Source organism: Stigmatopora nigra, chromosome 2, assembly GCF_051989575.1.
Source record: "Stigmatopora nigra isolate UIUO_SnigA chromosome 2, RoL_Snig_1.1, whole genome shotgun sequence".
NCBI classification, from domain to species: Eukaryota; Metazoa; Chordata; class Actinopteri; order Syngnathiformes; family Syngnathidae; genus Stigmatopora; species Stigmatopora nigra.
Window position 1 is genome coordinate 13,671,955 of NC_135509.1, and position 206,487 is coordinate 13,878,441.

At 40.1% G+C, this 206,487-nt stretch overlaps 17 protein-coding genes, 2 long non-coding RNA genes and 1 pseudogene across 29 annotated transcripts; 7 read left to right on the forward strand and 13 right to left on the reverse strand.

Annotated features, from left to right (window-relative positions):
• Positions 1-6,580: 6,580 nt before the first annotated feature.
• LOC144184627 (recQ-like DNA helicase BLM) lies at positions 6,581-8,676 on the reverse strand. The gene is made up of 4 exons (XM_077710416.1): positions 8,011-8,676; positions 7,741-7,937; positions 6,913-7,281; positions 6,581-6,837 (listed from the first exon to the last, which is right to left on the reverse strand). Exons 1-3 carry the CDS (start codon positions 8,113-8,115, stop codon positions 7,155-7,157), a joined length of 429 nt encoding a protein of 142 aa, XP_077566542.1. The 5' UTR covers positions 8,116-8,676; the 3' UTR covers positions 6,581-6,837; positions 6,913-7,154.
• A 142-nt stretch (positions 8,677-8,818) lies between these two features.
• LOC144184611 (E3 ubiquitin-protein ligase arih1) lies at positions 8,819-16,066 on the reverse strand. Its single transcript, XM_077710415.1, has 14 exons — positions 15,567-16,066; positions 13,747-13,814; positions 13,538-13,685; positions 13,212-13,304; positions 13,057-13,112; positions 12,482-12,548; positions 12,251-12,357; positions 12,128-12,170; positions 11,959-12,030; positions 11,383-11,513; positions 10,969-11,026; positions 10,608-10,868; positions 10,316-10,428; positions 8,819-10,224 (listed from the first exon to the last, which is right to left on the reverse strand). The coding sequence occupies exons 1-14, from the start codon at positions 15,852-15,854 to the stop codon at positions 10,140-10,142; spliced, it is 1,590 nt and encodes a 529-aa protein (XP_077566541.1). The 5' UTR covers positions 15,855-16,066; the 3' UTR covers positions 8,819-10,139.
• Positions 16,067-18,261: 2,195 nt separating this feature from the next.
• LOC144184286 (stomatin-like protein 1) lies at positions 18,262-20,482 on the forward strand. The gene is made up of 7 exons (XM_077710395.1): positions 18,262-18,548; positions 18,780-18,886; positions 18,962-19,111; positions 19,291-19,494; positions 19,571-19,775; positions 19,841-20,038; positions 20,127-20,482. Exons 1-7 carry the CDS (start codon positions 18,404-18,406, stop codon positions 20,321-20,323), a joined length of 1,206 nt encoding a protein of 401 aa, XP_077566521.1. The 5' UTR covers positions 18,262-18,403; the 3' UTR covers positions 20,324-20,482.
• Positions 20,483-20,721: 239 nt separating this feature from the next.
• Positions 20,722-23,401, forward strand: LOC144193261 (cholesterol side-chain cleavage enzyme, mitochondrial-like). Of its 2 annotated transcripts, XM_077712047.1 has the most exons (9): positions 20,722-21,046; positions 21,246-21,401; positions 21,489-21,688; positions 21,770-21,973; positions 22,079-22,239; positions 22,322-22,488; positions 22,554-22,632; positions 22,743-22,934; positions 23,022-23,401. In XM_077712047.1, exons 1-9 carry the CDS (start codon positions 20,766-20,768, stop codon positions 23,139-23,141), a joined length of 1,560 nt encoding a protein of 519 aa, XP_077568173.1. In that variant the 5' UTR covers positions 20,722-20,765; the 3' UTR covers positions 23,142-23,401. The 2 variants fall into 2 exon arrangements, with proteins under 2 accessions (XP_077568173.1, XP_077568172.1); XM_077712046.1 differs by having other exon boundaries at positions 21,489-21,973.
• Positions 23,402-53,213: 29,812 nt separating this feature from the next.
• On the forward strand, positions 53,214-65,760 carry LOC144182656 (receptor for retinol uptake stra6-like). Of its 2 annotated transcripts, XM_077710273.1 has the most exons (18): positions 53,214-53,379; positions 55,615-55,984; positions 57,026-57,092; positions 57,700-57,782; positions 58,319-58,452; positions 58,812-58,978; positions 59,620-59,745; positions 60,327-60,397; positions 60,554-60,633; positions 60,709-60,770; positions 60,838-61,000; positions 61,176-61,251; positions 61,509-61,642; positions 61,764-61,881; positions 62,412-62,513; positions 62,873-63,036; positions 63,986-64,123; positions 65,022-65,760. In XM_077710273.1, exons 2-18 carry the CDS (start codon positions 55,914-55,916, stop codon positions 65,234-65,236), a joined length of 1,971 nt encoding a protein of 656 aa, XP_077566399.1. In that variant the 5' UTR covers positions 53,214-53,379; positions 55,615-55,913; the 3' UTR covers positions 65,237-65,760. The 2 variants fall into 2 exon arrangements, with proteins under 2 accessions (XP_077566399.1, XP_077566398.1); XM_077710272.1 differs by lacking the exon at positions 53,214-53,379 and having other exon boundaries at positions 55,530-55,984.
• LOC144182682 (uncharacterized) lies at positions 61,023-63,460 on the reverse strand. The gene is made up of 3 exons (XR_013324743.1): positions 63,327-63,460; positions 62,898-63,002; positions 61,023-61,834 (listed from the first exon to the last, which is right to left on the reverse strand). It is a non-coding gene; the product is annotated as an uncharacterized LOC144182682 (long non-coding RNA).
• Positions 65,671-70,251, reverse strand: LOC144182640 (immunoglobulin superfamily containing leucine-rich repeat protein 2 pseudogene; annotated as a pseudogene). Its single transcript, XR_013324742.1, has 2 exons — positions 69,862-70,251; positions 65,671-69,043 (listed from the first exon to the last, which is right to left on the reverse strand). The product of XR_013324742.1 is annotated as an immunoglobulin superfamily containing leucine-rich repeat protein 2 pseudogene (transcript).
• Positions 70,252-72,125: 1,874 nt separating this feature from the next.
• LOC144187321 (semaphorin-7A-like) lies at positions 72,126-79,736 on the reverse strand. Its single transcript, XM_077710614.1, has 15 exons — positions 79,581-79,736; positions 79,175-79,314; positions 77,838-77,879; positions 77,671-77,766; positions 77,440-77,521; positions 77,205-77,315; positions 76,735-76,877; positions 76,375-76,553; positions 75,519-75,627; positions 74,940-75,135; positions 74,478-74,590; positions 74,036-74,181; positions 73,878-73,936; positions 73,447-73,767; positions 72,126-72,442 (listed from the first exon to the last, which is right to left on the reverse strand). The coding sequence occupies exons 1-15, from the start codon at positions 79,699-79,701 to the stop codon at positions 72,426-72,428; spliced, it is 1,875 nt and encodes a 624-aa protein (XP_077566740.1). The 5' UTR covers positions 79,702-79,736; the 3' UTR covers positions 72,126-72,425.
• Positions 79,737-80,836: 1,100 nt separating this feature from the next.
• On the forward strand, positions 80,837-82,604 carry LOC144187305 (COMM domain-containing protein 4-like). The gene is made up of 8 exons (XM_077710613.1): positions 80,837-80,986; positions 81,165-81,236; positions 81,303-81,368; positions 81,452-81,491; positions 81,584-81,703; positions 81,888-81,968; positions 82,079-82,255; positions 82,334-82,604. Exons 1-8 carry the CDS (start codon positions 80,984-80,986, stop codon positions 82,369-82,371), a joined length of 597 nt encoding a protein of 198 aa, XP_077566739.1. The 5' UTR covers positions 80,837-80,983; the 3' UTR covers positions 82,372-82,604.
• A 75-nt stretch (positions 82,605-82,679) lies between these two features.
• On the forward strand, positions 82,680-85,773 carry LOC144187273 (endonuclease 8-like 1). The gene is made up of 10 exons (XM_077710610.1): positions 82,680-82,974; positions 83,496-83,954; positions 84,034-84,153; positions 84,241-84,349; positions 84,442-84,526; positions 84,634-84,755; positions 84,836-84,863; positions 85,232-85,302; positions 85,388-85,550; positions 85,636-85,773. The coding sequence occupies exons 2-10, from the start codon at positions 83,512-83,514 to the stop codon at positions 85,680-85,682; spliced, it is 1,188 nt and encodes a 395-aa protein (XP_077566736.1). The 5' UTR covers positions 82,680-82,974; positions 83,496-83,511; the 3' UTR covers positions 85,683-85,773.
• Positions 85,707-92,210, reverse strand: LOC144187191 (alpha-mannosidase 2C1-like). Its single transcript, XM_077710603.1, is given in 25 exon segments — positions 85,707-86,255; positions 86,329-86,432; positions 86,508-86,650; positions 86,735-86,814; positions 86,891-87,000; positions 87,085-87,228; positions 87,441-87,597; positions 87,686-87,790; positions 88,206-88,300; positions 88,401-88,480; positions 88,550-88,696; positions 88,817-88,902; positions 88,987-89,108; positions 89,184-89,307; positions 89,493-89,638; positions 89,747-89,842; positions 90,090-90,206; positions 90,280-90,372; positions 90,442-90,552; positions 90,659-90,765; positions 91,024-91,469; positions 91,531-91,601; positions 91,672-91,795; positions 91,882-92,007; positions 92,110-92,210. Coding segments are annotated over 25 exon segments (3,153 nt in total). The 3' UTR covers positions 85,707-86,137.
• A 200-nt stretch (positions 92,211-92,410) lies between these two features.
• LOC144215518 (high choriolytic enzyme 1-like) lies at positions 92,411-94,635 on the reverse strand. The gene is made up of 7 exons (XM_077744514.1): positions 94,476-94,635; positions 94,168-94,213; positions 93,895-94,047; positions 93,618-93,735; positions 93,124-93,302; positions 92,965-93,046; positions 92,411-92,761 (listed from the first exon to the last, which is right to left on the reverse strand). The coding sequence occupies exons 1-7, from the start codon at positions 94,548-94,550 to the stop codon at positions 92,638-92,640; spliced, it is 777 nt and encodes a 258-aa protein (XP_077600640.1). The 5' UTR covers positions 94,551-94,635; the 3' UTR covers positions 92,411-92,637.
• A 229-nt stretch (positions 94,636-94,864) lies between these two features.
• LOC144187207 (suppressor of tumorigenicity 7 protein homolog) lies at positions 94,865-108,952 on the reverse strand. 6 transcript variants are annotated; one of them, XM_077710607.1, is made up of 16 exons: positions 108,723-108,951; positions 105,723-105,758; positions 101,416-101,498; positions 99,362-99,521; positions 99,125-99,179; positions 98,743-98,858; positions 98,584-98,659; positions 98,283-98,437; positions 98,070-98,167; positions 97,841-97,970; positions 97,542-97,614; positions 96,745-96,847; positions 96,504-96,654; positions 96,137-96,229; positions 95,198-95,337; positions 94,865-95,068 (listed from the first exon to the last, which is right to left on the reverse strand). In XM_077710607.1, the coding sequence occupies exons 2-16, from the start codon at positions 105,742-105,744 to the stop codon at positions 94,973-94,975; spliced, it is 1,551 nt and encodes a 516-aa protein (XP_077566733.1). In that variant the 5' UTR covers positions 105,745-105,758; positions 108,723-108,951; the 3' UTR covers positions 94,865-94,972. The 6 variants fall into 6 exon arrangements, with proteins under 6 accessions (XP_077566733.1, XP_077566732.1, XP_077566735.1 ...); XM_077710606.1 differs by having other exon boundaries at positions 95,198-95,340; XM_077710609.1 differs by having other exon boundaries at positions 97,841-97,955; positions 108,723-108,950.
• Positions 108,953-109,590: 638 nt separating this feature from the next.
• On the reverse strand, positions 109,591-116,465 carry LOC144187289 (F-actin-capping protein subunit alpha-2-like). Its single transcript, XM_077710612.1, has 10 exons — positions 116,316-116,465; positions 113,265-113,328; positions 112,895-112,946; positions 112,705-112,768; positions 111,465-111,671; positions 111,239-111,318; positions 111,070-111,148; positions 110,926-110,997; positions 110,520-110,582; positions 109,591-110,304 (listed from the first exon to the last, which is right to left on the reverse strand). The coding sequence occupies exons 1-10, from the start codon at positions 116,352-116,354 to the stop codon at positions 110,164-110,166; spliced, it is 861 nt and encodes a 286-aa protein (XP_077566738.1). The 5' UTR covers positions 116,355-116,465; the 3' UTR covers positions 109,591-110,163.
• A 2,761-nt stretch (positions 116,466-119,226) lies between these two features.
• Positions 119,227-135,763, forward strand: LOC144187337 (uncharacterized). The gene is made up of 3 exons (XR_013324848.1): positions 119,227-119,397; positions 127,544-127,637; positions 135,369-135,763. It is a non-coding gene; the product is annotated as an uncharacterized LOC144187337 (long non-coding RNA).
• Positions 120,046-152,085, reverse strand: LOC144187165 (hepatocyte growth factor receptor-like). 2 transcript variants are annotated; one of them, XM_077710600.1, is made up of 22 exons: positions 151,869-152,084; positions 148,744-149,728; positions 148,462-148,659; positions 139,186-139,389; positions 136,207-136,332; positions 135,896-136,072; positions 134,730-134,887; positions 134,242-134,359; positions 134,034-134,170; positions 133,468-133,632; positions 132,999-133,098; positions 130,376-130,585; positions 127,532-127,681; positions 126,070-126,223; positions 125,656-125,790; positions 124,752-125,006; positions 124,202-124,282; positions 123,135-123,316; positions 122,656-122,765; positions 122,408-122,573; positions 122,193-122,329; positions 120,046-121,586 (listed from the first exon to the last, which is right to left on the reverse strand). In XM_077710600.1, the coding sequence occupies exons 2-22, from the start codon at positions 149,725-149,727 to the stop codon at positions 121,295-121,297; spliced, it is 4,239 nt and encodes a 1,412-aa protein (XP_077566726.1). In that variant the 5' UTR covers position 149,728; positions 151,869-152,084; the 3' UTR covers positions 120,046-121,294. The 2 variants fall into 2 exon arrangements, with proteins under 2 accessions (XP_077566726.1, XP_077566728.1); XM_077710602.1 differs by lacking the exon at positions 125,656-125,790 and having other exon boundaries at positions 151,869-152,085.
• Positions 152,086-157,238: 5,153 nt separating this feature from the next.
• Positions 157,239-163,564, reverse strand: LOC144193305 (caveolin-1-like). The gene is made up of 3 exons (XM_077712118.1): positions 163,449-163,564; positions 162,192-162,374; positions 157,239-158,706 (listed from the first exon to the last, which is right to left on the reverse strand). The coding sequence occupies exons 1-3, from the start codon at positions 163,482-163,484 to the stop codon at positions 158,365-158,367; spliced, it is 561 nt and encodes a 186-aa protein (XP_077568244.1). The 5' UTR covers positions 163,485-163,564; the 3' UTR covers positions 157,239-158,364.
• A 797-nt stretch (positions 163,565-164,361) lies between these two features.
• On the reverse strand, positions 164,362-175,179 carry LOC144185021 (caveolin-2-like). Its single transcript, XM_077710449.1, has 5 exons — positions 175,079-175,179; positions 172,196-172,351; positions 166,628-167,207; positions 165,921-166,108; positions 164,362-164,881 (listed from the first exon to the last, which is right to left on the reverse strand). The coding sequence occupies exons 3-5, from the start codon at positions 166,778-166,780 to the stop codon at positions 164,731-164,733; spliced, it is 492 nt and encodes a 163-aa protein (XP_077566575.1). The 5' UTR covers positions 166,781-167,207; positions 172,196-172,351; positions 175,079-175,179; the 3' UTR covers positions 164,362-164,730.
• Positions 175,180-178,089: 2,910 nt separating this feature from the next.
• Positions 178,090-183,890, reverse strand: LOC144181078 (testin-like). Its single transcript, XM_077709361.1, has 8 exons — positions 183,694-183,890; positions 182,295-182,380; positions 181,463-181,535; positions 180,767-181,243; positions 180,232-180,627; positions 179,463-179,678; positions 179,095-179,253; positions 178,090-178,787 (listed from the first exon to the last, which is right to left on the reverse strand). The coding sequence occupies exons 1-8, from the start codon at positions 183,718-183,720 to the stop codon at positions 178,605-178,607; spliced, it is 1,617 nt and encodes a 538-aa protein (XP_077565487.1). The 5' UTR covers positions 183,721-183,890; the 3' UTR covers positions 178,090-178,604.
• Positions 183,891-187,481: 3,591 nt separating this feature from the next.
• LOC144182096 (solute carrier family 23 member 1-like) lies at positions 187,482-193,995 on the forward strand. Of its 2 annotated transcripts, XM_077710233.1 has the most exons (13): positions 187,505-187,662; positions 187,904-187,986; positions 188,595-188,735; positions 189,721-189,878; positions 190,650-190,809; positions 190,996-191,177; positions 191,550-191,670; positions 192,127-192,283; positions 192,364-192,617; positions 192,699-192,863; positions 193,030-193,138; positions 193,206-193,301; positions 193,432-193,995. In XM_077710233.1, exons 2-13 carry the CDS (start codon positions 187,915-187,917, stop codon positions 193,692-193,694), a joined length of 1,878 nt encoding a protein of 625 aa, XP_077566359.1. In that variant the 5' UTR covers positions 187,505-187,662; positions 187,904-187,914; the 3' UTR covers positions 193,695-193,995. The 2 variants fall into 2 exon arrangements, with proteins under 2 accessions (XP_077566360.1, XP_077566359.1); XM_077710234.1 differs by lacking the exon at positions 187,904-187,986 and having other exon boundaries at positions 187,482-187,662.
• Positions 193,996-206,487: the final 12,492 nt, after the last annotated feature.

The following is a 206,487-nucleotide window of genomic DNA, read 5'->3' on the forward strand; positions in this document are numbered from 1 at the left end:
CTAAGCTTATGCGACGCCAAACGACGCCAAGCTACGACATGCTAAGCTAATGCCATGCTAAGCCATGCTAAGCCATGCTAAGCCATGCTAAGCTATATTAAGCTATGCTAAGCTATGCCAAGCTATGCCAAGCTATGCCAAGCTATGCCAAGCTATGCCAAGCTATGCCAAGCTATGCTAAGCTATGCTAAGCTATGCTAAGCTATGCTAAACTATGCTAAGCTATGCTAAGCTATGCTAGTTATCTAGTGGAGAGCATCCTGACTTACGGCATTACAGTGTAGTATACCGGAAGCACGGCAGCAGACAAAAAAGCCATACTAAGGGTGATAAACACTGCCCAGAAGATGCTCTCTGCCATCACTAGAAGACATTGCCAACCCCCGATACCTCAGAAGAGCCGGGTCCATTGTTGGAGAGCCATACCACCCTGGACACGACCTGTTCCAGTTGCTTCCATCTGGTAGACGCTACAGGTCCTACAAAGCACGGACAAACAGGCTCAATGACAGCTTTTTCCCAACAGCCATCAGGTCTCTGAACCTGCAGCAACACGTGACGTGACGACAACACATATCCCTACTATGAAATTAAGTCAAGTCGAAATGAAGTAACAGGAAAGTCGTTTGGCACAGATCTGCCTTCCACAGGCTGACTGAGGGAGGGTATGTATAAAGACAGAGGTAAGTGATCCATCTTATTCTTGTTGGCATCGGTGAGGCAACTTGCAGTCGCCGGAAAATGGCGTTCAAGGCGGAGAGCTAACAAGTATGAATATGTCATAAATAAATGTCATAAATGTGTCTGGCCTGGGAAGATGGACTTGTGGAGAAGCACTATACAATTTCGTACTACGCTGCTGAGGGTATGATGACTACTAGGCTTTTTGTCAAGTCAATGATGACGACAATGCCTATGTCTGATTTTCTTTTTCTAAGCTATGCTAAGATATGCTAAGCTATGTTATGCTAAGCTATGCTAAAATATGCCAAGCTATGCTAAGCTATGCTAAGATATGCTAAACTATGCTAAGCTACACTAGGCTACGCTAAACTACGCTAAGATATGCTAAGCTATGCTAAGCTACACAGAGCTATGCAAAGCTACGCTAGGCTAAACTATGCTACGCTAAGCTATAGTAAGATATGCTAAGCTATGCTAAGCTATGCTAAGCTGATTGGCCGATCTATAGTAAGGCTTTTTGATTCAAAAAATGACATAGTATAGTAAGGCTTTTTCTTCAAAAAAACAACATAGTATAGTAAAGCTTTTTGATTCAAAAAATGACAGTATAGTTAGGCTTTTTTCTTCGAAAAAAAACGACATAGTATAGTAAGGCTTTTCTCTTCGAACAAACGACATAGTATAGTAAGGCTTTTTTCTTCAAAAAAACAACATAGGATAGTAAGGCTTTTTTCTTCCAAAAAAACGACATAGTATAGTAAGGCTTTTTCTTCAAATAAACGACATAGTATAGTAAGGCTTTTTAATTCACAAAACGACATAGTATAGTAAAGCTTTTTCTTCAAAAAACGACATAGTATAGTAAAGCTTTTTCTTCAAAAAACGACATAGTATAGTAAGGCTTTTTCTTCAAAAAACGACATAGTATAGTAAGGCTTTTTCTTCAAAAAACGACATAGTATAGTAAGGCTTTTTTCTTCGAAAAAACGACATAGTATAGTAAGGCTTTTTTCTTCGAAAAAACGACATAGTATAGTAAGGCTTTTTTCTTTGAAAAAACGACAGTATAGTAAGGCTTTTTTCTTCGAAAAAACGACATAGTATAGTAAGGCTTTTTGATTCAAAAAATGACATAGTATAGTAAGGCTTTTTCTTCAAAAAAGACGACATAGTATAGTAAGGCTTTTTAATTAAAAAAACGACATAGTATAGTAAGGCTTTTTGATTCAAAAAAACGACATAGTATAGTTAGGCTTTTTCTTCAAAAAAACGACATAGTATAGTAAGGCTTTTTTCGTCGAAAAAACGACATAGTATACTATACTATGTCGTTTTTTCGACGAAAAAAGCCTTACTATACTATGTCGTTTTTTGAATCAAAAAGCCTTACTATACTATGTCGTTTTTTGGAAGAAAAAAGCCTTACTTTGCTATGTCGTTTTTTGAAGAAGAAAGCCTTACTATACTAAGTATAGTAAGGCTTTCTTCTTCAAAAAACGACATAGCAAAGTAAGGCTTTTTTCTTCCAAAAAACGACATAGTATAGTAAGGCTTTTTGATTCAAAAAATAGCCTTACTATACTATGTCGTTTTGTGAATTAAAAAGCCTTACTATACTATGTCGTTTTTTTTTAAGAAAATGCCTTACTATACTGTCATTTTTTGAATCAAAAAGCCTTACTATACTATGTCGTTTTTCGAAGAAAAAAGCCTTACTATACTATGTCGTTTTTTTCGATAAAAAAAGCCTTACTATACTGTCATTTTTTTAATCAAAAAGCCTTACTATACTATGTCGTTTTTTTCGAAGAAAAAAGCCTTACTATACTATGTCATTTTTTGAATCAAAAAGCCTTACTATACTATGTCGTTTTTTTGAAGAAAAAAACCTTACTATACTATGTCGTTTTTTCGAAGAAAAAAGCCTTACTATACTATGTCGTTTTTTTCGAAGAAAAAAGCCTTACTATACTATGTCGTTTTTTTTAAAGAAAAAGCCTTACTATACTATGTCATTTTTTGAATCAAAAAGCCTTACTATACTATGTCGTTTTTTTGAAGAAAAAGCCTGACTATACTATGTCGTTTTTTTTAAGGGAAAAAGCCTTACTATACTATGTCGAGCGGTATGATTGGCCGAGGGAATTGAACGATCTGATTGGCCGAGGGAATCGAGCGATCGAGCAATCAGATCGCTCGATTCCCTCGGCCAATCAGATCGCTCGATTCCCTCGGCCAATCAGATCGCTCGATTCCCTCGGCCAATCAGATCGCTCGATTCCCTCGGCCAATCAGATCGCTCGATTCCCTCGGCCAATCAGATCGCCCGATTCCCTCGGCCAATCAGATCGCCCGATTCCCTCGGCCAATCAGATCGCCCGATTCCCTCGGCCAATCAGATCGCCCGATTCCCTCGGCCAATCAGATCCCCCGATTCCCTCGGCCAATCAGATCCCCCGATTCCCTCGGCCAATCAGATCCCCCGATTCCCTCGGCCAATCAGATCCCCCGATTACCTCGGCCAATCAGATCCCCCGATTCCCTCGGCCAATCAGGTCCCCCGATTCCCTCGGCCAATCAGGTCCCCCGATTCCCTCGGCCAATCAGGTCCCCCGATTCCCTCGGCCAATCAGGTCCCCCGATTCCCTCGGCCAATCAGATCCCCCGATTCCCTCGTCCAATCAGATCCCCCGATTCCCTCGGCCAATCAGATCCCCCGATTCCCTCGGCCAATCAGATCCCCCGATTCCCTCGGCCAATCAGATCCCCCGATTCCCTCGGCCAATCAGATCGCCCGATTCCCTCGGCCAATCAGATCGCCCGATTCCCTCGGCCAATCAGATCGCCCGATTCCCTCGGCCAATCAGATCCCCCGATTCCCTCGGCCAATCAGATCCCCCGATTCCCTCGTCCAATCAGATCCCCCGATTCCCTCGGCCAATCAGATCCCCCGATTCCCTCGGCCAATCAGATCCCCCGATTCCCTCGGCCAATCAGATCGCCCGATTCCCTCGGCCAATCAGATCGCCCGATTCCCTCGGCCAATCAGATCGCCCGATTCCCTCGGCCAATCAGATCGCCCGATTCCCTCGGCCAATCAGATCGCCCGATTCCCTCGGCCAATCAGATCGCCCGATTCCCTCGGCCAATCAGATCGCCCGATTCCCTCGGCCAATCAGATCGCCCGATTCCCTCGGCCAATCAGATCGCCCGATTCCCTCGGCCAATCAGATCGCCCGATTCCCTCGGCCAATCAGATCGCCCGATTCCCTCGGCCAATCAGATCCCCCGATTCCCTCGGCCAATCAGGTCCCCCGATTCCCTCGGCCAATCAGGTCCCCCGATTCCCTCGGCCAATCAGGTCCCCCGATTCCCTCGGCCAATCAGGTCCCCCGATTCCCTCGGCCAATCAGGTCCCCCGATTCCCTCGGCCAATCAGGTCCCCCGATTCCCTCGGCCAATCAGGTCCCCCGATTCCCTCGTCCAATCAGGTCCCCCGATTCCCTCGTCCAATCAGATCCCCCGATTCCCTCGGCCAATCAGATCCCCCGATTCCCTCGGCCAATCAGATCCCCCGATTCCCTCGGCCAATCAGATCGCCCGATTCCCTCGGCCAATCAGATCGCCCGATTCCCTCGGCCAATCAGATCGCCCGATTCCCTCGGCCAATCAGATCGCCCGATTCCCTCGGCCAATCAGATCGCCCGATTCCCTCGGCCAATCAGATCGCCCGATTCCCTCGGCCAATCAGATCGCCCGATTCCCTCGGCCAATCAGATCGCCCGATTCCCTCGGCCAATCAGATCCCCCGATTCCCTCGGCCAATCAGATCGCCCGATTCCCTCGGCCAATCAGATCGCCCGATTCCCTCGGCCAATCAGATCGCCCGATTCCCTCGGCCAATCAGATCGCCCGATTCCCTCGGCCAATCAGATCGCCCGATTCCCTCGGCCAATCAGATCGCCCGATTCCCTCGGCCAATCAGATCGCCCGATTCCCTCGGCCAATCAGATCGCCCGATTCCCTCGGCCAATCAGATCGCCCGATTCCCTCGGCCAATCAGATCGCCCGATTCCCTCGGCCAATCAGATCGCCCGATTCCCTCGGCCAATCAGATCGCCCGATTCCCTCGGCCAATCAGATCGCCCGATTCCCTCGGCCAATCAGATCGCCCGATTCCCTCGGCCAATCAGATCGCCCGATTCCCTCGGCCAATCAGCTGAATCGAGCCATCTGATTGGCCGAGGGGATCGAGCCCTCTGATTGGCCGAGGGGATCGAGCCCTCTGATTGGCCGAGGGAATCGAGCCCTCTGATTGGCCGAGGGAATCGAGCCCTCTGATTGGCCGAGGGAATCGAGCCCTCTGATTGGCCGAGGGAATCGAGCCCTCTGATTGGCCGAGGGAATCGAGCCCTCTGATTGGCCGAGGGAATCGAGCCCTCTGATTGGCCGAGGGAATCGAGCCCTCTGATTGGCCGAGGGAATCGAGCCCTCTGATTGGCCGAGGGAATCGAGCCCTCTGATTGGCCGAGGGAATCGAGCCCTCTGATTGGCCGAGGGAATCGAGCCCTCTGATTGGCCGAGGGAATCGAGCCCTCTGATTGGCCGAGGGAATCGAGCCCTCTGATTGGCCGAGGGAATCGAGCCCTCTGATTGGCCGAGGGAATCGAGCCCTCTGATTGGCCGAGGGAATCGAGCCCTCTGATTGGCCGAGGGAATCGAGCCCTCTGATTGGCCGAGGGAATCGAGCCCTCTGATTGGCCGAGGGAATCGAGCCCTCTGATTGGCCGAGGGAATCGAGCCCTCTGATTGGCCGAGGGAATCGAGCCCTCTGATTGGCCGAGGGAATCGAGCCCTCTGATTGGCCGAGGGAATCGAGCCCTCTGATTGGCCGAGGGAATCGAGCCCTCTGATTGGCCGAGGGAATCGAGCCCTCTGATTGGCCGAGGGAATCGAGCCCTCTGATTGGCCGAGGGAATCGAGCCCTCTGATTGGCCGAGGGAATCGAGCCCTCTGATTGGCCGAGGGAATCGAGCGCTCTGATTGGCCGAGGGAATCGAGCGCTCTGATTGGCCGAGGGAATCGAGCGCTCTGATTGGCCGAGGGAATCGAGCGCTCTGATTGGCCGAGGGAATCGAGCGCTCTGATTGGCCGAGGGAATCGTGCGCTCTGATTGGCCGAGGGAATCGAGCGCTCTGATTGGCCGAGGGAATCGAGCGCTCTGATTGGCCGAGGGAATCGAGCGCTCTGATTGGCCGAGGGAATCGTGCGCTCTGATTGGCCGAGGGAATCGAGCGCTCTGATTGGCCGAGGGAATCGAGCGCTCTGATTGGCCGAGGGAATCGAGCGCTCTGATTGGCCGAGGGAATCGAGCGCTCTGATTGGCCGAGGGAATCGAGCGCTCTGATTGGCCGAGGGAATCGAGCGCTCTGATTGGCCGAGGGAATCGAGCGCTCTGATTGGCCGAGGGAATCGAGCGCTCTGATTGGCCGAGGGAATCGAGCGCTCTGATTGGCCGAGGGAATCGAGCGCTCTGATTGGCCGAGGGAATCGAGCGCTCTGATTGGCCGAGGGAATCGAGCGCTCTGATTGGCCGAGGGAATCGAGCGCTCTGATTGGCCGAGGGAATCGAGCGCTCTGATTGGCCGAGGGAATCGAGCGCTCTGATTGGCCGAGGGAATCGAGCGCTCTGATTGGCCGAGGGAATCGAGCGCTCTGATTGGCCGAGGGAATCGAGCGACCTGATTGGCCAGATTCCCTCGGCCAACCAGATCGCTCGATTCTCCCGGCCAACCAGATCGCTCGATTCTCCCGGCCAATCAGCTCGCTCAATTCTCCCGGCCAATCAGTTCGCTCGAGCGAAACTTTTAAAGAAAAAGATCAAGAAAAATCAGTAGAGTAGCAGATTTACTCGATGAATTTTACAAAATAGTACAAAAAATATAATACAAAAATGTACACTTTGAACATCATAAATTAGAAAAAAAAGTAGAGCTTTGTATCATAATCAGCAATTACATGTGAGAAAAAGCTTGGCACCCGCCCCGAGTCCCAACGTTCTTCCCGATGTCGTGTCACCCGTGGCATCTCGTGACTGATTTCCAGTCCTGGCTCCCTCTGGAGGCCCGCGATTTATTGCTGACGGAACCTTGTCTGATGGAGGAGAAAATGTGTAAATAAATAGTTAAGGGAAAGTACAGGGTTAACGTTGGCAATGGAAAAACAGACCCTGCAGAGCCGGCTCCTGCGTATACTTCTCTTTATGTTGTACTTGAAGAAAGGGATTTTCTTCCTTTTCTGCCCTTGAGCAATTTGTTGTTGAGTAGGCAGCCCCGCATTCATCGGCAGAGCAACCTCGTGTGGTGTCGATACAGCCATCTCCCGCACCTTCGTTTACTGTTTTGACTGCATTGGTTGAGCAAAACGCATTGGCGCGGAGGGGCGGCGTCAGGAAGCGTCGCGCGCGTCTTTTACTGGGATTTTGCCACACCGAGTACTTCTCCAAGACCTTGATAACCTCGCCACCATACTTCTCCCACTTGTCTTCGGTCACGCCGCCGATTTGTAAAAGAACTTCCGAGTCGGAGGACAGCCGCTCTGCGGATGCAAAAATGAAAGAAGACTTATCGCTAAATGAACTCAGTTGACGGTATTCCGAGACAGTCTTCATCTTGAGTATCGCCTTAGAAAGACGAACATCTTACCACCAGTCCTGAGTGTTAAAAGTAAATAAAAAGATTAAGAAAAAAAACAACATTTACCTGGCCAAAATAGAAAAACGTGAATTGTAGTCAGAAAAATATAGCAAGCAAGCAATTACATGTTAAACGAATGAGTTTTCTTCTAAGGTAGACTACAGCCATCCACTCAATTCCAAACACAGACAGACATGTTCTCGCACAACTGCACCATGCTCTGCAGGTTGTCGAAGTGAGTGGCCTTGGTGTTTTTTGTCACCCTCTCGATCCAATGTCGTTAGAAAGAAGCGTAGAGCAACTACGATTTCAGAGCAGAAAAGAATCACGGTGCAAGTATGATTGCATGGCTTTCACATACTGTTGATAATCCTTCTGATGCGGTGCACGTCGGGGTAAGCAGTAGAAGAGAATGCAGTGAAATATCTCCCAGACCCTACCGGCCCTCCCGGACTCTTGGTAGTAGCCTTCCATCGATTTAGGCAGACTCGCGTGGATCACGTAGCGCACGTCGGGCTTGTCGATGCCCATGCCGAAAGCAATGGTGGCGCAAATCACCTGCTCGAGAGGACAGACATCGGTTAAAATGGGAAGGGAAGGCGGTTTGAGGATGGTCTCAGGGTGAACCCACCTGGCAGCCGTCCTGGATGATCCACTTGTGTTCACGCTCGGTGTCGCTCAGGCTTGCGTGATAAGCCAGCGCAGTGAGTCCGGCTCGCTGGAGGCTCATGGCCATGTTGTCGCAGTCGTATCGAACTGCCAACGAGAGGGAAAGAGGTCACGATTGGTCGGTAGCCGCGGTCGCCGACGCCCGTGTTTAAAAGGATGGCTCATTATAGAGGAGGATATCTCCCCACAAAAACTTCAAAGATGAACACTGATCAACCAATGACCTGGATGATGCAAGCTGTCAACACAAAAAACAAAAGCACTCAATAGCTTTCATTACGAGAGCTCCTGTTTTTTTCCCACAGGTGTGCATTTTCTGTCTTTAAATACCACTGTTGAATGTCTTTTATAAAAATGTGTCTTGTTTCACCATCAGGAGCATTTTGATTCTTCTGGATTTCTTGACATTTTAACCAGTGCCTGATCTGCAAAGAAGTTCACAATAAGTCAAAGAGTTGAATTATTAGTTATATTGTCAGTCAGTTAAAGAGTTTACTGAATCCTGTTTTTTTCTTCTTCCTAAAATTTAAAGTGGGGACACCATCCTTGGTGGCAATTATTGATTAGAATTTTAAGCCCACTCTTAGCAGAATTTCACCCCTTACTTTTCCACAAAGGGGCTTTTACAAAAAATAATGAAGGCCTGTTGAAAATTACAAAATTGCCACGTCAACTTTCAAATTAAGCAAATTACACATGTTAAGGCCATAACATTGCAACACGCAAAGTGAAGCAAGGCTACACTAATAACACACGCAAACTGCTGAATATTAGATTTTCCCATGACATTTATTCAAATAAACAATACAGTTTATAATTTGCTAGGATAAAATAAGAAGTCTGAACACATAAGCATTTTGGGACTGACCCCAGGCACCTTAATCCTGAGACTAGGGCCTTTAAATTTTTTTTTAAACAATTTTTTGGGGGTTAAGGATTATTGACACTTGTCAATCCCATAACTTTGATCAGTGCCTGAACATGCGCGTCCTCTGCGCAGAGGGCCGGCATGTTCCACAAACATGAAGGGAGAGCATTTACAAGCGGAGCAGTCCAAAACCTGCAGCACTGGGGCACTGACATTTCATCCTCCCGTACAAATTTTAAAAATCAAAACCAACCTTAAGCGTGACAAATTGCAAACTTGTCCTACATTGGTGGCATGTCTCCATTTTAAACGATGTTCAATCTCCCCCTTCGAGGAGTCACATCCATCCTTTCACGACATTCCGTGTCAGGTACGAGTGGAGCGCGGACAGCAACAAAAGAAAAAAAGAGTGAATGTCACTCAGTTTGGCTCTAAAACAAGTTTTGAGTGAGTTAAGCAGGGCGGCAGTTAGAAGAAGCAATATCAAGCGGACGCGCGTTGACACCTTTTCAAACCTCCAGTTTCTTGACAACATGGTTTTCTAGTAGTGTCCATTCGGAGCTCCTGGTGAGGTCACCTGTGCGCTGCTCTCTATTGCCAACACCTTTAACAATGTTTGGAAAGAATAAATAGGTCAAAACGATGCAAACGCGTGCCACTTGCCCATTGACTTCCATGCATTTGGGCTATTTACAAACTGGGGAAAAAAAACAGGAAAAAAAACAGGCTTGCGTTTCTTTTTGTCATTATCATCTTGTTTTTTATGAAATGTCTTTGCCCCTTTACAATCAGCTCACCACACAAAAGGACCTCGCCAAGACTGCAAACATGGCCGGGACGATTAAAGCTGTGTTTAAAACGTGTTCACACTAATGGGGAAAACGAACAAACAAAAAGATTTAAGAGAAAATTCACAAGTCAAAAAAAAAAAAAAACGGGGGGAAAAGAAGGTAGCTGATGGGAAGTGTTACCAATACAAACCAAAAGAGGATGTACGTATTTAAGATGGACTTTCTGCTGCTAACAATACTGTAGTACACTTGTTTTATTACTCTACCTTTTTATTTAAATATAATTTACTTCCACATTGTTAAAGAAAAGGGATGCAAAAGTGGTAGTTTTGCCAAAAGAGGCAGCAGAAGGCCCGTCCTGCCCTGACCAATTTGCATCAGCGCTCTTATTATGTCAAGATACTCCAGAGTCCAAAGTATTGGGACGTGTCCTCAATCCTCAATGTACTCCCACAAGTCCTTCTCGTAGCCTTCGTGCACGTGCTGGAGTAGAACTCGTCGCCGGCTCTCGCAGTATCTGCCACACGGGAGACGCGCCATAAACCACAGCGCCGTCAAGAGTCCGACCCGTTGAGGTCTCGCTCCGCCGCCCATCTCCGCATACTGACCTGTACTTGTCTTGTACTTTTTGCTTTATGTCCTGCAAGGAATCCTGTGAGATGTCTCGTTCTAGGTAGCCTGACAGCACTTCAGTGGCGTTTTCCAAGTCGGCCTGGTTGTTCTGTAAAAGAGACGGGCAGTTCCGTTTGACTGGAGAAAAAATGCGCTACTGGTGGGGGAAGCTAGATAATTGAAAGCTGAAGCAATGCCTACAGATGGCAGGCCGGACGGACACGAGCGAAGTCGGAAAGCAAAGAGTTCCTTTCCTCTCGCAGGCTAATCGGACATTTCGCGTCTTACCTCAAAAATAATCGACTGGTTGTTCTTCTTGAGGTAGAAGGCAAAGACGTAAGTGAACATGAGCGTGGAGCGGCACTGGCACAACACGTCCACCGCCTTCTTCAGGAATTGCACCTCGATCCAGGACATGTTGTGCTGCTGCATCTCCTCCATCTTCTGCTTGACCTGAGCGTACAGCTTGTGCTCAAAGCGCAGGCTCTGCATGTGGTTCATGTAGCGGTTGCAGTAGAACAGGTACCTCTGCAAGGCCGCCCTCGAGCGCTGCACACAGTAAACATTTGCATCACCAGTTGTCATAGATTCGGAAAGGGAAAACTGGATGGCTCTTGCCACCAAATAAAAGAAGAAAAAAAACTACTACCTCTTGTGCGTCTCTGGCGGCCTTGGCATCGTCTTCATTGTAGCGATTGCAATTGTACCTAAAATGTATCACACAGTGTGTCACATGCCGCCGCTATTGGTAGGGATGGCTAACATTCCAGATCCAGTTTGTAGATTTCCTCTCTCTTAGAATGGCCATAATTGAAGTGTTCGAAACTTAAGGGATCACTACACTTAAAACAAAATTCGAGGAAACTCAAATGTTCAGTGTGGAATTTAACAGTTGAAGTCCCCTCATTCCTCAGTGGAATCATATTCATTCTCACAAATTACAATACAAGGTTTCAAACACTGAAATTCTTTAAATTTTACAACCCTAAAAAAATGCTGGCACTCTATAATGCTACCCAACGGAAAAATTGTTCCACAAGTAGTAATTCAAAAATCAATTTACCAAGCAGAACCATGTGGTTCCCATGGACCCAGGCAGACCCAGCAGAACTCCGCTTTGCAGTTCTGGTTCCGACAAACCATGTGATTGCACCCGCCGTCTTTTTCTATGGTCACATGGCACTTTGGACACTCCTTAAAAAATAGAGGGTAGATTTCAATTTTAGATCACGCTTTGTTCACCTGCAGCACACATTAAAGTCAAAATCTTAACAGGTTTTCTAATTCTAGTGTGTATGAAGAGAGAAAAGGCACCGGGACAGCGCATGTAGTTTATCATGTGGGAGAGTGGAGCGAGGGTTTCTTCTGCTGATTATGCTGACACAAATAGGAATACAACCATCTTATCTCCAACCTGACCCATTTTACTGACCGCCCTCTCAGTTGATCTGTGCTTAGCCTACGAGATTTATAAGTTAGATCTGACTACAGCCGACACCAGCCAACAAGGCAAGGGAAGGGAACAAAACCACAATTATTTGCCATGACAACGATTTTTGGCATTCTTAAGCCCAAAGGTGGCAACCAAACTGGAATACGAGTCCGAATGCAAAGGCAGATTGGGGTTATTTGAGTTTACCTTTGTATTTGCAGCAATCCAGTTTGAAGTTTCACTGTCATCGTCACATTTTTTAATCCACTTTCTTAGCCACTGTAAATGTAAAAAAAAAAATGTGTCAAAACCATTAATGCAACTCTACTCTTCATCAAAAAACTTCATGTGTGGAGCAATAAATATTTGCTCATACTTTACACTTGACCGGATCGTGCCAGTTCTCCCCACAGTTGAAGCTGCAGAGATTGAAAATGTATCAGTGCTACACATTAGACACAGCACACTGTTTTTTTTCCCATGTTTGTCTTTCTCATACCAGAACTGCCGGCCACACTTGCACCTCACTGGTTTGGCATCTGGATACTGGACTTTAACGACGTGATGGCAGTCTGGAGCGGGACACCACTTTAACAGTCGATTGCACTATAAATGACACAAAATACACATGTTATACTTCAAAGTACAGTGGGTCCATTTCAATAAGAATTTGTTCAAATTTTAAACTCATGGTGTTTAACATTTCCCGAGGGAAAAAAATCCACCTTACCTCTACAAAACTATTTGTAATTAAATGCTGGTACTTCAACTTGACTTTTGAATCTGTTATGAGGCGCCTGTAAGAAAAGTCATATGATTTGTTAGTGTTTCATAAAACTAGTAGACTTCATGCAGACAGTGAAACAATTATTCGGGGAGGTTTCTGGAAAGCCAACTGACAGATCATTGCACTCTGCAACAATTTGAAAAAAAAAGTTGTTTGGAGACCAACAGCTTTTTGGGTTGCAATGTTATCAGGTTTGTTTCATATATGATTGTCAACCATCATTTGTATACAAAATAAGAGTACATCTGAAAACAATATTTTTATTCTGTTTTAAGAAAGACAATTTTGCACTGCCAATGGATCAATTAGACCATCATATATCCTGTTAGTAGGAGACATTGCTATGTAGGTTAAGACAATTACTGTCTGCCTTAAGAGTCAGGGTGAGGACTAAATGAGTTACTGACCCAAGGATATAAACAGTGGACTCATGAAATTATATTTCAGAGAGAAATAGAATGTCAGTTTTTGACCATAAAATTGTCCTCCAAACAATAACTACAAAAAAGAATACTTACATGACTGTGTTGTCATCAACCAAAATGTCACAACTATGAGCAGGACATGAAATGGTCTGAGAAGGAAAAACAAAGGGCACGTTGTAATTGATTCAATGCAAACACTGACATTTGCTTTATTTATTTATTTTTAAATATAAAAATAGGTTGTATACCTGCCCCATTCCTTCTTCTATTATTTTAGTCGTTAGGTAATCGCCCCAACATTGCATGCAGAACTTGTGTCCACACTCCAAGCCGGTAAAATACTGTAAAAAAACACAAACGTATTAACCTTCAAAGCCTTGAAAACAGAACCCAGCAAAACACATAAGGTTTGCCCACATTGTATTATGTGATGTATTTGAAGTCCAAGTCAAAATAAATGTCTTCTAAATTTGGCACACAAGAAACAAATGTTAACTCATGGGATAGAATTGCGTATTTAATGCTATTATTTACACTTAAAAACTTGACGAGTAGTATCATTTTGATCACTCACGGAGTTTGGGAAATTCAGATAGCAGATCTGACACGGCATGTCCTGTGCCGATGATCTGGTGTTAATGGGAGGACGGATCCGGGGTTTCTTGCTGGGGTTGATGACGTGACACTCGGAGAAAAGCTTGTCAAGGTTACCATCAAAATACCTGTGTGGAGAAAAATAAGTCAACTTGCTAGGCCAACATGAACATTAAATATTGCCATTACCTCTCCATGAGTTTTTCCTTATCCCAGTTGAAGTGACTAAGGAGAATGCGCGTAATTGTAGCAGGATTCTAGGGAAATCAAGAAAGGAGTGATAATTTCTGATTATTCCCATTGACATTTTTTGGTACTCAGACTGGCATTCAGTACATTTTGGGAATAGCTACAAAAGCATGCCCCAATAATGTCAACATTATGATTAAATTTCATCAATGATTAAAATACCTCAAAACATTTTTCCACACCACCACATGTATTTAACAGATCAGTCTAATAAGGGTCATATTTGAAACGATTTATCCTTGACATTGTTTTACACACCTGACAAAGATTCATGCACTTTGTAGTGATATATTTATTTTATGCACTATGTGCCAAGAACACTGCACAACCATTGGATACCTATGCAATGGAACACGCGTCATTTTGTGTCACATGACATTGCCTTATTAGACCACTGGAAACTTCATTGGATACCTTTCATTAAGCGTCAGATACCGTGGCCCTACGTGTCCCACTTTAAGAGAGTATAATAAACATACATTACACACACACACATACAAAAACAAGTGCAAAACAAGGTTGTGTTGCACAATAAATATATTTTTAAGAATTCTTCTAAATTATCACTAAATGAAATGTGACTTCACTGCTTAGTGATAGACTGGATAGAAAATAAATTAAAATTGTATTTTACGTGGCTCGAGGATACAAGATCAGTGATGACAGAAACGGCAATTAACAGATGAGGAAAAACAATGAGGAAAAAGATTTGTTTTGGCTAACCATCAGTAAATACATTAGTTTTCATCAAATTTGCATAACAATGGAAGATGATCAGGAAAAATGTGCTTGTTCAATTGATCATGTTAGAGTAGGTTGTTTTTTTTAGTATTAGTGGGCCACTGCAAAAATAAAAAGATAACAGCTATTTGTCTCAATTATTAGAAGAGAATGCTTAAAATGAGTCTTTGTTTAGTCAATAGTGTAATACTCATTCATTGCTAGCTTGTATTGTGTTCATATTAAGAGGGAGGGTTTATAACAAACGGATGAAGACATTTAATGTGTTTCAAGCATTGTTTGGTGTTGCCAGGCGCATTTTGTATAAAACCATGGAAGCTTTCACTGTTGTTTTCCCCCAAGTGTAGCATGTCGTACAAGAAAGCAAATGGAGGCCCACAGCACGAAGGTGCCACTGCACTACGTTTCTTCGGGAAACCTTGCCTGTCACAAAATGATCCAAATGATCAATCAACGTGACATTCTGCACTTTAACATTTATTTAAAAAATAAAAAAGATCTAACCTAGGTGTCCTGACCATGTAGTCAACTGACAAACTAATTCGATGACCAAGCTTTTCGACAAGAGTTCAAAATACCATCGAGTCCATTGATTTAACCGATTTTACGATCATGTCTTAAAATTGGGAAGCAAATGGGCGAGGTTGTGCAGTATCTCGCCCTTGAAATGTTTTAATTTGGGGGAAAATAAAAGACACGATACTTCTAAATTTCTAGCGAGCAAGGTGGCTAACAGCAAGCTAGCATTAACTTCTCAATGGGGATTAGACTACTTCCTGAATGGAAATGCAGTTTTGTCGATATTCATTTTTTTACGTGGATTGCCGATTAAAATGAGCTCTTGGGCAATGCGTCCGCTTTTCCCACAATCCGTGCCCTCCCCGGCTAACCTGTCAACTTCCAGCAAGTAAACTACGGCATGAGAGCTAATGCTAAGCTAACAAGCACGGCCTGTTTACGGGTCATCAGGAGCTCCAGATCTCGGTCTTTCTTGACGGTGACACGACAAAAATGCCTACCTGGATGACCTCGTTGACTTCCTTGATGCACTCCACCATGTGTTGGAGGATCTGTTCTGCGGTCAAAACCTCGAAGCGATAGTCCTCCTCCTCCTCCTCGCCGGGGCCTTGGCCGCCTCCGACCGTATCTCCGCACTCGTCCCGCTCCCCGGCGGCCACGACGGGATCGACCAACTCCACCTCGCCGAGCTCCAGGGTCTCGTCCTCGGGCTCCTCTTCGGCGCTCTCATCGCTACATTCCTCCTCTTCGTCGTCGTATTCATAGTTATAACCCTCGTCTGAGTCCATTCCTAGGGGCGCTTATCAACTTGTGACAAACTCACCTAGCGGTCTATATACACAGTGTTGCCGCGGTTGCTCGCGAGGCCAAGTGATCCGAGCTTGTTTTCCAAGCAGCGGCGAAAATAACAACAAAACGTCGCCCCTGTTAAGCCAACAAAGGGACGCGGCGTCACAAATTGACGGCGCGGTGACGTCACACGGGCTGTACAGGAACCCACGAAAAAAAATAGTCGGTTACTAATTAAAGCCTTCCCAAGGTGACGAAACGCTTGCCGTTACGTTACAAATTATTAGACCCGCTCGGACACTAATTTAGAGTCCAATTCAAAAAACACGTCAAGCTTTAGAGATTCTCTCTACTGGGATGAACAGTCATTATTTTAAGAGTTCTGGCTGGAATAAAAAATGTCTGCAGATTTTTAAAAAAATTATTATTTTCTATTTCAAAACGCATATGTGCTGATTTTTTTAAAATTATTATTTTCTATTTCAAAACGCATATGTGCTGACTTACGATGGGGAACAAACCAACGCACTTCCGGTTTTGGGGCTTCTTAAACAAGTGGATTTTTTAAAGTCGAATGGAATAATGTGAAGTATTTGGAATTTCTTAACCATTTCATATTAAGATGGTGACTAGATGGACGTCTATTGAAAAAAATAACATCTTAATTCATTCACTGCCGGATCAGGCCACATGGTATGTATGTGTTGTGGTACTTAATAAAAGAGGGGAATTATTATTGAAAACACCTACTGACTGTATTTTTTTTAAATTATTTATCCATTACTGTTGAGCAAAAACCTGACCCCTTCTAAAATTAATTCCTCAATTAATTCAATGTATTATTCCTTTCTATTCATTTTCCATCCCCCTTATCCTCACAGGACATTTGATTTGTACACGGAAGGGTTAAATGAATTGATTATGAAATGGCTATTATCAAAATAAAATGCATCTGCTCAAAGAGCACATGCAAAAATATTTCTACATTTTTTTCTATATTGAAAACAATGTAAATCTATAATGGCATGGCAGATGATTTATTGCAATGTCTGCCTCATTATTCCGAGGAAGTGAGGTAAATCCAATCTCTAGCTTTCCAGTGTATACTTTAGATTTTCTTCCTTTGTTTCAAGGAAGTTAAATTGTTCAAACTTTGACTGGGAACTCCAGAACACATTTTGTTCTCGAGCTGTTGTGCATTTGCACCTATGTTTGGAGCATGACTTTGTTGCAACAGCCCATCTATTTCAAGGTACTATTGAATGGGCTCAAGTGTTCACTTTTAGGTCGTTGCCCCTAGAACAAATGTGCATGCAATTGATGCAGGACCACAAAAAAGTATGGCGACCACTAAACTGGCTTGCTCATAGAAGAGATTGTGCCTTTAGCACCAGTGTACCACAAGAGGACGCGCAAGTACTATTATTAGTATATCACACTAGGTTCGGCCTGAGCACAAAAGCAGTGAATAAGCAAGTTTAGAAAAAAAAGACCATCATAGGTTCACTACTTATTTATGTGTGCAATTTATGGTTGAACTTTAATCTATTTGTACTTGTATAACGACAATAAAGGCATTCACTTTAATTCAAAATTAGAATGGTATGCACATTTTTTTGTGATGGTCAGTTTACATTTTAGCTTTGTAAACGATGAGTTGTTTATTTCTTGCACATGCTCTTCAAACTAATAAATAAATACCCAGCAGATAAACATCCCGAATGTTTCAAGACACAGGGTATGCAATCTTATAAAGTTAAGGTTATGATATAATTCCAGCCAGGTAAGGTAGAAATAGTCCCGTGTGTTAGATAATGTTCAATCGAGATGTTTTTGCAGACACAACCAACCCCAAAGAGCCAAAGCAGGTGGAGAATCAGCAGGATAGCAGTGTTGCTGAGTCAGTATGTCAGTGCCATTTGCCCCCATTTACATCAAAGTGCCAGGAGATTGGAACCTCTCAATTTTATACTCCAACTGCACTGCGATAATCGAGGGATTAGTCTTTCAAAGGGTTACTGGCAATGTAGAAACTGTTGAGCACATGTTCAAGTATCTGTGAAGAAAAGTAGGACAGAAAATGCTTTTTCACAAAATCCCATTCAATACAAGCATGCAGTATATTTACATATAAAGCTAACCACTGGACTGCAGACAGCTATGATCAAATGCCATAAGGAAAAAAATGTGCATTGATTTGTAATTCACATTTTACATATATGTTGTGACTATGACAAATATTAAGAACAGAGATACTTTAGATTCTATAAAGAGTTGAACTGTTTAAGTGCCTGTTTACTTTATTTTTTGGGTTATTTTTTTTAATTTTGTTTAATTGCGGTGGGTGTAACAACTACACACCGCCAGGTAGCGCCAAAGTTAACTTTACACGCCACGAATAAGACATCTGATCAAAACACGGAAGTAATAAAACTCCTTAGCAACATGAGCTAAGTATAAACTTGATTGAAACAACATGATAACAGTACTATTGTGTTATAATTTTTTTTTAGTTTTCATCGAGTGAATATATTTATTTAAATCGACAATGTTTGGAAAGTCATACCAGCTTCTTCCTCAGAAAGACCCGTCACCAGGAATATATGCATCCTCTAACATTTTTCCACAAGCAGGCTACCACAAAGGACTTTCGTTTGATTACATCCCAAATGTTTCTGAAAACAACTTCAGTGGTATGTGTGCTAAACCAGGGGGGCTCTATACTTAGATCGCACGAAAACAAGATTTTATTCAGTCTGATGGTTCCCCTTAGCAACGCTATTATGAATTTGGCATATCTGCAGAAAATAGTGCACAAATCTGAAGTGGATTCCTCCCATTTCCATATAAAACTGAAAAATAAAAGTGATAATTATATTAAAAATTTGTGTTTTTTCTTGTCCCCCCCCTTTTTTTGTTTGTAGATAGCTCTCAAGGATGGCTTTCATGGCTTTGCAACATAACAGTCACCTTCCTTGTCTACTTAGTCACTTTCACAACCTTTCCAATCACAGGATGGTTTGTATTAAAAGTAAGCCAGTTTTCAGCCTACAGTGGAACTGTTTACCTCCGATAACTTGTGACCATTTTTGAATCATCTTTACAGACCGTACCAAACTACCAGAGGATTGTGGTCTTTCGCTTGGGTCGTATCTGCCCTCCAAAGGGTCCTGGCATTGTCCTTGTGTTGCCCCTTATTGACCAATGGCAGCGGGTAGACCTGCGCACCCGTGCTTTCAATATACCTCCATGCCAGGTTTACTTTCTATTCTAATCTAATCCATTACTGTGTTTTTATACAATGTCATACAATAGTGTTATTATAGTGACAGTGACAGACATCTAATCCATAATCACATTTTAGTGCCAATGAATTTATCTAACAGGGAGCACAAATCTGTCCTGTGCATGCGTTCGTTTTCTCATCACAAAAAGGTACATACCAGAGATGATGGCCTTTTCGCCGTGGGAGCAGATATTCAATTCAGGATTTGGAACCCAGTTCTGTCAGTAGTGTCAGTGCAGGACCTCAATGCTTCAACCAGGATGACAGCACAGAATGCTTTAACTCACAGCCTGGCTAAGAAGACGGTCAAAGAAATCCAAACAGAGAGAGTCAAACTGGGAGAATATCTTTGTGTAAGATCATTTTTAACATACCTGTATGTTCTTCTCAACTGCTTGATGCTCCACTTTAATATTCTACTGTCCACAGGTAGACATAAATGAGATGACTCGGCCTTGGGGTCTAGAAATAGACAGAGTAGAACTCACCCCGGGTTCTATTCTCAGAGCCTCGGAAGAAGGACCTCGAGGGCCTGTAATTGTTCCTTCTTCTGTACCCGGACTGGAGGGGATCGCGGGCCCCCTTCAGCAGTTGGCCATGCACTTTATGAGCCAAACCTTGCCGCCGGAGCAAGGTAAGTCCCCGTGCTCAAAGCAATTTAAGGTGCATGTTGTTTAACACTGTTATATCCCACTGTAGGAAGCAGTGTAACATTTGTAGATGAACAGAGTGGCATCCACGAGGCTGTGGCCACATTCAGTTCTATTGAAGAGCTCCTCCATGCAGTCCAGCCCGTTCTATCTGAAACTTTGGTGAACCATGTCGGCGCCTGCTTCCAGTTTGACGTCAGCTCTGAAGACGGATGGCAAAAGAGTTATTATCTGGATTTAAGTCAAGGTGAACAACACAGAAAATGGTTTCAGTCATATGAAAGAAATCAAAGCTGTACATGCTATCGTCAAGTCTCACTGCGTGTGTTGTCTAGGTCATGGGTCTGCTGGATCTGGATCACTCTGCAGACAGCCAGATGTAACACTGAAAATGTGCGAGGATGACCTTCTGGCCATGTTTCAGGGAAGACTGCAACCATTTTCTGCCTACAGCAGTGGCAGACTCCAAATTCTGGGGGACATTCAGACTGCTATGAAGTTGGAAGAGCTAATAAAGCTGCTGAGAAAATAATTTTATAACCTTTTCTGAAATTGAACTGCAGTTTGTTTTAATTGTGATTGGCTGGAAGCATATCTATTGCTGCCAATGAGTTTATGAATTATTTATTGCAATTCTAACTTGATGGGAACTCAAGTTTTTCCATTGTACGCACTGACATCTTGCTATAAATGAGTTTATTGTAAACCTGATTTATTTTTTCCATTAACCGAACTGCTTGTTAAAAGGTGTAGGCGAGGATGCAATAGTAATGCAGTGTATCGTTGTATATTAACTTATTTAAAAACAATGCAGCAAACTTTAATGCAGATTTCCAGCTACAGTGCATCATCAGTCGATGATGCAACTTTGGGAAGCCTTGATAGAAAGTGGGTGGGGAGAACTACTTAAACCAGCCTACAATTTTTCAACATACTGCTTTTGACAAAGCGGCAAGAACAGTTAAGTTTCAGGAATGGCCAGGGTGAGTTTGTGGCGTGAGATCCCTGTGTTTCCTGCTAGATACCTGGATGAGCTGATGGCATTGGGCGCTCGCAGAAGGTGCAGCAGCAGCAGCGTGCCAATGGTGAGGCAGGGACTCAGTCAAAGCGGTAACATCATCAAACCCTACAACGAGATTCCCGGGTTATGGAAAAACAGCATTGCCAACCTGTACAATTTCTGGAAGATGGATGGCTTCAAAAACATTCACCGGATTATGCTGCAGAATTTTAACACATTTGGACCCATTTACAGGTACCAAGAATAGAAAAAAGAGGAAACAAATGATTTCAGTAGTATACAGCAAGAATTCAGATTACTCCAAGATCCAAAGTTGACTAAAATGCCCTTGAGCAAGGTGTTAAATAGTGTTTCTTGACTGCTTCAAAAGTCTTTATTGTTTTCCATTTTATCCATTTATTTTCTCATGCAACTCTTTTTCCCTCATTGACAGAGAAAAAGTAGGATATTATGAAAGTGTTAATATCATCAACCCAGAGGATGCCGCCATTCTGTTCAAAGCTGAGGGTTCTTATCCCAAAAGACTAAAAGTGGAAGCATGGACCTCATATAGAGACTACAGGAATCGTAAATATGGAGTTTTGCTGAAGTAAATTTTTTTCTTCCTTAAATCTTTGCATTTAGCTATTAGTGGTTGGGAGAGTAGTAATGTTAATTCTGATGCTTTCACCATCAGAGACGGAACAGAGTGGAGGTCAAACCGGGTCATCCTCAACAAGGAAGTTATTTCTCCAAAGATGATGGGTAACTTTGTGCCCTTGCTGGAAGAAGTGGGTCATGATTTTGTGGCCAGAGTCCACAAGAAGATAGAACGAAGCGGAAAAAACAAGTGGACAACAGATCTCTCCCAAGAGCTCTTCAAATACGCATTAGAGTGTGAGATTTGCACCTTCATATCAAATAAAATGGAGTCTGTAACTACAATTGTGACTATTCTTTTTGTTTTGTTATCCCCAGCGGTGAGCACAGTGCTATATGGCGAGCGTCTGGGTCTTATGCTAGATTACATTGACCCAGACGTTCAACATTTCATTGACTGCATCACCCTGATGTTTAAGACCACGTCACCCATGTTATACATCCCTCCCGCTCTCCTCAGAAGAATTGGAGCTAAAGTGTGGCGGGACCACGTCGACGCCTGGGATGGAATATTTAACCAAGGTATGCGACTCTTAGACGGGTTATCATAACTTGATTGTATCTTTGGATTCAATTATGATCGCATTAGGAAACAAGAAAGACATTGAAAATGCTTTTCCTCCTCAGCTGACCGTTGCATACAGAACATCTACAAACAGTTACGACAGGACAGCAGTCACAGCACAAAATATCCAGGGGTTTTGGCCAGCCTGCTCATGCTGGACAAGATGTCCATCGAAGACATCAAGGCCAGTGTCACTGAGCTAATGGCTGGAGGGGTTGATACGGTAATCAAAAATCAAAATTAGATGCTTTTTAAAGGAGATTTCTACACTGTTGATGTTGTCAACCTTCATGTGTGCTCACTAGACCTCTATCACGTTGTTGTGGACGTTATATGAGCTGGCCAGACATCCGAGCCTTCAGGAGGAACTCAGGGCTGAGGTGGTATCTGCTAGGGCACAAACCCAGGGGAATATGGTGGAAATGTTGAAGAAGATTCCTTTGGTTAAAGGAGCACTGAAGGAAACACTAAGGTATCTCAAATATTTGGCAATGCAGTGTCATAAATAGAATAAACAACTTTCCTGTTATCTTCAAGGTTGCATCCAGTTGCAGTGAGTTTGCAAAGATACACAGCAGAGGACATCATCATTCAGAATTATCACATTCCAGCCGGGGTAACTTTATGATAGATGACATCTATTTGAAAAGATTTCTTTAAAAAAAAACTTTTACCTCATTTTACCACATTTTTGTATTGTATGATATTCTTATGTCATTTATTTAGAAACTGGTGCAGTTGGGGCTTTACGCAATGGGGAGAGACCCTAAGGTCTTTTCTCATCCGGAACAATATCAACCGTCTCGCTGGCTCAGGACTGAGAACCAATACTTTCGAAGCCTGAGCTTTGGTTTCGGCCCACGCCAATGTATTGGGCGCAGAATTGCTGAGACTGAGATGCAGATATTCCTCATCCATGTGAGCACCCATTTAGTATTGGAATATTCTCTGATGGGATTAGAGCCTGTGTATATATACATTGTTGTTTTCCTCCTCTCTCTACAGATGCTTGAGAACTTCCGGGTGGAGAAACAGCGATACGTGAATGTGCAGAGTACTTTTGAGCTCATACTTGTTCCAGACAAGCCTATAGTATTAACTTTAAAGCCCTTGCAAAATAGTTGATAACATGACGTCCCACAAAACAAAGTCACATTTGTCAATATTTAGCTCTTAACATCTAAAAATGCATTCATAAATGATCTATAGATTTTCTTAAAGGTAGAAAATTTCATTTGTGGTTTATTCAACAAACTACAGATATGTTTGAGTACAATATAACAGTGGGCGAAACAAGTCTACATGCGTTTAAATTTATGTGTGTACAGCAAATGTATTTTATCAAATCAAGACCAAATAAAATACTGTCAAGGATGCACAAGTTATTTTCATATTGTGTCCCAGTCACAATAGTCAGATTTAGTCTGCAATTTATTCAAGTGTTAATTTTTCCATTCGCCCTGCAGGCCAATAAGATATCTTGTAGAATAATTCAACATTTGATGTAGGTGCTCAATCTAACTTTGTTATCAACTTGTTTCTCTGCCTTAATGCCAGAAAATGAATGTTCAAGCACATCCTTTCAGTGAAGGTCAAATGTTGTCATTGAGGAGATAAGGGATGCTGTGCCAAAAGAGCCTATCAGTGGGTTCATGACCAAAATGAGCTGCTCTGCTTTATCCCACACACAGACTCTCACAAGGATGAACAAACGAAACTACAAACTAACTATAATATCACTATTCCCTTTCTACACTCACAATGATGAACAAATACCACTCCAAACTGACTACTACATCATTACGAGTGACATATATGCCACTCTATTGTGCCAACAAACCCCCCAAAAATGTTCCACTTAAATTAAAGAATAACAAATCCGGCATAGTTTCTATATTTTCGATAAATATATTTAATTTTGTTACCACTAGATGTCTCTTCAGCCCCATCTAAAAATCCACATAGACATGGAGATACACTATACATATTTTAATGTGGCTCCCTGTTAAAAAGCAACAGATTTTTTTTCAGCTACTAATGCATTTTCAAAGGTTATTTTACAAAATTATGAAAAAATGAATCATGAAAAAATATATATATTCTGAGTTTTCAGGCTTTTTGGCAGTTTTAATAATACACACTGTCATTTGCCTGCTTTTAAATTCCTATACATCCCTGTGGAAATAAGCAATGCTTGTTCCCAGTGATAGAGCCTTGTTATCAAGACATTGTCCTGTGTCAGACAAGAAGTCCATGGTCATTGTGTTCTACTCTATCAGATGAGAGACAATTCAGGTGAAAAGATAGTATTGATTGTTGAGGGACACCAGGGATCCAGATGCATGATATGGGGGTTAGGTGACAATTATGAAGATGGTGGGGTTGTGACTCTCACGGGACAAGATGGTGAAATTGAGCATCTATTTGAAAGGGCAATGGGTGACGGGACAATCATGAGTGTCGATGGAATCGGGGAGCAACCCGTGACAAAGTCCCTTTACATAGAGGAAATGTGTGTAGGCAAAGGGAATTACATTAAATTATTTTAGTATGCCTATTTCCTTTTCACACTTGAACAAAAAACCCTATTTCTGTGAAACTACAAAAAAACATTTACCTTTCAAAAAAAGAATGCACGTAATGCACAAATAGAGAGCAGATCCTCAACTAGTTTGTTCAGCTTGAGTGCAATCAGTGTGAAAAATGCTAATTTAATCTTTGGAGCCATTCTGCATGCTGCTTTGCAAGCATCTGTCACCTCGTAATTCATTTCTTTCCTTGTAAGGCTGTTCACTAAGAAAACATGACTGAATATTATGTTCCTACAATCTTAGCTGCTACACGCGGTCCAATATTTTGAGTCGCTTTCTCACCAGTCATTTTTAAATATATGTCTGTATTACAGTTGCAATTTCTCTTGATTTATGTGGAAAAAAACAACTGTCACATCACTATGCACATCATTTCTATAGCAAAAAAGCTCTTAGCAAATGACCTTGGCGTCTGTCAAAGGTCAACTTTGTATACATTTTATGCTTTCATAGAAAAATAAAACAATTGGTACAATTCAGACGTACTAAAAAGGCTGTTGCACAAGCACACCTACGCAGATCAGCATAAAGATTGGAGTGTTTTCAGGCCTACAAATGGGAACACAATCAGTACCACAACAAATACGAAAGCCTTGTCATTTTTGGTTTCATAGTGACCACTTGACAAACACATCAAATATAACAGCATTGTGTATACGGCAGGATTTCAGCATCAATTTTACGCTGGCAAGAAGCCGAAGCAAAACAGCAAAGCGTTAGAAAAATAAACTCACATTTGCATTTGCAAGCAGCACTTTCAGAACAAATATATGGGACATGGCTCAGAGAATATACAATCCCCCCAAGATCTCAGTGGAGCGCTGATGGGAATTGCCTAATGACTTCTGGTTAATGTGCTGATCAGCACCTGTGGCTCTGTCTCCATGGAGATTTTCCCAGTTCCATTCGCATCAACATGAGGCTGCAACGAGACCCCAATTGCTTGAAACCAATAAGGTCATTTGAAAATACAGAAGCATAATCAGTATTCTGTCAACGTAGCCTGATAATTTCACATAAGCTTAGGCTCATGTGTATTTTGAAAGCGAACTAGCGTCAGGCTGAATCAATGATAGACCTTCATGGGTGTCTCATTAACAGGGCTGACTAGGGACACTTATTGATGGTGAAACAATGAGTTGGGAGCAGAGAGATTCATCATCAATATAAACGCTTCAACAGTATTCTTGAACAAAGCACAGTCAAATAGAAAATGAATGAAAATGACTTGCAGGGTATAGGCTTGGGTAGCTTTTCCTATAGATAGTATTTTGTTCTAAAAAAGTGTTCAGGCTTGAAACAAATGTTGTCATAACTGACTGCTTTAATTAAGGATCAATAATTCAAAGCGTGCTCGCAGCTATGTGCTTTATGCGAAAATTTCCAATCTTCGCCAATGAGAAAAATCATGCAAAGTGGAAAAACACTCTAGTAATGCACTATTATCATGTATGAGATTGCTCAACAAATTGACAGCATCCTCATTGTGAAACTAATTCATGTTCGCGTTTTACTGCTCGTGTTCTGAATATACTTGTGACCCTGTTACATATAATCATTGGATTGCCGTGGAAAGCGGCATGTGGGCTGTGTACCTTCACTAAAGAAGGCGGGGGGCTCAGTGGTCTCTGGGAGACAATGTCTACAGCTTCTGCTAACATCATCAGAATTCTGCACACAAGCTGTAAAATGCAGCAAATGGGCTCTTCATTGGAGTGACAGCTCGGAGGCTGCTGCCACACAGGGCCTCAATTAGCCTGCAAGAATGAGGTAGTTCCCAAGGGGAGCAGAAGCCCACCTCCTCACACACACACACACACACTTTTTACATTTTCTGCCCACTTGCTTTCAGTCGTCTGCCTTTCTCTCTAGTGTGACCTCAACATCACACCATTTCCCTTTTTGGCACATTTCATCTCGGTCCGTCCTTCACATAAAAGATGGGTTCAACGGAACCCTCTGGTGCCACCATCAACACATGACAGACTGAGCTGAAGGACAAGTGGAGTGCTAATGGATAGAAGGAGGAAGGCACAAACAAAAGCTTATTCCACGGAACTAGTAGTGGAAGAAACAAATTCAACTAAAACTGAGATTTAATTTATCATATAAGCAACACATGGCTGTTTACATCTAAGGAAATAAGAATTATTATAAGTGAACACATTTTTTAACCAGAATTGTGAGCTATAATTTGTAAAACTACAATGTTTTTTACACAAGTTTAAATACCAGAATGCAATTAGCTGTCACTTCCTATGAAAACTACATCAACCAATTCCAAATATGGTTATATTTGTCAATTCTAATGATGGAAATATCACTCAAATTTAATGATGATTCACGTCCAAAGATTTAAATAAATATTTCAAATATCTATTAATTCTGAAGATGGTTGAACGCGCCAATATCATTGACAGATAGATATATAATCAGCATACATTCTTCCAGGAATTACATTTCTTAGTATTTGTATATTCTTATTTTATAAAATAACAAATATTTTTCATATTGGGGGGAAAAAATGTGACAAATGAATGAAATTATTTGAAAGAAACCATTGTCATCGACACTGAATTTTTTGAATTTGCTCTGAGTAGCAGCAGATATCTGAACGGCACAAAATGAGTGTGTGTCAAGGACAGGGAACAACTTGGATTCAAGGACACTTGGGCTATTGCCAGCCCCCCCATAGAGCAATCACACCCAAGGCTTATCAGTGAATCAACATCTATCAATGATGATCATGCTGCCACGAGGCAGCCAAACAAACATTTACGTAAACTAAGGCTCGGCCCTGAATGAAATGAGGCATGTGGGCGATGGATGATGATTGCATCCAAACACACAGCTCAGTCAAAACACGGTGACCTTCCTACATGCTCATAATTCAGAATTAACATTTTGACTTTATTACTTCCACTTACAGATTGCATTCAGCCTTTTGATTGCCAGAGGGCATCAGACATTAAGTAAAGATCATTCTTTGAATTATGTTCCTTAATTCTATTATTCAACCATTTGATTGTAATAGTTACATATTTTAATGGAAATAATTTGAGCTGGAAATGAAAAAAAATCAAGGGCACAGTTTCATTCGTGAATTCTTTACAATTAATTTTCTAATGGCGACAATACGCTACACAGTATTGACTCCATGTGTATTTCACAATTCAAATCAAACATGCAGAGCCTCAGTGACAACATTGTCATCTAAATAAGACCCCCGAGTTCTGCCAGCTGCAGGCTAGATTGCAGTTTGCAGTGTGTGACGGCACATATCAATGTTGCTGTTTTAGCCGTCAGCTCAATGTAACCTTTCCGAAATGCTACAACGAACCGCTCTCAATGTTGACATTCACAAGAGCCACCTCAAAAGACGTGTGCTTTTTTTAAAATTTATTTTACCTCAGGTACAATAAAGACAAAATGGAAATACTTAGGCAACAATACACACTTAAAAATATACAACCCAACTATTTTCTTCTTATCTTATTCTCTTTTATAGCTTAACACAAACTGAAATATTTGTTTTCTTTTTTCTATGAAGGCCAAGGTAACAAAGGCAATACATGGTGTCATATTATTAAAGTATGTTTCACTGTTTGTTTTCACTTGAATCAAGGTCTGGACATCATGAACACACAAACATACACGCTCACAATAAAATAAAAAATAATAATGATGGTTAAAAAAAATTCCCAACTGGGTGCAGCAGCTAAAAGCAATATACTTTAAGATGGATAAGGGAGTATCAGGTGTGCCTGCTGTCTAATAGATCATCCCGTCTTTGGCGGGACTGTCACTACAATTGAATTTACATCAACAAGTGATGCACCATCATCCACAGCCAGCCAGCCATACTAACCCTTCCTAAGAAAACGCCCTGAGGTCAAAAGTGGCAACGGTGAGATTGCAAGGCTAAAACACAGCAGCTTCTTTTCTTGCTCCTTATGAGATTAATTTCCACAGGTCACAAAGCCACCACTTTAACTCTATATCCAGCTCTAGTCGGAAAAAGGTTCCGGTAGAGTGCTCACCACCCAAAAGATGACCACATAAACTAGTCAGTTGGATTGACAGAGACAAAGGCACTATTCAAGATTACAGCAAAAGCACAATGAACCATGTGCAGAGCTAAATAAATGACATTAGCTCGAGGTCTTTTCAGGGTTAAAGACTTACATTAGCTTCTCATCAATTGAGGGGAGTAAAGGCACAGATAGGTGACCATACTCTGTACACCACTAAATCAGACTGGGCCAGTAAAAATGAAGACATTAACCCTTCGACTCCTTTTTTTGTGTGCAAGACAATGCTGTGTCCCTCTTAATGGACTGCTGTGCATAAAGGGATAGATTATATCCCATTGGCTGGGCCGAGCTGATACAAGGCGAGCCACACAATAGCTGACGTGTCCAAACAATTCTTTTGTGAGACATCGGCAGCAGAAGCTTCGGCAATTCTGCATCCGTAAGAGATATTCCGCCGAGGAGGGAGTGGAAATGGCTTTCCAGGCCCAGCTGTGGCTCCAAGATACGGCTTCTTCAAGGCACTTCAAAAAGCCCAACCTGAATTTGTGTAGTCACACAAACTCCCCACAAGGTTCTTATCAGAAGGCAACAGAGGACAGCGAAGTAAATGCAGGAAACCAGCAAACTAATAAGCCGGTTAAAAGCTTTTTAAATGACTTTGCTGGTTGTTAGCTGTCATGGAGTTCTACAAAAAAACATAATTGTATAGTGAGACAGCATAATTCTTAATATTTTCATGGGATGAATGCTTCTAAAAGCTTTTCTTTGGGGTTTTACATTGTAAAGACAGTGCTGAAAGTGGGTTGCGCTGGTCTTTGGTGTGTTCAAGGTCCGTCTTACATTGCAGCTTTGCCTCAAAGGTCAAACTCCGGCGACCCCAAAGCCTCCGCCTACCTCGCTGCTTTAGTCTGCTTTTGTCTGTCAAGGACAGCCTACGTCTCAACCTTCTCGCCTGTGTTTAAGTCAATGCACATGTGACCAATGCGAGAATTTGATTTGGTAGCACAGCCCGTCAGAACTAAAAAGTCAAACTGTGCTCAAAATCATTCTAAATTTCAGTATTACCATTTTCAGATTGGACTATTTCCAGCTAATTACTTCACGTTCCACATATAAAAAAAATGACACTTTCATTAAAAATGCTCAAATATTTGTGGGAAATATTCTGACATTAAGAAGGACAGCTCAGCGATACATAAAATTGAGAATTAGGGAGCAAACCATATAAAATATAGGATAAATCTATACCTAATCATAACCCCATTTCTTAAATTAATATATCGTGTGTGCAATATAAAGCGAAATGAAGCAGAACTGTAAAACCTCAGAGGATTTAGTAAGCATTAGTGGCAAAATCAGTCACTAGATGTCACTGTGGCCACACTTCACCTCTTATCAAATTTAGTGCCTGTGTGCACTTATGAACACACACAAGTTATGTCTATACCATTTGATGGAAATAGGCTTGGCAAATATTCATAGCAATATGTGTAGGTCCACAACTCTCATCTTTGTCTACAATACTCTCAAGACAACAGTGCCCGGCGGCTTACAATTACTGGCTATACAGCACCTCTGTTGGAGCGTGACTACATATATTATTCTGCATCTGAACCTCAGGTCCTACCAACAGGGAGGGCGACATCCCTGCCAATAAAAAATACATGAGGGTTGGAGTTGATATTGAAAAAGCTGACAAAAGGAGTTCTCAAATTGCAGAAAATCCTCACAATAAAAGAGTTCTGGATTACATTTGTCAAGATTAGTATTTCAATAGCTACACAATGCATGGAAAGAGATCACATTTTACCTTTATACCCCATTTAAATTCATACAGTTAAAGGCAAAGTCAAGGTATGAATGAAGCTGTCTTATTCTATCAAGCTCGTGTTTGCTCTGACCGATAGAGGGAAGGTAATCAGACTCGTTTGAGGGCAACACAAAAATCAATAGCATATAAGAGGGTATGATGAATTTGAAATTTGTGTCCAGAGTGGATATTGATCAGCCTTAGTCATAAAAGAAAACCTGTAGATGTACAATATGTTTTAAAAGAAAAAACACCCAACTCTTCTGACATAAATACAAAACAATATTACCCATATGTTATTAATATTGACCTGTTCATTTTTTCATCAGTTTGAATCAAATTTGTCTGGCGCACTGCCTGATTCTTAACACAGGCCATGGTTGGGGTGTGGTCTTGTCGGACCAGATGATTTTCGGGTTTGCCTAAAGCAGAAGAAAAGGATCCGCCTCTGTAAATCCTTTGAGATGCTGGCTATTCAATACCGGCAATGGTGATGCATTACTTTGGCTATCACATTGCTCAACACCAAAAGACGTCAAATTTCGATCGCTCATCTTAATAAATAAGTTACTCTGCAGGCTCTTATGCACAATGAGAGGAAATAATATGTAAATCATGTTAAATGCAACCAAACACCAAGTAGGTTGTATCAGGTACGACGCATGCACCAGTCTCTCTTTGCTCCATTAAAATGAGATGTATGTTGGAAGCTATTCTCCAGACTCCCATCTAATATCATTAAGAGCGGATATACTGATATATAGATGTTTCCTCTGATTGTATTTTAAACTAAGATGTTTGTCTGACCAAAGTTCACTGTTGCAGTGATTTCCGGACATTAAATTTGTGGATTTTAACTTTTTGGTTAGCGTTGTGTGTTCAATAATAACATAAATTCCAATTGAAATAGCTCTGTCAGTTATTTGAAGCACTGTAAAATTATTATAACAATGCACCCATTCATGGTCATTAACATTAATTTAAAAAAATCCTGTAGTGGTCTTTTATGCAGAGTTTAAATGTTGACAATACTATATTTAAGTTGAAAAATGAGTCTGTAGCAAAAGACAAAGAAGATCATTATCCTTCCAATTTCAGAATGCACAAATGAAATGTACAACATGAAGTTATGCACAGTCACACTGCCCTGCTCCTCCAACATTTGCTATCCTAGTAACTGCCACCTGCTCCCTGACATACAACTCAAATACTGATGTTGCTTTTTATCAGATCAGGAATAACCGGAGCATTTTCAATCAGTAGTTTTGGCTAGGCTATGTCATTCCAAGGCTGTGCAAGAATTTATGATTCTGTGGCATGGGACACGCTGACCTCCCTCTGCTGCAAAAATAAAAGCAAGTGAGTGCTATTGAAGCATCCAGCAACTAGTAGTTTCAGTAAAAAGCCCACGCCCATTAGTGGGTGCTGTCCATGGTGCTGAGACAAACAAAAGCATCAAAGCGGAGCTGCCCTTCTCACTCCTCTCGTACGGGAAAGGGCCTCACTATGATGGGGGAGGCACCATGTGTACTTGATTCAATTAAGCAGGCTGTAAGGCCTCCCTTGGGATCCGCCTGCAAGGAGCCGGCTGCAGGCCCGGCTAACAAAGACGTTCGACCCTCCCCTCGCACCTCCTCACTCCACCTCATTAGTCCGCCGAGTGAGCGTTAAAACATCGCAGACATTAGCCTTCACATGAATCTCCACCATGAGGGGCATTTGGTCTTTTAAAACAACACTACTTTTGGATTTTCATACAACTGGTGAGCATTTGCACAAGTGTAGTTCTAATATGGATATCACATCAATGAGCTACTGTATACTTAAATTCAACTGCATTGCTTTGGGAGCAGGTTTTTCCATGGTTTTCATCACGAGAGATAATTGCACCAAGATGCCATCCATATACACACCTGGCCCAGTTTGATCCGCCCCACTGGAGAAGAGTAGCTCGGGTGCAATAACACTTGCCTAAATGATTGCATGCCTGACAGTCCCCATTTATTTTTCCACCCAACTGGAAAGAAAAAACACAAATTAATCGAGCACTTTAGTACCCCCACCCCACCCCGGTGAATAATGTATTAGTGCTCCCTGAAACCATGGCCCTCCCTTTCACTCAAATCACCACCATTTTTCAAGCTGCTTTGTATGACTCTCAGGATCTGGCAATACTATTAAGTGATCATGCCATTTACATGGACTATTTATTGGGTACATTTGAAGTGAGATCCAATACAAGAGCTGTATTAACAAATCTGCCATGTACATAATTATGTTTTTTTTTTCTTTCAAATTCATATCTGCTAAGTTTAAATACGGGCACATTATTTCCTAGTACTACCAGATACCGATGATGTTTTAGTTTAGCATAGGCACAACATAAACACATTTATTTTTTACATTTACTAATTGATTGGATGTCGTGATAAAATAAAAAGAATATAAATCTGAAAATGTGATGATGCATTTCCTTGTAAAATCCAGTCTATGTGCTCAAATGATGTAATAAGTTTGTGGTCTGGGTTTGAGAAGAACTGTGACAATTGGCAATTGTGCACCCAAAGTCCAGTCACACCAAATGAGAGCACAGACTTTCGCCTTCACACTCTCTTGTGTGTCATTATATTTATGTAAATGAGAGACGAAAATCAGGGGGAAATCTGGGGGCATCCTTTCCTGTTAGTGCTAATTAGAAATGAATGCAATATTGTATACATTATGTATGAAGTCTCTTCCCATCCGAATCTGACCTTGAACACAAGGCAAAGTCTAGCGGGTTCAATAAAATCACCATACCATTTCATCACAACCCATAAAAGAGGCAAAAAGATGATAAGCAGTTCTGTGGCAAAATGGATGGAAATGGCATTTGAGAGCAAGTACATTTTCTATGACCTCATAAAAGAGGGTATTCAAAAAAGTAATGTGAAGAAACAACGATTAAAGCCTCAGTTTCAGTGAGGCAATTGGGAGACATATTACATAATTTAATGAAATAAATAAAACAGGCCATCTACTATAAACCCCTCTCAATGGAAATTTGGTTTATGTAGCACCAAAACTAATTGCTGTAAAAACTGCCCAAAAGTAGCCATGTATTAACATTTCACACACTTCTAACAACTTAAAATATGAATAGGCATTGCAATTTTTTTCTACAACGTAAAATAAACTTATTAATAAATGTATTCATTTTCCGAGCCACTCGTATATTCTTATTTTATTTAAACAATGTTAATAAAAGCTAAAGTAACCCAATTAATAAAAAAAATGAATGCATTACTCTGGTTGTGGCTCCAAATGTTTTTTTTCTCCATTCTATCTAATTCTTTGTCATTTTTCAGCGCCATCTAGTCCTGGCAATGGCAGCCAATTAGTTAAATAAGTCCTCAAGGGTTCATTTCTTTGAGTGATTGAGCTTATTTTCTTCAAAAATGTTCACTTTAACTTCATCAAAAGACACGGGCAATAGAAGTCAACATTCGGGTATTAGAGATTCGTGTAAAAATCAACAGTTAGCTCGGGGATCGTGATCCCAGCAGTCTGTGCTGTTGTGGCCTGGATGGGGTCAAAGTTCGCCCAGCACCTGGCTGGTGTCCTGGGGTGCTGGCAGATGGTATACTTGCACAAGGCTGTGCAGCCACAAATAAGACTTTACTCTCCTTGGGAGGGAATGCTAAAATAGGTTGGGGTTACAGGTGGAGAAAGGAGGCAATACCTTAAAAAAAGTGTTCCCCAAGTAGTCACATGCTCGTTTTAATAGTCTGATCTGCATTTAAAGAGGAAATCAATATATGCAACTAATGACACAGACTTGAACAGCATGAGCTACAGCACAAATATCACCAAGACTGTCACCTCAAGTGTGCTTATTCACACAGAACTTCCATTTTTACATGTCATCAGCATAGCACACCCAAAAGGTCACTGGTGACACTGGCTTCAGAACCTATTGATTCCCAATCCAGTGCCATTACACGTAGCAGTCACAGTTGGCACTGAAATGCTAATTATTCAGTGTGACTGGAATTTCAATGTGCCAAAACGAATGTATAATTCAACCTAAGGTCAGAGACTCCACTGTGAATAGTGGCTCAAAAACACATGCATCCAGTTACACAGCACATCTCCACATTGGCATGCCTAAGGCTGAACATTTTTGCTCATTTCTTTGCTTTTTAAAATATTTATCATGCATCTGCTGTCACCTATCAAAGCTACACTTCTATTATTTAAAGTTGCAATTTGTATATTGCTTTTTGTATTGAATATATTGTTTCAAACTACCTATTTTTAAATTGACCACACTTTACTACTTAAAACACTTGGGCTAGGAAACATAGACAAACATAACAGTTTGAATGTTATTTCCTAAAAATCAACTAACTGGCTTCCATTGATGGTGAATATGATCCTGAATACAAGATTAAAGCATATCTAAGGAAGAGTTGAAAGAAAAAGTGCAAAACAGGCAGAAACCAGAGATCAAAAAGAAAATATTCAATTCAATCATACGAGAAAGCAATAAATACTCGAATGCATGTACGGAATGTCATGCTTTTTAAATTCCTATCAATATTTACAATTCATGAATGAATGAACCGTATGAGAAGCCATCCAACTGATTTCTAGCAAAAGCGATTGAGAGCTCATGAGTGAGTGGACAGACGAGCCATAAAGACTTGGAGACGAATGGTGAGGCGTAAAAGAAAGAAGGCGCATTGTTGAATGCAAGGGATCGATCTTCAGAGGAAGAGTGAAGGCCCCATGGGAGAGCGAGGCCTTCAGGAGAGGAGGGATGATGAGTTTCCGGAGACGTGTGCGTGCTACAACCGCCTGGATGCAAAGGCTTGACGTGCGCGTATTGGTGCGTGTGTGACTACGCCGCGGTTCGGATGACAGACGGTGAGTGCTAGAGAAAAACAGAGCTCTATATGAGGGAGGAGAGGAAGACATACTGGCTCACCATAGCTCGGCACCCTGCCATGCGTCTGGGAGGGCAGCCATGCCCAACCCGTATTCGCTCGGCTTGTAGCCAACAACAGAACACAGATATTTTAAAGCAAATCTATTGATACATCATCACAGATTCCACCAGTATCTTTTGCTCTTAAAAAGTTTAAATATTGCAAATGAAACATTACTTGTAAAAAGTGGAGTAACACTGTATCGTTTTTTAAAAGACAAAATTCGACTAAATACATAGCAAAAAAATCCAGTACAAAATATGAATAACAACTCAAAAAACATTAAAAATGAAGAAACTGTACTATAATGACTTTACCGTGACTTGAGTGTTTACAATATCAAGCACAGGGTAAGATTAGACATCATCCAGACAGCTGAGCAAGCCACTATGGTAACTCACGAATAATTGCATATTCTATAGCCCCAGCGGTGTTTTAGCTTGTAATGTACAAAACAGATGACCATTGTCTGTCTTAATTGACATTGGAGCCATAAGAGGCATTGGCCCATTGCACTTTCTTGCTGTGTGTTTGTGCAAAAGAAGCTCAACCAGCATCTGCAAAAGACGGGCAAAGCATATTGATTATGCCGCCAATGCGAGCAGAATAAAAACAAGGAGTATCTTTTTCTCTCTGGCTCAACTAGGGAGTAAGTTGGGGGCAGGGGTTGTCGGGTGGGGAATAAAAAAGAAGAATTATACGTGCATTGGATGAGGTCTTTAAAAAGCATGATGATTTAATAGGTAAGGCCAGGAAAGCAAAGATAGTGTGAAAAAAAACATCTTCACTGAGTAGGTTAAGATATGCAGTATCACACGCTCAGGCTATTCATGATTTTTTTTCTCCTATCAAATGATTGCATTGCCTGATGATGTTCAGCAGTGAGTGTGGATAGTACCTCGGGTAAGATTTGTATTTCGCTACACTATGTATTGTATACATATATATCTACATTTTCCATGTGTTGCACCCCTGAATTCTGGGCAATGTATTTGCCTTTAAAAGACAGGGGGAAATAATCAGACAGTTGAGTTGTTGTTATCTTCAAGCCAACCTTTAGTGATATGTGATAGGTACGTGAGTCCATTTTTACACATAAACTCTAATACCCCTCTATACCCTTGCTATTTGGCTGGAGGCATCAATAATCGAAGAATGATAAACCCCCAATCCCAAAACCATTTTTACATAACACATGCACTCATTTATAACTTAACTCACTTTACCCTGTCACACATGCATAGAACTGATCATGTCCCAATGCCAAAGAAACTGCATCCATCTCAATCTTTTTTCTAATAGTGTTACCAGAGTATTTTCTTTCAAAGCTCAACAAATATTTGCAAAATGACGGAAAACTGCATAGAATGAAACATACCCTATACACACTATGACCGTATGCCAATAGTAATACATTATAAGTCATGAATTTCAGTTAAATTCAGTTTTATATTTGGCCTGCAGGTGCAATTCAAGGTCTGCCCTGATAGTAAATGTGAAATACCTTCCTGGTAAGAGACCTCGGCCGGAATTAGTGAGCCAGAAATTTGGCACTTGGCTCCTATGAGTTTACTGCCACAGTGGGGCAGTAGTCTATTAAGATGTAGAATGGAATGAAACTTCTGCTTTTCGGCTTGCTGATTGATGGACAAGGAAAGTGATTATTAAATTTAATAGTAAAGCTAATGTCTGTCTTTTGAGAATTGAAAATGAGGGGGAAAAGGGTTAATAAAAGTAAGGAACTGACCTACAGAGATTATTCCTCCTCAGTCTCACATGGGTCTTTCATTAACTACAATACAGAAATCAATGTTTATAACCGTCATAAACAACTGCAAACTAGAAAGGCCCAAACCAATGATAATGGATCCTGTAAATTGTTTTTTTTTTTTTTTTAGACTTGGGAGAAATAGCCTGGAGCTATAAATAACTTTGGCCCAAATTTGTCTAGGGAAGACTTAACCCTAAATAAAACATATGATTAACCTTAAACTGTAACATGTTTTCTATGCTTTATGATGCTAAACCTACATACATACACCAAATCATAGAATATGCGGATATCAACAAATTATATTGTTGACTTGCTATATTTTTACGTTTTTTTTTTTGGTCGAAACCATAGACAAAACATCAACACCCTTAAAGTATAAAGATGTAAAAAGAAACAGGCATTGTGTGTGTGCATTACAGGCTGACAGTTGCTCTCTACTAGCAAATTCCAAACCAAACGGAAAGCTGACGTCTACTGGAAAATTCATGAACAATTATATAACAAGCTCTAATTTAAAAATGGGCTCTGGGCATCAATGCGTTTACTTCCCTAAAATATCCACACCAAATTTAATTGTGTTAGCTCACAATGATATTGTACACACTACGACCAACAACAATAACAACATCATGACAGACAACTTGGCATGCCTTCACCCTGTAAAAAAATAAGGGCCATAAATGAGACAATTTCCCTTTTTTTGTCCTAATTAACAAGCAAGAATGAATGAAAACAAGTAGGGTAGGATTGTTTTCTGAGTAAAACGCAACAGCAGATGTAATATGATATACATAGTTACACAGGAAAGGGTAAAGAAAGCATTAATGATTCAAGTCAATTCCCAAAGTAGAAAAGGCTCCTTTTTGATGAATGGCGCCCGGGGCACTCCTCCCCACTCAATACCAACAGACCCAGGCAGCCCTGCTGCACACAGACAGAAGGAGACCATGATGAGCTCTGTTGCCAACGGCTCTCATTTGCTCGCTATAGTCAGTCGTGATGATGATTATGATGAGGTTGATGTGTGCTCTAAGGTGATTCCTCTTTTAAAGTGGTCTTCTCAAAAGGAGGAATGACGAGCCGTTGAAAAGTCATCAGAGACTGACAAGAAATGTACTGGACATCCGTTCTCAAAAAGTGACGCCACTAACCCAAGAAAATAGATCAACTAATAGGAATTGTGGTACAGAAAACGAATGACTAAAAGTCCACATTTGCGCATTCATCAAACTTGACTTTGCAGATTATTGTCTTTGGAAATCGGAGTAAACATGGTTTATCACTGGGAGACCAGCAGAAAATTGGCAAAAAATCCACAACATAGACAATATATATAAAGAAAAAAAAAGTTACATATGCACACAAACAGATTGGACATGTGGTGTAATCTAATCATAAGCAGTGACCACCATCAAACCCTCAAAAACCTTTGGAAAACACTGTTGCAGGGTTCAAAACGGCTAAATTGTATTTGGTGTGGTGCCTCATGTTTAAGGGTGATAGGACCCTACCACACAAAAAAAAAAAACAACAAACTGCCCTGCGGCATGCATCACTTTGCCCTTTTACAATATAGTTTACAATTAGATGAATTCATCAATATTTTGAGACCAATATTGCTTTCCTGAAGCCATCACTTAAGGTACACATTGAGGAAATTGAGCTCCCATTGTCCATATTTGAAACATCCCTCTCTCAACATGGGTGCTGAACTGAGGATGAACTCAAGCTTTCTTTGGCTCCTTTTAAAATAGACAATTTACAGACAGCATTAGCCAAACAAGTTTCTTTTAGGCAGACTATTTGAAAGAAACCGGGGGAACAGCCCATTTTGGCTCAAAGCCCAATAATAGACTTTGCCTGCAGACAGTAATACTGCGGGCACTCGGTCATCATAGTGTCTTCCCAAATGATGAGAAACGGACTAATGCTGAGATTTTCACATACATCACACATTCTTCGCCATCTCCTGGCACCGAAGAAGCAAGTGAAACGTTGACGTGTCCAACGAGCCATTCAAAGTATCTTAGCAACAGTTGGGCGCCCAATCGATGGTCAATGTCTTACGTTGCCTCCAATTATGTCCCCTCGCCGCAATGGGGAGGAGTTATCCATACAGGCGAATGCGGCAGAGTTTCGAACAAAAGGGAGGCGGCTTGAGAGAAAAATATACTCTGCTTGGACCATCAGTATTCCCTCCACATTTTCCACCATCCCTTCACACATAAGGAGAGTGCTAGTATGTCGTATGTGTGTGTAATTATTCTGTCACTTTGAAGGCATAAATCGTGTTGCATGAATGAGCGGAGCAATTAGCAGCCGCATGGATGATTTTTGTTCTTTTTGGCATTGAAAATCACTGTGATTGACCTTTCTCTGACAATTCAGTATTCCTAAAAAAACAGCATTTCATTCAAAACATGGCCCCAGAAGGATTTTTATTCAGGTTTTCATCGTATTTGGAATTCAAAATGTATACACAGATTGTGTATAGGCCTGAGATCAGGTAAATTTCTTCTACTGGAAGATTGTTGTGCGTCAGTTGGTATTTGCCACCACTCACACTCTACTGGACCTGGAAGTAACAATTCCAATCAGACAGTAGACATTTCCTGTTTATTTCTCCCCATAAACATACCATGAATCCAAGAAACTACAAATTGAATGTTTTTGCCGCAACATTAGGTATCCAACAAACTGTCGATAATACTCGGTAATAGAGTGAATCGGAGAACGACATGAGATAAGGTGCAAGTCCAAAAGTCATTGAGTGACTTTATTTCATTAGCAATCATCAGAAACAGTACAATACTATAATTCCAAGAGTAAAAAAATGTTGCAATGCAATTGAAATTCTTTTGCAAGAGCTTATAAACCACATTTGCAAGGAAATCAGTAAATGCCAAGGTAATCACCTACACCTTTGAAAGGCCCTAATCAAATATGATCCCTCTCCCTACAGAGCGCTATAATCCCTCTTAGCGGGGACGCGGGAAACGTGCCACCTGCTTTCCAGTCCTCCAGCCAGTGGCCCAAGAGCCCTTGTGACATCACACTGCCCTTAAACCATTGAACAAATGCACAGCATCGTCTGGATGCCATTGCTTTATCGGAACTCTTGCCATGAATAAATACATCCACGCTGAAACCATAAAGCCATTGATTGATTGGACTGCCAGGAATCTCTAGTCTTTTCAGAGGTAACAGTAATCTTATTTGAGCATGGGCTCATTCCAAAATGTGCCTCCCACTCATCCATTTTTAAAGAATCAACAAAAATAATAAAAGGTACCTTTTCTGAGAAAATATATTAAAAAAAAACACTGATAGAAGAAAAGAATGCATGAAAATGTAGTAAATAAATGCAGAGTACTGCAAGAATGCCTTTTTTTCTTCTCCTAGACCCCCTATTGACTGAATTGATTTCCCAGTTGTCATCATGAGACAATTTTCCAAAAGATAAGCAGTAGCAGCTAAAACATATTTGCAAACCTGTTCCTGGCAACCACAATACTGTCAGAAAGTTAAAAAAAAATTAGATGAATCATGTAAAACAAGTCCCTTTGGAAGACAAAACAATTCCAACCTTTGAAATTGTGTAAAATTATCGATGAATACACTAAAAGCTACTTCTCAAGAAGCCAAATTGTCCTCCCATTCTGGACCGACCCTACAATTTCTTTCTATCTATTCTATCCACGTCTAATCAAATCAAAAGAGGTTTCCTAGATAATTTCACAGCACAATGTATGACAGTCCTGCATCCTTTGTAGTCATTTGTAGCAGCCTTTTTACGGTAACACAAACTGCTTAAACAAGAAGCCAAATGTCAAAATGCTTTACAGTTGACACGAACACAGGGGATCTAAAGAGTCGGAGAAAAAGAAAGAAATCATTAATTTTGCAACCCTTTCCTCAGCTTTTACGGGAAGAGACGGCACTTCCAGGCAGGAGGCATTCATCTCAGAATAACTCCATGTTTTTCATTTATATTACTATAAAAAAATAATGATGGGCCTATGACACAAGACATAAGATGCTTTGCCACACCAGTAGTTGAGTATATTTGTATTTATGAAGGGGAGGGGACACACTCTATTTCACATGCAAGCTCATTAATAATTGTGTTTTTAAATATTTGACAGCAAACAAATATAATTTGTTGCAAATTCATCTGTAAAAAAACATGTTCCTCATTAACATTAAGCCTTTCAGGGAAAGAGTTAATTTGAGTGGACAGGGAATGAATAGTTGACACTTTAGCCTTCTTTTTGGTCAGAAAATATTACAAATGGTTAGTATTTAAATACTTTAAGCATTAATAACAATTGTGTTTTTAGATATTTTCAAATATTTTATAAATGCCAGAAAAAATAAACACAATGTTAATAGAAAATAATTGAAAATAATATTAATCTAAACACAAATTCACACTGTTTAGGGCCCAGAGTGAGATTCTATAAGTGGGTTTTTTTCTCTTTCATAGTTTTTAGCTCATTGTATTGTATTGAGTTTTGGACCCAATTGTTGTATACATCCATTATCCCTCAGCTAGCAGGTAGCAAATTGTGCATTGATTAGCATTTCTTTTGTTCATTGGAGTAAACAAAATGTGTTTTTATTGTTTCATATTTCAAGAGCCCCACCCGCCCCATCGATACCTTTTGTCTGGTTTATTTTGCCAAGCCCAGAAGCGCTGGGTCGGTGCATACTTGGCCTGCCCCCTCTCGTCTCCCCAAAGCTGCTGGCAGATGAAATATTTATGACTATATGGCTTGAAAACCTCACCATTCCATTTGAAGTGCTCCAGACCCTGTGATGCTGCCCCCACTGAACGGCAACTGCCTCCGTCATCTTCATTCGACTGGCACTTTCGCTCCCAGCGGGTGGTGCGAAACAAGGTGTGAGGGCGGGATTGCGTCCACTGCTATTCTGCCTTTGACTAATCGAGGAAATATTTAACCCTATATAAAACTAAAAGATTGAGGTACAGTGACATTATTTTATTTTTTTTGAATTCTGGCTTTGAATATGAAACATCTATATTTAAAAAAGGCCCTGTTCTTGTTAATGAAAGAGTCCAGAATTGAAAGTGTGTACCAACCAATATGTTTCGGTGTATTATTGCAGTACTGATGTGGTTGGATGATAAAAATGCTGCACTTAAGCATTTTAAACTGCTCCACAATTGCTCTGAAGTCAATGTTTTTTAAAAAAAACATTTTTTTAAGTTGAAATGCAACTACTAAATCAGCCCATTTTCAAACATAAACAATCATCCATCACCATTCACAACAACTTGTGAACATCTGTTTTCTCACATCAGTTTTAATCCACCAAAAGATGGGAAGAGGAAATAAACATGTTTTTTGTTGTTGTTGTTCAGTCACAACCCAATGAGTACTGTTCCATCCTCCAAATAAAAACAAAACAAAGGTGCAATAATTTGAACTTTCATTGAGATTTTTGTATGAAAGTTCTATCACTGTATAAGAAAAATGTAAAAGAATTGGTGTTCAAACAACAGAACAAAGCCAGTTCTTATGCATGCATGGAGTCACATTGGTTCCTAAGCAACAGGCCACTTCAAAACGCACACAGCAGCTTTTCAACAGGTTTCAACAACTCTGTATGTCACATCTGATTGCAACCTTGAACAGCTCTGCTTCCTTTTTGATACAAGATGTCTGGATAATTAGTGCGGGACAATGAAGCCGCATTCAACTTCTCTGCAAGGTGTACTTCAGCAGCGCATGGAATCAACATTCCCTGACAAAACCTGCTGTCGCCAGGCAAAAAAAGATGATATTCTGAAAAGCTTTACTTTTGAATAGTCAAAGTATCATTTGTTCCATAAATGTCTTAAAACAAATTCTCTAGATCACAGAAAAGACTGAAATGTGTCATATTTTCCTAACAAAAGTATATGTGATAGAAAGTTTGCAGGCAGTTGAATATTTAAGAAACGTTTGTCCAAAATCAGCTAGACAAAACGTGCCAGCAAGACAATAGTTTAATTAAAATTCACACTTCTTCCAACAAATCCACATATTTACAATGTGTAGTTCGTCTATTACAAAGTCCGTTAAATCCCAGAAAGTACTGAGGTTACTTTAGAGATCTTATTAAGTGAATATATAGAAAGTATACTATAGAGTGTACTGTAGGTGTTCCTGCAACTCAACCACTGGCTCACTCCCAAGGGTCTACACTAGTAAGCCATTCCAAGCAAGCCATGTTATAAAAAGAAGGGGGTGGCAGCCATAAAGCAGAAATAGGATGAGGAGATTGACTTCTTTTTGCTGGCTTCTGACCCTGAGCAATCACATGTAGCTGAGGCTGCCTGGGATTCTACCTGTCAATCAACGACTCACAATGGAGCCCGGTCAATATGGGTGTTGGGTTTATTCTGTTTTATTATTATAATAGTTATATTAATTCATTTCTTTATTAAATCAATCTCTTTCTTTTCTTTGTATTAATTCATTACTTTGTTAAATCATTCTCTTTCTGTTTTTCAAAAGTCTTGAGGTCACACCAAGTCATCTTTAACCTAGACAGCCTGTTCCAGGATGGTTATACAAACAATCCACCCAATCTGGGTCCTTGAGATTTGGTGGGCCCTTGGTGACGAGGACAGGGCTATTCGGACAATAACAAGAATATTGTTATCGTTATGTAACCGTACACTTCGGGTTTTTCTGTATGTAACGATTATATGATTATGATTATATTATATGATTCTTAGGTCAAGGAGGTTGTATAATTACTCTAATCTAAATGTTGTTAGGTCTAGTCCCTGTTTTTGTTATTAGTAAAATACTTTGATTGTTATTGTAGTCCCAGATGTTGTTTTTACTCATACGTGATGGAATGATCAACAACTCTGTAACTTGTGACCATAAGAATGGGACGAAAACGTCTATTCGAGGAGACGTTCGGAAGTCGTACGGTGACGCTTGCTGTAACTCTCCCTTCCGGAAGCTTTTTATCTGTTGTATCCATTTCTATTAAATTAAATGTCAATAATTGAATAAGATGTCTTCCTGCAGTTATTGATAATTACGGACGAAGGTAATTATTAATGAACCTGACATTTTGGTCCTTCTGAGCCATGGAGGTCAATATACCGGAGCGAGAACCCAGGCGCTGCTGTTCGACATCTGGTAAGTGACCGTGCGCACGGCGTCTTCAAAACCCTTGGTGGGCCGGAGTTTTTCGACGGGGGCGCCTGGATTCTCGGCGGTTGAAGACTTTTCCTGCTGGAGGGAGACATTTGATGGATCTCGGGTAAGTCCACATTAATGTCTGCATGTTGTGAAGGTGTTTACAAATGCGTTAAAGGGACATTGTATGTGAGGCCCATTGTTGGGCTGGTTTCGCGTCCTGGGTGACGGCGATAAAACCCTGTGTTTATACTAGTCAATGGCAGGTACGGTGGGGCACTTTGCTGGAAAGTGTCCTGTGTCTCAGGGGTAGGCACGAATGTATTGTACTAGAGGTACAATATTGGGGCCGGGGAGTGTCCTGTGTCTAAAGGGTAGGCACGAATATACGTTGTATGTTGTTTGTGTGGTTTCTGCAGTAAAATTAAGATAAGCCTAGGAAATACAGTCGAAGGAGTGATAATAATAAAAATAGATATAATAAAGTTAACTCTGTGAGGCACACGAACTCACTACAAAAAAGTAAAATATGGGAAACACGTGTTGTAAGGCGGGTTTGGATGACGATCCAAAAAATACGTCTAACTTGTAAGGATTGGAAAAAAATTGGAAAGACAAAGCGCTTTAAAAATATTACACAGCTATATTTATGGATAAATAAATATGGGTTTGCTGGCCAGCTTAAAATGCATAAAATGCAGGATAATATATGCACTAATGCATAGAGGTAATATACATATATAAATAATATGTGAGTGGATAAAAGTGTAACATCTTGTTCCACAGACACTAATGGCGAAATAAGGCCGGGGAGAAGTTAAAAAATACTATTTTGGGAAAATAGTGGGGGCTCCCTCGGATAACGGGGATATATTTAAGACCGTGGCGGCGGGAAAGTACTGTTTGGTAAGGAAAAATAGCGGGGCCTCCTCGGCTGACGGGGAAAATATTTACCGAGATAGGTGACGGGCGCGGAGGAAGTTTAACAAAAATAAAGGGAGCTAGAAAATTAATGGGGACACTGGTATTTGATTTGGTTAATCCGGGTATGACGTTTTGTGATTAAAATTAAATTGGGTTTTTTTTTTGTGATGCTTGGGCTTGTATAACAACAATTAGAATGGTTATTTCCAAGTGCTGGTGGTGCTTTGTTAATATAACCTATATGTACTGTCAATTTACAGCAGCTTGGTTTTTGATCCCGTCCGCTAACGGGAAGATGGTGTTTAAAAAGACAAAAGAATATATACAAAATGATCATTTAAATTTTAGCAGGGAATGTCACCTGTGTTTTTATTATGCTCTAGACTTGCCAAAAAATGTGTCAACTGCGGGGGAAGCGTTTCTGGTGCAGCGGCTGCTGATTAGATGGGAGTGAAACATGTGGGCCGCGGGGCAGACGATTTAACTGTGTTGGGCTTTCGGGAGCGTTCGGACCGTGTAAACGACTACAATTTGTGATCCCTTCCGTGAAGACATTATAATAATAATAATTGGCCTTGGGGGTGCTGAAGCAAACTTGAGGGCAGAAAATGGGTTTTTGCCATATTGTTGTGCTTGCAGCATACATATTCTGGATATATGGGGTCTTGGAAAAATATTGTTATGTAGTTGAATATCGGAAGAGGGGTTAATTTGACGTTTTAATGGTTGTCTTCTCTAAAAAGCGTTGTATTTGGGCACAGGGAAAAAGCTGGTTTGTAAACATAAGATAACAATGCTGTTTTCGCAGCAAGAGTGGAGGTCATAGTTAACGGCTAATTGCGTTTTCTGTTTGGACTTTTCAGAATAAGAACAATACATGGGCTGCAAGAAATGCAAGGTTATGCGAATGCTTTCGAATTGATATTTTGGGTTTTAAAATGAAATGCATTAAGAGGATAGAAAAATCTGTTCAGTAAAAGGTTGATTTGGTAAAAAGCTTTGGATTTGGGAAATAGACCAAAATAGTCATTTTTGAGCAATTGTGGATTTCAAAGGGCTCTTAGTTAAAGGAAACTAGCTTTTGGAGGATAAAATAATATTAATACTATTTCAGAATTTTTTGATTGTTCAAAATACTTTAATCCAGGAGGTTGGCTGTTTAAAAGAAAAAAAGGCCAGGATGAAAAAATTTACAATATTATGGTATATTGGTGACGATAAGGTTTTTAAAACATTAAAGTTTGTAATTAGGAATTGTCTAACAAAAGGTTGATTTGTCTCATTTAATTGTTGTAGATTTTTGTTTTGGTAACAGGCTATGGGAAATGACTCGTGTCTTAAGTAAACATCATATGAGGTGATTTACAAAGTATAGTAGGTATTGAATTATTTGGCTGATTAACGACATCAGATGGGAAATTTACAATGCAATAGTGGCATGATAAAATTCATGGCATTCATCCAAATAATTAGGTAAATTGTAAATAAAATAATTGGTTTAGGATGAGCATATTTTCCCTAAGAATGGAGTAACATGGAATGTTTTTCAAAGTGCACTTGAAAGAACATTGTCTGTTGTCCTGGCAGGAGGAAATATGCTTTGTCACAGGTCATATTGGTGACTTTAAGGATATTACGGATTGGATAAGCATTGGTCAATTGATACAACCAAATAACGTTGCTTTTACGGCATTAAGGGCATGCAAATTGGTGAGAACTTTAGCAACGATGGGGTTAATACGCCTGAATGTTACAGTGATAACGAGTGACAATAACAAGCTTAGATAAGGGAGGGAAAGGAGAAATTCTCCAAATTCCAGAATCTGGCTTAGAAACAGGTTATGTTAGTCGTTTTGGGTTTTTGACAGGATGTGGTAGTACATAAATTCTGGGAAATTTTGGGAAATTGGGGACCCCATATCTAAAACAAGTTTGAGACAAATGTGTAAATAGGCTCTATTTGGCGCTGGATGCACGAATTCTAGTGGGGCCTTTCATGTTTTGAAACAAGTGACGCTTTAGGTAGATGGGTTGTCTATGAACAAAATGGGATGGGGGAAATTCGCTTACAAATTCGGCGTGTTATCTTGGTTCATAGAATTTGGAGTCAAGGCGACGTAATAAAGGCCATAGGCGTCATGTTGTATAAATTAGGCGTGGATGAATTTGCTTTACAAATGGGGGAGATTATCTTATCACCTGAAACAAGTAGAAACAAAATTGGATGGCCGCATTAAAAGGTGATTGGCATGCTATTAGAGGGAATTGGGATTTTCCAAAAACATGATAGGGGGCCATTAGGTCATGGCGGCTGTAAAAAATAAAAACTTTAGATGTGAAACTATTCCCACCTCAATTCGGGGAACAAACAGCTAAACTGATAGCATTAAAAAGGATATAACTTTGTGTGAAACTTGAAGGTAATTTTTTACAAACGGTTAAAATGCTAGAGTGGGGGTGTGTATATTAAAGGATCTACTAATGAATGCGGGGTGGATCCAGACTTTCCGGAATGTGGGGTATTCATGGCGTCCTCGAGAATTTGTGGATTTTCTCCGGGTACTCCAGTTTACTCCCACAAAATGAAATTATGGATGCTAGACTGGTTGAACACACTAAATTCTTCTGTTTATGAGTGTGAGCGTGAATGATAGTTTGTCTTTTTGTGTTTTTTGATTGGCAGACCACCGAGACATAATCTATAAATAAAAGAAAATAATTTGGGCTTGAGTCAGTGATTACTAAGAAATGACTAATAACATACATATTATAAAAACGGGGGAATGTTGGGTTTATTCTGTTTTATTATTATAATAGTTATATTAATTCATTTCTTTATTAAATCAATCTCTTTCTTTTCTTTGTATTAATTCATTACTTTGTTAAATCATTCTCTTTCTGTTTTTCAAAAGTCTTGAGGTCACACCAAGTCATCTTTAACCTAGACAGCCTGTTCCAGGATGGTTATACAAACAATCCACCCAATCTGGGTCCTTGAGATTTGGTGGGCCCTTGGTGACGAGGACAGGGCTATTCGGACAATAACAAGAATATTGTTATCGTTATGTAACCGTACACTTCGGGTTTTTCTGTATGTAACGATTATATGATTATGATTATATTATATGATTCTTAGGTCAAGGAGGTTGTATAATTACTCTAATCTAAATGTTGTTAGGTCTAGTCCCTGTTTTTGTTATTAGTAAAATACTTTGATTGTTATTGTAGTCCCAGATGTTGTTTTTACTCATACGTGATGGAATGATCAACAACTCTGTAACTTGTGACCATAAGAATGGGACGAAAACGTCTATTCGAGGAGACGTTCGGAAGTCGTACGGTGACGCTTGCTGTAACTCTCCCTTCCGGAAGCTTTTTATCTGTTGTATCCATTTCTATTAAATTAAATGTCAATAATTGAATAAGATGTCTTCCTGCAGTTATTGATAATTACGGACGAAGGTAATTATTAATGAACCTGACAATGGGCTACAGGAATATAAACACATTCTTTGAATGTGCTTCCACCAAAAACGGCAGCTATAAAATCAGCTCTGTAAAAAAATTTAAAAAAAAAACAGATGCAAACACTGCATTCATACATAAATACTATGTATAATATATAGTATTACCATATATAAACCCAAAGGATGAATATGTACTGTAGGATTTTGAATAGGTTTGTATTTCAAATGTTGTAATGAATCTGCTGAAAGGGTGGAGGCTCTCGGGAATAAAAAACATTTGATTTAAGACTATTTTATAATGTTTTTATTGTTCATTTGAGAATTATTGCTAGCCGTATCTGTTATGACAACTCCTTTGGGTTCTGCAGCAGGCGAAACAGCCTCGAGGTGACACTATATCCTTCCACCTCCCATCGACTCGCTGCGGCACCTACGTGCTAATGACAATCTGTCACGATCTTAATGAGGTGAGCTACTTGGTCACGTGCAAGAGAGTCACTGCTTGAGCTTAGAAATAATCGCATAATGAACAAGAATGGAAGTAATTACATTTGAACAAGCATTTTGTTACAAAAGGGAAAAACTGGAAATCTGACATGACAGCATGTATTGCGAGCCTGCCAAGCCACAACGCATCCCCTTGGGATTCCCAGACAAGATTATCATGTAGCCTCACAGGGGAATATGAGTCACATGCGAGTGATGACCATTGGGGCAAATCAATGATGATGTCATTGGCGATGAGTGGATGCATTAATGGAAAAAAACAAAAGGTCGCAGCCACACACACACAAAAAGTTAACAATTGATGCAATGGCTTTTCTTGGCATCTTAAACTATAGCAAGACTTGTAGTTTACTTCCTGAAGCTGATTTTTATTGTCTGTTTCAATTTGACCTTCATGACCTTTCATAGAACATGTGACAAGTTAAAAATATATATTTTTGTTCAATAATTAAGACCATTGTAGAGTAAAATAATGTTTTATACTAGTTTATGTATAAAATTGGTCCAAATTAATACTCCAAAGTTGTTTGTTTTCATATTATTCAACTGGTTGCAAGCCATTAATGGTGATGAATGTCCAATTCATTTAAAATGGGAAGCCTGTTGTTTTAGTGGAAAATTTTAGTGGAAAATGTGCATGAAAGAAATTATCCCATTTTTACTTTACTAAAAACTCCTTCACATTGGCCAGCAACCCCCTTTCAGTGTCAAAAAAAAGTTCCTTTGTTCAGAAGGCGACATGTGGAGAGACACCTTTTACTCCGAGAGGCCAGTGTGAGTGATCTTTGCAGGGGTGCTACACGTTGAGACAACAATTTCTCATTGGGAATGACCACCATGTTCAGAAAACACGTTCCCGTCCACTCGGCCATTTGTGACAAGCGACTTCTACAAATCACCCCTATAATGGCCACCAGCCAGTCTTCAAAGGATCTTTTGCAATTAATTTACCGTGACAAACAAGAGAAGCGCTGAACCGCACAAAATGGTCTTTTTTTCCAATAAATCATTTCGCCACAGATGTTGTAGACACACCTCATGACGGATTATTACCAATGTTGATACATTTACAATATATATTGCCACCATCTTTCTTTACAACAATACGCCAGCACCTGATTGTTCACGTCGTTTAGCCCTATTTTCCGATTCAAGTCCTCACACAATCTTTAAAATTCATTCATTCTTGTTTACAACTGAACATAAAAGACTTTCTTTTGGAGTGAGCATAAGCGGATATGGGGCACACCTGCTGGTAATCCGGACAGGCTTGTGATTCAGCCTCATTTTCAGCAGACACGTGTGAAATTCAAACATCTGTGAACACACACCGTAGTCATCTGCAGACTCACTCTATGAATACATTATTTGGACGGACCAATCAAACACTGGACAAGGGAGCGAGAGAGCGTCACTATCAAGTAGCGTGAAACCATTACATCTTTTTTGTTGCTCCCAGTATGGGCCCATGCAATACCATATTCAGTCCTTTTCCCAGCCAACTGTGGACTTGGACTCAAAGCAAGGATTTTTTGCTGATAAACATGTCTAGAGACTCCATGTTTTAACACAAGGCTCCATGTAGTCAGTATGAGTGGCTAGTTATGAATAACAATCTGTAAATGTACCGAGCAAACACCCACACACATTAAAATATGCAATGGTCCAAACCAACGTGATCAAACAAAGTCATCACTACTCGCTGCCCTCAATTAGCTCTTGTGGGACAATTTTGGCAAACCTCCCGTTTTGGAAGCAATTACTTTTGACATGCTGGGAAGGAAATTCATCTCATAATTAAAAACCTACGGATGAGAAATATGCAAATACGCTATCAGTCTTGCATGTTGCAAAAGTAAATTCATGGCTTATAAAATGTTGCCGTCCTATGAAAAGCACATTTACTTTCTGATTTGCAAGTATAAAACTATGTCGATCTTACAAAGTAGAAAAAAAAACATGAATATCTTGTTAGAGGGAGAAAAAATATTGATCATTTCTACACCAAATTTAATTGAACTCTTTCATGCACAATTACCTTTTTTACCCTTACTTGGCAATGATTTAACGAATTGGCTGTCATTAATGGCACATATTTCTTTTAAATGACCAAAATAAGTCAATTTCCCAATAAAGATTTAAAGGTCTTACAACTTTTCAATTAGTGTCCTCGAAATGGTTAATTTTAGTTCCTGTAACCATAATTGCAACAGCAAAGGAAAGCCTTTTAAATATGAAATCACGGATAAGATTCATTCATTCATTTCCCGTTGGGTTAGTCCTCACAAGAGTCCTAGATAACATCTCACGGGTATATTATCAATCACATTGAAAACTGCATTATAAACACAAATGCCCAAAAGGAAAAAAAAAACCTCGAGTTGTATCCAATCACACCATTTAGTGGTATTTTCCTCCACTACTGGCTGCTGCAGATTTCGTCATTTTATTAGTTAGGTTGGAGATAGAAGCAAAGCACTATAAATTTGAACATGGTAATAAACCCACCACACCAGCCCTGATGTCCGTTAAGATAAGCAAGTGTGAAAATCCAATTCACTTCCAGATTGTGTACTACTACCTTGCATGATGTATTGCCTATAAAAAGGTCTATTTAAGAGATGATTAGGGGATGGATACTCGGACTTCTCAGACCAACCAAAGCAAGAGCAATTTAATAACTAATAGGAAGAGAAAGATTTGTACTTGTCACAAGCTCCTTACATAAAAAGCCTCATTTTCAGTACTCATAAAGGGGGATATAAATCTTATCTTTTCCAACCTGCCAGGATTATCAACAAACACAGCCAGCAATACTATTGAACGCATAGGAAAAGCCAACACTTCATGTTTAAGTGTAACAGAGGAGAACATAAATATTGCCAAAATTCCATGGTGGACCCCAATCACAAATAGGAATAAATAAAACATGTTCAAACGTCTTCATTTACTGGCAACAGAGAGCCAAGCAAGCCTTTCATATCAGCTCCAATCTGAAAACCTTTTCCACAAATCCAATTAAGTCCTAATTGAGCGTTATAGGGTTCATTGATTACGATAGAGTCCGTGCAACACAATGTACCAGAAAAATGAAATTAGCTATGAACTCCCAGAAGGCCTTTGCATGACAAGATTTAATACCGTGACAATATTTTGGAACACGACTCAATTAGAATCGACGCACCAACAATTTTTGTGAACCACATATACATGAATAAAATCAATGCATAGTTATATATAGGGGCCAAAATGGAAATTAGTGTTGAACAATGTATAAGAATGTTAACTTACATAAAGGGAGACCATGGCGATTAATCATTCATTCTGATGATGTATCCATTTCCTGTGGAGAAAAGGAGAATGTCATGAAAAGGCCATTTGGGCAGAGGACAGGAAAGGCTTATTTTCCCCGTACGCATGGAAACCCTCTTTGAAAGAAGAAAACTATATAGACAAAGTTCAGTACTGTTAAATACTTCCTAATTTTCATGAATGACCTTATTTGACTCATCATCCAATTTCCTTAAATAAGTGCATTCTCAAACATTTACCAAAAGTATGATCTTTTTTTTCCCCAAAAGGTCACAGTAAGGCAATTTTCATCCGGTATGACAGTAAAATTCACCCGAAAAACACTTCGGCAGAATTTTCAAGTAGGAGTGCTTATTATATACATTACGCTGACTGTTTCTTAACACAATCGGACAGAAGTGCAAAAGAGTTCTTTCACAACATCTAGGTAATTGTCAAAGGATTTTGGTCATAATTATTTGAAAGACAGGATTTTTTTTGTTTATATACTTTGACGCACTTAGTACAGCTTTTAACAACTGAAATGACATGATAAAAGAATACCACATGACGATACTGTCATTTAACAACCTAAATTCAGTTTTCTTTGATTTGAACTTGACTAAGTGAGTCACTGCTAAATGTTTCACAACACTTAAGCAGTTCAATAAGCAGGAGAAGCAAGATAGAGATGTTCAAAGTCCTGACACACATTCATATCATGAGGCAGACATACAACAAATAAGTGCAACTTGTCTTTCACCTGTATGCCGCGAAGTAAAAGCGTTTTGATGGCCTAACATAGTAGATCTTTTGGATAGATAATAAGGTAAGGTGTCTCATTGAACTGCAACATGTCATTTCTCAGCGTTTTACATCGGAATATGTATTTGTAAACAGTATTCATGCTTTTGCTGTTTCTATGATATCACCTTCAGCATGTTTTTCAGCAAACTGTTAAAGTAAATCAGCTACTCTGCAATGCATTTTGGGGATTTGTAGTTTAGTGTGGTGAGTTGACCTGGAAACACACTTTCTATTTAATCAAACATGTGGCGCCTTTCTCTCTTCTTTTCTTTGGTTTTGGTGTATTTTTTTACACAATACTATGTCCACTACACGTGCAGTATGGAGTAAAAACTGGGGTGCAAAGTCACAATGGAAAAAAAGGTAAATCTATCGATATTTAAACAAACTAGGATGGTTAGACCAGGCTACCTGTTTGGTGGCATATAGAAGTGGAGCCTGTATTGATGCTTTTACGATAGCAGGTTGGATAAAAGCGGTGTTTCTCTACTTCCCAGGAGACGTTTAGGCCGTCACCCAAATAATAAAGCTATCAGTGTCTCAACACGATCATTGGTCAGGTGTAGTGAGTCGGTGACATTGCTTTGCTTGCGAGCCAGCCTCCCGTAGTTTGGCACGATCAAAGTGCTCCCGTGTGATGTCATTGGAAGCGTTCAAAGCATTCTTTGTTCAGTGACCCCTTTATTTGCCTGGCTTCTCTTTCTCTCCCCTTCAGCACTTTGGATGTGGTGGCTTACTGTGCTTGAGAAAGACTCTGTTAAGTTGAAAGTTGTGGTGCGCTCTCAACTAAGTGTGGTTGTAATCCCGCCATAATGAGTGTGTGCAGACGTGGGGCCAGCGTTGCGAAACGGCCACGCTCTCAGATCACAGCTTAACAAATCTGCAATCGTCATCTTTTTGTTTTTGGTTTTTCTTATTTTTTTTTGCATGGAACTCATGCGCTTATTTTAATTTCAAATATTAGGATCAGAATGATTGTATTATCGTTGTTTCTCTGACCTATGGCCATGTCTGTCTGTTTAACACTCACACACTTTTGTTTCACATAAGGGGCTTTTCGAGAATTCCACCCCTTAATACGATTTCTGAGCTCCACTTTTTTTCCCTTCGTGTCTTTTGTACCTTTCGCAAAGAGCTTTATTATGAGTTTCACATAATACAGGGTGAAATGTTATTCAATAAAATGTATGAATATTTTAACAGTAAGCACGCTCCCTCATAGATACTAAGTTGCGTTATAAGTGAACACTGATAATAATAATAGGCAAAAAGTGTATGCTTTCTGATGAAATTCTGTAATATTGCTGTGAATAAAGTGCTTAGTACTCACAATATAATTGGTACAAGTTAAATAAGCCCACTTATATCTTCCTTTAAGTGCTCAAAGTGTTTAAAAGAATCTTAGCTTTACCCCCCATCTACCTCTTAACTAACCATTAGCAGGTCACGTTATCCAAGTATCTGGGATACCGCAAGGGATGCATATTTAAGTTGTTTTAAAAAAAAAAAACACTTATGTTATAGTGCATTTAGAGAACAAGGTTACCAATTGATGGCATTCCAGTAGATTGAAATTAACAACCTAACTAACTTTTCCACCAAAAATAGTTAAAGTATTGCCATCTAATTGCTTCATTAATATTCTTTTTTGAGCATACACTATATTACACTGTTGCATGATGAATAACAAAACATTTACCATTATACTAGAAAATCATTTTCTGATGTTGAATGACTTAAATACAAAAAAAAAATCGCTATTGAAAACTGAAACAAAACCCTTAGTTTTTAGTCTACCCCAGTAAACTTTCATTCATTGAAGACTGTCTATTGCCTGAATTACTTTCTAGTGTCTAGTCTAAATATGGTAACTCATTTCCACTGGCTGAGGAAACTCAATAATAATTTATCTGCGATTGATAAAGTGTCAAGTTCAGCCAAACATGTTCTTGATCCTCATCAAGGAGTGCCTCTCTATTCTCAATGTAAGGCAATGCTGCATCTTAAAAAAAGAACAAGCATTATCATTATGGAAGGCCACATAGCGTCCTTCATCTCTTCATCCATCTACACACACAGTCCCAGCTGTAGTTTCATAATAATGCACACCTGACTGGCACTCCGGGTCCAATAACACAACCTCACAAGTAGACATGATCCCGGTAAGAAGCAGGTGGCTTTCCAGATTGGTTGCACAGATCTCCACTACTCCCCTCCTTTCACACACACATTTTATCCCCCCCATCACAACCCCAAGCCCTCCACCCCCACTCTCTCTTCCCAGTCTGCTGGCGTAGTGGTAAACGGGGCCTACACCGGGTGGACAAGGCGCGTCGCGGCCCAAAGCCGTCACGGTACCTCAGCGCCATAACAGGACCAAAAACAGGGACCGGGATAACCAAGCTGAAACCCCCGCCAGGCCACAAGGACGCCTCTACGGTTAAAACCTGGCCAGAGTTTGTGACTCACTATCACAGCAGCGTGTCGCTTTGAAATTGTGGTGAGAAGTTCCTCCGTTTTCAAACTTTGGAAGTGTTTCAAAAAAGATACGGCGCCATGGATAAGGATGCTCTGCTGGACTACGAATACCCAGACCTTGACCCTGTACCCAAGAAGCTCAACACAGAGTAAGTAAAATGACTTCAATTTGACAATGTTGTGACTCACATCTAAGTTATAAAACATTTTGGCATGAAGTTGGTGCTTTAACTGAGATATTACTTGACAATTGATACTTTTTCTGATACATATTCTGCCAAAGTGAGACTCCTGTTAAGTTTATAAAGGGTTACTCACTGTCCTATTTCCAGAAATTCAATTGTTTTTATCTCTAACAACAGACAATCAAAAAATGTGTCTTATCTGCCTTTAAATTCAACACAAGGTTAGTTTTCTTTGAGCATAGTTCATTTTGACTTCCCAAAGTGCAGTTTGCTCTTAAGTGTAGGTTTCCATTCTTAAACTGTCACAGATCATAAATAAGAACATTATATTATTCCACAATTTTATCCTTAGACGAACCTTGAGATGGGTTTATGCGAAAAAGAAATGGTCACAATCAGTTTTAAACTTCGCTGAGTTGTGGTTCTTCTATCTTTAATATATTTTTGGGTGTTTTTAGCACTTTTGTCAACAGTCCCGATATCCTGTTTAGAACCTGCGACTGTAGTGGTGAATTTTGACTTTGCTTTCAATTGACATGTGGTTTGATGTGATGCCAGCGTTTTTACGCTTTGAGTGGCCGCCAAAGTGCCAATTCAGCTCAATGTTTGCTCAGGTGAGGGTCTGTGGTCAACTCTGTCCATCCTGAATGTTGCTGTCCGCCACATATTCATCATCTGTACTCCACAAGTAATTCCAATATCAAAGTAGTAATGACTTCCTCATGACCAGGCATTCCTGTGTTAGCTGTGCAGGCACGTAACGTGAACATAGGCGTCAGTTGTTTCCTGCATCACGCTGATAACAATCCGGTTAAATGCAAATCTCTGCTTCGGGATTTCAGCTGCCACAAAAGGTCCTGATGATGACGTGTGAAAGGTTTATTGAAGTGCAGGCCTGCTCACTTACTCAATTGAGGCCTCGTGTTACAAAACACGCTGATTGTTTTTCATGTGTGTGTGTGTGTGTGCTTTGTTATTTCGTTTTTTTATTTCTATTTTTTTTAGAATTATTCCTCAATGTGACCCCACTGCAGATGACAGACTCTACCACATATGCATCAGTGCAATATCAGTGAGTTGCACCTTTCCCCATGTTCCACAAATTTACACTATAATTAATGTTTTAAGCAAGCTTTGTGATTGACCAATAAGAAGATGGCCTAAAGTCAATGTATGGTATTTTATTACCATCAAACTACACAAATCACATTGTAATTTGTAGTCTTTTGTTGTATCTGTTGTGAAACATTTAGATACAACTCCCATGTAGTTAAGCCACCACCCAAGACTGACAAGAACACTTGTCCCAAGACTTTTAAGGAATTGTTCTTGAGATGGCCTGATTAATTTTGACTAATGTGTGGTCAAGAGTTAGTTCATCTATGTCAAATTTAGAGCAAAGCATTGTATCTTTTGCTTTGTGTTTCCTCAAAATGTACCAAGTCATAAAAGGTCACCGAGCTCCCACTGCTCATTGATCTTGACTAATGATGTTTCATTGAAGCCTCGTCCACGGGGGGCTCTAATTAGGCACTGCCTTTTGTGGTGGGCTATCTACATCCACTCCACTTATTTTTTTGTCTGAAGCAGAGTAGGCTTAAACCTGAAAAAGAAAGCTAATGCTTCATTGGCGATGCTGGACTGTGCATATCTCTTAACTAATGTATCTCCTTTTCCAGCTTGTCGTCATGGTGATCCTGGCAGTCTTAGCCAGACGTACAAAAAGCGGCAGCAAACAGAGAGGACTCTTAGGTTTGCTTAGGTGAGGCTCTGATAAACTTCAGATAACTACAAAACTGTACATTTTAAATTACATTTAAATTAAAAAAGCAACATTATTTTAAAAATGTGCAAGAGGAAATAAGTATTCATGATAGTGTAGCATTATATGTAGTCATTTGTACTGTAGTATTATATGAAATGGCAAACTACATACATAATAAGCATCTGTTCACATTTTTAATAGTTTCTCCAATAACTATAGCCTTTATAATACCACAGCATAACCAAACTCTTGATTTCACTCTACAACCACACAAAATCTATTCTAATCTTGAAATCCAGTTCCACCCTGAACAACTCCACCGATTTATGAAGTAGAAAGGACACCTAAAGCAACGTTCTAATGCTTGTGAGTGTGGGGAGGGGGAAAAACAATGTAAATCGCGGCTAAACTATGGTTTAGGTACTTTATAATTACTCTGTCAACAAAAATACTGAAAAAAAATATTATCATCACATTTGCACACAGTGTCACCAGTATGTAGCCTCTAAATACCTGCCACTTACTTTCCACAGTCCGGTCAACTTTTTGGACCATACACAGCACAAGGGCCTGGCAGTGGCTGTGTTTGGGGTGCTTTTGTGCAAATTCTTCAGCATGGTCATATCACCAAATCCTCTACCCTTCCTCACAGAGACCAAGAACAAACGTGAGCTTTTTCAGTTGTCCTTGTTTCTAGATAGAGTGATATGTAAGATTTTCAGTGACCTCTGCACACACCATTACGCATTTTGCTTCTTTTCTAGCCCTGGCTTTGTGTTGCTTCCAATTTAGGAATTGGGTAATAAGATATTTGAAATATTGAAATAAAATTATACAAGAAACTGCTAAATGTTGTCAATCTGCTACTTTGCACATTCCCCAAAACAATACAAGCTTTTATAGATGTTAACACTGTTTTTCTACCTAATACATTTAGACTAAAATATACTGTAAATAGTTTCTGAACTTTCTGTTATTAGTCTGAGTTGTACAACTTAATATTGAAATGATTTTGTGTGCCTGCAGAAAACTGGATGATTCTTGGAGTATTCTTCTATCCCGCCCTTTACTACCCTCTCCTGGCATGCGGCACTCTTCATAACAAAGTCGGATACGTACTTGGGAGCCTTCTATCCTGGACACACTTTGGTGTCTTGGTTTGGCAAAAAATTGATTGCCCTAAAACGCCACAGGTATAGCTTGTAATCTTTGCTCAAATCGAGAAACGGTCGTCTTGTTACTAAAGAATCTGGGATAAACTGCGTTACATTATACTTCTTGGAAATAACTACTATATATATTGTATCACCCTCTGTCAAGTAGATTAAACTGTGGATATGTAAAGGTATATATTAGTTGTGGGGAATTAGAATGGATGCATTCATTTCTTGTTTTTAAAGAAAGGGAGAAATTCATGATCAGTCATTGATCAAATGTAGATTTTCCATATTTATCATGGGCTTTTAAGAACTATTGTTTTACCTCCAGTGGCAATAATATAATCTTTTATTTGCGGCTATTGAACGGGTGTCCAAACCAGTCCTCAAGGGCCGCACTGGATGCTGGTTTTCATTCTAACCAATAAAGAATCTACATTTTTACCAATCTGGTGTTTTCAAACTGAAATCAGTTGACTGGAGTCAGAAGAATTCTCATTGGTTAAACAGTCTGTGCTAAATCAGTTGGAACAAAAACCTGTACCCAGTGTAGCCTTTTGTGGAATAGTTGTGACACCCCTGGGCTATTCTTATTGTGACACCCCATTTTTTTTTTACAAATTATCTGCTGTTTTACAGAAAGCCAAACTGTTTTTATTTTATTTTTTATTTTTTAGATACACAAACACTACTTACTGTTCTCCAGCCTGCCCCAAATTGCCTGTTTGGCTTTCCTTAGTTTCCAGTATCCCCTTCTCCTTTTCAAGGGCCTAAAGGGCACCGAAAAGAACAATGTTACAGAGGTAAGTCTTCATATTTGTAAGCGTTATATTATTGCATCTGGCAAGTTTAATCTCCTCTCCAGTTGATAACTGACTGAATACCATTTTAATGGATTGCAGCTACTATTTACAAAGCTTTGCATGTTCCAAACAAGCTTTACAAAAGGTGAACAGTACGTATTTTCTGAATGCACACTCACTGTAAGAGACCGTTGCCATTTCAGTGTGCAACTTGTGCCGTTTCTGCTGATGCAATGTGCCAAAAGCCTGACCATTTTAAGTAGATTTCATGTAATTGGTTTATGTTTTGTTGTTGATCAGATTAGGGAAAGGTTGCTGTGTTTTTTCGCGAACTAAACCCAATGGCATGTTTTCCTTCATGTTAATCTTTTTTTTTTCTTTTTTAAACGAATAACTTGTCTAAGATGTTAAAAAATAGCTTGGACACAAATTATTTAAGTTGAAATGACGACTATATGTGATTTTTGATAGATCTTTCCGGGAAATTTACAGTTTCTGACATGCAAAATCATACCCAAAAGAGATTCTTTTTTAAAACTTTTAAATTTGATGTGGTGTGGTTATTCTCATGTCTTTGTTAGGATCTGACCTGCTGCTACTACAGCGATTACGTGAAGAAATTGCTTAAAAAGAAGAAGCACAACAAGATAAGGTGAGCAGGCCATAATACAATATCTTCTATTGTCTCAGTAAAAGCTAAAACAAATAAAATAAATTAAACTATGGAAACAAAACATCATCTCTGTTGGTGATGAATACCATGAAAAGAACTACCAATGTCATGTGTTGTATATTCCTTCCACCCCAGCCTATCCAACACAGAGACCCCAAAGCTGCCTCAAAGAATAATGAATGGTGTGAAATCTTATATTTACACACCAGAGGAAGGTGAAATTGCCTTTTTGTTTTCCTGCCCATGTATTCCTGCCAACAGTTTTGAGAATTTAATTTTTTTCCCAATAGCTTTCAGATTTCCTCTAAAGTTAGCCATATCTGGAGTGGTGTCATTTATCACACTTTATCAGGTAAGCCATCATCAGCAACTGTTGACTATTAGCTTGATATTGTTTTGATGAATGTTTAACATTTTAGGTCGGCCTGCTGCTAATCATTGCCGTGGTGCCGTCACTCCAAATCGCCCGCCTGGGGGTCGATGAAGACATTGCCAATGTTTTAGCCGGTTTCCGTATCGTTCTCTCTCCCGACAAACATGAAGTGGTCCGAATAGTGGTCTATTACATTTGGTGTGTCGAGGGTGAGTAAATCAACAAGCAAGACAAAGTCAAGTCACATTTATTAAATTATTTGACTTATTGACAGTCATAGTATTAAAATGTAAAAAAACAGAAGTATACTTTATCACATCGGTCTTACAAAAAACATAAAAAATACAGAATAGAGATGTTTTTGTTTTGTTTTTCCTTTGGCAGTCTGCTACATCTCAGCGATGACTCTGTCAAGCCTTGTCAACTTGGCAATGTTCATGAGGTCCATGGTTCTCCATCGGTAAGGACACCATTTTTTTAATCTTCATTCTTTTGCCCCATTTTTGCTAAACTTTGCTAAATTCCCTGCTCTCTCACTCAAGTCAAATAGCCCACTCGGGTATTCTTCTAACATAATGGGGTAATGATCTTCCAGACAGATAGTGCAGCATTTGTTCTGCATGAACTGCTACAAGACGTGAAAATTGCTATTAAAATGAAATGTTCAGCTATTAAAGTCAATTGCTATTCACTTGTCTTCATGCTTTCAATGTGCAGGTCCAACCTAAAGGGGCTTTACAGAGGAGACATCTATAATGTTTATAACTGCCAGAGGAGTATTCGAGCTTCCCGGCCAGCTTTGGTTTGCTGGATGGGATACACCAGCTTTACCGCAGCTCACGTCTGTATCGGTATAGTTGGAAGGGGATGCGGGGCGGGCGGGCGGTGGGGGAAACGGTGTCGTATGTGATCCCGTCATCATGTTTCATTACTTTCAAGCATGAAAAGTGACTCAAGCTCTCCACTTTGTAGCCGTGATGGTCCAAACCATGGTGTTCTTCCTTTGTCTTCTCATCACTGTCTTCCTTATTATCATACCCATCCTGCATGGACAGAACCTCATCCTCTTTCAGGTCTTTTGGAGCATGTGGTGAGCACAGACATTGCAACTCACAAGCTAATCATGTTCTAAAAAAAACTCATTTTACTACCAACAGTTATATTACCATTCAAAAGAATTGGGTGACTCAGAGAATTTTGTGTTGTCTATGAACACTTTTTTTCACCAAATCAAATAGGTTACAAAATTGATAGAATATATAGTGAAGTCATTGATGAGGTTAGAAATATCTATTTATTTTAGGTAATAGGGAGAAAAATTTTCCCCACTACAACGAAAATTGTTTGTTATTTGCACTTTTTGCATACTGTAGCATCAAGCTTTGTTCCACAACAGCTCAATTGGGTTTAGATCTGGTGAGTGTGCAGGCCACTCACTCTATTACAGACTGCAACTGCCTGCTTCTTCCCTAAGTAGTATGAGATTTGATTTTGCCAAGGACAATGACTCAAAGTAAACCTGTTTTGTACCATTAGTAGCAGTTAAACACAGCTGGTGGAATCTGCTCGATTTTCAAATGCAAACAAATAGCGGTGTTTCTCTTCACTTTGTCCATCTAGGCCTTTCTGGTTGATGATTCTGCTCTCTGTGCTGATACAGCATATAACTTCCAAGTTTTGGTTTATCAAAAGGATATCTGGCACACGAGACCTCAACAACAGGTACTGCAGAGCTTTGTAGACAATGAAGTAGACCTGATTATTCTGGGACACAATCTTCTTGTGATTTTTTTTAGCTTTGATACAGCATATGATTAGTTTGAGCCCTAGCATGTTGGAAATACTCTTTGCATTTATATGTTGACTCTGCTGAATGTAACTGGAAAAAGTACAGAGTAATATTACTTGATATAGATAGAATTTTAAGTAATTTAATGACTACATTACTTTTTAAAAGAGTGATCTTTAATCCATAATTAAATAAGGCCTACAATTATAAGAGTAACAATGGATTGATGATTTTGTACAAAATGACTTTTCTTAAAAGTAGATTCAACTTTATCTCTCTCTCACACAAACAGGGGCAACCTCTTCCTGCTGACTTACCTGCTTTTTCCAGTCAATGTTCTGATCGGGGTGATCCTGGCAGCCTGGCGCATGATGGTCACAGCCTTGTTCAACATTGTTCACATGGGACGCATGGACATCAGCCTGCTGAACAGAAATGTAGAGGCATTTGATCCGGGTAAGCCTCTTTGGATACCGTGCAAGCATGTGCTTACCACTTGCATTACAAACACATTCATTGTCTGCTAAATAAGTATTGCGGTAAATGTCAAACTGGTGTACACATCAGATGGGTGAGCTTTACAGATGCAACAAATGAGAAACAATGTTATCTGCCTGCTCTCAATCAATATCTTTAACATTTCACATCACTACATTTTGTTTCACTAATGTGTTCTTTTAATAACATAATTGATCACTCAAAAGGAAACCTTAATATAACACTCAGTAAAAAACAAAGTTACGCACTGAGATGTTGGCTGGAACTTGGCAACCATAAAGAAATGAACTGAGAAGGGAATGACAATGACTAAATGTTTGAAAAAGAAACAATCAAGAACAGCTGGGTGACACAAGAGGGAACCAACAGGAAGAGGCACCAGGGGCAGGAAACAGCAGGTGAAATTAATGACTAAAAACAAGGACAAGTCACATAGAGGGGAAAAAAAAGACAAAAAAAACAAAAACAAATACTGATCTAAATAATACTTCATATCCAAGTAATCTGGAGACAGACGTTGTGATAAATATTCACGGGATTTTATACTTTCCTTTGTTTACTCTTCTGTATTTATTACAGGTCATGTGAATAATGAGATGTATCTTAACAGGAACACTTACACAGAAAAATCCATGTATAATATATTATATTTTTACTCATTCAATTTCGGACCCGTTTATCCTCACAAGGTTGCACTCTAATTGGACATCTTTTTCTGAAATGGCTGCAGTTTTCAGACATCTGTTGTTAGTGAAAGCAGGTGTTAAAAAAAAGGAAGGGGGGGATTTGATTGTATGGCTATTATGTGTGATTGCCTCAAAGCCAACATGGAGGGATGAGCTACATGTTTAGTGATTTTTTTCTCTCTCTTTCTTTCTCCATGGCCACCCCTTGTGTCTGTCTGCAGCCTACCGCTGTTATGCTCATTATCTGAAGATCGAGGTGAGCCAGTCCCACCCTGTGATGAAGGCTTTTTGCGGGATGCTGCTGCAGTCTGCAGACAGGAAGAACAATGTCGCACAGCGGTCACGGGACATTGAAGAAGGTGTATATCACTGTAAAAAAAAAAAAAACATCCACATCCTAGCTAACACAACTGACTTCACCAAGTACAATTAGTAAAAAAAAGACCTTGTTCATCAAAACATAACCATTCAGAAAATATTTTGGGTGGCTAGTGATGCTTGAGCATTCTATGGAGGTCTCGGACTCATAATCCCATCAAGGCTCTGTCTCACACGCGCCATAGAAATGAAAGCCGATCTGATTTAATATGAGAAGAGCAAATTGAGTCACGCGTGGAATAATTCACGGTCCTGCGGCTTACAGTCTCAATAAAAATCACTCATAAAGTATTCAGCGGTCCACTCCGGCCAAAAAAATAAAGAAGTTGCTATGGATTATTTATCTGCTTCAAGGCTAGATATTGGACAACAGAGTCACGGATAAACAAGTGGGGTTATACTATACAAATACACATCAGGGGCCTGATAAATGTAAAAATGGGCCCACTTACTTATCTAGATAATGACAATAATGTGGTGTATTACATCAATTAAATCTTTTGGAGTCGATTAGGCAGATGAGCTGCGCTAATGGCCTGGTTACTATTCATGTAGTCAAGGGACTGCAGCGTTCAGGGTGTTAATAGTGATACCTGCCTGTGTGTGTGTGGGTGGGTTCCATCACGCCTAGAGGATTACAATGTGATTGCTTTCTATTATTACCACTACTGTCATATCTGGAGGGTCCGCTGTGGTCTTCAAATATTACTGTAGACCAGAAAACTTACACAATATTAGGTACACTGCATAGCGATTTAATAAGAAAATGTGGCATTAAAAGGGAAAAGTGGTCTGAAACAGGAGTATCACAAATGTCATTTTTACTTACCGGGTGCAAAAGACCATAATGGATGTTGGATTTTGATGTTCTGTGTTCAGGGATCCAGTTGGTCCAGCAGGAGAAGAAACAAGTGAAGGTGTCGAGTGGCAAGCGAGCCAGGAGCCACTGGCAGCTCATCTACACTCTGGTCAACAACCCCTCACTGGTGGGCACCAGGAAACACTTCCAGCAGCGTACGGCCACCGACAGCTTTGTGAACGGGAGCCTGAAGGGCAGCACCAAAGGGGGCGACAGCAAGGAGACCTGCAACTGAACAATAAATGACGCACTTTCCACTCCTTGTATAGATCCATAATATCCTGTATGTAGATCATTTTGCTTCCATTCTCCTTTGTTCTGGGTATGGACTCACTATGTGTGTGTCAAGGATGGGGTGGGGGGCGCATTTTCCATTTGGACGGAGGCGCAGGTTCAGGCAACTATATCATAATGTGGAATTCTCCTCAAATTATAAAGCTAATTCATCTGTTGTCACTTCAGATCACGAAACTTGGACAAAGCATGTGTTAAGCAATATTTTAACAGGGTATTTATTCCACCAAGTGACTTTTTTTTTATACAGATGAGGAAATTTCCATGAACTGGGCAATCAGTTGTCCTTTTATATCAAATTAGAATTTTGTGTGATTTCAAATTACTTGGAATTTAGAAGGATCAATAACATACTTTTATTGTGGGTTTTAAACATGACTTGAGATTATATGTTTAGGTTTTCAATTTCCAAAATGTCATATTTCAGCGAAAATCCCTTGAATAACCTTATTAAAATATTACAAAACATTCAAATGTACATGTTTTGCATCATATACATAAAGAGGGGAAACAGAAGCCTCAAAAAATAACATAAATAACCGTTAAAATGGGCATGCAGAGGAAATTTCTATACATTATTTCACCCACTGCATTAAAACCAGAGCATTTTTTTCAAATATTTTATTAATTCCACTTACAAGAAATCATATAAAAACATTTTAAAGATCACGTTCGTTTTTTTTTTTCTTTCGTTTTAACATTATATTTCACAAAAAACGCACTATCGAGGTACAAGTACAGAAAAGCTGACGGACAGACGCTCTCCTGCGTCCTTTCGTTTGGGGTGGGGGGCTTCATAGAAACTCATTTAAACAGGGGAAAAAATATTGTACATGGCTTCACAGTACAAAATAGACAGCAGCTACGTCGAAATAAAAGTCATATAGTTACGATTATAAGAAAAATCACGAGTAATAAAACAGCATCATGCCATAGACGATATACAATGGCTCGGTAAAATCGCACATATTTAAAGCCTCACGCCGCGTAAAATGATATATACTATATCAAATTTAAAGCAACACTATACGAGTTTAAAATGCAGCGAACATTGTACGTTAAGTCGTTTGACGTTAATCACTTTTTTTTGCAACCAAATGCGGTCAATTTTACCTGAGAGGCGCTTTAATTCAACCACATATTTAAAAGTGCCCTTACAAAATTGATTCGTGCGCTTCAAATTATTTGGCAATGCTTTCTCTTTTTTTTTGCATGTTTGGTTGTTTTAAAAAATCCCTATTTCTTTTAGTTCATATTTAACAATCAATTGCTCATGCACAATCTATTTTTTAAAAAAGGCCCTCATTTTTTGTTTGTGCCAGATTTTTTTCCAAATAAAATGTGCTTTGGCAAAAAACAAAAAATAATATTTGGAAACTGCTGGTTTAGTTTTAACCAGTCACTGCCATTTTACTGGGAGAAGCAGCCCCTCCCAGTGCAAATGGATTGGACGTCTATTGGCGTCAATGGCGTGTAACGAGTTAACAATGACACATTTTCTAGCACCTTTTTTGGGGGGAGGGTGATTAGTTTAACATTACAATCTCAGTGACTGGTGATTTTTTTCTAAAGTTAAAAAAAAGAAACCACTCAATTATTTGAGGATGAGAAGGAGGATGAAATAGATCTTACGAGGCTCTCAGCGGCTCGACTGCTTGTAGTTTCCGTTGATCTCTTCCGAGATGTTGACCGCCTCCGCCCCCAGCGGTAGTCTATCGCTGTACTCTGAGCCCACCTCAAATTCATCCTGGTTGGTCTTGGATGACGATCCGGGAATGGATTCGGTAGCCAAACTGCCCTCGGCTTCTCCCTCCAGGGGCTCTCCCTCCCCCATCTCGCTGGCGTCTAGGGTCTTCTCCGATTCCACCAGGGACGCTCTGCCATCAAAGTCCCCGGTCATTTGCTTCTCCATCTGATCGGGATTGTGCGCTTTCAACACCAGCTTGTAGGTCTTTCCTTGGTATTTGTACAGAAGATGGCAGCAGGTGGCCCCCAGAAGGGGAACCGTGGCCAAGCCCAGGAGGAATATGCTCACCACCACAATGATGAGAAGGGAGGGGATCTTCTTCCGGGTGGCGAAGACCACTTGGACTTGGCAGTCCTGGCCCCCGTAGGTGAGACAGAGGGTGTAATTGGTGCCTGGGTGTAAACCGGTGAAGTGGTAGGAGTTGACGCCTTCCTCGATGTTGGACCACTTAATAAGGGAGTGTCCGTTTCCGGTGTCCACGCAAATGTAAAGCATGTCCGGGCTCGCCTTCCCCGAGGACGACTGATACAAGCCCAGGGGTTCACGGACCACCGTGTCCGCGTCGTCGTCACCTTGGCTGAGGTGAAGGTTAGCCTGGCTGCGAGCGAGCTGAAGGGGGTTCAGCTTGACCTTGGCCTCAGTTTCGGACACCTCCAGCGCAATGACGCCAAAGTCGAAGGTGTACTGCTTGAGGTCGTCCAGGCTCATGTTGAAGGCGTGGTTGGAGACGTATTCGCTGCCGTCTCGCACGCCGCACTTGCTGGTGAACGTGGGGTCCTTCGGAATCCCCGCCTCGCCGGCGCCGTCTTGTTTGTCGGAGCTGATCTTGGACCTGTCTTGACCCTTGTTCCAGTTGATCACGTTGTTTTTGGAGCTCTTCGGTTGAATAGGCTTATTGAAAGATGGGCGAATCTTGTCTATCGTGGAATCCCCCGTTGCGTGCTTCTTGCTCACGGCCGGGGAGAGTTTCACCGTGGTCTCGGCTTCGCCCAAATCGTTCACTGCCACGCAGGTGTAATTTCCGTCTTCCTTTTTAGTGAGGCGGGGGACGACCAAGGTGCCGTTTTGAAAAACCAGGAAGCGACCGTTCGTGGTCTTGTCGTTGATCGGCAAGTTTTGGCCGTTGTCCGCGGAAGGCAAAGGAAACAAGAAGTTCTGATTGCCAGCGATGACCTCCCAGCTCACCAGAGGTTTTGGACTTCCCTTGGTTTCGCAGTTCAAAACCACCAAGGAGCCCTCGACCGGATCTGCGATGCCGATATCGGGCTGCGTGGTTATTGTGGCGATGGGAGCCTCACAGTCCAGTTTGGGGAATTTTGTCACCGTCACACCCTTCAGGTTCACCGGGGTCTCACAAAGAATGGAATTGGGCTCGGGGACGGAGATCTTGGTGGAGGCGATCCAGTCCTTCAGCCATTCCAGACGGCAGGAGCACGCAAAGGGGTTATTGTAGATCTGAAGGTGGGACATGGAGGACAAAGCTTCAAAAGTGCCTTGAACGATGACGGTGAACTTGTTGTTGTTAATGCGGAGTGAGCGCAGATCTTTCAGCGTTGAGAAGGCATCTTTGGGGAGGTTCTCCATTTCGTTGTTGTTCATTTTGAGAAGCTGCAATGCGGTCAAATTCGTCAAGTCCTTCCATGGGAAGTTGACTATTTTATTGTGGCTGATGTCCAGGTTGCGGAGTTGAACCAAAGGAGCCAACGTGCCCATCTGAATGGAAACGATCTCATTGTGAGCCAGCCAGAGAGAGGTGACCTGGGTAATGTTGGCGAAACTCTTGCTTTTTAGAGATTTGATCTTGTTGGCTGAAAGGCCAACAGTGGTCACATTGGTAGGCAGACCCGCGGGAACGTCCAGCAATTCTTTGTAAGAGCAGTCGGCAAATTGATGGGCCGTTTTGTCCTGGCAAGTGCACTGCTCGGGACAGCAGCGCACGCATGCCAGCAGAGTGGCCCACAAAGCCACGACCACCATTAGTCTCGGCGCCATTTTCTGCACCTGAGAAATGCACATTGAAAGGTTGATGAGTGAGAGATGTTTTCGGAACGATTTAAGAAAAACACAAAATTTACAATCCTGAAGTTTAGCAACCTTTTTAAAAGAAGACCCATATATGCATTTAGAAGGCAATGTTGAATGTTTTTGGGTAGTTTCCTCATCTGTGGACTTACGGCATATTAAATGTTATTTTCTGGGTGGCAGGATTGTGGCGCCACTTTTCCGTGAATGACCCAAATGAGGGACTGAATTTTTTAAATTTTAATTTGACAATAATGTAAGGCTTTTTGAAAGGCAAACATCTATTTTCTCATGTCATTTCTTGCAATTATTTCACCAACTCTAATCAGATTTCAGATATCTTTCACGTTTTAGAAAAGCACTACAAAAAGGCAAAAACATATTTTCTTTTAGGAGAATGGCTCACAGAGTCAGATAGCATCATTCAGTCTTCTTTTAACCAAACAATATTATTTTGTAATGTGGGAAAAAAACATTTTGAAGATAGGAAGCTCAGGAATTTATATTACCCTACATTTCATCTTAAATTTGGACCCAACCTTTCCCTTTCTCAAGCACTTATCTTTAATACAAGGCAATTTCTCATTTGAACTTTCTATTAAACTTGATGCACATAAAAATAAAAGCTAAAACACAACCCAATTTGTAAAACAGTGCCTCTATAAACAGTAATATTTGATCTTATTGAGGTGTTCTTTCATGCAATTCCATTTCCCAACATTTCCTTACTTTTGTACCAACAATTCATCAAAGCCTTTCTATCTGTTTTGTCAAGATAAAATTCTGAATGGACTTACCTGTACCACAGTATCTCAAACCACGCTTCTATTCAAACAAGGTCCACTTTTTACGCCAAAACTTGCGAAGAAATGTTGAAAATGTCTCACAGAAGGATCATTTCACGTGACTTTTGCTGTTGTGGGGCGTCGGAGGCAACATGTTTTTGTCCCGGTGAGCAGTTTGCGGTCCTCGGATGATTTTTCTCCCCCACTCTCTCACATCTCTCTCGCATCTCTCTCGCCTTCTGCTGTTCCGAGCGCGCTCCCGCCTCCAAGAAAGCATCGTCGGGAGCGCGCAGCCTCTCCCACATCCCGAGCATCTCCATGAAAGATGCTGCAGCTCTGCGTTCTCCAACTAAATTCATAATTGAAGAGCTTGATGATTAATTGATCAGCCAGACCTAAACATAATCTTTGACCCCATTCGGCTTGCCTGCAGTCCTTTTGTTTCTGCACAAAGGAGAAACAGATCATTTTCACAATAATATAAAAACGGTGTGCACATTTTAACCACAGGTCTTGAAATTAAGTATATGTAGTAAATTTTTAGTAAAGCCAATACTACTTGGACGCCCCAAAAAGTTAATGTTTTTGTAAAATTGAAGAAAAAAAAAGGTAGTGTTCTGGATTTGAAAAAAAAATAGGATACACTTACCAATGTAAAACTGGGACCAATCTGAATGGGCAAAATTCAGTTATTATCTTTTATACTTAGAAACATTTTTTTTTAAAAAAACATGTTTGTTTGTGTGGGTGGGAATGGGGGGCAGAGGGGAAATAAAGGTTGGAATGGGAGGGATTTTACAAGAGAATTTCAAGTTGTGACCACTGACAAATTTGAACGCCCTGCTCAGGATTTTCGGTTATTTGAGATCACAGTGACATCTAACGCTAGCATTGTGTTATTACATATACCTGTATATTTTTATTATTAGTATTAGTATTAATAATGATGATAATAATGAAAAAATTGATACTAATAATGACAATTATAATAATTATCATAATTGTCATCATTAGAATAATTATTATTGTCATTATCTTCATCATCATTATCATTTTTTTATTATATCACATTATAGTATTATCATAGTTGGTTTAAAATAATACTAGTTTAGATAATATAGAATGTATTGTTACTGTTAGAGTGACACACCATGAGTTGTGTAGGCAGACTACGACACCTACTGTTAACAAACAGGTTTTCCCATACAATGAATGCATATTTAGTAAAGTAAATAATCAACTGTTTAAGTATGAAGAATTATATTTGATGTTTTAGTCACTATTGAGTCTAAAACACTCAAAATGTAATTAACTCGTTTTTTTTACCCAGTATTGTGGGTATTATTTTGTCTCTATTGATGTGGGAAAAGTGCAGACAGTATGTACATTCCTTTCTGTTATTGACTGGGTGGGGCAGGGTGGGTTTTTTCTACAAACTGCTTTGAGATTCCAAAGAAAGCCCATTTTTGTTTTCCTTGAGTCGGGTTTCCTTCCTACAGCATACATGTTGTGCACAGGAAATGTGACAATTGCCCTAAACAGCGGCCAATCCCCAAGGCATTCAAGGCCCCCTTGTCCTTGAAGGCCTTGAGTGAGAGTACAGGCTGATATGCAGAATTAAAGCTGACGACAGCAAAGAGGGGTGAGATCTTCAATGTGCTTATTCAAGCGTAACTGGTTACAATCCAATCAGCCAAAGCTAAGCTTTCCAAATCCAAGTTTGTCTTCTCTTCTAAATAGAGTTTGGCTCACATCCTCGTGAGGTGGTGTCAGAAACAACCCACCAAATGTACACCTGATACGGTCCATAGCAAGCGGGTGGCGCTGCAACATTCTCATGTGACATTGCGTGGAAACAAGAAGTAAGAGGGGTTAGATAGAGTGTGGTTGGGAACAACATGGTAGGAGGCATGATGTATACTCACATGCTGCCAGCTAACAATTTCCCAATTGTGACCAATTGGCAACGAAGCAGTTTTAGACAGAAACAAAGTATTGACCTGCACAATTGAGAAATTACTTGCTGGACCAAGTAAGTTTTGTGATTTATTTGTAACAATAAACAAAATAAAAATCACCTTCACGCTAAAAAAAAAAAAATACTTATTGGTTGTTCAAACTAATCATACAGAAAAAACTTCAGATAATATAACAAGATTCATTATAAAATTTGTACCGGATATTGATATGTTAATAAATAGACAGTATGTTCATTAAAGTTAATCTCACCAGGGTACATAAGACATATATTTATATGTATAGATATATATTTAAAAAATAAAAAAGTCAAATTAAACTGATCATTACCAGTAGAAATGAAAAAGACGGTTTCTGAGAGGTTTTGCTGTCTTATTGCACAGTTTACAAAGGCCTTCTTGTCCATTAGTTATCGGTGGAGGTAGGTGGTGCTTAGGGAACAAAAGAAGGAAATTCATCCAAAAACTTGGGTTACCTCCACCCTTGTGCGCACAGCACAATACACTGGCACATTTGGCTGGGAGAGAGCCAGACTGCAACATTCCATGGGGTCTAAATCACCTCAATATGTGTGTGAACATGCAATCCAGCACACTGACTCACTTTGTGGATGAAGCTGAGGGCAGAGAGGACACACACACACACAAAAAAATGGGATTCCTTCAGTTTCACCTTTCAAAATAGTTGGAAAGTCTAAGAGATTCCTCTCTTACTGTCGTAGTGTTAAAGATATTTAGTCACTTGTGCTAGTGTTTCTGAAATTCTATACATTCAGGGATTCGCCCGTTATAGCTGATTGGGAAAGGCTGCCGGAAAATGATCACGTTTTGCCATCATTGATGACGTTAGATGTCCAATCCATTTGAACTGTCAGTGTGGCAGGGACAATTTTAAAAAATTAAATATGTTTTACCGTCAATGTCAGCCTATGCGAAGTATTCTCGGCAGTCGTTTACAGTAGTTGCGTTTACCACAGTACTGTCAATGTATCGATACAGTAGATGAGCAAAGCTATAGTAATATAGCGCCTTAAGGTGGGCATTAATTATTCACAGCAGTTTAAATTAAATATATATATATATATATATATATATATATATATATATATATATATATATATATATATATATATATATATATATATATATATATATATATATATATATATATATATATATATATATATATATATATATATATATATATATATATATATATATATATTTTTTTTTTTTTTAATGCCTTTTCAATACGTGTCAATAGGGGCATACTATATATCACTGAAATACTATTGCCTTCTTGAGATTTATCTGTAAAGCTCTTTAAGTCGCAAGGGAGTGTCAAAGTATTAAAAAAAATAATAATTAGTGTCTGAGATGTTTTTTGAAATGCTACAGCGTGACTCAAAATTATGATAAAAGTCACTTAATACATTCCCTGCACATATAATAAAAGTTTTTTTTTGAATTAGGAAAAAAAAAACTTTTTCTTAGCTTTTTTAGCTGGATGTATGAGGATGTGAATCGATATTTTACGTCAGTTATTTTTGTACACAGTTCAAAAAGAGGGCAAGGCTAAGTGTGATCCACAATGTCTGGGCGGCTACTCCCGACGCATTACCTCGGTTGGCCTTTGAAAGGTGGTCCTCTCTCTTCGTGAGATGATAGCGCTTCACCGGGTTGATATAGTCACTCTCTTCCGAGACGCACTCGTAGCTGCCGTAGCTGTCCTGGGTCATGGCGGGGATGAGGAGGAGACAGGTGGAGCTCATCTGAAGACAAGGGCTGCTCTGGTCTCTGTGCTTCCACGTGTACACTGCGTGGTACGAGTCAATCGGGCACGTTAGGTAGAAAGGGACGTCCATAGGAACATTCAGTTGAGTCAAATCAACGTCAACAGACGAGGCGGCGTTCCTTCTGGTCCGGTTGAATGTGCTATAATCTTCAAAAAACAAAACAACAAGGAAACGATGACCATAACAGAGGAAAAATAAAACATTGGTGTTATATAAGGTATATAACGTGACACTTAGTATGCAGGAGTTTCATTACCTGGTGTTGATACAGCGCATACACTCTTTTTCCCTTCAATTATATTTTGAATGCCGTCACTGTGAAATCAACAAAATACATGTTAAAGGTTCACTCCATTTTCTTTTTTTTTTTTTTTTTTTTTGCAGAAAGACAAATAATGGACAAAGGAAACCTACGGGACAGTTGGGGAGCATCCAGATTTAGTCCAGGAACAATAGGGGTCTCGAGACAGAACACAATCCGCACAGGATTTGTTGTGCTCATTGCAACTTTGGAGGTCCAGCACATAGATTTTTTCTGCAAAACTCACCACTAGTTTTTTCTGGCAAGGAGAGAAATAAATTATTCACACACACACACACACAGTAGAGCTATCTTCAAAATTCTGCTTAGAAATTCCTAACAACACCTTTAAAGCCAAGAGGAAACAAAGTTAACTCATTGAAGGCAGCGAGTGTGCTCATAAAACAAAGATTAAATTTCCCATCTCCTCCTAAGATTGTAGTTTAACAAAACAAACATTTAGCTAAAAAGCACTCAGTAGATCAGCTGAACCTTCACAGAAAGCACTCAAGTAGTAAAGCACAACATCCTTAAAAAGATTTTGATGTGTTGTACCTTTTTGGAGTCCAGTTTCATTGACTGTAAACTTGACTGACTTTGGATTTCGGTTTGGGAGATGATGAAAGGTTCGGATCCTAATTCTAGAATTTTGTGGATCTTCCCAGAGTCTGTATGGGACGATAAGAATATCAAATGCTTACATACACTACCTGTTACGATTTGAAAATACATGTTTAATATACTACAAGAGTGTAAGAAAAAGTATTACCTCACTCAAATTCCCTTATTTTGGTTTTTGCATAGTTTACCCACTTAATGTTTAAATTCATCAAACAAATGCAAATATAAAATGACGTTTAGAAAAACCCCACACTTTGATCTAAAGACAAATCTTGCAGTGTGTATAGAGGAGGGAGCACAGGATGTATGCACCTTTGTTGAACCTCGACAAAAATAGTCAAAGAATCGACTCAAGATAGTCCAAAAGTGCATTGTTGCACAACAAACAGGACATACCAGTGGCGAGCAGAAGAACGCTGTACATGCGCCGGTCCGCTGCCACGACACGGTCCACAACTATCTTGGTGTAGTTGTGGTTGCTGACATAGAACGGAGCTGTGTAGTGCACAGAGTGGACCCAGTCACTCATTTCAGGGTGATCCCGCACCACTCTGATGGTTGTCAGGGGCAGTGCGCGGCTGTTCTGCACACACTGAAACACACAACACATTTCGTTAATACATCATGCGGACAATAACATATTCAGAATGTGGGACCTAAATTATTTATTTATTTTTTTTTAACCAAAAGTTATACATTTAACAGTGCCACTGTTAACGACATATCTAATTCAGTTGAACTGGGAGGACTGGTAGTAGTCATCGCTGATCAAATTTCAGTAATTGTTAATGTTTATGGCGAGTAGGCGAAGGGTACTGGAAAGCAGCCTTCATTGGAAGCGGTGATTCACACAGACATTTTCCTCATGTCCACCCATTTGTTTAAGGCTTTTTACAAGTCCACACGGCACATACTCAAGCACATGTGATTCATGGCAACATTGGAGTTTGTGTGTCATACCAACATAGCACTTACAGTTCCTGGCCTCGGTTCTGGAACAGCCTTGTCAAAGCCCTTGAAGGTGGAGTTGTTAAAAATGTCTTCAATAGTCTGGATGGAATAAATACAAACTGCAGTGGCGTTCCTGAAAGATAAATAAACGTAGTCTAATAAGCGTGGATGTAAATGAACCCGTGTCTTTCAAATCCAATGATTGATTTCACGTATCTAACCTAACCTAACCTAACCTAACCTAACCTAACCTGACCTAACTGAACCGAACCGAACCTAACCAAACCTAAATCTTCTAGTTTTTACTTTCTGCGTTTGACTAATACCAGTGGGAGTGACACAAACAAGAACAGACTCCTCCACCCCATGTCCTCATAGTTTCAATGTTACGTTCTTAGAATTTTCCTGGTGTTATTCTTACAGGGCAAAATTGAATTTCCTTAGAAACAAGTCATTTTGCCTTATTTAAATATTTTGATGAAATAGGGATGGTCCCAAACAGATTCACTTCACATTTACTAGGTAAGAACTGAAAATACTACCATTTGTCATGAAGAAAATTTAGTATTAATTATTTCACAATTAAGCCACCCACTGGGATTTACGGCTATAGACATCTAATGCATTTGAAGAGAGGGGGCTGACAGTAACTGCTTTTTCAAAGGGGTTGGGCGTTAGTACATTTAAAAAAATTAATCCACAATCTGAATCATGAATGTTATAGTACTCATAAAATACTAAATGTTGGCAATGGGTTAACAGTAAGTATATATTTCAACACATAGGTTACTTCAATCCCAGTTTGACACATGCTGAGCTTGCATTTTGCGTCAGTTTGCACTCGGTTGCTACGCAAAACAAGGAAGGGAAAGTGTCATACCAGCTGCTGGTGAAGAGGGCATAGACTCGAGTGTCCTGCCATTCTTCGGCATGCTGGACATAAACGTCCAGCAGGCGATTAAAATACAGCGACTCCTCCGGAAAGCCACAGACCAGCCGGGCCTTAAGAAAAGTGGTCCACGTGTTCTGGAAGAATCGCTTTGATCCGCCTTCATCCGTCTGGAAAACATGAAAGAAAGAACTTGGTGGTAATGCGCAAGACGTTGTCCTCTGCGTCACGGCGAATGAGTTTACGGCCCATATTGCGAGACTCAGACTGAGCTTTTAGGGAAGGTGGCAGTCTACGGAAATTGGAATTTTGCCTGATGTTATTTGAGTCAGTATCCATTGTTTCAGGTACCTTACAAACTCTGGCCACTTGGGAAATCCACGGGTCGGCCTCCGGGTTTTGGTCGGAGTTCTTCTCACGGAAGAAGATGTAAATCTTCTCATTGTTGGGGTCATTTATCCGCTTCACCCAAGTGGCAGACACAAATGTGGGTTCTGTAGGAGGATGACAATACTAATCCGTCAAGGTGTCCACTGCCGAGCACGTGCTTCTCTACATAGCCTGTAATTGACCAGCTGAGTCTTTATTAGTGTCAGTAGTCACCTGGAGCCAATCTTGGCTGACTTTGGCCATATGTGGGCTCAGAAACTGGTCGCTAATGCAATGCTAATTGGATATCATATTCATATCACATCGTGTTGAGGCACCATTGGTGTTCAAATACTATAGTACATTATTTTATGTGTCACTGCAAGATTCATGTCCTGGGAATTACGAAAAGGAAGACCATGGCATTATAATTCTCACAATTGACTTTTTACCTGAGACCCAAGTGTCATACATCCATACATTGGCCCTCCTTCCTGCTTTGCGCCTGAACTGCAAGGAGCTCCCATCATAATCCAGTGGCGCCGCGGTATACAGGTCCTCCTCTAGAAAAGCAGAAACAAATACAGGCATCCGTTGTCTATTATCAATCACCTATTATCTGGATAGTGATTACAAAGCGTCACATTCTTCCACCGTCAAGAAGCACTCAACAAGCATTTAACATACCAACTCTGAGAGACAAGGAGTTCTGTGTGTGCGTAAATGGAGAGAATCCCGTCCCCTTGTGATCCTCCGTCACATCGGTGCCCTGGAAACGGTATAGCGCAAAGTCAACAGGAAGTTTGAAGCTCAACACAGATGATAAAACCTGAGCAGACCCCGAAAACCTGCCTTGAATGACCCAAAGAGCAACTTGGTTACATCCTTAGGACTTAAACAGATGTGTCAAGGACTTACCCGTTTCCAACAGTGAGGTCGATGTCCATTGGTCCCACAGACAAATAAACTGTCCCCAAACCTCTCGATGACGGTGATGACGTTTTTACAGGGGTCCTATTAAACCCACAGTGTGTTATTTCAACAATAACAAAAAAACACCATTACACTTTTTCATGACTACTAACCTCCAGGCACGGTTCGTCACTCGTAGCCCCCAGACGGATTTCCTGCGGGGATTACGTCAAATGTTTGTGACTGCGTACACAAATGCTTTGCCACTAAAAAGACACATTTTTCGCAAATGCCACTTAAGATAATGTCTTCTAGTGGAGAAATAACATTACCTTGATGGATTATAGCCCAAAACCCTTCAAGAATTGCAACAGTGGTGAGGTTTGAAAGCATCTCAACCATTAAGATAAACATTTATCTACATTACATGCTGGTGTCAGCGTACTTTGTGAATTTAGTGGAGGTGGAAGGGACTTACTGTATGCAAACTTTCAACCTTTGCAACACAATGAGAAGAAGAAGCGAAAAAGTATTGCCAAATTAGCTTAGTCTGGCTTCATTATTCATGCCTTATTTTTAGAAGTGGGACCAACATGTCTTTTTTTTTGTTATTAAGTTGAGGAATATAAGTTGTATGTTACATTTCACAAAAATTTGAGTAACCTCTCATGTTTTGAAAGTTCCCTATTCAAGAATTGACCTTCCTGCGTTTTTCTGTTGGACTTGTCCAATTCTGGGCCATGTACACGGCAGTAGTCACTAGATTGAACAGCTATTCAAATGTTAACTCATAAACTTAAACACTTTACAGGGGACTTTTTTTGTCACACTAAAAAAAAACAATGCTAATCACAGTATTTTTTAAAAACCATTATTGTACAGAAATTCACTCTGAATCGCCAGTCTAGTCTTTTTTTTAAAAAATATTTTATAGTATTTGACTCATCTTATACCAGTGACGTTGACAAATGTCAAATTACTTTAAAATATGAGGACTGGCCATGAAGTCTCCTCTATTACTGCCATTTACAGTGGTAGATGTCCAATCTATTTTGACTAAATCAGTCATACTGGATTTGGCGTCAATGGCAGGCGATGAGTTAAATGTAAAGGGCAAGTTAAGTAATTCTTGCATGAAAGAGTTAATAGAAAAAAAGCAGAAATAGGCCATTTGCTGTAGGCAGATTAGACCATTTTGTGGCCATGATTTAAAGATCATTCTCTCAGATTACGCTATTTTATCGCCTCTGTAATTTCTGTCAAAGAAAAACTGTCTCGGAGAGGATTCAAGTGTAACTTGGATACCTCTATTAGTTCATCCGTTACATTTTTATTTTTATATTCTTATATTCCATTAACGGCAACAGACATACAATGCAGCGAATAATTTCCGCCATCTTTTACAGTGTAATTGAATTATCTCTCCTTCTATCCCAACCACTCCTCTGGGCAAGTGGTTGCGGCTGATGCGCTTGGAAAAAAGTGTGCAGAAAAGAACAGCGGTACCAACCTCAGCAATTTGATAGCGGTCCAAATCAAGCTTGTACACAAAGTCAGTCCCTCCTACGTAAAATTCCCCAGAGTCTTCGTGATAAAACAAAATGGTGTGGTTTTGATGGAGCGGATAGGCAAATGTGCCTCTGATGATATCTGGAAGATAAAGTTACAATGTGTCAGCAGCACCAGACTGGAATTTGGTGAAGGTCATTCAGAGTTCCACAACATATTGGGTCAAATGTCTGTCTGTGCATTTGTGATAAAAACCTTGACTCACTGAGTTACTGTAACAAATTTAACAGTTTTTTTACAATTATTATAATGAAATTAAATTTTAAATGTTGTTTAACAATTCCCTATAATTCTATGCCCATTTCAGCATCAATTTAAATCATAGATGTCATGCAGGGATGGTTTACCTTGGGTCAGAAGTCGGGGAATATTCCTTGTTCCAAGTATTGGTGAGTCCTCCGAGCCGACGAGGAGCGTCCACTGAAAAAGGCTCATTAAAGACAGGGTCAGACTTTGATGGAGCTTCATCTTGTGCCGTCGAGAGTGGCCATCCTCAAGCGAATGCTGCTGCTATTAAAAGTCGCTCCCTACCGCCCTCTATTGAAGGAAGTGCCTTATATGGGCATGCATCATCACAACTTGACTTAAACAGTGTTGATTTTTTTCAGTTATGCCATAAAAAAAACACCCCAGTAGTATAAGAATAAAAAATATACAAAGATGTTTCTTTGTACAATTTTGTTCTCATTTCATTTTTTAATTATCATACTTACTCTCAATTCCAAATCAAGTAAGTGACATCAATGCATTTCATCCCCTACATAAGGCTTCTTTCTTTGCTGTTCCACAGGCAAGTCGGAACATGTTAAATGAAATGAAGTGTTCAGTAATAATGAAAATAACATAAACATGTTGACATTCATCTTTGTGTTGGCACAACAGAAAGGAGCTGTCTGGTAAAAATACTAATTTGGGTGTGCCTTGCATCTGCAAAACAAAACATTAGTCGTCTAGGATGTCTAAAATTACTCACCGCCAAGTACTATTCTGTGTCCACAAATATTTATGTTCTGGATTTAGAAATCAAATGAAACATCCAGTAAAGTAACTTTGGTCATTTGTGTCAAATGCATTAAATGTTTGAAGATGAGTGCAGAAAAGTGCCGTGACGGGTAACAATTCAATTTCCTGACAACTCCCTCAGTCAAAACTTGGCCAGCAAGCGATGTCTGTCTACAAGTTAAAGCCAACCAAAATATACTTTCCATCGGGTGTTTATGTGTTGTTTTTCTATCTGGGCGTTGTTTAATGAGAAATTTAGAAACGGCTGGCTTGCGGCGAGCGGTGGGAGAATTCTTAGACCCACGTACATGTTTTATTTATTGGAATGTATGAGTTTGTGTACAGATAATGATAAACAAGCTACCAAACAACATACTAAAAAGTCAAGGGTATTGATTGACAGCAAGCACGTAAAAGGTCCAAGATCTCCAGTATCTGGTCTAATTTGTCTTCACTTTTGAAGCTTTAACTTATTTGGCAGGCCTTTTAAACATCAATTTTGTCTGCCCCAGTTAAATAAATCTTTGGCTGCCATTGACGACGATATTTTACTGTCTCACTGTAAAATTAATTGGACATCTATTTTTGCCAATAATTCCGTCGTAAAACGAGGATCACCGTCGTTAGCTCTGGACTTAACGCGCACGAAAAGAACGCCCACCCGAACTCAGCGGTCCAATCAGACGACACATTCCAAAATACTTCCTGTTTACATCCGCATCTCGCCCAGCGTTAGACAGCCAGAGCTATGGTAAAACCTCTACGTTTCACTATTTTTATTATTATTGCAATATATCTTCCTCTAAACATTGGTGAATGTATGAAACCTGTATTAATTTGCTTCTATTCTCCAAAATTATCGTCGCAGCCGGGCTAATAAGTGAAATCGTTGCCTGATCGCCGTTAATGATGATTTTTGTCTCCTATAGCGGTTCCGATTCTGCGGAGATTTAGACTGCCCCGATTGGGTGCTTGCAGAAATCAGCACATTGTCGAAAATGGTAAGCTTTCACAGGTTTTTCCTCTAGCAAACGCCATTATTGACTCTGAGCATCTTGTTGTGACAGTCTAGTGTAAAGATGAAACTCTTGTGTGCTCAAGTACTGAAAGGTCTCTTCGGGGAGGGCATTGATGTAAGTCTACTTTTTACTTTTTTAAAACATAAATTTTCCCTTAAATATTCACCCCAAGAACGTGTTTTGCATTTGTATTTTAGTATGACAAAGTCACCAAGCTCACAGCCGATGCAAAGTTTGGTAAGTGAAAAGGGGGAATTTATGCATAAGCATTTGTTTGATATAATATCAGGCTGCAAGTGTGTGTGACACTATAATTTTGCACCAAACAGATAGTGGAGACATCAAAGCCAGTGTGGCCGTGCTCAACTTCATTTTGTCCAGTGCTGCAAAGCATGATGTGGATAGTGAATCTTTGTCCAGTGAACTGCAACAGCTCGGCCTGCCTAAAGGTTTTTTTTCCATCTATTTTTTTTCAGTCTTATGACTGTCGATTGTTATTGTACATGCACTGTCCTTACATAGTTGATCCTTTGTCATAATGGGAATAATTTTTGGTGGAATTTGCAATGTAAATTCTCTTGAGAATCATTTTCAAGTGATTTGGATTCATTTAAAAAATATCCCTTCTTTCAGAACACACAATGGGGCTGTGCAAGTCATATGAAGATAAGCATTCTGCAGTGCAGGACAAACTGAGGGAGACAAGTTTAGGATGTAAGTATTGCATGTTTGTCAACCCTCGCAGGTCATATGGATGGGGTGTCTACAACCGTCAGTAGCAGTCAGGCAAGGCGGTAAAACTATTTTTTTTGTGTGGACATAAGTGGGTAGACTGGAGGCCGTGTCATGGCGTGTGGACTACATTCTGAGCTCCAGCGAGATGAAGGAGGTCAATGAAGCAATTGTGCAGCTTAAGATTCAAAGTGAAGAAGCCGGGTCGGGCACTTTGCGGAGCACTGTCGTCTCGCTCACTGCCGACAAGTTCAGAGTCTTGCTTTCAGGTTTCTCCCTACTGCAGATAATCTTTTCTCAAGCAATGATTTTACTCTAACTCTTTGTTTTTGACTCTTTTCTTCCAGAACTCAAGCAAGCCCAAGCCATGATGAACAATTTGTAATAAGCAACAGATTAACCTATTAGCTCATTTGTTTAAAAACTGAACACAATTACTCTGTTTCATTCATTTTTTTTGTCATGTATAATTTTAATGTATTGCTTATTACTTCAAATTGTGTATTTTCTACCTTTATAATACAGGTATAATGGAAAAATGTCAGATGAGTGACTTAAAATACTGAATATTATGAAACACTGTTTAAAATGTTCAATAAAAGATTTTATTAATTTCAATGGCCTTCTTGTGTCAAAATCGGGTTTAACTACATTTACCAGCATGCATTGCAAGACACGTGCTCACTATGACTCCCTTGTAGTTCTTTAAGGCTTTAAAATCATTAGTTTAAGATTTTTCTATTACAAAATATCTGAAACGCGCATTTAAATGTGGTTTCGGGAGGAAAATGTTAAAAGTGGCTGAATTTTTTTGTCATGGAGATCTCGCGATAACGGCGGTTACGTTACAAAATGTGTTTGGTAATTCGCACGCTGGAGGGAAGGCGTTTTATAACTAAAGCAATTGACAGTACATATAATCACAAACTTTGCGAACGATCTTTTAGCTCAAGTAAAACTGCAGCACCGTTTTTATTCCCCGATCGAGGTAAGAACTTAAATCAAACTCATGGCTCAGTCAACGCAATAAACAAATTGCAGCGTATAAACAGTTCTTACAACTTACAGCCTGTCAATCTACTTTTTTTGTGGTATAAAGTGCAATCGTTTTGTTTTATCACGCAAAATCCGTTCATGCACAGTATGCATTGAAAACAGAATGAATATTGTGGCAAATAAATAAATGAAATTGAGGATCTACCTGATCGGTTCGTCGGTGCTCATCTGAAACCAAAAAGACCTGCAACCTGGAAAAAAAAGGAAAAAATATGACCACCGACAACCCGACACAATGTTCAACTAATTAGCAAGCTGTCCAGGAACTTGATCACGGTGCTGATTGTACTAGATCCAGATGTGGTGGGTGATTGGGTGGGGGGTTATATTGGAAAACAGACTTTTCATTTACATGCAAATAAATAGAAATCCAAACTTTAATTATGGCGTGCGAATATGTCGTAAGAATGTTATCAGCGCATCATGCATGAATCAACCAATGTTTGTGTGCAGTTACATAACAGGAGTGATGCCAGAGGGTCCGGAGCTGCACCTGGCCAGCCTTTTTGTCAACAAAATGTGTGAGGGCGTTCTTTTTGCCGGCCCGGTGAAAAAATCAGAGGTCAGCAAAAATCCTAACGTGGCCTTCATCTGCGAGGCGTTCCGCATCAGCGCCACTTCCAGAGGGAAGGAAGTGAAGCTCACGCTGACGCCCATCAAAAGCGATAGCCCCGAAGCCGAAAAGGGGCAGCAGCCTGTCGACATTGTCTTTCGATTTGGCATGTCAGGCTTTTTCCGCTTCACCGCTGAGGACGAGCTGCCCAAGCATGCCCATCTGTGCTTTTATTCCATGGAACAACCTCGCAGAGTGCTCAGCTACGTGGACGCACGCAGGTTTGGTAGCTGGCAGCCTCACGGAACTTGGCAGCCCGACAGAGGACCGTGCATTATGTTTGAGTACAAAAGCTTCAGGTTGGGGATGCTTTGCACCGTGAGAATCAAATCTAAAAAGGTTATCCCCTCACATGATGCACTTATAACAACTTTGCAGGGATAATGTGGTGTCGCATCTCTCCGACCGTGCCTTTGACAGGCCAATCTGTGAAGTTCTGCTCAATCAGAAGTACTTCAATGGCATCGGCAACTATCTCAGGGCTGAAATCCTTTACAGGTGGAAAATAATGCTTTTTAACAGACTAAAACACATCTGTTTTTTTGGGGGGGGGGATTGATTTGACGTTTGTATGATTTTTTTTAGATTAAACATCCCACCCTTCGTGCCTGCCCGTTCTGTGCTAGAAGGCCTAGATTCCGAGGAAACGTGGGAAGAAAAGAAGCCTGTGAAAGATGAGATCTTGGACAAGAAGGTGAACCTGATTAAAAAGAGCGTTTTTCTTCTTCTTCTACTGCACATACAAATGTTTCAACATGAAACAATGTCTATCTCTGTGCCCTCAAGACAGCTACAAAGATCAAAGTGAAAGAAGAGAGCTCCGATCTCCTCAAACTGTGCCACACAGTTCCCCTGGAGGTGGTCAATTTAGGTGGGCCACATTGACGTCACTGTCTTGATTTAATTTCAGTCACGAGCAAGATTTAGAGCATCAACTTGAAGCGAAACAGAAAAAGCCTTTTGTTATGTACGCCCTAGGCGGGAAAGGTTACGATCCGGAGAAGGCGGACTACTCTGCCTTCAAGGCCTGGTTACGGTGTTACTATGTGGAGGGAATGAAGTCATTGCGCGACCATAATGGCAGGACTATGTGGTTCAAAGTGGGTGATCGAAATTCCTGTTCAGCATGAGTTTTTTTTTACATTTAGTGACTAAAAACAACTTTTATTTTGTATTTCAGGGCGATCCAGGGCCTATGGCTCCTAAAAGTAAGTAGCATCTAAACAAGGGTCCAGTTTTATATGCCTCTGGTTAATTATGAAATTATCATTGGATATTGGTAACATAAGAAGCTTAAATTCAGTCGACATTCTGTGGCACTTCATAGGTTGAACAATAGATGGACTCAATGCATTTTTGGGGGGAATGCTTTTTCTATTTTTTTGTTTTACTACAGTACTTTTGTTATTGTTGTTGCAATATTTACATACCTCTTTAGTATTTTGTTACTTGTAGCCCTTAACTCATCCACTACCATTGAAAATTAGTACATAGATGAATCATTTCACTTGGGAAGGCTTGCATTAAATTACAAGAAAATAGAAAGTTCTAAGTTATATATTTTCTCAAACACCAGATTCTAAATCACCGAAGGCCAAAAAGAGAATAAAAAAAGATGAGGATCATGATTACATCCAAAACAAAAAGGTAAAACCGATTATGTTTTGTAACTGGTGATTAGGAAAAAGAACTATCTACTTACAACTTTTGTGCTTGTGTTTCCACATCGTAGGGGGCCAGGAAACAATCTGAAAGTACGCAAAAGAACAAAACAGTTAAAAAGGAAGCTAAAGCAGTAAAGAGAGAGGATTTGCCTCAAGAAACCACTCGCCAAAGGAGAGTAAAAAAGAAATCCACTGAACAGAAGACAATAAACAAGACAGAGCCAGAAGAAGGTGAAAAATTTAACAGGGTGCAAAGGGATGACACTTGGGAATATGTTTAAATTCAGCATTGAAAACTCACCTTTGTTTTTCGCAGGTTCTCGAAGGCGCAGCTGTAGACTGACAAAACAAAATGTCAAGTGAAAACAAAAAAAGAAGGGCTGACTGTATATTGAAATACTGTTTTTTTATTGATTTTTTAAATAAATAAAGTTGTTTCTAAACATCATTGAAATTGTAGTTGAAAAAAAGAAAATAAATTCAATGGACATTTCACAGTAATTTGCAATATTGTAATAATGAGCAGAGTTCTCATTTTTTTCTTCATAATTGATACCTAAAGAAGCATTCAGTGATTTGGTCCAAAGCTGTCCAAAATTTACATCACACCATCCATGTACTTCACATGACCAAACTGGAAAATCACATTCAAAATGTAAGCTGCAACAACAAGCAATATTAAGGTTAAAGAAACCGTTGGAACTATTTTGGCCATTAATTAAAAAAAACATGAAATTGGTGGAGTTCCAAAATGCATTCATTGACTTTTGTGGCTTCATTTTAGACAAACCTTCAAAGACTTGCTCAAATATGACTTGTTAAACATAAACGAGCAAAAGTGATCTGATTTGAAAGGCAGTGAAGTTAAGATTGATTCCACCACCACCGGTCACTTCCAAAGGCTCAGTCTTGTCAATTTGCTCCAAAAGATCGCAACTGAAACATAAAAAAACACTTCAGTCCCACACAATTATGTATTAAAGGAAGAAAACCATGAGAGGTTACTTACTGCCAGGCCTCCTTGACCGGACACGTCGAGCGGAGGGTCGCGCTCACACCGCCGCCGTGTGCCTCGTACAGTCTGACAACAAGGGCTCCCTTCCTGTCCTCGGCCTGATTGTGAAATGACCAGCGGTGGACCCAAGGGTCTTGTTTTCAAAAGACAAATAGGAAAACTGAATAGGATACCTGCTTGACAGTCTCAATGATGACACTAGCAGGACTGATGGAAAAGGCACTCCAGGGCATCGTGTCCGGGGAGCACGATGTTAACCTTAATGGGAAGTTGAGGTTGTATGCACACTGGATGACTGCTGCCTCTTGGAAGGAACCTAAAATGCAAAATATGCTCACACAGAAGCTTTTTTTTTTTAAAGAACTGACTCCCTCCTTGTTCAACTAGATTGAATGTCAACCTGTGTGTGGCATGATTGCATAGGTAAAATTGTGTGTCCCCATATCAGCGTTGGCATCTGGCGCCTTTGGTGCCCTTAACCTGGGACAGAGAAAATATTGAGGTGTATACATCCATTCACTCTGACTGCAAACTTTGCAAAAATTGTACATCTTACAGGGAAAGCGTCATTGTGTTCTTGTGGACCGAATAGCCGTATTTGCAGTCGTTGAGCAGAGCCACTCCAAAATTGTGCTCTGACAAATCAGCCCATTTGTGACCCCAAACCTGAAAAGAGAAGCGACACCATTCATCAAGCAGGGGAACAGTACCAATATTTTGGTCCATGTTGCGCATTTATGGGTAACATACTTCAAATCTGGCCCAGTCCCATGATGTATTCCTGTGTGTCGGTCTCTGGAGATGTCCGAATTGGATCTCATATGTTGCGTTGGGACTGTGCACTCGCACTGGGAATTCAACTTTGAGAAACTTGTGTGACTCAAACCAGTTTACCTGCAGACAGATAGGTAACACCATTTATGATCTGAATAATGCACAAATGGTCCACCATGTGAACTCCAGATGCAGTTGGTGAAATAAGTTTGTTTTGTTCCAAGTATCTGTGGTTATTTACGCTCAAAAGAAATCACATTGGCTTTGTTTACATTTCAGCCAATTAATGCTTTACATTCTGTGAAATGCTAAACCTTTCTAAGAGCACGTACCTGTGTGTTGAACTTAATGTAAGGAGACATGGCATCCATGACAATTTCCTGTGTGATTGTGCTGTTGTCGCTGATCTTGAGCGTAAAGCCGACACTAGCTCTGAGCTCATGTGACAACAACACATGGACAGGCTTTACCACCCCCACCACTGGTTTCCTGTAACAAGAGGGTGGTGTGACGGTTTACTTTTAAGGTCACTGGCAATGGCTCAGAGAAAAGTGGGTGTAACATGAATGACTCACACCTTGTCTGAAGATGATAGTCCATTACATCCCAAGCATCCCAATACAGTGGTACGTCATCAAATATGACAAACTGGTTACCGCTACAGCCATCGGAAATGACTTCCCTGAAAAAAACATTCATTTGGAAATTTGTTACCATATTTAGTTTTAAAGCCTGTGTGGATGTATTTTAATATATTCTATTATAAAATATTCAGGTTACGAAAAGCCTTAATAGGAACAGTTTGTCTCTGGATATGCAAGAAATTCACGTTACGAAACTCGAAATCTCAAAAATTTAAACATCCTCTTGTAGCATCCTGTGTTTTATTGTTAATAATGCATCCAATAAAATTCAGAATGTTCTTATCTTTTTTCTCTTTTTGTATTTGTCTGAGACTTCACACAAAATTGGTATACTTTGACAATATAAAAGTGACAAAACCACTTTTGGAACATACCAATTTTGTAAGTAGAGGCACCACTGTACTGACTTTTATCCCAACTTCAATAGACAATTTGATTGCGGAACCCGAGTACCTGTTAGCTTTGACCAAACCCAATGATCTCAGCGTGCCATCTTTGTTGACAACAGTCCATATAATCCCATTTTCCATCAAGACACTGCCATCAGCCTGCAAAATCACACAACAAATTCACTACACGTGGTTTCCCACAATGCATATTCAAGAAACATATTAGCCATCGGCTATAATTACTTGTCCTTCACTATACCTGAACAGTAACACAGACTGGAGCCTGAGGCTTTGTGTCTTTAATAGGACATAGACCGATGCTAGGAGCTCTCGCTAGAACTGCGATACGAGAGACAAAAACATATCATTCTCAAAATTTCAAAATATTGTTGAGTATATCAAACATACCTAAATTATCTTCTCCGGGGCCATCTTGTATCTGGAGAACCTCAAGGCGCTCCCATGGCAGAGAGTTAAAGACACCTGTGGCCTCACCCTTGGACAACAATGCACTGAGACTTTCTTGCAGGAGTGTAGCACCAGTTTTCTTGATATCTGATGACCCACACAAGATTTTATTTAAATTTAACATCATCCAATTGTGCCAAGCACTTAGCTAGCAACCAGCCCTAATAATATTTTTGCCAAGTAATCTACTTGCTAACATCGACATACCTTCATAATATCTCAGTGCATCCTCCACTACCATCTCTATGCAAGTACCTGGGATTACATCGTGGAATTGGTTCAACAACAAAAGCCTACGAGGAAGAAACAATCATTAGAAATCGACATGTAACAGCATACAAGGTGTATTTAGTCAGCTTGAATAAGTGAATCCTGACCTCCAGAGTTCTCGCAGTTTTGCTACAGGATACTGAAAGGTTTTATCATGACAAAGTGCCAAACTGCTGGCAATCTCAATGTCATGCAGAAGTGTTTCACACTGGCGGTTGCCCTTCTTGATCTGGAATATTTACCATTTTTATACACTTTGTGGATATTTTAACATGAGAATGTTCACATATGTATGCGTCTATACCTGCGCCTGTGTGGTGTACGTGCCATTGTGAAGCTCTAGGAAAAGTTCTCCAGTCCAGGTGCATAAAAGTTGTGAATCAGCCCAAAGTTGAGAAAAGAACTCATCAGGACTGGACATTTTAACCCTGGCAGAGACAGAACCAGTATAATGAAAATAGGCAGTGGTCAACCATAATGACGGAATCAATATGAATAATATCCTTTTGATTTGAATTGGCATGGGTGTGGTCAAAATATTGGCAAGCCGTTGGTTGCGCTTTGCCCAGTCCCATTGGAAAAGTACTAAATTGTTCCGGAAAAAGGAACTGACTTGGGAAGGCCATCTGTGTCCTGGACCCGCCTCAGTCTATCCAGCATTAACTGCGTGGGACCACCTCCACCGTCGCCAAATCCAAACAATATAGCACTGTGATTGACCCGACCTTTGTCTTTGTTTTGCTTAACGGTTTTTACAAGCTGTGGACAGACAGACCAGAGGCACCCACAAGAATGTAAGCAGCGGATAAATGGGAATATGCCAATTGCTTCTTTTGAGACGCAAAAGGAAAAGGAAATTTTACTCACATCTTCAACCTTGCCCATCATCCCATAGGACTCTCCAGGTGGGAAATGAGTCAAGACTTTGGAGCCATCAAGTCCTTCCCAGAAAAATGAGCTGTGCTTTAGGAATTAGAAAATCAATTCATCAAATGAACTAAATGCCATGGTTACTGAGAGCGTTATGAATATATTATTCTTTGAACTGGCACCGAATAAACATTTGTTTGTTTACATTAATAATAGAAGAATGACAAAAGATACGTGAATGGACATCTATCATGCTCAATGGCACTAAATATACATTGTTTTTTTTTTCAAGTTAAACATTTTTTTCACAATTTACTGTACTTTCTGAAGCATAACTTACCGGGAAAGTGTTCACAAGATTCCAACTGAGTTTTTGCGTTAAAAAATTGGAAATTCCACTGCCTTGCATTATCTGAGGGAGTTGGGCTGAATAGCCAAATGTGTCTGGAAGCCAGAACTAAATCAAACAAAGCAAAAGGGTAAGTAACCAAATCAAGCATTCCTTAGATTTTCATGGGCCAATTGCTTACCTCTTTGCACTTCTTCTGAAAATGTTGCTCAAAAAAATGTTGGCCCTCAAGGAACTGCCTTACCATGGATTCTCCAGAGGGAAGATTGCCATCCTGCCCAAAAAAGCATGCAATTAAATACACTAAGAAAATACATGATGGGTAATCTCTCACAGCATTCACCATTTCCACCCAAGTCCCTCCGACTGGGATGAACTTTCCCAGCTCGACGAAATGTTGAATCACAGAGAACAGACCCGGGTACCAGTTCTTGACCCACTCAAACTGCTGGGCCTGCATGACAGTAAAAGGCTTTGAAAACGATTTGCTGCATTAGCGCGGCGATACGTGTCCAATACGTTTCAACTTGGACAACTACCAATGTTTGCTAATTATTCACCTGAGAACACGTGAACACAAACTCTGGATTTTTTTCCATGAGACGGATGGCGGTCACCCAGCTCCGAGCACATTTGCGAATGGTTTCATCGTAAGGCCACAGCCAAGCTAAAGGACAGAGGCAGAGAGAATCAAAACAAGCAAAGTACAGCTACTTTTTCATAATTCCAATTCATTATTATCATCATTAAAGCATAGTTCCTATTATATAGAATTCTGACTCATCTCATTACACCAACTAAATAGTGTTCTGTAACCTAAAACAAAAAATCTTGACCATTACATATGTCTAAAACAGTAAGATCCATAGCAAATTAATGTAAATAAGCCCCGCCCACAATAAGTATGGATATTTAGCGCAGAGACCTGAGTCGATGTGGCAGTGACCCATGGCATGGACAGTATGTTGGCTTTTGCCGTTGCTCTGGCTGAAAAAATTGTGAGCCAGAGCGTGTGCTTTGTTAAAGGAGCTAGGATCGGTCGGATCGCTCACGTTAACCATTTCATTGACGGTGAATAGCGCCTGATAACTCCGCTGGTCGTTCTCACCCAGTTCCTATTGAAGAAACAAATTACACGGCTTTTGTCGTTTGCTTCTTTTGGCTGACTTGGCCTTAAAAAAGGGGACGACTACCTTCACAATGTCAATCAGCATTTCAAAATCAGTTAGTAGCTCTCTGACAGGTCGATTGAATACCACCAGCTCCACCTTATGCACCGAGAAGGTCTTGTTTGGATCTGGAGCCGCAATCATTGACCGTTGACCGGCTCCAAAAAGGCTATTGCAGGCCAACTCCACATAGATGTTCACACTAAAATCAAAAAGAAGAGTAAAAAAACTGAATAGATTTATATCCAAAATTGCCAACTCACGTGTGTTCTTCCTCCTCTGTCAGACAATCGGAAAGGATGTAACTTGTCTTTTCGCCTTCTTTAGTCAGACTCTGCAAATTAGGAACACAGAACATCCATTCAGCATCCTAAACAGATTTAACAGGTGATAATTTTGATGACCTGAACTGGTTTTTCATCCCTCCAAAGCATCACTTCTCCATCACTCTCCCAGAGAAGATGAACCTCTTTTCCTTTCCAAGATGAAGGGATTTTCAGGACTACTTTAAACCAACATGTCCACCACCTCAACACAAATTAAGGAAAAAAACACATCACCTTATTTCCCCCCCCCCCCCCCCCCCCCACGTGTGATGTGTGAAATATACTCACGTTGGTCCAAAGTTATCACCAACTTTATAAGGTCTGAATTGCTGCGTTTGAGCTTCAGATAATGTTATCCGTTTGGAGGACATAAATGAACTAACGGATTCCAGCGGGTGAGTTTCGCCATATAACCTTGCACAAAAGAGTTGCACTCGTACTTACATGCATTCATATTAATAATAAGAATAAACACAGACAAGGGAGCTTTTATACTGTTTGTGTACATATGCTTACCGTCCTCGCAGGTTGCAGTCTGTGAAATAAATCTCAGAAACGAACTTTTCAGCTCTCTCCAACAGAGTACGCCGGTTCTTTAACACGGGTTGATGATACATAACTCACGATGATTATTTTGTAATATTGTGAACAATATGAAGGAGCAAATGAAGCTCAATGTGACCCGGAAGTAGCCTCGGTGAATGTGTCTTACCCATTCGGCCACTAGATGACAGTGTCTAATAAACTATTATAACAGTGGCTGAATACTAACGGAAGAGGGCGCCAGATATAAGTAGATGACTCAGTAACATGCAAATTGAATGTTGCTTAGTGTTATTTATTATCATCACATAAATGAAGCTGAGGAATGGAAGATCTATGTTGGTCTTTACTAAAAATCCTTTCAAACCAGGGCAAGAAGAAGACTTTTGGGAGTCCAGATAAGATTTAGACTCTTAATCTTATGTGGACTCTCTAAATTTTAGAGTAAGATGTTCGAAATGCAGTGTCAGGAGCAAAAAGTATTGAGTATTACAATATTTCTTAACAGTAGAGGGAGTTAAGTCGGACGATATCATTCTTGCTCATCTGGTTAGCGTTGCCCAAGTTGACGTTGGCATTGGGAATCGGTACCATGGTGGGTTGGTTGTTGCGGGAGAATGCATACCTGCGTGCCATTCAAAAACACAATTATTAGCCAACATCGTAATGGCGATTGTAGTATATAGTATACAAATTTTACAGTGTGTGATTGGCTGTTCAATTTGGGTGTAGTCAGCCATTAGATTGCTTTTTTTAAAATCACACAGTACAATTCATAGACCAAAATGCTTGCAGTCGAGTGGCAAAAAAAAAAAAAACTGGACAAACCTATGGTACTGCATGACAGAGTTGTAGTCGTACGGCGTGTCGAAGTTGATCGTGTTTATCTTGTCAAAGGCGTACGCCAAACCTGAATCGACATCATAATGGCATTCAACATGCAGTATGGTTTGCATGGTTTGTGTGTGTGAGTGGAAGAGTACAGACCAGATTGGATGTTCTGCCACAGGATGCGGATATGCTGATCGCGGTCAGAGCGGCACTGCTCGTGATTGAACCCGAGGGCGTGGAGCAGCTCGTGTTGGACGGTGCCGTGGTACAAGCAACCGTTGCGGTCCAGAGACAAGGTCTGAGCACTGCCACGCCGACCCACGTACGAGTAACACCTGAAAGAGACAGCAAGTTAGTTCGAGTGTACTGTGTCTATCTGCGGCCTGCAAGATGGGGCATGTCTTTCAAGCATGTAAGATAAGGGTAGTTAACGTTACAGCGTGGGCCTGTCTTGCAAAAGGGTGTGGTTGAGTTTAGGATGGGGAGAGTTATAAAATGGGGGCATGATTTTGGTCAAATTGTACAAGGCAATTGTAAAGCATTATGTGGTTGTGGAACATTATTGCATTATTGACAAGAAAAGCAAACTGTCACATATCAAAGTGGAACAAGGTCATGGTTGGGAATTAATAAGGAGGCGAGCTTTATACCCATTGTTCGACACGATATAGATGTAGTCTTTCTGGCCACTGTGAGGGGTGAAGCGAATACAGGAGACGTCGCTGAAAGACTGCAGGCCGCGCTCAATGATGGCGCGCTCACGTGATGCTGAATTGAGAAAAAATGACATTTATAACGGGACTTTAGGCGGTGTATGAAGCACACTTCATTTGAATTTGACTTTGAATTAAGAAGGGGGAAAAAATCCCCCCCAATTGAAATAGATTGGATTGTGACTGTTTGTCAAGAGAAAGTAAGGTTACTGACTGTAATGCGTGGAGATGACATAGGGCACGTAGATTCTGCCATTGGCGGACATGGGCCACATGCACCCTCGCGACGTGCACTGGTCGGCATTTCTTTCGCCGTCTTTGTCGTAAGCGATGTCATCCATCACCAGTGGCTCTTCTGCCGTGTGAACTGTTAAAAGATTACACCAAGTGGCCATTAGGCGGACATAGGTTTGTGTTCAGAATGTTTGTCTGACACATTCACTGAGTACACCATTGGCCCTTTAGTGTGACTTTGAAGAAACATTACCGACATCTTTGTTGGCCTTCCACAGAAGTTCAGACACAGACTCTTCCTGAAAAAGAAACCGACCAACCAAGTAGTCAGTAAGAACATGTTGAAATGACACCTTTTTTTTCCAAATCAAATAGCTTGTTAAAAATCATAGCATAATATACAAGTAAAATTCTGAAATTCTGCATTCATACAGATTTAAATAACTGATAATTACAATTATGCAGAACTAAAGTGCAAGGAAAGCATTTGCACTTCAGATATGTATAAATAGAATCATTCCATTTTAACCATTTAGGTAGTGGACATTTTCACACACTAACCTGCTCCTTGGATGCCCAGCTGCATTGAGAGAAGACAAGAAGCGTGAAGACGCTGAAGGTGATGAGCTGCATCATGATGGCGCGCAAGATGATGAAGGAGATGGAATCCCTGCAGCTCTGCTCTTTAAAAAGCTTACTGCAATAACCTTGACAGCACCCGGTGCTTTCCCTCCAGCCCAGGTGGGAATTCGGCAGATTGCTTTTTCTTCTTTTTCATGAAAATGTATCCAGATGGACTGAAGGCTAGACGGAAACCTGTGAAATTCCCACCTTCTGAAGTAAATAAAAAAAATGGAACGACCATGTCGCATTAGTGATTACTGGATGACATTTGAGGACACTGCTAAGGAAGCTTTGGGATACTGAAAGGGAATACTACAGGAATAGTGTGCAGTTTTTTTTCTTTTTTTAATGATGGCAACTTGTTTTTGTACAACAAAGAAAATCTTTAAATAATCCAAAAAATAAAAATCCCAAAACAAAAGCAGTCAAGTTTCTCAGATGCGTGTGAGCTGGTGCCAGAGGCTTGACGGCAGGATGCTCTCCACTTTCTCCATGATGAAGTTGAGCGGTGCAAACAGCGTGCTCAGGAACTGGAAAGACAAACATGAAATGGTCAGTGTGAGAAATGAAGGTCGTATACAACAGAACCTATAAAAAAAAAAAAAGGTCAAATAGGTTCCAGAGAACATTTCCATTCTCATTTTTCTGTCTGCACTAACCGCTTTGGCGAAGACACCCATGAGTTCCGGGAACTGATGCGTGAGCAACGCCAGCATGGCGGTGAAGGAGCAGAGGCCAGCCGTGAAGAGGATGAAGAAGGGGAGCTCCTTCTTGGGGTATACCGACACCTCGTGGAACACTGCTTTACAGACACAAACAGACACAAATATGCAGGTACAATGTCAACTAGGTAGTCAAAATAGAATTGAATAGAATGCTTTTATTGTTATTATTCTTGAGACAGGGTTCAATACAAACAAAATAAAGTTTGAACATTGTACAAATAGTTAATAAAAACTAAATGCAATTCTGTGAAAGTGCCAACTTTTTTACATTTTATTCCAAATAGAAAGTAAATGTGGTCAGAAATATAAACTAAGAAAATATATTATTTTAAGGAAAAAAAATGTTGATTTCAACTTTTCTGGTGTCAACAAATCAGTCAACTTGGAACAAGGAAATGTTCTTGTTACAGCTGGCTGAAAACAAAAGGGGAATTGGGGGGTTTCTCAAGTTTAGAAATTGGAATGCAGTGCCATTCTTGTCCTATAACTTCTGTAACTCTTGTCTCTTGTCAACTGTCTTTATGAACCGGCAAATTTCTTCCACGGGGAAATATATCTGGACTACAAGCTGACTATTTTAATACCTGGATCCCTTTCCTACAACAGCAATGATGGTGTAATTAATAGTGCGTGTTGTCTGGCATTATCACATTGAAAAATGCAAGGTCATCTCTGGACGGGAGCGGGTGTTGTTCTAGAACTTGAATAATACTTTTCGGCATTATTGGTGTTGTTTTACCTTTTTCCAAATCCAAACAAGAAAGTTAAACATTTACAGTATGTTTGACGTAATAGTCATAGGTCAACAAATCCGTGATGACTTGGTGTGTGTATACTGGACAGTGTGAGTGTGTGTGTGTGTGTGTGTCTTACTGGGTAACAGCTCTCTGTCCGCTGTCTCTGTGCAGATGGGATAAGGATAGAAGAGATGACCTTTTTCCAAAGGATATGGGATCATTCTGAACGCTATGTACACGGAAGCATTTGATGAGTGTTAATATGTACAAGTACAGTATTCACAGTGCTTCTGTTTCTTATTTTTTAAAAATCCCTGTATCTAAAGTTGTACACATAAAATGATTTTTGTCACGTTGATCTTTTTTTTAAAGTTCAGCCATCCATCCCAAATTGAATCAAATTAAGAGTTTAACATAAGAAAATGTGGAAGATGTGAACCACTGTGAAAACCTTCTGAATGGACAGTATACATGTTTATATGGCGTCCATGTGAGCAACTTACTCCCTTCCCAGGTGCAATGCAGCAGGTTGAGCGCTCCCTCCACACGTTTCCAATGTTGCAGGTGGAAGAAGGCGTAGGCAATGGCCTCGCTATCTCCCCGCTTGAGGATGTGCTCTGGAGGAAGGATCAAACTCTTCATCTCCAGAAGATACTAAGTGAGTCGCCAAGAAAGAAACAAAAACAAAACAAAAAATTAATCACATGACTGCCACCGACCAATATGTCTGAGTGACTGACTGACTTTGGGGACGTGAGGGTTGAACTCCACCGCTCTGTGAATTGCTTCTACTGCATTCATCTCTGCGGTGCTCAAACCTCGTCTCGACGCTGCCTCTGGCGAGAACCTGAAGTCCGAAAAAAGGTAGTCAGAAAAAATCCACAAGGTATACCATTTATGTATAACGCTGCAATACCAGCCAAGCAAGATTCTAGTGCTCTTTTGTGCATCTTTTCATCAAACTTAATATGGTGCAAGTAATTTAGTGCAGTATTATTCCATTTACTGAAGTGCCATTTACTGTAATCATTTACTGTAATGTTTTGTAGTGCAGTTCAACATCATTTAGGAAATGTTTTGTGTTACCATGACATTTATTTATGTGTAGTGTCATGTGGCATCATGTTTTGGTTAGTTATGGGTGGCTTTATTTCATTGAACACCAAGCAATGTAAGTAACGAGCGCATTATGTAGGAAACTCATAATGTTGAGAATGTAGTGTCATGTTGTGTTGTTTTGCACATTATTTGTTCCCTACCAGCGACATTGGTTATTATACAGCTACTATTAAGTGTATTATTTATGTTTGGGTTATTTAATGGTTGATGCAGTGTATTGCTGTTTAGTGTAATCTATGTGGGTCGGTGTCAAGCATGTTAATGATCACGCTTGTATGTGTTATTGACGTATTGCATCTGTTATAGTGTAGTGTCATTTCCTATACTGTACTGTATGTAGCGTGTAATAGGGTTGTTATGGATTAGTGTAGTGTCAAGCACGACATTATACGTAGAGTGATCTGTAATGTAGCGCTACTCACTTGTCTGACACTGCTCTGGCTTTAAGCAATGCTGCTGTGTAGCATATCGTTGCAGATTTGGGTAAACTAATATCTGTTGGACACACACAAAAAACAGAAAGGTTACTTTAGGTGCAGGGACACATTGTTAAAACGCGCACTAAGTCCAATTAACCTGTGTATCATTTGTCTTTGTCTTCTATTGGTCAAATAAAGAGGATTTTTTTTAGTTCAAACTAAATGCTATAAAATGCTGGCCTAGAATAGGGACTGTCACAGGTGGAATTTATATTGACACGGCTTTGTGTGCTAGCTCGTACCGTCGTACTTGGCCAATACAGCCTGCACGTCTGCGTAGTTTTGCAACTCTAGCAGCGACTCCAGCAGGTTTTCGTGGATGTTGAACATACTGAGGAGAGGGAACTCCTTCATTAACTGGAAAACACACAACTGCTGTTACATGTAATAGCAGAGAGGGTGTGACGCACAGTAAGCAGACACATTGTATGTTTGTATCTGTGTGCGTCTGTGTGTCTGTCTTTGACTTACATCTCTCATCATTTTTACCGCCTCTCTCGTTCGGCCAAGCTTTCTGGAGCACATAGCCAGCCTCCTCTTTATATACACTAAAACGTTGGTGTCTCTTCCTGAAGGAAAAGTTAAATATGCAGAATTACTCTGTGAGTTGGAACACCTCAGTGCAGCCTTGTCTTGTCACACTAACAAAAGCTGGACTGTAAGAATGGGAGTCTAGCTACTCACTGTGCTGGGCCTCGTACTGTGTGCTGTGGTGCTGCAACTGCTGACTCCGGCGGTAGCATCCCTCGCCAGCTTTTAGTGCCTGCTTGAACAATCGCTCGGCCTCCATGATGGTGGTGGCCTCCTCCTCAGCTAGCAGGATGTACGCCGTGGCACAGCTGGACAGAAACCACGACAAGTTTAGCATTAAAAGTGAGTGTGTAGCTGGGGCAGTATGAGGAACAGTCTTCTCAGGACATTTATTATGTTATGCATTATGTGTTAACATTAGAAAGAAGATGAAATGAGGAAAAGTGCAACATACTCTTCCAGTTCCAGTGCTTCGTGTGCAGCTGAAATGCGAGCTTGTGGGTTTCTTTCTCGCCACGCCTTCTGCATGACTGACCATCATAAGAAAAGAGTTTTCAAAACTACACACACACACATATATATATATCTATAATAGTTGGAAAGTGTAACTCACTGGCGTCTGCGGGCCGAAGGTGGTCCGAGTCGCAGGTGAAGAAGGTTTGGTGGTCCTGCGCTGACAAGTTCATGTCGTAGTATGTAAGTGGCTCTCGGCCTGTTACCCACGTGTACCTGTTGTGCACCAGGAAACAGAATGCTTGGAATAGAGATTGCTTTTATTTGGGCAGTTTCTTATCTTTTTTTTTCCGCTACCCAAAGATTAGGAACATTTAAAAAAAATACGATTAAAAAGAAGAGTGAAGGAAACTAGTCAAAAAAAAAGAGAGCTAGGAAACCTAGGCTACTTCTAAAATGGAATTGAAAGGAGAAGGAAAGCTTCAAGGAGACTGAATATCAAAGAGGAGAAGAAGACAAGGGATTTTACCGCTATCACTCACCGATTGTACTCGGCTCCCCGGAATAAATTTAACGGATTTCTCCAAACTTTACATTCTGTAGAAGAGCGAAAGAGAACACAGAGTATTAGGAGTATATAAAAAAGAAGCCAAATTAAGCAAAACAATGACAGTCTGTGATAACACAGAATCAGTCTTGTTTACTTGACATCATTCTAGATTCTCATTCCAAAAATGGAACAATTTTGAATTAAAGTAATTGCCAATGATTCTACTCACCCGACACGCTTTGCCTGGTTGAGTCGGCCTCACCATTGCTGGTACTAGAACTGCTGGGGGAAGTGCTGTCCACGCCACCCAGCAGAGGACGCAGATGGCTTACAGACACCTGCTCAATGAAAGAGGTCCCATACTTTCTAAAGTACCACCACTCGAAGATCTGGAGGGAAGTTAAAAAATTTAAAATAAGAACAGAGGCTGTAAATTTTTAGTTACTTATTAAACCAATCATTTTTGCAAGAATTGAGCCATCTCCACTGTCTAAAATGCCCATTTGCATTACATGCATACATTTTTTTTTCAACAATATTGATTTATATATTGTAAGTAATGAAAGAAAATGGTTTACATAAAATCCTACAATCATCAAAACATCATCAATGAGGATTTTATTTATTTTTAAAATGTTGTGGGCGGTTCGTCGGATGAGTGGTTAACGCATCAGCCTCACAGTGTGGGACCTTGGTTCAAATCCATGTCGGGCCACCTGTGTGGAGTTTGCATGTGCTCCCCCGGCCTGCGTGGGTTTTCTCCGGGTACTCCAGTTTCCTCCCACATTCCAAAGACATGCATGGTAGGTTGATGAGACACTCTAAATTAACCCTAGTGAGGATAAGGCGTTTCAGAAAATAAGAGGAGATGAAAATGCTGTCCTCTCTATTGCAATGACATCATCAACAAACACATTGTGGAGTTCGATTAGATGCGTGGAGTTGTAGAGCAACACTCCATTAATGGAAATGCCTGAATGCAGGATGCAAGGAGCTAATGTCTTTAATAGCAGTGAGGGTTCAGGCACTTTACTCTAAGTGCACCTTTGTCACAGAATTGCAAACATAAATGTGTCTTTATTGCTCAGCATAAAATGTAACGTAACACTCACAGCTGTAGGTTGTGTTAGAGTAACATCTGAGTCCACCCCCTTGTTTATATAATAGTAAAGATTACTACACTAATTGCCCATCCCAAATCCATATTCATTAGTGAAGTTAGACACTGGGGAAAATTCACCAATCAACGCTAATTTGTAAGACTGGCCACTTCCGTGTAAGGGGCATCACAACACTGGGGTTGAATGTAGTTTTATGCCGTCTCGCTACAGATTGACAGGATATTAAAAGATAAATCTTTCAATATCCTGGGATCTGAAGAGTGGACCTTGTCATTCTTTATCTGCTCCCCCAAATCCTGGTTGATTTAGCGCTCTTTCATTACTTCTCCAAGACAGTCGCTGTGACGTTTTCAATGAGCCTCATGTTTGGTGACAGCCAAGTCCAAGAAACCTCTTCCCTTTGATCGCCTGCACAATCCGTAGCCAATGACGGAACATTTGATTCCTGGCATAACTTGTGAATCCTCTTCAGATAATGTTTCCGTTCTAAACACGCTCAAATTTGAAACAACCATCTACTTGCTGCTCGCCATCTGTGCTCCTTCGCCATCATGTGGCACGCCATCAAGCAAAACAAAGAGTTCTTCTTTGAAGTCTGCCAGCTTTGACAACAATCTCCCTCTATTAACTGTGATTTTAGAGGACTTACTCCTGTATTCGTCCCTTTACAAATTAGTCAATGGCAGGACAAATATAGACAAACAATGGTTCAGTCACAAGCCAATTACAGAGCACATACAAACAATGGCTCACTCACAGGTCAATCAGAGAGGACATGTAGAAGAGCGATGGACTGGTCGCCAGTGAATTTCCTAAACAAACACTAAACTAGCGGCCAGTTAATGTCGGAAACACATAGAACTTTGACCATAGCATTGCCAACACCATGAAAATTTAGTAGCGAGACCCATAAGAAGACAATGTTGTCACTGTCAATCAAGTTATTAAAAAGTGAAGGTTTGATTAACAAATCCTTACTGATCTGTACTTTTGGTGAAAGTTTTCAATTGTAATTTTAAATCCAATATGATGTTGTTTGGAGGCAAAATTATGAGTTTTATTCTTTTTTGGTCGCCCCATTTATTAAACAGACTATGTAGTATTAGTGCAAACAAGTAAAAACATAGCACAGTTTTGATGTGATGTAAGCAAGTGTTCTCACCAGAATGAGTCCTGATATGAGGGAGGAGGTGCCCGTCAAAGCCACGTAGAACTTGGGTGTCAGTGTGTTGAGAAACATGCTTACTGCAGGTAGATAAGAAAAGAAGATGGTGGCTTAGTGCATACAGTTACTCATTTAAGGCAATAATTCAAGTTTTTCATATGGATTTATTTGTTTTGCAGCTTTTTTTCCCCCCGCACTGTCATCTTGTGATCTCAAACTGTAATTAACTGCAATATATTTATGGCAAACAAGAAAGGATAAAGGAATGCTCATCAACACTTCAGGATCCCCAGCAGCTTAATTCATTATCTACACCTAGATTTGGAAGTGCGTTTTGAAGATGAATGATAATTTAAAATGATATTCTTTGAAAGTCCAGCCTTGTCTTGAAACATTACTTTGAAATCCTAAACTTTCCATGAAAGCCTCACTTTAAGCCTTAGGCAAATATTTAAATTTCTATCCAGAAACCCTAATTTAAAAAAAATCAATCTTACTTTAAATCTTTAAACCATCCAAGAAAACGTTGCCTTAAAACACTCCTTTTCAACCCTAATCCTTTTCTTTTAAGACTTTAAAGAAATTATCCGAGAAGATTTTCATTTCTAAATGGATGCACACTGGAAATTGTTTTACAACATTCAGCAAACATATCAATAAAAACAACGCTGAGGGATGACTTTTCAGCATTAATAATGTTAAATAAAGTTGAAAGGTTTACTGCAATTTATGAAGCAGGCTATTTAAAAGTGGATGTCTAAAATAGTGGCCATGCTTGATTTAGTGTTGTATTTCATATCAAGCGGTTGTGGAAGGTGGCGGGGACAAAGGCGGCACTCAGATGAGCGGCAGGCCAGCCTGGCTGGCACGTGTGCAAACACAGCGCAGCTGCTTGGCCATTGAGTGGCGACGAGTGGAGCCTCTCGTCCTTTCAGAATGAACCCCTTGATGACGACTGCCACTGCTGACTCTTCATCCTCTTTCGGTCAAAGAGTTAGTAAAGTCCAGTATTCAGTTGTTTTATTAGGAGTTTATCTTTCTATGTTTTTTGTAAGTAAAAAAAGTAAGCGTGAACATGATTAAGAGATAATGCATGTCATCTGAAATATTTTAGGCTTTAAACATTAACCTTATTTAGAGAGATGATCTGACAATTTTGACATTAACACAACCGAGTACAATACTAGTTCTTTTGGTTTTGCTTCTTGCTCTCAATAGTTTTAAATTACAGAAACAACTCCATAAATCCACCTGTTTATTGAAAGGTATGCTACGGTCTGTGGAATTATTAACACCCACAAGTTGAAAATATTCATTCATTTTCTGAACTGCCTATCCTCACAATGCTTGTGGGGTGCTGGAACCTATCCCAGCCAACTACGGGCATAAGGCGGGGCGTACCCTCAATCGGTGACCAGCCAATCGCAGGGCACAAGGCAATGGACAACAATCCAAGCTCACGCGCATACCTAGGGTCAATTTAGAGTTTACAACCACCCTACCATGCATGTATTTGGGATGTAGGAGAACCTGGATAAAACCCACAAAAGCCAGGGGAAAACATGCAAATTCCACACAGTGACCTGGCATCCAACCCTCAACTCTATAATGCGCTATTCACTCATCCACTGGGATGTAACACCTAAGCAACCTACTTAAATTCTGCACATTCACACGTCTTTACATATTGCATGGTGTCATTGCATGAATCAGTCCGTTATTAATGTCTGATCCATATGCCTGGTGCTTCTCCTTTTCCTCGGTTGCGAGCTACGTTCGAAGCACACAAGACAAAAATAGCACGAGTCAGCAGTTACCACAGAAACACGATCTCTCACTCTCTCCCTCGGCTGTTTAGATTTTTTTTTCCTCCTGATTTTTTTTTATTTTTATTTAAAGGCCCACAACCATGGCAACAGAGAAAGCTGCTCCCTGTCAACATGCTGGCCAATGTTGCACAACCTGGAGCACAACTGGTAAAAAGCGGTTGTTGTTTTTTTTTGACAGGACGTGAAAAATCTTGACCCCCCAGACACCCCCCCGCCCCCCGCCCTTAGCCGCCACCAGAGGCTGCCAATCAAACATTGATCGTTAGAAGAAATATCTCATCTACTCTTACAGCTAGCGACGGGTTGACCGGCTCAGTTTACAAGTGTGTCACAGCAGGCTGTCAAAAAATATATATACTAGAGTCACTAGAGAAGATAGGTTTTTTTTTAATCCACCACACAATTTGTCTTCATTTTAGGTTGTAAAATGTTCAAATTACTTTCTTTACTATCAGAAGAGGACAGAAATATTTCTATTAACAGTTGGGTCTTCAACCCACAATGGACCAATGAATACTGTGAAAACAATTTGTATACTATTGTGTGGAGTTTCCAGGTTTTTCCCAGGCATCCCGATAGACTACACCCAAGAAGACACATACAAAGATTATTATACTATATTAATTGAATAATGTCAATTGTCTCAAGTTGTGAATGTGTGTGAATGGGACTAGTTTGAAAAGCTAAAAACAGCTGGTGCAGCAACTTAAAATCTTAGAGCAGTCAATTCAAATTCAAGCAGACTTGGTGAAAGCTTTAATTCTGACCCTCAGATAACCTCCATTTTGGGATGGAACTTCCAATCAGACACTCTTATGGGGATGAACGCTGAACAGCAATCTTCTAAATGTGTTGCATCTGTCAGTGCACTTATACTTTGTTCTACATTTGCCTTTTACTTGCATATAAGTACTAAAAATCCTATTTCCACGCCTTGTACTTTTGACATGTATCGTAAACCCGGCCAGCTATAGAAGCGACATCAGCAACAAGCCTTCCTGCTGATAACAACAAGTACTTGATGCCCATTGTAACAATGTTAAAATAAAGGATGAATAGTTCAAACCATAAATGTACTGTAACACAAACTATTATCTGATGAGCATTAACTATAAATTCAATCATTTTATAGCATTACACTTAAAACTAACAGCTTTGGGTTAATTTGAGGAAAAAGACTCTGAAAGTGGCCTCTTACCTACACATGCAATGAAGACTGCAACTTCCACAAATAACACAGTCTAAACTTTGGTCCAGCTCATTGCGTAAAGGTAATGGTCTAGTAGTGGCTGTCATTTTGTGGGAGTCCCCAACAAAAAAAAGGTATATACTTCTAAAATCCCCCAGGACAAGTACATTCCTGAAAAGCAATTTAAATTGGTGACTTTTCACTCTGTTGGGCACATCAAACTGTCCCAAGATAATGTTCATGCCCATATGCATTATTAAACTGGAGTTTTCTTTAGAAATGTTGTAGTTTGGAACATCACAGTAAATATGGTGCATCGATTTGGAGAAACCCTTGACAGCCCCCTCGTTGGAAGACCTTTTCCAACCAGATTTGAACAATATTTACAAAAATGTATCACTGAAAGGATTTTTTTCTGCCACAATTTTTCTTTTTTAAAAATAAACTTGCATTTTTTCCAACCTTTCATTTTATGTGGTCATTCTTAGTCCCATTTGGAAAGGCTGTTATTTTCAAGAAATTAATTCACTCATTCATCCTCTTTACTAACTTGCGGGGGTGCAGGAGTCTATCCCAGCTTATAGTGGGTACTAGCCAATCGCAGGGGACTTATCGACAAACAACCAATCACACGTATAGGGAAATTAGATCGTTCAATCAGCTTACATTGCATGTTTTGGGGATATGGAAGGAAGGCAGAATACCTGAAGAAAACCCATACAGGCGGGAAGAACATGCAAACTCCACAAAGCAAAGTGAGCCCGGGATTGAAGCCTCGATCTCAGAACTGTGAGGGAGAAGTGCTTATCACTCTCCACTGTTCTCCCCAAAATTAAAAAACAAAAAAACACAAATGTGAGTATTTTCCAGCAAAAAGCTGGAATCAATGAATATCTGTATGAGGGGCAAATGCAAGTATAATATGAATTTGAATCAAATCAGATCTGATTCAACTCTAACTTCAGCCTATGCTGAGACAGGAGGTCATATTTGGAATTTAATGACATTTCATTCCTACCGCACAAACATACACACGCGCATCCAGTATACACAGAAAGCGGCAGCAACTGAGAGAATGTGAGACAAATCTCGACAAGACCGCCGGCTAGCTTATGAGGCTAAAATGGTAGATCCCAGACTTCAACTGACCAGCAACAACAGGAAGAGGAAAGGAAGATGCATTAATGGTAAGATGGACATATTGCAACCCACATTGTCAATTTTCCTCCCTTTGTCGACTTCCAACACACAAGAGGTAGGAGGACGGTGGCGACGGCGGTACTTACATGACGACTCTGTGCCGAACATGGCTGGATCGGGAGCTGTGATGGAGAGAAAGGAGGATGAGGAGGAGGAGGAGGAGAGAAAGGGGGAGGGTGATAGGGAGAGGACGGGAGGACGTAGTGAGCAGGCAGCTACACAGCAGGGGTCATCAAAGAAACACAATGAAGCCGCCCGCCAGACGCGTAAAACGTCCCGGACGTTAAAAAAAGAAAAAAAAAAGGCCCAGCTGAGCTTCACAAACGCCTTTAACGTGGACACTCCTCAGCCCCGTTCAGATCCCGTTAACAGCTCGCGTGTCGCCTCTCGCTGGCGTCCATCATTTTGCTTTTGTGTTGTCATTGCCCCCCTTGCTCTAGGAGAGAGCGTGAAGGAGGAATGGGGGGGTGCACGAAGGAAGAAAAAAAAACCCAGAGACAGACACTGAAGCTTCAGACAATAGACACACGACACACGTGTGACGTCATTGGCTGGATGGATGGATGGATGATGGAGGGAGGGAGGGTGCAGGAAGGGACATTAAGGCATGAAGGGCAATCAGAATTTTGTCAATGGGGGATTTTTTTTTTAAAGTTAAAAACAATAAGAAGAATTACAAATATTAACGAATTGGCAGCCACTCATGGCGAAGGATGTCCAATAAAATAGAACTGGGAGGTTTGACAGAAACAGGACAAGTGTCGGATTGGTTGTCTACTAGGCACATCTCATCTTCTGAACAACTATCCTCACTAAGGTCGCGAGGGTGCTGGAGCCTATCTCAGTTGACTTCAGGCCACCTTGAATTGGTGGCCAGCCAATCGCAAGGCACAAGGGGACAAACAACCATTCACGCTCACTCTCATACCTAAGAGGAATTTAGAGTGTCCAATCAGCCTACCATCCATGTCTTTGGAATGTGGGGAAAAAACGGAACACCTAGAGAAAACCCACGCAGGCCCGGAGAGCACATGCAAACTCCACACAGGTGGACCGACCTGGATTTGAACCCAGGTCTCCCACTGTGATGCCACTCACCCGGCAGGCCACCCCTACTAATGACAATCTATTTAAAATACGCAGAATGATGAAAAGAACCCTAATCTTAAATGTACAGTAAGAGTTAATAGCATCTGCGAGTAATGTGGGTATATAATTGTCATTCTTCCTTCAGTCTGGCTATAGCATCCAGGGATGTAGTTAATTACACCAGAGGTTCCCTCCCAAAAGAGGAAGTGTGTACATTGGAAGCACATTTGGGTTCTTGCGCCACTGGGTTACAATTGCCGTAGGGGCATTGTTAGACAACGTCTTTTAACAACCATGGTAAACAAATATGTGAAGCAATTACATTTCACAACATTACACAGATGGCACTTGTAATGCACTTTATAAGTCTTTGAAGGACACCTCAAGTACGGTCAAGTACTCGGAATAAACCTTTTAGTTACTACCAAATGGCAGACTTCCTTATTTTTCAACTGTAGCTTCTTGGGACTTTTTTGTTGGTCTGGTCATATTTATTAAATTGCAGATTGCTGAGAGAAACTGGCTTCAGCAGCTGTTTTTTTCTCAAAAATATCAGTAGTTGTTGCCAAGGAAATTACTAGTTTGTTTTCAAACATAAATAAAAATTAGTCTTTAATGCCAGAGCCTTATGTAATTTTTCAGGCAAAACTTCTTCTCAATCTATAGTGGATTTACTCACACAGCTTTAATATAATTCTGGAACACATACAATTATGATTGCTGTATAGTTGACCGCATCACTACACTATTCCATCCAATGAAAAATTGAAAGAGCACATTACATTAAAGTGGCTCAAAAATGAGCTCTTAAACTGACTTGGGAACAATGCTTACGCCAGCCATAGTGCTCTCGCCCACACTAACATCACATGTTAGCTTATGGTTGCCAGGCAACTAAAAAGAAGCGCGAGAGGGAAGGTAAGAGTGTGTTCAGTTATGATTCTGACGAAACATTTTTGCAGAATATGAATGATATCAGTGATCTCAGATAGCTCATTGATTAAAATGAGAGAATATGGCAGGAATAAGTTGATATTCTGCCATGTGCCATTTGCCATGTGTTTTTATTAAAGAAGAGTACCACAGTATTTTATAAAAACAAAAGTCAGTATTGGGACATCCCTACAAGAAACTGGAGGGGGGGGGCAATACATATATATACAATATGATATAAGTATTATTGTAGTGTGAAAGCTCTAGGAAGAAAATGTACCTTTAGTCAAATCAAATGTAAACATGCCCTCAAATGAGATATATTGAATTACAAGCCATAGTAATGGAGGGGATTTTATACATAAGTGTGAATGTATTATTGTGTTTGAGAAGTGAAAGTTGGTAGAAAATTAAAGTTTGGGTTAAAAAGGCTCACTTTTCAGAACCACCATGTACAAAAAAAGCTGTGGCCATTCATTTACATCTCAGTGTTCATAAAATCTAGTTTTTCTTGTCTCAACTGATCAAAAAAAGGATCACTTTAAATTTCCAATGTATGGTACTCATTTTAATCACTGATTCAACTTAGGAAATTATTACAGCATGTTACATTAATTAACAAACTCCCAGTTACACTCTTTTAATGAATAGTGAGTGATCTTAAACGCCACATTTAGATCCACGGAATATATAATTTCCATGGTTTTACAATTGCAAAATAACTATTTAATGAAGCCATTTGGGCTCTTTTTTTCCACACCGGATAGTCAAAATGTTAGTGACAGCTGTCAGAACCCTGCGACAGTCTGACTTTGTTTAGTTTACGACATGAAGTCTGCACACAATAAGACCACTTAATACATATTCGATCGACACGGGTCAAACGTCCATGCAACATTTGATTTTGACCTCGATGTTGCTTCATAGAGCATTTAAACTCGTGTTAGCTACCTAGCCGGCTAAGGAACTTTTCTTCACTTTATTTGAAAAGAAAAACAAAAGTTTGGAGGCGTTATAATGCAACCAGCGTTGGAGGAGGCTGGACGGTTATTTCAAGCGCTTACCTTTTTTAGTATGCGGTGATCAGATGCTTATTTGTGGCTAGCATTTCTTCCCCCCAAGTAAAAGCTCCAGTGTCGGCGGCGGAGGCTCCGAACTTGCGCCCGGAATCCAGCAAGAGACACACGGCGTGTTATATTCGGGGCGACGTGTCCGTCTGTGGTGCGTTCGCTGGCAGCCAGGCTAACGTTAGCCGAGCTAGCAGCAACTTGCAAACCAATCATAGTATACTATATAGACTGTTGGGTGATTATCTCTATCCTGCCTCACGGGGTCGCTGTTTCGTCCTTTTAAACCCACTTCACCTGCCAACGTACACTTGAGCTTTTACGACCAATTGAAGACAGACCCATAATAACAAAAGCAATGTTTTTATTAAAGAACAGTATTTATACTTATCTACTCATCCCTTGACAGTGCAAATAACTATTTTGGTGATTAAAAATAAATAAACTCTACCTTCTCAAACTTGATTGCAATTGATTTCATAGTATCTAACGTATTGCCAACACCAGAAAATCACACAATTTGGATAGAAAATTTGTTATTTAATCCAACATAACTGTGACCAGGTTACAATGGATGTCATGGAAATAACCACCAAACCAACCAAAAGGATATTTCATACCAGCATATAAATTACATATATGTATGTAATATATACAAATATCTATATATAATATATATACATATGGATATCATATATATATATATATATTACATACATATATGTATATTATATATACATATATATTACATAAATATATGTATAGTATATATGTATATATATATATATATTACAGTGTCTAGATTTTTAAATCATTTTAATAGTCTGGTCAGATGTGAGTAAAAAGAACAGGAGGAGAAAAGTGATGCATTTATTTTCCTCAAATTTGTTTTTATTGCAATATTTGATATTTTTAATATTTGCAGCAGGTACCGGTTAGTGAAGCTTGTTGGTCGGTCATAGATGGACAAGGCCATTCAGTCTGTCAGGGAAGAGAGAAAAACAGGACAGAGTAGAAGAAGCAGCCAAAAATAAGAGGGGGAAAATACTTTTGCCAAAAAAGCTATATTTTGTGTGTGTAATTTAACTACAAATAATTGTATTTATGCATACATTTTTCCCAGTTACCCTCATTTGCTTCTGTTCCTATGTCACATATATATATCCATCCAATATACCAGATATAGCAAGGAGGCGCACCTAGCTCTGTGTCTGTGTGTGTGTATAAAAGAAAAGAACATCAATAAAAAGTAACATCCAATGAGTAAATTTGACATCTTGCATCGTCTGTATTATCGAATTTTTCCTTTTGTACAAAGACAAATACAACTACCCAGTCATGCAACATTGTTTGTGTGTATGTCGGTGTGTGTGTGTCTGTGTGTGTCTGTATGTTAAAGACAAGGTGGTGTGGGGTTAAGTTTTTTTTCTTTCTTTCTTCAAGCGTTCTGCATCTCCTTGCCGAGCTTGTAGCTCAAAATCTTGTTCCAGTCGATCTTAGTGCGTGTCACGGGAAGCTGGCGGCGTAAGGCTTTGAAAGTAGTGTCCGACATGGTCTGGTAATTCTCGTTGATGGCTTTCTGTGTTGGATGACAGGAAAATGACCCCCAAACAATGTTATACAGTCTTTAGAGTTGTATTATTGGGGAGTAGGCTTCCAAATTCATTATACAATAGAGCTTATGACCAATTATATTACTGGTTATTATAGATTAACATGTGTAAAAAAAATCAGTCAACTAGCCAATATTTATAACTTTACTGGAGGCAACCAGGGAGTGGACTCTGCACATACCTGATATTTGCTTTCTTCAACCTCCATGAGCTTGACAAACCTTTCTGCGGTTGAAACCTCATTCTGGAAGGTAAAAAAAATGGTAAGATATATTAGAAAAAAAAAATATATATAGTAAAACAAAGAACCAAGAAAATGGCATTGCGTCCTCCTCCCATTATTCATTAATAATGTGTGATGATGAAGTGGAAAATCACTAGATCATTATTATTTTCTTGTTTTTTTGGCCTCAGCTAGAGGATGTAGGTCCAAGACATCGTCTTGTGTAGTAGACAGAAAATTTCAATGTTTGTTCACATTTCCCAAGTTTGCAATACCAAAATCTGAAAAAATTGACAGGGAGGAGGATTTGTGAAGATCATTTGAGAGCGTATAAGAAGCGGCGCAATAAAACGCGGGAACTCACGGATATTGTCATGTTCTCCTTCACCTCCTTGTGGCTAACCAGCTGAACATTGCCATCCTCGTAGTAATGAACCTGTGTAGACAATGGAGGACACCATTACAGTGTGCCAGCATGTCACTAAAAGCAGCTGGCATGGAAAATGACCTGAATCTTCATGATTCCTGCCACATCAGTGGAGGATGGAGAGATGGCGAATTTCCATTCTGACCTCCAGCGTCCATTCCTAGCCACAATGAGAGAGAAAAAATACATATATGGGTCTGATATCCAACTCCTTCCACCTTTCGGCTTTTGAGTAAACACAACAAGGTACCAGAAGTTCTTGGCCTGAAACTGATGGCACTCAATGCACACAATGATGGTCTGCTGCCCATCGATGTTTTTGCCGTAAACCTGAGCAAAGAAAGGATGACAAAATTGAGTGAATTATTTGGAGTAACTATGGCTAAATGAATGCCAGAACTCAAAGAGTGAGGTTATGAGAGAAAAATACACTTTTTTGAAAAATATATTTAAATTAAATTTAAAAATAAACGCACAGTGCAGACTCCGCTGGGGTAGTGCTCCTTGACGTAGGCCCTGACGGCCGTGTCAACGGCGCTTCTCCACTCTTCCATGGAGCTGTCAACATCGTGACGCCGAGCATCAGTGGCCTCCTTCCTCAAGTGGTCGTAGGAGAAAGAGATCTTGTTCTTGGGGTCTAAGATGCGGCCGTTTCCTAGATCTCCATGCTCTGTGATTAAAACCTATTGTTGAGCAGAACCACTGGATTAGAAAGTTTCCCTTTCTTTAAAGAGAAAATAAAATCCTTGAAAATATAAATTCTCATAAAACCATTTGATTGTGTGATTTTATTCCTCGCAAAGATGGATAGACTTTGACCGGAAACTCACAAACTCTCCAAGATCCATCTAGAAATCTAATGCTTCCATAAAATCATACTTCACCCCTATGAATAAACCATTTTAAACATGTTTTAATCAAGAATCTAAGACTTTTATGAACAAATTGAAGTGGCCCGTATGAACAATAGGCATTATGCATGGGGCTACAGACAAAAAGGAGACAGACATCACCACCGGCATTGATGCTGGTGGGAACGCGGGTGACTGGAGAATTAAGACGAGCAGCCTGGGGATAGCTGGGACATGATGACACGTTGACGTAACGCTCGGCAATCATTACTGGGGTTGAAGCACATTCAATTAGTACAAAAATCTCAAGCGCCATCATTGGCAAATTTGCTCATTATCTAAACAGTTACCTCCATGAGTGCTAATATCTTTTTTTTATTTTTTGCTTTGACTTGCAATGCCAGGACAACTGAGTAAAAGTGATGGTGAATTATAATGCTTATCCTAACTAGGGTTTCGGATATGTTGTAGACCACCCCAGTTGGCTTCGGATTAAATATGATGTACACCATGCCTGCTGGCAGATGGTGACAAACAATTACCATATATATTTAACTATAAGCCTACTTTCTCCTTTTGTACCCTGCTGTTTTTAAAACAAAGCTGCCCATTTGTTATTACTGCTTTTTTGAGTGATTTTTATAGAAGCTTTGTCCGACTTCATCTAAAACTCTGGAAATTATAGTGATGAAAATACTCCATTTGATAGAGAATATATGCCACTTGTTATGACAAAAGGGAGACTAGGGTAGTCTTCAATTGCACTAAAATTCCTTGTTTTTGAGTGTAGGCAGAATTCCAAAATTAAAATAAAACTGTATTAGAGATTTTTTAAAAAGGGTTAAAAACTAAATGTTATAATTACCTGGTCATCATAGCCCTCAATTTTTGCGGGGGTAAACTGCTCCAAGTTGTACTGTGCAAACGCACTGTCAAAAGAGGGAAAAGAAAAATATAAATTTAGGCCAAATTGCCACAGACTACTTTCATATTCATTTGAGACAACTACACAGTCGATTACTAGTGATCAATTAAAACAAAAGGGGACCACTTACTGCGCTGCGCCTTCCCTGAGGAGATTGTCATTGTCGAGCAGCAATCGCACATCTACAAACACAGACAAGTAGATAAGATGGAGGAGGAGACTAGAAGGGAGTTCTGATGAAAGAGTGAATCATTCATGGCAAATGAACAGAGTGGAACAGTGTGTAAAACCCCATAAAAGTCAGTGGACAAAATGGCAAAAGGGAATTGATTGTGTTCAGGAGCGTGTGTGTGGTTGTCAATGGGTAAGATAAGAAAGAGGCGGCCCCACGAACACACACACAAACATAGCCCACCCGCTCTAAAAATGTCCTGCCATCTTTTAAAGTGTTGAGAGATTTTTTTTGTCTTTTATGAACGTGTTCAATTAAGACAACTCACCATTGAAAACTTCATTAAACTCTCCTGGTGGGGCATGAATTAGGAATTTTGCTGCTATGCGCACCTGCAGGCAAAATACAAAATGATGTTTAACAAAAATTGTTCAACCTTCACATGCAAGATCTAAAAAAAAATGTGTATATTTATAGGGGTGAAAAGAATGGATGAAAAATTGGGGTAACTGAATGAAATATTGCAGTTGACAGTGTGAGGAAAAGGCATTTTGTCACAATTACAGTTTCTATGCTGATGCTTCTAAGCAATACTTCCCATTTCTGGGTCATATGAGCACAAAAGACAACAGACACTCCCTCCCTTGCGTGGTGCCCGACCATATAAGGCCATTAAAATGTGCTGAGGAAAACTTGCCGGATTTGTTGGTGGCTTCTGACAACTCACCCAGGTTCTCACATGTCGGTGAGCCAAGGGAAGGTGTGGGTGGAGGAGTAGTTTTAGCATGAGTGTGTGTGTGTGTTTTTGTTACAGAACTTTTTGTATCTGTATGTATTAAGTGGAGATCCGGGTGGTAGACAATTAGATATGAAGAGGCAATTTGAGAGTTTATGAGGCTCATATGATACATACAAAATTTTAGTCTTCAAATTATGCAGAAATGTTCACTAATCCTCACATTCAACTTCCCACAATATGAGAACAATCGCCCCAAATGTTCTGACTTCATGGATATTTTAGACTGTGCGGCTACTGTATACATCACTTTCAACCATATGATGTGCTTTGTGGCTTAAAAACAGTAAAACATGATTTGCTCCAACCACAAAAGAACGACAGGTTTTATTTTACTATCCAGACCGGATACAAATTTTCAGCTAGAGGAAAAAATTATCAAAAGTTTCGGAAAGCTTTTAAAGAACACAAACAAGCCCCAACAGGCAAACTGAGGAGAAGGAAAACCCGGGTTGACACCCGACAGCATTCCTGAAATGTTCTAGTTTTAAGGCGACAAAATATAGTTTGACTGTCCATAAAAATGGTCTGTGGGAGGTATTAATTTGTTTTCTTTGAAATAGTACTTTAAAAATTGTAGGAACAAAACAGATCACAGATATGATGCGACTGGATTTGTCATTTGACTGGAAGTGTAGAAATAATTCATTGTTATTGCTTTGAGGGGTTCTCCAGAACAAAATAGTCAGTTAAAGAGTAGAGAATGCTGCCTTTGATATGAGCACATGTTTTTGAAGATCTTTCAGTATCAAATTTGTCAAAACATTGCTAGGGGCAATGTGGTCCAATTTCTTTTTGTTTTTAAAAATAATTTCAGTACATAATAGTTTAATAGGGCATGACAGTTACTATTGTTATACAACACAAAAAGACTGCACTAGTTTACAAAGCACCACATTGTCAGTACAGCATTTCATATAACATGAGATTATACTGACGTGATATAATGGGCTAAAATATGTAACCAGACTATTAGCCGAGGATACATTTTTGTTGTTGTTGATACACTGTACTGGTATAAAATCCAATACAATAAGCTATGATTAAAAAAAATTAACATACCAAATGACAATACACTATAAACTAACATGTAGATCTGATATATTAAATTAGACCATATTTACTGAAAAACATGAATGCCAACAAGTCAGTCGGTATGTATGATGCTTATGGAGTGCAAAGTGATTGATTTACCAGTTTCCTGTTGTTCTCTGTTTGTCTGTGGTTTAGCTACTGCTCTCAGTGGAAAGTTTCCAAACAAAAATCAAGAAAATCATTCTTTTTGTTTTACCACGTAGTAATTAGATGTTCTCATAAATCATTACTCGGAAATCATAAATAATTGGTGGCTGATTGCTCTAACAGTGGGTGGCCTGAAGATCCAAACCATTTAGAGGACCAGAACCTTTTCTCAACCATCAAACCCTCAAGAAGCTTCTTCCGCTTGCTGAAATTTTGCATTCAGTGGATTGACAACACTAACAGACCAGCAAATCAGAGATTGACCCATGTTGTAATAATGAATAGCTAAATCCAAGGAAAGATTTGTGAAAAGATCCTCATAATTTCCCATTTTCTCCTGTTTAGAAAACATACCAATTTGATGCTACATACTTTATTTAAAAATAAAAAAAATAAAATCATGCACTGACACCTCTTCTCCAGATTGAATGTTTTTATTTTTTAACTAATGTTGATTCCACATATTCCATTATATATGAAAATGTGTTTTATTTTAAATTATTCAAAAACAGTTTGTGCTACTGTGCTCGCCCCTACTGCCTAATTGGTAGAGGCAACACAGACAAGAAAAAGTCAATAAATATGAAAAATAATCATCAGAAATACATTTATTTTTAAAATATGGATGATTAGATGCCCATCGTAATTAGCTACCGAGTACAACCGGTTCACGATTGAGTAGAACTTCAAAGTTAGATGCCACAAGAACAACAACAACTACTACTTAAGTGGTGCTTTGACAGACCTTCAGTCTGTTTTAATAATTAAATTAAATAATAATAATGAAGACTCCAGGTATAGAGAGTGCTGAGGAGACACGAATGTCATTGCAAAATGTTGATTAGTGTTGCAATTAAAGTCGAAAGAACACAAACGGCATCATCAAATCAGCAAAAGGGCGTGTTTGTAAGTCGAGCTAACTGTTAGCCACCGAGCAGCTAAGGGCTAAACTATGGGAGCTAGCCCGCTTTTTGGCGTACGAAAAACTTTGCCAAGACGGACAAGATCCGACAAGTGACGCTCACCACTCGGCAGAACAATGCGACATTTGTGATCTTGGCTGAGATTATAACGCCAACACTGCTCCTATTTTGAGCCAGCACCGTACAAGGAGTCTCCGTTTGGCGCTTCGCTAAAATGAGCGGAAGTAGAGCTAAAAATAAGAAGAGCCCAAGCAGCAGCAGCAATCGCGACGGCGACGGGCCCGCAAATTCCAGCCGTCAAATAAACACGATCGTCATGCAAAGCAAATCCAAAACATGGTCAGGTTCCCCTGTACAAAATCGTATCTCGTCTTAGGCCAAATGTAGTTTGGTTGGCTTTATTTGAAAGTCTTCCTACCTTTTCCTGGTTGCTGATCGGGTCGTATAGATCCGCCATCTTTTCTTCCGGCACCACCAGCTTGTCAGAGCGCCGTGACGTCACCACATGGGTGGTTCCCCCGGATTTCAAATCCTATCTGTCTGCAGTCTCTCCAAAGTCTGGTTACGCCCCCAGATCATAGGTTACGCCCACTCCTGCCTGGAGAGTGGCGAAGACCTGCACAGTTAAAAAAAAGTGTAACTTGAATAATACCTTCCTTGTCCGCTAGATAGAGATGTAAGACTGAATTTAGGAGGCTTTTAAAGGCAAATCTAGACAATGTATTTTTTGGGTATTCTAAAGTCTAAACTTTTTTTAGGGGGTTCAGTTACAGTACTCGTGGATTTTCACTGTTCATGTCCGTCCTTTGTATATCCCAGCAAATAGAGTTCACTGTATAATATATGATACTACTGGACAATAATATGTTACAATGACTATAACAAAACAAGGTATGAAACTACATTACCTCAAATGATGCACTATTGTGCTTAACATCCTGGAGTTTATTGGATTTCACTTTTGTATCTTATCATATAACATAGAATATATTTTTTACAGCTCAACAAATAATGATATAATGTCTTCATTTGGAGAAGTTGGATAGAGTGCCTTGCTTGAGGCATCTCCAGATGCCACAGAGGTTACCTCGCAACCAAACTGCCTATTTATAATGACAAAGCACACCGCAGGAGGATGAACTTGAAAATATCATGTGTCATGCAGTAAAGGGACAGAATGCAGCATTGAAGACTCATGAAAGAGGCAATAGTTACTCAGTGTCAGGCCGTCAGCCTCTGCTGAGTCATGACAGTATTCCCACTGGGACAATTATCACCTCGAGGGAATATCAAAGACCTAACATAATAGAGTGTGAAGATGGAAGACCAGAATGTAACTTTGTCTCCCTCCCAAAATGTTCTCTTGGCTACTTACGCATGTGATAGGAGGCCGCGACACACCTGATAGTGCTGAGACTGTTATTAAGAAGTGAGTAAGAAGCGTGACAAGTTGATGCAAAAGCAAGATGGGCTCTTTTATTTCAATTGAGCTCACCACTTCTTGGCCTTAGTCAGTTTTCCAAGGAAGCTAGCAGATGGAAAAAGTGCTGGTGACCTCGTCAGATCACTCATTAGCGGTCAGGAAATTCTGTTATTAAAATGCAGACAAAAGACAGAAACCTGATGCGACCTTCTTCCGACAGCTGCTTCCAGCATCTTATTGAAAAAAATAGGGTGACATTTGGAGGAGTTGGAAATGAGTGTTTAAATATTTCATTTCCATGGATGCCACTAAATGTTCAAATTTTTTGACTGCAAGAAAACGTTTTAGTCCAATTGAAACTCCAATCATTTATATTAAGCCATTGTATTATCCTGATATTATGTGAAATGACACAATATACAATATGATTTGCTCCGCTACACTATGATATAATAAAATATGATGTCATTATGTAGAAACATATAATGTATTTATACAACACTAGGAAAAATAGCAGCTTCTCAGTGTCTGTTTATGTACTTCACTTATTGGAAGATATGAAAAGATGTAAGAAGTTTTGTGAAGATATGAGCTTTCAACAGCAGTCTGCCTTTGACTACACTCCCGTGGAATTCCTGGCTGCCTAAACCCACACTCCCTGTCCTTTTTTTTACACTTTTAGATGAGTGATGGTGGAATTATTTAGGTGTGGAGAAAGACAGGCCTTTTTGTGGAATGTGAGCTGATCACATGAGAAGAACTGCTCAAGTGCATCCATTTGGGAAATAAACCAATATCAATTGTTGATGAGTAATTAAACAAAACAAAATAACATACAAAAAAAGGCTGTTTTGTATGAATTATTTGAATATGTTGAAGTCAAAACCATGTCAATGAGTTGTCCGGCCAATGCCCTGAAATATTTGAAAATAAAGTGAGAACAATGTGAGTAGAATGTTGATCCAAAGCATTCCCCAAATAAAATAAAACATGATAAAATTATCGCATTAATACCATACATATGGTAAGATAAAATTTTAGAAAACATAAGAAAGAATCCAATCCAAAGCAAGACACTTGTATGACGACCAACAAAGTAGTCCCCATTAACTCACAATCTGTCAACAGGGGGCGGTGTGTGTCAGTTATCTCTATGCGCATGCATGTGCGTGTGTAAGAGTGTTACCACTCTGTGCCATCCACCTCCCTCCTTTCTCTCATGCCAAAGCCCATTAACAACTCTGAATGGGTGCACGTTGACTCAGTAGGTCAGAATGTTATTTGACATTCTTTTGGTGGCTTTATCTAATGATAACACACACAAAATGTGAAACTGTATCCAAAGGGCTTTATTATGAACTAAACTTTCATCAAGCCCTGCAACTATACTTTTTGCCACAATTTTTTTTTACCGGGTTGAGAACGAAACTTCTGTACGGTTCACAATCAGCTACTTTATAAGTACAACTGCATTCCAGAAACATGCAAAGATGGAAATTTCCAACCTATGGCCAGAAAAAAAGGGTTGTGGAACAGTTCTTTGGAGCAAATCGATATGCACCGTGTACTTTTAAAGCTGAAGCTAGTGTTTATATTTGAACTACGCTTTTAGGTTTGGTCACGTAAAGTTCATTGCTATTGCCTTACGTTCCATCAACCATGAATGTGAGCAAAATTGGTGATATCCACTTTTTACATGCCATGAGTTTTCATTTTTTTTCAGTTTAGCACCACCTCCCTTTGCTAGATATAAGCACACATTATTGTTTTCTTTATAGATTGCTTCAACAGTGTGCAAGTGTATAACATACCTCAGTTGTTGATCTTCTTCTGGAGTAGGTGTGTCCATGTGGGTCACAAGACACTGGATTAGAGAAGACAGTTTAGGTAAAAGCTTTGTGTCGCCGCCGGATCAACAACACTAGAATGATGTCTACTTATCTCTTGTCATCGCTTTTTGTTTGCTAAGGCCTGTGTAGAAAGATCTTTATTTTCTCAAACCCACTTGGAGAACACTATGGAGTTTGAATGAGGTCCAACAGGATGTTTGCTGTGACTGGGCTAAAAGATCATTGTGGTGAGCTAAATGTTCTTTGCTCAAGAGTAGTGGAGACTATCATAGCCAACTAGGGAAGGACAACAGGGTTACCTGCCAATTGGTTATCTGATTTACTGCATGTGACATATGGAGCATCATCCGGGCTCTGTTGGGATGTATGGCGAGACATTTGACGGTTTTGTGAGCTGCAGAAAGATACAACTAGAATTTAGTAGAACAGATGGTACCTTCGAAAAGGTAAACAGAAGCTCAATGGTTGGAGATTTTCCTCGCCAATTGGAAAAAAGATGCCTATGTGAGCAAAACAATAGCGTTAGAGGATCAACAAATTGTAAATCCCTGCGACACATATGATTATGTATACATTTATGATTGTGTGTCTATCAGGCAGGCCCGTAGCTGTGGAAAAAAGGACAGCGGCCATAATTCACATCCGCGTAATTGCATGAGGGTGCGGTGCCTTCACCTGCAGTACAGGTGTGTTCAAGCAAGACGTTTAATTAAGCAAGTAAAGCATGCACATAGTAAACTGTGTTCACTTAATTTGAACATCGCGTTAGAGGATGAACATGTACCTCCGGGCTCTATTTTTTTACACACATACACACACCCACGCACTCATACGACTGTGAATTTTCAAATGAATGTGGTTAAAGGGGACTAAACATGACTTGACATGTTTTTATTTACAATTTGGCAGTGAGTTTGTGTCATCATCGTGTCACCACCACAAATATAATACAACATTTTCTTCTCAGAGCAAACATTCAGTCTGTCGATGTGGCCGTCCGTTAAAAAACTTTTTTTTTTCAAATACAATTTACAGTTAAAATAAGAAATTCTCCCTGTTATTTTCCTCATTCCTGCCCAATCTGTGATTACCAAAGATATGCAGGGCCATGACTAGAAATTTGCCATTATGGTTCATCTGCACACAATTATAAAACAAAATAAATCACAAGCTTTGCCACTATGCGCCATCCATCGTCTAGTAAATGTGCTATACATCTGGCAGAAATCATATATAATATTAAGGAGGATTTTGTCCTTGAAGGAATTCTGGAAATGACTGCCAAAATGGATGACTTTCTGTGTTGGGCATGGCCTTTTTTGGATATTTTTGTCGCTCTTCTCATGATAGGTCTGTGATACAAATAATATGAATCCAAGTGAACCTGGCATTGGGGACATAAAATCCATACAATTACTAATAGTACTATCAAATCAATGGCAAGTCAGAACTCCATATTCTGCAGCCACATAAAATAATCCTTTTTGTCACCTGCCATTATAAAAGTATAGCATTTGTATAAAGGAGCTTAGAAATGGCTAAAATCAAACTATGTTCTTAAGATTCCATGTGCATTTTGGTACAGAGGTTAGTGAGATTGTTTTTGCGGATCTTCTCATTAAGTGACCTGGACACCAAACTTCATGTTACTAAGTGATTCTGTCTTCGGGGCTGACATTCTAAAACAATAAAATGATGCTTCTGAGCCAGCAATTAAAAAAAAAAAAAGATTCTCATGAATGAGACGTAAGTACCTGCTTCAAACCCCATTGACAAATTCCTACATGTTTCCAGGCATAAATTCTTGTGTTTTGTTGCTCTATTTATGATAGATGTGCCTGCCAGATTCCATATTGGTGAGGGACACAAGCTTCAATTGTCCAAAATGTCTTTAGAACATTAATATATGATAATTGTGTTATATAATTCAAAGAGCTGCAACATTTTTTGTACTGACCACAATTCACATTAAGAAGGAAGCAAGACTCCCCCTTTAAAAGGCTCACGACTTCCTCCTACAAAAAGTCTGGGAAGTCAATAACATGACAAACATCAGTCTATGTACATTAAGAGCTTGTCCTCTGTCCAGTGTTGGGACACACAGTAGTTCTTCCCTCGTAATCATCAGGTGCAACAGTTCCGCTCGGGTTGGCAAAACATGAGCGGGTGGGACGTCAGTGAGGTGGAGGGTTCGGTGTATGAAGAGGAAGAAGAAGAAGAGGAGGATGTCGGATCGGTGCTGGTGAACAGGGGCGGATAAGGGCTCATCTTGTCGATGTTGACATAGGTAGTGTTGAGGAGGACGTAGTGTTCACCGCTGAAGCTGGAGAAAATAGCAGCTATGCTGGACACCAGGTCAGAGAAGGACGGGCGGCGTTCTGGATTTGGATGCCAGCACTCCACCATTACAGTGTAGCTGCGAGGAAGATGATAGCACTTCAATTTCAGGTTGAAAAAGGGTGAATGGCCATGTGAAAGGGATTGAAGGGCAGAGGTGAAACTGAAACTGGGGCTCAGTGACTCACACATTGAGTCAGAATATTTTCAGGGGTAAAAAAGAAAGCAGATATATTGCACATCAAGTGCATTCTTTACCAGATTCTCCCTCACTCTGTTGGGAAAGATTGCCCATTAAACCATGACTCACCAGATTTCAAACAAATGCCTTTAAAATGAGAAGAGAGATACGTTGCTGTCTTTGACACGTTGCCCTGATTGATGGGACTTCCTGATGACAGCGGCTGGAATGCCACCGCCATGGGTGCTAAGCAACTAGTCAAGATAAGTGAAAAACTAAGAGGATAAGAAAGCTGGCGTCCAAAAGAGCAAGGAATGATAAAAAATAAGTAAATAAAAAGGTAGCATTCATTCCAAGTGTTTTTGCTTGTCTGCTTTTCCCTCTTTTATGCTCATAAATCAGCAATGAGACACTTGATGTTCACAGCATGATGTTTTTCCCCTATATAAATATACATATACTACCAATTGAAAACAAAGTAGAGGTGAGTAGAATCACACTTACAGGGCGTCGGGGCAGAACTCAGGCTGGAGCAAACGGCGCCCCTGGAGGAGGAAGACGGTGATGTCGAAGGAGTTGACATCAGAGTAAGGCGGTGCCCCACGGGTCATCAGTTCCCATAGCAACACACCAAATGACCACTGAAGAGCAAATGAAAACCATTAGAAATTTGTATTTTTATACAGTAAATCTTCTACTTTAATGAGGTATTTTGGTACCACGTCAGACTTGGCGGTGAACTTGTGGGTCTGTAGGCTCTCTAGCGCCATCCACTTGACAGGCAATTTGACGCCGCTCTTGTTGTGGACGCTGTAGTACTCTTTGTCATAGACATCGCGTGCCAGGCCGAAGTCAGCCACCTTGACTGTGTAGCTCTCGTCCAACCTGTGACCACAAAAGAACATGAAATCAAATTATTTTTCCACCAAGACAAAGACATTTATCAGAAGCAGTTCTATAGACTCACATGCAGTTCCTGGCCGCAAGGTCCCTATGGACAAACTTCTTGCTGGCCAAGTACTCCATCCCTCTAGCCACCTGGAGTCCGAAACCCATCAGGTCTTTCACGGTTGGGTTCTGTTGCACAAAATAAATATATAGATCAATAAACAGCCTGTGGATTCCAGGATGTCCATAAATTTTGTTTCCATTTTAATGCCTTAAAATACGAGTGAGCTGATCAAATTGTGAAAACTGCTGAATGTCTATTAAATTTTGACATAGTACAATATTAAGCATTGACATTTTTTTCAAGATAAAATTTTGTAAAAATGATTTGTTGTTGTATGTTATATGTTCTCTTCCACTATATAGTGGCTTTAAACTTAATAAAAGTAAGTACCACAATAAACCTGGTCTAAAACTGTCAAGATTTGAAGGATCATTTGAACATCAAAATGCATGTATCTAGCCAGAGGGGGCAGAAGACCCCGCTGTCAGTCTTACGTGGCCCTCGTCACGAATGAAGTTGCGCAGGTCTCCGTGCTTCATATAGGGCAGAACCATGAGTGGCGAGCCCTCGGGCGGAAGGCAAATTCCTAGCAGCGACAGCACGTTGGCGTGGCTAAAATCCTTCATAATAATGCCCTCCTTCAAGAATTGGGTCACCTCGTCCAGGTCCGTGATGCCTTTGGAGGAGGGGGGCAGGGGGAGGGAAGAAAATATAGTTGAGAAAGCTTCTAGAAAAATGTTAATGTGTGTCAAAGCAAAAATCACCCTATTTTGCCACTTGTGGGAAGTGAAGGAACACGTGTTATTCTATTAGCATTTAATGATCTGATTGCATTATACAGAAAAGTATCACCTTCACTGGGTCTGCCTCTTTAGATAAAGTTCGGCTTTTCCAATTTAGTACTAATTTATTTGAAAGAAAGCCATTGGAATAAAATAGTTATACAGTAGGACCTTTTTGTTCTCTGAATGGTTGTAAAAAGAAGTGGAAAAGCCATCCACGTGGAATGAGAAGGCAACAAAGAGATGAGAAAATGAAAGGTTAAGGTCCCAGGGGACGGGACCTCATCCTAGCCCCTCCACTCACTGTCATCTTTACTAGATTAAAATCCTCCCCGGGACACACAAATTCAGCACTTTCAAGAAAAGAAATAAAGTGACAGTCCAGTAAGGTGATTGCGTTGTCATACTTTATGTGATTAGAAAGATTTTGTTGGAAATGGATAACCCCGGATAGAACACCACCGACTCTGCCATTGTTATCACAGAATTATAATTGTTGCATTTTGGGAGATTATTTACTGAGTATTATCAAATGGAGTTGTGAAAATATAATTACTAATCAAATTCATTAAAAAACATATTTAAAAAATATATTATATTTGAAATCTGTTGAGGTTTGTAAAAGGTTTTTAAAATTTCTGTGTACTACATTAAACACAAAAAAACTAAACATATTTAAAAGAAATGAAGATGATTAAATACTTAATAATAAAAATAGTACATTTAAATTAGTTTGTTTTTTGTGCAAAAGTAAAAAAAAAAAAAAAACAGTTACTCACGGTTCAGAGACTTGATGGCGCAGTGTTGGTTCTGGCCGTCTGGCTCTAGCAGAGTTCCGTGGAAAACGCATCCAAAGTGACCTATGGGAATATACATCTTATTTTTCACCCTTGGCAACCTGTACTTACATTAATTTTTATGTCTACATCACATTGATACTATCAGTTGACTTGTTTGTACACCTTGAAAGGCTGTATGAGATTGATTGACTGCCGGTGTAACTCAAAACCAGGCTTTATTCATTAACACCCCCCACTCAATGAATTATAGCTGCAGTTTGTGGGCATAAGAGTTCTCAGAAGGGCAGCGGTGGGAATGAAATGAGCGGGACGTTCCCCTATCACGCTGTCGCAGATGGCCGAAAGTGTCGGGTTGCCAGCGCCGCAGGAATTAGTCGCGGTGAAACCGCGCTGAAAATTGGAGCCTCCTTTTCCTTCACGGAGTAATCTCAAAGCAAAGGAGGGTTGGGGAGGGGGATGGCCAAACGGGCTGAATTTGATCCACGGACGGCCATCTTAGTGCTTTTCCTAACAACTCACTACCGCTCACCTCTGCCGATGACTTGGTTGAGGTGCAGCAGGAGTCTTTCACGCACAATCACCACGTGCTGGACCTCTCTCAGTAACTCTGGATGCAAACCGGACAGGTCAATGTGAAGCGGCGCCATTAGTAGCGGTGACATGAGTTCGCCCTCCATCCCGAAGCCACGGGCCAGCATCCCCAGCCGGGGTGACAGCGGCTCTCTGCCTGATCCATACAAAACAGGGGCCGCACGGCATGTTTCTGGACGCTCCGTGCCTTGGTCTGGGGGGGAGGTGAGGGTATAAAAAAAATAAAATAAGGAGACATGCAGGAATGAGTCATTGCCATCTGAAATCTTCTTCGACAAATGCACTATTTAGATCTGGTTTCAAAATTTGGACCACAATTAAGTATAGGAGAGATTGATATACTAGATGATGTCATATTTGTGTATAGGGGGTTTGCCTTGTGTTCTGGAGTCCTAAGGGGGTGCGTGTGTTTGTGATATTAGCTAATTTGCCCAGGTCATGTTCTTACACACCAGGTAGACAGATGAGATCATTGTACTCCTTGGGGAAAGGGTGGATGGGGGTGTGGTGGTGTTTCTGCTAGATTGGTTATTTCATGCTAAGGAAGACTTTGAGCCAACTTGGGGTAGGTGGACACCATTCCTGAACATTTGCAAATATTGAGATGTTGGTTTTTGGATTCAAATTCAATTTAATAGTGTCTGAAAGGAGAGTGGTGGCAACTCAACAAGATTTGCACCTAATACTTCTTTGGGAATTGGCTGTGCTATATAGAAACAAAACGCAAAGCAGCAATCCTGATTGGTGGTGTGTTTTGGCATCTGTAAACAGGAATTGTAATCAAAACTGCAATAGGGTATGAAAAGTTTGTAAGCAGCCCAAAGCCCCAAGCTCCCACATACCCTCCAACAGCGTACTTCTGTAATCCACAGACTCGTGAGAAACCATTTCATTAGTGGGACTGACGCTCCTGGCGTTAGCAAGCCTGTCCAGATGCTGGATGTCACCACGGCTGTCGTACCACACCTCAGACAGATCTACAGAAGACGATGGCCGGGAGCCATCGAGAAGAGAAGCGGGACAGGAGGGAAAAGTAGCAGGAGAGCCAGAAGAGATGGAGGGGGAAAAAAGCAGACATTAGAAGACGCCTCATGCATCCAGCAAGAAAAATTATATATTTTTATGTCAGTCTATTCAATGCTAAGAAGGCAGGAAGCAATCTTTCCTTGCGTGACTTTGTTGGACGCCGGAAAGAAAACTCATCTTGGAGAGGCATTACATAGAAGCATATAGCAACGGGGACTTGGTGGACTCACCGTCAATGCGTTTGTTTCGGCGCCACATGAGCAATGAGGCGAGCATCAATAGGAGCAGGCTGACCAGTACACAACCCACCACCAGACCAGTATAATCCTGCTCCTGCGCCAAAGTCACCTTGCCAAGGTGACGGATGGAGTCGGCCTGCCGCCACTGGAAAAAAATTAATGCAACCTTATAACATATTCTGCCAGATCTATTATAAGATTAGATCATTCTGTTGATTGACATGATATGAACATTCTATGTGAATAGACTCTACTGTATACTTGGTCCACTATATGAACAAATTCCACCTTAGAGTGATTGAATGTTTCAATTTTGTATCACAAAGTATCTAAATTACAATACATGTGATCAAAGGTACCAAGTGTTTAGAGCATATTTATACACTATTATATATTTTGTGAAAAAGAAAATAAATAAAAAAGCAACTTCATAAAAAGAAAATCCAATCCTATTTTTATATTTCATATGAACAGTTTTATCTGAGTGCTATTCAGATTTAATCTCTTTGAGCCATTCAGGCATATAGAAACACACATGTACACACACTCACACACACACACACACACACACACACACACACACACACACACACACACAGACAGGTACGCACACAATAACACACACAGTTATCTGAGGTCAGATTACATCAGTGACATTGCCTCTGCTTTTATTAAGTTTAGTGGTTATGAGGTTACCACTTTGACTTCAGATACCCGTGTGTTTGTGTATGTTTGTGCAATCATAGCTAAAGGATATTAGCCTGGAGATAAATAAAGGTCCTTCGATAGCGTCGGCTGAGTACGCTTCCCGTTCGAAGCTTGCTTTTGTCAGTTTTGTGCTAACTGGACATGTTTTGCAATGTCACATTACGCTCAGTAACAATATTCACATAATATGACCTACACTATCAAATAAAGAGAATAACAAAATCGATTGTTATTTACAATGAACTTTAGAAACAATGTCATCTCACTAACTTTTTCCAATGTCACAATGTTTTCAGGTTGGAAATACTTGCATTATCTCAACGTCACAGTTAAGAAAGGCAAGAGCATACTTGTGAAGTGTAAATCATCTTCCCTAGGAAAGCATTTGTCTGTGTCTGCTGTGAGTGGCTCTAATCTCATCAAACATCTCTTAAGAGCACACGCCACTACATGTACCTATAATATGTACGGCTTGTCTGGAAGATGTGTAACCATTGTGGTTGTCATTTTACACCACAGTGCAAAAACCACACTTTTTGCTGTTCAAATTAAAGGTAGTGAATCAAATACTGTAAATGAGTAGTGATTAGGGTAATAATAAACATGATGAGGACAATTTCAGATTTTTTTTTTCTCTAAAATCTGTATTTGAATTTCTCATTTTATAATCTATGTTAACACATTTGCTTGTGGAAAATCTAAATGCATAGAAAGATCTGTGATGTTCTAAATGGGCTTTTCTCACCTCCACCTGCAGCTCCTTGGCGGGGGCCGCTTGCAGCTCATTGGGGACAGTACATTCTAGCGTGTTTCCCACCAGTGTGAGGCTCTCGCAGCTGCGGTTAGACACTGTGAGTACCTGGCACTTCATGGCTTCCCGGTCCATGCGGTCACCCTGCAGGACAGAAAGCATTGGGAAAATTGCATTCATTTCAAGTTGACATGGCCAAATAAACTTGTAGCTTTTCATTGAAAAATAGTCTATTTGGACAAAAAGTGATTTCATTTTAATTTAACTGTTTTATAAATGAGCGATAATTGAAGTATTACTAGAAGACAACTTATTTTGTATACATGAATGTATACAAGGTACAAATATGATAAGTGCATAAAGAAATCACATAAAGTTGTATTTTTGGTAGATGAATAAATTCTAAAAACATTTTTTAAGGATATTTCACTTTCATTTTCAAATGTTACTACAAAAATAATTTCTATCAAAATTATTCCATTACAAATAGATTTAGATGTAAATAATTGTAAATATATTACATTTATAATACAATAATCACACACCATATAAATGAATTATATTATTGTTAAAAATGTAATACATGATCAATCAGATTTTTATTATTATTATTATAATTATATTTCTTACAGGAATACATTGTGAGAATAAAAAAAAGATTTAGTGGACAATTTGGCCAGCAATGTGTGGTGTGGTAAGCAAAATTGTAGCCTTAGATAGAAAAAGCTGTTAGTAACTAGCTGATTTTTGACACTTGCCCTATCTGCATTGAATTAGAAGTACACAAACATCCCAGACAGCATTCGCATCAACTTTCTAAAGTGACCCGAGTAAACGTCTTAGTGAATTATCACCTTGGAGAGTGCTCATTTCGATTCTTATTATAGTCTGGCGACAAAACACCAGTCGTTCTTTGCTCATTCTCACTTTCTTTCTCACTTTTGTTTTCCTTATGCCATCCGCACACATGCACGTACGCACACACGTTAATAGTCGCATGCTTGTTGGAGTGCAGCAAAAGGCAATAAAAAGTATGATCACATTCCTCGCGTGACGGCTAGGGATTTCCAGATTTGACACAGAGTGGAGGCTCGCACCTGTTGCTGCGCTTACATACAAACACATGCACATACACTCCATATTTACAATTTTCTTTGCGTGTGGGAAAAAAAGGTAGCATTCAAACAATTGTAATTTTTGCTATTCATTCATGATATATATATAGAAGGGACAAGGGGGGTGCTGGAGCCTATTGTTAGGGGGAGACGATGGTTTAGTCTTAATTTTTATCCAGTTAAAATTTGGTTACAAGTGTTATTTTTTTTTACATTTTTAAAAATAAATACATTTCGTATTATTTGCAGGAATAGACAATAAAATCAACATAAAATAATCCCCCGCCCCCAGAATGACAAGAAACTTGGGTAAAATGTTGACTAAATATACCAAAAATAAGTATCCCAATTAAAAATAGAAGAAAAGAAATTTAACTTTGGTAAAGATTGAATGATGGATTCAATTCCAGATGAGAGGGAAAGAAAAGCTTTAAAAAGTACAAACCCAAGTGCAAAAGTAAAGTAGTTTGATATTCAAAGTGACAAAAATAGAGTTACCTCTAAGTTGTTTGCATATTAAGGAGGTGGCAATAAATAAAATAAGCTAAATAAAAAACACAATTCAACTTTATCAGATGAGGTCTGGGCATTGTGAACTTTGGCTAAAAAAGGGGTCTCCAAAAAATAAAGGAGTGATAGGATCAGGGGGAGTTGAATTTAACGACAGGGCCAAGGTCACGCCAAGTATTAAAAAAAAAAAAATCCAAGATCTTTGAGGACAGCTGTTACATCGGGCTGTGGTTAGTTAGAAAAAAAATGAATAAAGAAAAAAAATGTTTTCATTGTGTCAACACGATGACAATGTCAAGCTCTTTGACCTTGGCAGTGACAACAATATGCTCACAGACATATAGGTTGGGCCACCAAAACGGGACAAATCAAGGATGGGAAACAGACTTAACTTCCTGTTTTTCTTTCTGTATTGTTTCCTTCCCGGCGTGGCCTAAACTGCCGTGCACGTGGGAATGTGCGCGCGAGCGAGCGTGCATGCAAAAGCAGCCACAGTGTAAACACATTTGGCTGGCTTGTAAAGCTCATGGCAATTTAACAAACTTAATTGCCACGCAGTGAAGAAAAAGTGAATTATTTCATAATCTAGCGGGTTGTTGGTCTGTCGACAGCATGTGCTTTAATTTTTGCAGCAAATGGACAAAAACTCTTACAAGAGTCTGTCTTTAAAAGATCCCAGGAAAATGGGCAACTTATGCCTAAAATGGTAACTTCAGGCCAAAACGGTCAACATCCTGTGTCATTTTGGGGCCTGGCATCTTTGGGCATTTTTGTGGCTTTACCCATAATACTAGACATGGCTAAAAAAAAAAATATATATATATTTTTTTGCCAAGTAAAATTGTCTCTGGGTGCAATCTATTTTACAGCAAAGATTTATTTATTATTTATATATATAGATATACATATATAAATAGGCTAAAAAGTACTGCAAATCAAAATGGTACACCACTGGTTGTTATCGTGATAGTCATGTTTACCATATTAAATATTCTCAATTTAAGTCAAACTGGGGTCAGAAATAGCAACAAAAATGGCTTCGTTAAACAGCTCAATCTAGCATTTCTGTCATTTCAGGCATGACATTTTCAGACTTTTTTGTGGAGCTACTCGTAGGAGCCATTCATATTGTATACACCAAACATTAGTTTGCTAAAAAGAAACTAACTTCAGGGGTCTAATTTTCAGACATCACCAATCATTCAGGCCTTACCTTGAGCTCCAAAACACTCTTATTGTCCTTGGACGTAAGTTTGGGGTCCTGGAAGAGGGGGTCCTCCACATAGATCAGATCCCACTGGTCAGTGGAGTAACCATCCAGTATGAAAGCCACTTTGGTGACCACCGGCGGCGGCAAGGCCAGTTTGGCAAGGGAGGGTGTGGAGCACTGGATGGAAGTGCGATTCTCACCATAAACACAACTCTGAGAAAAAATGCATTCAGAGAACACAATAAATACATATTTGATAACAACAAAAATCATTTAAATCAGAATTTACCCTTTTTTATAATCAGCACAGACACACAAGAAGAGGAAGAACTTGTCTAATGTTCATTGTGATTAATTTCCCCTTAGTTGTTTTTTATGGTAAAAATGTCCAAAGTAATTTTAGATTAGCTTTGTAGTAAAAAAATCTTTTTGGGGTCTGACAGGCTCATTCTTCTCCAGAAAACTCCTCCAGACGTGACCTTTCTTTTTAACGACATTTCCTTTGTGTCTTGAGAAAACAAAAAAAGGAACTTTTGCCCCTGGTATATCAAGGAGATGAATGAAGAGGCTAGTTGTTAATCCATGTCTTTGTCCTGTCATTTGATACATTTACTCCATTGTTGTTCATTTCAATGCACAATCGTGCTTGGTTTTATAGCGAAATGTTCATACTGTGAGGAGAGAATAGTCATTTTCTCAACCTGGACCGAAAAAGACGGCGCAGGAACTGCTGCTGGTGCCGGAGAGGAAACTTGAAATTGCTTTCATGTTTGTGGGAAAGTTGAGACAGAAGGAACCTTCCAACAGATCCTTGTTCAGTCTTGGCATACTCTGCATATTTTGTACGTTTTACATGGTGGTGTTGGAATTTTTTTTTTGCACAAGCAGCCTGCCAAATTCACAGCTACATTGTGATAATTTAGTTTCTTATATTATCATTTTGAAATGGATGACAGGATTGGACTTGACATCTATCAGCCAATGACACAAAAACCATCATTTAGAAACAGTAGCATCTCAGCAAAGTAGAAGTACACAACAAAAAGTTAGACAAAAGAAGTTTTTTCATGTACAATCAGTATATATCATATATTTGTGACCATAATCATAATGATCTCACTGGAACTAAAATACTTTGCCCTCAAGCACCACACAAAGCTGAATACTCTTTTTTTATAACACACAATACTAGATTTGTCACATACTAATATATGCACTCCAATATACACTCATATTCACACTTAAGCTGCACATGTAATCTTAAAGTACCAACAAACTCGCAGTGTATTGCATGGTTTGAGCTCTCCAAAGAGTGTCATCACCAAGCAGGTGCTCCTCAGCACTTAAAAAAAAAATGTCCCCCCGAAAAACATAATAAAATTTCAAGTGTGAATTGACACGTCACTCCCTGGGAGGTATGCAAATGACCTCCAATAAAGCAAACTGCAGCACTCAGAGCTCCTGTGGGGAAAGAAGGCACTTCCAAAACAAGGCTTTTAGCCTAATAAATGAACCTGCTAATAGTTCAAATAGACAAAACAGCCCAACGCTTTCCCACAGGAAGCAGAAAAACTCATCAACCCCAGGTTAAACCGCGGCCATCAGTTTGTGAGTGTGTGACAACGTGTCATAGTGTGTTTGTTTGCCAAATTCCCAAATTATCTCTCAACGGGAGCCCGGTGATGGATAAGATCACCATGGAGCGTAGCAGCACAACCTCCACATAGCCTCCTGCAGGCAAATACCCACATTCACGTACACACATGCACGTACATGCATATTTTGCCAACTCGGTATGGGCTACCACTTTTGATTTCAGGCTGCCTATTCCTTCAAACTTGCTCATGAGCATTCTAGGTTCTAGTTTTTTTTTTTAATGTCCCAAAATCTCTATCATGACATTATTATGAACGTAAATGTGTGTATTTAATTCAATGGGAGCGTCATGTCCATGAGCTCCCATTCAACCTCATCTCCGACCTAACATGAGAGAAATATAAATAGTACCATAAAGTGTGGCCGGTGAGGTTGAGGAGACGCAGAACATCCTAAAGCGCTCACCGAACTACTAGACTTGAATGACAAGTGGAGCAGACGTTTCCTGTCTTGTGCTATCCCATCTTCCATTCAGCTTTAGCGCTTTTCCGTCCACATCCACACACTGGAGTCTTTTCTCCTCTGAGAGGGCGTGGGGATGGCTGATTACAATTCCATACCCCGCACGCGCCGAGCTACACTTCATTTCCTTTCCTATTGCTATTCATCTTTAGTGGCTTCTGCTGGGTCACCAGCGGGAAGTTCTCCTTTTGAGTAATCACTGAAAAGTCTTAAGGAAAGTTGATAGCTGGAGTCAGTGGAGAAACCACCTGTTACAGGTACCACTAATCATTTGGATCTTGGATCCAAAGGAGTCCGGTTCTCACACATAAGCCACTTTCCGCTGAATTACTTCTTGTGTTACACGTGGGTGCTACTGAGTTAATTTCCGATTAAATTAACTTTAACTGTAGGGATACTATACTTAGGTGTTGCTATGACATTATCCACCGCTACAATGTGATTGGACAAAGAAACTCCCACTATAAAGCAAATACCAGAATATTGTATATTGCGGTGTGGTACTCACCACATGGAAGACAACAGCATCCTGTCCAGTGGTGAGGACCATTTCAGGCTGAAGGCCCGACTGCAGGAAGAAACCCTGAGCCGACAGCGTGCAGCCGCCGCTGGGAAAAGACAAGTGTTGTTGAGGGTTTGCATGGTTTTATCTCAGTGTAATTAAAACATTAAATTCTGGTAATGTCTTTAGATTAAAAACAAAAAACTTAATGAAATAAAGTTAGAAACAGCTGAAAATAAATGCAATGATGCACGCTGAATAAAATAAAGTCAGAAAAATTATTGGGATGGGCTCCAGCACCCTCGCGACCCTCGTGAGGATTAGGCAGTTCAGAAAATGAGATGAGATAAAAAATAACATTTGTTTAATATTTGTAAATTCCATAGAGAAGGATTCATCTCATCTAATTGAATACAAGACCACAATATTATAAATCTACTTCATGGATGATGTCATTTTAGGAAACATACAATACCTGATGAAGGAGCGTGATGGCTGGATGCTATATATGAGGGGATCCTGGTTGTAGGTGAATGGGGAGGGGGCTTGGCGCTCCACAGAGTCCACCATTAGCTTGACGGGTTGTGCAGATGGGACAGTGTGTGGCGGGGTCTTGCAGATCAGCATGCTTGACGAAATACTGTGAGCACCAAATTAGTCAACTTAGAATCTGGTTTCTTGTACTCAATCCATCTCCTCTATCAATCGAACAGGCTTCATGCGCTAGTGTATTAACAGCTTTTGAGCGAACACCTGAAAAACTGATCTCAATTGTCACAGTGCGCTAAAATGAGTAGGAAGGAATTTTACCATTGATGATAAAGCATGGTTTAGTGAGGCCCAAGATCATGCCACTTATCGTGGTAGCATTTGGCTTTTCAAAAATGTACAATGTAGTCGTGCTGTTTAAACACTGCTTGAAGCAGGCTTATAGATAAGCTTCTAAATTTGCATTTGGCTGACCATTCAAGTTTGCTCTAATTTTGGCATCAGCACACTCAAAGTAAATTGGGCCATCAGTGCATGACGCTGATTACTTACCTCTGGATGATACAGTTGGCTGTACCCACGGTGATCTCTTGTTTGTTGCCAGTGTCCAGAAAGGAACCGGTGATGGTCAGCATCGTGCCACCAGACTTTGGGCCGAATGTCGGGAAGATTTTGTCGATGACTGGATTCTGGATTCAGAGGTCGTACTTAGATATGACCCGACTTGGTTTACTTTACAGAAGTGTGTCACCACGCTTACCACAAAGGTGAAGGCGCCCTCCGTGATTGCGAATTTGTGTCCACTGGTGACCTTGACCACGTGTCCAGCCGGGGTGAAGTTCCCAGGGAAGACGGGGGAACACTGGATCTCAGTCCAACTAAAATCACAACAACACCCCCCCAAGACACGAGACTTAGTATGCTCCTAATCTAATCATCATCACTTTCTGGAAGAATGCAATTTGGAAAAGACTGTGGTGGTTTTAGTTGTGTTTTTTTGCTTTTCAATTGGTGATATTTTATTTAATGAGTGCGGGAAGTCAGGATGCAGAGTTTTTTCCCAGCAATTTTCCACTTAGTAGAATCATGTGCTCAATGTGGAAATCTGGGATGGGAAGGGGGTTGGGAGTCTAGGGGGCTTCTTAACATTCCTTCTTTAACACACACACACACACACACACAATAAGCTCCATTAAAGCTGTTCCTATAGGACCCCTTTGTCACATCAACAAATGCTCACACACTGACCTGTTGAGGTTGTCCTGTCTGAGGAGTTTGCAAAGGGTGCCGGCCAACTCTACGCTAACCAACGCTTCGTTGAAACGCTCTGTCCTGTCGAAGCCAAAGTTACGGCCGCTGATGGTCACCACGGTGGAGCCACGGAAAGGCCCAGATGACGGAGACACCTAGGAAAACATAGCCGTCACACATCTTGGAAATTCATGGAAAAGAGAACCTTTGGGCTATCCCCCAATTCCCTGCTTTCTGTGTCATTCTATCCGCCAAGTGAAAGTTACTTCCCTGACTATTTCTGGGTAAAATTAAGATATAGTTTCTTCTAGGGTGTTTTGAAGATCAAATTACTTCATAGACGGTCGATCTCAAGTTACTCTGAGGTGCAACTTTATTTTCTGTCGGAACATAATACTACTTTCTGCAATAAAGAAGTCTTTTAAAATATTCACAGTATTATAAAGTTGCAGTTAGAGCCTTAAAAGGAATAACCCAAATGCACACAAACAAAGATCAATCAAATTTGGTGTTTTCGTTGGATCTGACTGGCTTGTTCAGGTGTTGCTAATGTTCTAATGTTTGATGGTGGATGCACATTCTGTCCCTGAAAAGAAGATAAATAGTGTTTTCTCAGGGTTTTTTTTTGTCTGAAAGAAAGCCGCAGTGGGTTGATCTTCTCTCGGCGTGGAAGACACAAGAACAACACCGTCGTCGGCGGGGATGCTCCATCAGAGCTGGAAACCAGCCACGGAATACTACTTGACAGAATACTGTCCAAACACTTTCAGAAGAAGCATTCCACGTGCAAGTCATCTGAGACGGTTGGGAACAGACTTTGTGACGGCATCAAACCCGCTTCTCTGCACTCAAAACATCAACCATCCTATGGTGAAAATGTATCTCTCTTCTATTGAGGCTGTGTACTATATCATCTAATTTGAATTTTCGATGATAGTATTTTTCAAAGTACACAATTTCTTCTTGGTATTTTACGCTTTTTTCCCTCCCAGTTGCAAGTTACTTCCTATGATGTACAAACTCTTAGATAGATCTCCTCAAATAATATCCTATCTTTGTTCCTGGCAGAAGTTATTTCCTGATTGAAGTTCATTGCTGTTACTTTAAGGTAGCTTTCAATGTCAAGTGACGTGAAGGTGTAATCTACTTTGTGCTTCATTTACTTTGCTGATGACAGGTGCGCAATAGTCTTGCGTCCAAACGGAAGGGGTGGTGCACTGGTGGGCTCGGGTGCAGCGGTCATCGCACCAACCGCATTCTGTCACCCTCGAAGACAGGAGACAGGAAGTGCAGGACGTCATCTGATTGCAGCCTGGACCAATCAGTGGCACTTTGGTGATCTGGTAGAGTTCAAATTTTGAAGTCAACACTCACGCTAGAAAATATTAGTCTGCCCTCTACCAGTCACAACTTCAAATGATGGTTCTTCACAGCCATTACATATTCTGTTAGTTGAAATTGTCAATGACATCACCTTGTTCCCAGTCGCCAGAAGCAGAGCTCCGGCGCCATGGCCGTCAAACAGCGCAACAGAAGACGTGACGGGTCGCGAGTCCAAGCGCAGGCTGACGTGCGGTGAGGCAAAGCGGGAGAAGCGCACCTGAAAAAGCAGCAAGGAATCATGTGATATGATGTATCAACAACACAAAAGAGGCACTTCACCATGCATCTAGGCTTAAAAACACACACATGAAAAGTGAACACACAAGCACCACTTATATGTGGAGTAACTGTAGCAAATAGACAAGCTGTCTGTCTTGTGTGTCCATCCATTCATGTCTATTTGACTATCAAATGCTCTTTCATAACTAGTCTCCAGCATTTACATACAAAAGGCCAAAATACATTTTTGTTATATTTTGTGAAGTAAATCTATTTAATAACTCACTCGTCATGTGTGAAAAAGGTGTCACTATATTGTGACCTAACGACTTCTCTACCACCTGCACGAGGAACAAAACGATAAAAAAATGGCGTGAGTGTCGCTCATTGTTTGTAGCTGTCAACTTTTGCTGTATTTCAGTTTCCTGCTCGCACGGACCCTGCACCACCATGATCAGGAAACATTTTTCCCCTCAGCTTTGCACGGACTCCTCTGTGGGAATAACACAGCAGTTGCACTGTTTGTTCGGCAAACAACAGCCCCTCCAACACATCCCCCACCTTAACCCGCCTAATACAATAAGCTGTAATTCACACCACCATTAACTCCTCCAGGCAGCCATTATTCTCAATGTAGCAAAGCTAACGGTGAACCGCTGGGGAGGTCGGACACTTGACAATATGTGTGAGAATGAGGAAGTATGCAGACAATCGCATCCAGTTAGAACCCCTTCACCACAGCCCACCCTACTCCACACAATACCAGAAAAGCCATCAACGTATGCATTGTAAAGGTCCAAAACAAGACCCTCAAAACTGACTCACAAGCAAAAATATTACATACACATACAAATAAAGAAATCAGCCCTCGACACAAGTTTGAGCGATCGACATAGAAATAGATGATCAGGAGTATTGTACAAAAAAAGTAATAAATAACCATGTTGAAATGTGACCAAAGTGTCTGATATTTTGGTTAAAAGCTGCTATATTCAATGAATTTAAGATCTTGGAAACTCAGTAAATTATGAAAAAAAATCCCCAATTTACACCAGTTTCACTGATTGGCAAAAAATGGTGCCTATAATGTCTATTATGCTTGAAAAATCTTAGTGTTTCCAGAAATGTAACAATAAGTTGACAATTGGCAGGGCTTTTACTTTATTTGGCTTTGAAATTAAGAAAGTGTTGGGAAAGAAATCCACTCTGGTCACGAATTTCACAGCTTAGCACAAATCTGGTAAAATATGTTAAAATAAATAAATAAATAAATCTCAAGGACTCGTGTCCAAATAAAAGGTCATCCATCTTAAGTGACTGTGAGCTTGAATATTTTTCAATTGTTTGAAGAATTGCATGAAAAAATACATTCACCATCAATTCTATTACACACGACAAATTTATGTGGACATTGACCTGAACACAAGGTCACCTTGTACCTCAACAATCTCACCTATGTCAACAAACAGCCTGAAATAATCATTGTTATCTGATTTGATCCTAAAATGTCATATATTAAAGTACGTTTAAATCACCTTACACTAACTTTACGCATTGGTGAAACACAATTGAGCTGGAACGAACGGTACGACAGCTGCATGGAAAAGGGCGGGATGGCATAGCCAATGGGAGGAGGGGGGAGTGGTGGGGTGCATCGGGGTGAGGTTGATGGAGTTTGGGGGGGTTCACGTTTATCGGCACGTTAATGGTCGAGCGACGGTCTTCGCTGACACGTTGCCTCGCATAACATTCCCAACTCAGCGAGAGTTGTGTGCAGCTGTTGCTGTGTGTTTTTTTTCTCCAGCAGCTGTCCTGTCAAATTAACTGTTCATTTATGCCAAGCAGAGACACAAGTATTGGGACCAGAGATTTATCAATAGAACAATCAATCAGGTGCTATCTTATTTGAAGATGCTATTATTAAGGCTCATTTTGAATTTCCAGATGTCATGGAAAATTTCTCCGATTGCTCATAAATTGCTTGAATGTATACTAAATCGACAAGGATAGTTTTTAAGCATGGGAAGCAAAGTTGGATGACCCACCATTGCTTGAGTGGCGTAAACCAGATGTTTAGAAAAAAATCTGCCTCTGAAGCAAGTTATCCTTGGCAACATGAGATTGGTCACGCTTGTCGACCATAAAAAGGTTGACAAAAAGGTCCAACAAGTAAAGACAAAAAATTGTCTGCTAAACTAGTTAACACAAAATACCCATTTTTTTGTCACTTCCGGTGGTCCTTAAAAACTAGACCTTTTAGAGAAAATTTGTCCCATTGCTACCAAAACTAAAGAATAATCAACATGGGGGGTGCTAAACTTTAAGGATTGGTCAGCACACAATGGATGCAAAGTTTTATGATTTGCTACGCAAGCCTCTAACCGAAGTTACAACTTCTTCAACAACAGCGATCGACTAATACTTCCTGACTTTATGCTTTCAAACACTAAAAGAATGGCAGCAGGTGCGAACGCCAACAAACAGCTGCCCTTTGTGCCGAGAGTGGAGCACCAAGTTGCCTCACTGAGCAGACGTCAAGCTGAGGGCTGTCATTCCCCAAAACTGGGGATTATGTTTCCTATCAAATATTTCCAACTAGAGTTGGAATCTCAATTTCCTGGAACAAAACCATTTCTTTTGGGCTCTTTAAAACCTGCCCCCCCAAAACATCCCAGAACGTCTCGAAAGAGCTACACCCATGCTATGTCTTTTTTGACCTCGAACATTTTTAACTAAGTAAACCTAATACTACATTAGCTCCTGGTTCATTGGTGAAGAACCTGTCTGGCATATCCTAGAGGTTCCTAAACATCCCAAGACAACAAAACCACTAAAAGCAAGGTCCTGGTACCTGAATGAGGCGTCCGTCATCAGTTCCCAGGAAGGCGACGGCGTGTCCATGGACCGGAAGCACTTTGATAGACGTCACTAGAGTTCCTGTGAGCTCTTTGTGCAAGTAGTCCAGACGTTGCACAAACTGGGTCACCTGCAGTCGATATTTGCCTTCTTTTCCTTCTTGGATACCCTCGTGTGGGTCGCATTCATCTGAGGAACTCTGCAGGGACATGAGAGCATCAAACATACAAACAAAGGTGAGGTTTTAACATGGTTAACAAGTGCAAAGCAATGATTAACTGTTCATTTTTTTTCTTTTTTTGTACAGGGGATTTGGAATTTTTGCCACTGCGGGCCTCCTTTGGTCTTTGATACTAAAGCTCGACATATCATCTTGCATGCGCCGACCGGCGGGTGTAAAAAGTGAAATCCAATCGGGTCGCCGTTGTAGTCAAGACAATAGCGACCCGTTAAGTGTGAGGTATATGGTGTCACTGATGGGTTCCCCGCGGTGATGCGGACAAGGTGAAGGCTGAGTTAAAAAAAAGAAAACAGGGAAAACTAGTGCCTTGTTGCCATCAATCTATCACATGACAAACCTATGAGTAACATAAGCTAGAGGAGGAGTTGCACTCACTATGAGAAGTAAAAATGAACAACAAACTGATGAATAATTAAAATAAAATGACATATAAGCAAAACAATGAGAAGTCACCAAAGATTAGGTTCCAAAAGTTCCTGTGATTGGAAAAACTGTGTGTGTAAACATTAGAATAACAGCTACATTGCTTCTTAAGTTAAAATGATCTAATATAGCACAAATAAGTATTCTGACTTCTAACCCTTTGCCAAGTCAGAGTTAATTAAGCTAATTTCATTAGAAGCATCCATGGTGAGCTCACTTGTGGCATTTACAGAGCCCTTCAAAGCTAAACATACCCAAAAGTCATTTGTCTGTGCTGTAGGTTGCCCACCCTGATTAAGATCAAGGGTTCGTCCAATACCTGTATGCCCTCCACCCGTGCCATTTGAGTGCTGGTGCAGAGGTCACAATGCAGTGAAGCTGAGAAAACAAGCAAAGTTGCGGCGCGGTCAAGCTGCCGGGTCAAGGACCATAAGAACCCCCCCCTTGTGGGTCATTAATGATTAATGTAAGCCGAGTCCCGCCGCTGAAGGCCATGACTAAAAACAAAGAGAGCAAGAAGGGGGTGAAAGGATTGCAGTGGATTTTCTACATCAAACTCTGGTTCCGCTCATTGCGTTTTTTTCCGACGCTCCAGCAGGCACAGACACAACAAGTGGCTAGCGAGCCGGCGACACTCTTTCGGCACGAGCAGTTCTCCACATGAGAAAAAAACTTTGCTGGTCATTTCCCGTGATGCATTGCAGTCCAGCGGTCCGTTACGAGCGTAGCCAGATGAAAGACGAGCTAAGGGGGTGGGAGGGGTTGGCTTAGCGCAGCTCAGGAGGCTTCGCACAACCCCCTCGTGCTTGAAAGTAGATCGCTCCCAGCGTTATATTATATCAAAAGGGATGGTTGTTAAAATAATGAAGAAAAAAATGCACACTTAAAATGTCTGGACAACAATACTACAGATTTGTTTCATGCAAGAGGGCAAAAACAATGGCAGTTAAGGGACTATTATAAAGGTCAACCAGCTAAAGTACATCTTGTACTTTTGTATAATTGAGAACTATTCTCAGTTAAAAGAATGGAGCCGTTTGTAAAAAGTGGGGTAGTGACATCCAAATTCCTAACAGGTGGATCCCTGCTTAAAGTACTGGATTTACTAATGGATTGGATTCAAAGAAACTTTGAAAACATTTTAAACACTATGAAAACCTTTACAAATTTTCTTACTGCAGTTGTTTGCCCTCATTTTCCTTTTGAATATGGGGAGGGGATATGGTTACGGCTCACTGCGTTGGCTAGATAGAAGGTTTCAGGTATGAGGGCCATTGCAAAACCTTGACTGTTTACCACGTTTATCAGATACAGTATCTGTGATTTTGCAATTCTACAAATAAAAGAGCAAGTATTTAACAATTTGATGTATAAATTGTGTCTGCGGACCTCAGTGGAAATATTTTGGGCATACATCGATAAGGATTTGCCATTCTGTTTTCCAAATGTCAACATGTCAATATTTGATATACTAATAGAAAGCACTGAGGCACAGTTGTAACAATTTTACATCTTGCCATGCAGTCCAATACTATTTAAAGTCAGAGCTGAGTGAATTCTAAAATACTTAGAATTGGTATGCTGAAGTTGTTCAAACTAAATAAAGTTGGTGCCGGTGGGCCAAATGGAATGGACAACCTTTGACATTGCGATCTGTAAACCGGAGAGTTTGTTGGCCTGAGGGCGTGCGCGAAAGTGAAATCTGAATGTACGTCTACCACCTGCACTCTCTCAACACACGTCCATCTGCAACACGACTCTCAGTGTCATACATGCACATTTGTCGCGACGCGTGTGCAGCCATTGTTGTGGCACTACGGTCAGTCGCAAAAAGCTGCCAATGAGGGAGCGCCGCTCGGCCTGGTTGGCGCCAGTGCACCGCCTGACGACGTGAGATTGGCCTGAACACACATGCTTCCTGAAGATGGCAACAGCAAAGATCTTGCTACTTTCAGGAATTTTGAAGGGAGTATGCCGATGATATGTCCATGTGTTTCTCAACAGAACTCATACTCCACTTTTTAGGCAGTTGGCTAATTAACTAATTAGTTGGTCTTTTTGTCCAAACAGCAGAATGTAATCCATTAAAGCCAGAATTTGTTAAAAAAATGATTCAGTCAGATCACGGTGTTCTCTGACATCCATAAAATGGAATGCTAACATATGAAAGACATTTTTTATTCACAGTGTGCACAGGTGCACCTAATGAAGTGGTGGGTGAAAAATGTTACTCCTGCTCCAGGGAATCTCAAATATAAGGAACTTTTCCATGCGTATACTTTCCGATGGCGTGGAAGCAAATGAGTGAGTCAGCAGGTCACTGACAAAAGAAAAAAATCCTGCTTGGAAGCGCCGGAATCTTCCTGAAGTCTGATCCATCAAATGGTCCCCATCCCAGTGCACGTCTTCATCCATTCACTTCTTCATTCATTAATCATAGAAGCATGTAATTGCCATTATGGACCAAGAAAGCTACTTTCTCTTACAAAAATGAAACTCAACTGACCCAGGTCCAAACTTAGAAGAGCAATCATATATCATGATGTTGACAAAGAACCAGCTGTCACATTCTAAAGCAAGAACCAGATTTTAGAACCACCAGCGAGAACCATAAGTTAGACCAGAGTCTTAATATATAGGTTACAATCTCTGTACTTGTAACACAAGTGTTAAAAGTTGGAATAAATCAAGCCTTGGTAAAGCCAAAATACCAACGGGGAAAAAAGGGCCATGTCAGAAATGATGTGAGAACCCAAATCCAGAAGCAACCAAAATCAAAGAGTTAAAACAAAAAATCAGAACCAGTAGCCAGAACCAAAAGCCACTTTTTAAGACTTGACATTTGAACTGTGTTCCCAACCAAAACAGCAGCATCACGAAATAAACTCAACTGAATCACAATGGCATCTTCTTAATTATTGGCCATTGGATGAAGGGAAGTTTTACATACACCATTTTATACAAACAACAGCAGCTGAATATGTTTTTTTTTCACTCCACAGACTTGTACATTTGCATGGAGTTGTCAGGAGCTCATGTTTATGAAAATGAAGGGGCGGGCTAACCAAAATGCAAAACAAAACGGCTTTTCCATTGTACACTGAATTCTCAGTAAAAATAAATGAAAATTTTCGGTGTAAAAAAGAGCCTGTATTTTTCTCCACTACGGTTACAGAGTTGCATGAGTCAGCTCAACGTGACTCAGCCATTTTACAAAACTGTATCATCAGAATTTTGTCGCCCCTTTCCAGCTGGATCACAAGGTGAAGATGAAAGATTGAAGAAATAGCCCGTCTTGTCTACGATTCCTGCTTGTTTATGTGTCTCCATTACTTGCGCGTACACGCCCACAACAACACACACACACACAAGTAAACACAGAAGGGGTGCTGGCACTGTGCTTGGATTACGTTAGTATGAAATGTCTGCAGCAGATGTTTGCTGGACTGTCAAAACATGTACCCAAGTGACCTCAAACTCCGAGATACCACAAATCTATTGGATCAGATGGCACTCAAACGCAATTTAAGTGGTAATAATCAGGGTTCCGTCGAATACAAGATAACTGAGGCTGAAAACCAAAAACCAATTATTTCACCTGAGAAAACCCACACAAGCAAGGGAAGAATATACAAGCTCCTGACAGAAAGTTGCGAACCTAAGATTAAACCCTTAATTTCAGAACGGTGAGGCTGACGTACTAACCAGAATTCCAGTGCAAACTGACAAATCGCTGAACTGTTTGTACATCTCTACTAACAATAAAAGTTATAATAAAAATAATATAATCAGTAATGTTCAAAATGTGCCCCAAAAAACCCAGATAAATTATACTTGGGTTGTAGTTCATGAGAGACCATCAACGACACTAAAAGAAATAGAATACTATCCTTGAGTTTGTTATCCTAATGGTGGCTTCATCTCCAAGGCAAAGTTTTCCGCACGCCTCTCTCATCTTTTTCCCACGCATGCGTGCGTTCGTGCATATGTCCGTCCAAAACTTTCAATTAGTAGTTGAAGTAGAAGCAATGCAGCCACAAGCCTGCGTGCTGAACTGGACTCTGTGATTAGAAATGTTTTTAAAAGACAGAAATGACTTCTCAGTCATCCTACGGCAGTGAGAGAACAGTGTTGAAATCCAAGTTTTGGGAACGATTATGAGAAGAATCCCTTTAATTGTAGCACCCAGACTTCAACTAGACAAAGGTGAACCCCTAACACTATCAATTAGGCCTTAACTTGACTTCTAACCCTTCAAATTATTATTTTTTGGATGGTGCATCTGGCTAGTGTTCATTTCCCTGCACATTAACAGTGTGACAAAGATAACCCTTTTGTCTGTTTGTCCGTCTGTTCTTTGTTGGTCTTCCTGGTAAAATCAAGAAGAAAAAAAGAGAACAGCCAGATTGATCATTAACTCAACAGAGCCACCACACTATCAACTCATAGGGGGAATTTGACAAAAGCAAAGAGGAAGCGAAGAAATTAATCAACTAACCGAGTTTAAGCTCTATCAGTTAAAATCGGAAAAATTCAATTCGAAGTCTGTTGTTTTTTGTCCTGGATTAAAACTGTCAGAGCGACAAAAAGCTATACAACCTAGTGGTGGTGAGCGGTATAGAAGATTTTCCAATTAAATCTTGCATAGCTACTACTTTTATTTTCAAAATCCTATTTTTCTTTTTAGAAAGAAAATGTGAAAACCGGCATTTGCAGAGTTAACATCTTTGTTTACTGTACTGTGCTCATCTCACATTTACAGTAGTCGTTATTTTCCAATGTGCATAAGTTGAGCAAAAGCCGGACAGGATCGGACAAGATGAAGTAAGAACATTCATTCTTTTATGGCTGCCGAAGATCCACTCGCACCGCCACCCTTTCGTGAACGGTGGCACGACATGCTGCGACTTGCTGAGATCCAAAACAAAACAAAAACTCGGGCTTTAGCAACAAACCCCTCTTTTACCTCATACACACAATCAAAGAACAAAAAAGAACGACAACAAGGATGACGTCGAAGGTGTGTTCGTCAGGGTGCAATCACGCACAGGTCTTCCAGGTGTACGCAATGACGAGAGGTGGACACCTGCATTCTCACACTAGACCCTCAATGACGCCATGTCCGTGCGTGCGAGGGTGCCGCCAAAAAGTACAACCAAGTCAGCACGTGGGGGTCAAAATGACGATGAGATTAGCATGGATTGCGAGAAAAAGAAGCAAATGCTGATTGGTTTTAAATTCAATCTTCCAACTGATTGATTACGCGGTGCCTGGGTATACGCCCAGCTTTTTGAGCAACGTTCATTTTAATGAGCTTTTCATGAGAAAATAGGCGACACATTGATTTCATGCTGACTCCAAACATTTTTCATGATGAGGACTGCGCACAGGCAAGAACGTGATGTATCGTACTCTCGTGCTTTCTAATGAAATGGATTTAATAAATAGGAATACATTTGAGGTGCTTCAGATTTGACATAACATGTGCAATGGCCGTTCAAATTACGTTAACTTGGACGCGTGACAGTGAATACTAATCATGTTTGATTGAGGATGATGAAGATCCAATGCATTTGGAATGAGGAGGCATTCTTTATTTTTATTGGTTTAAATTGCCTATTTAAAATGCATTTTTTTCCAGAAAATATTCTAATCTAAAACTGATCTTTTCATGACTCTATATTATTGTGCAGTTGCAGTTAAATTGAATTTTGTTTATATTTGGCTTTTCTCTTGGTTTATTTTAGCACTTTTTAACTAATTCAATCTATCATAGTGTTGTACTATAATTACATCACTGAAAATAAAAATAGAAGAGTGATTCAACATCCAAAAACAGTCACCACAAACTCCAATTTTATTTTAATATAATTATATAGCCTTTTATTTGAAGAAAAAAAACCCTACTAATTATTTTGGTTTTCTTTAAACTAATTTTTAAAAACAGATTCAATTTGATCTTTTAAAATCTTTAAAAAGATTTAGCATACTCTTTTGTTTACCATATTTCCAATCATTTTCCTTTATCTCTGCCTCTTTTCTCCCAATCATCCAAATTTTCAAATTCAATTGAAATGTGTTTTAAACCTTACCTACCATGTTATTTTTTCCGTAATCAACTTTTCACTCCATATTTTCTTCGTACGCATTTCCCCCTTTACACACCTTAACCTTTCTCAATTCTCCATTCACTGAAATTGATTTTCTACTGCTCTTCTTCATTTTTCTCCCACTATTTCCTGCCTCTATTTAAATATTTGTAGAATAAAAGTTATTCCGCTGTTGCCCAAACATCCAGCAATGCATGCGTGAGTCATCATTAAAAACATCCATCATGAACTAGAATTAGGAGGCTCACTGGCGATGACAACCGCCACTTAAAAAAGTTCAAACATGCTCTTTCCGCTTTCAGTGCTCGCCAGATTCCTTCTGAGACTTTTTTCCCCCCTCCAGCAGCAGCAGCAGTGCACACACACACACACACACACACACACACACACACACACACACACACACACACACACAAAAAGACCAAAATAAGCTTCTGTGTGCTGGAGTGTGTTCCAGCGCCAGACAATCTTTATGAATTTATGAGCCCTTTTATCATATCTAAGGCCAGCAAAGACTACCTGCCAGATGCTCAGCGGCCCAGTTGAAAACAAGGGACAAGGTGGATGAGGCACCCATACACTGTAGTTGAGTAAAAGTACAGTTACAATATTTAAAAAATCTAATTGAAAAGTTTGCTAACTATACAATATAAGAATTGCCTTTGACTGATTATTCTGTGCCATTTATTCATCCAGACTTAAAAAAAATAAAATATTTTTGCTGGACTTTAGTGCTGTCTGGTTCTCTTTTTTTGTATTTGTCACATGAAGAAAGTGAGAAAAGTCAATAGCTTGTTTTGTTAGAGGAAGATTAGCAAATTTAAGATCCAAATTCCTTGGCACAAAGTAGGTTGAAAAATAAACACTGGCTCACAATGCAGATGTCTGCAAGGTGGAAAAATATTGTAAATTTAACGAGGCAACGTCTGACCATAAGACTGATTGGAAGACAAGCAGTTGGACAATCCAAAAGAGATAAAAGCTCAATAAAATGTCAAAAGGGTGTCGTTAAAATGAGCAGCAGGTGTTCTGCTTGGCTAAGAGGAACATAGAGGTGAAATGTAACCGTCGAAATCCTGGTAAGATCTTGACGTGACCACACAGATCACATCCAGGAACAAAAGATGAACAGCAGTTGTTCCGCTCACTGGTAAAAACAACTCTGTTTTACAGTTTCTTCTTTCTTTATGACTTTTTCCATGTTTGATTATATTCGAGTTTTGAAAATGTTGCAATATTTTTTTAGAGCTTTTCACAAGGTGTACTTCTTTTATTTGACTCATTTTACCTGTACATATATTTAGATAATATTAGCTCAATATATTTTTTCTGACAGGGTTTATCTTTTTTCTTAAATGCATACTACATTAGTACATATATTTTTCATCTGTCCATCTCTTTCCAGTCTCAATTTTCTTCTAATTTTATTTATAAAACATATTTACATTAATAAAACATATTTCCATGAATGTATTGGCTTTTCTTTACTTTATTGGTGCACTATTTTTTTCATTTACCAGTATTATGTTGTTTTTGTTGCTTATTTTTACAACTATTAATATTTTTTTTACTTTTTCCATTTTCTTTTGATCTTCCTGGGAAATAACACTTAGATAACAATGTCATTTTTAACTTCAAAAATGTTTATTCTCTTGCAATATGTACTTTGAATGGTTCAGTGCTTGGCCTGTTTATATCATTATTATCATCACCATCTTATCTTCTAAATGGAAATTTAACTCAACTGCCTAATGTCTTTTTGATGGGATTTCTTGTACTACTTATTTTGTGTTGTTTTTGTAACTGTTCTGTACATTCAATAAACCTGCCTTGCTTGCGTTCGCTGTACAAACAACAAGTCTGATAAGGACTCGTTTGCTTATTGCACATCGAGAGAGACAAGTTGCCATGTACTGTGGTGACTGACAACTTCATATATGCTTGTAACATCTAGACATCCAAGAAACTATGACGCAAGAAATAAGACAACACTATTGACTGACACATTGATTCTATTCGGGAGTCTGCTGGTAGTGGTGACGTTTTGAGAGGGGCAAGTGGCTGTAAATGTTCACTGTAAATAAAGCGCTTTGTCAATGATATTGGAAAACACGACACACATGATTGATCCCGGCATGGCAGTGAGCTTTTGGCTGAAGTCCGGGATACTTTGTCCTAAAATGGACGCTTTATGTGAGCAGAGATGTGCAAGGCTGAAGCTGATGTAACTGCACCAAATATGGTCGATTAGAGTGGACGGCATAACACTTTGAACTCGTTCCTACTCTTTTATCCACATGTGTCTTAAGTGGAAAAATTCCAAAATTCCACCCGTGCAAATCAAGGAGGAGATCACAGAAGATAAAATGGCTATTAGAAGATTTGCTGTGCCTCTTAGCTAATGTATAAATTGGACATGAATAGAAAGGAAAAAAACAAAAGTATTCACAGAACCAATTGGAGAGGAAATTTTAGCGAGCTGTCCGGCAGTACTCACCACATTGTAGCACGCCTTCCCATCGGAACCGGTGAAGTGATACGGGTCCACGGTGTTGCAGTCCTTCATGTACTTCCGGAACATGGTATTGAGGTGCTTGATACTGATGGCGCACACGGCCGAGTTGGCGGTGGGCTCGCTGGAGTTGGGTTTCCCACGGGCGAAGGCGGCGAAAAGCACGTCGTCTCCTTCCTCAATCTTTAAGAATAAAAACCCAAAAACATTTAAACATGAAAAAGCAGGTCAAGCTTAACCATCTCTAAAAGTCATTAAAAAACGTACCTGTAAGTGCCGCTGTAGTTCCTTGCCAACCTTGGTCACGTGAGCCGCCTGCAACAAGTTGAACACCTTGCTGGGTTCGACCGAGCGCCGTCGTCGCTTGTCGGCGCTGATGCACTCCAGCGGTATCTCCACGTAGCGGCGGATGACTAAATCCGAGGAGCACATCCTCACGAGCCGCGTGTGGTAAGCCGGCGAGTCCCGGCTCACTCGCTGGACCGTTAGAAAGTACGCGTAGGGCCCGCTATGGAAGGAGTGAACGTAGCGCAGATAGTAGTTCCCCCGCAGCGACGGGATCAGATCCATGTGGGACAGTTTGGAGAAGAAGGTGAACCCGTCTTGGCTCGTCTTCATCTTTCTCATGGACAGGGTGTGAGGGCGAGTGGCGCCAACCCCTGAATTCCCCGAACCGGGAATCTCTGAGTTGCCGGCGAAGAAATGGATGACGTTGCTCTCCACGCTAAGCACCCGCGAGCCCGACGGTCCAACCACCACGTCGGCGTCGGCGGGTATCCCGCTGCCGGGTGAGACTTTGTCGGCGAAGCAGTAAACGTCCTCGTCAACCGTCTTGGGACTGATGTCGTCGTCAAGAACGTGGCGGCGACAGACGCCGTTGTCCGCCGAGCCGCAGCTGAATAAGCCTTTGTCGTACATATTCTCCACCACGAGGGCTAAATTGTGGTTATCGGTCTTACCGGCAGAGCCGGAGCCGCAGGTCTCGTTGCCGAGTAGCGGCCCGGTGCGGTACGCGGAGAGCTTGGTAAGGTTGGGCGCTAATGCGTAGATACGGTTGACGGTGCCTACATAGATGACGCCATCCAGCGTCACCATGTTCTCCACCGGGAACTCGGCGGTGAACGTCGGGAGAAAATGTTCCTCCGAGTGGTTGACTTTGGACGAATTGGAGGTCGCAATGCTCCACCCAAGCATGAAGGACCACCACAACAACCACATGGCACGCAAAGTTTGCAGGAAGCGAAGTTTCATCCTGATGGAGAAACGTCAAAAAGTGAGAATGTATCCAAAAGTTAATCATGTGCACAGACGGTTTTATTCCAAATAGTTTGACCTTATTTTTTAATATAAATTAGTTATGTTAAACAAAATCCTTAAACATAATTTGTTTGCAACCATATTTTGTGCTACATCATTCATTTGCAACATGACAAAAAAGGGGGAATTGTGTTTTATTTTTCACTTGAATTAAATGCTTTTATATGGATGAATGTGGGGATAGTTCTGTTCAATTTGGAGTTGGAAAAAAAGACTGCTTTTCCCCTCACTCCTCACAGCATTTTTAAGGCAATTTGATCAGGACCCACAAATCCAGGTGACCCGGAATTGTGATTGCTACATACCTAGTCGAGATGGGCCATTTTAGTTTGGGGGATTAAAAACACAACACAAAATGCAGGTGTCATCAAATTTTCCGACTGCAGCAAGCGGTATCTCTGAGTGAACCGACACATCATAACGGCTTCTCTGGATTTTGTACGAAAGCCCCACAAATACTTCATTTCGGCATCGGCAATTTTGCAGGGTTCTGTGTCTGAAAGGGCCTTCACAGGCATAGAAGCACTTGACTTAAAGACAGCGAAGCCTCTAGGGAGCGTTAAGATAAACTCAATTAAAAGCCAAGAGGCGGGAGGGGACCCTGGTGGGCCGATAAATCACCGGGCGACTCAATAGGGACACGCGGTGCGGGTGACATGGGGGGGCGGGGGGATTAAGGGAAGGATCTGTTTGGTTGTCATAGTTTTGTGGTGCTGCAGTAGAATTTTCAAAATGTGCATTTGAATGTAGGCTGAGCTTGACGTGGTTGTGACACATGTATTGTCAAAGGCATTCAAAACAAATCATCTTGACATGATGGACACAGATGCAATCCTACTGTCTATGGCATATGTCTATTATGCCCCGCCCACACACACACTTCCATTAGGGAGAATAAATAAAAAAAACCTTTACAATTTAATTTGATTATTTAAATGGCAGTGGGGAACATGCTCACACAAAAATCATTATGTCGGGGAATAATGGAATGAAGATAGAGGGTCTGCTGACAACAATGACCATACTGTAGGGTCCCAATGGGTGGTTTTCTTCTGACTGTTTCTTTTATTAACAAATTGAAAAATAATATTAACAGATCATTCATTCATTTTCTGTAACTGTACGTATCCCCTCACTATGGTTGCGGGAGTGCTGGAGCCCCTCCCTGGTAATTATGGGTAGAAGGTTGGGGACACCCCAACTGGTCGCTAGCCAATCGTACGGCACGTTAAGACAAATAACCTTTAGTACACACGCACACAATCACACCTATGGACTGTATATACAGTTTGTGTGTACGAAGCATGACAGTTGACCTGAAGTTTGTATTTTTATAAGTTGTTTGCTGGAAGTAAAACTGTCCAGTATGTATTTTCAAAAATATGTTCATGTCAATCGCCAAAATGATGACAATCTAAAATAAATGAATAGATAAATGCACCAATTAAAAGTCCGATTCTCCTGATTTTGAGGGTTTGCCGAGGCCTCCCAGCTCAAGCTGCAACCCGACCTCGGATAAGCAGAAGATGAAGAGGATAAACATTACAAGATTAAACTAAGTTTAAAAAGCTTTAAAAAAGTAAATAAGCAATTAAGAATATATCTACATAATTTGCACTCATACAGTGTCGATTGAGTTTCTCCTTTATTTATATGCTAGAATGTTATTAGTATTTGTACTATGAAAAAAAACTTTTCTGGAGCTTTTGGAGTAACTTTTAAGTGCATAGCAAGAATTAGTATTGCCTGAACTAGATGCCACTGTAGTTGCCTGAAAAAATTAAAAAGTGAATCACAATCACCATTATGTGTATTGTATGTGTTTAGGGATGCACCTGTAAAGCATAAAAAGCAATGCTAGTGTAGGAAGGTCACAAAAGATGTGGCACTTTTCCGAATTGAGGAGGAAAGTGAGTCATGCTGAAAGTACACGCACAAATGCAACGAACGCACACTTGCATGGGCAGCACAGGCACACAATGCGTACGTTCAAACCCAGATCAACAACATCCACATAAATTAAAGCCATTTCCACCAGTACATAGTGATTGATATCAATAAGCAATTGGAGTCACCTGCTCGTTGGCGTTCAAATCATATTCCGCACGAAAACTTCACCAAGTTAGTCCAAAACAAGGGCAAAGCTGCTTCGACTGATTTTTCCTCTTGTTATTTTCGCCCAAAAAAGACGCAAATGCACTTATTTTTGTAGTTTTTCTTGTTGTTTTTTGTCAGTGAGCACGGATGCGTGCGCGCAGCCGAGTCGATCCGAGCCGATGCTGCTGCTTTGCCTCTCGGCTGGGTGCGCGCTCGCTCCCCTCCGCGAGCGTGGCCTCGAACCACGCCCACCACGCTGCGACGTCACCTGGTCCCCCATGTAACCCACCTTTCCACCGAACCGTTCAGGTGAAATTCTTTGGCCCATTTAAACAACTCAGCTTCGATATTATTCACTTTCAAACGCTTTTCCTTGTCAGAATTGCCGGGTGCTGGAGTGGGGCAAAAGGCGGACTACACCCTGGATTGGTCGCCAGTCAGTCATAGGGAAGCCATAGAGACTGACAACCATTTGCCGAGTGACACTTATTATTGCAGGCCAGGGAGAAAAGATGCAAACTCCACACAGCAAGGCCCATACTACACCCTAGACTGGTCGCTAGTCAGGCGGAAGGCACATGGAGAGACAAACGACCATTCGCAATCAGTCAAATTGGATTGGGTGTCTTGTGCAGTCAATTAATTCATTTCTGAACTCAAATAACTCCTATTAATAAATGTTTCTAGTTTATTGTATTGATCTGTAAAGCATGCGTCCATTTTATCAGTCCCATTTGTGCTGTTTTATTAGTTATCTACATAGTTAGGGTTGAGAGAGAGAGAGTGATTACTATTAATTAGGAAGTCTTTACCACAGTCCCTACCATTATTCCTTCCTGGAGAATTTATGCAAGACATTTTTTAATGTATTGACCCACTGAAATTGACGTAATTTCAAAGCTATTTGCAGGATTCTTAAGATGAACATTCCAAGAGTCTTTGTTCTGGTAATTTTATTTATTTTTGTGTCATTTAGCACTGACAGAGCCTCAAAGACATCTCATGAACGCATGTTTCATAATGGAACAGGAGGTCCACCATTTCATCTTAAAGCGGTCTTATTTTTTTCAAAGTTTCCCTGAATGTTTCGTCACATTACTTTCCAGTTGGGTTGACCATTAAACCCTAGGAGTCAACATGGAGCGCAAGGACAGCACTTGTCATTTCCTCTGCACCTGACGCGGGCGTCCACAAACTGAGTCACACGCGTAGCGACGACTCGCCGAGCCGTAAATAACGAGCTGCATGGCCACAGAGTGTCGTGAATCACGGCCAAACATTCCTTTGTGCCACTTCCTGAAAGAATGCGGGAGTCACACACACTCACTCACACACACACACACACACACACACACACACACACACACACACACACACTGCCTCCATAATGAAGGCGTCGATGACCGGTCAAGTGTCGAAAGGATAAACGTTTGTCCTGGTTCCATACAGAATAAAACGTCACTCCTCAAATTGTGTTTTCATTTTTTTCAGTTCTATTTGTGGTTAGCACATCCGACTCACCATTCTGCGATCGAGGGTTCAAACCCACACCCAATGTGGAGTATGCATGTTTGCCCAGTAAGTGGATTTTCTCCAGGTACTTTGGTTAGCTCCCACATTCCTAAAACATGCACGTTAGGCTGGATGAACACTTTAAAATTGTCCTTATGTACAAGTTTGAGCGTGAATGCTTGTTATTTTCAGTGTTCAGTGTGATTGGCTGGCGACCAATTCAGGGTGCTCCCCGCCTTCTGCCCACAATTGGCTGGGATAAGCTCCAGCACCCTTATGACCCTCAGAAAAATGAATGAATTGAAGTTTTAATTAGCGTAAGAACATCAATTGCTTCTGGGATACATGCATTGACTCATGTCCTGCCATTAAGAGCGATGGATGGCCAATCCATTTGAATTGGGAGGAGGAACTGGGGTGCCCAAATGGATTAGACGTCTGTCGCTGTCAGTTGGAGCCAAGTCTCTGCACTCATGCGTGAAAAATTCTTCACACAATAGTCTTAGTGTGAGAGTTTTCTCTCAGCGTCACAGTTAGTTTTTGGCCAATAGATGTTAGTTCATTATCAGTTCAGCTCTCTTGTGTACAAACAGTGCATTATGGGTATAATTAGTAAGAGTGCTGTATGATTGAAGAACACCGACAGGGTCAAAAGAATGGGTAGAACTCAGTTTTATGACATGCAACTCTAATGTTTAGCAACAACAACAACAATACTGCCTCTAGAACACACAACGAGCCCATCTAAAAAAACATGGACATATTTACTAAGAAGACAAACCTTGGAAACTTAGTGTAGTACTATAGAATGTGTGTTACTTCTCAAGTTTCCATTTTCCAAAAGTTTTTGATGAAGTTGTGCATGCAATGATGTGTTTACTTGAAAAATCCTGTTTTGTGTTGATACATGACATTTGGTAGGAATACATTTCTCAAGAAGCCATGCCTAAAAAAGAAACATAATTGTTACCATGATGAATAAAAGGCTTATTTGGGGAGTGGGCAAGGCTTCTACAAATCTATACTCTTGAAGATTTTGTCAGATTTTTGTCAGATTTTGTGAAAAAGATCACTTGCTGGTTGGATTACTCAAATAATACTAATAATATATGGGTTTGACATAAACATGAAATGTCGGTTGACGGTTCTATCGTGAGTAGGCCAACACGAAAAGCTCAAAAAGCCACACCTGAAAGAAAAAAAATGGGTATCATTTGAGATTTTTATCTCCTTTCCATGCATCTTTTAAAGCCCACATAACATCTTGACATTTTCACATGAAATTTGTTAGTAATCACGAATAGACTTACAAAAAAGTCACAAAATGTCACACTGTAAACAGAACTGGAAGACTGACATTTTGCGCTCAGTTTGGCAACTTTGTCACCATTCCTTCAAAGACTATCCCTATTTTTTTCCCACTTGCCCCAAAAATCTGTTTACAACCCTGGGGATTTTTTTTAAAACTCATTTTTGGGGAGATTATGGAGGAGGGTAAAAAGTGGTGTGCGTTCTAGTGAGGAAAACACTTCCCATCGTTCTTGTCAGTCTGATTAAAGAGAACAGTTTGGCTTGGTCTCAGGGCACACGTGCTTACACACACAGGGGTGTGTCTTGTATACGTACCAGTGTGTTTGTGCTCCCAACGGGTGTGTCTGTGTGGTCATTGTGGTCCTCTAGTGTTGTTATCCTTAGCCATGAAGTGGGAAAAGAGCTAGCAGAAATGAGGACCACGAAGTCGGAATGTGGAAAAGCTCCTGATGTGGTTCTGGTTCTAATGTCGCAGCACGCCGTCCTGGAACCGCAACACCTGCAATATAACAAACTGTACACAAGTTCTATTTTCTGTGCATGCAGCTGGCCTGTCAAAACACAACACATGAGTTATATATCTTACAATGTATACAACATTTGAAGGTATGGATATTTCTGGTCATTGGACTTTCACAGGCTTGATATTTTTCTGCTGTCACAATACAGGAAATCAAAGGAGGAAGGATAGGAAATGAGTTGGCCGAGGGTCTCCGTACCGCTGTCTGCATCTGACATGTTAAATGACCCACCGCATTTCGCTTGGCGGCATGGATGTCAGAATCAGATCAACAGTGGTTGGTTCATCTCACAAAGCATCTTTCATGTCTGAAGCTCTGATCACCGCTGATGCAGCGGAAATCAGAAAAGGAGCACAACAACCCACAGAAACCCACTCAGGGAATGAGAATTTTTCAGTGCCATTGGTTGTCCAGACCATTTGCATCTGTTAGTTGATCCCTCATGTCAAATCACAAAACATATGCTGTTAAAAAGATTAGTATGCACTCAAAAATGTTATGTATACAAGGAAAAACCAATATGTTTATCTGTAAAATTCGATGTTTGCCCAAAATTACAATACAGACGACATTTGGCGACTAACTATAAATTTGATACGTTATTTACATGTTTTTGTCACTTGAAATCGATATGTTGCGGCTGTAAATTATGTTTTCCCTTAAATTCGTGTGGTATAGTTAACTTTCAGTATTTTTCATAGAGTTATCTATATGGAAAGTTACTACAACACACAAAAAACTTATTTCGCCATGGCAACCGTTTTGTATTTTGTACTTAACCATTATAGGCCCTAGAGGGAGATGTTGCATTACCAAAATATTGATATTTGATCAAAAGTACCTCAAGCATCCAACTCATTGATGCTAAATAACTTGACAAATTAGTGCAAGAAACTAAGTCATCATACAGCTGCGTATGACGAAATTGGATAGTGCATCTCCACAAGTCCGCCATCCCAGGCAAGAGCCCTTAACTGACATATTCAGACTTGTTAGCACCCCGCCACGATGGAAACATCGCATCACCTCTTGAGCGCCATCAATCCGGCGACTGCAAGTTTCCTCACTGATGCCAACAAGAAAAAAATGGATCACTTACCTCTCTCTGACTGTCTTCTTACTTACCCTCCCTCAGTCACCCTTTAGAAGGCAGATCCACACCAAAAATTGGGGGTAATGGATCGGGCGTTGTCGTAGATTAGCCGCATTGGCCGCCCGGCATCCGCTCTTTTGCTTCCTTTCTCTTCGCCGTCTACGGCGTACTTTGGGTGGGCTGGATATCCACAGAGATCCCGGAGGTCTCCAGATGTTCTCGGGGATATCGAAGATTAGTTTGTAGTAAGTCGTGAAATTGGGTATCTTGCCTTTCAACGAACGAACTGGAGAGCAATGAGCCGCTGCACCCATGCGTGCCGCCATCTTGAACTCAAGTTCACAAGTAAAACATTCTATTTAGCAAAAAAAAAAAAGAAGTGTGATTCAAGCAAACCCTTCATAAACATGCTTTATCTTCCGAATGCGTCACGGTAAAGAGTTTAAAAATGGCATAAGATACTCTATGAATCCATTCATGATAATTGTGATATCCAGTAAGGTTTTGTTTGATTTGTTGTGTTTTGGTACTAGTTTTTCTGGCACAAAAACCATCGTTTACTGAATTTCTTAACACGATATTGTAGTGTCACTTTTCTAAACTAATAGTATGTTACCACGGGCTGAAAACAATGATGAAGAGTGTGCATGCCCTCTACTGGCTAAGGCCAAAGTTGACAAATAATTACTAAGCCTTGATTAAAAAACTGAAATAAGCAGAGAATATTGCATACACTAAATTCCTAGAATAAATGTACCCAATTTAGTTTTCACAAATAACCCACCAACAACAACAGCAACATGAGACAACTTGACGGGCCTTCAACCTGCAAGAAAAGACAATTACAGTTGTTTTCTGAAATGAAGACAAACATAAAAGTTACAAATGCCACACACAAACACACACACACGTAGCCATATTTAACTTTAATGTGCACAGCATATTATACAATTAAAGGCAAGGAAAAGAAACAATATTTATAAAAAATATGACCTTTTGAGCCCACTGTGAGGAAATGAACAGCAGGCAGACTGAGAAAGAGTCAAAAGCGTGCAAACGTGAAAAGCTGAGCCTTCTGAAAGATCTCACATTAAGTTTTTAAATGACAACACAAAAAAAGCACCTTTCACTTTGCGTCATCATTTTTTTTTTTTAAGTTGTTAGTTCTTGGTGAAAAAAACGTTAACGTGCAAACCACCAACAACATTTTGCTCACGTACGTGGAAAAAAAAGCTCAAAAGCAAAGCGAGTCCAAGTCAAGTTTTTACATCAAATTTGTTTTTTTTAAGCGAGTGAGTGAGCAGCAGGTTGCGTGTTGAACTCGACGGTGGCGGACGGTGAAAAGAAGGGGCGGCGGCGGGTTCAGTGTGTCGGACTGCAGCAAAGCCAGAGAGGAGGGAAGGGGGGCGGGGGTCTTTTTTGGTGGCTGGAGTGTAAAGGGATTAATTCTTGTTTGGTTTTGGGCGGCGTCAGCAGGATTCGGCCCACTGCCGAGCTAGCGCTACCGCGACCGCCATCCCTCCACAGATAAAACAGGTGAATGTCACTTTGTGTGAAACCAGCAACCACAAAAATAGACTCCACACATGGTAGTGACAAACATAAAACCACAAACGTATTGATCTGCTCACTCCTTAACTCATTGACTGCCATTGAGGACGTCCATTTGGAATGGATGGGACGTCCATCACCGTCAATGGCAGCAAATGAGTTGCAATTTACACTCTGGCCGATTACAAACACAGAGGACAGAGAACGAGGCGTGTTTCACGTGACTTAAGGGTTGAAGCTTTCCACGTTCATTTAGTGGTACCTTGCTTGATTCACCAAATAATTGCTGAAGTTGCCGGCGCTTGGTGGGCTTTTGTGTTTGGGGAGCTAAAAACATGAGGAAAAGCTCTAGAACACAAAGGAATTCAATACCGCCCCTTCCCCGTCCTTCTTTTGGGAATGTCCATCCTGTGATAATGTCCTGTCAGCCTTGCCCACACCCTTACCCGGCCCACCAACCCCCCCGAATCCTCCTCCGGATGACGCCTAGACCTCCTTGACGGTGCTGATCCGCACGCTGCTGAAGCATTTGCCCATGGCCTCAAAGAGCGGGTCGCAGAAGGTGTGCACGCCGATGGAGTAGATGCGGCTGACGCATTGGATCTCGATCAGATAGCTCTTGATGCAAGGCACCACTGCCCAGATGTGCACGAATGACAGGATGGCGAAGAAGATGCCCCACACCAGCGCCAATGGGATGCCAACCAGTGCAGTCAGCAGCCGGTAGCACCAATACTTGGTGACGGTAAAGGTGGTGAAACTGGCCTTCCACACGCCGTCGAAGCTGTACGTGCCCGCCGGTTCGGCGATCACGTCCACAAAGTCCACCTGAGGGGGGGAAGAACACCACAAGATCAATCAATAGATGAACATACAATATACGTATTACATATTTTAAATAGGTAGTGATATGTCATGTTTATAAAGGCAACAAGCCAATGACTATATAGTATATACTATATAGTATATGGTATATAAGTGGCATTTTTGGGAGGGCATATTTGTTATTATTTTATTCCCAGAGTATGGTATTGTGAGACATAACTTGCCAAAATAAGATATCGTACATTCATAAGATAAGATTTTCTGTGACAGCGACAATTGTGGGTCAATTTCTTCAACCTTGAAACTTTCACGCTGGCTTGAATAAGAAGCAGTAACGATAGAATTTTCCTTTCAGCAAACATTGAGCATGTTCCCGTTGAATCAAGCTCACTCCTATCAGCGGACCTTCTCATTTGGGGAAGAGCAAAGGTCACCTTGAAGCGTAAACACATCACGGACACTCCCTATCATTCTTCTCCTTGGCTGGGTGAGTGAGTTCACATCAATATTTATCCTTTTAAACCTTGGACGCCACTCGGTGCTCTCACAGTGGCAACATCCACAAGGTTTTATTATGAATTCCAAAAGTCTCTATAAAGTGAATCCGGCTTTCTTAACAGCCTCATCCAGATTCGACGTCTATCTCGGTCATTGGCACTGAGACAAGAATTCCCTTTTAAAATGAATGTCAATGGCAGTAAAGAAGGGCAAATTGTGGCTTGTAACGAATAAAACATTCCCTTTGAATATCAGCAATGTCTCAAAGTTTTTTTTATGATGACCAATTGGAGTCTTGTGGCAGCATGTGACCATCCCCCACACACCCACATCGCCACGGCAACCATATTTTTGTGTCAAATACTAAAGTGTCATGCTATTCCCAGAGCGCTATCTTCAAACAAAGTGGCGCAGAAGCATGTTAATGGACTCTTGTGTTGCTTTGAGGGTCTCCTTACGTCAAGGGAAGTGTCTGCTCTGCCCACATCCTGTTTCACAATAAAACAATTAACAATACAACACAACAAATCTTACACTATAGTTGGCGCGGCCTTGATGTAAAAAATGTGGCATGGTACTGTCAGGCAATGGAGTGGGGGCCATGTGACATAAAGACAGACAATGGACTGGTCGCCAGCCAACGACACACACACATATGGTGGATCAATCATCTGGTCATTGACAAATGAGCTATTTAGAGCCCGAAATAACGTTTTTTTTTTCTTTTAAACAACTCACACCAGCCAGGTAGAAACTTCATACAGGATGACCGTGACCCAAATTCTAACCCCGAATCTCATAACTGCAAAGCAACTCACTAACCACTTGTCCACCGTGGTGCCAGGCAACTAGCGGATCCCTCGAAGATCTGCACGAATGGCGCTACTCTGGCTATGGAAAGACTTTGTCTTCTGAATGGAAACTCAAAAGCCAGCAAAGCGTGGTTCTGATGCGGCCTTGTGATTGAGACCAGCTGCGGAAGCCGCGGCTCGTTGCCACCAGCCAGCATTTTGGAGTGGGTATGCTTTGTTGTGTGTGTGCGTGGATGTGTGTGTGTGGCTTTCTGGAAGGGCTTCCCTCTATGTGTGCGTGTGTATGTGAGTTTGAGTACTTGGCAGGATTGAGTCAGTGACCTCAAATGGCTAAGCAACGACGTGGAAAAGTTGACGTTCCTGTCCGGAGGCGGGAGCTCCAAAGGTGTTCCTCGTGTTGGAATGCGCCACTGAGGAAGTTCCTTTTTTTTAAAGTAATATCACATACAAAAAGTGGAAGCACAGTTTGGCGTTTGCACGTCGTCAAACAAAAGCTTGATTTGGTTATATTGTGGCCTCTAAATTGGTGTGAATGTTCGTGAAAATGTTTTTTTTGTCAATATGTATGACTGGTTGACTGCTTGACTGGATGGCGACCGGTCCAGGGTGTAGGCCTGCCCCTTTGGATACATCCAGTTTTGTATTACATATAATTAGAGACATAGTAGTGAGTGTAATTAAATGTTTCCACTGGGGATTTTAACATTGCTAAGGAGGTAGGAGAGTGTGACTCATTTTTCAAAAGAAAAACTAAATCAAAGACTGCTAAACTTCTTTTGAATTTTTTGGGGGAAAAATATACTTCAAGTTTGGCATACTCAAATATAAAGTAGTACTTTGAGGGAGTGTATACATAGAAAGATGCTCAAAAATACTTCTTAGAACAAATCCAAAAGATTGGAAGAAGAGCAATTGAATGAAAAAAGTAATGTTAGGAACAAAACCTTTCATTGAACATGTGAAACCATAATTTACAATAATAAAATGTACAAATTAGCAAATGACACAAAATGTTTACATTCAATCAGACTATGCCATGAAGCTAATAGCCACTAGGGGCACGATATTCCAACATCTGATTTCTGATCTCCTATTGGACTAACAGGCAAATTGCAGGCCTGTTGCACATGTTGGACATTTTGAATGTCGTGTGAGCTAGATTAACTTTCCACTTCAAATCGTGCTCATTTGTTTGATTTTTTTTTTCATTCCAAAACTCAGCATGTCTTGTGACAGATGGCAAAGTGTCATCCCAATACAATATCCATCCAATTTTTTGTTGTACGCCATTCACAACTGTAGAGAAAACTCACCTACTTGCTGTTTTAGTGCTTAAACCCAAGATAAAATAATTTTCAATCATTACAGTTGATTATTTACACACTTTATATATCACACCGCCACTATGCCCGATTCGCCATCTTATTAGACGTTGACGTTGAATAAACAGCCATGAGAGACACCACCTGTTGTCGACCACTACTCGCACCCAGACCCTCACGTGTCACCCCACCAGGCCTCACCTCTCAAAGCCAACTCTGAAGGAGTTACAATAATACTATTAAAAAGTTATGAAAGTGAATGAGGGAGATCATATAGCTACATTAGTGCTGTAAAGCAATACATTTTAATACTTTTTAGTGGTTTTGTGTCTATACAGACAGTACATATGGGGATCCCCTGTATGTCTACTGGTTCTTCCTATTGAATTTTTTTAGTGGGTTTAAAAGAGTCTGGAATGTATGCACCGCGATAAAGTGTGTTCACCATGATAATGCTGTCATCGGGGTGGTCACATGGGAAGTGGGAAGGAAATTTAGCGGGGTGTGGCAACTTTCAGGATGCAATCCTTTCGCACAACATGGGTGTTTCCCTGCTTTTCCAGGCTTTTCAAACACACAGACACACACACACACACACACACACACACACACACACACACACACACACACACACACACTCCCACCTCATCAATGCCAGTTGACAACAGGTGGCGCCACTCCTCCACTGCCTGTATTCATTTGAACCAAACTAAATGAAAGCTTCCATTAAAAAAAAAAAGTTGACCACTCCATCAATTGGTTCAATTGGTCATTTCATCCCATTAACTTTCCAACCCAGCACAAAAAAATCACCAAATCTGTGTAGATGAATACAAAGTCATGATAAAAAGCTCACCTTGACCACATCGTCGTTGATGTTCTTGGGATCTCTGTTGACCAAGTCGATCTCTTTGGTGTGTATGTCCTCCATCATGGCTTTCTCGTTAAGGCTGTCGTTGTCCATGTCGCTGTCCTGTTTCTTGTTATTCGGCTTGTAAATGTTGCCTTGCTTTCGGATGAAGGGCGAGTGCACAAACTCCTGGGTGAGACGAAGAGGGAGTGAGGAGGAGGTGGAGGAAGGATTGAGAGAGAGAGAGAGAGAAAAAGAGAGACAGAGAGAGTGGAGTAGTGGCTGCACTGGGTGGAGCACGGCCACACCCCTCTAAACAGCCGCAAGGGGTCCTCGCCCCCCACTCACATGTGCAATGGACCTGCTTTTCTTTTCCTCTGAGAAATTACGCCTCAGAAAACACCTCCAAAACTTTCAACCAGCATGCTGTAAAATCATCCACAAGAGGCTTCTTAGACTCTTAAACTTTCCAGGAGAGATTTTTTTCCAAGGCCTCCCCTCATTATCGTATACATAGCTACTGCATAGAGCCCAGGAAAATGTCCAAAAGTCCTCATTTGAGGGGAAAACTGTTGTAATGTTGTTTAAAGTGGTAACAAAGGCACCATTTTGAAACTTACATTTATTTATTTTCAGTTGGGACGTAGAGAGTGTATTTTTTTTCTGTCAAAGTAAATTTTGCAAGTATTCAATTTGAATAACTCATTCATTCATTCCCAAGGTTTGCGAGGGGTGTTGGAGCCTGTGCACAGTAGGTTGCTAGCCAATCGGAACTGTTTGCACAAATACAGGGAAAGTACACATGCATTTCTTTAAAAATGTTTTAAAATGGACATAAAAGTTACATTAAAAAAAGAACGATCTCAAAAATAAACGCAATATATTGCACTGCACCTTAAATGTTAAAGAGAACACAACTATACTTTTACTTGACAACAATAACAAAAACAACAGCAAAACAAACTTTTAAGGATCACCAATTAAGCAGTCATTCAACAAATGGAATAAAGAATAAAAAGCTCCAAATGCACGAGGCTGGAAAGCAGCTCGTGACTGATTCTGCAAGCTTTTACAGCATATTTGCGCACTTTTAACTGAAATTTTACGCACGGAATGCTCAGGCGCAAAAATTCCGTCAAATCTAGCACTGTCGCTCTAATGTGCATCCGCCGAGGGTCCTTCAAATTCAGTCAGCCGGTGCGAGAGAACAGGGGGGTTTACAACGAATAGTGCAATCGGACGACCCGCAGTGCCCACTCGTACCTCCTCGGGTTCGGTGCTCTTCGGTCCTCCTGCCATGAAGTCTTCCTCCTTGTGGCGACAAAAAGGGAATCCAACAGCCGCGAGGTGTGGAGGAAAGAGGGGTGTGTGTGTTTGTGTGTACCCGTGTATGTGCCTGTGTGCATGTTTGTGCACGTGTATAAGTGTGTGTGTGTGTGTGTGTGTGTGTGTGTGTGTGTGTGTGTGTGTGTGTGTGTGTGTGTGTGTGTGTGTCTGTGTGTGTGTACGTGTGTGTGATTGTGTGTACGTATGTGTCTGTGTGTGTGTTTGTTTGTGTTTATGTGTGTGTGTGTATGTTTGTGTGTTTGTGAATGTGTGTGTACGAGTGTGTGTACGTGTGTGTGTTTGTGTGTGTGTACGTGTGTGTACGTGTGAAGATGTGTGTGTGTGTGTGTGTGTGTGTGTGTGTGTGTGTGTGTGTGTGTGTGTGTGTGTGTGTGTGTGTGTGTGTGGGTGTGGTCGCAGGGTGCTTCCCACGGTGATTTATCCCCGACCTTTCCACCCCCCGAACGTGATTTGAATGGGATGGCAGGAAGCCTCGGAGGAGGATCACGATGGAGTGATGTGATCTCTGATGTCAAAAAGTGTGTGCGCGTGTGCAGAGGGTAAAAAAAAAAAATGGCATGGAAGAGTTGCTCGCAGGAGGCCGAGCACAAGAGCCTTCTTGTCGCCCCAGAGGTGGGCGTTAATTGGAAGAGACAAGGTGTTTATATACGGGCCGTTCTGCACAAGCCAGATCAAGTGGAGCACACACTTGGCCAAATGGAGCAAAAATTTGCCATGGATCCACTTTGAGGGATGTTTATAAGGGCTGCATTCAAGAAATCGCCTTGATTTCCGAGTCCAAATCCTACCGGCTCATTGTGTAAAGTCAGAAATGAGAGTAACAACCCAGTACAGTACAATAACTTTATTTATATTAGTAGTATATTCACAATCAGACAAAGAAATACAAAGCTTTTGTCATCTTCTTCCTCATTCTTCTTAAAATATATTTACAACCAACATCACATATTATTTATGACGCCTTTTTATGGCTGTAGGACCTGTGTCTCAACAATTTTGTCAGTTAAATAAAATACAAACAAGCTTGCACCCAAATAAAGTTCAACCACACGCCACTTGGACATGCTAAGCCTATCTTTGCGTGTCTCCAAAAACAGCAAAATATAACAGAGTAAATCACAATGGAACATTATGTTGGTGGAACATAATTGAAGAAGCAAAAACGTCCATTTTGGCAACATCTCTATCAGGATTCCATCTAGTGGTCCGTGTATTGGACGCGAACTGAAGACAAGCTCTTACCAAAGCTATGGAAAAACGGGACGACTAACGTGTCGGTTAGGCTCCTCCAAACCACCTGCAAAGATGGCAGCAAGACCAAGAAGCTGCGGATGCTTGGGATCACCAGCCTGGTAAGACCAAAAGAAAATGGTGAGTGAATGCCAAGTCAAATTCAACACAGACTCGGTTAAATAGATTAAATTAAATTCATGGGAGAAATGCTGAAACCTGAGAGAAACAATTTGTTAATTTCGCATAACCCGATATTTTAATCTAAAGAAACATTGACAATCTTTTGATTTTGATTGGCAGCAGGCTTGATTTCACTAGGATGAACTCATTCTGTCAATGGCGGCAAGTGAACACTAGTTCAAATGAATTAAATGTGTATCCCCATTGATTGCATTCAAATGAGTGAAGAAGAGTCATCGATTTGGAAACTGGACTGTCCGTCCCTTCAAAAACATGGCCACCTGAAAGCCAGCTTTCTGTCCACCCTGCGGGAACTTCCTACCTCCAAGATGGCCACTGAGAAGACTGTCAAATACCATCCTGTCTGTTTTTTGTGTGTTTTTTTTCCCTTCTGCCTCCTCAGTGGAACGTTTTTTTTTTCTTGGCACGTTTGCAAGCCCTTTCCAAATGCCCACTTTCTGGCAGGTGACGACAAGCATTTCACATCAATGTGCCCTCTCTTTGAGTTAGCTGGCTGCATCCAGGTGGCTTTTAAGATGATGTCATCATCCCCTCATGCCGTCTCCCAATCGTAATTAATGAAGGTAGAGAAGGGTTCACTATTTTTGAAAACGTGACATCATTTTTTAAACGGAACTTGTGTCAATGTTTGCCTTGGAAGCTTGGGCAAGCATCCCATAATAGTCTCTCAGCTTTGCAAGTTTACATAGGTTTCTCGTTTTTCAACATACACATGGGACACAAAGGAAACCACTTAATACATAAGCTTTGCATAAAGCTAGCCGGAAATTTAATGCTGGGTTTGGATTGACTTACTGTTTCCATCATAATAAACTTTGTTTTAGAAATTAGGATTTGGTTCTCGTAAGGTGAAGAATTGTACTATATCATTTTCATATTCTTTATTTAAAATATATAAAGAAAATCACCTTATTTTTACACAGTATGTACTAGTTGATATTGAGGGTTGCCTACCAGATGTGCACGAGGCTGAGGACCGCAAAGACAATTCCGAGGAGGAAGGCAAGGGGCACGGCCAACAGTGCCCCGAGAAGGCGGTACAGGCCCAATTTGACCACCTCGAACGTGACGTGGCTACAAATCCATACCCGGTCAAAAGTCCGAGCAGACTCTGGCTCGGCGATGACGTCGCTGAAGCCCACCTGACCACAAACAAATGACAACTGTTCGGTGAGCGCCAACTTGGACATCAACTAAATTGTTGAAAACAATCACAAGACTGCTCACATGTTTCAAATTTTACTTAGCATTCATTCGCTTTTCATATCACTTATCCTCACAAGGGTCACAGGGGGTGCTGGAGACCCTGAATGGGTGGCCAACCAATCGCAGGGCAGAGAGAAAACAATTCACATTCACACTCATACCTAGGGGCAATTTAGAGTGTTCAACCATCCTACTATGCATGTTTTTGGAATGTGGGAGGAAACCGGACCACCCGGACTAATGAAATTCAATATTTTCTATATTTGGGAAGACATCAAAATATGAAAATGTACTAAATAGTCTTTTTGTGCATGCAAAAAATCTACTAGAATAACCTGCCTATCAGAGGTCAACAATGACATGACGTCACAGTAGCCCACCTGACCCACCCTGCCTTAACCCATACGTCACATTTCTAAACAGTGGGAGGCTGAATTAGTTCCTTTTGTTTTTACCTGGAGGTGTGCGTTGACTTCTTCAGGGTCCCGGTCTTCACGCGGAGACGCAAAGACGTGCCCTTTCCGTGACAGGATGGGTTCAATGGACCTGTTGAACTCATCCTCGTCCATGATAATGCTCATATCCGACTTCTCCTTCTCCACACCCATGTCGCTCCCGGTTGGAGTTCGAGCTCAAATCAGCGAGCGGCTCCGCTCGTGTGCGGTGGGAACACGAGCGTGAGCGGCAGGCAGGACGCGGGCGGGCAGGCAGGCAGACAGGCACCACCCCCGCCTGCTCACTGGGCAAGTAGCGTGGAGCCCGACGGCGACACAACAAGCTCCTGCACGGTAGTCAGTGTTCAACTAGATTCTTTGGAGGAGACTTGTGAAAAATACTTGTCCTCTACTTTAATCTGATTACTATGTGTAACCTTTCAAAAGATGACCTTGTATAAACATTCCACTTTAATTGCATCTGCCAAAAAGAAATGTAGGGGCCTAGTGTTGGACTGGTAAGCATGTCGGGCTCACAGTTCAGGAGTTGAGGGTTTGATTCCAGGTTGGTCCTCCTTAATGAAGATAAAAAAATCAGGCCCTGAGGATGAAAGTACACAGGAAAAGATTTAAAGCCTCCACTGTAAAACCCTTTCTCACAATATTATGACTTTATAGGACTGGGAAAAGGGTGCAGCCAAATGTTGAGAGAACAATTTCCATGACATTTCTACTTTAGGGTTTTTTTTCTCTTCGTTCTGCACAGTGCTCTTTTCATTTCTGTATCACAATGACATGGTTTGTCAAAAATGCTTTATATATCAACAAAAAAACTATTTACAATGTAAGAAATGGATTGCGAAAACTTTTAGCATGTTATAATGTTATTTTTTGTGTGTAGTGCAGCCATGGCAACGGATATGTGGTTCACTTTGCATGCAGTTGTTAATGTGGCATGTTTTTGTGTCCCCATCACATTCTGGAACAATCTGTGGTCCTGTGTATGTGTGTTGTGGTGGTGGTGGTGGGTCAAAAAAGTGGGCCATCGCTGTGAGTGACAGATAAGCAGAAACGCATCAGGCGCAGAAATCTGGTTGAACCCATCCGACAGGAACAATAGAAGAACACAATGGTGCTGGATTAAAAGGAAAAACTCACTTGGAACACAGGGATTGAGTGAGAGGGGAGTGGCTTGAGTAGCCCTTTACCTCCCTCACTCAAAAAACATTTTGAAAGCAAAAATCTCTAAGGACAAAACCATATAAGAAGGTTTCTAAGAGAGGTTCATGCTAGTTTCATTCACATACTCACTTTTGACACACTTGATGTCTAGACAGTCAACTTTATGTAGCCTTCAGTCAAGTCTAAGTACTTGAACTTTGTCAATAGAGAGAATTTCACCATCTGAGTGTTTGTCAACACTCTTCCCAGTTTAACATTGTGTTTATGATCATCTATTTACTTCTACTGGCACATGCTACATTGTCTTGCATAAGTTATATTGGCACTTATTTAAGAAATTCCAAATAAGATACTTGCAGCAAGCAGAGCTGTTTTTTTTAATGTTACAACTAAAACCAACATGCTGTGACCTGTCAAATTTGCACTTACTTTCCATGGCCCGAAGATATAAGCTTTCATCATCATTTTTAAGATTCCTTGATGAGTTACACTTTAAGATCATTGTCGAAAAGACCAGTTGGGACTTTTTGAAAATAAAACCTAATCCTTTGACTTAAATTATAGCAAAATTTCAATGTTTTGTTTGGGTTGCAGCGACTTATACCCAAAATGCCGGCTTCCGTTATCTGGGATGAGCTCCAGCACCCCTGTAATCCGGGTGGGGATAAGTGGCATAGCCATACACACTCACACTCATAGCTAGGAATGATACAGATAGTTCATTAAGCCTACCATTCCTGGTATTGGAATATAGCAGGAAACCGGAGTACCCAGAGAAAACCCACATAAGCAAGGGGAGAACATGCAAATCCTCTGGGGATTAAACCTCTCAGAACTATAAGGGCGACATGCTAACTACTCTTCCTCTGCGTTACCATTGTGAAATATTCTATTTTAAAAATTAAAATTATGTATGGAGGTGAAACACACTGATATACGAATCATTTGGAAAATGTAGCAATGGGCCTCAATGTGCTTTTGTGTGCCATTATCATCTGTCACTCAAGCACATTTTCCAATGAGAAATCATCTTTCAGGATCGTAACACCTTGCTCACCACATTCCTGACCTTGACACATGCACACACGCATATAGTTGTAACAGAAAACTGGTTAAATAATGCTCTTGTTCTTGCTTTAGTCTGCCTGGGGCAAGCACTGGAATGCATGCAGGGCCTGACTGGCTCTCATTTGACAACAACAGCTTGTGTGCGTGTCAAGCTCAGTGCTAGAATGTTCCCCTTCACAAAAAATAATGCTGTTAAGTGAAGAGAAACGAAGAAAGAAAATAGATGAGGGGGGAAAAGCATAAGCTTGTGAGTAAAGGACGCATGGTGTCCACTCAATTGCTGAATGAAAAATGAACAAACACCAAACTAAGAAGAACTCAGTAGACTTCCACATTTGTCATTTCCATTCCCAAAGGAATTCATGCAAAAAAAGCTCCAAAAAAATCATAGCGCAACATTTTTAAGCGGCCTGCAAGTACAAAATGAAGAACCATTTTGAAATTTTTAAATGATATAGTAGTCACTAGGGTCCAAACTTTGACCATCATGAACACTTGTTACCAGTACATATGTCGCAAGTGAACATTATCTCCCAAAAAATAGTTTAGTTAGGAAAATACACAAATGCCAATCCCACACAACAGCACATTAGTGATTGTACACATGAATATTAGCCCACACATTACAATTACACATGGACAAGTAACCCCAACACATATGTGGTACATACATGCAATTCACAGACACTTATAAACACACAAGTGTGTGACAGTGTATGAACACACACACACAGACATAAACTGTAGTTTTCCACAGGCCTGCGATCCAGGCGGGTGAATGCTGCTTTGATTTGCACGTGTGGAATCGTCTCCAAATGGGCACAAAGCTTCTTTTAAGACGCTAGTGAAAATGTGAACATTTTGCTTTGAGAGTCTCGTGGGTTATGAAGAAAAATAGCAAAGAGTACCCAAACTATAAGAAATGAACAAATGACTATGTTTCTTGTCAAAACTCATTTTCAGAGTGACATTCTTCCTCTTTTAGACTTTTCAGGTGGGTAGCCATGGCAACACAATGGGGCAATCCACCGGTAAGGAGGAGTTTAAGGGGTGGCAGACGCCCCAGCAAAAGCATGCCGCAGGGTTTTTCTGGGGTAAAAAACGTCCTGACTTGCTCTGTAATTATGACTCATCATTCCACACACACTAAGAGACACACATACTTGCCAACTAACACACTTACTTGCTCTCATGCACTCTCTCACATACTCTCACATATATCTCAAACTATGTAAATATACTCACACTGTTGCTTAGACACTTATATAGAAACACAAGCCACATACAATAAAAATATCCTGATGAAATAGAAATAAGATGTCCCAGTACTTTTTTCCTTGTGTATTTTTATCATTAAAACCATTTCTGCTGTGTGTGTGTCCCAATACATTTGGCCACGTTATGCATTCCCACATTGTTGTCTCCCAGTAGTTCCTCAGCCAGGCTGGAAGTCACAGAGGGCGTGTTTTATTGTGGTGGTCCGGTCTCCAAGGAAACATCTCCAAGCTTTTGGTCCTGCATGCTTGTCTAGCCTCCGCCTTATTTGGAGCGAACGCTTCCTGAACGTGCGCCAGGAAAGTGTGCGTCCCCACTAACTCGACTGGGATGCTGGGAAGAAAGTCAGCCAGGGGAGGAGGGAGAGCTTTTTATAGACCACAATGCACTTGAACGTGTAACCCTTGCAAGAGTAGGAAGAAGGAAAACCGCTATAGGTTTACTCAAAGAAAATAGAGGAAAGCAATGTGCGGACCTTAAAAACCTTCAATAGGGGATCAACGTTCAAAATTTCAACATCTTGGACAGTATTAAAATAAGTCTACCACTGGTAATGTTCACATGTTCCGCATTGGAAATAATGTGTCGTGTTTTTTCTTTTGCTATTGGCTGCCAACAGTGATGTTATCGTAATTTTATCGGCGATGTAGTATCAGACTGAGGGGACCTGAGGGTCTGCGATAAAGCCGCCACTCGTAACAATGACAACAAAGCGCACAGTTCCTGTTTGCTTGGATCAATTAGCCGGCCATTAGCGCACAAAAAGGAACTCTCGTTATCGGAGCTACTACACACTTCCTGAATGTTGTGCATGTTTGTGCATGAATTCCTACAGTGTGAACTCATACAAGACATGGTCGGGCATTGATTTTGCTATTTTAGTGACCAGAAAGGGTGCTATTTGATGCCTTTACTAATTTGGTATGCAAATCACATACATGTTTTTTACCTTTTGAAATATTAGGTGACTTTTAATCTAAATAATGGAATGTTCAATTTTCTTTCAATTTCATTCGTAGTGTTGGAATGTTTAAACTTTTTTTCCTCATTGAACAAGTCACCATTCTTCCCGGGCCTGCATGGGTTTCCTCTGGGTATTATATAGAGAATTAGATTTTCATGGTTTCACAATTTAACAAATCGCGTAAGTAGTTTAATTGTAATGTAATTTGCATGACTTATTCATTTGGTCATCATTGTGCTGATGCTTTTGTTAGAAAACCATCATTTAGTTTTTTTAGGAGCATTTAAGAAGAATTGACCAATTTTGACCAAAGTCAAGTGCAGGTTCAGACATTATACTGGTCCTCCTCTCTTTGCTTTTGCAACTAATGAGCAACATTCCCAGTAAAAAAGGAGGTGACTTGTCAAGAGAAAACCGCTCCCTTGTTATCTTCATTGGAAACCTGATGGGTGTGTCTCAAAACAGCTGCCAAAGCACCTGCCTAAAAGTGAGCACTAATCTGTCATTCATAGAAGTAAACAAATCTGCCAAATAGTGAGCAACGCAACCAAATAAATTCAATTAAGACCTCAATATCTTCACAAAACAATGACTATTTCAACAAAGTCTAATGTAGAGACGACAGTCCCTTAACGGGCTAAAGAGTATATATAAACAAAATAAACCTATAACATACCAAATCTATTAAAAGGAAGTATTCATTTGTTCACTTTCAATACCACTTTACTACTCCTTATAATCTAAGAAACTAATGGTATGAAATTTAAACGGAATAACATTCAACAAAAGTAAAAAAGTACTTTTCCTGTATTTGGACACAGCACCTCTTGTGCGTGAAACTGTGTAAACTTTCACTCTTTCCTGTTCCTTTTAAACTTGAGCTTGACACTCCATTTGTGTTGAAAGAATAAACAAAGCAATCCACAATTGGAACACAGCCTCTCTACCAGGGGTGTCCAAACTTTTTCCCCCGAGGGCCGCTTTGAGAAAAATCTACTGATAGTATACACATTTGTACATAGTTACATGAATCTGCTCCATATATTGAATATTTCATTTACCAAATTTGAGGAGAAAAGGTAATGTAAGAAGATACTCACACAAATTCCCCAGAGTTGATGTCAGTGGGAATTCTCCTGTATTGGCAGCCAGCTTTTTTCCGCCCCATTCTGACAGGTGGAATGTTGTGATGCAGTTGCCATAGCAACAGAAGGCTTCCACAAGGACCTCTTGATTTCTACCTGGTGGAAGTTTAGCTGTGGAAAATGTTGGAGGAGACCTGAGTTTATTGCTTTGGTGAAAAGAATAAGGCATTCATCTCTTTTGCAATTATTTTTTGTTCAATTAAGATGTAAAAGGGTTTGTTAGTGGGCAACAGATCCTTGTGAGGAGAGTCAGAAGAGGAAATGAATGAAGGAATAAAACGATTACCAGGATTTTCCGTATTGTTTTTTTCATTCATCTCTGTTGTCTGATATCGTGTGTAGTCTTTATCAATAGTGTCTAATAAAAAGTTACTAGGTTTTACATGCAGAAAGTACTACATTTTGGTATCCCGGCTCATATTTTAGCCCATGTTCAAAGATTCAGCATGAGTGTGAAAAGCCACAATTGACGATTAAGCGTTTCAAGTGAACTGGAGTGGCTCCTTAAATAAATGACTTCTGTTAAAAGTAGCTCGTCAAAATCTTTGAACACGAGGCACGGGTAGCGAAACACGGAATGATGTCGTCCACCACATGCGTGCGGGAATTCCATCCGCCTTGGAAACGGGGGAGAGTTTGTCAAAAGGGCCGACAGGGAAACCCTCTCATCCCAAGGAATTCCTTCCAAAGCCGCTCACCACACACATAAAGACGTGCATTGACACACACACACTCTGGCTGACACAATCTTACATCTGCTCCACTAAGAAGGAAAACCCTTGAGAAGCCACATACAACGTCCAACACAGGGTTTTCCCTCACACTCCCTTGTCCACGGCGTGTCCTGAGTATTGTGTTTTCCGGAGCCCCCCTCCCTGAACCTGCAGCCCACACCAAGCTAAACGACACACCAGAGAGGGTCCTCTTGGCCCCACTTAAAGAGACAGGATTCAGCTGGCTGCTTCCATCTATTGTTCCAGCGAGGAAATAATACGCCGACAAACATCCCAGCTCCCAAAAGCAAAAGGCCGGAATATTGTGATGCTTAAGCGGAAAAAAAAATAATCACAAAAGATCCTGAAGACCCCCTAGAATAAAGTAGTTAAGGAATAGCTGCTCCTGACGATAGTTTTTTTTTCTGATGTCATGATATTTAAAAATCAAGACATCTAGACAAACAATGGACAAAAATATATATATATATATTGCCATATTTTACAATGAATCTGACATCACAGTACCACAAAAACTATTCATTATTCAGCATATACAAAGTAAATATGATTAATAAAGTACTGTGCATATTTGATTATAAACTATTGATATCTTTACATGAACATTAAATCCTAACAATCAAATCATACATCAGAATCACGATCGCAACAAAATATAGTATCCCGATGGTGATATTCCCTCTGTCTTCAGAGGGGAAAATATTCAGAAAGCACCTGAGAACTGGAATGTCCTGACAGGCCCAAGGAAAATATCTGAAACAATGTGTGGAGATGAGAAACTGGGCCGGGCTCGCAAACTCACACAATGGCCACACAGTACACTAAAACACACACATACACATACACACATTCCTCGTGAAGCTCCATGGAGCTTGCCTTTGTAGCTTTGTTTTATTTATTGGAGCCATTCTGGAGGTCAAAGTGGATTCTGACGGGAGCACTGAACCTCCTCTTCATGCCCTAAAGACATATTACCTTGTCTCTGAATGACATGAGAATATGTGCGCCACCCAAAGGGGCAAGTCCCATCATCAAAATAGAGGTAAAATCTTTAGATTTGGGGAAAACTCCATTGGAGTTGGCTCAGAGGTGCCCCCTGGAAATGGTCAAAATCCTTTGAAACAGCAGAAATGCATCTGCTTCCTGTCATCACTAGTAATGTTTCAACACAACATCACTGACATGGAATATGTCGGCCGCAGTACCACCTAGAGACAGGAAGGTAAAAGGCGGCGAGTGGGTGCGGTGTTCTGGGCTTTCTGGTGGGCTTGGGAATGTCTTCAGAGGGCGCAAGGAAGAATTTTCCAATGTTGAACTGGTTACGCCGTGACATCTCCGGATTAGCGGGAGGGAGTGAGCTGAACATTTTCCAAACAATTCCCTCCCCTCTGACCAGAGAGTGGAAAAAGTTTACGATGACTTCATTGGTAAGATTGTTTTCCAGAGGCATAGTTTTGCGTGTCAACAATTTTCAAGTTGGGGCAATCACTGGCAACATTCATGCTGATCACATTGTGTAAAGTGTTATTGAAGGCCTTACTTCTGGAGTGACCATGTTTTCTTCCAGTTCATTTGAGAGTTGGTAACAGGTAAAACAGATTGGGAAAGTAATCACCAAATTACCAGACATCATGGAACTCTTGGTAGGATTAGATGTCTGATAATCTAGGCAGACATATTTCCATACAATATTAAGTATAGTTGTGCCTCTAGATTCAAGTTCAATTTGTTGTTTTATGTTGCTTTAAAAAGTTCTTCCACTGCTATCAGTCAATTACAGCCTTCATATTCAACTAAGTACAGTAAAAATAAAAACTACTGAATTTTAACCTTAAAATTCTTATACTAACCCATAGCCTAACACTAAACTGAACTGTCATGATACATTTGAAGATTAAAAGTTGGATTTCTCACATTTGTCCTCCAACTTCTTACTGAAAGTAAAACATACAAGCCTAGTGACTGATGTTATTCCAGCTGTAGTCCTAAGAATTATAAAAACTACACCACACTGTTTTGTCTGTTTTGCAGGCATGATAGCGATGCTGCAAAGAGGTGGAATGAAAGGTTGGGCCGGTTTGGCTAAAACTCACAACACACTAACCTGAGAGGCATGCTGGGAATGAAGTAAACTGGATATACACGCTAAATAGGAAATGATCACAAATGGCACTGTCACACTATCCATACACTTCTACAACTCTGTTGTTGAAACCAATTGTCACTGTCCAAAGGTTGACTAGCAACAACTAGCGTCCTCTCCAGGTAGTGCGGTTAGTAAAAAAAAGAAATCCATTTTGAATGTTTGGGGGAGGAAGCTTCCAGTAGGAGAGTTGTCATTCCAGGAGCGCATCTTTGACCTGCTCTGGTTTTCTTTTGACCCCAGATCATCCCATATTAAAAACTAATGAGGGCAAACCAGATAAGTACCTTCTCCTCCTCCTCTTTCTCTTCTGTGTAGAAGTTTAACAGTGTATCCATGAGGGAGTCAGGAATGTGTTGAATCCTTGTATGGGCATAAACATGGAACGGGACCTCAATCTGTCTCTGCTACTATGTATAATATTCGACTCGCAAAAATGGAGGATGAGGAGCACAATTGCTCACGCTTGTTTTGACAACCTGCAAGATCAGGATTGAAAAGAAACATGGAAACTGATTAAAATGAAATATCAACAGGCAAACAAACAACACATTGTTAACAAAGCCTCAAGAGCAACATGGGATTCAGTAGTATCTTGTTCAACATGGCGACAATGGTGGCCACAACCTTTGACTATTCTGACCACCAACCAGACTGTTGACATTAAACAATGACCTACTTAAAAGCAGTAACAGACAAACTGAATGATTTTCATTTACTCAACCACCATTCAATTAATAACATGCCAACCAACCAAAACTCTTTGACTGAAGAACCACTTTCCCTATATTAACTGACTGAATAATTCCTTACAATATAAAAACAGTCACTATTAAGAACCTCAACACATCTTTTTAATCCTTTCCCATCACCACGTAGTACTCCCAAATTCCGAGAGTGGACGGCAACACCTCGTGACCCACCACTCACCTCACTACCTTTGACCTCAAGGGGTGCGCCAATGCCAAAATCCACTCTTGCATGGACCAACCCTTACATGTAGGTGACACACACACACACAAACACCATACATTTATGTTACATTCTCATTGTACTGTGTTTTTGCAGGGAAAAAAAGGCCATCCGCAAGAAAGGGGCGGTGCACTACCTCTGGCCTTTCATTCTTAGCGGTGGTAATGAGTCAAGCAAACAGCTGTATTGTGTTTGCACAATACAATGGAAGCACTCATCACTGTGTTGTCGTATGGGAGAACGGTGCACTCACATTTTTACACCCGCCGGTGAAGGTCCTTGAACACTTTGTATGATTGTTGGGAGTTTGGAGTGTGTGGAATTTTGCTGCAAACCATTTCCAAATTTCCATGTTTGCTAGTGCAGCACAGACAATACCAGGAAAGGGAAACTTGTCATGTGGATCGCATGCAGGCAAGCGTCTGTTACTTACAAACAAGTAGTAACACAGTCTGACCTTAAAACCATCATTCATACTTAAGCAGGTACATATATTTTCACTAAAATAAAAGGATGTTGGGAAAAAAAATCTACATTTAACATTACTCTTTTAAAATTTTAACATATATTATAGGTATATAATATAATAGAAAATGAAGTGAGATCAGTCTTCAGGATGTGGGAGGAAACTGGAGTACCCGGACAAAACCCACAAACGCCCAGGGAGAACATGCAAACTCCATATAGGTGGACCAACCTGGATTTAAACCCAGGTCCCCAACTTGTGAGGCCGATGCGCTAACCACTCATCCGCCCCATTCTAGTATAATTGTATTGATAATTGCTCATGAGTCAATGTGCTAACAAGAGACCATGAACTACATTTGAGCATGTTCAGTTATCCAGTCATATCACAACTGGGCGAGAAAGGTAGCGATGACTGCTTGTGCCCTGGGCGGGTCCCTCCAAGAGTACAAAGGTCAGTTGCCATGCCAACACTCTAAACTATAGGACAGTAGAATTTAATCTTCTCATGACACCATGTAGGCAAAAAGCATAATATCTTGAGTGAGCATGTCATTACAACCTAAAATACCACCTTCTAATTAAATGAAACTATTTATCAGTTTTCTGGAAAAATTGACAAAATGTTGCAAGTGTTAAGTTTGATGGCAATGGAAATAGTAAAATGTGGACTTTTTGTGTGTAGAATTAAACTACAAGCCTCATGTTCTTTTCAAATGTGTTTATGACTTCTTCATGGAAATATTTTTAAGGATAGTCAGAAAGGTTGGATTTGATAAGGAGTTTTTCAGTTCAACATTTGTTCAGCAGGTGTGCTTACTTCATTCTGAAAATCATAAAACTTTCCAAAGCTTATTTACAAGTTCAGAGTTTGAAATTGAAGACACAATGAACATTTGGATGGGGAAAAACACCCTAAGAATTCATGAAAAGCTTACTCACTTTGCAAGCCAGAAAAATGTAAACATTTTTTGACTATTGTGTTGAATTGTTTGAATTTGTTCATTAATTTTGAATGGCAGCTAAACTGTTGCTTGTATAGCACTATTTATTTTGACCTCCTTTGTAAAATATCTAAACTTAATGTTGATAGTAATAGGAAAGTTGCTAGTGAGTGAGTAAAAAAGTGAGGGTGAAGGTGCAACATGCCAAACCATTAAATTGGGGTATACATGCACCCTCTGCAGGTCAATGTACCACTTGCAGGGTAATTCAGGTGCCTGACCAAATGGTAGGAATAAAGGGGAAGTTAAGTGTATGGCCAATGGGGAGGGTCACACTATTGGGGACAAATGACATCCGTTGGGATATGACACTTCCTGGAATTGTCAGCAGTTCCTAACATCTATGCCTTGTGGCCATTTTTTCCCATTGAACGTACATTATATTACACATAAAAAGGCAAGATACAAACAACACAATTACCATTCATACAATTTAATTCATAAAAATGACTTGACATTTGTATTGCAAAGAATCTGAGTAGGCGGGGGGGTGTTGAATAAGGCCAAAACTCAAATGGATCACAAGGGGGAAAAAGGGGAAGTTTTGGATGTTTTATTTTGGGCAAATGCCAAATTCTAGGAAAGGCCGGCCAGAATGAGAAGGGGGCAAACTTTGGAGTTTCCATGTCTGTAGTTCCACACTTGAAACATGGTAACAATTAAAAAAATAATCTAAAAGGAGCAAATGGATGCTTAAAAATAAAATTCCCTGAGTCTTGGGGTCTATTCATAATAAACATGCATACAAAAATTTCATGTTGTTAAGGGCAACTGGTTTTAAGAGCTGAATCTCCAAAAACATCTTGTGTTAACTTGGTGGTGAGTCACCAATTTAATGTCACCCAATTTCCAAGTCTTAAGACCCTTAGGCCAGCAATGAACAAAGCAAATATTCAGTCTTTAATTCACTTTTAAGAATACAAGTATTTGTGTAAATCAGTAGTTACATGACTAAGACCTGAATAGAAAAAAAAGTGCAGACTTTAAGGCACTCATGCACTTGGCTCCCCTACCTCAGCATGGATGCTGTCTTGACTTTGGCGCCTTTACTTTTTTTTGCATTCCACGGAACAGTAGAGTTTGTCCTGGGCCGCCATAAAGCGCTGGCCTATTAGAACTTTGGCACAGCCCGAGCACTTGAAACACTGTGGCGCCGCGTGCCAGTGATACGCACCGTATGACACACGCTGAGCCTCGGGGTCCACTGCTTCTCCGCATCCTGAGCATTTCTGTGGGTGTGAAAGACAGTGGAAGTTTTCCACATAAAAAACAAGAAATGGCTTTCCAGACCTTTACAGCTTTATTGAGCAAGTGGCTATTTTTGGTGATTAAAAGACATATTAGCAATTATTACAATTAGTTTATGTAAAGAAAAGGTCTGCCTTAACTGTATTTTTAAATTAATAGTATCACTATAGTTACGTTTTAAATGAATTCAATGTTAATAAGATATTAGATGGTCAGGTGGGTCACATAAAGCATCATATTGCTCAGGTGCACACATCTTGCTTGTTTATCAGGCATAGCATATCTTACCACAGCATAATTTGTCATGTAGCAGGGTGTGCAGACAGGCTTGTCTTGCTCCATCACATATGTCTCTCCTGCCAGGACCAAGTCACAGTCGAAGCAGCAGAAGTGTTTCAGGTGCCAGTTTTGGCTCTCAGCCTGAGTATACTCATTACTGAAGATAAGCTATGGATGCAGAAACGTACATTATCATTACCATGGTTTTGAATGCAAAGAAAATTTGAGCAAGAAGATGAGAAAGCAACAATGAGTAACTCAAAAATCTTTGCATTCACAATTCTCTTAAACCCAGAGTTCAGTTACTCCTAAAATATGAACAAAATCGTATAGTCAATATTACACGAGAGAAAAATTTGTACTGTAATTCATCTTACCTCATCGCAGCCGGCACAACGTGGCTTCTCGCTGTCGCCATAGTGGCGTCCGCAGTAGAGTTTTCCACGTTTCCAGAAGTAAATCATGTCTACTAGGAGTTCATCGCAGGTGCAACACACAAAGCAGGCCGGGTGCCACAACTTGTCGTAGCCGGCCCGCTCTGCATACACGGCCGGGTCTCCAACACGCATGGGCTGATCGCAGCGGCAACATGACTGCAGGGAAGGAGATAGTTACATTTTGGGGGTCAGTGACCTTTTTATGTAGAAGCAATTGGCAACGCTTTTACATTTAATCCCGAAATAACGTCAATCAAGAAGAGCGGCATAAGAACAACAATGACATTTTCCCTTTCTTCCTTACATGCTTCTGTTGGTTGCCTTCCTATGTGGAAAAGGCTGATCTACAGAAGCATTGAAATGAAGCTCAAGATTCAATAGTATAAACTGTCACCGTCTAGTGTCCAACTATAGAACTACAGTTACCAAACTTGCAATACTTGGAACTGTTTCATGCAGAAGATCCTGGTTGAATAGTAATAGTGGTTAATGTTTGTATTATTGTGAAATAGCAAAAATGGTGTCATGAAAGACTCAGTATAGTCCATGACTTTGACACACCCTCTCTATTGACAGCTAATCAGACAAAGAGTTGAAATTAAAAATGGAAAACTTTGAGGTATGATCATGCAATAATGCTGTGCAAAACACTTATGTTAATAATATTGATTACTTTAACACAATAAGAACATAAAGTGAAAATCCTTACAAAATTTTGTTGCGGAGCTCCTGAGGTCCCCATGGCTCCAGTGGTGGATGCGGTACCAACAGCGCCTCCAGCTGGCTTGGATCCAGCCACTCCAGCTTGAGCCTCTGCTCCAGCGCCCCCCTGTAGACTCTTTGTCCCAGACCCGCCGGCTGCGGCCTGCACCATAACCATCTCTTCTGGCAGCATCACGTCACCGACACCCAACGCCTCGTCCTTGTATTTGCGCACAAACTGTTGCATTTTCTTGACTTCTGCTGGGCTCAGCTCGTGACACTTAGCTGGATCTTGGTCGTGCTCGGGCAACTGGCGTGCCATCTGCTGCCGGCGGTATACGGCACCCTCCGTGCCCACCACGGGCCGCTTCTCAGGCGGGAGCAGCTCAATGTAACGTACAGCCTGTGAGGAAGAGAGGCAAACAAACAAAAAATGTACCAATCGCTTGAAAGCAGGGGGAAAATATTTGGCTGAGAGATACGAACGGAGACAAAACAACCAGTATTGATTATTATCACTTTCACCCACCCAGCAAACTTACCACATATTTATTGGCAACAGGAGGGGCCCACTCATACGTGACCGATTTAAGAGGTGTGTCTTTGCTGACCGGCACTACGTTGGCGGTGTTGGAAATGACGGAAACGCTCGCCGTGTTTGCTTTGACGGGCGCGGGGCAAGCAGGCTTTGCCCGGACCTGGGTGCCAGAAATCCCTGTATTTCCTGAGACTGACTTGATGTCACCAGGTATTGTGCCCCCTGAGGTCTTATCTCCTGAAGCTGCTTTGAGGCCTCCAACCGTTTTAACTCCTGAGCCCGCAACGGGTGGGACAGAACCCACATTGGCAGTAGGAAAATAAGGTGCAGCTTCAACAGCGGTGGCTGGCAACACCGTGTGAGCCGTAGCAGGGCCGCCCAGTGTAATAGTGATGGCATTGCCCCGGTACACAGGGACACCATCTGTCTTCAGTTTTGCGATAAGGCCAGTGTACTTGGTGTCCTCAAAGAGCTTCCCCACCTGCAAGGTTATTCAGAAACAGTAAGATCATTGAAAAGTAGTTATTCAAACAAACAAAAAAGTACATTTTAATTCCGGTATGATTAGGTCATGTCTGTAAGAAATGTATGTTTGAGCATGTTTTTGTTTTTCATGCACACTAAAACCTGCTACTTTTGGTCAAAGATAGTAAGTTTATCTTATTCTAGCAAAAGGGAAACATTTTCAGGAGATGCTGACCTTTTTGTTCTCCTCTGAGTTCATCTGCACATTGTGCTCTGCAAGTCCACATTTGCAGTTACGACAGATTTTTCTGCAATACAACAACAGATATGTTTTAATGGGCAGGCAAAATTCATCCACATGATTTAATTTTAAGACTCGTCACAAATTTAGACAAAACTCACTATTTTGGAAAAATTTGTTTATGATTGTCATAATACGTATACATGAGGGAACACATTCATCATTACAATCGAAGAGAGGCTTTGTGCAGAAGCGCACGTATGCTTTTGGAAATTTCAATCTGCTATGTGGCGATATCAGTCTAGTGTTTCCAATTAAGCAAGTCTTCAGTCCACACTTTTATCCGAAGCTGATGATCCGAGGCTAAACACATGCTGGGAATTTGATGGAATTCGGCAGTGAGTCATTGTGTGAGTCCATGTGTTGTGTTCAATGAAGCAGGCTTGTCAATTGTTCATAAACTTCACTTGTTCTTCAACAAGAAGGATTTGCTCAACAACAAAAGTATGGATCATATTTCCTTTCTTTTTATATTTGCCCCTTTCTTTTATTCTCTTATTGTGAGTCAATGTATAGTAAAAAAATATTTGACTTTAGGTTAGATGTATTAGTGTTTTTTTTAATTATTTAGGGTTTACCAGTTAGCAGGGTTATGAAAAAACAACATAACAGTTTGACAGCCTAAATTTGTGTAATTCATGTAAAGGTGTTTGTCCCAAATTCGACATCCACTGTATCAAAAAGGTAGTGCACAAATAACCAAAATTTCTCTCTATAAGTAATAGTAAACATTCCTGGTCCTGTTCAGCCTTGGTGGGAATCTCACCTCCAAAAATGAAGCTCAAAGCCCTCACACTTGTCTTTACACTTAAGGCAAGCAGCACCTGCACCGAACTCATGCCCAAGTGTCATCTGAAAAACAAAAATAACAAGAACAAGACACTTCATTATGTGCATACAGAACCCCATGCAACATTCTTTCATGACCATATATGGTCAACAAGTCTGTTGGTGACTCACCCCTGGTTCCTCAATAAAAGTGACTCATGGAGCTTCTTAATGTGTGTCATGTCTTTCTTTTCAAACACACTTTAGTTCAGAAAATGTAAAGTCAAGTAACTGTCCCTAATGTTGTGACCATAAGGACACATTGATTATCTGGATGACCTAATTCAATGTGAAAATGTACTTTTTTATGCGGTTTTGTTATTCATTTTTCTGACTACACAATGAGCGAAAACAACTGTGTGGCTGAGCATTCAGCATTTGGGGATTAAATGGAGATTCCTTACAAGCCTGTCTGGGTCAACCGGGAGCTCATGAGTTAATTTATGCGTCTGTAAACATATTAATAGCTTAAAAGGGTCCGACTACTGAATATTTGGTTTTGGTTAGCAACATGAAAAAAGAGGTTGTGTCTATTCAGACCCATTAAAACGTGGCACTGTCTGATGAAATATTAAAATATAAAATAACAGTGCTACCATGACTCAATAAATGTGTTATCACAAAATCATAGTGGGCAGCCCGGCGGATGAGTGGTTAGCGAGTCGGCCACATAGTGCTGACGTCCTGGGTTCAAATCAGTCCACCTATGTGGGTTTCCTTTGGGTACTCTGGTTTCCTCCCACATTCCACAACATGCATGGTAGGCTTATTGACAATATAAATTGCCCCTAGGTATGGGTGTGAGTGTGCATGGTTATCCATTTCACTGGCCACCAATTCAGGTTGTCCCCGCCCTCTGCCCCGGAGTCAGTGGGGATAGGCTACAGCACCCCCCGCGACTCTAATAAGGATAAAGCGGTTCAAAAAATGAATGAATGAATAAATGAAAGATGATATCTTAAATTTCCCCTGTATGAAATCAGGAATATTCAATGAACAATATCGTGTGTGTTTATTATATCGCAAATGTCTTTTGTTGTAGATAACCAGAATCATAATTATTGACCATATACAATAGCACATATAGTAAGTAACTTGTCACATTATAGAACCCCCAACACCAAACAAGCCATCATAACAAGAACATTAATGACATAATTACAGAGAATCGATCAATCATGTAATGATGAAAGTAGTGCAAAAGTGGGTTGCAGTGCCCGTTGTAGAAGTGATGTTGATAACTATTTTGAATAACTTTTTTGGAAGGTAGTTTTTCTCAGTCGATGAGGACTACCTGGACTGTTACACTCGCACACCTTAGCAGGGCGTTCACTCACCTTCTTCACTTCCTTCTCGATCTCCATGTTCACTTCTCTTGTCTGCGAAAAAGTCAGTGAAAAAAATGTGGACGTGCCAGGAGATCTGCTACAAGTTAACCGCAAAGGAAACAAAATGAGCCAAACCCAGGTCGATGAAACAGGCGAATTTCACACTTTCGGTTTTGGATGCCAGGGGCTACAAACATGCATTGATTTTCACCCTAAGAGTCATCACTTCCGGTATAATACGCTATAAAACGAGACATTTTTTTACAACGAGTGATTCGGCATTATGTGTTGTTTTACATTGTTGAATGATACAATAAGTTAATACATATTTTACAAACTGAAAATAAAATATAATAACCAGTTTGCCAACGTTTACATCACTTTGAGTCTAGAAGTTTATTTTATTTTGAAAGTCAACAAGCCATATGTCAAAAATTAATTTTCAAAACTAACTACGCAGTCCGTTCAACTCATTCATTTTTCACGTCCAGAACGGTGATGACAGATGTTTTGTTTAGCTAATAGAATCACGGTATACAAAGTGCAGGACGATAAAACCATTCAATCAAAATGGATTTGAGGTGGGGCTGATGGGGTCTAATCCAAACAAAGGATCGGGACAAAATTTCATTAGCAATTTATTCTTTATTTCTTTTAACCAAAAATGTTCTTTTGTCTTATATTTGTGCCTTTAGCGACAGACCACTACCAATGCAATCAATTGATGCAAAGTTACAGATCAGGAAACAATGTAGTTTCCTGTGAAAACCTCATGCGGCCACACCTTAAATATAATCAGTAAAGTTTCAAATCTTGCCCTTGCATATTTATTTCACACCACATTATCACATTGAGACAACTGTGATATTAATGCATTATTTTATATTTATAAGGTCGTTAATTTTCTAAACAAGGCTAGTGGGTGTGCCAAGCACATTATTATTATATTGTTAATATTATTGTTATCATTATTATTATTAATGTTTACAAGATCTCATGTTAGATCCAATAAAAAGACGAAAAACTGAAGTTGTATTTACTAAGAATATTGAGTTCAAAGCATAAACTGGTTAAATTAAGTTAATTAATCATTGAAAAAAAATTGAAAAGCCAAAAAACTGGTTGAGTTAAAATTTCAAGTTCAAGATTTTGTGTTTGTTATGATGTATAACTGATGTTGAGCGGGATTCTTGAATTCTGTCACGATGAGGTTTAATGCCCTGTGGGCCTGTAATTGTGTGTATTTCTTTAAAAAAGAATAGTGTATAATCCACCATGTGGTGTATTTAAAGACATCAGGTTCTTTGCATGGTGCCAAAGAATGGAGCGCAGCTGTATCTTCTGAAAAGAATGGAGGAGATGGAACAGTATGGGGTGAGGCAGTGTCCTTTAACAGGAACATAAAACCACACAGATTCTATGGTACATATAGATAAGGTCGTGTGGGCGTGTACTTGTGTGTTTCTCAGGTGGACTTCTGGAGCAAGGCAGGTGAAGTGAACGCTCACGTGGACATCAGAGTGCCCCCAGAAAGTTTGGAAGTTGTCACACGTTTCCTGGAAAGCAACAACATTAAATTCTCAGTCATTATTGAAGACCTGCAGGTCACATAGCCTGATTAGTCTCTTGTTTGTTCATTAGTAGGAAATTAGTCATTTGGATTCATGCCTGTTAAGTGCTTCTTTGGTGTTACTCTTTTTTTTACTTTTACAATAACTTCCCTGTTTGTTAAAGGTTAGTAGGTAAGTTTTCGTGAGTTTAGTTCAACTGATCGTTATTTGTGGAATTTTATTTAAGTCATTGCTTTAGGAGATCTTGTGTTGCACCCCTGAATTCTGGGCAATGTATTTTCCTTTAAAAGACAGGGGGAAATAATCAGACAGGTCAGTTGTTGTTATCTTCAAGCCAACCTTTAGTGATATCATCAAATCAATTCACACAAAAACACAATATACAATAACACCTAAATATATTAACAACCCGTTATAATCCAAAATATATGCCCTGTAATATAATGCATTTTCAAACCTACTATTCATTTAAGATTAAATTCATCTCGTACTTGGGTAATTCACTTTTTTGCAGTAGTAGGAAGATGAAAATACAGAAGCAGGAAAATACATTGTAGACTGAAATAAAATAGACTAACATTCAGACATTTTTTGTTGTTGAAGATCTTATGTGTGTTATTGCTTGATTTTTAGCATCTCTGCTCCTATCTAAAAAAAATATGTAAAAAAGCAGATGGCTATGTAGCAAATAATGCTTAATCATGTCATGCACGCTTCAGAAGTGCACACAGTCACGTGAACACAAGTGAGGGTGTCCAATGAGGTCACGATGATCTTCTGCTGAATTACTCTCTTCACATGCTTCAATTAGTCAGAGTCATGCTGTCTTTAAGAATATAAGCAGTTTGGTGTGTTTACTCAATATTTAAAGTACTCTTTGGTAGTGATCCACCACAAATCCTTCTCTTAATTAAGAATTTTCAACATAATTTCCTATTCATAACATTTATGTTTCTAAATTTGAATTTGAGAAGACCAAAGATTCTTAAACGAGCCAAATTAAAGACCAGACACACTTTCAAAAGAGGTTGTACTTTTATTGTCTCCTACGTTCTATTGCCAGAAGTGTAAAGATTTAGAATCCTGTGACTAGTCTGAATTTTGTCTCAAATTGAACAAAAGCTCTTCATTTTGGGAACATATCCCAGTAATCCAAAGGATGTGGGATGTTATCAGACGCTTTGACCAATAAAGCTATTTAATCAGATTTTGAGAGGAAAATACGGTAGTGGGCTAATTAGAAAATGAAGTTAACAGTAATAGTTTCTTTCTGTCATGTGCTGGTTTGGCAGCATGGGTTCGGGTTAAGCTGTAGTGTATGTTCAGTCCAGTGCATAGTAAAACTAGTATGCAATATACATTATGTGTAAAAAATTGGTTTAAAATGACCTGAACTACATCCCATTAAAGTGGCAGATCTGACCAACCACATTAAATCATGTGTGGACTTGATGTTTATGCTAAAATTCAAACAATGGTTATAGATACGTATATAGAGCATAAGCAGCACACCCAAACCGTAATTTAAGGTTAATTGTTATTGTAATGGGGTGGAATTATTCAGGTAACAAAAAACTGAGAACATTTTTGTTTCAAGATACAAGAAATATCCAAGTTACGAACTGTTAAACAAAATCAAACTTCCTACATCTGGTTGTTTAAAAGAAAGTATTGTCAGGGTAGACTACCTTTCCCATTGGCCAGACATGGGCAGACTACGGCCCGCGGGCCACATCCGGCCCGACGACATTGTCCAAATAATGTTTTTAAGGTTATGGCGACTTACTGTGCTTTGCTCTGATGGAACAAGCCAAAATAACAACAATGACATTTGAGCTGAATGCAGTTGTCACGCTAAATCTAAATACTAACGAGAAGAGTGGAAACTTGACTTCTGAGTATAATTTGTTTCATGATTTAGTAACTCAATTTATATTGTGAAACAGATACAAACTTGGTGAATGGATATTCTGACCTATTTCATCTGTATTCTTCAGAAGGAAGCAATAATTTGTTAGATTTGACTCACTGTTATGCAATTTCAATTTGTTCAAAATTGTCCTCGAATAAAATAAGGCGAAGAAACTGAAGATGTCTTCTGGCTCCAGTGGACACTAGTAAAAGGGTCAGCTGCTGTTACTCTTGTAATTGGCTTCACATGAGCCGTGGGTGCGACTCATTTCAATCCACAAGTCCCATGTTTGGACTTTGATACCTCCTTCTTATGCTGCCCACTCCCACCTCCCTGTCTCGCAGTTAGATCTTCGCTTCTACCGGCTACACTCCATTTATCTCCATCTCATGGGTTCTTCATTTATGCAGGGGTTCTTTTTGTTCCTGACATCCACATGAAGTAAAAATGGCTCCAGAAAGGCAGAGCAATGGTCTCGACAACTATGCCTTTGCAGTGAGTACTTTTATTACATGGGTCTTTAACTATACTTTTTCAGATAATACAATACTAATAATCTATTGTCCAAATGTAGTACAATGTTTCTTTAAGTAAAAGTTCAAACAAAAGAAGATAAATACCTGGTTATAAGGTCCAAATGGAAAATGTAGTCTTTAAAAAGTTGAGCCTGAACATGTTTAGACTTCAAATCAGTAACAAAAGTGCTTTTGGAAATCCGTCCATTCGTTTTCTACAGCGTTTGTCCTCATGAAGGTCACTGTTGAGCAGAACCCAGCTGACTTCAGTTACACCCTCGACTGGTCACCAACCAATCACAGGGTACATAGACAATTAAAGCATACACTACCAATTGGTCTTTTAACTAACCTGATCTGCATGTTTTTAGAATAGAGGTAATAAATTTACCCAAAAATATCTATGATACATGTTTGCATATGAAATTACAATAAGAAATTTTGCCATAGTTGAGCGAATCAAACTGTTCATTACAGACATGTGAGAGACATTTGGTAGGTATTTTAAAACTCAATTATGTTCTATGATTAATCTACTCTAGCAAATAACCAGGAAGGAATTTAAAAACGTTCCTTCTCCTTTTTTTTCTTCTTAGTAGCAGTAAAGCGTGACTTGGTTTGTACAAAAAAAATATCATTTTTTTTCCCTGGCTCACCTAGCAGATTCACACCCTGGGCTCATCTTATATCTAAAACAGTGCATTACTGCTATGTGCTGGAAGTTTTATGTGTAAAATGTTTTTCAAAATCAGAAATTTACAGGTTAAGGTGATGGGTAAACTCCTCATTATAATTGATTGTTGATTGAATTTGAACTTAAGTATAACAATAGAAATACATTTGTTAAATACTACATACGTACGTATGAATACGGCATTCCAGATGTTCATTATGTTTTTGTCGATATCCAAGCTTGAAGGACGGTTCTGTGAACTCCCTGAAACAAAACAAAAAGAAGACGTTAATACTCCAATGGAAGAAGAGTGCAGCAAATTGGTTTACTGCGTGACAGATGTACCACCTTGGTACTTATGTATCCTTCTTGGTATACAGGTATGTCAACAAATACAATCTTTTGTTCCACATTGGGAAGTTATTTCCTATTCATATCCCTATGCTATCTATTTGTTAATAATCCTATCTTAAAGGAGCCATGTGTAAGAAATGCATTCATAAAATTAAAATAATAAGTAATAACTCTTAGACATTTAAAAATTCTTGAATAGTTCTCAATGGTAAAGCCTGTTTTTTCCCGCCCCAATTTTAAAGTCAAATTTCAGTCAATGAGAGTTGTTATTGTATTGATTCTGTGTTACTACAAATGTTGCATCCAAGTTGCCAGATCTTGATAATCTATAAGCGACTTAAACTAAGGCTGGTTTACATTACAGTACAGGAAAAATTAAATAAATAAAAAATACAAAAACTTCTATTTGTAGTACATTTGCTTATGAACCAATTTACGCAAGGTCTTTTTTAGAAACCCTTATATTTGAAGACTGTAGCATGTAGTAATGTATTTTATTGGTATGCAATAGGCTTACTGTAGGTTGTAGAATACACTTTCCGTACGTTTACATGAGCATTGTGTTACTCTCTTTTCTAATTGAAATGACACAAAGGACTCGTCACTTGCCACTGGATGTTTTTTTTTGCCGCAGCTTGAGTCTCCGTTTCTTACCTGCCTACCCAAAGGACAAAAGTGTGTTGTGTTAAATGACTGCAATATAGCTCCTTCAACATGAAAAAAATGGCATGACAATGAACAGATTTTGTCACATGAGTTGTCATGTCACTTGATATCGTCTCTTTGGTTTGTTGTATGTGAACCAAATGCCAGAATTTGCTTCAGTCACAGTCGAGATGCGCCTGTGTTGTGCATTCGACAAACATTCCCATGAAGAAATCTGCAAAAAATATGAGCAATTTTTATTTCTACTCAGCTGCTATCACATTGTCAAAATATCAATAACATGCTTTTAGATTACATCATATTTCAAGTGTCCAACTTAGTCCACTGTACATCTCGTTTGCTCAGCACTGCTTGACAGCATTCGGAGGTATAATTGCGATCCCATTGATCCTTTCACAAGGCCTGTGCCTCCAACATGACGGCCTGTCGCAGAGTCAACTCATCAGCACCATCTTTTTTGTGTCTGGTATCTGCACTCTGCTGCAAGTCACTTTTGGTATTAGGTAAGTAGGTCTGACATGGTTTTGCTATGTATGAACTTTGAGAACATTTTGGTGCAGATGAAGTGAACCAGTTTCCCTTCATGGGGTTTACTGTCTTAACCTATTACAAATACTAATCCCAATGTAAATACACAATCTAAGACGACCTATTTAAACAAGCGATTGTTCAAGGAGCCTAAATTATCTTGACCCAGTAGATGTGTTCTGTTTGGCTCAGAGAAAAATAGCAGCCAATCAGAATATACTGTAATTTAACTGCATATTAAAATGGGATAGTGCCACTTCAAATGGATTGAATGTCTACCAGTGATGAAATAATTACATGTTTTGTTTTGCAATGTAATTTTTCGCTTGATTAATATGATGCAAGCATTTGTTTTTGATTCTTGGAGAGATATAAAGTCCAAGTTTTGTAATTGTGAATCAATACATGTCACATTCTACTCTTGAATTATGGTGTCAGAGCAGGATTAGGGAAAGAATTTCCAATTTGGTACCAATGGAATTTTGTTTTCACTAAACCCCCATTCCACTAAGTCAGGTTGACGCATGTTTATTTGTTTTCTCGCAAAGTCGTGGGGACATACGGCCTTTCTGGTCTTTTCCTAATAGTTTTGAGTTCATTTCTTCTAAAGGTTGATAAATGTAGTTAAGCGAGAGGATCTTGTGATTATAATTCAATTTTGTGTAACAAGAAAATAGTGTTAACAAAAACGATTTTGACATGAATCACATGGTTTATTGTGATCAATTTTCTCTCCTGGCTTGCAGACTTCCAATTCTCCAAGGTGGGACGTTCACATTGCTGGCACCATCCATGGCGATGTTATCCATGCCAGAGTGGACTTGTCCTGCTTGGACAAAGAATGCTACCCTGGTCAACACGTCTTCTAGTGAATTCATAGAAGTCTGGCAGACTCGAATGAGAGCGGTAATTCAACTATGGCTACAAATCAACCAAATCCGTCACAAAGTGATGACAATTTTGGCACAATTAAACTGCTATTTGTTTATTATAAGAAGGTTTTGAAATTCTCAATGTTCAATTGGCCAGTATTTTAAGAATGAACCAAAAGAATGAAAATTCCTGATACTATTCCCATTTTTGTCTCTTTAGGTCCAAGGCTCCATAATGGTGGGCTCACTTTTGCAGGTGTTTATCGGTTTCTCTGGTCTCATTGGGATCTTCATGCGTTTCATTGGGCCACTTACCATTGCTCCCACCATCTCTCTTATTGGACTTTCTCTTTTTGACTCTGCTGGCGACAGTGCAGGGAACCATTGGGGAATTTCCACTTTGTAAGTGATTTGATAAAAAAAAGTCACTTTTGGATTTCTGATAATCTCGGGCTTTGAGTTCTATATTTAATTCAATATCATTGTTTGCCTTGAAAAAGAATAGCTGGGGTTGTTATTGAAATGAGTTTACACTTTAATGCATTTGTGTCAAAACACCCTGCTTGTACAAGGGCTAAATCTTTTTACATACTTCAGCTGTCAATGGAAGTGAGTTGTAAACCCTTAATCGCTCTAGAAGCATGGCAGGAAATCCTATTAAAGGTCCAAGGACCAAAACTTGCTTTGGTAGCAGTATTTATACAGTAAATATTGCAAACTGCTGATCAACTATGTATCCATTCATGTCATGAATTGTGTCTTTTGTTTCTGCAGAACCACTGTGCTCATCATCATTTTCTCCCAGTATCTTCGTCACATTCCTGTGCCATTCCCAACGTACAGCAAGGATAAAAAACTCAAGTTCAGTCCTGTGTACATCTTCCAGATTCTACCTGTATGTGATTTATTTTCTATTTTGTCATCTTATTTCTGTTGTTCAACTAGCTGTACTATAAATTTGCTAATTCTGCAATGACATCATTATTAAGTATAGTATTACACCTTGGTTGTTGTTCACCAATTGGACGCCATTGAAGGTAGAGGATGTCTAAATCATTTGCCCCTTTTCATTTATATATTTACACTACTGAAACAAACAAGTAAGTAACCAGCTCCATCTAATCTTAAAACAGTGAAGGCCAACAGAATCTTGGCTTGATTTAAGCTTCTTGTGCAGACTGTGTTCCATTATATTTTCATAATTTGGTGCTGGCCATTAAAACCGGGGCAGGTTGGCTCACGGTTTGGACAACAGTGCTATTTAAGATACATTGTCAATCACTGAAATAAGAAAACCTCACATTACTGTACTTGTTCGAAGCTTTTCACACACATTTGATTGTCTCGTCAGGTTCTGCTGGGAATCTCCTTGTCATGGTTGCTGTGTTATCTTCTAACAACCTTTAGTGTCCTTCCGTCTGAACCAAACCAATATGGCTACTTGGCTCGTACTGATCTAAAGGGAGACGTCGTGAGTCAAGCTCCTTGGATCACATTCCCATATCCTGGTAAGAAATTAATACAGGGTTCCATACCTTAATTAAAAGATGAAATTTGCAGGCTGTGAACCCCGACCTCTTTTCAACAGGTCAATGGGGGCTGCCTACTGTTAGTGTGGCAGGCGTACTTGGCATTTTTGCTGGTGTAATTTCATCCATGATTGAGTCTGTTGGAGATTACCATGCATGTGCCAGGCTGTCGGGAGCCCCGCCTCCACCGAAACACGCAATCAATCGGGGGATTGGCATCGAGGGGTTAGGCTGTTTGCTGGCTGGAGCCTGGGGGACAGGAAATGGTACCACATCATACAGTGAGAATGTGGGGGCCCTTGGCATCACAAAGGTGGGACCTGTAAAATGGAATAAAATTAGTGGCATGGAAGAAATGTTCATAGCATGCATTCCTCCTCTTTATACTGTACAGGTTGGCAGTCGTATGGTGATTGTTGCCGGGGGGATCTTCATGGTCATCATGGGTGTGTTTGGGAAAGTAGGAGCCATCTTTGCTACCATCCCGTCGCCAGTCATAGGAGGGATGTTCATGGTTATGTTTGGGGTCATAGCCGCAGCAGGAATTTCAAATCTTCAAGTAAGCTCTCCGCATCACCGCCCTTTTTTAATATCATTCTGCAAAAGGGCAACAAAAAACTTTTTAACAAGTATTTTGATAACTCTTGACTTTATAGTGATTAGGGTTTAATCATTTGATCACAATCTTTAAAAGTTTTTTCCCCTTTTGTTCTTTTTTTTTTTAGTATTCTGATCTGAACTCATCTCGCAACATCTTCGTTTTTGGCTTTGCCATGTTTTCGGGTCTGGTCATACCTAACTGGATAGTAAAGAATCCTACAGCTATTTCTACAGGTAGAAGGTTCTTAACTCAAGTACACATGGCTACAAGTCACGTATGTTGTATGACTGTGCTGTACAGGTGTTGATGCGGTCGACCAAGTGCTGCAGGTTCTTCTCACAACTAGCATGTTTGTGGGTGGATTCTTCGGTTTCTTGCTAGACAACACAATTCCAGGTGATTTTCTTTCACATTTTGAAGATTTCTCTGCATGGTTTCAGACTAAGAGATGCTATTGAATCAAATGATTGAGTAAAAGGTTTTACTTGTTATTCCGTGCACAATTGATGTCATAAATGTGTAACAGGCACAAAACAGGAACGAGGCATCCTGGCCTGGAACAAAGCTCACGAGGATAATGCAATTAATACACTGGAGAGTGCGGAAGTCTACAATCTTCCCTTTGGCCTCAATTCTTACTTGGCTTCTTTGTCATGGAGCCGGTACCTTCCATTCTGCCCCCCTGCTATGCCCAAAAACCTCAAAGGACGTGGTGAAGACAATGTCACTCCAACGAAAGTGCCCGGGCATCCAGAACCTTCACAGATTATAGTTGGGGTCGCACTTTAAATTATGAACTCAGGTCGACATCCCATTTATGGGATTTTTATTTCTACTTGTGCACTGTGTAATGAGAGTCACTTAAATTTGAACTGTGAAAAATATATGCTGTTTTGCTTAAGAGAATTCTTAGATTGAAGTTACATTCAATTGCTTATCCATATGTGGGATTGTATTAATATATACATATTTAATCTTGTCCAAACACAGATTTATCAGATTACATTAGTAGCATTTATTTACCAACATTTTTGTATTTGATGATTTATTTGCGATGTACCTGTAAATAAAAGCTGTGTATAATGTTTTATTTACCATTTGAAACTTAAATAGGCGGTACGGTGGAAGAGTGATGATTATCACGTCTGCTTCACTGTTCCTTCCTGTGTGGGTTTTCTTAAGGTACTCCATTTCCTCCCATTTCCCCAAAAACATGCATGGTAGGCTGGTCGAACATTCCAAATTGTCCCAAGAGAAATTAGTGTGAGCATGAAGGCTTATTTGTCTCACTGTGTCCTGCGATTGCCTGGAAACCAATTCAGGGTGTTTACTGCTTGCAGCTGCTCATAGGGCCGAGATCAGAAAATATTTGGTTGTAACTTGTTAGCTGGCCGCTAGAGAGCGCAACGTAACCACACTCTAGTGCTGGGGTTGGCAAACTATTCCACGAAGGGCAATAGACGGTGCAGGTTTTCATTCCAACCCATAAAGAGGGCACCTTTTCACCAATCTGGTGTCTTACACGTGCAATCAGTGGATTGCAGTCAGGTGCTTCTTGTTTTCTGCAGAAATCTCATTGGTTAAACTGTCTGTGTTACCCACACTGGCCCGCAAGGACCAGATTGTCCATCCCTGCTCTGGTGCCAATTATAATTGGATACCAAGATTTCTTTCTATTCATTGAAGACCGCCTGATGTCGTTTGAACAGTATATTGATCACAAACGTGTTTGATGGGGTTAAAGTTTGGGCCCCATTAAAAAGACAAACGATAAAAAAATAGCGGTTTCAAGAATCCATTCACGTTGGCCAGGGTTTTGTCTGTTATAGATTTGGGGCACTGTAATTCGGTGTCCTGAAAAGAGGTTACCAAAAGATGAATTATGGCTGCGTCCAAAAGGAAAGTAAAAATTAAGAGTGTGCAAAAGGAAAGTCAAATGGCATGATTATTGAATGTTTATAGCTTGGAAAGTAATGGTGGCCACTAAATTATACATTCATGTTTCTATGCAAATATCCTTACATATTACGAATGACATAACAGTGTGTACACTATGTGAGGTCAAAGTCATTGCAAGTTCACTTTTTGTTCTAATGTAGAAAAAAAAAGGATGCTAATGTGATCTTTGACCTCAGACATTCTGCCAATTTGGGCTCAATGTCCTTTTAAATCATCTGTGAAATACAAATGAATTGATCATTTTCACAGATGTGCAATTGGCAGTGGCGCTTGAGTCAAGATGGCGATGTACTGAATATGTCATGCCACATTAGGAAATTGGACTGAAATATTCCACTGACGCGCATCGAAAGTGCTGTTTTACGCACCGTGTGATGAGGTGACCCTCCAGTACTGATAATTTATGGCAATGTCATTGCGGAAATTACACATCTTTAAAGTGGGTCTCCAATGACAACAAACACAGAAAGAGTAACAAGTAATATGGTTCCATTTTATGTCCCTTTTTAATTTATTTTATTTTTTACGCCACACAAGCTCTGGACTGTTTACCAGTTGAGCACATTCACATTCATGGAGAACGCATTTGCATTGAATTAAGTATGTCTGATTGCCTAACACATATTTTGGACATGGCAGGAACCACTAAAGGAAGAAGCTTTAAAAGCCACAAATGGGCCGAGCTGAGATGGGAACCCAAACCTCAAAACTGTGACACAAAGTTACCACTTTTCACTGTGCTGCCAATGGACCACACTCCAAATACATTAAGAGCCCTCAGAGGAGGCAGCAATGAAGTCACAGTGGTTTGAGGAGAAAAAAAACTACCCTCCAAGGACTCAACCTCAAACAGAAGCACCACCCAACAACTGAATACTTAAACCATTTTAAAATACATTTTCAAAACTGTTCTTTTAAGAGCAGACAGGTTCTTGCTTTGAATATAATTTCTAAAAAAATCCAAAACATAAAAGCATACAATTAGTAGATGATTTCAAGGTTTGGACAAAGACACAATCATGTGTGAAAGCACTGTTGTGAGAATAGAATTTGTACAGAAGGATCATTCCCCTCTCACACGCGATGTAGTAGTTTACAAAAAGACATTGGAAGACCGTCTGGATTGACGATGCCTCCATTCTGTGGGCTGACCTCAAATTTGGTCTGCACTAAAACCAGTGTTTGGTTGTGTTTTTGCGAGCAGGTATTTAGCTCTTCCTGAAAATGGCTATCTTAAGTGGCACACCACCAGATTCGTGGCTCCGGCATGTAAGTGGCGTTCCCGCCTTCTCACTCAGACCAGATGTGCAAGGATGCTTTTTTCCCCCAAAAAAGATTGCAACTGGAGCACATGAAAACAATTACAAAATGCACATCTATTTTAAGAGAAAGCAACACTTGATTATAGCAAACGAGACAGTCTGCAGTCATGGCCAATCAGAAACCAGAAGTCAAAGTCAGGAAAGCACCCGGCAAAGGATTAGCAGTGTTAACCAAAGTATTTCTGACATGACAGCAATGCCCAATTTGTTTTAATAACAATATGAGTGCATTTTATAATTTCATAAACACAAAAAAACACAAAATATTAGATATCAATGAAGAAATTTCAAGTTATTTTGAACTTGAATATCCGGGTAAATGAGTAATAGCATCAAAGACTGAATGCCAATGTCAAGCAAGAATTCCTGTAACCGTATAAATGATCCATTGAACATTTTTCTTATTTTTCTTCATGATTGTTCATGATTTAAACTGGATCAATTCCCATTTGCTACATGAAATTCAATAGATGTGTTCAAATTGATTGCCATCCCAAGATAATAATGCTCACTTTACACTGACACATCCATAAGTGTATCAATATAATGTGTTTATTATTGTGGTTTCAATTTCACTCCCTTACTTCATGTTCACTGCTATTTATGCTGAACGACATCCAATCCATTTTAACTGCAAAGCCAACCCTCAAAATTAAAACGGATTGGGCGCTGAAACTCATTGCTTCACTGCCAACCAAAATGGATTGGGTCCATCACAATAATATTGTCCAATTATCATCTATCAGACAGAAATAAATAAAAAAAATCCAACAATTATCATGAAAAATGAGATTTCATATTGGAGTTTTCAAGCCCTGCTGATGATGAAGTTGATAAATTGTGTTTATCATGCGGCTAATGCCACCTACTGCTCTACACCACCCTCATTGTGCATCCAAAACCAACAGAAAGTGTGACAGTGGAAAAGCATTAAACCTTTGAGATGGTGAAGAGTCACGAGAGCTTTTCCCCATGATGCACACGGTCAACATCTGGAATACTTCTCCGCGGTAGTGTGCGATGTATCCACATATTTCAAGCTTGCGTTTTTGTGTGAAAAAAGTGAATGTATTTCCACAACATCAGCACAACTGAAATAAAGCTCTCAAGTTGGAGGATTGGAAGCTTCATGTTCTGCGAATATAAATATATATATATATATATATATGTGTGTACACCACAATCTTTTCCCCTCTTGATGGATGCAGATGTGTGGGAATGGAGTGGCAAAACCTCTATTGATTCTTACGAATGAGACCACAGAAGGTACGAGTATATCCATCAATCCATTCATTTTCGATTGTAGAATCAAAAGCAGACCTGTGGGTTGGCAATTCCCCTCATCTCAACCGTTTTTTTGCAAGCTTTTCATCTGCTTTATGTATCTCATTTCTCAGGCACGCATGAGGTAGAGGCATTTTGATAATGAGGATAAAATGAGACGAGCAGAAGCCACAGAGCGAAAATCCCTCGCCTGCTTAGTTCCTTTTTTTCGAGAGATCTATTCCCCTGATGCACCGGATTTTAAGAGCAGCAAACCTGTTGCCTAGGATCTAGTGGCCTCTTTATCATGATGCAGTCAAACTGGCACCAAAGTCAAACAAAGAAAAGACAAGGGCGAAGATATGTCGCTCTATCTCTGTATGAAAAGATATTTTAGCTCATTTTCTTGTTCTTTCCTGTTGACATAATACTATGTAACGCTTTTACATGATGACATCTATGGGAAATCCTAGAGATTCTTTCATGCTATGAATAGATGCTACTTCTTTGCATCGTCATAATTGCTGGTGTGCCCCTTTTATTCATTTGATGGCACAAAGACATGCGTTTTACTTCAGAGAGTATTTTTATATGAAAATCCAGTAAAACGTTTGCGTTTTGATTGCTGCTCAGACATGACAAAGACTCCAATACATGCAGCTAAATGAAGCAACCTATGATCGATGATTCTAAAATTAAGAATTACTGCTTATTTGCATTCCTGTGGTTGGACAAGAGGCTTGTTCTCAAGAGTACAAGCTCAAATGCTAGTGTCAGAAAGAAATGATTTAAGCCCCAGAGAATCTTTTTTTCCTCTAAATGTAAGCCTTGTGGGATTGTATTTAAAAAAAACTGCTACAGTAGGATCATTTAAGTTCAAAATTCCACTGTGCTGTCCATACAAAACTACTCCAAGTATTGTATAGTACATTATAAATTATAAAGATATATAGTAGCATGTGAGTAATGCCTTTTTTTGTCTAAGAAGTTCAAATCTGTACTAACTTTTTACTACATTCAGTGTGACAGTCTACATATGTGCAGAGTCCCACTCACACGGTCATTGTTCAGTTAAAAAAAAATAAAACTTTTTAAAATAGAAAGTAGTCATTATAATCAACAAAGCCTCACAAGCCCAGCCTATTTCCGTATTAGAACAGAAATTGTTGGAACCTTTATGCAGTTATGTTAATTATAACACGTATTGAGTACAACTAGAGTCAATGAATGTTTTTTTTTACAGAAAAAAATTAACAACAGTAGCATAAATGTATCTGCATTTAAATACAGAAAAGGTGTTGAGCACAAAACTTACCAAAATTACAGCTACAAATTAAGGATTTTAAAGGGCTTTGAGAAACTTTTAATGTGTGGAAAGCACTATATAATCACACTATTATGCTAATCTGAGAAAATACTGGTCTTAATCTCATGATAGCCCACAGCTATTTCTTTGCGGGGTCTTTTTCGGTGGTTATTCCCGAAAAACGTTGTAACAAGCCATTCAATCAACCACATAGCGGAACCATTTACCTCACTAAATCCTCCTTCAAACATGCAAACCAATCAAATTACATGTAAAATACACTTATTCTTGCAACACGCTAACATGAAACAAAATGCAAAGATATAAACAACAACATCCCAAAAGATCCTTCTATAATTCACTGTTTAAAAAGGACAGAATGTTCCCCAAGGTCTAGGAATTAAAAAGTGCATTAACTCATGTATGAAGAGAGACAAGAACAAATCAGAACGATGCATTGTAGAGAGAAGCAGCTTATCGTTTGATGAATCATTTTAGACAGATGACGTGGTGCCCATCAAAAATGGAATTAGGTTTTTCATCCTGGCCTGTCACGCGAGAGTCTTCTGCTACTGAGGCTGATCCTGATGTTTCAAAGCTGCTTAGCCAATCAGAATGAAGTCCAGCACGAGCAGAGGACTCACTCATACTTTGTCCAAGTTCACCACATGAACTGTTCAGGATTTAGGGTTTTTTGTTTGATCTCACCGAGGATTAAAGCTTAAAGTTATAGCTGGAAGTTGACTCTATTTTTAAAATATGAACGGTAAGTGCCAGGCCCGGAAAAAGTCTGCAATTTCATACGTATTTCCCGTCCAAAAAGAAAAAAGTGATGTCCAGAATAAGATAAAAACTGTTGGGCCCCACTAAACAGACAAAAATAAATAAATGAATAAATAAAGACAAATTTTAAGTCGTTCTCCATAACCATGATGTCCTTAATGTTGCACCCTTTAGCTCTTGCTCTTTTTTTATTTTATATTTTGAAGAATCTCTACAAAAAAATATGGAAAATCTGTGTGTGTATATATATATACATATTTATACACATTTATACATACACAAAATATCACAATTAAATAACACACTATCACAAACTATTCAAATTGTCATCAATTTTAGAAAACTTGACATCCATGTTCTTTTTTTTTTTTTTTTTTTTAATCACGTGAGGCTTAATGGACCAAATGAGTTTGATACCCCTGGTAAGTAATTTGTTTGTTTGTATTAATTGTATGTCTATCAACGTTAATGGCGGCCAATGAGTTCATGAACGTTACTTTGTGCGCAATCAGGCTTTCCCAACTCGTTTTCTGGCAAGGTTGTCTTTTAAAGAGATTTAATTGACAAGGGTGGTCTTAATTCTTTTGGTCATGTACTTTGTATCATAAATTATGCGTCTATGCACTCATTTTTTTATAAAGTCATGGGACTGTTAATGATTATTATGCGGTCTGGAAAACTTTGGCTCACTTGGCATGATATTGACCATTTGTTTCCATGAAATATATATGTATACTTTCTCTTCCCCACAGAGATTGGATTTGGATTGACATTTATCTATTTATTTGTGCACATTTGTCCTTCTTATCCAAAGCCACATAATCGGTTTACTTAATAATTCTCAATATATTTTAACTGGAACGTAGCAAGGAGGGGTTGTCAGGGGGACTTTGGTAAATAGATTAGGGACTTGTTATCCCAACTGAATAAACATATCTTCTTATTGTTAGTATTTGATGAAGAATTCATTGTTTCAAAGTTGGAAAAAGGTTCTTTCTTGTACGATGCTTCAGAAAAGGAGTGATTTATTAATGTCTGGAGGAATCGGCTTTGAGTTATTTATGGACAATAAAATCAGATGAGAAAAGTTTGAAGTTGCACGTGTGTGTCTGTGTATATTTACCCAGAGGAGCAGGAGGGGCTTGATTTTACTGACAGCTCCTTTAAATCATGTCTGGGTCATCTGAAAAAAGAAATGGTTTGAAAGAAATGTTGATTAAATATGATTAAAACAACAAAACATTTAGAATAAGCAATGGTGGACAACTAAAGTTACTGTAAACTACTGACTGTGTGTTTGAACAGTTAGTTGCATCCCCAATGAATTTTGCTAAACTATCCAAACCGTATATAGTATGGTTCTGATTTGTAATTACCATGAATAAATTCTGCTTCATAGCTTTTTGTGCCATAAATATGTCATTCTTCTTTTACATTGCACAATGTTTTTGGGAGACATCTAAATCATTGATACTCATGCAAAATTTGTGAAAATATGGTTGAGGTAGACGATCTCAATCTTAATTTAGTTCATGAGGAGAGTTTTTTTGGCCTCTGTAGCCTAAGAACGTGCATTCTAATCATAGTATAAGATGTGTGGTCCTGTTCCATAGACAACATTAACATATGTTTTGGCTACCAATATCAAAATATAAGTATAATTGAGGCTCCACCATTAAGGAAAATAGTGAGCACTGTTGACAAAAAAAACCTATGCATGGTTTTGGAATGGAGAAGCAAGCTGGTCAATTCCATATTAGTTTTAATTAAAGTTTTGTGAAGACCAAAGTGAATGGAATAAGGAAGATAATTTGACCAAAAAACGTGTGTCATAGCAGTTCCACACATACACACACACAAAATAGCTTTTAAGTCATTATGCAAACATAATGCATGCATTAGGCTTGTGGAAATCCAGGCAATTCTCCAAGGAGGCCACCGTTTCCTCTGCGAAGTGAAACTATCAAGGTTTGATGTAAATGTGGCAATAAACACCCACCTCCTTTCCCCGCTTCTACTGACTAATGGTTTATTTTGATTGTCACCCGCTTTCATTGCTGCAGGCGGGCAAATTTCATTGACGTTTCACAGTGCAGTCACCAGTACAAGCCCCCAAACTGTATATTCTTGAGCTTTCTCCATAAAAGACACCACAGAGCTTGATATGCTTGCAGTTCCCTTTTTGTTTGACTTTTTGTTTGAAAATATTAGTGAGGTACTCTTTGCTTTACTATAACAACCTTCTAATCTGCTCTATTCTCTTCCAATGAATCACTCGTTCCATCCCTGTCGATGGAAGCCAATGAGTTAACTTGCTTGGTGCAAATGTGAGAGTACTAATCAAAAAGAGACCTTCATTTCATGCTTTTTTTCAAAACTGCTGGAAATAGGACATTTTCCACATGGCGCCAACTAAGTCTGACCACAAAATGTTCCAGACCAATGTTGAAAGAAAATGTAGGTTTTACGACAATGATAAGCTTTTATTGGTTTTGTTTGTGATTAGAAAGGTTGGCTATAAGCAATCCTGCATGAGCTTTTCCTACAGAATAAAAAAAATTGAAAACAGATTCCGTGCACAAAAGATTTGGCAATATTAATGTGTATAAATATACATGACCTCAGCCTGAAATTTTTCATTCAAATTAGAAGAGTTACAAACCTTAATGCCGAACAAACAAGGATTTTAAAAACCTGAAGGGTTTTGTCTGGACCTTTATGCACACCCTATATTGTAGGAATTCTCTCTGGTCCATTGTTTTTGTCCAATAGTCGGCAGTCCTCTAATACTCTTCCACATGAGTAGGTAGCAAAAGGTAGCTACTGTAATTACTATGTTTAATGAAGTGTCAGGTAGAGGTGACAGCGGCTTTGTTGCTAATGTCACCGCAACAATGACGTTAAAAGCGGTGAAAAGGTTTTTGAAAAGGAAAGATTCTAAAAGGGAAAAAAAATCATTATGACCCGAAAAGATACAAGTAAGATTGGCAGTCAAAAGTAAACTAAGATTGTACCCTCAATTTAGTGAAAGATATCCTTCTTTGGAATTTACAATGGACTGTTAAGAAGAACTGGACATTGTGGGATTAACTTTAACCAGGCATGCAATGATACAATAGGCATAGGCACTACATTGAGTGGGCAAAACTATGATTACTGTTTGATTTATATTCAATACATGGCTTTATATTGTTAATATAGTTATTGTTGGAGTTTTCTCTTGGCTGCTAGTGTGTCTTGGCCTGACGATTGAAAATCACTTCTCATGGATATCCTATAAATGAGTGTGTATTAAAATAAAAAAATTACAGTAATATTTCTGTATGTCATGTTAAATCGCTTAGATACATTTTCCATCGCCTTTTTTGTATTCCAAAAAAAATATGGAGGTGTCTCCTCAGGCGATTATTCAAATTCATGACACGCCTATCACACCCACCACATCGTAGACTATAATTGAGGCGCACGTCAATTAGAGCAGAGGCCACACTTTGACAATACATGCCATGTCACCCATGTAATATTTGTTGAGCACTCCAAAATAGCCACCAGCCAATTTCCTTTTCTTTTCTTTTGATTTCCGACGCCTGGCTTTCTTTGGCTGCCTCCAGCCTCTCCCTTATGGAAATTTATGATGCTGAGGCACAGCAGGAAATTTGCCAGCAGAAAGGCCACTTTTGCAAGCTGTCCTTTGACACGCCACCCACACAGTCCTAAAGCGGGGTGTTATCCCCACCCATAAATCAAGGAGGTCGTTGAATCAAACAGCAGACAGCCCATCTGCCCTTTTTCATCGCAGCGGTTTGTCTTCATCTTTATTCAATTAAGGGGATTATTAGCCCGCATACAGTAAGAAATGGGGATGTTCCTTCTGAAATGTCAGTGGGTGACCAAAACTGGAAGATCAGGGCGTTTATTTTTCTTACAACGACCTCATGCTGATAAAGGTTTTTTAGGGATTCACCTATTGTGAGCATATGAATTGACAACAATTCAACTCCAATTCCTTGTTTAGCATACAAATTCTATAATGATGCAAATGCTTTTAGTAATTAGACTATTGTTGGAATGCTAAATCTCACAAGAGTAGAGTGAATAAAATGTATAAAAAGCGCATTTCTTTTTCATACTTATGCTTGATATTTTGATTAAGTAGTTGATTATGTTTTACTGGAATCAGCATTTATACAAATACACTAACATAAATCTAGTTGTAATTGTGGTTAAAAAAACAATAGAGATTATTACTTGGCTTCTTTGGTTAGACTAAAATGTGGCAACATGTAAAAAAAAAATGACATTTTTGGAGCAAGCCACAGCCCCTACAGAAAGATTTGACCTTTTCTTATATCAATAAATCAGTGCTTCTTTTGCCAGGAACAAATAGTTCAAATTTCCGTGGCATTCAGATGAATTTGGCCTCCAGCTATTTTATAGAGCAAATCGGTCCCCTCAAACTAGATTAAACCTTTGTATGACATTGGGTAGGAAAAAGTGGTGAAAGCCAGTCTTTTACAAGGCTTGTAACACTCAATTGAAATGACAAATAAATTGTTTCTGGAACATAACAAAGACTCCAAAAGTAAAAGAGAACAAAAACAAACAAACAAAAAAACATTGAAAGGCTAAATTTAGGTAATGAAATAAAACAAAATAGAGTTTCATGCGATACATATCCTGCCTGGCATGTTTAATATGATTTTATAGATAAAAACTGGTTTAAAGTAAACATTTTAGGATGTTGGATTCAAATGTTTCGTTTTCGAATGTACGAATATTTCTTCATTCTCCCAATTAGATAGTGTGTTCATTTATCTATTTCTATTGGTTGAAAAAAATCTAAATGGATAGGACGGATGACTTCAATAAATATTAACTTGGGGGGAAATATTTACCTCTGTCTTCATTGTGAAATTTCCAAACATAAACATTCAACTTTTTTGCTTTTACATTGTGGCTACTGTTATGCCAATTATAAACATAATTACAGAGAAAAAAAACACTGACGAATGGATCAGCTGTCAAGTTGCAGACGTTTGGTCTGCTTTGAAACAAAGAGGGCTGTTACTGGCATCCATATACGAATGACAAGAAAATGGGCTCAATCCAACTATTCAGACAAGTAAAATAGCACTTCAAGCCGAATGGAAAAAGTGGATCGTGCGCTGTCAAGCTCAAATAATTCTCAATATAGACTGTGTGCAACAGCAAATAACTATTAAGGTTTCCATCACAGCTAGAGATCTTGACCAAATAACTCTGATATCAAAATCTTATTTTAGAGAATCTTAAGAGCATTTTATGTTTTCCATATTTCAGCAGACTTTGTGTATCTTTATCTAAACTGTTTTCTTTTGTTATAAGAATCTTTTTGTACAGAAAACGAACAATTTCTGTTAATTATGTCACTTTGGCAATATTAATAAAATACCAATATTTTTTAAAAACAAATTGCACTTATTTGTTTGATTTTTAATTAGATACTAAATCATTCCGGTCAAGTTTAAGGGTAAATACTTTTTTTTTGGCCTGAAAATGATACTGACAGTGTCTGACTAGGACAGATAACGAAATATCTTTGACACATTGTTTGACTTGCCTCTTTATATTGATGCTCACGCAACTGTGAATGGTAATGCTTTCATTTTCATGAGCAACAGGGGGAGGAAGCAGACAAGCATCGTGGGCGGTTATTAACATAATTGCATCATTAACTGAGAATCTCTTTCAGTCTTTGAAAGCCATTGGTGGCTGATCCTGGTTAAGAGAAAGGCTTCACATGCTGAGGTTAGTGATGAGTGCCTGCTTCCTCATTAGTGCAAACTCCCGGCAGGCATTTTCCGGTGAATGCAGGGAGGCTCCTATTGCTGTGAATGAAAAAGCTAGGCTGGTGGTGGAGTGGAGGCATTCAGGTGAAAGTTATTACACTTTTTTTCCCACACTAGGAAACGTTATTCAGCGCCAAGGTCGATTGTAACCATGTGAACAAAGAAGTGAGCACACTTGTGTTTGAAGAACCATCTTTCCTTCGATAACGAGTACCCCCTCGCAACGAACCAGTCGGAAGGATGGTTGGAGAAGACCACGTGAAGTGGATGAATGAACGTGTAATTAGGAGTGTAAGATTGGGTCTTGGATTGGAAAAGGAAAGACAAATGTGAAAGTGTTTTGATTTCGAAACAGAAAGAAAGCAATTGACTAGCCAGAGTGCCCTTTTTAAACAGATTTCATTCAAGAAACACAAAAGGTTTTGGTTGAATTAACAGGTTAATACTTGTTTTCCAATTCACTCAAAATACAATCAGAGGAAAAAACTATTCTGAGAGTCACTTATGGATGCCAATCGTCTGAATGCAAAACACTATTATAAATACATAACTAAAGAGACTAAGCAGAGCTGAGAAAAGCCGTTTGAAAAATGTTGACATTAAAAAAGCTTTACTAATTTCCCCTTGTTTTCTTGAGATTTTATTTACTTCAACAGTTCCAAAATTTCAAATACCTTCCTAAACCACATATTTGCTAATTATCGTGAGATTGTACTGCTTGGCAGAAACGCCACATTTAATCTGTCTATTTTTCTTAAAAATAAACAAAACATTCTTATGAGGCACACAATTTAAGTAAAATTATACACTTTGCTTGGTCACACAGTTTTCTGCAAAGTATCAAACATAGACAGGCTCAAATGGATTTATAATAAGAAGGCTGATGTGGGAACCTGCATGGAAAAGCAAATAGAATAAGGATGTCCCCATCGCCTATTTTTGCGTATGAGCCGTGCCGAGTCACCTGATTTTATGGATGTGCTGATACAGAGACCCAATCTATATTAAGCAGGGAAAATAGCATATTCAAATGTGTTTTTCCCTATCTGAACCAAGCTATCGAACATTGAAGCCATATAAGAAATGTCATTTATGTTTATACAGGAAGCACACACTGAGAC

Coding starts and splice junctions, on each gene's coding strand:
- LOC144187273 (XM_077710610.1), top strand. CDS start 83,512: ATGCCAGAGGGTCCGGAGCTGCACCTGGCCAGCCTTTTTGTCAACAAA. Junction 84,527..84,633: donor CCTGGAGGTGGTCAATTTAG/GTGGGCCACATT, acceptor TGTACGCCCTAG/GCGGGAAAGGTTACGATCCG. Junction 84,756..84,835: donor GCAGGACTATGTGGTTCAAA/GTGGGTGATCGA, acceptor TTTGTATTTCAG/GGCGATCCAGGGCCTATGGC.
- LOC144182096 (XM_077710233.1), top strand. CDS start 187,915: ATGAAGGTCACTGTTGAGCAGAACCCAGCTGACTTCAGTTACACCCTC. Junction 192,284..192,363: donor GATCACATTCCCATATCCTG/GTAAGAAATTAA, acceptor TCTTTTCAACAG/GTCAATGGGGGCTGCCTACT. Junction 193,139..193,205: donor TCCTACAGCTATTTCTACAG/GTAGAAGGTTCT, acceptor TGTGCTGTACAG/GTGTTGATGCGGTCGACCAA.
- LOC144181078 (XM_077709361.1), bottom strand. CDS start 183,720: ATGGAGATCGAGAAGGAAGTGAAGAAG. Junction 182,381..183,693: donor TCGAGAAGGAAGTGAAGAAG/GTGAGTGAACGC, acceptor TTTGTTTTTCAG/ATGACACTTGGGCATGAGTT. Junction 179,679..180,231: donor GAGCTCCGCAACAAAATTTT/GTAAGGATTTTC, acceptor CCTTCCCTGCAG/TCATGTTGCCGCTGCGATCA.
- LOC144187207 (XM_077710604.1), bottom strand. CDS start 105,744: ATGTTCGGCACAGAGTCGTCAT. Junction 99,522..101,415: donor TCATATCAGGACTCATTCTG/GTGAGAACACTT, acceptor ACTTCCCTCCAG/ATCTTCGAGTGGTGGTACTT. Junction 97,615..97,840: donor TGTATTGGCCAAGTACGACG/GTACGAGCTAGC, acceptor TGTGTCCAACAG/ATATTAGTTTACCCAAATCT.
- LOC144193261 (XM_077712046.1), top strand. CDS start 20,766: ATGGCCAGGGTGAGTTTGTGGCGTGAGATCCCTGTGTTTCCTGCTAGA. Junction 22,489..22,553: donor GCACTGAAGGAAACACTAAG/GTATCTCAAATA, acceptor GTTATCTTCAAG/GTTGCATCCAGTTGCAGTGA. Junction 22,935..23,021: donor TGCAGATATTCCTCATCCAT/GTGAGCACCCAT, acceptor CTCTCTCTACAG/ATGCTTGAGAACTTCCGGGT.
- LOC144182656 (XM_077710273.1), top strand. CDS start 55,914: ATGGATAAGGATGCTCTGCTGGACTACGAATACCCAGACCTTGACCCT. Junction 60,771..60,837: donor CATTTATCACACTTTATCAG/GTAAGCCATCAT, acceptor TTAACATTTTAG/GTCGGCCTGCTGCTAATCAT. Junction 61,001..61,175: donor TTACATTTGGTGTGTCGAGG/GTGAGTAAATCA, acceptor TTCCTTTGGCAG/TCTGCTACATCTCAGCGATG.
- LOC144187165 (XM_077710600.1), bottom strand. CDS start 149,727: ATGAAACTTCGCTTCCTGCAAACTTTGCGTGCCATGTGGTTGTTGTGG. Junction 123,317..124,201: donor CGCCATCAAGTCTCTGAACC/GTGAGTAACTGT, acceptor CCTCCTCCAAAG/GCATCACGGACCTGGACGAG. Junction 122,574..122,655: donor CTTGCGGCCAGGAACTGCAT/GTGAGTCTATAG, acceptor TTGTGGTCACAG/GTTGGACGAGAGCTACACAG.
- LOC144187289 (XM_077710612.1), bottom strand. CDS start 116,354: ATGGCGGATCTATACGACCCGATCAGCAACCAGGAAAAG. Junction 113,329..116,315: donor CGATCAGCAACCAGGAAAAG/GTAGGAAGACTT, acceptor TTTTGCCTGCAG/GTGCGCATAGCAGCAAAATT. Junction 110,583..110,925: donor AGGAGAACATGACAATATCC/GTGAGTTCCCGC, acceptor TTTACCTTCCAG/AATGAGGTTTCAACCGCAGA.
- LOC144193305 (XM_077712118.1), bottom strand. CDS start 163,484: ATGGCAGGAGGACCGAAGAGCACCGAACCCGAGGAG. Junction 162,375..163,448: donor AGAGCACCGAACCCGAGGAG/GTACGAGTGGGC, acceptor CGTCTCACCCAG/GAGTTTGTGCACTCGCCCTT. Junction 158,707..162,191: donor TCAACGACGATGTGGTCAAG/GTGAGCTTTTTA, acceptor TCCCCCCCTCAG/GTGGACTTTGTGGACGTGAT.
- LOC144187305 (XM_077710613.1), top strand. Junction 81,492..81,583: donor CACAGCCGATGCAAAGTTTG/GTAAGTGAAAAG, acceptor TGCACCAAACAG/ATAGTGGAGACATCAAAGCC. Junction 81,969..82,078: donor GAGGGAGACAAGTTTAGGAT/GTAAGTATTGCA, acceptor TGTGGACATAAG/TGGGTAGACTGGAGGCCGTG.
- LOC144184611 (XM_077710415.1), bottom strand. CDS start 15,854: ATGGACTCAGACGAGGGTTATAACTATGAATACGACGACGAAGAGGAG. Junction 12,549..13,056: donor GTTGATGACAACACAGTCAT/GTAAGTATTCTT, acceptor CTTTTCTTACAG/GCGCCTCATAACAGATTCAA. Junction 12,031..12,127: donor ACGATCCGGTCAAGTGTAAA/GTATGAGCAAAT, acceptor TTACATTTACAG/TGGCTAAGAAAGTGGATTAA.
- LOC144184286 (XM_077710395.1), top strand. CDS start 18,404: ATGTTTGGAAAGTCATACCAGCTTCTTCCTCAGAAAGACCCGTCACCA. Junction 19,112..19,290: donor TCAATATACCTCCATGCCAG/GTTTACTTTCTA, acceptor CATCACAAAAAG/GTACATACCAGAGATGATGG. Junction 20,039..20,126: donor TTATCTGGATTTAAGTCAAG/GTGAACAACACA, acceptor TGTGTTGTCTAG/GTCATGGGTCTGCTGGATCT.
- LOC144215518 (XM_077744514.1), bottom strand. CDS start 94,550: ATGATGCAGCTCATCACCTTCAGCGTCTTCACGCTTCTTGTCTTCTCT. Junction 93,047..93,123: donor GTGGCAGAACATCCAATCTG/GTCTGTACTCTT, acceptor ATGTCGATTCAG/GTTTGGCGTACGCCTTTGAC. Junction 92,762..92,964: donor TCTGTCATGCAGTACCATAG/GTTTGTCCAGTT, acceptor AATGGCACGCAG/GTATGCATTCTCCCGCAACA.
- LOC144185021 (XM_077710449.1), bottom strand. CDS start 166,780: ATGGGTGTGGAGAAGGAGAAGTCGGATATGAGCATTATCATGGACGAG. Junction 166,109..166,627: donor AAGTCAACGCACACCTCCAG/GTAAAAACAAAA, acceptor GTTTGTGGTCAG/GTGGGCTTCAGCGACGTCAT. Junction 164,882..165,920: donor CTCAGCCTCGTGCACATCTG/GTAGGCAACCCT, acceptor TGGTCTTACCAG/GCTGGTGATCCCAAGCATCC.
- LOC144184627 (XM_077710416.1), bottom strand. CDS start 8,115: ATGGCCATGAGCCTCCAGCGAGCCGGACTCACTGCGCTGGCTTATCAC. Junction 7,938..8,010: donor TCATCCAGGACGGCTGCCAG/GTGGGTTCACCC, acceptor CCTCTCGAGCAG/GTGATTTGCGCCACCATTGC. Junction 7,282..7,740: donor CATCAGAAGGATTATCAACA/GTATGTGAAAGC, acceptor TTGCATCCGCAG/AGCGGCTGTCCTCCGACTCG.
- LOC144187321 (XM_077710614.1), bottom strand. CDS start 79,701: ATGAAGCTCCATCAAAGTCTGACCCTGTCTTTAATGAGCCTTTTTCAG. Junction 74,182..74,477: donor TGAAACTGGACTCCAAAAAG/GTACAACACATC, acceptor TCTCCTTGCCAG/AAAAAACTAGTGGTGAGTTT. Junction 73,768..73,877: donor ATGCGCTGTATCAACACCAG/GTAATGAAACTC, acceptor TGTTTTTTGAAG/ATTATAGCACATTCAACCGG.